The following is a 288,358-nucleotide window of genomic DNA, read 5'->3' on the forward strand; positions in this document are numbered from 1 at the left end:
CAGCTCTGTTCGGGAAGGCACACAAATGGACAGAACAAATGCATGGGGAAATGGCAATGCTTCCAATTTTCATCAATTTAAACCATATACAGACTATTGGATTGTAATCTATAGCATATAAAACAAATCTTAGAAAATTTCCGATTCGATTGGTATGCAAATCGTTCAAATCCGTTCGCAACAAAAATAGTTATTACGGTTAACTTTATTTCATGAAAACGTGACCTGTTTTCTGATTTGGTACCTTTAATGTAAGACGTAGTCCTACGTCATAAAGTTATCCACCCCTAAATGGATACTACGATTTAAGTGTGTTTCACAGAGTTTTAGTGTGTATTCTGCAACTTTCTCGAATGAAAAGATTGTGTTTAACTGTCATTTAGTACTCTTGAAGTTTTCGTGCTCAAAATTTCAGTTTCGTGTTCAAATTTGGAAGTTATTCGTTGCAAAATGCCCAAAAAAGCACAATTTAAGCACAATAATTTAAATTTAATTATTGAACATCACAAAACTGGTTAAAGCTATCGTGATATTTCCGATATTGTCCAACTTCACTAAGATAGGTCGCTAGGATTGATATACAAAAGCGTGATTCTATCTCACCAGCTAAGAGATCGGGGCGTCCATTAAGGACAACTAGCCGAATTGACAGAGCTATCGTGAAGAAGACGGAGCTGGACCGGGGACTATCAGCTCCGGAAATTGTGAAACAGACTGAAGGCAAGTTTTCCATTCAACTGACATCACAATTCATGCGAAAACGTCTTCATAAGAAAGGATACGGAAGGCAGAGTAGCACTTAAAAAGCCATGGTTGTCCGCAAAAACATAAAAAAAATTGAAGTGCACCCAGGACCACATTTCATGGACTGTGATGACTGGAATAAGGTGATTTGGTCAAGCTAGACGAAAGTAATGCTATTTGGGTCTGACGGTATCATACGAAAATGGCGGTGAACCGGTGAAAGTTTGTTAAAGGAATGTTTGTGGCCTACAGTCAAGCACAAAGTTACTCTACCAACATTGATTTTTCAACCAACTGAGCATGACTTTGATTTTTTTGCAGGTTGAGTCATGGTGTGGGAGTTTATGGCTCCATCCGACGTTCGAGAACTTGAGTTCACCAATGGATCATATTAAGGTTATGCTGTGGCCAGCACAGTCTCCCGATCTTAATCCGATCGAGCATCTCTGGCCAATTTTGAAAATTAAGCTCCAGGAGTAAAAACCAACAAGAATCCAGAAATTGTAGCAGGTAATCTCAACTGAATGGGATAAAATCACCCCGGAAACAACTGTTAAGCTTGTTGAGTCGATGCCACGACGATGCCGAGCAGTTATTGAAGCCAAAGTGGTACATACAGTACTAAAACTATGTGAGTCAGAGGGGTGGATGAACTTTTTTTTGCATACTATAACTACCGATGTGGTTTGTTGCGCGGATCTCTCTGTGAATCGATAATATCGCGAAAGAAGAAACCAAGAGAATATATCTTGGTCGACTAGTACTGTCGATTATTGTTCCTCGCCATGACCTTTTTATTTGCGATCTTGTTAAGGTGAAGGTGGAAGCTAGCCACAAATGGCTGCCACAATGGCGCTCATTTCTTTCATCTCCCTCCCTCACCCCTCGCCAGAAAATCAATAATTTTGCGAAACAGTGTGAAGAAAATTATCGTTTTCGCACACTTCTCATGAAGTAATATCAACCAAACTCTAATCGATTACTCACAAGATATTCATCTCTATTCCGGTTCACGATCGGCGATTGGATTTCCCAATCCGTTCGGGATCGACTTTCACATTCTGCAACCCGAACGAGATCGACTTCTAGATTTTACAATCCGTCCGAGATTCAAACCCAATCGACATACGCAAAAGTGGCAACAGTGCATTGACTTGAAACAAACGTCAAAATAATTTATCCATATTCGTGAAGCTGTTTACGTATGTTATTTGTTGAGGTCATTTTAAATGATTTCAGTAAATATATATCCCTTTTATGCGTTTGCGAGCGCAACACATGTAATGGCGGCCGAGGCAAAGATCACTAATGGTTTAAAGAGAGCCGTCCATATCTCCGAGCAGTAAGTATCGATCGTATCGGGCGAAAAGATGAATGTTTTTTATTGTTATTTTTTATATATATTCTTCCAGACGCGGGGATGTTATCCGTTTTCTGGAAATTAAAGGAGCAGGAGTCTATGACGGTCGAATGATTTCCGTTTATGCCAAATTAAATTTTGATGACATCGTCGAGTTTCGACTGAGAGACATTTTCGCGATGGACGTTCACGAAGATGCCAACCCGAAGGAGGTGGAAGCAAGCTATACAACCTCAACTATATCGCCATGAAGGGTAAAATTGGTTGTTTGGTGAACGGAGCCGGCTTGGTAATGGCAATAATGGACTTTATCAAGTTGATCGGAGGCAACCCAGCAAACTTCCTAGATGTGGGCGGTAATTTGAAGGAAGAGCAAGTATTAGTACTTTTAAAGAAATCGCTTCAGTTAAGTCCATTTATTGATAAGATTCTACAAGTTTAATATGTAAAACACGAATTTTCAAATATAACTTCAGTTTTTTTAAGCAACCCGATTGATTTGAAGATAAAGAAAGAAATTTTGAGCCTCTCCATTTTTGCTATTACATACCTATAAAAGAAGGACATCACGCTGTTTCTTCTTCTTCTTTGTTTTTAAGAGGCTTTAAACTTTGCAGTTCATTCGCCTCTATCACGCTGTTTTGATCACATTCAGCTTAAATGGTAATCATCTTGAAAGTAAAAAATGAACATTTGTATTTCTTGAGAACTTCATGTTGGTGTTGAGTGTGTGTATTTTTTCTTAACGATTATTTCTTTTTGCTCAGTACTTTTGTGGTTTGGCTATGCGCTGCTGTGCAATGCATTTCTGTATTTCTTCCATACATTCGTTACTGATTGCACTCCTCTTGGAATGATTCCAGAGTACGCAAGTCCGGCCAATGCTAGGAAAATTATAAGAAATAGTTCAGTTAGGGTGAGAAATACATATTCGAAGTATTTGAACAACACCAAGCAATAATTTTCATTTATATTTCAACAAACTAAAACAGCATTCTGGCATCTTAATATGATAGGGAGTAAATCGCTTCATGAATACGAACGAATTTTTTTGACCTATTTTGACGTTTGTTTCGCGTCAAGCCATTGTTGCTATTTTTGCATATGTCGATTTGGTTTGAATCTTGGATGGATTTTAGAATGCACAAGTCGATTTCGTTCGGGTTACAGAATGCAACATATTAAATTTTTATCTGCTGTCGCACTGTATAGTGAAAAACGTCGGAAAACTCGAGCAAGTGTTAGCAAGGTTAAGGCTCTTCAACGTGAATATGTGAAAACAATATGACCAACGAAGGAAAATATTAAGAAATTATCAGCATCGAGTTACTATGTGGAAGAACTTGTTAATATCAAAAGAGCCCCAATTCGCATGTGTTATAAATTTGCTCATGTTACGCTCGCGTATAATCAGAATTTTACTTCATATGTAAATGTACCTTCTATATATATATATATATATATATATATATATATATATATATATATATATATATATATATATATATATATATATATATATATATATATATATATATATATATATTTATGTTTGCAATTGTTCATCGGAACATATCGTTCATACATTTAATTTCAGTATTGAATTGTTATTTTTTTTTCAAATGTATTCAGACTCGTGTCAATGAAGCGCCACACAGTCTGATAAGTGAATTGATCTATTTACATGTGCTTTGCTCTTCTCTCACAAACACTATTACCCCATTTTTACACGTGGGTTTACCTATACTACTACAATGGCTAGCTTCCACCTTCACCTTAAGGCTTGTTTACAACAAAATATGAACATCCTTAAACACACACATCTTCGGAAATAACCAACAATGAGTGAAATATTTTTCAGAGTGGTGGGCGTATGTCTGTTCTTTCTGATTGTTTTTTATATTGCAAGCACTCAGTATAAAATGACGTCGAAAGAAGAGCAGATGCGAAAAGTAATTGTGTGCGGTCGCAATGAAAATCCGAATCTCTCGATAAAAAAAATATGCCAAAAAGCTTGGGCTACCTCCACAAGAATGCGGAGGTAAAAAAATATTACGGAGGAGATCAGAATGTCGCCAACATTCATGCACACTTCTAAGCACCGACAAGGAATGAAGTCTTTGAAGGTGAAGACTGTACCGAACGCCAATGATAAGCAGAACACGTCGGCCAAAACACGCGCTCGTAAGCTTTATCGCGAATATTTGACGAAGTTTCCGTGTGTTATAATGGACGATGAAATGCATCTCCTAGAAGACTTTAAACAACTTACTGATGTATTTCTATCAGGGCCTGAAATCTTCGAAGGTGAAAAATGAGAACCGACTCTACTCTCAGCAGCTTCGCTTCGACTAGAACTGCTTCGGCAGTCGCCGTCAACAAAAAGTGACTTGACTAGAAAATGAATTGACTAGCGTTGACTAGCGAGGATGACTGGTGAACTACACCCATACCTCGCTATACGTCCGCTCTTTATACGGCATTTCACTATAAACTCTCCAATTAAGGTACGTTTTCAATTTACGGCCTAAAATGATTCGCTATAACGGTGAAAAATCTGTTTTTAAATGCCATTACAGGTAATTTTTATTTTTTCATTAGAGGTGCCCATTCCTATTTTAGGGTGGCCCGAAAAGTCTACTTTTTCCTGTTCTCCAAAAATGACTTTTTTTTTCAAAAATACAGCCATTTTAATTGATTTCTTATACGGCTTTTCATTTTGCGGCAAAGTTTCGTGGAACGAATCGAGGCCGTAAAGCGAATTATTGGTGTGGTCCAGTCAGTGGTTATTTTAACTGACTCGACTAATGAATACGAATTTGCCTCTTCATTCAACTGACTTCAATCCACACTTCCATTTCCCCCTGACACTAATTTTATACCCGCGTACGCAATCTTATTTTACATCCATATAAAGAGGAACGCAAACATGTTTCTGATGCAAAAAAGAAGTTACCCCATCAATGGACGATTTGTTGTCTACCCATCGTGAACTCAAACCAACGAACTTAGACAATTATCGAGTATGCTATAAAGGTCCCCGCGTTAGTATTAGTTAGTATTAGGCGTGCAAAATAGTGCGCACACACTGCACGTTATTCTATACGTGTAAGTAATTTTCGTGTACGATACAAAATAATCTAGCTCACCTGTAGCGTATGTCAAACCACGTTGAACTCAAACATCGATGCATGCACATGTACATGGGAGAGAGAAAGAGAGGAACGAATTCGTTTTGGGGGAAGTCACTTCAAAATGCAATGAGGACAATTCGACTGGGAAGAATGAAATGATATAGTCGAGTCGGTAGAGGGAGATAGCGACTAAACGCCCGACTGACTGATCAGTCGTTTTGACGGAGAAACTGCGTGAAGAAGCCAAAAGTCATTACTAACTGACTATGGATATATTCAGTCAGATAGTCATCTGACTATCCTCAGTTGACTATGACTATGCAGAGCCCTGATTTCTATACTGCCATGAAACAGAATGGCGTTGCACAGGACGCCAGGACGAAGAAGAAGGCCAGTACAGATTCTCATGGCGGTTCAACACTGTCCTGTGTGGTATGGAAAGCGATTGGAGTAGACTGAGTTCGGTACAGTTTTTCGTCCCTCAAAATGTGTTCTGCCATGAGCACTTGGACGAACACCTAGGCATTTACTACTACAGGTCCGAAAAGGCCAAACGAATCGAATAACTGGGAGATTCCAGACATGGCGAGATATTTCTTAGCGGCGATCAGCTGCGACAGGACTGGACCTTTGAACTTGACTGTGTTCGCCTCTGGGAAAAATAGGAGACCCAGTGTTTTCACTGAAGGCGAGTGATCCAGTACGAGATTTGGGGATGTTTCCAACAGTTGACAAGAAACATCATTTGTTGCCCACTTCCAGCTTGCTGGATCATCGTTATCAACTAGCGAATCACCGGAACCGACAACGGAAAACGTTCTCCTTCGTCAGTGGCCGACTAGTCGAGCACACGAGTAAAAAAACGCGAACTAGCGTGACCGCGAGGTCTACGACAGTGGAATACGGAGCTGTACTGTGGGAGCCACGAGAAGTGTTCAATTTCTTCCATGTGGACAATTCATCCATTCTTTTGCATAAAGTATCTAAAAGATTTATGCTGAGTTTCATCGGCGCGAACTTCCGCTCCATGGATTGGGATTGAAGAAGTGTGGCTGGGTAAAAATCTCCGAGCAGGGACAGTATCTCCACCCCCATCGGAAAACGGACTATGTATCTCCCATCATGATCACGGCCAACAGTTTGTTGGAAATGATTTTCGCAGAGCTGCTCATCGGGAGCGTAGACTATCCCAATGTCGAAGTTGTCGATTTCCTAGAAGCGTTCAAACTGGTTTGTCAAGCGAATCGCTCTTATAGTCGTGAATGATATGGATTGCCTGTGGATCTCGATCTGGATCCATGTTCTTTCCGCAAACGAGATATCCCAAAACTGTCTTCTGGAAGAGCAAATACCTGTTAGCGAGTGTATTTTGATGATTTTCTAGAAGTGAGAAAACGACAATTTCTCCGAAGCGAGAGGCGAACGACAATGTGTCTCAGTAGTGGACGTTTGCGATATCCGATCTCACTGATCGGTGCGTTGATCCTGGTACGCTTTAGGTGGAACTTCTGGCAGAGAGATTTTGTAATGAAGCTGGCTCTGGAGAGGTATGTGTTTGTTGTGGAAATCTCTAACTCTGATCGCTGCTGTCAATAGCAATACAGTTTTACGACGACAACTTCTACTCACTTTAGCATTTTGATAGGAGGTTGAAGGAGGTGAATTTTTATTTATTTTTTTGCATTTTTGGGCATTTCTTCATATTTTTATGAGAAACTGTCACTGTCACTACTGCGGTGAAGCGCGACTTCGACTTCGGATCAGATTTGGTGTTGACAAAGTGGGAGAGCTCAATTGTTGTTATTAGTCTTTTGTAGATAAACTCGAGAAACTCGTTCTTCATATGTGGGACGCTTACCATCATCTACTAGCGTTGCTCATCCCTGAGTGAGCTAGGATCCTAATAACTGCTCAGTCGCTCAACGAGAAACGAATTTCAATGGTTTACCATGGTTCAACGAGGTTTTGGTTTTTCGGCATTTAAAATTAAAATTATTTGAGTAATTGATTAGTATCCTTCTAAAAAGCATATTGACGAATTCCGCTATGACTGTACAGTGAACTCAAAACATACATGCAGTCCATACTGAAAGATGCCTACCTTTTCTTCGATGAACCCATAGCGATAGGTTATTACAAAGAAGAACGACATGTGCCAGACGCCGTCCATTATCCAACCCGAATTGTACCAAAGCGAGAAGCTATCGTCCTGAATTCTTATCAACATATTATAACTTATCACCGAGCATGCTAAGAACGCGAGTAATACTTATGACAGACATACAGCTGTACTTGCGTTGTACTTCGAAAATTGTATGTCTGTCACCATGTACAGCGCTAGAACCATGCAAGCAACTCGGTACAATCGCTGTACCTGTACCGACCTGTTTTACCGCTGTACATGGCTACAGTTGTACTGTGCGCAGCGCCATAGACGGTTAGTGGTGGGTAGCATGAACAAGCAGAATCAAATCACTTGATAAACGTTCTTTTCATTGACTTTCTTTTAAGTTAATAACTCAGATTGGAAACTTTTTTGTTGTGTTTGATAGTTTAGACACTAAATAAAAACCTTTTTCATTGAAATATGTGGTGGAAATTGGAAAAATATCTGATTGTTGACATACGGTACAATGTACAACCAAAGTATGTCTGTCATGGTACGATGGTACCTGTACAACGCTGTACACGTACAACGCAAGTACAGCTGTATGTCTGTCCCTGGTATAAGCTGCCGAGAAGTAGATGTTTGCCAAATATTTTCGATATTATTGTTTTCAATTCATCGAATTTGTCCATAACCTCCATCATCGACCTCAGATTTTCCAGCCTGATCACCCGCTGGAGATTTTGATAGCGAGCCGATAGGAGTTCCACGTAGAGTTGACCAAAAAGTAGACGTAGATATAAGTTGTATTCCAGCAATACTCGTCCTAGCACGGGAATCACAATTTCGTAGGTGTATATATTGACGTCCCACGGTCACGCCCAATAAACTGGAAGTCATAATGAGAACGTACATCAAAACTCAGATCGTAAAATGCTCAGATCTATTGTAGTTTGTCTCGATAACGCATGCGACTAGCGCTACACCCACTACGACTGCGAAGTTTTTCATTACACCTTTCGATACTGCCTTCAATCGATTGTGGCGCCGTACAATTAACACGTTCGATACGAAAAATCGATTGAATATGTTTATGAGATTGACCGCATCCATTGTTGGGATCCACCAGGTTATGAGGATATGCGTTTGTAAACTGAGTTAATTTTCACTGGATGCTTACTATGAGACCTATTCATACATGGGCCGCGCCACCAACATCGACCCGGAGGAAACAAAATATAACCAGACGATGTTTTCGTCTGGGAAAACCCAACGTCCTCGGCTGCCATCGAACTCTGGCCGACAGTAGAAGTGTGGATGAAATGCTAGATCATACGGCTTCCGGCGCCATCAATGTAATGTATTTGATAAGCATCAACGTTATTAATTGGTTTATATTTGCGATTCATGTAATCTGGATTAAGTGCATGAGAACATTTAGTGACCTCATGTTGTATAGAAATTTTTACACACTAGATGAAGCATCGATCAAACTGATATTCTTACGGTAGAGAAAATGCTAAATTTTGCCCACTGCTGGAAGAATTATTCTGACTAAAGAGTTTTCATCGAAAACAACAATTGTACAATGTTTCTCAATAGGCTCGTGGCCTTTTACTAGGCCATAGTGGCTCCTATATCACTTGTTTTCAGTCCGGTATGAATTTTGAAGAATTGTTTTTTCTTTCTAACTTACAATCAAGTGAGACGGCTCCCAAGAACGAGTGGTTAGCGTCACACGTATGATGCCGGCTTAAAATTCGATTCCCGTTCTAGCAGCGAGATTTTTCGTCGAACAATTTTTTTTCTACTTGAACTGCGTATACGCGTATTCTCGCAGGGGGCCTCCTTAGCAATACCGGTTGCACGTCCACTCATTGAGCGAATGATCGTGGGTTCAATTCGAGGACCTTCCACTGATCTTCTCACAGGTCTTTTTCAAAGCTAGAGGCGAATAAAATTTGTAGTTTGGAGCCTCTCTAATGGAAAATAATCGATCTGCGTTCTCTCGAGTTTGCCATTCAGAACCCAGTCAAGGCGTGTTATTTTACGTATAAATCACAACTTTCCTAGACCACTTTCGCTCATAGTCCGTGTTGTCAGAGCCATTCTTCGTAAGTATCCCATATATTGGGCTGCAGGATAAGTTCGTAGCGTAGCTTTTAGTTAAACGAAAAACAATAATTATATCTATAAGTTATTTTATTAGGCTGTCAAAAAAGTCCTGTGGTATTTTTTTTTGAATTTTAATTTGTTCATAAAATTAGTTACAATCATCTGTTTTAAGTCAAATATGCGCCGTTTTGTTCGATGACTTGTTCCCAACGAGATGCCAACTTCATAATACCCCTGTTATAGAAGCTCGCTTCCTTATTGGCAAAAAACTCGGATAGCCAATTTTCACAGGCCTCTTTTGTGGCAAACTTCTGACTACCTAGCTCGTTCGCCATGGACAAAAACAGGTGGTAGTCACTTGGTGCAAGGTCCGGACTATACGGCGGATGCAAAAGAACCTCCCATCCGAGCTCCCGGAGCTTCTGGCGCGTCACCAAAGAAGTGTGTGGCCTGGCGTTGTCCTGATGGAAGACAATGCGGCCTCTGTTTATCAAAGATGGCCTCTTCTTCATGAGTGCTACCTTCAAGCGGTCCAGTTGTTGGCAGTACAGGTCCGAATTGAGCGTTTGGCCATAGGGAAGCAGCTCATAATAGATTATTCCTTGACAATCCCACCAAACACACAGCAGAACCTTCCTGGCCGTTAATGAGGGCTTGGCCACCGTCTGAGCCGCTTCAGCGAGCTTCGACCACGACCGTTTGCGCTTCACGTTTTCGTAAGTGACCCACTTTTCATCGCCAGTCACCATCCGCTTTAGAAACGGGTCGATTTTGTTGCGATTCAGCAGCGATTCACATGCGTCGATACGGTCAAAGATGTTTTTTTGCGTCAACGTGTGTGGCATCCATACATCGAGCTTCTTTGTGAATCCAAGCTTCTTCAAATAGTTAATAACGGTTTGATGACTTATCCCCAGCTCTTGGCCGATGCTACGGCTGCTACTATGCCGGTCTTTCTCGGCTAATTCAGCGATTTTGTCGCAATTTTCGACGACAGGCCTTCCGGAGCGTGGCGCATCTTCGACGACCTCTACACCAGAACGAAAACGTTGAAACCATCGTTGTGCGGTGGAAATGGACACTGTATCGGGTCCATAAACTGCACAAATTTTATTGGCAGCTTGAGATGTATTTTTGCCTTTGTCATACTAGTACTGTAAAATATGTCGGATTTTCTCTTTATTTTGCTCCATATTTGCGACACTATAACTCACGAACGACTTAACCAAACAAAACACTGTCAAGGACTATATTATAGCGCGCAAAAATACCTTTCCAACAAGCTATAGTATGACAATGAATACAATGAATACAACTAGAACTACGCGCTTACAACGACACCTCGCGGAAATACAGCAGGACTTTTTTGACAGCCTAATATATTCCTTGTAGATTATTTTTTCACCAATTCACGACTAGCTGCCGTAATCTTTTTTTTTCTATCCCAAAGGTAGACTTCGTTTACTAAAGTTTGACCAACGTACTTCGAGGATTTTGAGCTTTGAGAAGTGCCACGCCAGCCAGTTGTTCTAGTTTACCCAGCTGCACCAGTGTTAAAACATACTTGGTTTGCAAATCCAAGAAGTCACGTTTGGCCAATCTTAAGACCGGTATATCCAGCTGATTCCTCTCTTCAACTGTCTTAGTAAAATCGATGTTTTGCTGTATATTGATCAGTTACTCGAGCCCGGAAAAATTCTCTCACCTCAGATGATAGCTTCCAGCCGTATGACACCCGCCATGTTTTTGGTGTCAACATCTCCAACGTCAAAAGTATTTGTTTTCTTCAAAACAGCGATCCGCGTTGACGGCATTGAGCTTCGTTTACTAGTTTAGGGGAGCGTCAAAGAATAGCTGATTTTCAGTCGGAATGAACGTTTTCAGAATTAAAATTATGAATGAAAATTAGCTTTTCTTTATCAAATTAGTATTCTATTTAAATTAAAAACACTTGAATTGCAGGTGGGGAAAAGGTCTCATACGAAAATTGTTTGTGAAGATAACTTTATATTATAATGAAAAAAAAGTCACAGGAGGGTTGTGTCCTAGACACGACCGCATAGTTCACGTAGGATTCCGTCGGACTATCTGTTGATTTTGGATATGTTTGAATAATTACATCGTTAATTCGGTGGCCCTGAAAAGGGCCGTTTTGTTTGGTTGTTGGGTATTGTTTATTCACTTCACCAGTGTTTACCGTGTGAGGATGACGGAAGGATGGTAAACAGTCGTTGGATAGAGCGTATCAGATAAAAGATACCGAAGTGGAGCGAGATATGATGAAAATCGCCCTCTGTGATCCAAGACGAGATGCCTCCTGTGTTATGTATGGATAAAATAAAGAGAAAAAAAAATTCACCACACACAATTTTACACTTACACTTGTGCTAAATTTTTTACAAAACACGATCGGTCATTGATATGTAATTTCATGAAGCAACCAACATTGAAGTTCCAAATTTAAATTTCATTTGCTATAATTAATCGTATCACTCACCTTACTTGCAATTCAAAATTGCACTCGACTTGCATATATTTGCAATGCCGATTTCCCTCGGGCACCTTGGTTTTGATGTCTCTGTTAGGGAACAAATTTCAGTGAGAACAAAAGCTCCTCTACTTTAATGCATTTGCAATGCCGATTTCCCCTAGGCAGCTTGGCTTTGCTGTATCTGTTAGGGACCCGCTGCATATGTCGTCAATTTCGACCAATCAGAAGTGGTTATTTCCGTTAGAATAGGAGTTGAGATTTTTCAACTATTCGATAGTTAGTTACATGATATATATTATTTTATTCAAGGTGAAAAATTGTTATAGAGTGCCGAAATCGTTCGATGCAAAAATCTCATCAATCCATCATGAAATAACTGAGTAATAAGCGTTTGAAATTGGACATTTTTAACGATGCGATCGATTTTCGTTTTTCAATTTGTACCCCCATATGTTCCCGAATGACGTAATCCTACGTCAAAAATTCAGTTACAATGTTGGAATTGTATAGCCATATGGTTGAATGAAAGTCAGAAATACATGTTTCAAGTAATTAAATAACATGATGTGAAAATTTTCATTCAAATTTTAAAATTTAAAAACCGGCTTCGCGTCTTCTAATCTGATAGAGATCACACTAACGAGTTTGGGACCCAAATTATGGCCCTAATTCGAAGTCGCCACCAGACGTCGACACAATACCACTGTCGTCGCGAATTACCAATTTACCACAAACTGACATATCGTGATGTCGATGATGAACTTTTTCAGCAGAGGGATAGTGAGATAGGCGGTGACGGTAGGTAGAATGAGATAGCGAGAATCGTGCCATACACCTGATAGCTTCGCTGAGTAGAGATAAATCGGGTAATACCAGGGACAGACATACAGCTGTACTTGCGTTGTACGTGTACAGCGTTGTACAGGTACCATCGTACCATGACAGACATACTTTGGTTGTACATTGTACCGTATGTCAAACTGACAATCAGATATTTTTCCAATTTCCACCACATATTTCAATGAAAAAGGTTTTTATTTAGTGTCTAAACTATCAAACACAACAAAAAAGTTTCCAATCTGAGTTATTAACTTAAAAGAAAGTCAATGAAAAGAACGTTTATCAAGTGATTTGATTCTGCTTGTTCATGCTACCCACCACTAACCGTCTATGGCGCAGCGCACAGTACAGCTGTAGCCATGTACAGCGGTAAAACAGGTCGGTACAGGTACAGCGATTGTACCGAGTTGCTTGCATGGTTCTAGCGCTGTACATGGTGACAGACATACAATTTTCGAAGTACAACGCAAGTACAGCTGTATGTCTGTCATAAGTATAAGTCCGTTGTAAGCTACCTCATTGTTGAACCCGACCAACTAAAACAATCCGTAAAAAATCAGGGGTTAGACATCAATTGAATATAGGCTACCCAAAATCAAAATCAATATGGCGTCATTTGTTTATCAACATATCATTTACGAGGATTGAAATCGAAAAATGCGCTGCTTTATTCTAACTGCATGAGCGATTTTCATATTTCGGTTTCACATGGAGGTGTTCACATTTAACATGGAGTTTAAAGTTAGCCACTATTCGACTATGTAACCGGACCGAGTTGTAAACAACAGTAATTGATTGAACCAAAATGTCAGTAAACCGCAGCAATATTGGGTACACTGGCAATATGGGGGATTTGACGTTTTAGTCGTACCCCTGTAAAAAATACGCTTTGATATCGGAAAGAAGTTTGACCGAAACCAACCCACATGTCAATTTTTTTGGGACAATGAATGTAAGGGAGGTGGGGGTAGAACGGACATATGAAGAAGAACTTCAATGATATCTTTGGAAACTATCTATCTAATTGGCCAAATATTTTACAAAAAAGTGTTTTTCAATGTGTTTTACTGAAATTAAAACAGACCGAAAAGAACATAATTTTTTTCGATGCGGGTAATATGGATGTATAGTGGGGGGAATGTGGGGTGCTCCCTTGGCCGAGTGGTTAGTGTCATAACTAACATGCCGGGTGTTCGGGTTCGGTTCCCGTTCTGGTCGAGGGAATTTTTCGTCAAAGAAATTTCCTCCGACTTGCACTGTGATCACGCGTATTCTAGAGCTTGCCACTCAGAATGCATTCAAGGCGTGTTATTTGGCATAGAAATCTCAACTAAGTACTAATAAAAATGACGCAAGTAATACTACGTTGAGACGGCGAAGTTCCTCTAGGAACGTTAGTGCCATTGAAGAAGAAGAAGAAGTGGGGGGAATATGTACAGGTATATAATATGTGATCGCGAGAGGAATAATTTTATTCAACCAAGGCCTGAACTCATCACGAATGTCCATTAGGGGCTGTCCACATACCACGTGGACAATTTTAGGGGGGGTAGGGGGTATGAAAATGTCCACGCTTGTCCACGGAGAGGGGGCAGGGGGTATAGGCTATGTCCACGTGGACACGAAAAATGAATATTTTTTCTAATATAATCACAACTTTCCGCCTAACTTAAGTATTCCGTATTTATGAAGAAACGAATTGAGCTGCCTGAGAGTGCTTCATATATCATTGAACTTCTGTAATATCATTGTAATATCATCCTTCACTGAAATCCTAAGATAACTCGCGTAAACTGTGAGCGACCGAGATATTTTGTATGATCCTATAACTATTATAGTTGCGGGCTATACATAGACGTTCCTAGCTCAAACCTACAAAAAATAAACGATTCCATAATGGTTAAGTTTCCATGATATTACACATATGGTTTTTTTTTATCAAATACAATTTTCTATAGAGCATGTATAGAGCTCTCGAGAACAATTAGTCTTAGGAAAATAATGTCTGTATAGTTTGTCATGCAGAATTTCGTGTAAAATCATTTTTTCTCGAAAAGTTAGAATTTTTCAAAGTACAGCGCGGACTCGATTATATACAGTTTTTGATTTCTTTTCGTATATAATCGAATCCTGTATATAATCGAGTCAAAAAAAATTGTTTTTATTCGTTTTTTTACGCATGTATTTTTCATTTTTTGAATATTTTTATTCAATTTGGTTTTTGATTCATCTCCTTTTAAGGTAAGTGAAAAACTTAAAAGTAATTTTTATAATTTGTAATATTTTATTATTAATTTCATCGTAAAAATTTATATTGAACTAGATTGTTTCTATCGATTAAATTGAAGCTCTTCAACCACCCTACAATTTTTTCTTTGACACCCAGCTTCTATCTTTCTTAATTAGACTGCAATATCGATATAAACTATTCTTGGTGAAAATTCAAGCAAAATCTTCAAAAATCACGATTTTTACCCCACTGTTTACCCCACATGTAATAGCAACTTAAATTGCATTTTAACGTTGAAAGGTTACATTTGTTCTTGAAATAAGTCATATTTGAAATATAAAAAAAAATATTTTTTTCCAAACTGTATATAATCAGGTCTATAATTGTATATAATCGAATCACATATAATCGAGTCCGTATATAATCGAGTCTGTATATAATCGAGTCCTACCTGTATTGGAATCCCGTCAATTTCTAGGAATTAATATTTCATTTGCTTGAAACGATCCATGCACCACTAGTCGTCAAACTTGAATCAATTGACCCAGTATTCTATTTTTTTCAGAAAATTTCGCATAGATTGCAGTTGTAAAACATTTGAATTGATTGATTGAAGTGCCTTTTAGAAGTCGAAAAATACTTAAAATTTTTCGTTTTTTAAGGGTTTTATTATTTTTTGATGATAAACTCGATTGTTTCTATCAACAAAATTAAAGCTCTCCAACCCTTCTACAATTCCTTCCTCGACACCACAATGTTATTCCTATTGTTATCTTTCACTATTTAAAATGTTCTACAACAGAATATTATGGAAAATTTTCTCATCTTTCAAATGAATTCAATTAATTTTTTTTTTATCTGTTTTATAGTGACTTTCAACTCATTTGGCTGGTTCGTCACTTTTACTTCCATTTTTGGAAGAATGTCGGGAGTGAGAATTGATTGTTCTATGTAGCGTACTTTTGAATTGGGATCAATTTCATGCAAAAACTGGTCTCAAGAAATGTTCAACTTTCATAGTTGAGATTTGAGCTCGATTTCATAGTTGGGAATCAATGAATCGTGAGTTTTCTGATGTAATGCTTCCACGCGAGTACTTTGGAAGCCATCTAGACACTCAATGCAGAATGGTCTATAAGGATTTGAAAAATAATAAAATATCTTAATACGCTATTAATACCATCTGAAAATTCTCCGAACTATGGCGGAAAAGATTTTGAATTGCGCTACAGAGTAAAGGTGAATCGGAAATCCAGAGATTAGCAGTGATCGATCATATTCCGGAGTGGGCAAAGATTTTTTTCATCTAAAATTTTGAGTAACACTGTAACTCTGCCATAAAACAATGCAAGACAATGCATCTCTGTAGTACAATGTTCTACTGGAATTACATGTGAATCAAATGGAAGCAAATTAATCAAGTTGATTGGATTATTACTGGCGTCTATGTGATATCAACGTATTTTTTTTTGCAAGTGTTTAGAAAATCGTTTCCATTTATCCATTTATTTTTATTCGATTGGCGATTGGCAATTCAGATGCGAATTGTTCCTCATCTGGTCAACTGTAAATTGCGTGTTTCCGTGTTAGCAAAACCAGATAGCCTTTATATATTCGCTTATAATGGAAAAACAAAAAATATCATATACTCACAAGTATTTCCAAATTAACCTCATATGAAGCATGTGCTTTGTTATTCTACCCATTTCTCTACCATACAAAAACAATGGGCCACAACTGGTACAGGGTACAACTAGTGAAATTTGACAAACAACCTAAGGGGGGACCCCGGTCTGGAAAATCAAAAAAATCGAATTTTTGTTTGTTTTTGCATTTTTGGGAAGCTTATGCCCCTTTTAGATATTCGATTTCGTTGGAAAGTTACAGCTAAATGTATGACCTCACCTGTACGAATTTTGAAACGCGTTTTTCTCGATACCGTGTTTTTTCAACTGGTGGTATCAATATCTTAGCATCTATTCGACCGATTTAGTTGAAATTTTTTGTCAGCCTTTCAAAATGGATTATATAAAGCGTTATACATAGCCGTTTTTTGATTTTTTGATCTCATTTTTTCGATTTTTTATGAGCTTCTAAACAGCGATTTTTTATAAAAAATAACTCATTTTTAACAAAAATGGCCGCCATTTCGGCAATTTTTCGAATTTTTAAAAACCCCTATGTAACGCTTTAGGTATTGTCCTAATGTTTCAAAATATTCATTGAAATTTGTTCTACGACACCCCGTTGCTTCGGATCCGATACCACCAGCAAGGTACCAATTTTCAGACAGCATCTACGCATCCAGCTGTCAACAGCGTAATAATCATTATTCGTGCACTTAAAAAATGAAAAATACATCTACACATATACCTTAAACAATAACTAAAATACCCGAGCTCTTCACTTTATTCGTAACATTCGAAAAAAATCCAAGAAAATTAATTATTTTCCGACCTTCCAGACAGGAAAAAAATGGAATTTAGGTGCAAATCAGTTCTTTCCTTAATTATTTTGATTATAAAAGGAAAAATGTCCACGTGGACAAAGGGGGGTAGGGGTATGAAAATGTCCACGCTTGTCCACGGAGGGGGAGGGGGGAGTCTAAAACCGTGCTTTTTCTGTCCACGTGGTATGTGGACAGACCCTTAAATGATGAAAAAATCGAATCAATCCACCTAGAAGTGATATCGTGCTTTTCAGCAGTACAAACGGACAGACCCTCAACTATTTTGCTTTTGCTTCCAGTCAGCTTCTAAACAGTCCACCTTTGGCGTTTTGATTTCCGTTTACTGATGCAGGGCATTCCTTAGGAATAGAACAAACAGACTTTTCACAGTCCAACTCACTCCCACTGGCAACTGTTCGTTTTACTCCACCAGTACAATTTACTTTTCCGTACATACCTAATATCGCTTCTCTGTCAACTCACAAACCGAAATAAATTGCGTTTCACAACTATAGAACTACTCATTTTTTCTGAGTTTCCAGAGATGTGTAAGAAGTCGGTTGAATTGAAGGTTGAATAGTGTAGGATATAATAGCTATCTTCATTTATAGGACTGTCCATTTGAACTTCATTGTTGAGTTCACACGCGAAACATTCGAAAAACTAAAATTCCAGTGTTTCATAACTATAGAACCAGATGAAAAACTCTCACTCCTCTACAAATTTAACATCAATTTCACATGAATTTCAATAAGTTTCTAATTCGTAGGTCATCTTTAATTCTCAATCAGTTCAAATAACCCATTCGGGGTGGTTTTGATCAAGTTGCGCCATATTGTAGTGTGTATCACATTCTGCGTAGAGGATACTGCTCGTTTAAGCTCGTCAATTCATTCATACTGCTTGTAAGCTGCATCTACTATTCGTACTAGAGATGGACAAACCGTTCACGAACGGTACGAAAGAACTAGTTCGCCGAAAAGAGTGAACGAACTGTTTGCGAGTGAACTGTTTGGGAACGAACTGTTTAAGAACGAAGTGTTTGCGGGCGAACTGTTTGCGAACTAACGAGTGCAGCTGAACTGATTTGCGATGGACGGAATGGATAAATATAACGAGAATGCTTGTAAGGAAAATAAAACAATATTGTTATTTATGAGCAAAATGCATGTAACGCAGGGTTTATTGTGTTAATGTATACTCAATTTTGGGTTAAAAATTAAATTAGATTTTCGTAGTATTAAAAGCAAAACTATATATTTTCAATTTCATGTATTCTTTCAATTCCGCGTAACATTCATATATTTCCTGATCATCAGAAAAAAATCTGGGGGAAGTTGGGGCGATTCATGGATTAGGTAAACATAAAATCTTATAGTGACGGCATGTTTAGAAAAACGTTTTTTCGTTGCTTTCAATTCATTGTTTGGCCTATTGCGTGTGCGTGTTATCGTGATTATTTGTATGATTGATTGTTAGTGAAGATCGCTGCTGATTTTTTCCTCTGAATGAACAATATGAAATATGATCTTACATGGAACCTGTGTGTTGTCCAAAAAGTGAATATGAAAAATTGCACATATTTTGTGCGCATCAAATTATTATATAAACTTTTGTCGACCGAAAAACCTATTTTCACATACAGTTTGCAACTTTCAAAGAATAAGCATCTTATCTTTCCCCACTAAATTTCAAAAATATAAATCCCATACGAACACTATCCAATCCAACGATATCAATTAATAACTGTCTATTGATGTTGGGTTCTAGCTAACATTCTATATTGTTCTTAATACCGCTGAACGAAAGAGCGAAAGAACGGTTCAAAAGAATTGATTCCTTTAGATGAACGGTTAGTGAGTGAACCGTTCATCAAAGTGAACTGTTTTGCCCATCTCTAATTCGTACGATCACTCCTCATAAGTTTTTGATAGGGTTTTGACCTGGTAAACAAGCTGACCAGTCCAGAATCTGAAGCCCCTATTTATCAAACCATGCCATGACTTTCCGGATTTTATGAATTGATGCCAAATTACCCACTTTTTTTTAGATGTAGTAACAGCAGTAAATGATTCTGAAGTATTTCTACGCACTTCTGACTGTTCATTCGTGTTGATGGTAAGCTATCTAAACAAAGCCTTTTCGAGAAAATTCTCCCTAAACCATAAACATATCATTTCCAAAGCTGCGGGTCCAAAAACTAATGTGGGAGCTAATGCCATGGGTTTCACTATTTCAGGAGAACTTCTCTGATAAAAAGAAATCTAACTTGAATAGAATTTCTTCATACTGAAGGACTTACAGAACGTGTCATGGAATTTTTCAGCTCGTAACTTTGCAGGCGGGAGTTTGATGGTTAGAAGAAAATATTTTCAAAACGGCCTGGTTCAGATAGCTTTTCATCAACACCTAAATACAGTCAAAAGTGCAATGAAGTACTTCAGAATCATTTACTTCTGTTTTTGCATCGAATACAAGCAAGTCAAGACATGGCTATTGTATAGGGGCTTCAGATTTTGGACTTCGTTTACCAGATCAAAATTCTATCAAGAACTTATCAGGAGTGATCGTACGAATAGTAGATGCATCTTACAAGCAGTATGAGGGGTTTGAAGAGCTTAAATGAGCAGTATCCTCCAATCCACTTCTACGCAAGGTATTCCGGTATGTCAGAGATGGTTGGCCGCAAACGCAACTCATCGAGCAGGAACTGTAGCCATTCAAGCCAGGCAGGACTCGCTCAGTCTAGTGGACGGTTGTACTCTGTTTGGAGAACGACTCGTGGTCCCCTCGCAATATCGGAAGCAGTGCTTAAAACAACTACACCTTGGGCACCCTAGAATCCAAAGGATGAAAGCGCTCTCAAGAAGCTATGTGTACTGGCCCTCGATCGACGAACAAGTGAAGGACTTCGTCGAGACTTGTTAGCATTGTGCGTCAGTAGCACGATTTCCTCCGCAATCGGATCCTGTTCCATGGCCTAGAGCATCTGGTCAGTAGCAACGTGTGCATATTGATTTCACCGGTCCAGTCGAAGGTGAGTATTATCTCGTCGCCGTCGACAGCTTCTCCAAGTGGCCTGAGGTGGTTCAAACTCGACGAATCACTTCCCACGCTACCATCAGCATTCTACGTGGGCTATTCGCTCGTCTTGGGATGCCCACAACCCTGGTATCTGACAATGGAACCTAGTTCACCAGCGTCTTAGAAGTATATGTTAAGGTGAGTCAACATGTCAGAACCACACTGAAGCCATCTTGAAAGTATAATGTGCATCGTTTGTGAACGGAACACAATACGCTTATGCAAAGTTTGTCAACTCTATTCAATACGATAGCTTACATTGTGAACATTTCCTTTTTTCTATACGCAAAACGTTTAACTTTGAATGAAGTACTAGTGTCAGCTGAATAGCACTTAAACTATTAGGAGAATGCAGGAATTCATCTGCTTGTGTTCATCTGCCTCTCTTTTCCACGCTTTAGGTAAACAATCCCCCTTTCGCTTTCCACATCTAGAAGAATGAGTCCCTCTAGCATATTTCGTTGCACCTAAGTTCATAAACTCTGTTAGTCAAGTTCCCTCATCCTCCGGAGATACTAAAAACGAAATATAAACGAGATGTGATGTCTGGAGAGTCGAAAAAACAATCAAAATGTTCATTGATATATACATAACTATTTTTTTTTCATTCGTCTTACGTTTATGTACATATTAAAGTTTTTTTTATATTTTATCTACATGTCAATGGCAGATTCCGTGACGATAGCTTTACAGATCCCTGCATTCTAATATTTCCCCTTTTTTTCTCTATTATAGTGACTTTCAACACATTTTGGCTGGTTCGTCATTTTTTCTTCCATTTTTGGAAGAATGTCGGGAGTGAGAATTGAACTCGTGATCTCTGCGTGAGAGGTATGGATGTTACCACTACGCCAGATCGCCTCCACTCTAATATTTCCTTGACAAATGTGATAGAGGCATAAATACGGCTAGATATTAAATTATAGCTTTCTTACAGATCAATTCTACCAATTTTAGTACTGACTGTAATTTTCTTTGCATAATCCTGTCTATGAACCAGATGTCCTTTGGCTTTTGGAAATTCGGTCCTCGATTTTTATTCACATTAGTCGTATTCCAAATAGTAAGTCGATTGTGAATCACATGGCTTCTTATCTTGTAGGAGCCTTGAACTACTGCGACCGTTAGTTTGATCTTGAACATGTTGTAATTGTACACGTTTGGCCTTGAACAGAACTCGGCGAAAATTCATCCAAAATATTGGCCTTGGGCTGAACCCGACTCAATATTGCAATTTTACAAAAATCTGGCATTACATCCGACTCAACTTTAGTTCTACTTTAACTAACTAGTAGTTTAGTTAGATAAAGTAGATTAAATTTATTAATAATAAATATTCATATTTCGTTTCTTGGTCTTATTTTCATGAGATTTCAACTCAACCAAAACATATTGGCGATCTAACGTACAAATCCACACCTAGACGGCGCTGCGGTGAAAGTGATGATGCTTTTAAATTTTGCCATGTGAGCTTATGGAAGGTTTGTAGTTATTTCCATAAATTACAATGTTATAATCATAGAAGATTATTTCATTGCGATGAGTTTGTAAGAAATTTAATTCTGCGCAATTTTATATATAACATGTTATTTATTTACCTTTTTCAGTAGTGAAAACTATAAAAATGTTGACAATGGTTGAATTAAAGATGGAAATTCGAGAGCACAATCAAACACAAGTAGAAAAATGCACGATTCCTGCATGTGAGAACTACCTTGGAAAGCCCGGAAGTAAAATATACGTGATTTGTTTTTGAGTTTTAGGTTACATTAGCATCATTTTCTTAGTTCAAAAACAAAATACAGATGTCTCACCGATCGTTTACGTTTTGCGTTAGATCGCCAATAACATATTTTAACTCAACATAAAACATATAGATTCGAAATTAATTTTTTTCTACATTACTAGCAGCACTTCCGAGAATATTGGATGTTCTCTTGTCAACATTATTTGGCTGCTATTCACTTACCGGGGACAAAAAAACTCTAAAATAAATCACTTCCTGAAACACACCACTTTCTTTCTACGCAACTTCATCATGGCAGGATCGCCAATGTGATATTCCGTAAAACATCGAACACATCTTCCATGCAAACTGCATCACACATCCAGAAACTTCTATCTTTTTTGCACGCATACGCCAGAGCTCTCTTTGTTTACATATCTAGATCAACATGTCAAAAGGGTCTATCTTCTATGATCGATTCTCTTCACCGTCTTTCTCTTTCGATAACCACGGCCTTTTAGACAGATTTTGCTCCAGTTTTGCCATGTAGTTTGATAAACGAGGTCCCCTTTCACACTCCTTGTCGTCGAACACATCAGGAAATCCTGTTATTACTGAGTTATTAATGATAGAGAATGTAGATGAAGAGAATCAATCAAAGAAAATGGACCCTTTTGACATGTTGATCTAGATATCACCAGAGCTACACTCTAATTCAGGATACCACAGGCACGTTCAAACACACCGTTAAAAAAATCGAGAGGGGACAAAAGCTATCGAAGAAGTCTTGGACATTTTGCTGCTTACGTACCGGAGCACGCCAAACCGCTTCCTACAGGATAACAAATCGCCAGCCGAGGTCATGTTCAATCGTCAAATCAGAACGTGCCTCGAGTTGCTTCGTCCACCAACAGTTCGTAAGCCGGAATCGACTACAAAACCTGATAAACAGCCGAGGTTTCATAGCAAAGACGATCCAGTTTACGCCAAGGTCTTCACCAGAAACAGTTGGAAATGGGTACCTGGCACCGTATTACAACGACTGGGAGACGTCATCTACAACGTATGGCTAGAAGGCGATCAATTGCAGCGCTCACACATCAATGAGTTACGAGGACGAACCGTGACTGATTCAGTAGCAGATCAGTTGGCAAATCCAGGGAGCAATTGCGATCCAAAGCTATCCTTGGATGTTTTACTTGAACCCTGGAACTTACCAGAACCAGGTTCGACTACTCAAGGTTCACTTCCCACTCCAGCAATACCACCATCTCAGCAAGCATCTTCATCAGGCAGAACATTGCAACCTTCAATTTCGCAACAAGCATCGTCTACTCTGCGGCATGATCAGCTGCACAGTCCTGTGTCTAGTCCTTTGTCGTCTGGCCAGTCCCCATCTACGTCAACATCATCAGCTTCAACCGAATTTGGATCAGCAGTTGAGGCAGATCCGGTGATAACAGTTCCTCGGCGATCTTCTAGGAATAGAAGGCCGCCGAAGTGGTTCAACCCGTACCACATTTATTAAAAAGGGGAGATGTTGGAGACGACTGTATTCTGTTGGAGTGGCTCCACCTATGAGCGGCTCCCTGCGACGCTGGGCTCTTGAGTGACAGTTGCCTGTTACTCCGGCGATGCTGTAAGGTGCATAGATGTGTGTGATGGCAGTTGTCATATTGTCTAGACACTTCCGTTTCAATCGTTAATTGTAAGCTCTGCCAATGTAATACCTCGTGTTCTTTTACAAGAGTAAATTATATTTTAATGTGTTAATGGCGCGTCTGTATTCCCAATGAAAGAACATTGTACAGTAAAACCTGTTTTTGTGCGGTTTTCTGTTCTTGTGCGGTGTATGAAAAGAAGCATATTTGACGAAGTTATCGACCATTTAGTTTTTTCGATGGCTTATATGCATTTCAGTGCGAACAAAGCATATTTGCGTCTCAATTATCCACTTCTGAAATCGTTCCCCTCCTCTCATCAAATGCTCTAAGTTTTTCTAAGTTTATGCATGACAACACGTTTCGACATGCAAATAAAAGCCCAAAACAGCCACGCGCAACCGAAAAGGCAAAGTGTCCCACCGCAAAGCAGGGAAACAAAAGGAAATTGAACGGTGAATGGCGTGGATTTGAGTTATTTTCTTGGGGGAAACTTTTTTTATGCGGTCCCTATCTACCGCACGAAAAAGTTTTTTTTCAAAATGTGTACCGAACACGCTTCTGGTGAAGTTTTGCACGAGTTTTTTTATGCTACTTTTTTTGTGCGGTCCCTATCCCCCGCACAAAAAAAGGTTTGCCTGTATTTACAACTTGACACCTCTCAAATACAAAAATTAACGTTCTGATTTAAGCTGTTGTTATCAGTAAATAAATGAAATGAAATATTGCTATCCAGTAGGGCGAATGTAAAGGATTTCTTCACTTCACAAAATACGATGTTCTCTCTTTTCATTACATGAAATGGGTGCATAGTTTATTGGACTTGGAAGATGATAAAATGGAATTGATTGTGCTTATCACTATGATCCTATCAGACTATTTACAGTGCATGTCCTAAGCTAAACGTCCTAACAAAAAAGTGTAGTCTTTTAGATTCTCGCCGTGAGTTACTCGAAACATTCAGTAACGCAAAACGTTTGTAATATGTTTACATTATAACATATCCTCCTCTCTGTAAATTCAATTAAATACTACAGCTAAACCTAGTGAGTGCTAGTGACCCCCTCTGTCTCTCTCTCTCTCTCTCTCTCTCTCTCTCTCTAAATTAGCTATTTCCGGTACACCAAGGTATGATGGTCAGACAAAACTACGCATCCAACTCTATAACCTCATCCTTGATACTAACATAGGGATGCAGCATCTGCGGCAGAACGTCATGCTCTTCCTCATCTTCGTCCTCCATCCTCTGTCGCTTGATAGAAAATTCGTCAAACGGATAGTTGTTACTGTCGGAGTTTTCTCCACCGAAGAAAGCCGAATTATCTAAGCTCGATCGAGAGGTGTCATTCAGGTGCTGCTGTTGCGATTGCGAGAGCTGTTGTTGCTGTTGCTGTGAGAAGTGCATCTTGATAACATGTTTGGAGAAGTTTGAGATCACAAAACGGTCCCCCTTCTTGGTGGGTAGCTTGGACACTTTGATCTGTACCGCACACATAGGACACTTGATGAAGGCATTGTAACCGTTCAGTTCGTACGTCACGTTGATCATCTCTTCAGTCAGCTGGAGTTTGATCGGTTGTTTGTCACTCCACATTTCGATCAATTTAATGATTATGCTTTGAATTTTCTTAATTCGTGACTCATCGCTGAGTGGCGGGTAAACGGTGGCCTGTTCGAACGCGAACGGAGGATTTTTGGTGGAGATCGTCTTAACATCCGGTATGTGATCGGGAAGCATCTCCGGCGATTGATTCACCAGTTCCTGCTGCTGCTGGTGTTGCTGCAGCTGAAGCTGCTGCATTAAGGCTCGTTGTTCCCTCAGCTCCCTCACCAGACTCATATCGGCTATGCGTTCCGTTCTTTCGATCCTACTGCTGTTCTCTACTACTCTTGCCGGAGGCGAACGCTCGATACGATTAGTTTGCACCGGATCCGTCCTTTGCAGCTCGTTGGCGGCATTGGTGTAGTTCAAGTAGGCACTCATTTGCAACAGCAGCTTGCGATGACCAGGTACAAGCCGGAATTCCCGCGCCGGATCGTTGCAAAAAATGTGGAAATAGAATTGGGTCGGCGGAACGAGATGTATAAGCTCTTCCCGAGCGAAGCGTTCCATATCCACGAAATCATCGTCGTTGAGGTTCCGCAGACTGCTCTCCTGTTCGTAGCCACACATCTTCAGCAGATTCTTGAGGTATATCGGCACCAAGCCGCACACGCGCTCTATCCGGCCCCAGTTCATTTTTGGCGTTTTCTGCATCGGTGGTGGGTTTCCATCCTGAGGAAGGAAAAGAAAAGATTGGTTAACTGCGTGTTTTTGAACTTCAACTCAACGTGGTCTCATAAAAACAGAAATATCATTGTATATGGGACTTGGTTTGACTAAACCACAAAACCGTCCAATCCACAGCGTGTCAATTAAGTCTCGAGACTCATACTAAAGGGTATACCGTTTCAAATCTGCACACACTCAAATTTGTTATCCGTTGGGTAAAATTAATTGAAATTTTGCGTAGACATAGTTCGATATAGGGTAGATATGGGCAATATGACCAGACGGGGCGAAATGGGCCACCCTTAATTTGGGTTTGTTATTCAACCAATAACACTTGTTAGAAATACTCTTATTAAGTATCTCCGTGAAAACCGTATTCAAATTCGATTGTTTTATGAAGCTATTGAAAGAAATCTAACACTGACTGATTATCACAAAACCATATTAGAAAACAAAGTCAACAATATAAACTCTGTACGCCTTATAGTGAAATTGATGACTCTGCTCTTTATATCAATTTGTACTGGTATTATTTCTGAACATTTCCACTAATTTATTGCGCTGCTTTGCAGTTTTATGTAAAAGATCAGTTCATTTTTATTGAGCGTAAATGTAAAGGGCGGAATGGGCATACCTGCTTGGGGCAGTATGACCAGGTATTTTTTCAACATAACCTGTAAATACAGCTGTCAGAATTTGTAAAAATAGTTGGAAATAGCTAGATATGGAATCATGGTGCGGAACTATACCAGAACATGCGATCGTAAAAGGTGGTCACAGACCAGCTTGAACGCGGATATCGAAGCAGTGAAGAGTGGAATGTCAGTGCGACATGCAGCCTTAGTGCATTGTGTTCCGCGGGAAACACGTTATTTAGGTTGTGCAGATCATTCGCAGCTCCAGTTGCTCGGATAATTTAGTAATGTTTTTATGCCGGAGCAAGAGAGGGAGCTTGTAGATTATATTCTCTCTATGGAACAACGGTTCTACGGTGTTACGACGAAAGAAATCCGGAAGCTTATTTCTATATATTTCTCACACTTCCAAAAGCAATTAGCCTGAATAGATTAGTTGGACGATTTTCGTAAAGCGCCATCCACAACTCTCACTTCGGACACTAGAAGCAACCTTCGCCGCCAGGGCACAAGGATTCAATCGCGCTGCAGTCGGGGTGCTTCAAAAGCATATTTGTTTTTTATTAATTCGTTTATTTTTACAGGCTCAGTTACATAAGTTTAAAGGAGCCGAATCCTTGAATATAATTTTAAAACTATATATATATAAACAATTTTCTTACATTTATGGTTAGTAAGGTGGAAACCCGATTACTCGCGGTGTACTCGAGTTTAGAAGGGTGACATATTTTTAGGAGAAGGATGAGATATAAGAAAATTGTAACAATGTTGATGAACACTCAATTCTTAAATGTATTCGTATATCTATAGTGTATTTACATTTCAACTTATTCTACTATTTATAGCAAGGGGACGAATTACCCGCAAAGGAAGGAAAGGAGGGTATAAGGATATAGGGACAGAAAACACACGAAGATCGATAGCTTTAAGGAAAACATACATATGGGACATGTAATAAAGGTCTAACCGAGCCAACGCATCTTTCACCGGCACATTGGGCAAATATCGCCTTCAATTGCACCTACCTTTGCTAATGAGTCAGCCCTCTCATGACCCGGAATTGAGCAATGTGAAGGGACCCAGACAAAGGTAATGACATAACAGCGTCTGGATAAAGCACTCAAAATTTCTCGTATTCTCTCAAGGAAGTACGGCGTGTGCTTTTCCGGCCTCATTGAACGGTTAGCTTCGACAGAGCTAAGACTATCCGTTACAATGTAATAGTGTTCAACAGGTCGTGAGGCGACAATGTCAATGTCAATGAATTGTTGCCAGTTCAGCAATATACACTGAGCAAAGGAACTGAAGACTATGGGAGGTGCTGAAAATTTTGTTGAACACTCCAAATCCTGTGGACTCATTCATAGAGGACCCATCAGTGAAGTACATATTATCACAATTGATACGCCCATACTTTGCATTGAAGATCGTAGGAACGATCCCCGATAGAAGATAATCTGGAATATCATGGATTTTCTCCTTCATGAACAGATCAAAATGCACAGAGGAATTGATGTAGTCAGGAAAACAAACACGGTGGGGAATATAAAAAGAAGGATCAACCTGCATGGAGATGAATTCATGATATGAACTCATAAATCCGGAGCGAAAATTTAGCTCGATCAGCTGCACAAAATTTTCGATCACCAATGGGTTCATGACCTTACACCAGATGAAGAACCGAAGAGATAATAAATTGAAGCGATCTTTTAGTGGGAGTACGCTTGCCAAAACCTCGAGACTCATGGTATGCGTTGAGGGCATACCTCCCAATGCAATACGGAAACAAAGGTACTGAATTCGCTCAAGTTTAATGAGGTGTGTTTTGGCAGCTGATTGAAAACAGAAACTACCATACTCCATCACTGAGAGAATAGTTGTTCGATACAACATTATAAGATCTTCTGGATGGGCTCCCCACCAGATGCCGGTAATTGTACGGAGAAAGTTTATTCTTTGTAGACCTTTTTTACTCAGATACCTAATATGGGCCCCCAAGTACATTTGGAGTCGAACCAGACCCCAAGATACTTGAATGACATAGCATGAATGATTGGTTTACCCAAAAGTTGAAGCTTTGGTTTTGCTGGTCTATGCTTCCTAGAGAAAACCACCATCTCTGTTTTCTCCGTGGAGAATTCGATCCCTAGCCCAATGCCCTAGGTGGAAAAATTGTACAAAGTATCTTGTAAGGGTTCTTGCAGAAAAGCATATTTATACATCGATCAATAAGGTTTCAAATCGTGAGGCTTTAACATGTAGCATAATTTATAAAAGTTCCTACATGATTTAGGACGTTTTATTCTTAGGAGGACCATATTGCCCTATCTACTATATATTGTTCTCACTCTATGAGTTGATTCCATCAGATTACATCGGAAGTTTTCCAAATGGCGACGAAAGAACAGTGCGTGCGCAAAAAAGTTTTGCACTTGTACTTATAGATCTGTTGCATCGTGTCATCGGAAAAATGTTGGGAATCGCGAATTCCACGGTGTCTGGTGTCATAAAACGGTTCGAGGAACGTCTGACTGTTGATCGGAAACGAAGATCCAGACGAAAAAGCCGTGAGCTCAACGAGAACGATCACAAACGCGTGGTTAGGGAACCCGAACGCCTCAGTTCGAGATGTGGCTAAAAAGTTACATGTGAGCAAGACTTTCGTGCAAAAATTGAAAAAAAAACTCGAGCTGGACTATGTACGTTTAAGTACACAGACATTACCCACCCGTTTTTTTTTACAATCCACTCAAGATCGGTATCAAATAGAATGATTTGACTAATAGAATAAAATATATCATGAAAATATTCTGAAGAAATCTGGGTAATAAATAAAAGTTGGATTCCCATTATCCACAGTTGTTTCATCATATATCCCACGATTTTATTTCAATCTCATAATTGCCATAGATTAATGAAGGAACGGATGTGATAACTATTAACTGCTATTTGCCTAATTATTTTCTAGCTTTTAGTACATTAAACCGTTTAACTTAAAAAGTTGTTTTTATTTATTTTATTTTCTTGTTTTTAGTAAATTAGTAGTAGTATATACTTCTCTACAATAAAACCATTCAACTTTTTTTTTAAATTTTTATTTCTCATCTAACTTTCTTCGGAATATTATGATGATGTACTGTATTCTATTAGTCAAATCATTTCATTTGATACCAATATTGAGGGGATTGCAAAAAATACATAGTCGAACATTTAGTGGCAGCGACCTTTTCGAATTTATGTTGTTCAGAATGCGGCCATTTTTTAGCGACGGCCAAATTGATTTTTTCAAGATCATGGAATACGCAGTTTTATAACGACAGTAGAATTAAAGGTATGTTCCAATTTTCAGATCAATCTGTGATCATGAACGGAGTCAAATTCCAATTAATGTGGGACAACCCTACAAACACTCAAACATACACACAGACAGGGCAAGCTGAATGAAACCATTAAAAAGTAATTGTTTATTTGGGAACTGTGGCCATCTTGGATTGATCCGCTATGTTCTACAAGTTGAGCACTTTCATTCGATACCCATATTGATGAGGTTTTGAAAAAAATATATATGATGCCATTTTGTAGCGGCCGCCATTTTGGATTTGCATTTTTCATAAATAACAGTATTCTACTAATCAATCCCTTTCATTTCATATAAATATTGATGGGGTTCTTAGAAAATATGTAATCCGTCATTTTGTAGCGGCCGCCACCTTGATTTTCGAGATCATGGAATACGCAGTTTTATAATGACACCAGAGATAAAGATGTGTTCAAAATTTCAGATCAATCGGTCAACAGGAAGGGGGTTAAATTTCTATCAATGTGGTACAGCGCTGCAGACAAAGTTACAAAGTCACAAATATACAACATAGGGGTCAAGCTAGATAAACCGTTCAATAAATAAGAACGAATCAAAATTATTTTACGTTTACCGAGAGAAAATTCGTTTTTTTATGATTCGATTATGATTCGGAGTGAAATAAAAATTATAATCGACCGGACCGGGAGTAGTTAGTTTCCATCATAAGTACCAAGTTTCAAAAAAATCCGAGAGGGTCGGATCAGCGGCCGGCTGATTTGGCATTAGTATTTTATTTCTTTTTATACTTTACTAGCTGACCCGGCAAACGTTGTTTTGCCATAAAAATCATTGCTAGTGAATATGTTGTTTTTTTTATTCAATCGTTTATTTTGACAGGCTCAGTTACTTAAGTTTAAAGGAGCCTCTGAACTATATTTTACCTAGAATATATTAAAATGTTTCCTTAATTCTATAGTTAATAAAATAGGAAACCGATTACTCGCGGTCGACTCGAGTTTAGAAGGGTGACACATTTTCGTTAGGAAAAGGATGGGATGTAAGGAGATTGTAACAATATTCACACTCATACTCACATTCTCATTCATACTCACACTTCACACTCAATTCTTAAAAACTACCCTTACATCTAATATGTATTACAATTCACCTTATTCTAATGGAAGTGAACCGATAACTCACCAAGGACGAAAAGGAGGGGAAAGGATATAAGGAAAGTCACACACGAAGATCGATAGCTTTTAGGAAGACATATAATTGGGACATGTAATCAAGATCTATCCGAGCCAACACATCTCTCACCGGCACATTGGGCTGCCTTCCTCTGGCCCGAAGAGAGTTTTCTAAATTCGATCTGGCAACAACATACCCCTCGCACGACCAAACAACGTGTTCGATGTCGTGGTAACCTTGGCCACAAACACAGATATTGCTGTCGACAAGATTAATACGAAAGAGTAGCGCATCTAACGAACAGTGATTGGACATGAGCCGAGAGAAGGTGCGAATAAAGTCCCGACTCAAGTCCAGACTTTTGAACCATGGTTTAAGGCTAACCTTAGGGATAATCGAGTGAACCACCGGCCCAATTCATTTTCGTTCCACTTGCGTTGCCAGTTAGCGATGAATATGTTGGTTGTTAAGTAAAAAATAACTAATGTATTGTAAGTGTGTTTAAACGTTTTAACGATCTACATATACGTGAATCGTTCGTTACTCTTGTGTTTGACATACCGAGAAATAGAGCGCCAAGTCGATGGCGATTTAAAAAAAAACAAACCATTCTTTGTATTCCAATCCCGATGTATTTTATTAACGAATCTGAAGTGAAAAAAGGAATATATTGTTGTCATAAAGTAGACAAATTAAATGAAGAATATCAATATAAATTTCGTTATTGCAAATGTATTTATTGCTCTTCATCGAATTACAGAACTCAACATTAATATGAGCATTGAATGTTTTGCTCAGCTGAGGCGAATATGGCACTGCCGAACGATTTTCCATGTCAATGTCTGCGTTGTTAATTTACATGAATGATTGTCTGTCTTTAACAGTTTTTAGTCGTTGATATATTGGACATCCACCTAAGGTTGCGGTCGTGTCGTTGGTGAAATATTGAGGAAAATGCATTATACATTTTCCATCTGCCATGCAAGGCTATAAAAGTTTTAGATTACCGCACGGTTATGAACCATGTTTGTGATAACAATATCGAACAATCACATGACCTGACTTGAAAGCCACCTTAAGTTGTTGAAAATTGAATAAAAAAATTTTATTCGATGTTGTTTCAATACTTAATAGGCATAGTCCTGACCCTAACTTAACTATTTATCTATTGATCTTCTTGCATTTCAGCCAAAATATCCTTCAGAATATAAAATAATTATCAGAGACTATTCTCGTTCAAGATACATGCAGAGAATGTGTTATTCTGCTACACAGAACACACAACATACCCATATTTCTTTTTTGTTTGTTTTAGAAGCGTGTTATTTCACTCGAAAATTCATAACGCTTACGCTTCACAGAAATGGAACATGAACTCATTGACTGGAATTTTTGAGTAAATTACACTATCGATTTCCTCAGGGCGTAGTCCTAATTTTTTGTAAATTTTGCCATCCAGCCGAATAAATTCAGCAAGGTGTGGAACCGAATACATGTAACGTTGTAATGAATTTCATTCTACATTTCAATAATGTTTTTTTGTTTGAACACACGTTTTGTAATATCATGACAATGCATGTGTTTAGACCTGGCAATATCAAAGGCTGCGTCGGCGTTTCTCATGATAGCGTTTGGCAAGTGAGTGTATTTCTCCTCACACCGCTTCTGATTGTTTAGAATCGCAGTCGTTCGCTCCTTACTTCTATATCGTTCGCAATTCATTCTACGTTGAGATGGTGAACGTTAGGAACATTAGAAACATTAATACCATTGAAGAAGAAGATGGAGAGTGTCGTTTGAACGGTGAACTCCAGATTGTTGTTTCTTCTTCGAATCACAATTTCTCGCGTCACTGTGCAGTCGCCTACCATGACTCCAGCAATGTTTTCAGCGACATACGCATTGAATGTATACATGTGTTCTTCAGTCGGTGTTATATTAGAATTGATGAAAATGACGTGATCGTCACCTTGCAAACCGAGCATGTATGATGTGAAGAATTTAAATAATCCATTATGTTTAATCAAAAAGTCTTCCAGCTCGCTGGCAATACGCATGACTTTAACCGAATTTAGGTTATTGGCGCATGTGAGGATGAATGTTTTCAATGAAGGGAACTTAGCGCCATCTATCATTTAACAACGTGAATAAATTCGCTCTTTTTGAAAAACAAACTACGGGTCGATTATTTGAATATTATTTATACCAAAATACTAAAATCGCGATTATAAATAGGAGATCCGGATGAACCTTTGAGGTTACATGTAGTTTTATGCCAAATTTGAGAAAAAATAGAAATCAAAATTATTTAGATTGTTTTGCATAGGGCCCCCTAATCGGTATTAAACATATGGTAATTGGTACCCTAGCGGTATCATATATAGTTTACGTCCTATTCTCATGCCTACCAAGTTTTTTGTGCATTATTTCTTGAGAATCGTTCGAGCCGTTTCGGAGGAGTTCGACCACGAACATCGTGACACGAGATTTTTATATATAAGATTTGAGAGGCCTTCAGCGTCCTGGGCTGGTTCGCCTTAACACCTTCGTCGCCCAGAGCAATTCGGTCGAGTTTCTTGTGGGGCCCAAATTCAACTGTCGGTGCGCTAGAGAAAAAAGCGGACAACGAAAATAATGAATTCGGGTTCGATTCAAGCCTACTTTTCTGTTGAATCCGAATGAAATCAACCGACTGCTGATTAGAAAACTTATAAAAATAAGTTTTCAGTCAATTATACAGTGTTGTCCTAGCTTCGGCTGGACATATACTAAAATTGGAACGATACAGAGAAGATTAGCATGACCCCTGCGCAAGGATGACACGCAAAATCGTGAAGCGTTCCACATTTTTTCAATATCAACTGTCTTCGCTGTCCGTTCTGCTGAATAATGGAAGAACAGATAGAATACCCTTACGCCTAAATGGCTACTACAGTGTAATTTACCATAATGTAATGGAACAGAAAACCTATCGCCTAAATGGCTACTACTACTACTGTGTAATTTACAATTTATAGAAACATAAACATATGTACATGTACACGATAAAAACCCGGCTCTGTTACAGATAAAATGCTAATGAGCCTGATAAATAAATGAATGGGATAAAAAAAAAATTATACAGTGTTGGAAATGATCATAAAAATGAAATTTAACCGAACGTACTTGCTTTATGTACTATATTAGATCGCGATGAATAACTACAATTTTATTGGAGAATATGGAATATTCTGTTCAATCGATTGCGAGATTCTGTGTATATAGCATACTGAGAACATATGTGACATTTGTGGGAAAATAATCGTCATAAACTATATCACATTTGGCAACTCCGATTTTTCACGTAATTCGTTTTCATCGTTCTTTGCGCTTGGTAGTTAAAAATCTAAAAGAAGAAGCAAGTTGCAAGTGTTTTTCTGAGAATGAGAATAATAATTGTGTAACGCAGATAAGCCCCTGTTTATTCCAAAAAACAGTATGTTTATTATGTATATTTTTTAAGACACACATGTTCTTTTTCATCCTTAAAATGTTCACCGGACGGCGTAAAAGTAAATCTGAAAGCGAGAAAATTAGTAACGACGAAATAATGTGAAGCGTTAGAAGAAAAGTTTTGAGTATAATCTCATCGAGTTCCGATTAGGATATTGAGGAACTATACGCAGGTGAAGACCTGGACGATATGTTAGAAGAACTTACTATAGATGACATAGAGATATTGATTTTTCAACAGTACATTTAAAATGTGATTTTTCACAAATAACTATATAACTGTGTTCTACTAGTCAATCCCTTTCATTTGATACCCATATTGATGGGGTTTTGATAAAAAAAACCCCTATCAATATGAGTGTCACCCACATCTGGGTGACGGGGCCTCCCAGGAAATACACCCGTCACCCAGATCTGAGTGACGGGGCGTTCAAAGTGTTAACATGTTGAGCTTTTTGGTAGAAAGCGCTAACTGACTGGGACTGACAGTTACAAAATAATAAAATAAAAATATATACGGTTTGTTTTCGGATATTTTTCAAAATGTGACTATTTTCTAGTTTTCTATTTATGCAATAAGTATCTTTGTGGGCTGGGACCGATACTGATATTGTGCAAAAGCTTTTGATGCGCGTAATTGGAAAGCGGAGCAAGAAAAAATCGGGGCTTAACGTGTTAAATATTACAATAAAAAATATTTCATAACGACAACTGCATTTACCTTTTTAGAACAACATTATCAACGAATGATTTCAGAAGACGCTATCTTAATTTTTCCTGGAAATAATCGTCAGTTTGTATCACACTTCCGTTCAACGCATCTACCATACCTTCGTTATTGACGTTCGAAATCTGAGCAGTTGTTTACTTGCCAATGACCCGTAAAGACTTTTGATTTAATCCAGGTCACCGGAATACGCAAACAAATTTCAATTGTTAATGTTGCATTCTGTGCCCGAACAAAACTCGAACTTCGAGCTCGTGGCAGACCGTAATCGGAATAAAAAACTGATCCAGTCTGAATACCGAACCGATTCTCCATAAACTACAATGATTCGAAAAGCATTGTTTGTGAGAAAATAAAGTGCATGTTCAATGAGAACATTTGGAAATACCGCATGTGAAAGTCATTATTTTCTTACAACACGCAGTATTACGCAGCTCTGGAGCAACATTCGAAAAACTAAAATCCCATATGAACACAATGGGTAGTATTCGTTTTCCGGGGGCGATTCAACATTTCCACAATACACAGCAAAAGCAAACAAAAACTACACCCCACCGAGCGCCGATTCATACATACATTCACCGCTTATTTTGTTTGTCTGTCTTTCCCTCCCCGCAACATTGCATAATGTTGCGAATATCTACTTATTTCCGCGACATTCGTCAGCTGCGCGTGAGGCTGAAACAGCGAGAAAAGCAGACAAGCGCGCGAACCACACGCCGAGATGCATGACTCTACACTTCTTTGAACGCGGGCGGTTGTGATGATGGCGGCGGTGGCGGCGGCGGCGGAGGCAAAATCATATGGAACTGATTTTCTCGCAAAATGCGCCTTGCGAAATTCGCATTTGCAATTTCATTTCATATTTCAACCGGGGAAAATGTATGTGAAATAAATTAATAACAAACACAACAGCAACACGAGTACGAGAGCGAGAGACGCTTTCACAGTACCGCCTCGGAGTGCCACCGAAGACAAGACATGAAACTACGAATTATGTACAAACTGCAAAAGACATCACGGATTGTGGAAATATGCTTCAAATACACGAACGAACGAGCGAGAGAGTGTGTATACAAGACAGCACAAAATAGCACCACACAAACCGCACAAAACCGATAAATTCCAAATGATTGGAATAATGGATGTATAGAAGAAATGAAACAAAAATGGACTTGATGGAAAACGAAGCGTTCAAAAGTGAATATATAGTTACGGAAAGTATCGTAAGCGATAAGCGCTCTAGCGCCCCGTATTCTGTGTGTTTGCACGGTTTTTGAGCAAAAAGCGCTCAGCTATCTTCGTGTCGTAGGGGTGTGCAAAATTTACTGAAAACACGATAATAGAAATGGTTATGCGGAGGAATGTTTACAAGTTCAGCGACATTCAATTCATATTCCAATTATCAAAATCTGTATTGATTTCTGAAGAATATCGCTCATTCCTAATACACGTTTAAAGAACATGTACTCAGACTCCATATCATTCCCTTTTTAAACTGGGAAAAGATCCCCCAAACAGAAAGGGAAGCTTGTATCTAATTTCGTTTATTTACAGGATTTCCTAACACAAAAATTGTTATTATAATCAGATCATTTTCATATACGGGACCGCGGGTAAGACGGACAGTGGAGGTATGATGAACAGGTAATTGATTTTTATACTTGCATTATGAATTTCAAATTTCGGTTGATAGGAACCCCTTCTACATGCTATTCTATAATATTTAAACCATCCTATGACAATGAATACTGATCAAATGTGGAATAGGGAAATAAAAACCGAAAATCAAACATAATTCCGGGTGTGGATGTAGTTTTTCCGGCTTCGATATTAAGCATTTTGAGAAGTTTAATTGCAAAATTTAATTCGCGATTCGACATGCTGAGTAGAATAAAAAAAAGTTGATTCAACCTAAGTTGCCAGTTGTCTAGTGTGTATGCTCCCAACTAATCTGCGATATTCGTTAAATTGCATTTCAACTTAGGTTGCCTAAAAATGTTTAGTCGGACTCAAGGAATTCAAGACTTCAAGGAATTTAGTAATAGAAGCAAGCGAGCAAGATCGAGATTAAAGGTAAAAATAAATTAAAAGGTAAAAATAAATGAAAAATAAATGGGTATAAATAATTTCTGATTTGAGCATGTAAACATGGACAAACATTTAAGCAAAAAACCACAGAAAGAGGTCCGGCGCACAGTGGTCCCTAAGAAAATTTAGGCGACCAAAACCTAAAAAATTAAGTTGCATAAACAAGAAAAAATCATATAGTCCCTTATTCTAGGATGTTCAAGGCATCGAGGATCACGTGTTTCACCCCATTCCGCGCGCGCATCATTGTCCTGGCAACGCGATAAGATACCAGTTTCGCATGCTCGCCGGTGCCACTATTTCGCGTGTGTTTTTCTAACATGTGTTTTGGTGAAGTTTTTGCACGATTTTTTTTGGCTCATTATGTTTCTTGAAGCATTCTAAACGGAGAATTTGCATTTGTTGTCATTTTCAAAATTCAGTTGGTTTTAGTATGTGTTAACTCCACACAAAGTAAGTACTGTTTTGGAAGTTTTATTTTGCTTCGGATTGACTTATAAAAATTTCCCCGCACAACTTTTTAACGAAAGTGTTCTTCAAAGTGTGCCTTTATCACTCAGCACTTGAACTTTTCACCCGAAATCCCCCATTTTGGATTTTTCTCAATATTAACCCGAAATGTTAATCTGAAATAACTGTTATTTGAAGTTGTGCCTTTTTATTAGTAATTTGAATATTTTTTGTAGTTATGGCCCCCAGTTATGTAATATTCTTAACTGTTGGAGAAAGCATGCCTTCATCTAAGAGATATTACTAATCATCAGCAACGGATGGAGGCTAGTTTTTAACTTGATAGTTCGGAATTCGTACCACCTACGATATTGTACAACTTGCTACGATATTGTACAAATGCTAATATGGCCCCCAGTTATGTAATAAGGATTTGTTCGATTATTTAAGAACCACTGGGCAGGATATAACTGCCGCAATTCCCGTGAGGAATTCCCTATACGACTTCGTTATAGGAAAAACAAATTTAACCAACATTTCGTCAACTTTGTAAGCGCTTCTACGAAATAAAATTGGGAGATTTCCTAGTAAATTAGTAGAGAAATGGGGATCTAAAAACAATATGTTGAACCGATTTTCAAATAAAGAAGATGCATGGCTGAAGTTGGAATTTGTAATTGCTTCAGAAACTGGTAATTGTAGTGTTTTCTTATTATAAATGGTACTTTAAAAATATTTTATAGGTAACAATATTTTTTATGTTATTTAGTGACAGCGGGACCGAGTAGTGAAGATGGTTCATCTCTAAGAGGAAGGCCTGAAAAAGATTACGAAGAATGTAAAGGTCGTATTAAACGAAGAAAAACTGCAAAAACAGGTACAGTGTACATGAAAATTTTATCATTCCTCTCATGTTTTATGTTATAATGTCTCATGTTTAACGTTATAACGTAACTCCAAATTTTAATTGTGTTTTCAGCTTTGACTATTACCACTCCATAAGCAATAGATGTAACAAAATATAAGCTGCGAACACTGCGTATCCGAAAACATACACTTTGATACCAAACAAGATAAAAACTGAAAATTTTGAACTTTGCCCCCTTGCTCCCAACTCTCTTTTGTTTTTTTGGTGAAACAGATTTGAAAAAAGAAATCAGCGTAGCCGAAGACCCCAGTCTACCAAAAATTGGATTTTAAGCTCAAAAGTCTGAGTTTTGGCCACCTAAATTTTCTCAGGGACCACTGTGCGGCGGTACGTTGATTGGCAATCGTACCAATGAAAATATGAAACGCTCAACAGCCTCGGAAGGGTCGAAGTATTTGCTAAGACCAAGAAAGCGAAAAATAATTAAAGTCAGTTTCTCAATACACAAAAACATGTTACAAGATTTCAAAGTGCAAATGCTTCCCCAGTTGATGGAAAGTATGTCATATACAGTCAAAGCTCTCTATAACGACAATCTTTATAGCGACAAATCTCTCTATAACGACATGTCCAAAGGTCCCTTAAAAATCGCATACATATTCCTTTCTTTATTTCGACATTTTTCTATAACGGCCTTTCCCTATAACGACACATTATCGCTTCTATTTACTAAAACATAACATTCTCTATTGCGACAATTTTCAATTTCACACCACTCATAGTGTGTGTGTCAATGTCAGAGCCTGCGAACGTAAATAGTATATGTTGTGTATTATAAGGTTTAATCAACTTTGAATATCTGTTCACGCCCAACTGATTTAAATTTTCGGATATTTACAAAAACAGAAATTTAAACCATAAAAGATGGGGTGAGTTCATTGACACAGAATAATCGAAGAATTGTTGTACAAGAATCCCGTCCTAGAATGAAATTGCATCAAATTTGCAATAAATTAAACAATTGCGCAAATTATTTGCGCAATTGTTATATGGATAAAGCTTTTGATATCAAATTCAGGCAATAACATTTGTTTCACTTTTTTTTTATACCCTCTACTAACCCCCACACCAGAAAGCTCGAATAGAGGGCCCCCGGGTAGTGGACTCTTGCTAACAGACAACAAACATAAGAAGAAATAGCGGAGAATATAACAACAAACAAAGAAAACAAAACATGTGAAATCCCAGTGGAACATTAGAGTTCCTTTGAAGGGATCCACCATATTATACAACATATACAACATTAAAACGACGCAGGAAAAAGAAAAGTGATGGAAAATATTTTTAACCAAAGCATACATATACATAAGATAGTCGGCACATTTACAGAATATATTGATTTATGTGGATCGTCATATACTGTTTCAGCTTATTTTTAAAAATATGTTTATTGCTTATTGCTTTCAGATTATTGGGAAGCACGTTGAATTTTAATGGACCGTAACTTTTTTTTTATGCGCGTGAGTCCCAATTTCGTAAAAGCTCTGGTTCTCATTAAGTCATTTGAATTTCTTGTATTCAAAAGGTTTATTCGAGTAGGGAATGTGATATTATGGTGAAAATTACGGTTATGCAAAATATTATGAACAAACATGATACTTTGAATATCACATAGGCCTGAAATAGGAATAATTCTATTTTGTATAGTAGTGTAAAGCGCAACTGTCGGATATAAGTGAGGAAGATTGAAAACTACTTTCACACATCTATTTTGCAGCGTTTGAATTTTTTTCAATTTTGATTTGGCAGCATGACCCCAGACTACAATTAAGTATTGGAGGATGGAGTGGATGCATGCAAAATAAAACTGTAACAATGCTCTTTTTGGTATGAAACAGCGTACTCTTTTCATGAGACCACATAAACTTGCAGCAGAATCTAAATACAATCCTAAGTATTTGAAAGAGAAGACTTTTTCAATAGACAGGATTCCCACACATGGATCACGGTGTTGAGGTATTTTTTTTCGTGGCGAATGGAAGACTATATACTTTGTTTTAGTGAGGTTAATGATTAGATAATTGCCACAGAAATATTCCATGAGTTTCACTATATCTGATTCCATGTCCGCTACAATAGTTTGAATATCAGGACGCGGATAGAATAACGCCGAATCGTCTGCAAAAAGTATTGGTATTCCGTGGAGCGTTAAATTACCAAGATCATTGATAAAAATCAAGAAGAGTAGAGGACCTGTGTTGCTTCCTTGAGGAACTCCTATATCAATCGGACGTAAGCTACTACGAACACCGTTAATTACTACAAATTGTTTTCGATCGGACAGGTAACTTTTTATCAAATCGTTGGTAACTCCTCTTATCCCATATCGATCAAGCTTTTTCAGTAAAATTTCGTGATTAAGAGTGTCGAAAGCTTTCTTAAGATCAATAAATAAGCCTCCTACGAACCTTTTTTGATCAATTTCGTAGATCAATATGTCGACGAGCTCTGTAATAGCGGTCATTGTGACATAACCTTCCCGGAAACCATACTGATATTGGTATATAACATTGTTGGCACTCAAGAAGTCGGTAAGTCTACAGGTTAAAAGTTTTTCCAAGATTTTGTTGAGAACAGATAATGTTGAAATTGGTCGATAGTTCGAAGGATCACTATTGTCTCCAGATTTAAACACAGGTGAAACTTTGGCGATTTTCAGAATATTCGGATAAACTCCAGTTAGGATTATTCTATTGAATATTTCGGAAATGATTTCAGCGAACCGACCTATGTTAGTCTTTATCAAGTCTGCAGGAAAGTTGTCATAACCTTTGCTCTTCTTAACATCAAGCTGACTTATCAGAATACGAACTTCGTTTACGCTAGCAGGTCTCAGAAAGATAGAGTTTCTAACACTTTTTACATGTTTTAGATAGTCGAAATTTTGCACTGTTAATTTACTAGCGAGATTATTACCAATACTAGAGAAATAATTATTGAATACTTCTGCAATTTCATAATTTGAATTAATGTTCCTATCATCAACTCTTAATTCAATTTGCTCACAAGGCTTAGAGCGACCAAAGATTACATTTAATTTTTTCCATACATTGAGATGATTAGAACCACTGAGCATAGTTTCATAGTATTCCTTTTTACATCGTTTTATCATATTTGTTACTTTTTTGGATACATGAACTAACTTACCCCTAGCGCGTACATCATTGGGACTGTTTTTCACTTTTTCGAGATAATTATATTTGATTTGAATCAACTTCCAAAGTCCATAAGTCATCCATGGACATTGATCCCTCTTTATTTTGACAAGTTTAGTCAAGGTTCTGTTACAGCTTATTAACAGGTTCAGTCTTCCGTGTTTCACAAAAAACCTATGTTTGAAAATGTGACATGTTTGTATTCGTTGTATGTTTGGACATACGATGTTTAATCCCAATGTTTCACATGATGTTCGAACATGGTGTACAGTTTCTCTTGCATTTTCACCCCAAGCACCGGCAGTGCGTAGAGTAGAAGAAGCGAATCGGACACCACACCACCACCACTCAACGCGTGGTGTGTTGGTATGTTGACATAGAAAAATGCTTTCCTATCATAACAATGGGTGCTTCGTCTAAAATATTGGGCAAATAAAATAAACCTCTTTATCTGTTCTGAACAAAATAAACGTCGATTAATATCAAAGTTTTTCACAATTGATATCATTATTTAGTACACGCATCAATTTATATATTGAATTCATGTAACATTCGCTATTATTAGGTATTTGAACAAGTACTAAAATTGAATAGAGCGTGGCGGAGATGTTCAGTTAACCACAACAAATTTTGATTACAATATTTCTATAATTTTAATCGAATATAAGGTACCACAATTATTCAGCAGTGACATGTTAGGCGTGACGCTAATCACTCGACCACGGGAGCAACCGTTTTGGCTGGATCTTTGAATACAAATGGCCAATACTGCTTGTTCGCGACGAACGCGACCCGAGCTATAAAACGAGCGAAGAAGAGGAGAAGAAAGGATGATGCAATCGCATGCACACATAGCATATGCAGTGCAGTGTAAGTGTAGCTTTTAGTTTTTTCCTTCATTCAGTTTGTGATAACATCGAGAAAATAATAGTGTGTTTTAGCCGCTGAAATTTCTCTGCTGGTTCTGCTGTGTGCCGCTGAAGGATGCACCTAAGACTAATTTTTGGGTATTTATTTTTTTGGTCAGCATTTGTACGACGTCGCCCGCTGTGCAGTCGGTTCCCCAGACTTTAATTGCCAACATGCACGCAAAAAAATTCTCATAGAAAGCTTCTTTCTATTCAGAGAAAGTTTCTCTGCACGAAACCAAGAATTATTTAATCAGATTTGCAAAATATGTATGAACTCATGGCCTCTCAGCTCATGTAATTTTTGTAATGCGAATTAAATTTCAAGTTCGTTTCTGTCAAAAAGTATTCTACGAAGAAATTTTTTGGGATGAATAATTTATTTCCGTGTATGAAAACGAAACGAAACGAAAGCAATGAATACTGCGACATCGGGTGATATGTTTGTACATGATGTTCTTGAATTATAAACATCGTGTTTGTTTTCACATGTCTATGTTTGTGTATCATTGTTCGTGTTGGGGATAGACACTCAACACTAGCGAGAATCATGTTCGAATTCAAACAAAAACATGGAGTTTTCACATCGCGTGGACATGTGTAAGTGTTTTTCGGAAGACTGAACAGGTTGTTATAGGTTGTAGTAAGAAAAGCTAAAGTAGCGTCGACATCGTCAGTAACTACAAAATCATTCAAAAATATTGAAAAATGATTTTCAAGTTTAACACGATCAACAATGTTGACTCTCAGTTCTTTGTGGCTCTTATCATTAATCATAGGAAGAGAGGAAATGATAGGAAGATGGTCGCTAATATCATTAAAAATAGTGTGATTTTGTAAATTTTCAGCAAGGTTGATCGGACATATAAAATGGTCTAAAATGTTATTATTTGCTGGACGAGTTGGAATTGTATTTGTACATACATAACCATTAGATTGTAATAGGTTTGTGTACCGGCATACTACGTTATTGTTTATCAGATTAATTGGAATATTAAAAAATCTCAAAGAATTAAAAATGGTTTTGATGGAGTAGCAGTTGATAACCAGCCTTCTAAAATATTTTGAAATTCGTTGTAATCAAACGAGGGGGGACGATAAACACTAGCAACTGTATAAAGTTGACATTTAAGTTTTAGTTCTAGGTGGATATAGTGCAAACCGTCAACTGTTTGAGTATCTATCAATTTGTTTTCGAGTGAACTATTTACGAAAACTGCTAAACCACCAGAAGGATTATCACGACACGAGAAGAAAGCGCGATAGCCAGGAATATTGTAAATGTGACTAATCTCCTTCTTCATCCAGGTTTCACCAATAACAATAACGTCGATACCAAGTTTACATTCATTCACAAAATAACTTCGAAAACATTCACTGCCCAAAATGGGTTGAAATACACGAAAATCTTCAACGCTAAAAATAAATTGGACATAATTCAAAGGTTCGGAAAGGGTACTAAACAGACAACATTGTCTAATGAATTCAATGATCAAAGTGCACAGTGCGAATTCATTCACCATCAAAAATATGGACTAGAGCCGTGAAAAGGGTAATAATATTGGTTTCATTGATGTTCAGTTGGTACATTTTGTCTGGCGATAAAATAAATAAAATTAATCTTTTTTAATTTTTTTTCTTAAATCAAATTCAACAATTAAACTATAAACCCATCCAGCAAGCAGATGTTTTCCAGATTATCTATTATTAACAAAAAAAATCAATTAACAATATACTATTTTTTCTATCTAGAGAAAAATTAGTTTCGGACGAATGAGCTGAATTTCATGTTCATTGTTTAATGTTATTTTTTCCAAGCTGGTTATACGTCAATTGCTTTTGTTTCTAATATAATTGGATTGTTTTGCGTGAGCTAGGGTGTTACTCTCCTTATAGCGACATTTATGCTCTCTATAACGACAATCTTTTATAGCGACAATTCTCTGCAACGACGGTCCATTGCGATGTCGCTATAGAGATCTTTCACTGTATCTCTAATAAACGCACATGACCGTCGTTATCAATAGTAAAATTATTCAAAGGGATTCAAATTGAGTTGGCTTCCATCACTCATAAAATTCTAACACACAAAAATGGAAACGAGTCCATTAAGGCAACAAAAAGTAGCCACCATAGACATCCCTACCGTGTGTTCCAGTGTACCTAGCGTCATCGCGTATAGGGGCAAAACAACGTGAATAACATATATTCAAGTCTAATGAACTTGGAATACCATCGTCATTGTACGATTCATGAGAAATACAAGCGAAACGAGGAATTTCGTTTTTCCATTCCCCCTTCTATTTTGCGCTCACCGTCTCCGAGGCCCCGTACCCGCTTATTTTCCCTTCCCATTCGCCCGAGATATTCATCTTTCGGTACTATCTCATATTATATATTCCTCGAAGTTTCGCCGGTTTCTCTCGTTCTCCTCCGTCGTCTACACCATCATCACGTGTGCCCTTTCCCGGACGACTTTGAAACTACCTCCCATTACTTGCAATACTTTGGTTTGACTACGACCGAGTTGGAAACTTGGATAGTCATCGCCGTTGCGAAGAGAGCGTAGACCAGCATGAAGCGGTTAGAGGTGGAGAAGAAGGAGGAAGGAAGAAAAGGAAAGCAAAGAAGTAGAAAAACAAGATGTAAAAAAGATTGAAGATCATAAAAAGTAATACCTTTTCTTCCAGTTGCAGCTCGCCAAATGCTGGCCGTTCCGTTAGATTCTCTTTGTATTCCTCATACTTCTGAACAAACTTAGCCCGTTTGCCCACTTTCGGGATAATCTCCTTAATCATGTCGTACTTCAGGCATTTGAACGCGCCCTCATCGATATCCTCCTCTAAAACAAAAACGACCGAACAGAAAATTACGTTTTAGAAAGGAACGAGCTGAAATGTTTGGTAATAAAATTATCGTAATACAGTAAAGTTTTAATGCTGTCGGTATTAAACTTTTATGTGTATGTTCCAGTGACTATGTAGAGCGAGTTTGCCGGGGACCTCCTCGCCGCCCACCCGGTCACCCGCTCAATACACAGGGAAACAACTGTTCGAAGGTTTCCTTTTATATGAAATGTCCATCAATGTGTATAGGCACTTCTGTATATCTGTATAGCAAGCATAGCTTCTACTGTATAGATTTTGCTCGAACGACGACGATATTACGCAAGACCAGAAATTATCGGGAAGAGTGAAATACGAGGCAGCGATATTTTATAATCAATGATAATAGCGGTAATTTTATGGCAGAGCGTTTGCGCAGTGAGCCAAGCTGCGAGAGTTCGACGAATTTCCTTCCGCGGAAATACACGTGTGGTGCACGATCTCGGCGCGGAAACGTGCGGCGGGACAAGTGTTGCCGTGTTTATCGAATTCTACCCCAGGCTGCCAGGATATTGCGGGCTAGCAACTCAGTCATCGGTAGTGGGGTGGTGGTACGTGTTGTGTTGTTGTTATCTATTCTATCTCTCTGTTTTCGAAATGCAATCTGTTAGGTCAGAACTTGAGGTTTGACCATATTTTCTAACGATCCGTTTTTTAATTATTCATCTTCCGGCACACATCCATTCATTTGGTCACATTCATTTTTTATTTCTCGCTACGAGAAAAGTTCACAGTGTAATACGTTCTAAAAATTGCTCTATGAACAGACACAAGCGTAGTTTTAATCCAGTTGCTATTTTGAAACCTGTTCCTGTTTTGCGACGAACTCGAATAATGAGAAAGCATGAGAGAATTATATCAGAATAAATTTCCCTTCATTAAATTCTCGCTTTGCGATCTTTTCTGCTTTTGTAAGTTTTGTAAATTGATGAACATTTACGATGCACCGATGAAGTAACGAAAGTTCTCTAATTGGAATCTTTCCAGGAAAAATAACATATAATCGATTCCGGTTCCCAGAATTATTTGAATGCGGCAGAAATATATCAACTTCATGTTACTTTTCAGGGTATTATTATTTTTATTGTTTACCTTGGCAAGACCAATTTCATACCATAAATGTTTCAAAATCTAAAACTTATTATGGAATGTTAACAATACGCATGTAATATGAGTTGTGAGGATTTCTAAATTTTAGATTAGATTGTATTAAGCAGGCAGGAAAGTAAGCAACCTGAATTTTTTTTTTGCTATTTTGTTATTTTGCAATTGTGTACACTCATTTTCATGAAAAAAAAACTTAATGTGTCCGCTTCCGAACGCGCGATGAAGACAGTAGACGATTAATGATGTATGAATGAAAAGTTGGCAAGTAATTTATACTGTTTTTTTGACAGTTGAATGTTGTCCGTGATGAAGCTCAGTATGTTAACATATTAAGGACCGCTCACGAGTTTTCTCGTGTTTCGCGTTCCGTCTGTTACGGATAGATCACGAAATAACCCGTGTTTTCTACACTTGATCTCGCATTACGTAATTTGTGCACGACGCCTTACTAACATCGTTTAATCAAAGCTGAGCGACAATTTCGATATGTTGTTGCAACACTCTAGGTTGTCTTGTTCCAACATAAAGAGTAAAAGGATGAAAGGGGAAAAATGATTTTTCTGATCACCGGTTAACTTTGAAAAATCATATCTCAAAAAAAAAAATAGCATCTCTGATATCGAAATATGTTATGTGAGAAATCCTCAGCTTTCAAGAAAAAATATTTAAAAAATATATATAGCGCTCTCTAGTTCAAAGCCATAAAAACAATCAAAAACGACTACAATCAATAATTACGAAAAACATATCCATTCTTTCTGCAAGTTTAATTTGATATGTCGATCATCTAAATTGGTTCAGTGGTTCAAAAGTTATGAATGTTTGAAAAAAGTAATTTTAGGGAAAAAGTGAAAAAAAAATATTTTTCGGACCACCCTAAGATGGAAATGGGCACCCTAATAAAAAAATAAAAAAATACTGGTCTAAGTTTTGCGATAAAGAACAAAATTACCACTTTTGACGAAAATCTGAGAACCGCTATATCGGTTTGCCATGGAATGGCTAAGATAAATGTCAGATTTTTGGAATATACAATCTGTTTCACAGATGTACATGCACAGTAGAGCCCCGATTATCCGCAGTATAGTCGACCAAGGTCACCGCGAATAAATAAAACCGCGGATAACGCAATAAAGGACTGAAAACAAGGTGCAAACACAAAAAAACATATTTCGGCAAAACTATGTTTTATCAATACAGAAATCAATCAACTATCCATGTGTACGACCAGTGGTCAGATAATGTGGAAAACATGACCAAAACAAAAAAGCATGAGCCTACGGATAAATTTTGGGAAGCCCTATAGATTTACTACGGAAATTATAATGATAAGTGGATGCTTTTGGTGTCTTGCCAAGTGAGCCAAAGTCACGTTGCTCTGATTTTGGAATGTCTAACTAAGAGGTGAAATTGAGGATTCATTCGCACTCATAGGTGGCCGAAAATCCGGATTTTTAGCGTTACGTTATTTGTGCACCACGCCCAAGTTTTTTTTTCGTAGCAAACAAATTGTCACTTAGGGGTGTCTCCGTAGTCACATGAAATCAGGGTTTAAAAAAAATTTGACTCCAAATGTCTTCAAATTGCATGAAATGTCAAGATTTACTGTCATCTCGATTTTTTTTGTCATGTGGAGGTTTTAGGGTGTGGTAAATGTTCCTATGTTGGATAGACACCCCTTCCCTCTCCCCTCTCCCCGCTACCATACAAATGAAACACACATTTCTTCATAATTCGAGAATTGATCAAACAAACTAACCCAAATTTAGCATGTGGAGGTTTAAGAGTGCAATAAATGTTTCTATGTTGGACAGACACTCCTCCCCATTTCTAAGGGAGGGGCTGCCATGCAAATGAAATACAAATTTCAGCATAACTAGAGAATTAATAAAGCAAACGAATTCAAATTTGGCATGAGGAGGTTTTAGGGTGCAGTAAATGTTTCTATGATGGATAGTCACTCCTGATGCAAAAAAAAGACCAAATGTGTTAGAATCGCATGAAACGTCGAGATTTACTGTTATCGCTATTTTTTCGTTAAAAATTGACTTTTTAGCACTGTCGTTTTTTCGATCTGAAAAGTCGATTGGGCCGCAGTATAGATGGTTGGCTCATCTGATGTTACTTTATTTTAAACCATTTTATATGTGTAATACTAACGAAACCCTAAGTTATCATTATCTACTTTTGGACGTCTTTCAGTAATGGTACCAAATCAGAAAAAAAAATGAAAAGAATAGGCAAACGCTTCGTTCTATGGCCAAATAGAGAAAATATTGCAATTCAAGCTATGCCCGATATGCCGGTTCTAAAAACTTTTCCTCAGAAACCAATTGCCATTCTTGTAATGTTAGATCCCATCAGTGTAGGTATCCATGAGCGTGTAATTTAGTGCTGGTCTGATAGATTGCGCGAAGCTCGTTCAAGGCATAATCATTAGTGATGAAACCGGACATACAGCAATCTTCGTGGCCGGAAAGCCGGATATCCGGCAGCTGGATGAATTAATGTTATAAATTATTCTTAATTCAGCCAATCCATGCTAAACCGATAAAGTGGTTCTCAGATTTTCGTGAAAATTGGTAGTTTTGTTCCTTATCGCAAAACATTAGACACGTATTTTTGATTTTTTTCATTAGGGTGACCATTTCCATTTTAAGGTTGTCCGAAAAATCAACCTTTTTCCTTTTTTTTTTTTCAAAAAGTACTTATTTCATAAATTCATAACTTTTGAACTACTACACCGATTCAGATGATCGACATATCAAATTAAAGCCAATGAGTCATGTTTCAAAAAATATTACACTCTGAATAAAAAAGAATTTAGTTTTCGTAATTTTTGATTATATATGTTTTTTATAGCTTACATCGTTTCGGGACCAAAGGCGCCATATTGTTTTATATTTTTTTCCTTTATTCCTTATTTCACATAATATATCCGAATACCAGAGTGGTTTTATTTTTCCTTTTTAAGTTATGATTTTTCAAAGTTACATGTTTTCATGTTTTCGGTTTTCGTTCAATATTTTTATGCTACTAAACTACTATGTGACCATAATCCAATTAATTGGCAAGTGTATTATTTAAAAAAAAAACTAGTAGGCTTTAATTTGATACGTCGATCATCTGAATCGGTTCAGTAGTTTGAAAGTAATAAATTTTTGATAAGTCATTTTTGGGAAAAAAAGGAAAAATGATTTTTGGACCATCGGTTAACTTTGAAAAATCATAACTCAAAAACGAAACAAAACGCTTCCCTGGTTTCGAGGTATGTTATTTGAAAAATCCTCAGCTTTCCAAGAAAAATATAAACATATATAGCGCCTTTGGTCCCGAGACCATGAAAACTGGTTTTTATAGTTACAATCAATAATAACGAAAACCTAATTCAAATTTTTTTCAACTGTAGTATTTTACCAAAAAATGCCAGCTAATTGGCTTTAATTTACTATATAAAACATCTGAATTGGTCCAGTGGTTCAAAAGTTATGAATTTTTGAAAAAAAGTCATTTTTGGCAAAAATGCGAAAATAATATGGAAATGGTTTGGCATGGAATGGCTGAATTTAATTTTGAAAACAAAAGAATTATCTTGTGTTAATGCCAAATTATTGTTTTTTTTAATATTCATTATCCGGCCGAATAGCAAACATTGGCCGAATAAGCCTGATACCGGATAGTTAAATTGCAATAAAAAAAATGGACCAAGCAAGAGAAGGCGATTCAATAAGTGGTTATGGCCAGAGAAAATCTTCTTCTGGCCATAACTGAGCTGCAAACACATTTATAGATATGTTTGATAATCATCTACCTCATCTATCGGTTTCTTTAGTAGACTCAAATAGAAGAATGTAATGGCTACACTTGACTACACGACCAACCTGCACGAAACACACCACAACATTACGAAATAGGCAGTAATGACTACCGGAGGCGATCTGGCGCAGTGGTTAACATCCTCTCACGCTAAAGGTCACGAGTTCAATGCTCACTCTCAACATTCTTCCAACGGAATAAATCCGTTGGTCCTAATGATGAACCAGCCAAAGGCTGAAAATCACTTTAATACAGAAAAAAAAACAAAAAAAGTAATCCGGCGTATCCGGCATCCACAAAGTGCCGCACGATGTCCGTATTCGATGCGGCGGGGTACCGTTATATGAACGCGCACACATCTGGACGAAGTAGCTTCACTGTTTTCGTCATCACATTTTTGCATCATATGCTCTGGAACATCCGCATCACTGCAGCGATTTAATTAGAATCACTGTTCATTTTATAGCAGAGGCGGTACTTGTGGTATCCCAAATATTTTTACAACGAATTGCTTGGAAAAACTGTATCTTTCGACGGTGAAAATTTCAGCTTATTCATCCTGTTGGATGCCGAGAGAAGAAATATGAATTCGGACATGCACATTAAAATTCCGACTAATATCGTGAAATAGCTGAAACATGCCAAAATTGACAGTGTATGATGTGCTGAAACGTTTTCGTGAACTTGCAACTGCTGTTTCGATGGATCAGATGACGCATCTTAGTGAAACATATGATCGGAAGGTTATCGTAATTTCGGTGCCTGCTAGCACCCAAACAGGGCGCTGAAGCAAAACCTGGGGTGGCATTGCGCATTTCGAAACGAGTAACTCGTTTCGAGAGAATTCGAACTCAAATCGAAATGGTTTTAGTATTATGTATATTTTTCGAGTTCATATTTTCGGTGTACTAGATTTAGATCAAAATTTGTCTCGTAGAGAAATGTAAAATTTTTGGGTTCGTAAACAAAGCTGGTCAAAGGCATGTCAAAACGATCGAAACGAACAAAAATCACTCGTTTCGCAAAATGCGCAATGTCATCCCTGGTCGTCCAAAGACGCGCTCGAAAATTGTACAAGTTTTTTTTTTCAATTTTGGAAGTGAAATTGTACGTCATATCCAAATTCCCCTGTAGTTTGCTCCCGAATGCATGTATGAAAAACACACGAGTGGGTAACATTTGCAACTTATGAATGATGAATGATTTTTGTGGGAATATAAAAATACGTTATTTGCGATTTGCGAATTACCGAATGGTTGAGAGAATTAGTTTAGATCTAATTTAATTTTGAAAGGTGGAAAGAACGGGAGAAAGCTAGAATTAAAGAAATAGAGAAAGCAATCAAGAAATAGAAAAAAAATATAGGAGGTTGTGTTCAAGACACGACCGCATTGTTGACGTAGAACTACGCTGTGGTTTAATTCAAGTCGTTTGTTTATAACTTCATTATTGTGCTCGCAGAACAATACATGCTCGAGATAAGCGCAGAGCTGTCATCCTGGAGAAAGTTTTGTTACTGGTAAGCGAATCCAAATCACATACAATATTCCAGAACGGCATTTACTTTCTTGATGACTAAAAGACGAAATAAATTTTATCTGCTAATCTCAACAACCTCGAAAAGAGTAGCACTGCTTCATTATGATCTAGATTAGCCCAAATGCAACCCTAGTTGAAAGCAGTTTTGCGTCTGGCACGCGAGCCCAAATAAATTAATAACTTAATATAACTCATTGAATAAATTGGTATTCCCCAAATATTTTTTTTGGTGCACAACCTTAACACCTGCTTCACCATAGCGTCAGTTCAATGCATTGATGACAGCAAACAAACAATATTAACTGGTTGAAAAAAGGCTGAATATTTGCCTCAGCAGAGATTCATTACTAATTCCCTAGCGTAAATATTTCCCCCCCGCTATCTTCCCTCCTTGTTTATATTTATCATTACGACTGCATAAATTGCAACACAATTTATGTCAATCATAGCATGCAAAAATTAGGCGATTGTTGCATCATTACAGGGTCAATGCACACGGGAGCAGATACAATTGGGGTTTCAGTACAGCGAAGATGCACTATTTTTACGTACGGGTTATGAAGCACGCATGTACGCACAAAAATATCCATATATCGATGGCTTAAAGCAACTAAATATACACACACTAATCTCTGTTTTCCGCTCTTCTCAACAGAAACCCTTTCTGTTAATCTTGCGAGTCTAGATTAGCTTAGCTGTCATCATTTGTGGAGAGAGTTTTGCTACCGTCATGCGAAACCAAATCACTAATAATATTCTAGAACATTTATTTTCTAGATGAGTTGACGATACCCTTGCTTGATGATTCCCCACACAATTGTGTAGCTCAGAACCTTTATGCAATGCCATCAATTTGATGCAATGATTGCAATGCCAGAGACATTGGTTGGAGTAATTTGGTCGCGTCCACAGTTCAATCCGAAACGAAGAAACGTAATAACGCAAAACATAAAAGAACTAGCGATATTCATTTTCTTGAATACAGAACGATACTGAAAGTTTCCCTTCCTTCCTTGCTTGAGACTTTGAACTTCTTCAGTTCATTCGTCTCTAACCTTCAAAAAGGCCCTTGGAAAACTTAACTTTATCCATCATATTATTACTCCACCCCCATTGCCTTGAGAAAGGCATTCGATCTCTCGCCGTCGAGCTCGTCCAGCAACGATGTTGTTCAGTCGATTTCCTCACGAAGAATGAAAGTTTGCCTCAGCGAGATCCACTGTTCAAACTCTAGGCAAATATACCCCTTCGTTCTTCTTCTTTTCCATTGTTCACGGAGACTTTACTCTTACGATTTCCCCTTCGTTGCTCGTCGATAAGTCGCTCGTTATTGACAGCTCTGTTCGGGAAAGCACACAAACGGACAGAACAAATATATGAGGTATTGGGAATGCTTCCAATTTTCATCAGTTTAAACCATATACAGACTATGGGATTGTAATGTATAGCATATCTTAGGGAATTTCCGATTCGTTTGGTATGTAAATCGCCAAAATCCGTTCGTGGTCAAAATAGTTATTAACGGTAACTTTATTTCATAAAAACGTGCCCTGTTTTCTGATTTGGCACCCTTAATGAAAGACGTAGTTCTAGATAAAAAAGAAAAATTAAAGGAAAAGAGAAAAATGGAAGGAAGGAAGAAAAGAAGAAAACAAGAAATAAAGAAAGGAAGTGAGAAAGAAAACAAGTAGAAAAGAAGGAAAGAAAGGAAGGAATGTTTCATAGATCACAAATGTTTATGAATTTTCTGAGGCTTGTTGCTGCTTGTACTTCATTTGAAAGTGTGTACAGTTTGTAACATTTGAGAAAAGTTTATGTATGTACCGTTTGGTTGATAACAACCAAATCATTGATTGTACAATATGCGTTCAACTTACATGTCAAAATCCAAACTGAGTATCTGAAGTTCATCAAATCAAGGAAACTTGCGGTTCGAGAAGTACGTATACTTGATGCAATAATTTCAGATGGAAATGTAAAATCCATTGATCGTTGACCTAAAGTGGGATTTGTTCGCCATTGAATTCGGAAATTGTTCCATTCAATATCTGGTTTAAACAATAATTTAATCAATACACTCTACTGATTACTAAACCAATGGTAGTCCTACGTCAACCTTTCGGTTATATCTTATGTATAACCCACCAATAGTTTTGATTCAGGAGAAGCCTATTTTGAAGACGATAACATAAATTTAGATGATAAATGAAGGATTTTTTTTTCAAACACAAATTCAAAATGCATATTTTGTATATCTCTTTCGCATCTACACACCCAATAGTAGTTACACCCAGAATCTAAAATACAGAATGTGACAGTGAATTATATCATTTGAACACCTTGAAGTGGAAAACATAATTTTTTAACTGCTATAAAAGTTATCTAAACTCCAGGTACTACTTTACTCACTCACTGGCGCAATACAGCACCCAAACATGCGCATAACGTGCCGCAATGAGAGGGTTAACAAATATTTTGAAAACAGAACTACGAACATGTGGGGAAAGCATTAACATTATGAACTACGTGAATCGTAGCGAGGTACACGTATTATGGGGGAATTAGATTCTGAACATCAAAATGAAACTTGCTTGTTGAAACTTATAGCAGTCAATTTGTATTTTGGACAAGATTGCTCAACTGAGCAATTATTGAGCTGAAGACGGAAGCTTCTATATATATTATTTTTTCTCAGATATCCAAACCATGATCATTAAACAATCTCTCATAAACAAACTAGGATGTTGTTCCGAAGTTCACTGAAGTGACATGTGTCATTCAAATAAGGGTGATTTCTATAATTCTTCGTGAATCATCTAATGAAACATCCTGGCGACCATCCGGAATCGATCGTATTTGAATGAATTCCCATGGCATCATTTAAATATTCATCGTCGGGAATAATCCGTACAGCAGAAACGATCAAATTCGAATTGAATCACGGCTCCCCGTGTGAATCACCCGCAACGGATAATGAAAACACAGCCCATTATAGTAATTTTCCTTACAAGCATCTGATCGCAATATACCGGCTAGAATATGGCAACCCTGTGGCTCTGGCGTGAGGCTCCATGTGGCTCATGGACAGAAAACGCAATCATTTTCCACCTCACGGCGAAACACGAGAGAAACTTTTGTACTACAACAGCATATTTCCTACAATCGCTCTGAAAACGTTGAAGATATTACGGTACATGCCAACCGGGTCGGCGAATAAGCTTTGGTATGAAAACCATAATATTTATACTGCACAACAGCAGTTCGTGGAGTGGAACTCGCTCACTTGTGCGCGCGGTCCACACACATATACAGTACCCCATGTGCCACTAGTAGCAATCCGCCAGGCTCAGGCAACCTAACCATCTAACCGAACTAATCCAAAGCAACCAGCCAACCGACCATTAAGTCGAGGGAATTTGTAATAACCCGCAATGAAAATTCAACTTCCCACCACCCCCTTCACCACATTCAACGTAACACAATAGATACTTGGTTTTGAACGGGGCGAATATAATACGGAGTTGAATCACATAACCCTCCGATGAAACATCATCGCGGCCGAGAATATATGCATTTGACCGACTTCCCGGAAATCGCTGACCCTGGTAGTACCTAGAAATTCGGAACAGACGTCCTCATACCTTGAAACACTTTGATGAGCTCGGGCATATTCCAACTGTTTAGCAAATTCTTCACATAAGTATCCATTATTGTTGTTGCGATCCGTTCGCTGCTGACTTCCGTCGCCGCGAGGGGAAATTTCCGTAATACCACCTGAATTAGATACAGTATTCTACAGTCCAGCGATCCACACAGACACAGTGCACACATACAGTGTCCCGCTCATTGGCACACACACATCACACTTCCACAATAATACGGTTTTCTGAACAGCAGCAACAGCAGTAGCGAGGGAAGGGAAGAAAACAAAAATAATCACATTTCACGACACTCCATCAATAAGTCCAACCTGCGTTGGGATCTCGATACACACTGAAATCGGTGTTCGAAAGCGGAAAGAAAATCAGAAAGTGTTTTGACGGACTGCAGAGAGACAGCAGAAGAGAGCCACACTTCGAGGCAGAACGTTTGCTCACACGCCGCTAGAAGGCTATGATTTGTTTATATTTGTTTCCCATTCGCACGCTCAGGTGAGCACGAGTGCGAAACAAGGATAGACAAACGCAGCGTGCACAAGCTGGTAATTGCTTTTCTCAGTATTCTCACCCCGTGGGGAGAGAATGAGATCAATTTTCCTCTCGAGGGCTCACGAGAGAGAGAGAGAGTTGGCGGTATGTTTCGTAATACTTGGAGTGTAGAAACGGAGGCAAAAGTTTAATTTTTGAATTGAAAGAGGGGGAATGTGTATAATCTCGGATTACAGTTAGTATTTCATGGGTAATTTTTGTCTGGCTCTTTCGAATCATGTCGAATTGCTACCTGGAGAGAAAGATTGGAAAGATAATTCAATTTCTAAGCAACGTTCGCTGCTTGTGGAGCCTTCAACTGAAAATAGCATCTCATTGGGCTGCTGATAGAGCATGAGGCAATTCTTGTGAGTTTATCACAAGAAATAATATTTTAGTGGTAAATCATGCTGCAATACAGGGGTAATATCAGATTGGAAAGTACAGTCGAAGCATGTGTCTGCTAATGCGAATGGCGATGGAAACAGAATGGTTCGTCAATCAACAGCGAATGAATAACGAGCTAATTTATTTGAAATATAGCTTTCAATTTTATCGCATGAAAATTATGATATTCCGCTTTTCACTTGTATTGGAAGGGGACACAACAATCGGTGTTTGTTTTCTAACAAGCAATTGTTTTTGGGATGTTATACATAAAATTTATTACAGTGTATCTTGTTAGTCTGAAAATATTTTTTTTGGATAGGACTATGTCTTTGATTTCTATATAGGGGGGTAACTCTACGAAAAATGTAACGATTCATAAAGAGTTTTCAAATACATATTACTCAAAATCGTTATTGTGACATAAGTTGTGTTATATACCATTAGACAAGGAACTTATCCAGCATGTTTGCTCAAGATATGAACAGCGAATAAAGTAAAAATAAGTTAACAATTTGACTTTTAAAATGGGTATGTTATTTCGATTCTACTGACCACTCGTTTTCCCCACAACGCAACGAGCAATCTTTTTGCCTACAATTCGGCGTTAGCTCACAATGTGATTAGATACGTATTATGAATTATTTTCAATTTGCCTATAATAGACATTTATCATTTGGCAGAATCAATGGAGAGATGATCTAGAAATGATCTTGAAGATGATACTGTATGGTTTCACTCTATTCTCCCCAAAGATTTGACGAGAGCTTGGCCCAAAAGGTTAAACGTTGACAAAGGTTTTATTAGATTAAAGTTTAGGCTGTTGTGCCATCAATTGGTGCTCGATTAACGGTTTATCGTGTACGTCTTGCTACTAACAATTTATGTAATTGTGGTCCAGGATATCATTATATCGAGCATGTTGTTTGGTTATGTAAAAATGCAATTAGTTAATTCAAAAAAGAAGTTCGAAAGGGTTTTTTTTTCATCAAAAGAGAAAAAATACAGATTTTGAACAACGAAAAAACTCAAATCAAATGCAATTACTACACACAATCATAGTCCTATGTCAAAATCCCGTCCGTGCCCCTAGGCCCAGACCCATCAACTTTTCATAATTTCAAATGTTGCTTCCTAGATATAAAATTAGATCAATTTCTAGTGCTTGATGCCTGCCGAATGTGTTTGAAGTCTAGTTAGAATTATTGTTAAATGTATTATTTTTAATCAGACTCCAGCTGAAATTTCAGTTCAGGAACTTTTTGTCCGAATTTTAATATGAATTATTTGTCAGAATCATTTTAGTAGGTCTCTCATCTACCTAGTGATCCCCGATAATCGTTCAATTAATCGATTAATCGAATACTTCCTACAGAAATCGATTATTAATCGAACGAATACTGCACAACCAATAATCGATGCGAACGAATAATTTACGTCGATTAATCGATCCAAACCTAGAGAAGAAAAAACACACGGCCGCTTTAGTTTTTTCGTGAAAATCAATCATTATCTTTGACGCTCCCGAGCGAATCGAGCTTCGTTTACGAGTCTAGGGGAGCGTGAAAGATAATAAATGATTTTTAGGCGGAATGAACACTTCTTTGTCTCCAGATTGCTTTCTAGCAAATGAGAAATATTTGGCTGTCAAAAAAGTCCTGCGGTATTTTTTTTTGAATTTTCATTTGTTCATAAAATTAGTTACAATCATCTGTTTTAAGTCAAATATGCGCCGTTTTGTTCGATGACTTGTTCCCAACGAGATGTCAACTTCATAATACCCCTGTTATAGAAGCTCGCTTACTTATTGGCAAAAAAAAAAATTCGGATAGCCAATTTTCACAGGCCTCTTTTGTGGCTAACTTCTGACTACCTAGCTCGTTCGCCATGGACAAAAACAGGTGGTAGTCACTTGGTGCAAGGTCCGGACTATACGGCGGATGCAAAAGAACCTCCCATCCGAGCTCCCGGAGCTTCTGGCGCGTCACCAAAGAAGTGTGTGGCCTGGCGTTGTCCTGATGGAAGACAATACGCCCTCTGTTTATCAAAGATGGCCTCTTCTTCATGAGTGCTACCTTCAAGCGTTCCAGTTGTTGGCAGTACAGGTCCGAATTGAGCGTTTGGCCTTGGTTTGGTTTGGGAAGCAGCTCATAATAGATTATTCCTTGACAATCCCACCAAACACACAGCAGAACCTTCCTGGCCGTTTATGAGGGCTTGGCCACTGTCTGAGCCGCTTCAGCGGGCTTCGGCTGCTACTATGTCGGTCTTTCTCGGCTAATTCAGCGATTTTGTCGCAATTTTCGACGACAGGCCTTCCGGAGCGTGGCGCATCTTCGACGACCTCTACACCAGAACGAAAACGTTGAAACCATCGTTGTGCGGTGGAAATGGAAACTGTATCGGGTCCATAAAATGCACAAATTTTATTGGCAGCTTGAGATGCACTTTTGCCTTTGTCATAGTAGTACTGTAAAATATGTCGGATTTTCTCTTTATTTTGCTCCATATTTGCGACACTATAACTCACGAACGACTTAACCAAACAAAACACTGTCAAGGACTATATTATAGCGCGCAAAAATACCTTTCCAACAAGCTATAGTATGACTCGATACAATGAATACAACTAGAACTACGCGCTTACAACGACACCTCGCGGAAATACCGCAGGACTTTTTTGACAGCCTAATATTATACTATAGTTATTTCTCTCAATGTGACGATTAATCGATTAATCGATTATTTGGAGCGATTGATCGTATCGAATAACTGCTGAAAAGTATTCGATTCGCTGATGCAAGATTAATTTCAAAAATCGGGGATCACTACATCTACCACCTGTAGTTTATGAAATGAAATTTGAAGTGAGTGGCACACAAAACACAGCCTTTAGTCATAAATATCAAATAACGTTTGCATTAAAAAAATGGACAAAAATTTCCGATTTTGACATATGACTATGTCTTTCAATTCTATACAGTGGGGTCACTCTACGGAAAATGTATGTAAAATGATTCATTGAGAGTTTTCAAATGCATATATTACTCAAAATCGTTATTATGAAATTAAGGATACAAATGCTACTTGACGATACTCTCCATTCATTTGGTACAAAATATCTAGAATACATTTCTTCTTTTGGTTCATATTAATAACACACACATTTGACTAACGCGCAAGAAAATTTCGCAAAAAGTTTTTTGCTTATTATTTATTAAAAAAAATTGAAAACAATCTCTATTCTAAGCATCGCAAAATTGAGTGTACACCTTAAATTAATCCAAAAAAAATTAACGTTTTAAGTAGGATCTTTGCGAATAATCGTAATTTTTTCTATCAGTGGGTGATGTTAACATCAAACCTCTGCTTGGGCAGTGTTGGTTTTTGTTTTTATGGTGTTTAAAAAAGTTTTAATCAAAATGGCAACTAAGAGAAAATAAATGGTACAATAATAGTAAATAAGATTTATCGAGGAAAGACATTGCGGGAAATAGCAGCTGCTGTAAGAAGAACCCACTCTACAGTAAAGAAAATCATAAACAAGCGGATATACGACGGAACCATGGAAAATTTCCCGGGTGGAGGATGCTAACGAATCCCACCTCCTGATGACGAACGAGTAATTGTGCCTTTGACTACCGAAGTAGTCAAAGCTCCTCTTTGAGCCGAGACGTAGTTCTTCGTTTTCAAAATAGTGTCTATTTTGTAGTCACTATATAACCCTGATTATCCGCGAAATAGTTGGGCAAGCTTACCGCGTATAACGAAATTCACGGATAACACAATAAAAAACTAAAAATGATGTGCAAACACGAAAAAAAGATATTTAAGCATGAAAACAATGTTTTATCAATATCGAAATGATTAAAGTATCCATCTATAGGGTCGTGTACCAGTGGCCAAAAAATGTAAAAGCCATGAATAAAAAAAAAAGCATGAGCCTACCACTCACTGACAAACTCGCTGTCGCGAATATTCCGCACCGCACCACAACCACATCCGTATATATATATATATATATATATATATATATATATATATATATATATATATATATATATATATATATATATATTTGACGTAGGACTACGTCTTTCATTAAGGGTGCCAAATCAGAAAACAGGTCACGTTTTTATGAAATAAAGTTAACGTTAATAACTATTTTTGCTGTGAACGGATTTTAACGATTTGCATACCAATCGAATCATAATCTGTATATGGTTAAAATGGATGAAAATTGGAAGCATTCCCATTTCCCCATACATTTGTTCTGTTTATTTGTGTTCCTTTCCGAACAGAGCTGTCAATAACGGGTAACTTATGCAGCCGCTACAATAGAAACAACGAAGGGGGATAGCGAGAAGAGAATATTTGCGAAATAAACTCCACCCTTGCATAGTAAGTTTGCTGTCGCTAGCGTATAAGTATTGCATCTCCTCTGAGGGTAATTCTCAGAATATTTCTGTGGCTGAAACAACAAAGGTGGTTTATTCTGCTCGTTTTGTGTTTTATGTTTCCCTTCGAGCTGTGAACGCTAGAGAATTCACTTAAAGTGTATCTGGCATTGTAATTAACACAACCGTCCGAGCCATGGCAAAGCAGGCGAATGCTTTAGCCAAATTAACGTATACAGAGAAATCAACGCATTCTTTCAATCAAATTGAAGACATAACACATTAAGTTCGTTATTGTAGAACCTATCCTAACGAAATCAGGTAAATTCTCGGCGATGACGTGATGCACGGACTCGTATATAGCATCGTGCACCATGCTTTCGGGTATCTTCGGCAAACAGCTAAGTATTGAAATTGGAATATAGTTGCTTACGTCATGAATGTTACCGCGTTTGTGAATCGGAGTTATTGCAGCTATTTTCCATAAACTCGGAAAAATGCAGTCGTTAAGTGATCGGTTGTGGATTATGGAAGCAAGAAAAGCGAGGGAGGCTGCACAATTTTTTATCAAAGAGAGAAGGTAGTCTGTCCGGTCCAGTGCATTTTGAAGCATTGATGGATACAAATTTTCGGATGATATCTTGTTGACTGAAGAATATTCGTAATATACTGGCAGTGTAGCAAGATCGCTATAATCGCTGTATCGCCCTCGAAGGCAGTTACGTCGAATAATAAAATTGAATTTTGCAAAAAAAATTGTTTTACTGTGTTACCTTATAAACTTTTCAGCCGAACTGTTATTTCCTTCTGTGATTTTTTAGATCTTTCCATTGTTCAATATTAAACGCAACTCGGAACGTTAAGAACTCATGAAATGTTGTTCCGTCCCACTTACTCTTTCAATATCGTATTATTGGCTCACATCATGAGGTTTTGATCTGTATTGCAATTTGCATTTTTTTTGTAAATTGTATTGCAGCATTATGCATTTTCTAACACATTAACACGAACATAATCTTAATTATTGGGTTGGGGAATAAGTTTATAGTAAAAATGAACTTATTTCTTCTATTTTACAACGAAGTGTTTGCTGTTTGGCAAAGAGTAAGTATTCATTCGATAAAACTCTTTCTGCTCGGCAAAACTATGTTTGAGTATTTTTGAGTTATAATTTTTTTAAATATTTTTGAGGCTTAGAAATGGAATACCCAGGAGGCAAAAATCAACATTTTCGACACCAATATACCGAGGTCATCATCGAGGTCAAAAATCTCCGAAGCAACCCGGAACATTTGCGACGTGTATGGAGAAGGTCTACAGCACGAAAATGGTTTGTAAAGTTCAAGAATGGCGACATTGATGCCGATAATACGGCCCTTCTGAATTCGACAAAGAAAGTCTCAAATCACTTTTGAAGGAGAACGATCGCCAAACCAGTTGGGAATTGGCGGGTAAAAAGATTCCCCAACCCAATATATTAAGATGGCCATATTTCGAGAACAGTTAGTCTTAGGATAAAACATTATATCTAATTTTTCATGTTGAATCGTAGATTCGTAGATTTCATGTAGATTCTATTTTTATGTTACTTTTCTTGAATGATTACGTATTCACAAGCATTGTAATTTCATAAATGTCAAAAAATTCAATCTCCATTTTTGTGAGTTAAATTAGACAGGTTTTCCAATAAAAATATACAAAAAATATTGTTCGAGTAAAACTTTTGATCAAACAAAATGTCATTTTTCTTAAATAGTTCATTGATTTCACAACAACTTTGTAAGACATCATATTTTTATCAGACATCTGGATTTTCAGTTACGATTCTCGAAAGAAAGATCAATGATTTTGAATACGCCTTTTTAAAAAAACATCGTATTTCAAATTGGTCATATACCATAAGTACCAAGTTTCATAAAAATCGGAGTCGAGTCAGCGGGCGGCTGATTTGGCGTTAAAGTGCTCAGTATCTATTTCATTAAAATTGATTTTCAATAGAGATAAAATTCAATCAAAAATTGAACAAAAACCGTAGACCCTTTCAGAATTACTAAATATATTGAACTTGAACATATGCTAGTTGTTACCCAAGATCAGTGGCGTAGTGTGTGGGCGTCAAACCCGGAATTTGCCGGGGGCGCTGGTCCTTTCAGGGCGCCAAAATCCAAGAATTTTCAATTGCAATTTTTCCCCCGTATTATATTTCATCTTTCAATTGAGTAAAAAACATCAATCATGAGTTGATGCTTTTGTCCGTACATGAAATCAATAACCTCTCTTTGGTTTTCGCAAAATTGAAACAACATAACATCACATTATATCAATAACCTTTGAATTTTTGGCTACGTATGCCTGGGCGCCCCTCCATGCTATGCGTTTTTTTACGGTATTGCTTACCCTTTCTGGAAGGTCGAAAATAATGAATTTTCATGATTTTTTTCCGGATGTTAGGAATAATGTGAAATATTCGGGTATTTTGGTTATTGTTTAATGTACGAATAATGATCATTACGCTGTTGACAGCTGGATGCATAGATGTTGTCTGAAAATTGGTATCTTGGCATCGGTTCTGAAGAAACGGGGTGCCGCAGAAAGAATTCAAGAAATATTTTGAAACTTTAGAATAATATCTGAAGCGTCACATAGGGGTTTTTGAAAAATCGAAACAATGCCAAAATTGTGGCTTTTTTTTGTTAGTAATGAGTTATTTTTCATGAAAAATCGGTGTTTGAAAGCTCTTAAAAACTATAAGCAATGAAGATCAGAAAACAGCTATGTAATGCTTCAGATAATCCACTTTTAAATGCTGAAAACAAATTTCAGTTAAATCGGTCGAGTAAATCCTGAGGCATCGATACATCCAGCTGAAAAAAACATTGTTTCCAGAAAAAAATGCGTATAAAAAGTCATACAGCAATACTGTATACTGTTACAACCTTGAGGTGACCACACATTTTTGGCTTTAACTTTCATACGAAATCAAATTTCGAACAATCTTTTCAGTACAACGTTTCTGAGAGCATGAACTTTCAAAATATGCGAAAAAATCGTTTTTTCGACCTTCCAGACCGGGTTCCCCCCTTAAGCTGCAATATAAGAACGCATACTGTACATACAATTGGAACAGCGTGGAGAAGCTTTAGCGCAGAAGTGATTGATTGAAGAAAAAAATTAATATAAAAAGAAACTATCGTTCGTTCCAAATAAATGTTTTGCGGAGTTTGTTTTCTCGAGTTTTCTCAAGATTGAATTCGAAATCGAAAACAGACACAATTGCATCATTTGAAGTAAATAAAACCCTTTCGTCGCCCCGTCTCCCAGATATGGGTGACACATTTCTCGTTCAAATTTAATAGGATTTTCAAAAGGAATTTGACTGCATAGACACCTAAATGTAACTATAGGATATGTAGAAAAATAATAAAATCATAATCATATTAATATAATGTTTATACTATACTTTTTATCAATTTATAGTACAGAAGGTTTGTACTGGAGTTTTTTGCGAACCCCGTATAATATGACTTTGGCATGTGCTATTGTTGTCAATTCGTCTTCAAATAGAAAGAAATTTCACTAGATCATGTAAAAGTTGTCTACAAACTATGTTTGGTCTTCATTTAATAAATCATCCGCAATTTCCCAGCAAACATTAAATCATAATCGCATATAATATCAATCAAAGTATGTATCGTGTATATTTGATATCGCATAAAATGTAAAAACTCGATTTTATATACCATTATCAAATTAAGTCGCAGTTCGGTATAATAAACATCAATTTTATGATGTACATTGTCGTAAAATATATTTAATCCGCATCATATGCGTATATTACGCTGATGCAGTTTGTGTGTCGTATAAGCGTATAATTTAAATCGATTCAGTACTGTAGTAAATCGTGTTGCATGCTGAAGAAATTCATGAAACAGTAAATCATATTAGATCCTAATAAAGAACATATTACATCATATTGAAATATCAATGAAATGCTGATGCACTCGAAAGTTTTAACCACTGTTGTATTAATCTTCAGATAGCCGCGCGAGATAGCTGGTGAATGATAATCCAGAAGACCGGAGTTCGAACCCACATCGGAGTTTTCACCAAACATCAATCTTTGCCATTTTAAACATTCATATTCCACTCCCAACACAAGTCAATCAAACAATTATTATTTCTACTAACATAAATACTCATATATAAAAATGGCGATTCGTGAGGCTATAATAAACATTTCATGAAAATATTTTGCGCCATTTGTTTTTTTTCTATGTCTGTAATAAATCGTATATGAGTATGACAAAAGTCGTATTTGGTGCTTTGACAATTCATGAATATATTCATATTAGATCGCAATTCAATTTCAACATAATCGCTATTATAGCCGATCAAAGTTGCATATTCATCCAAACAAATTCGGTAAGCATTTGCCATGAATGTATAAGGCCTCCACTTTTGCATGCATATGCCAGTTAGGCGCATTATATGCCAACCAAATTTTAGGGCATATGATGTTATATATACGCTTGTTACGCGATTTAATGTTTGTTGGGTTGGACCTCGCGAGAAACTCAAAAACAGCGCATTGGGCGACGAACGTGTTAAAGCATAAGAAGCTTTTTGAAGACGGTAAAAGGAGTTTTATTGCATCAGGAGAATTATTGTTTGATCATTTTAACAAAAAATCTGAAATAATTGCTTTCCCAGCAAACATTAAATCGTATAATTTTGCACGTGCCAAGTCTTACAAGAAATCCGAATAAATCATAATCGCATATAATATCAATCAAAGTATGTATCGTGTATATTTGATATCGCATAAAATGTAAAAACTCGATTTTATATACCATTATCAAATTAAGTCGCAATTCGGTATAATAAACATCAATTTTATGATGTACATTGTCGTAAAATATATTTAATCCGAATCATATGCGTATATTACGCTGATGCAGTTTGTGTGTCGTATAAGCATATAATTTAAATCGATTCAGTACTGTAGTAAATCGTGTTACATGCTGAAGAAAAACATGAAACAGTAAATCATATTAGATCCTAATAAAGAACATATTACATCATATTGAAATGTCAATGAAATGCTGATGCACTCGAAGGTTTAACCGCTGTTGAATTAATCTTCAGATAGGCGCGCGAGATAGCTGGTGGATGATAATCCAGACGACCGGAGTTCGAACCCACATCGGAGTTTTCACCAAACATCAATCTGTGCCATTTTAAACATTCATATTCCACTCCCAACCCAAGTCAATCAAACAATTATTATTTCTACTAACATAAATACTCATATATTAGGCTGTCAAAAAAGTCCTGCGGTATTTCCGCGAGGTGTCGTTGTAAGCGCGTAGTTCTAGTTGTATAAATTGTATCGAGTCATACTATAGCTTGTTGGAAAGGTATTTTTGCGCGCTATAATATAGTCCTTGACAGTGTTTTGTTTGGTTAAGTCGTTCGCGAGTTATAGTGTCGCAAATATGGAGCAAAATAAAGAAAAAATACGACATATTTTACAGTACTACTATGACAAAGGCAAAAATGCATCTCAAGCTGCCAATAAAATTTGTGCAGTTTATGGACCCGATACAGTTTCCATTCCCACCACACAACGATGGTTTCAACGTTTTCGTTCTGGTGTAGAGGTCGGCGAAGATGCGCCACGCTCCGGAAGGCTTGTCGTCGAAAATTGCGACAAAATCGCTGAATTAGCCGAGAAAGACCGGCATAGTAGCAGCCGTAGCATCGGCCAAGAGCTTGGGATAAGTCATCAAACCGTTATTAACCATTTGAAGAAGCTTGGATTCACAAAGAAGCTCGATGTATGGGTGCCACACACGTTGACGCAAAAAACATCTTTGACCGTATCGACGCATGTGAATCGCTGCTGAATCGCAACAAAATCGACCCGTTTCTGAAGCGAATGGTGACTGGCGATGAAAAGTGGGTCACTTACGACAACGTGAAGCGCAAACGGTCGTGGTCGAAGCCCGCTGAAGCGGCTCAGACGGTGGCCAAGCCCTCATTAACAGCCTGGAAGGTTCTGCTGTGTGTTTGGTGGGATTGTCAAGGAATAATCTATTATGAGCTGCTTTCCTATGGCCAAACGCTCAATTCGGACCTGTACTGCCAGCAACTGGACCGCTTGAAGGTAGCACTCATGAAGAAGAGACCATCTTTGATAAACAGAGGCCGCATTGTCTTCCATCAGGACAACGCCAGGCCACACACTTCTTTTGACTTTTTTGACAGCCTAATATAAAAATGGCGATTCGTGAGGCTATAATAAACATTTCATGAAAATATTTTGCGCCATTTGTTTTTTTTTCTATGTCTGTAATAAATCGTATATGAGTATGACAAAAGTCGTATTTGGTGCTTTGACAATTCATGAATATATTCATATTAGATCGCAATTTAATTTCAACATAATCGCTATTATAGCCGATCAAAGTTGCATATTCGTCCAAACAAATTCGGTAAGCATTTGCCATGTATGTATATGGCCTCCACTTTTGCATGCATATGCCAGTTAGGCGCATTATATGCCAACCAAATTTTAGGGCATATGATGTTATATATACGCTTGTTATGCGATTTAATGTTTGCTGGGTTGAACCTCGCGAGAAACTCAAAAACAGCGCATTGGGCGACGAACGTGTTAAAGCATAAGAAGCCTTTTGAAGACGGTAAAAGGAGTTTTATTGCATCAGGAGAATTATTGTTTGATAATTTTAAGAAAAAATCTGAAATAATTGCTTTGATTAAAAAAGTCACTATCAACACAGTTATACGTAGAACAGAAGCTAAAAGTTATAATTTGGATGCGATGCTGATAGAAAGTATTGACGATTTTCGGTTTCATTCTTACAACTGGACGAATCAACTGATACCACATAGTTATGTATATCCAAAAGGATGTGTTTGCAGGATATGTCCAATAAAGAGGTATTTTTAACAAATTTTTATCAATGAAGGAACAAACGACATATACAATTCGTTAAAGTCCTTCATCACTAAAGCATGATTTCCAACACGAAAATTGGTGTCAATTACGACTTATGGATCTCGGTTGAAAGTCATAATGAATTTATGAATCATTGCAAAATTGATGATAATATTCCAAATTTTATCAACTATCATTGTATCCATCAGCAAATAATGTGCGCTAAAATATTGAACACCGATGATGTGAGGAATTTGGCACTCAAAATAGTCAATGCAGTTAGTTAAAATATTTAACTACATATAAAAATTAGTTTTCAGAAACGCAAATTCAGGGCAAAAGGATTATGGACAAAATATCGAAGAATTATTATTACACCCCGAGGTGCCAAGTTATTTTATAAAAAGAATTAATGGCAACTGCCAATAAATGATATCCTCAATAAGAGGGTGCATGATTCTGTTTTTGGCAGCCTGTTTCCAAATAACTTTGAGTGCATTTTAACCAAAATAATGAAAAACATGTCGAAAATATACAACCTAATGTTTCCAGTACTCTATCAGATAAAAAACAAACATTCATGATAAAATGTGTTTAAAATAAAATTGTTCGCAATAAAAATAAAAAATAAAAAAGCCTATTATTGTTATAACTAACTAGTTTTTGAGAAGAAATCATTATTCTCGCTACCTAAAACAACATTTTACAATCAAACTACTACTTATTAACGGTGACTTAGAAAATATTGTATTAGTAGGAAAGGGTGGTGAAATGTTTGGCCAACCCTGCTATAGCGGATGTCACATCAGATTTTTCTTTTATAACGAGAAACTGACTAACATCTTTTAACATGGATCAAATGAATCAGAATCATGGATCAGATGTTAAAATAGAGGAACTTGTATCAGAGTTGGAATGGTTTAAGACGCAGACGAAGGACCTACTCCCTGACCTGAACTCTTCGATGCCTTTAGGCATCTTGAACATTATTCTCAGATATTCTCTCAATGCATTTTATCCTAACATCGAGACGATGCTACGAATTTTACTGACGCTTCCAGTTACTGTGGCATCGTGGAAACGCAGTTTCAGCAAGCCTAAATTGATTCGAAATTATCTGCGTTCTAAAATAAGCCAAGGCCGACACAATAGCAAGGCATTCGAAAGAGAAAGAATCGCTAAAAACTTTGATTTTGATGCAATTTTGGACCATTTTGCTTCAGCTAAAGTACGCAAAGCAAATATTTGGCTATAGAATAAGCGAAACTGGTAATGATATTCTAAATACGAATAAACTGTTCAAAGTGAACATTGGTATAAGTGAGTAGTTTTCTTCGTATTTATACAAAATGTCACAATCTCAAAACTAGTGAAAAAATCGGAAAAAGGGGTACTTTTTGAAGCGCCATTTTAATCGTTTGCCGGAGGCGCTGTCTACCCTCACTACGCCACTGCCCAAGATACAACGTTCGCAACGGATATGGATTTTAATCTCGTTGAAGTTGTTCTGAATGAGTTTCTTGGGGCATGCTTGGGTGGTAAAGAAATTTATAGTTTGATCCACGTTCAGACGGTTCTGCTACCTCCCCATCAAAATATTCTCTCCATAATATTCCGAGTCGAAGACGAGAAGTTTGCTTTCATATCAGGTAATGAATACCTGATATGAATATCGTTCTATCCCAACTGCATATTTTTATTCCGATCCAAAATCTTTGAACGCGCTTGTGTGGGTCGCTTTGTCCGGAGACAGCAACGGATGGTTAAAAATACCGACCATATGTACCATACACATCTACACTCACTCTGACGCCCCGACGATTCAACGGGCACTCGGATAGCGCTTATTATTGCATGTCATAAATATTTATGAATGCATGAATATTCCGAAATAATACATGGAATAAATTGAATGCTGTGTACCATCGGCCGCATTCCGGGCGGTTGAGAGGGTATGCAGTACCTGGTGACGATGGATGTACGCGCTCTGTATTCGCTCGACTGTAGTTTTATGTGCATTTTCAACCTGTACGCTTGCCACCTCCCGTCGGAAAATCAATAGAGTGGAACGTTCAATGTTGAACTAGATTCGAGGGCTTTTCTTTCTTAAGACGTGAGCCACACATATGCAGCGATAATTGTGGCTGAATACAACCGGAATAGTAGCGGATAGTTTCTGGCGTACCCGATATTCGTCGTCGCCGGACTTTGAGTTTGTATTTATTACTTTATAGTTACTCTGAGCGTTAGTCACTACCCCGCTACGGTTGACTTGTTCAGACTAGTTTCTCTATTATGGTATTTATGTTGAACTATGCTCGTTCGTAACGCAGAAACATTGCGAATTATTATCAGTTGAGACTTTTCTCGAGTATTATTGCATGTTATTGAAAGCTGAAATGTTTGAAGATAAGTGAATGTCTTTTTTTCCAGAAAAAATGCCTAACGAGTTGGTATAATCCTATTTAAATGACTTACTAGAAATCATATGGGTGTTTCCCAAATGCACACGTTTATCAAGACGATGAGAAGAAATATGTTATTACTCGAGCTATGGTAATCATGTCGAATCAAATGATTAGAGTTTTGCTAAACACGAAATGGATGAGATTTTTGTATCGATTTCGTCAATACTGCAAGCCTTCAAATTTGGATTAAACCAACAATTTAAACTGGATGTTATATACCTAGTATACATATAAGTGCTATTAGTCGTTTGAAAATTCATAACTCGAGAACAAATTGAGACAAAACACCTTACTTTTTAAATGAAAGCATAAAGGTATCCACAATTACCATTTTGGCCACATTTTTTTCACGCAGTGTCGCACATGCTTGAACCAATCGTGAATCGCTGCAATTGTTGCAAGTGGAAGTTCGCTGATTGCCTACTAGATATGGGGTATTCCACCCAGAAGAAAAAAATCTACATTTTCGACACCAGTTCTTCTTTGATTTTTATCGACGTCAAAAAGCTGCCGAAGCAGCCACATTGCGACGTGTATGGCGAAGGTCTACAACACGGAAATGGTTTGCGATAATGGATATCAAATGGGACTATCCGTGTACCGCTGAAATATTTCATACCATAATGCTGAAATATTCCGTAGCAATTGGCATCAATCTACATCCTCTGTATTGTTTGTTAAGCTTACTAATAAATAGATTCCATACACAACGTAGAACGTAATTGGAAGGTTCAGTGTTTATCGCTCCCAAAAGTCCGTTTTCCCCGTAATTTTTGCTGGTTGCTGCTATTTTGCTTCGTTGGAAGTACTTTCTCCTTAGTGGTTAGTGTGCTAGGTTTGCTAAATAAGGTCACCTGCTGCTGCTTCGCCAGATTCACCAGTTCTCTGGACACTTCACTGCCGATGCATGGTCGTGTCACTGCTGGACCGTGCAGAGCTAGACATCCCCGAATCGTTGCCCGTTGCCCGTCCTGTTGAACCACCCGGTGAGCCCCCGTTACCCAACAGCGACGTTAAAAATGGCGACTTTGACGTCTATGACACACCCCTTTTGTATTCGATGAAGAATTTCTCAAAAAACTTTTAAAGGAGAACGTTGAAAGTGAAAGCCTCGCCGTTTTCTCATCTTTGTCATCATCTCATCATCATGACCATATGGTCGGGGTTCTGCCAAATCGAACCAAGCACCAAAAACATTACTTTGAGATATTTCAATTTGAAGTTTGGACTGCGTCGGATAAAATCTATCATTTCATCACTCACTTGTTACAAACAGTATGTCAAACATGATACTCCCTTTCATGCTGTAAGCACGCATCTTCGTCAATTACTGATTCAGAACCTTCAGAAATATAAAAAAACCAAATTATGTTTAGGCTAGACACGCAAAACTTAGTTTTCTTCGCAGCCAGAGCGAACCAAGTCCATGCTAGTTATTAACATAATATCATTACATAACACATTAGTTTTTTGTAACGGCTCTTGACTAATTTCATGAATGATATATATATTGACTCACTTTTACTGTGCATGACAAAATAATATCTTAATAAATAATAATAAATTTATTTAAGAATGCATTACACTCGGTTCGTTGTGGTTGAACGAAATTTCGAAAAATGCAGAACAGCGCTTCTACACTTCATTGCAACCCGTAGGTTGTCTTACTTACCAGATACCGACGACGTTTGATTTCAGCTGTCCGAAGCACAAAAATCTGTTAAAGATTCGGATCTGCCTTCTTGGAGAAAACGATCACTATCGTCAGATGCCATATTGTGGGTTTATGGTTCGCTTTGGTTGAATACGAATTCGTTTTTTTACAGTCTGCTACACAGATTTTTTTGCTTCGGAGCTGTTGTCAATTGTCCGAATGACATGGTCATTTTACAGTCGATAGATTTTTATTTTCTGCATCCAATGTTATAAGTAACTCAATTTTGAAAAAAATGGCGCTTGATTCGTTTTGACAAAACCCCGGCCATATGCTCAACTAGAACTCGCAGTTTTCATACCACATGTAGTGTTCTACAGAAAAGCATTCTGAGATCATTATAATTCACTCGTGCTTATTCAGGGTGTCGATTCAAAACCCGAAAAAATATCCCTGATATTCCATGATTTTCCAGTGGTTTTTCAGAAAAAATCCAGATGTAGACTAGTAATTAAATTTTCTTCTAGCTCTGTAGTTGTTGTTCTTAAAACATTCAATTAACATTGAAACTTATAAACGTTTGTCGATATCGTCCAATAATTGAATTGTGTGTCATTTTAGATCAAGTTAAACGTTGACTGAGAAGAGCTGTATAAAGGGTGTGTCACATCAAATTGCATCACGGAAAAAACGCTGTAGAAAATCGCCCAGTAGACCGATCCTTTTGAAAATTTTAGACAGTAAAATAAAAACTATTACACAACTTTTGGCATTTTCTTTTTATTCATACCTCGAGCCCATGCCCGTATGCTCGCACCTTCCTCTTTACCCCTTCCATAAGGTTCTGTACAACGTCAGGTTGTAGTTTTTTTTGAACAGAAATCCATTTTCTCTTGAAGTCCGCCTCCGATTTCACAACTTTTGGGTTCTTCCGGAGGGCCTGCTTCATAATCGCCCAATATTTCTCTATTGGGTGAAGCTCCGGCGCGTTGGGCGGGTTCATTTCCTTTGGCACGAAGGTGACCCCGTTGGCTTCGTACCACTCCAACACGTCCTTTGAATAGTGGCACGAAGCGAGATCCGGCCAGAAGATGGTCGGGCCCTCGTGCTGCTTCAATAGTGGTAGTAAGCGCTTCTGTAGGCATTCCTTAAGGTAAACATGCCCATTTACCGTGCCGGTCATCACGAAGGGGGCGCTCCGCTTTCCGCAAGAGCAGATCGCTTGCCACACCATGTTCCTTTTGGCAAACTTGGATAGTTTCTGCTTGCGAATCTCCTCCGGAACGCTGAATTTGTCCTCTGCGGAGAAGAACAACAGGCCCGGCAGCTGACGAAAGTCCAATTTGACGTAGGTTTCGTCGTCCATTACCAGGCAATGCGGCTTCGTCAGCATTTCGGTGTACAGCTTCCGGGCTCGCGTCTTCCCCACCATGTTTTGCCTTTCGTCGCGGTTAGGAGCCTTCTGAACCTTGTATGTACGCAGGCCCTCCCGCTGCTTGGTCCGCTGGACGAATGAACTTGACAAATTCAGCTTATTGGCGACATCCCGGACCGAACTTCTCGGATCACGTCTAAACTGCTTAACTACGCGCTTGTGATCTTTTTCACTGACGGAGCATCCATTTTTGCCGTTCTTCACCTTCCGGTCGTTGGTTAGGTTCTCGAAGTATCGTACTCTGCTGACCGTGGATTGGACGATTCCCAGCATCTTACCGATGTCCCGATGTGACAACTGCGGATTCTCGAAATGAGTGCACAGGATTAATTCACGACGCTCTTTTTCGTTCGACGACATTTTTCCAAATTTACGAAAAATTGACAGTGAAGCATGGCCAACGTGATCTATACACTCTTATCTGATTATAAGCGAAAGCTGAAGATATAATTCCTAAAAATTAAATTTCTACAGCGTTTTTTCCGTGATGCAATTTGATGTGACACACCCTTTATGAAATAGGACTTATTAATACAATTGAAAGTTATCTTGAAGGATCCTCAAACACTAATACAAAACGAATAATTTTTTTTATTCGGATCAATTTTATAAAACTGTTTCGATTTTACGCTTTTTTCTTGCAATCATTCGGCTTTCTTCTGTTTCACCTCGAGAAAGTTCGCTTCAGCTCCATGTAACCGTTTCATTCACTTCGATTCATTTGACGCTAAAGTTCCTTTCTTCCGACTTTCCTTGTCTTCCAGATAAAGATAATAAGAATTTCGAACTCGTTGAATTCAGTTCGACATTTTTATTGATGCTATTCCTCCAAAGTGAAACAGAGCATCATAAAATTGTTACATAGCACAACAACATAGTCCTCACGCATGTTTTCACAAAAAAACATTCTGTGTTAATGGAAAAGCCTGGAAAAGGAAGGTTTCCGCACGAGAGACAGAAGACCATTTCTACTCATCATTATCCGTAAAGTTATCCTTTCCAAGTATGCTCCAGTCGTTCATTTTTCGGATCATAGCGCACAAACTTGTTGGTTTTGTTGCTAGCAATATTGTTCCAATGCTAAGTCTGATGGAGTTCCACTGAAACGTCCAAAATCCGTCAATACAGTCAAAAGCTTATCGAATCGTTTTCAAACAATTTTAACGTAGGATTCTTTCATTTATGTACCGGGGTGTAAGCTCAAAGTTTGCTTTTGTGGTGATCGGAATGTGTTCCCGAACACGGACGCAATATCACGAATTTGTGATTTATTTTACTCGCTTGCAAATGCGCTCGAGCAAAGGAAGATTTGCGCATTCGGTTCCTGTTATGTAATCGTGTCCAAGAGCATCAGTTTCTATTCTGCTCCGCGTGAAGTGGTCCTGAAAACTCTCGTGTATCATTCTCACGAGAACAAAATAGAATTATGTATCAACGCATGCAAAATAACGCAAACCCAACGGTTCTTTTCTGGACTACCAACAAGTTCGAAATAGTTGAATTTCATGTTAATAACAATCTCATACTCATACTTATCCACTCACACACTGATTAGGGATTGGATGGGTTTTCCGTGTACTGGTTTTTCGGAGGGCACAGCAAACATGTATTCCACCAATTGATTGTCGAAGTGAATATTGACACATATTTTACTCTAACACATATTATTCTAGTCACATAAATTACATAAAGTTACAGAAAAAGACTACAATCAAACGTACAAACTATGTGGACAAGCTGATGGATTACGACCGACCAGTTATTTTTCCGACTGTTATTATTGCCTTTCATCGATGAATTCCCTATTGTTTTTTTTATGAATAACCGAGATTCGTAAAGCGTGATGAGATAAACTCACAGCATCTCATATCGACATCCGAGGGGTGATATGCCTAAACATCCCGACCCCCCTGAAATTAGGAATTTCAGTTGAATCTTGTGATACACTTTCGACCGATTCAGTAGTTGGTGTAACTGGGAGTAAGCAAATTTTGGTAACTGGTCTCTTCAAATAGCCACTCGAAGTACGCAGAGTTACAACGCGAACTATACCATCATTTCCGGGGTGCACTTGGTGTATACGGGCCATCTTCCACTTCATCGACGGCTGATTCTCGTCGACAATGATGACAAGTCTCCCTGGTTCTATGTTTACTGGCGGGTGCCAGTTCTTCACTCGAGCTTGAAGTTAGCTTAGCGGTGGATAAGTCCGAAACCAATTCTAAATGAACCGCCTTGGTACTGAAGCAGATAAACACTGCCACATAAGCCTTGATCGGAGCTCTCCGATAGCCTTGTCGTATAAACACTGGGCCAAAATAATCTACCCCAGTTGTGGTGAACGGCCGTGAAGCAGTAACGCGTTTAACAGGTAGCTGCCCCATGAATTGTTGTAGTAGCTGAGGTTTTGCTCGATAACAGCTGAGACAGTGGTGCACAGTAGTCCGGCATAAATTTCGTCCCCCCAATGGCCAGAATCTTTGACGAATTTCGTTTAACATAAGTTGCGGTTCGGCATGGAGTAATCGTTTGTGATAGCTGACAGCTAGGAGTTTTGAAAATTGATGATTTCCTGGAATCACCATTGGATGTTTTACATCGTCATACAGTTCGGCGTTCTCTAGTCTTCCTCCGATGCGAATGATTCCCTCACTGGAAAGTCTTGGATTAAACCATCTTAATTTGGAGTCACGATGTACATATTCGCCTTTCGACAATGCCTTTATTTCTTTACAGAAAGTTTCCTGCTGAACCAATTGGACAAGACGCATTTCTGCTGCCAGTAATTCTTTGGGTGATAGTGGCTCAGAGCGAAGCCGCTTAGCATCTGGGGTTTTCAAATTCTGTAGATAACGTTGGAGTATTGCTGTTATACGAATAAGAGCGGAATATTCGCTAAACCTTCCGAAATACCAACTGTTGAAAGGCGAGATTTGGGAAGCAACGGTCGCAACAACAGTCTTCCGCCTTTCATTTTCATATTGATTGGATTCGAAAGAGATATCCATTGGATTTGGCCATAAATCCTTCGCCTGGTGTAACCAATCGGGTCCATTCCACCAAACAAAATCCTCAATAAGTTGTTGAGCCGTTAAGCCCCTTGACAGCTGATCGGCTGGGATACATACTCCTGGAACATGCCTCCATTGACAATTTTGAGTAGAGTGTTGAATGAATGCAACTCGGTGAGCCACGAAAGTGTTCCACGTATTTGGGGGCTGTTTAAGCCATTGCAGTACGGTTTTGGAGTCTGTCCAGAAAAAGGTTTCGAAGGTATTGTTGAGTGATTCCACACCTTTAATATATATTTCTGCAGCTAATTTTGCTCCACACAGCTCCAACCGAGGTATGGTTTGACGCTTCAAAGGGGAAACGCGCGATTTCGAGGACAGAAGAGTAATCTTTACTAATCCATTTGCATCTTGGGATCGAAGATACATACAAGCTCCATAAGCTTGTTCGGACGCATCGGAAAAACAGTGCAGTTCATTGTGAGTCGAATCAACTTGCTTAGCGAAACGAGGGATGCGAAGTTTATGCAGCTCTGGAATCGTTTTATGGAATTCCATCCAATAATTCAATAATGGTTGCGGAAGTATTTCATCCCAATCTAAGGGTTGTTTGGCATTATTTTTTAGTTCCCAAATCCGCTGCATGAATATTTTGGCCTTTGTTACCACGGGTCCAACCAAACCTAAGGGATCGAAAATTCTTGCGATGCATGAAAGAACTTTTCGCTTGGTCATCTCTGTGGTGGGTATTGACGAACATTCAATGTTGAACCGGAAATTATCGGTTTTCGGCTCCCACATCAAACCGAGTGTTTTGATTGTCTGTTCTGAGTCTAAATTTATTCCATTAATAAGAGGAAGAGCGAGATTCTGATGTTCGACTCCCTCTAATGCATCTTCATCATTCGAGGCCCACTTACGCAAACGAAAACCTGCTGTCAACAACATATCATCCAATTGTTTGCGAAGTGTTTTTGCTTCTGATACATCACTCGCACCCGTGATGATGTCATCCATATAGACATCCCTTGCCATTTTCCTTGACGCATGTGGGAAATTTTCGGCCTCATCTAGCGAATGCTGCTTCAGGGTGCGTGTAGCTAAGAAGGGGGCAGGTTTAGTGCCATAAGTAACTGTACATAGTTCGTATTCCTCTATTGGTTCATCTGTTGAAAATTTCCATATGATCCTTTGCAATGGTAGGTCTGCAGGGTCTATCAACACTTGCCGGAACATCTTTTCCACATCAGCGATTAGTACTATAGGATACAGCCGGCTTCTCATTATGATTGATCGAAGGTCATCTTGTATAACTGGGCCGTTCAGTAGGGCATCGTTTAGTGACATTCCAGTTGATGTCTTACTAGACGCATCAAAAACGACTCTAACTCGTGTGGTGGTGCTCGAATTTTTAATTACCGGATGATGTGGAAGGTAGTAGCTGACCAAATACTGAGTCAACGAGGGTGGGCAGGCCAGTGCCCAATGTAATACGTTGTTTAGTGGGAAAAAACTCAAAAAAGAACTCACCACCAAGCATCAAATCAATAGTATTCCTTTTGAAAAATTGTGGATCGGCTAGCTGGACCCCTGATGGTAGCTTCCAATTAGCCATGTTTATAGTTGATGTTGGTAAATCCTCAGTAACCTTTGGCAAAACATAAAAATCCATGACTTCTGTGTAATTGGTTTGTTTGGATTTCACGACGGCTTGCATCCTTTCCCTAGTTTTGGTTGGCGCTTGTCCTACCCCTGATATCTGAACGTCCACCCTTTCTGTTTTCGTACGTAGCATCTGCGCAAGTTTGGAAGAAATTATGTTGCATTCGGAACCCGAATCGAGGAGTGCACGTGCCATAAATTCACACCCCGATTCATCGACTATCGAAACCACCGCTGTGGCTAGTAGAACTTTGCTAATTAATTCGCTCGTGGTATTGACTACTTGTTCGTCCCCCGCTATTGCGGCTGTAACTACTTTTTCGGTAATGCTTGCGTTTCCCGCTTCCCTCGTTTGATTTTCGGACCCTTTTGGTTGCGAATACTTGAATCCTTCATCTGTTTTATAGCAGACAAGCGTGTGATGACGTTCCTTACAACGTTTACATGAAAATTTAGAAACGCAATTCTTCGCTTGATGGCCCTTGCGGAAGCAATTGCGGCACAGCGAATGCTGTCGAATAATCTTTTCCCGATCATTTACTGACATTTTTCCGAACGCTGGGCAAGTATACAAAGGATGTGAATCAGTGCAGGAAAAACATCTGCTCGCATTCGTTTGGAAAACCCCGTGGCTAGTAATTTTGGCAGGTTGAATCTTTCTGAATGATGTTTGTGTTGGTTCTGCTTGTTTAGTAGGCAAAGACTCCAGAACTTCAATACGGCGATGTAAAAACTTCAAAATGTCACAGAATTTTTCCTCTTCTAAAGTTGATGACTTTTCCTCCCAGCTGCGTCTTGTTTTTTCGTCTAATCTTGTGCTAAGCAAATGAATTAGAACTAGATCCTTATATTGTTCTGGCTCGGTTAACTGATCTAGAATCTTGGTTGCCTTCTTAAAGCCTTCTACCAATCGGTGTAACTCTACAGCCGATTCCTTCTTAACATTTGGAATGTCGAACAAATTCTGCACCTGCCTTTTACGAAGAATTTTGCTATTGGAATATCTTTTCACAAGAAGCTCCCAGGCGATACAGTAGTTAGCTTGCGTCAATGGCAAAGACGATATTACTGCTAAAGCTTCTCCTTCCAACTGGCTCCGAAGATAATGAAATTTTTCAATCTCAGGCAACTCATTAGACAGATGAATCAAGGACAGGAATAAATCTCGAAACGTCAACCAATCTCCTACGTCCCCTGAGAATTTCGGAAGTCTAATCAATGGCAATTTCACATGCGGATGAGAAGTCGTAGTAGAAGAGGACTGCGAAACCTGGGGTGATCTCATGGCTGCGTTTTGATCGGGATTCTCCCGAAGCTTGGATAACAGGAATCCTTTTAATGTAAAGAATTTATTTTGAAAATCTGCACGCTCCTTAACGTACTTTTCTCCAGCTTCATCCGCTTCAGTATCGGTCAATTCCGTCTCAGTCATCGATTCGTTTATCTTCTCCCAAAGTGGCTCCAATTTCTCCAACCGCGACGCCAGCTCTTGGGGTTGTTCATTGGCTTCATACTCCTCCATGAAGGAATATATTACATTAAACGATGTCATCAGATTACGAAGACGAATTTGTTTGACCCGCAACTTTGACATTTTGTAGCACAAGCGTTGATTGTTGATCCGAGAACCGAGAAGTGGAGAAAGAAAAAACAGGAAGCACCTTCTGATGGTAAGTGGTGATTGGAGAGGTACTAACCTGCTCCTAATAAATTCGTGCCTTGAACTTATTAGGGAAAATGTCCGGATGATGGTTAGAATCCTTGTATGGGTATATTCCAGGAACTGCGATGGATGATGTAGTCCGTTTACTTGGGATGCGAACAATGTGTTGCATAAACCTTGGAGGGAATCCGGAAAGAAAATCCAAAGCGGAATACCAGGGAAACTGTTTAGATGATTTGGAAAGCTACTCACATGCTATCCACTTATCCAGGCCTTGTATTGAATATAATGTCGAACAAAGGTTGTGGATAGCCAAGTAGTCGATCTCAAAAATGGATCCTTCTTTTGTCCGCTAAGCCAATATTGTGATTGTTTCTTCCGAAGACAATGGCGTAAACTTCCTTTGGACTGTGCCCTTTGGATTGGATGTTTCCAGGATTTTCCAATTACCGTATTGGAAATCCGGTTCGAAGGACCAGCTGATTAGGGATTGGATGGGTTTTCCGTGTACTGGTTTTTCGGAGGGCACAGCAAACATGTATTCCACCAATTGATTGTCGAAGTGAATATTGACACATATTTTATTCTAACACATATTATTCTAGTCACATAAATTACATAAAGTTACAGAAAAAGACTATAATCAAACGTACAAACTATGTGGACAAGCTGATGGATTACGACCGACCAGTTATTTTTCCGACTGTTATTATTGCCTTTCATCGATGAATTCCCTATTGTTTTTTTTTTTATGAATAACCGAGATTCGTAAAGCGTGATGGGATAAACTCACAGCATCTCATATCGACATCCGAGGGGTGATATGCCTAAACACACACTAACAAGGAAAACTTTCAGCAATCTTTGAAAGTAATTATTCATTCATTCATTGAAAAATGCTTCATATGCAATTTGAAAAAAAATACAGAGCCAGCGGTAGTCCTTCGTCTACCTTGCGGTTATATCATAGATATAACCCACTGCTATTTTTTTCTTCGTGTTTCTGGAACTAAGGCATTCAAGAATATACCATAGAATGGACTTTTCGAAAAACCGCGTTTTCCTATTTCGTTGGACGCTACGCACTTCGCGCTCGGAATAGAAAAACTCGTACCACGCTATGAAAAATGCCGCGAACGATACGGCGATTATGTAGAAAAATAGAAAATAAAACATAGATTACGAAAATCACCTTGTTTTTTGTCCTAACGTTATTTTTCCGCGATTTCTGAGGCACTGAAACTTATTTTTTGAACGACCCTCGTAGTTTGGCTTGTTTGTCAATATTCCATGTCATCGTTTGGCAGATTTTTTTTTAATGTCAATGTTTTGTTTATTTCATAAATATTTTTACAAGTATTGCTTCATTTTGAAATTTATGTTATTCATTCATATTTAACATAAAATTCAACGCGTTCACGTCAACGTTGTTGTTACTATTTACAAACTCTATGTAATTGCATACTGTTTTTAGGAACTTTGTTCTTGTCGTGAGCTCGATGTTGTTCAGTGTTGGCTGCATCAATTCCTCAAAGATCACAAACAATTATAATAAACTCGGACTATGTTCATCCCGGGTCATGGCCAATAATCAATTAACCTGATTTAGATTTCAGAAGCCAAAAAGTACTGCTATTGGCGTCACGTATGATATTTTTTTCCTCCGCCATGTCCATGAAGTCTTCCGAGTGAGGAAGCTGATTGAACTGCGATAAATTGAAATGGCCATTGGGGGATTTCCGGACACTGCTTTCCAACGAAATAGTTGTTTTCTCGACGATGGTGTAATGGGATACTCTAAGAGAAAAGACGAAATGTGTTGTTCACCAAGATCAATTATAATTCTCAGCTTGGGGTTTCTGGGAGATGATTTGCCGCTCAAATCGTTAAAGTAATATCGGAACATTTTACCCATAAGTATTTTTTTTGGACGTTTGATATCGATCATGCTTTGCAAGTATCAATCCTGTTCGCTTGTATCTTCAAACAAGTCTATCTGCAGGTGCAATCCGCTCCTACTTTCTTGGCTGGGACATCATTTCCCTTCCTATGTTTGTATACCGTTCCATTGACTCCATTGATTTCATTGATGTCCGGGTCCCAATCAGAGATGCCAGGTGATTTTTTCAAATGTCTTCTCATTCCCCCTTATTCTACGCGGCGAGTGACGTGAGATAGCAAAGTTCCTTGCTTCATTGTGAAAGCTACATTACTTTTGAACTTCTCTTTGATACCCGAGTCGATAACATATGAGGACACGACTTCAAATCTCACCTAGTGACAAACTATAGTCACGCCATTCGCCTGCGGGAATGCAGTGACTTGAGCCATGAAAAAAATGGAAAAATCACAAATCAATGAAAATGATGGTAGAATTGCATGAATTGGGCTTCGAATTGCTTCCGCATCCACCATATTCTCCAGATGTGGCCCCAGCGACTATTTTCTGTTCGCACACCTGAAGAGAATGCTCGCTGGCAGAAAATTTAAGACCGATGATGAAGTGATTACCGAAATTGAGGCTTACTTTGAGGAAAAACCGAGAGAGTACTTTAAAAATGGTATCGAAAAGTTGCAAGATCGCTATAATCGCTGTATCCCCACTCGAGGGCAATTATGTTGAATAAAATTAAAATTTGCAAAAAAACAAGTTTTACTGTGTTACCTTCTAAACTTTTCAGCCAAACTGTTATGTAACCGAAAAACCTTCAATTTGTGAAGTGATTGTTTGAAAGATAGGTTAATCTATTTTACAGTATAGCGAAATAAACGGCACGCCATTGAACTACGTTTTACGAGTTAGTGAAATGTCGAAGATAATAATGAGTTTTCAGGCAGAATGAGCACTTTTCAAATAAAATTCATTAATGAAAATTAACTTCTTCGTATCAAACTGGTATTTACGTTTCATTCCGTTTCCATCGTGAAGTGTATTCGAGAATCAGGCCCAATATGTATTCAGACCGCTTGAAGTTCTCCAGAATCTGAAGCAAAAATCGCTTTGTTGTTGAATTCATTCTATATACCTGTGAGTGTTTTGCTTGGAATTAAAAGCAAGTGAATGACCCCGAGACAAAAGCCCTGCTTTTTTTACGATATTTACGGAATTTCATGAAAATAATATCTCTCAAAAACCCACGTTCGCTGTCATACTGAAATGTCTTTACATATTTCATAATGTCTACGATATGTCTTCACAAAATCAAATATTTTCACAATAAGTCAAATGTCTTCAAACCTGGCATATCTGGTCCCAATCCGAATCAGAAGATATTCTGATTAAATTTAGTAGCGCATGCTTGTTGTGGCTCGGATGTAAACTATGAATGAATTTTTTTATCTATCGCAGCGTTGTTCGTGGTGATAATTAGAAACATAGACTTATAGGGTTTCTGAAACAAACAAATTTTTGCGATCCGGATTTAAGAGGGTTCGAAGAATGACCTTTTTCGAAAATTTTGATAGTTAATGAAGGTAACCTCAAGGACTTAGGGCAATTATGGACTCAAAAACTGCCAAAAGGTCAATATTGTGGAAAGTGGCGTTTATGGGGCACGTTGGGTCCAAACCCTTTAGACGTATCTCTTAATAAACGTTCGCACTGTTGTCAGGACTTCTTCCACGATGCATCTGATGGTTTTTCTGTGGAAGTTAGAGTTCATTTTAATAAGGTAAAAACAAGAAAAAGGAGTAACACTACCTTCATTCCATCAAAGTGAATAACTATTTGACACAATTTAAAGTTTAGTGACCGATATAAGAATTGCTTTTCCATCAATTTGCTGCATTATATTTGTAGTTGATTTCTTCCACACTATATGGTTTGGCTAATTTTCGAACGTTTCAACCGTTGGTACGATTCGTAAAACTTGCCCCCGTAAAGTCTATTGTTGCTCGTCCTTCTGAAGTAAAGCTCCGCAACCTCTTCGCAGAACATAATTTCCACCGCTCGTGCCCAATTTTGCAAAACATCAAAACTAACACCATCATTCCGCTCGAACAGAAACCTGACAATTTCTTCGCTCAGAACGATACGACTTTCCCGCGTCAGAAATGATTTGTTCAGCAAATGGGATACATTTTGATTTTCTACCAGAAGAGTTCGCAATGATTTTGCTGTTTCATGGTCCTGCTCGGTCAAATTTTCAATTGGTGCTATGGAAAACGGGATCGAGATATTATTCTCGTTGCTATCTGGTCCGCTCATCTCATTTTCGTTCTCTGGGTGGTTGGACGGCAACATATCTGGTATAGATGTGTCGTTGTTGACCATGGATTCGAGCTTCATTTCATCCAGTGGGAACACTTCGATCTAAAAATATGGTTCGATTAACGCAAAGCAATTTTTTTAACTTCTTCTACCTTATAACTCGAACAATCATTTGATTCATCGCTTTTTTCATCCCGTTGTATCGAAGCAGTATCTGGAGGATCATTTGAATATTCGAGTTGCGGAGGTCCTTTTGGACTCTGAGCTTCCATATAATTTCTATAAGCACTCTGGAAAATGGCTCGTTTTCCAAGTTTCAGTTCACGAATAATGCCATCCGAAAGACATTTGAACGCTTTTTCGTTGACTTCTTCCTCTGAAATAAATGATGCAAAACGAATGGTTTTAATTTTCTCAGACAACTCTCAAAAAAAAAAATTACGTGTCTCTTTTTCGCTTTCCCGCTTGAGAATGGAGACTCACCTTCAAATTTAGGTATTAATTCTTCTAACTCCCATTGCTTTAAATGCGATTTCACATAATCATCCATAATGTACTTATCGAAGTTCTTCAAACAAAACTCTCGAATCTTCAAATGATTGAATGTATAAACAAAAACTAGTTCGTTCATTTCATCTTGGTTCATTTGTAGCGGTAATTTGTATTGGTAAACAAATTGGAACTCACAAGGTGGAACCCAAGTGGGAATGACATGCGAACAGGCCTTTAGCTCAGTTGCCAGTGTCGATTAGAGGTGTGCAAATCAGCTCATCATGATGAACAGCTCTGATCATATCAGCTCATCTAAATGAGCTGTTCTTTATGAACAGCTCTTCAGCTCAGTTGTCTGTGCCGACTTTCAATTTGGGTCCCAAACTCGATAGCCACGAAGCCAGTTTGAAAATGTTAAAATTCAAATGAAATTTTTCACACCATATTATTAATTACTTGAAACACGTATTCCAGACTATTATTTACAACAGACTCGGCGAGTACAACATTTCCGACATTTTTACTGAGGCTTTACATTACAATAGAAAGTTTTCTTCAAAAAAAAAAAAAAAATCTTATGAGATTTTTGCACCGCCTGCAAACAAAGTGTTTTTCATTGAAATAGAATACTCATTTGATACACAGAAGTTAATTTTCATTAATAATTTGAATTTTAAAAACGTGTTCATTCTGCCTGAGAGCCAATTATTATTTTTGGCGCCCCCTAAACTGGTAAACAAAGCTCAATGCCGTCAACGCGAATATAACAGTTGAAAAGACGAGGGACAAATGAAACTAAACTGATGTCTTAACACGAAGAGCGAGAGACGGTCAGTTCATTTGAATCTTACAGCTCACACACTCTCTTCAATTCTACAGCTCTTTTCTCTCCTTCATCATCATCAAAGTGAGCTGAAGAGCTGTTTGATTTTTTTTGCGAGCTGTTCCGCGTCAACTCACTTCAAAGAGTCGATTCTTCGGAACAGCTCATGAGCGGATGGCACATCTCTAGTGTCGATGTCTGGTGTCGACTTTCAATTTTGGTCCCATACTCGATAGTGTAATCTTTATCAGATTTTTTTCATTTATAATTTCAATTTTAAAACCGTGTTCATTCTGCCTTAGAGTCAATTATTATTTTTGGCGCCCCTTAAACAGTAAATAAAGCTCAATGCCGTCAACGCGAATATAACAGTTGAAAAAGCAAGGAACAAATGAAACTGAACTGATGTCATAACACGAAGAGCGAGAGGCGGTGAGTTCGTTTGAATCTTACAGCTCACACACTCTCTGCAATTCTACAGCTCTTTTCCCTTCTGTATCATTATCAAAGTGAGCTGAAGTGCTGTTTGTTGACGTGGGACTACGTCTAACCGGAGTATATGGGGGGTAAAATTAAAACCTAAACACAGAACATGCAGGAAAAAATGAAAGATTCCAAATGCTTATAACTCGAACATTTCTTACTGGATCGGAAAGATGTTTGCATCAATTGATACGGAATATTTCTACGCTTCTATCGCAATTAATAAAATGTTATTTTTCATTAGATAAACAATTGAATAACTGTGAAATGTCAAGCGTTATCTAAACGCCCTAACTGCCTAGTTTTGATTGGCCCGATTTACGGTTTCCCGAACACAGACTTCGAAATCAATGTACTTGTGGGAATCCGCTTAGCAAATATACATGCAAGTAGGGGGTATTTTTGTTCCAACCGAGCTGTGTTTCCCTAACACGGACTTCGAAATCAATGTGCCTGGGGAATCCACTTTGCAAATACATGAAAGTCGGGGGTATTTTTGTTCCGACTGAAATGTGTTTTCCTAACACAGACTTCAAATCCATGGAGCCTGCGGAAATTGGCATTGCAAATACATGCAATTCGGGGGCATTTTTATTCCGGCTGAAATGTGTTTACCTATTACAGACTTCTAAACGAAGCTGTCTGGAGAACTCGGAATTGCAAATACATGCAAATCGGGGGCATTCTTGTTCCGACTGAAATGTGCTTGTTTAACACAGACTTCAGTCCAAGATGTCATCATACCAAACGTAAAAGGACTGTCATTAAATTTACTTGTAACGAAGAACATAATATATCCAAAGGCATGAATTGACCTCACATGGCATTATACAATTTTTTTACTCACAAAGCAAATATATTGAACTCAATTGAATTCGGAAATTATTTTATTCAATCAAAAATTAAATCAATACAAACAAATAATTACTAAGCTAAGGTAGTCCCGCGTCAACCTTGCGGTTATATCGTAGATATAACCCACTCACTTTTTTTTTGGGAGCTGTTCCGTGTCAACTCATTTCAAAGAGTCGATTCTTCGGAACAGCTCATGAGCGTATAGCGCATCTCTAGTCTTTACCAAAGCGGTATAATAAGGTGGAACGTTATGTCAGAACTGCTGTTCAGCCATTACTTGAGTTCGAATTGACAGCGACCAAACGAACGGCTAGAGTTTTCCGAGAAAGAGGATAACAAATGGCATGCAATGATGAGTGCATACCGCTATGTGTTTGCTGCGCATAAACGTTGGTTTTGTTTACGCTGTTGGCATCATTGTTGTGTTTCGGTGACTGCTGCAAGTTGTTGTCTGCATTGCTGTTTTAAGGAACGTGAGGGTTGTTGCTGTTGCTGCTGGGATTGGCAATTCAGCGATTGTGGGAGCTTTGCTAGTGGGTATATGAAAGGGTCACTACCGGCGGGCTTATGCCGTACTGCTCTAAGTTCCATTCGCTTTGGTGGAATTAGTCGTTGGCGACCCATTAGGATTGAGTGATAGCGATACGCTGTGGATATCCATGCATATCGTTTCCCGGCGACTGCTGCTTTAGCTGGAGACTCAACTGATCGTGCGGGTTGTGAGACACAACAGCTAGTTCGCTTGAAACCGGCCCAGCGTTTGTATATGTTGGTGTGGACCGCTATGTAGCATAAAAATTAGACCTGCTTTGTTTATAAACAAAAATAGTCGCTGTCATTTTTTATCCCCTCTCGCATCTTCCATGCCTTATCATCATACTGTCGAAAACGAACCACCTGTCAATTCCAGCTCCTTGGTCTTTATCAAGGCGCTTGTATAAATGTATAACAGGTGAAGCAACATCATCACTTCAATGAGAAGGGGATTACGGTTTGTGGAGCGGGGGTTGTTTGTTTTGTTATTGCTAGGATACGGCTTTTTTGTATTTTCACATGCGAGAGTAGTGGATGAACTGGATGAGAATGAAATTCTACAAAATCATCCCGTCTTTCTCACATAAATTCGCGAAAGCCGAACAAAGTAGGCATCGTTCGAATAAGCATCGCAGCAGTTTGTAGAGAGCCGCCGGTAGCGTTCTGATGCTGTTTGTAAACAATACCGACAGCAATTCCAATATGGCTGAAAGTGCATTTCATATGATTGTTTCACCTGCTATATATAGAAGCGCCTTGGTCTTTACCAAGGAAGCCGGATGTTTTGTTTTCAATATAAAATCTCCGAAAAAGATTGCCAGCGTTCAAATAATCCAAATAATAACGTGTTTGATTAGAAACAATGATGCTTTTGGTTGTTTCTCACAATATTTTGGAAAGTCATAATGGGTCAAATTGAAAACATGTGCTCACATCTGGCATCTCTCTGCTCACAAGCGAACTTTACAGTGGAGTCTCGCGATTAGAGCCTCGCTTTTGAGTTACACAACCGCAGCCAGTTCTGCTACACCAGACTAAAATATTGGTAATTGGTGCTACAAAATCTTTAGTAGATGGAACAAGAGATGCCAACCTTCCGGATTTCTCAGGATTTCCCAGACTTCAGCTTGTGTCCTAATATTCTGACAAACACTCAATTTCCTAATTTAATTATTCGTAATAAATATACCGGGGTTCCTGACGGTTATTCCTGACGGAAATAGCGGTTTAAAAAAGCTTTCCGGTCCTCACTTGTTTAATGATTGCTTTTTATTATTGCTATTAATTCCGAAGCGATTCACGTCATTGAAGGTACATTGTCGACAGTTATGAAAGCTTCAGTTGACGTGAAAGAAAGATTCTCTATCGTATAGAGATTGGCACGCTCAAAGGTAAATTGTTTGAAATCGTTATGCCGTTTTGAACCAAATCGTGTCGGGTGATGAAAATGGATCATTTACAACAATTTTGAGCGGCAAAAAACTTCATATACGCGAAATAAACAACGTTTAGCTAACCCCAAAGGCGGTCTTCATCCGAAGTGAGTCATACACTATGTCTGGTGCAATTGGAAAAGAATTTTGTATAAAAAACAGGAAGTGGAAGAAAGGAAGTGGGTTATATCTGTGGTATAACCGCAAGGTTGACGTAGGACTATCGTTGATTTAGTGATCATTTGTTTGAAGTTGAATCTGAATCCATTCTGAATGAATGAATCAATTTATGAATATTTGGTGGACTTTGAAAACGAGAGCGTCACGTTGGAGGCACAAGGTTTTATGCATCCAATATTGGATACGAAAATATTCTACTGATGGGGGAGAATAATCTTTAGAAGCTTTCCTGTTATTCGGACTTGATTGAAAAATAATAAAACGAGATGCATTTGATCGCGGTATTATATGAATAGAAAACATTTAAATAAACTCTTTCGCATGAATGTAATTTTCAATTCCAAGGGGAACTGGCAGATTATTTTTCAGCAACGATAACATCTTTCCAGATTCTTATCGATGCTGGATAACAACCAAACGAAAGAGTTGCGCTCGTGTATCCGTGTGTGGCGGCTGCTCCGATGCGGAACCGTTTTTCAATGCTGATACTCTCTTGATCGCCTTCTCTTCTCCTCCTGGTTGATCAGTTCTTCTGCGCTCCCTCACAGTTCGAAACATACTGAATGCGTTTTAGGTCAGGTCGGGTAATGAATCAGTCGATCCCTCGCCGTCCAGCTCGTCCAGCAACAATGTTGTCCAGTCGATGTCCTCACGAAAAATGAATGCGTTTCACCACCAGAATATCGCTCAAGTATGCTTTTTGACCGTTGTGCAACTTACCATGAGGAGCGTCTATTGAAGAGTCGGCGTATGATATATGGAAGGGAGAATATTCGGTTCATATATATGTGTGTGTGCATTGAAACGTTAGCCCTCTAAAAGTTATTAACTGTTACGCTTGTGGTGGTGGATGATGGTAACAACCTGTCATTTTGGATAACAAATTAAGCCCCAATTTAAGCACTAATGACAAATACATTTCATATGCCACACAACCGTGATCAAACTAGAGGCTAATGAACTCCGAGTTTTAAACTTTCAGCGACTGAGCAATAATCGATTGAAAATTATATGATTTTCGCGATGCGAAACATTTTCCGTTGCGCGCGCATCCAATATTGGATACGAAAATATTTTACTGATGGAGAAGAATAATCTTCAGAAGCTTTCCCGCTAATTCCACTTGATTGAAAAATCACAAAACCAAATATATTTGCTCGCAGTATTATATGGATAGAAAACATTTAAATAAACTCTTTCGCTTGAATGTAATTTTCAATTCTAATGGGAACTGGAAGATTACTTTTCGGCAACGATAACATCTTTCCAGATTGCTGGATAACAACCAAACGAAAAAAGTTGCGCGCGTGTATGTGTATGTGTGTGTGGCGGCTGCTCCGATACCTCAAGCGGAACCGTTGCTGGTACTTTCTTGGTCGCTTTTTCAGTGGTATCATTCTCCTCCTGATGGATTCCCTTCTGACCTAAAGTGCACAAACAGGCTCTTGGTGACACCGTTCATCATCATTAGCTTCACCACCACCAGCGACAACATGCTCCAATCGCTGTTCGATCATAACTGAGTGGATTTCCGAGCGGTGCTCGCTTATATACCGATTGGTTATTTCAATAGCCTGTTTTGAAAGCAATTTTAAGGCTATTGAAACAAGTTTTTGGATCAAAAAGTAACAAGTTTATAACGCGTAGACATTTTATCTTTCGAATGAAGTGTTTATCATACCATTTCGCTCAGATGTTTAGGAGCTATTAACGCTCAAAATCTCGGTCTCCGGCGTAACGCTTTCGTTTTCGAAACTTTGATTTTACACCCCGGTATAGCAATGAAAGACGTAGTCCTACGTCAAAACTTCTACCAGGTAATCAGAAGTACTGCTAATAACTAGACGAATTAAAGGCAGTGATCCAGGATAATCTTCGATAATTAGTATACGTGATAAGCGTCGTCTTTCCATCGGGAAAATGCCAAACTTCATGTCTCGATAAATTACACAATGAATTATTTTGGAGTCTGGTTGGGAGGTCATATCTCACCAGCTGAGCTAACCGGTTATTACACACTCAGATTATCACTAGTTCAAGTATCAGCAAAATTCAGCATAAAAAAAAGGTTAAATATTATTCGACGAGAATGCAAACAACTCTGGTAGGGTATAATTTTCAAGCTACATGAAAGATGGCGGAAAATTGTGGAACAAAACTGTACATTTAACATCGAATAAATGTATGTCTGCCTATAAATATGAACCTTTTATTCTCACAAAATCGGTACGAAGTTTCCGGACAACCAAATATAATCTTCATGACTTTTTTTTTTGATTTTTATTTTAATTCACCCTTATTTTTTAGAAATACAGTTGGCAACACTGGTTGGACATGTGCTCCCTTGGCCGAGTGGTTAGCGTCATAACTAACATGCCGGGTGTTCGGGTTCGATTCCCGTTCTGGTCGGGGGAATTTTTCGTCAAAGAAATTTCCTCCGACTTGCACTGTGATCACGCGTATTCTAGAACTTGCCACTCAGAATGCATTCAAGGCGTGTTATTTGGCATAGAAATCTCAATTAAGTACTAATAAAAATGACGCAAGTAATACTACGTTGAGACGGCGAAGTTCCTCTAGGAACGTATATATATATATATATATATATATATATATATATATATATATATATATATATATATATATATATATATATATATATATATATATATATATATATATATATATATATATATATATATATATATATATATATATTTATATATATATATATATATTTATATGTACCAGGTGAAACAATCATATGAAATGTACTTTCAGCCATTGTGGAGCTTCAGATATTCACTGCAAGGGTTCCTCAATGCCGTTAGTATAATCCTACAGTGAAATCACCCGATACAGAGAGGAAATATTAAATGTGGCCAACCTATTCGACCGTTGTCTGCTGAGGGAGGAAATGATGTGAGATGTGTGCTACTACTACTGCTCTGATATAACACCAACATCACTGTTATACCGTCAGCTGCGAGGGGTAGGGCATTGTGTGCATTTAATCTTTCTTCCACGCACCTCACAGCCATATTGAAATTGCTGTCGGTATTGTTTACAAACAGCTGTCGGCGGCTCTCTACAAACTGCTACGACGCTTATTCGAACGATGCCTATTATGTTCGGCTTTCGCGAATTTATGTGAAAAAGAAGGGATGGTTTTGTAGAATTTCATTCTCATCCAGTTCATCCACTACTCTCGCATGTGAAAATGTAAAAATGGCGTATCCTAGCAATAACAAAACAAACAACCCCCGCTCCACAAACCGTAATCCCCTTCTTATTGAAGTGATGACCTGTTATACATTTACATAAGCGCCTTGGTTTGAATTTTGAATTTTTATTTTTCAAGTGCATTTTGTTTGAAAAAATTGTCTTTCAATTTTCGAGAAAGTGGTCAGTTTGATTAAAAATGCGTTGTTCAGTTAAAGACTGTCTGAAAACGAGTGAAAATACTCGCGTAAATTTCCACAAACACCAAAATGTTGTGCCATATATCAAAGGTAGTTCCCTGATTGATACATTCAGAATATTCTCATTACAGATTGCACGAAATGTGGCGACAGTAAGCTCAGTGTTGGAATTTGAAATTCAATCAGTAGAGCAAGTAGCTCGAAATTCCACAGCGTCTCAGTAAAGTGTTCAATGAAGACCAAATTCCGGTGACACGATAACCGATGTATGTTTATCGAAGAACATTGATCGTGATTTTTTTCACCTTTTGTATGAACTCGAATGGAAGAAATGTTGTAATTTGTGTAATTCATATCTTTGTTTTAATGAAAGGAAAACGTTTTTATAACTTCCGAAAACCAATAAAAAATAATAAATTTTGGCGGGAAGAATAATAATCAATTTAATTATCTCAATAATACTGTAATTTCAGTTTCTGTCAAAATAGCAGCTAAATCATTTTGATTCTAATCGAATTACCTTTTTGCATCAATTAATGCAAGATTGGGGCAAAAAGGTAGTAGCATTTTTTTTATCACATTTGTTTATTTCAGGCTCATTAGCATTTTAGCTGTAACAGAGCCGAATTTTAATCGTGTACATGTCACATGGTTATTATATCTATAATTAGCACATTACAAAGTTGCCATTTTCGACGTAAGAGTTTCCTTCTATACCATTGCATATGGTTACATTTACACAGTAGCCATTTAGGCGTAAGAGTATTCTTTCTGTTCTTCCATTATCCAGTTAAACCACCGGACAGCGGAAACAGTTGATATGATCGTTGTTGAGTTATTAATAGAACAGCAGCCCGATGTGTCTTGCAGAGCAGCTCAGTTGTATGGATGAATCGATCTTATTTCGTGAATGTGTGCGTGTCGCGCACTGAATATTCGTGGCCTTCAATGGGCGTGGCTGGAAACAAGAATCTAATACTTTCGTTGAAGACGGAACACGGCTCTATGAACTGTTTTGACAAAGATTTCTTGCTTTGAACGACTGGTGCTCATGGTCGAAATGGTAGATCGATTGGTCTGAACTTCAGAATGTTTTTTGAGGACCTATACAATCCTGATATATGTGCACCCGCGGCCGAGTGGTTAGCGTCCCACACTATCATGCCGGGTGTTCGGGTTCGATTCCCGTTCTGGTTGGGGGATTTTTCGTCAAAGAAAATTCTTCCGGCTTGCACTGTGGTCACGCGTATTCTAGAGCTTGCCACTTTAGAGTACATTCAAGGCGTGTTATTCGGCATAGACATCTCAACCAAGTATTAATGAACGACGCTAGTTAATGAATACGTTGAGACGGCAAAAGTTCCACAGGGAACGTTAACGCCATTCAAGAAGAAGAACAATCTGATATTTCTATAAATTCAAAGACACTGTAACACGTTGCTGCTTGGGTATGCCGTTAAAAAAGAGGTTGTTAAGCTTTCGAAGCAGTCTAATGAGTTTCCAGCATTTATGGCAGCTTTTCGATAAAACACAAACTAATTGAACGAAATGGGAAGAACCAAATTACAACTCGTCTTGCCTGTCGCGGAATTCCATGAGACAGATGAGACACGACTGAAGAACAGTGTATTTTTACCACACGCACTGCGGACTTAACATATTGAATTCAGGAGTGTAAGCAAAAAAAAGCTAACACTGAGATGAGTGAACGTGAAATAGTACGATCATTTCGAGGTGAACCACATAGCGAACAAGCAACTCAGAAAGTCGTAATGAATTGAATGTTCGTGACGATCACGGTCACGGTTCATATTGAATGTTCGTGAAGTAAATAAACGCCGTTCTTCAATAAAGTAATTCGAATAAATAAACAGTTTTACGACCCGTGCAGAGATCCTATTGAATGTAATTGAATGCATATGGAAATTTTCACTGAAAACTCTAGAGATGCTCAACATATCCTTTCCCAGTTCACGGTGAAATAATTTTCAGAATGCCTTAAGGTGGCCGTACACTGTTTGTCCGGAGGTCAAATATTTGACATTTTTTGACAGATAGAATTTGGTTTGAAATTTTTACAAGCACTATTTTTTGCCACTCTTCAATTGGCAAACAATGTCAAACATCGAACATGGGAAAAATCGACTGAAATATTGAAGGTAAGGTAAGGTGAATTCTTGCTTGTAGTGTTTTGTGTCGAATATATTTGATCAGTTTTATCTGTTAAAATTATCAGTTCAATTTTATCTGCCGAAAAGAGTCAAATTATTTGACTTTGGTCAAATAGTGTATGAGCACTCTTAAGTGCGCTACATATACAGCGTCACCGTCACCGTCACCGTTCCGTTAACTATTCTCTTGGACTCTTGGTTTTTAGTTTTTAGGGTTTTAGGGTTCAACTGGTTGACTGGATCGAGAAAAAAAAACTGGAGGAATCCAGTATACCGTAAAACAAACGTCACGTTGGTCACAATTTTTTCTCTCATTTATTTGATATCAATAATGAAATATTTTACTAACATATATCATTTCTCAGTTATCGTCTTAGATTAGTTGTTTCATATCGTATACATTGTGTTTAGTTTATTCCACCACGTTTACTGGATTCTTACGTCCTCATTGTATTTACTGAATAGCTTATCTCTAAACAAATCGACTGCTGTCCGATTATTTTTTTGTACAAAAACTAGCTGAAATGAGATTTCTATTATCTTTTTTTACAAAACTAAATAAGCATCCGAATAATATATATTTTGAAACAATGATTTAAAATTACACTGTTGTCCCTTCCTGTTTGCAATAATGTTTCGAGCAGGCTGTTTGTGGATTTTTTTTGTTATGTACAGCACGTTGTTTTCTGTGCATTTTTTGAATCATTATTTTTGGCTATTCTATATATACTCTTCGTTTCTTCCACGAATAAATTGTTTTTTTTTCTGTCTGCTTAGTGTTTTCAAGTAGATTTACTGGTGTGTAGTATAACTTACTCATTACCACAATTTGCTTATTATCAAGGGTTTCATTTTTTTCATTTTCCCCATTTCGGAACGAGGAAATACAATCGTATACAATCTGTTTCTGCTTTTTCATCACGTATTTATAATTAAAATATTTTTGTTTTACAGTCCTGAACACAGCTGCTGTCCGTGTAAAAAAAAAATCCTTGGCTAAATTTATTGACGAATCGTATACATTTTATTCGTTTTCGAGCGTGAATGATTCATCTGATGAATCTCACCTCACTGGACTTGCGATGGTTGATCAATCTGTTCTCATGTTCTCGTATACTTGGTTTCGCTCAAGCTCTCCTATCGTTCTACATCACATCCAACTCGTTGAATGTTGTTGAAATTAAACTAAAAATTGAGTTATTGGTAATACTGGTATGGCTATTCTAGCATTCGGTCACATATCTTCGTACGTGTACGTGTGTCTAAAATGTTACAATTGCAATTATCTGTTATCTTACAAACCGCGCATTCTTGAAGTGGGGGTCGTGTGTGTGTGGTTGTGTGCTTTTCAGGTCACACGTGACGGAGCCATTTTGTTTACTTGAATAACTGTAGTCAATACACCGAGTTGTGATGGTCGTAATTATGCGCGTGCAAATACGATGGCATCGTTTGGTTCAGTTCCGAGGCGCGTCTCCGCAGGGCGGCTATACTGTGACCTCGCCAGACGTCATCATCTCCGTCCGGAGCACCAGAACTGATGCCCTGGCAGTTGGGAATATGTTGATTGGCACCTTGGCTGGACTGTTGAGCAGAAATGGACAGAGGGTTGATGAAAAATATCACGGATATTATGGAATGCACGTTATGCTCACCATGTCCCCATTTCCATTGGGTTCGTTCTGACTAGCACCTTGCTGCTGCTGTTGCTGTTGTTGTTGTTGCTGTTGCTGCTGCTGTTGCCCACTGGAGAGTGGGGGCGTTGATGATGAGCAAGCGTTGATGTTTGGAGGGGTTGAAGTGGGCGAACTGCCAGTGCAACTGACGCCACCGACCGAGTGCTGGTACATCATCGTATCGCCTGGAAAGGAAATGTCTACCATTAGAATGAAATATATAATTTTCAAGGGCGAAACCCGTGCTGTGGTTAGTGAGGACAGAGAAAATTACCCAATGCGTTCAGTCCATAGTTGTGATAGCCCCCTGCTCCCATAGCGGATGAGATATTAATCCCCGAGTTAAGTCCGCTATTGAGCGTGGACGAAAGGGAGGAGGATTGATTCAATTGACCGAATCCTAATTGTGGTTAGTGGGTTAGTTGTTTTCAGTCATTAGCAGGCAGCACAGGGAGAAACAAATGTTTTTGAATGAAAAACCGATATAAATTCGTTAATACGGTGGTTAGTATTGTTTGATTAGGAAAGGTGCAATGCAAGCGCATTCGAGACTTACCAGCAGTCATTGGATTAACACCCACACCCCACCGATCGCCACCGAACATGGATGTCCCACTAAAACTCTCGCTCATCGCTATGTTCGTTATGTTTGCTCCGAAGGGTGGAAGACCGTGCGATGGTAACAGGGCACCTATTGAGAAAAATATATTTGTAGTTAATCGTGTTATACGTATATGGTTTATCCCAGAAGAAATATTTATGAGTTTATCAAAAATATGTTTATTGATTGTTTTTGAGATTGAACCAATAGAATGTTTCCAGTTTTGTCCCTAGATAATGAAACAGTTCTAGTAACTTCTTTTGGAAATTTATATACTTAGCGTATTAATTAAGTTCCTGAACTGGTAGTGAAAATGAATTGGTTAGCAAGTTATTTCATAATATATTCCAAGTAGTTTCCTCCAGCATCAATCAGCTTTTCTACATCTATTGATTAGCGATTTGAATGCTTGCTCTAGCTCATTTTTAGAAAGGGTGGTCTCTACGACTGAAGTTGCCCGAATGGTCCTAATGTTGTCGATAAACGGTATTTTATTTTTCCTTATTTTTTGAGAGAAAATTATTTGTGTTTTAAATTTCTTAATTGCGTGCTTTGCCTAGTGCTTAGCGTGGCGTTTACAAAGGTGGGAGCTTCGGTGTTGTCTTCCGATCTGGTCTGAAAATCTAACACCAAAAATCGTTTTTGTGGCTCGCATTGCTTCAGCGGAACTATCTAGAGTGTGGTGGAATGAGCAGTAGGTATTGCCAGTCTCCAAGAAAATCCAAAGAAACTCGGAAACGGTTCCTCTAAGCGAGTTGGCACTACAAACGTATTCACCCCTTTACCCAGTCCTGGTGGTGCTCCGGACTGATAGGCAAAATATAGTGGCCACCACATAATATTTTGAATTTCTTGAATGGAATTTCGTTATTATACACTGTAATCTTGAGGTGGGCAAAACGGTTCATTTCAGTGAGCGGCTCAGAGCCTCTCGTTCAATAAAACGAGCCGGCTCATTTGAGCGGGTCTTTTTTGAGCCGAGACTCTCTTGAACTGCGGCTTTTCTTTTAGCCGAGACTCTTTCAAAAAGCGGCTCTTTTGAGCCGAGACTCTTTTAAAGAGCGTCTCTTTTTTGAGCCGCGGCTCTTTGACGTAGGATTACGTCTTTCGGGAACATATTGGGGTACAAATTGAAAATCGAAAATCGAGCACATCGTGAAAATTGTCCAATTTCAAACGCTTATTACTCAGTCATTTCATGATGGATTGATGAATTTTTTGCGTCAATCGATTTCGGCACTCCATAACAATTTTTTATATTAATGAAAATAATGTATGTCATGAAACTAACTATCGAACAATTGAAAAATCTCAACCCCTTTCCTATCGGAAATACTCTCTTTTGATTGATCGAAATTGACGACACATGCGGCGGTTCCCTAACAGAGACATTAAAACCAAGCAACCTGGGGGAAATCAGCATTGAAAATACATAAAAGAAGGGGGAGCTTCTGCTCCCACCGAAATATGTTCCCTAACAGAGACATCTAAACCAAGGTGCCTGGGGGAAATCGACATTGCAAATACATGAAAGTAGGGGGAGCTTTTATTCCCATCGAAAAGTGTTCCCTAACAGAGATATTAAAACCAAGGTACCCGGGTGAACTCGGCATGGCAAATATATGCAAGTCGGGGACATTTTTATATTGCATGTAAGATGAGTGATACGAAGTGTGTTCCTGCTCGAGAACGGGTCGTTCGTTTTAAGCTGTCTGTTTTGTTGTGTTCATTTTCACCCAAGGGAAGTTTATACTGCGAGAAAAATTAAAGTCTATATTAAAGTAACAAGTTTTTACTGATGAGAAAAATTGATAATTGTGTACGGTATTGGTAATTATCTTATGCAGCGTGGATTCGATTATATACAGATTTAAAGTCTCCGTAAACGAAGGAAAAAAAAAGAAGAACATTGCAAATACATGGAAGTAGGAGGAATTTTTGTTCCTGCCGAAATGTGTTCCTTAACAGAGACGTTAAAACCAAATCACTATCAAAGAGATTAACGACATAATTGTTCAAACATTTCCAAAATCAACAGATAGCCTAACGGAATCCTACGTCAACTATGCGGTCGTGTCTCGGACACAACCCTCCTGTGACTTTTTTTTCCCAGAATCTCTCAATAGATGATCATATTTGATGAAAAAATCCTTCTACGTGTATGTTCGAATTTCAACAATGACTGAGCTATAGAACATTTTGTTTTGTACTAGACGTAAGCCTACGTCAACTATGCGGTCGTGTCTCGGACACAACCCTCCTGTGATTTTTTTTTTGAGCCGAGACCCTTTGAAAGAGCGGCTCTTCTTTGAACCGCGACTTTTTTTAAGCCGAGACTCTTCCGAAAAGCGGCTCTTTTTTGAACCGCGGCTTTTTTTTTGAGCCGATACTCTTTTGAAAAGCGGCTATTTTTTTAACCGCGGCTCATTTCTAAAGAACCGTGGATCGTACGTTCGTTCTGACAAACCGGCTCAAATGAGCAGGTCGTGAGGGCTCGCCCATCTCTACTGTAATTTTTCTTGATTTCTTCTTTCTTATGTTTTTTCAAAGTTTCACTCATGGAATCGTAAGTTTAGCGATCAAGTACTCGGTCCATTTTCCGCCATCTTACCAGCAGGCAGTCCCCGTTCGGAATCGGGCGTTCTCCGATTGTCCCGCGGAGGCTCAGGGACACACATTTTGGCGATCCTACCATGAGCGAGAATTATACGGCATAATTGGAAACCGCCTTGAACCGAAATATTTTCAGGGGCTCTGCGAGGGAATTAACTGTCACTAAAGTTGTACGTTTCCGAAGTGTATTTGGTGTGATTCTCACCGTGTGTGAAATATTCCAAACAGAAATTATAAAAATCTGTTTGTTTTTTTTTTCATTAAAGTTTGTACGTGTGCAAAAGAGCAGAAGAACCTTTTGGGGGAACAACTTGAAATTACATGAGGACATGAGTGGTCAGCCCGGGACTACCCAGTAAGCGGAAGACTGCAAGTAGTAGAACTATCATACCATGGAATGCATGAAAATTTTCAGTTAGTAAACGATACGTTTAAAAAAAGTAGAGGAACTGGTACAAATTCGGTACCCCGTGGGTAATTTGGTACCCACCCGGGTCTCCGGCGGTAATGAGCGCACTCTGGTGGTGAATAAAAAATGTGTTCTGGTAATGTAGTAATAAACGTCAAATGCCAAAAACCTTAAATATCTGTGTTTTTTAAAAAAAAAATTTGAAAAAAAAAAGTTTTGTTGTTTTTGAAATCTCGAAAATTTTTCATGTGCGTCTTTTGAACAAATCATGAAAAATCGAATAGTTAGCCGATTTTAAATATTAAAGCTGATTTGGATCAAGAAATTGATGTTCTTCAACGAATTCGAGTAAGTGTATCGAGATTTTAATCACAAATTTCATAGATTTCATTCCAAAGTGAAAATTCGGTATGCGGGTGATTTGGCACCCCAATGTAAACATAGTGTTGATGATACACCCTCACAAACAGAGAGTTATTATGAATCTGATAGCGGCGACTATGAGGACACAGATAGCGAAGACGAGATGGGAGACAAACCTTCAAAGGAAAAGGACCAGGCTATTTGCATTTTTTGTGAAGAATCCGACATTCCTGGGGACGATTGGGTTCAATGTTGCATATGTAAAAATTGGGCCCATTCCGCCTGCACCGATTGCGTGATTGATTACTACGCTTGCGACTTTTGTAAAGGCTTTTAGTTAGAAATAAATCGAGATGAAATTTGTTCACTTTTTCTTGAAAAAATCGATTTTATGTTTCTCTTTGTTTTGTAAAATTGCAAGCTTTTTCGTCAAAGTTGAGTTAATTTACGTAAGATAGTGTATTTAACTTCTATTTTGTATGAAAATGTCAAAAAATACATTTTTCAGAGATTTCAGGACGATTCTCTTAATTTGAAAAAATAAAAAAAAAGGGTGCCAAATTTATACCCAGGCATCTCGGGTACTCGAATTTGAGTTGTTTCACTTCTATGCTCAAAGCTCCGAGCCGAATCAAGATTTTTGAAATCGGTTTGCGGGGAAATGTGAAGAAATTCTGAGCATTGGCCAAGATAATAGATTAATAGTTTTCCCAAAATGGGGTACCGAATTTGTACCAGTTCCTCTATAAATTAAACAGCATGGTTGGCAGAAATTCTAATGCTCCATGTTAAACTGCAGGTTGACTTGAATGATAGCAGAATTGAAATTTGTTGCTAGAAACAACGATTTATTTTTCAATTGAGACAGCTCAATACTTTGGTTGCAATAGGGTAATAAAACAAAATGTTTTTTATCTTTATAGTGTGTTTCTATGTTTAGTAGGCGATATTAAAAAAAAGTACTAATGCACATCAGTCTTGTTAATCTATTGTATTAATACATATGATTTCGTAGCAACGTATTGAAACAACTCAAGAATACGGATCATATATTGATAATGAACGTTATTCTAAAGATGCACGGGGAAAACGAACAAATTACACCGAACTTTCCACTTTTTTTTAAATAAAGGAAGGTAAAAATAGATAAATCTTTCATAATAAGTACGGATCGAGACGACCGTACGATGAAACTGTAGAATAAAAGTGCGCATCGGCGCATCGGGACGACCGTATGAAAAAAAAAGGTTATGATAAAAGACTGTGCTGCGTAAAAATGGAAGTTAAAATTTCTTGTGGATCGGGACGACTCCGCAGAACAAGTACGCCTCAGGACGACCGTATTAAAAGAAATATTATGATAAAAGTGCGAATCGGGACGACTGTGCTGTATGAAAATGGAAGTAAAAATATTTGCGGACAGGGACGACCGCGCAGAACAAGTATGGGCTCTGGACGACCATATGTAGAACAGAATTTGACTCGATATTTTGTTAAACGTCATGAATTAGCTCATACATTTCAAAGGTGGTTCAAATGTTTTTCGTGAAGAAAAATACACTGACACAAAATTTACATGCATTTGTTCTTTCCGTCTTTTTTTTTTGGAGAAGAGAGAAAATGTGTGGTGTCGTAAGTTCAGCGATCAAGTGGGTTAGACACTCGGTACATTTTCCACCATCTTATCAGCAGGTAGTAGGCGTAGGTAGGCTTCAGGCGGTCCCCGATTATCCCGCGGGCGCTCAAGGACACACAGTGCCCACTTCGGAAATCGATTGTTGATGATTTGACATGTTTTGAAGCAAACGATTCGCTCTGGAGCATTATACACGTGATTGCATTTGATTCAGTTGAAGAAATGGAGAACGCAATGACTTCGAAAGTTATTCTCTTATGTATCCGAAAATCGGTGGTTCGTGAAGTGCAAAACGGTGGATCGCACCTGGTTGTCACTAGGAAGCAAGGCAGCGGTTGAGAAAATTCTTCCTAAACTAAAAACGCTTGGATCAATGAATCATCGACCTGGCAGAGGCAGAAAGCGTACGAGGTTCGAGAACGTGGGGTGGAGTGAGAAGCCTCGACGGGATAATGACGGCAGATTCCTGTATCAACATCCTGCGGGAAAATCTTGAGGTTTTGCTTATTCAGATGGGCCTTGGAGAAAAGTGCGCATTTCAGCAGGGCGCTTTCCACAAAGCCTTGTTCTCAACCCTATCGCGAAATTGTGGACGATTCTCGATGCCAAAGTTGACAAAATTAGTGTTACAATTAAGAATAACTATTTTGAAGTTCTGGAGCGCGCTTGGGATGAACTGGATCCACAGTACCTTAAAAAACGAGGTTAGGGGCAAAACCTTTTACAGAAAAAAAACAACCAACGATACACCTGAGAGTTTCTAGATCAGAATTCAAGGTCGACCATGTTCTGATAGATGGTCGGCACGTTCAGAACATAACTGACGTCAGAACCTATGGCGGACCACTACCTAATGATGATTAAGATCTAGACAACATTCGGTTCCGATGCCTTACAATCTTACGCGCTTGAAGCAAGTAGATGTCGGTAAAAACTAGGCGCATTCGCTCGAAACCGTGCTTTTGGAAGAGGGCGAACTTGGCAAAATTCCACATGAGGACTGCTGGATCATTATCAAAACAGTCATGAATTGGCATTCATAAACAGTATATTACAAAGACGACGCGAGGAGTTGTTCGATGATGTTTGTCCGTAGGGTTTACACGAGAAGATCGCTGGGCCGGAGCTGAAGCTGCATTAAGCTACCCTACCCCCCCCCCCTTCCTACAATCCCCGTCATGAATGCCTCCTAGAAAGTGCTTTCCCGTTGTCTATCGTCACTAAAGAACAGATTCGTGGGAAGTTATCAGACCTGCTTCATCGAAGGTCGGTTAACTACAGACTACAGCTTGCGGCAGAACCTCCAGAAACGCGGTGAGCGTGGCACGATTCTCAGCAGGGCAAGAACATTTGAGATGGTAGCAGATCATTGCATGGCTTAAGTCCAGTGTAATGTTCTGCTACCATCTAATATTAGGGGAGCGGAAACAAATATGGAACTCGATCTTTATTTTGAGAATTACTCAGCTAGTAATTAAGTTAGAAACCTTCCAAACCCTGGATCTGTAGATAAAAGTCCACAGTTTGACCCCCTAAAACCACGACCGCCTATCTTTAATAGTTTTCCCAAAATTTTTATTTTTGTAAAAACCTCACATTCAAAATTTCGAAAAAATGGTCGTCAAATATGGAATGTTTTTTTTTACATTAGAAAATCATTGAAATACTCAGAAAAAAGGTTTATTATGGAATTAACAAGTGATTTTGATCAACAAAATTCACACAGAAAGCCTTGCTTCTGGTCGACGCCCGCACAATCCATATTGCACAATTTTTCGCATTTTCCGGTGCATTGTGCATTGCTATTGTAAAACCACCATTATTCTTCTCACACATTTTTAGTGCATTTTCCATGTCACTTTCAGCATAAGTTTTCCGTTTCTTAGCGTTAGAATTACCAGCCATCTCGTTTTCTGCTGTAAACAAAACAGCTCCATATTGGGCAACTTGGACTTTTATTTTAAATGACTTTAACATCATTTTAAAATGAGTTGACATCAAATCCAAGTATATGTTCTGAGAGTAGTCACTTTGGTCTTTCCAACGGTACCGAACAACATGAAATTTGGAAGCTTTTTTGACCCGAAATTTTTATAATGAAAAATCATAGAAAAATAAAATCATCACAAATCACGTTTTCGTTGATAACAATCACAAAAATTATCGGACCACCACCAGACCTCATCAGGCGTGGTTATTTCACTAGAGGAACAACCTCCAACCATCGCCGGTAGAATGCGCTGCTTAATTTTCGATATATTGACGCGTTCCATATTTGGGTTAATAAAAATAGACAAAAACAGACAGAGCTGCACTGATAAGAACGGTATCGAAAAGTAACTAGCAAACAATTATAATGATTCTATTCAAAAATGGGTAAGCTTGTTTTAGTGTACATGCAAGCAAAGTTTGATTACATGTCAACAAAAGTTTGTGCAATCGATTCATTCCGTTTAAGTTGTTCGTTTTCGCTATGACTATAAATGATTTTGAGACAAGAATGAAAATTCTGCACACTTGGTGCACTGAAAAGTTTGCTACCTTCAACCAAATCGCAAAACGGTTTAAAGTGCACAAGCACACAAGTGTGAAAAATATCATCCACAAGTATGACAAAAGTTCTCCTTGAATGATATGCCTAGATTCGGTAGAAAACCTTGTTCCAGTCAGTCCATGTTCGATCGTACAGTAGTGACTTACGACACAGATCAGTATGAACGCGTGATTTGGCCAAAAAGTTTAGAACCGAAATTGGAATGATTCAAATAATTAAGGTCAGGAACTCCTTGAAGACATACAAAAAGCGGAAGGTGCCTAAGAAAGCCGCAGAACATCAATATCGAGCCAAAACAAGGGCACGAAAGCTGTATAACCGGCTACTTGACAACAGCAACCAGTGCATCCTGATGGACGACGAAACATACGTCAAACAGAATTCAAGAACGCTTCCAGGGTCGCTGTTCTACACGAAATCGGCGGAGAAGGAGGTGGACGATGTTGATTGAACGTTTGCTCTGGGAAAATTTGGAGAGAAGGTTCTAATATGTCAAGCTATTTGTACTTGCGGTCTGCGTTCTCCTATTTTCTTCACAAAAGATGCAATCAATGCTCAAATTAACAAAGATGAATGCTTTTAAAAAAAGATTGTTTCACCTCTATAGAAAGCATCAGTCTTACTCTCTCTTCTGGCGTGATTTTGCATCTGCACATTACGCTAAGCCAGTATTACGTTGGCTCTCAGACAATAATATCCATTTCGTCGATAAACACATTAATCCACCAAATTGTCCAGAGCTCCGACCAATTCAACGTTACTGGGCGATTGTGAAAAGGATCTTCAAGAAGGAGGGAACAGTTCCCCAAACCATGGAGGAATTAAGAAAAAAATTGGACAGCAACATCCAGGAAATGCACAACAGCTACTGTGCAAAATTTTATGAAAGGTCTTTCGTCAAAAGTGCGTTTGTTCTAGAGCATAATATTTTCAATAGTGTTAGCTACACTATTGTTTCACATTGTACTGATCTTCAATAAACCAAAAACAAAAGTTGAAATAATAATCGCGTTTTATTTTTATTCACGAATAGATGGTGCTAGTAACTTTTGGGTACAGTCCTCAATTATTGCGTCAGACCAAATGCATGCTAGATTCCGGATACAAGCACGAGAGAGCTAGTGGATCAAATTGTTCAACTTTGCCCAATGGGAACGATTGACAATGATACCAGCCGCGAGATCTGGAGACGCATTATCAATGGAAGTCGTGTCCACCTATGGTCTTCACAAACACTTGAGGTAAAATATACTGACGACTGTTCGCATCTCTAGTAATCAGTTCCTTAAAGTAAGCTAAAGTAGTAAATTTGGAGGGTTGAAGTCACCTACACATATGATGATATCAAGTGTAGAAGCTCGATTCGCCACACGTAACATGCGTCGAAATGTGCTACAAGATCAGCATATCAAGTAGAATGATCGAGCACAGTTTTCAGAGATTCCTCGATCTGATGGTCAGATAGATTTCAAAATGTCCTCTAAATGATGACTGTCGGATGTTTTTTTTTCGAAAAATTTGAAAATTGCCCCTGTCAGTGTTGAAACTAATATTTTTTTTCCAAAATATATATATTATTAAGGCACATATGGCGTTAGCCTAACGGGGCCGGGAGTTAAATATTTTGACAATTTTTGTCTTACAAACTAATGTTGAATTAAATTTTAAAATCAATACGTGGTTGTGGAAGCTACATCACTTTTCAACTTATTTTTGATACCCGAATCGATAACATATGAGGACACGACTTTAAATCTCACTTATTGACAAACTATAGTCACGGCATTCGCCTACGGGAATGCAGTGACTTGAGCCATCTCACCTCACTCGCCGCGCGGAATAAAGGGGATTGTCAAAACTTCGCACAGAAGTTAGAAAACGCATGGCAGTTTGCTCCAATAAATTCTGTACAAAGATAATTTGTTATATTGACGAAAAAATAAAATAAAATTTTTTGCATCGATTTCAAAAAGGTTTTCAAAACTGCCTTCAGATTTGCGATGCGATCATCAATTATTGATCAATTAATCACCAAATACAAAGGGAAAATTTTTCATTTAAACGAAAATAATTTATTATTGAAAGGTCGTACAGAAACTTTATAGGAATCAGCTGGTTGACAAGGCTAATTGTATTTGCTATTGAATCAGTTAATGAAAAAATAGCTGAAGCGCCCCTAATCATCAAACATTCTGTAAAGGTGCTTGGAAGTTACATTTCTATATTTTCTGAAGCGCGAGCTAATTTCGGCCCGGTTCCAAGACTCGAGTAGTGTTTCCGTTTATGTTAGCAGTTAATGGGACATTAAACTGAACCCGAAGCCGTGTTTGATCCGACAAAAGTGAAGTGAAGTGCGTTGAGTGGTAGTGTAATCTGGACCTCCCGAAGAAATGGGCGACACTAGAAAAAGTGTACGCTACAATTTCCACTTTCTGTTGGTTCACAAAATCTTTGGAAAAACAGAAAGAAATCGATGTTTTATTTCTTCCCGATATTTTGTCCACTACATCTACGTACACCAAGATCACAAACTCAGCTCTAAAATTTTAATGTCTGCAATACTAATAAATGAAGTTCGAATGAGCTAATATTTTGCATAGGGTATATTATCGTGCAATCAACATTTCGCAACAAGTTCCGAATGAAAAATAGAGATAATTATTTTTATTGGCACTGAAAACCATACGTTTCGTCTCGTACTCCTACTCGAGTGTTGTTTTTTGACAAAAAAATTTTCTTGGAGATGACACTGGATCTCGACGTTTCAAACAATTTTAAGACATTTGGCATCAAAAATTATTTTTCGAAAGCCCCGATTTCCTTTACTCCCACCTTGGGTGACTTTTCGATTTTCAAAAAACTCAAACTTCGACCGCTTCGCGACACTCTCCCTTAATTCCGATTGAGTTGATATTTGGTATAGGGTAACGTTTTGAAATTCTAGGGTCTATTTTTCCTATACATTCTAGTTTTTTTTTATCTTCGCTTATTTTTCGTCGGCCTATTTCCGCCACTTTAGTGCCAATCACCGACATCAGGGAGGCGACTCCACCTGTTCCTACCTATCAGACTCAACAACTCATGAGCCGGGCCAACTTCTTTTACTTCCCTTCCGAAGGAAGACGTAACCAGAGTTTTTTCGCCTCAGAAAATCCCAACGACGCCAGCTGGGATTGAACTCAGGCCGATCGGATTGTGAGGCTGTTACGCCAACCACACAACCACTGGCGCAGTCTACATTCTAGTAAATAGTAATCAAATATCACCTCAGAAAAAATCTCATGCCCAGCATTATACAGAACTACTAAAATTGTGAATATTGGATAGAATTATTATTTAAAGCCTTGACAGATGAGTCACTGACATCAAACAAAATTTTTCATTCTAATTTCATTATTTTCGAAATAATCTCTTATTTACACTGAGTGAGGGGGTGGGGCTGCACAAAATTGAATTCCATGCCAGACCGATATAGTGATTGTCAGATTTTTATGAAAATTGGTAGTTTTATTCCTCATCGTTAAATATACATATTGGTAGTTTCATTCCTCATCGTAAAATATAAATATTAGACCAGTATTTTTTTCATCAGGGTGGCCATTTCCATTTTCTGGTGGTCCGAAAAATCAACTTTTCCCCCATTTTTCCATAAAAGACCTTTTTGAATAATTCATAACTTTTACAGGTTTACGCTCTAAACAGAATGTTGAGATGTCTCTCGGTGGGAGACTTCATATATACGGTCGTACAGTAAGTTACATTTAATGCGACATTAAGCTAATTGGACAGACCTGTAATGCGACACGGACATTTTTGTAAACGTCGAGTTCGGGGCCTAAATTGTGGCCCCACATTGAATGTCGTCACCAGACGTGTACACTGTACCACTATTCATAGAAGGATTAGATTCCGTTTGATATGTCGATCCTTAAAATAAGCTCAATGGTCTGAAAGTTAGAATTAAAAAAACACATAAAACTCATGATTTCTTCCAAAAATTCCTAACTTTTCAACCATTGAGCCGATTGAAAAAATCGACATATCAAATTATATCTTATTCTTCTATGAACCAAATTCAATCTGTCATTCAACAAACTCAGAACTTCAATTATGAAGCTGAAAAAAATTGCCACTTCATTTTCCACAATTCGTTATTTCAAAACAAATTTCTATCTTGTCGTATTTTTCTTTCGCAATTTTCAATATCTCAAATGGAACTGACAAAATGATAGATCAAAGAACAAAACCTTGACAAATGATGAAGCAAATGTAATCATGTATTTTTAATAACCAATTCAGAAAATTTTTTGAAAAACACATTCCTTTTTTAATTTTTCTTTCAAATTTTGATAAAATTGCAACGGAATAATTAATATAAGAGCAATAATAATATTTGAATAAACTTATATAATTATGAACATGTTTATATAAAGCTTCCCATCTTATTATTCCTCATTAAAGACCTTGCGTCAAGACAGCTACAAATCGATACACGCTCAAATGAAGTATGCCGTGAGTCCGTGAGTTCAAAGTCAGGGCCCTCAATTGACCATCTTTGTTCGTTATAGAATAACTACGTCCACGCAACCATCATCAGCGATGGAGATCGATCCACGGTGGAACAAAGATCGATTGATCCATTCAACTGCAAGAAACATCGGGCTGCTGTTTTATTAGAAACCCAACAATGATCAATGTCCACTGTCTCCGCTGTCCGGTCTGCTGAACAATGGAAGAAACAGAAAGAATACCCTTACACCTAAATGGCTACTTCTGTGTAATTTACCATAATGTAATGGAACCTAACGCTTAAATGGCTACTACTACTGTGTAATTTACAATTTATAGAAACTATAGCTGACCCGGCAAACGTTGTTTTGCCTTAAAAATTATTTCTAGTGAATATGTTGGTTGTTAAATAAAAAATAACTAATGTATTGTAAGTGTGTTTAAACGTTTTAACGATCTACATATACGTGAAACGTTCGTTACTCTTGTTTTTGACATACCGAGGAATAGAGCGCCAAGTCGATGACGATTGAAAAAAAAAGCACAAACCATTCTTTGTATTCCATTCTCGATGTATTTTATTAACGAATCTGAAGTGAAAAAAGGAATATATTTTTGTCGTAAAGTAGACAAATTAAATGAAGAATATAAAAATAAATTTCGTTGTTGCAAATGTATTTGTTGCTCTTCATCGAACCACAGAACTCAACATTCATATGAGCATTGAACAGCTGAAGCGAATATGGCATTTCCGAACGATTTTCCATGTCAATGTCTGTGTGTTAATTTTCATGAATGTTTGTCTGTCTTTATCAGTTTTTAGTCGTTGATACATTGGACATCTATCTAAGGTTGCGGTCGTGTCGTTGGTGAAATCTTTAAGAAAATGCATTATACATTTTCCATCTGCCATGCAAGGCTATAAAAGTTTTAGATAACCGCACGTCATGAACCAATAACAATATCAATCACCATACCAATATCAATCACCTGAACAATATCGAACAATTACCTGACCTGACCTGAAGGCAATTTTAAGTTGTTGAAATTTGAATGAAAACTTTTATTTTTGTTTTAGAAGCGTGTTTATTTCACTCGAAAAAATAACAATTTACGCTTCACAGAAATGGAACACGAAGCTCAATGAGTGGAATTTTTGAGTAAATTACACAATCGATCCTCAGGGCGTATTTTGTCGATTATCCAAATTAAAAATTTGCATATGAGGTAATCCTAATTTTTTGTCGAATAAATTCAGCAAGGTGTGGAACCAAATACATGTAACGTTGTAATGAATCTCATTCTACATTTTATTATTTTTTTTTGTTTGAACACACGTTTTGTAATATCATGACAATGCATGTGTTTGGACCTGGCAATATCGAAGGCTGCGTCGGCGTTGCTCATGATAGCGTCTGGCATGTGAGTGTATTTTTCCTCACACCGATTCTGGTTGTTTAGAATCGCAGTCGTTCGCTCTCTACCTCTATATCGTTCGCAATTCATTCTACGTTGAGATGGTGAACGTTTGGAACACATTTAGGAAACATTAGTACCATTGAAGAAGTAGATGGAGAGTGTCGTTTGAACGGTGGGTGTCAACGATGAACTCCAGATTGTTGTTTCTTCTTCGAATCACAAATTCTCGCGTCACTGTGCAGTCACCTACCATAACTGCAGCAATGTATCCAACGACATACGCATTGAATGTATACATGTGTTCTCCAGTCGGTGTTATATTAGGATTGATGAAAATAACGGGACCGTCACCTTGCAAACCGAGCATGTATGATATGAAGAATTTCAATAATTCATTATGTTTATTCAAAAAGTCTTCCAGCTCGCTGGCAATACGCATGGCTTTAACCGAATTAAGGTTATTGGCGCATGTGAGGATGAATGTGTTCAATGAAGTGAATTTAGTGCCATCTGTCATTTAACAACGTAAATAAATTCGCTCTCTTTGAAAAACAAACTACGGGTCGAAGTTTTGAATATTATTTTTTTTATTTGAATATTATTTATAACACAATACTAAAATCGCGATTAAAAATAGGAGATGGGGGTGAACCTTTGAGGTTATATGTATTTTTATGCCAAATTTGAGAAAAAATAGAAATCAAAATTATTTACATTTTTTTCCATAGGGCCACCCTAATCGGTATTAAACATATGGTAATTGGTACCCTATCGGTATCATATATAGTTTACGTCCTATTCTCATGCCTACCAAGTTTTTGTGCATAATTTCTTGAAAATGGTTCGAGGCGTTTCGGAGGAGTTCGACCACGAACATCGTGACACGAGATTTTTAAATATAAGATAAACATATGTACATGTACACGATTAAAACCCGGCTCTGTTACAGCTAAAATGCTAATGAGCCTAATAAATAAATAAATGGGATAAAAAAAACAATTCCTTGAACACTCACGAGTGTAGATAGAGTCGAGTAGAGTCGGAAGCTATCAGCACTTTTCGTTTATTTGGTTCAACTCGCATCAGACTTTCTCCTTCCCACTCAGATATCGATCACAAACTATGAACCCTTTGCTCCAAAATTCAGCTCGAGATGTGATCGAACCCCACAACATGCAACAGTAAGGTTACCCTGCTGGAATTTGAAAGCATACTTCCATGAAATATACGTTAATCTAAATAAATGCAGTGTATTTCTATATTCCAAAATTCTAGATATGTTGCTCTTCTTTGCCGTAGTACACCTGGATACAGAGAGCTTCCTCTCCTTGTATCGAGCTGTGTGTTTATGTGTGTGAAATCAGCATTAGGCATGAATGATATCCGCTCGTTGTGTTATGCTAGCTCACTCGCATCTGTGTTTTCATTCTATTCTATTTTTGGTTTCCGCCTCTAGCCATGAGAAGGGCCTTAGTGGAAAGAAACTCGATTCCATACTCCTCCTTCACCCGACAAGAAAGCAATCCTCACCCGCTCGACGTTCTGCGGCTACCATGTTGCTTTGATGACCACCAAACGAGAAGTGGTGTGGCTTCAGGTTAGCTAGGTTTTTGATTATATAGATCTTAAACTTTTTCAGTTCATTCGTCTCTAGCCTTGAAAAAGGCGATTGGAAAACTTTACTCTACTCCTGCATCACACCTCCACCCTCATTGCCTTGAGAAAGGCACTCGATCCCTCGTCGTCCAGCTCGTCCAGCAACGATGTTGTCATGTCGACGTTCACACAAATAATGGTGTGGCGCGGATGGCTTATTGAAACCAAATATGTTGAAAAAGGGCAGAAACGAATGTATCAGTTGCTCGTTATTGACAGCTCTGTGCGGAAATGCACACAAAACGGCAGAACAAATGTATGGGAAAATGAGAATGCTTCCAGTTTTCATTAATTCAAACTGTTTAGGCATTAGTGGATTGTACTGTATAGTATATCAGACGAATCTTAGAAAATTTCCGATTCCATTGGTATGAAAAGTAACAGAATTTGTTGGTTGCGAGAATAGTTATTAACGTTAACTTTATTTCACAAAAACGTGACCTGTTTTCTGATTTGGCACACTTCCTGAAAGACGTAGTTCTACGTCAAAAAAAAAACGCATTGCTGCAATAGAAAATTGAACTTACCAGGCGTCCTAAACACGTTGGTGGTCTTCTTCCGTTTCTTCCATTTTGCTCGCCGATTCTGGAACCAAACCTGGAAAGACAGAGAATGACATTTTAATGAATTCTGAAGATCTTCTTACAAATAAAAAGTTCATTAAAAGTTTGATGATTGCTGAACTACCTGGAGCTAATTTTGAAAGAATCAACCGAAGAAACTTTTTTCCCCGACCGGTAGATCCATCGAAACGGAACGAAACGATTCACTGCCCTAGGAGAATAACCATTCGCGCTTCTGTCTCCATCGCTGCGCGTCTTTCCCGTGCTGTTTATTATGTATCACTGCTCATCATTACGGTTATGATTATTATGTATGAAATTGCAGAAAAGAGACTTTTAAAACAAAAAAAAATGCCGTGTCATATACACACTGTCAGAATTGGTCGGGGAATGGAACCGACGAAAAAACAATCAGGACATACGAGTCTACAACGCTATTGCTCCTGCTGCTGCTGCTGCTAATGTTGCTTGAAACAGGGTGCTTAAATAATGATCTACGATTATGACATTGCTGATTCCAGGGTTTCGTGCGAACCAGCAAGGAGTCTGAAGTTCACTATCAACACTCCCTTCCTTTGGTTCGGCAACGGCACACCTCAACATCACCCCACCCCACTCCACGATATGGGTGGAGGGCTAGGTGGCGGATAACATATAACCGGTCCAACACATTGCATCGCAAACAGGAAGGCAGATCTTCTTTGCCGTTCGCTGGCTGGCTCTAAACTAATTCAACTTTTTTAATCGAGCTAGGGGAAAATGCATTATTAGAAATTCATGAATTTGAATATTAGATCGACGAATTTTTCCCTGTTTGTTCCGGGTGGTGGTGGATTGATGTCAACGAGAGAGAGAGATTGAATTTTTGTTGTGTCATATGGTGATAATGAAGAAACAAGCCTAAAAAAGTATTGGTTCAACAGTGATTGTGGATTGATGTGATCAGGATGTGTTCATGATATGGCGTTCAGTAATCAAGATCATATTATCGTAATAGTAGACAATTTCGGAGATTTTTAAGTGATACCTCAAAGGGTGTCTTTTCGTTGTAACAGTTACGAACAAAACGATAAGACAACAATCTGGACAAAAAATCAGAAAGCGCTCTAAACACCTATTCAAATAATAAACTCAAAAGGGTTGCAAAGATATCAGTCTTGACATTGAGGCAATAGACGCTCCTTTGAAATTTGGGAGCTGCGAAAGATCGTTTAAATGTACAATATAAGAACTACAATTATCCACAATCTTTCATAGTAACTAATTTTTTAACAATTTTTGATATGTTTCTGATGTAAGTCACTTTTCAAGGTGTCGAATGATACACCATATCGTTAACAATTAATACAACCCGTACAATAAAGAAATGGTTTTAGAATCATAAAAATAATGTTAATCCAACAATGTAGATTCGATATAAAAAACCTGTGGACGATTGTGAAACGTTCATGAACCCTATGTGATAAAGGGGTAGAACGAAACCATGTAGTGATATTCGGGAAGCGTGGTATGCTATTCCTTCAAGTAGGGTAACACGGGGTGAGTTGGACATACGGGGCGATTTGGACCACCCCTTTTATCTCAAAAAGTACGGCTCAACTTGGATTTTCTATAATGTGATCTACTTCTATTGTTGAACCGTATGTACCTAACGTAAAAAAACTTTGGTAAAACTCGACAGGTGGAAGGAAACGGTAGCATGAACACAACAAGCACATTGATTGTCAAAAAATGTGAGTTTTCAGGTCGTGGTTTTAAGGTTTTTCCCGCTGATTGAAAAATTTGATTTTCGTGTATTGTGCAGTAAAGTTCTGTTCGTCTACAGAAGAGGAACAATTTGATGCAGCGAAACTGTCAGTTTGATAACAATAAATGGAATTAATTGCATTTTAATTCTTGCATATTGTGGGAGGACATGGACACGTTTCTGTGGGGTGAATTGGTCCTACAGGTTTGAGGCTTTTCTTTGGTCTAATTGATTCCAGATGCCGCTGAATTACAAAAAAAGGATGGGCTGACAACGTTGAAAGAAGGGGGAGCTTGAAAGAGCACCGCAGGCCATCAAGAACGGATTTTCATTGACCAAGCATCGAAAGTGTTTGAAAATGCTCGAAAAACATTGAAAAGATCTATGCAGAATTCGAGATGGTCCATATCCATTTTTTCTGGTCTGGAATCTGGCCAAGACACCTGGTATCGATCCCAGAACACTGTTACTGATTGTAACATTATCCCAAAATACTTTACATAAACATAAGTATGTTTTTTTTCGATTAAACACACACTGGACCAAATCACCCCACAGACGGTCCAAATCACCCCGCATCAAATTTGAATGTCCAAAAATAATCTCTTTTATTTTATGATATATTTGATAATTTGAAGCTTGATATAATGATTAAACATTATTGATTGAGAGAAAACAAGTGTAGCTCAGTATACACTGTGACATTTTTGATTTAGAGCGTATTGGTTTGGAAATATTAGGCGATTTGCTTAGGTGGTCCAAATTCCCCCTTTTCCCCTACTGGAATTCCTCCGCTGCGACGAAGTCATTAGTGGTCAGCTCGGAACTCGTTAGCAGAAGACTCCAAATAGCAGAACTTTCTTACCATGGGAGGCATGAAGATTGTCAGTAAGTAAATAATACATATAGGTATAAATTAAACAGCAGAGTTGGCAGAAATACTAATGTTCCATGTTAAACTGCACACTGAGGGGAATAATTAGTAAATGTAACGATGTTTTTTTTGTAAATGCTACCAAATAATAATCATTTGCTACCGTACGTATAAACATATATGTCAAGCAGAACCATGATGTGTAAGCCCAATATCGGTTACATTTTTCCTGGCGTATTAGAATTATATCCTTGTTATACCACCGTATTGCCTTATGTCAACAGTAAAAATGGCCAACCTCTGGTAGTGATGTGAGATAGTTGGCAATATGTTTGTACATTCTACTAATATATGCTATCAAAGGTATTTGGTATTTTTCCACCGAGGATTTTTCTAAGTGCGGGAACTTGAATAGAAAAGTTGGAACTTGTTGCCAGAAACAACGATTTGTTTTTAAAGTAATGCAGGTCAATACTTTGATGGCTATAGAGTAATAACACAAATTCATTATGTTTCTATGTTTAGTAGGCGTTATCAAAAAATGGGTACTGATGCACATCAGTCTCGTAAATCCATTGCATTGATACCTTTTACTTTGCAGTAACGCGATGAAACTCAAGATTACGGATCATATATTAATAATGAGCGTTACTCTAAAGATGCACAATGAAAACGAACAAATTATTAACACCGATATGTTCCACATTATTTAAAATATAGAATGGGAAAAATAGATAAATGTTTTATAAAAAGTACGGATCAGGATGACCGTATGAAAAAAATGAAAATGATAAGATTGCGGATCGAGACGACCATGCTGTGTGAAACAAGCACTCCGCACGTAGGACTACATCAAGGGGTGTCCATTATTCGAATATCATGGAGCACAGATCCCAGAATAATCAACTTTTCATGTACAAAATTACAGAAAAAAATCAAAGGATAAAATAAAACCTCAGCACTCAGCAAACACTCAAACGTTTAGATTCAAATACGAAAAAATCAAAATTTGTCGCGCAAATGTCGTGCGATACAAATGTTGCAGGGGTTATTGTTCATTCGGCAACGAACACATACTTGATGGCAAGCAAATCGTAATAGGAATCGTGATATAACTGGGCTTTGGACTCCTCATGAATAACTTTGTTCTACTAGTCAAGTTCTTCATTTGATATCCATATTGATGGGGTTTAAAGAAAATATGTAATTCGCCATTTTGCGGTGGCGGCCATTTTGGATTTGCATTTTTCATAAATAACTGTGTTCTACAAGTCAATCCCTTTCATTTGATACCCATATTGATGGGGCTTTGAGAAAATATGTAATCCGCCATTTTGTAGCGGTCGCCATCTTGGATTTTCAAGATCATGAAATATGCAGTTTTATAATGACTGCAGAGATAAAGATAGGCTCTCCTGCTCCACATCCAATTGAAACTCCTGTCCCTCACTCTTGCGGTATCGCATCGCATACATCCCTGGCAAATGCAGCAATCTCTTATGCTGAAAATCAATTTCAAGATAGCTTCTTTCCTGCTTGGCGTCCGATGATAGAATGTGGGCAAGCCCCACCATCGCTCACTTTATATAGCTATATAGTTCACGTTGTAGCGACCGCCTATATTTATTTATAATCTATTTTTTGTCTCCCTCCTTCGCATTGGGTTTGCCCGTACCCGTGGTTGCTTGTAATGAATAGCTGTTTGCTGCGGGAGCGCAGACAAAAGGTATGGGAAAGTAGGGAATTCTTTCTTCCAATTTTTCATCAATTTGAACATTATATGAGCTGAAAACCCGTAACGTGTAGCATATAAACAATTGCTGAGGATATTCCCTATCAATGTGTGTATTTGGAACCAAAATCCATTTATTAATTGAGGAGGCATTAGCGTTCAAAAACTGAACACTTTTTCACACCGAAATATTGAAATGGGTCGCTTAATTGAAAGGTTAGACGTAGTCCTACGTCAAAAATATTTGCGGATCGGGACGACCGTAAGAAAAAAAATGAAAATGTTAAAAGTGCGGATCAGGACGACCGTGCTGCTTAAAAATGAAAGTAAAAATATTCGCGTATCGGGACGACCGTGCTGTGTAAACAAGGAAGTGAAAATATTTGACCGTATGAAAAAATGATAGTGATAAGAGTGACGACCGTGCTATGTAAAAATGGAAGTAAAAATATTTGCGGATTGGGACGACCGTATTAACAAATTAAAGTGATAAGAGTGCGGATCGAGACGACCGTGGTGTGTATGAATGGAAATAAAATTATCTGCGGATCGAGACAACCGCGCATAATAAGTACAGGATCGGGACGACCCTATGGAGAACAGAACTTGAACGTCATCGATTAGCTCATACATTCCAAAGGTGGTTCAAATGTTCTATGTGAAGGAAAATGCACTGAAACGAAATCCACATGTATTTGTTTTTTTTTTCGTCTTGTATTATTCGACTTTTTTTTCGGAGAAGAGAGAAGATGTGTGGCATGCCCAGTCCTGGCAACACAGACATCGTCAGTGTGGCGATCAAGCGGGCGGGTGCACATCTTCCGCCATCTCATCAGCAGTCATCGTTCGGATTCGGGCAGTCTCTAATTATCCCGTGGACGCTCATGTTGCACACACTATGTTGTTTTTAAAACCGCTGAAGGAAATAGCGAAAGAACGGTTCAAAAGAACTGGTTCAGTCACTAACCGTTCATCTAAGTGAACTGTTTTGCCCATCTCTAATTGTAAGTGTGCTTGAATGTTTTAACGATCTATAAAATTATTCGATTGTGATCGATAAAATAGAACGAATGGAATGATTTGATTAAAAGTGTGTTTGACATTTCTGCTGCCGGGAATAATGGTGCGCAATGACATCCAATGAACTAATTCTTGTGTCCTTGTGAGAAGAAAAATGTCGTTGCGTTATGTAAGTGGCACCGAGGTAGCCATATGCCGTATTCAAATAAAATGGCAAGGAATTATCTTTCAAATAAAGCCAAATTCGTGACACAACACCGTTTATCTATGTTTTATTTCCGTTTAAAATTGTACGCATAAAAAAACCCCAAACCCCTACAAAGACTCTATAGAACACTATATAAAAAAAAATAAAAAACAATCTCATTTTTAAAGTTTTAGTGATGAAATCTGCCACTCCAACCTGTCGGAATCTTGTATGACTAGAACCTATTTTAATAAATTGTGAAAGCTGGTTCTCTAAAGCGTATAAATTCGTGCAGACTAGTGATTTAGATGTGAAGAATATTGCCAAGGAAAGTAAAAGTATATATAGATAAACGATTGCTTGTATTGCTAATCGAATTATGATGTTTTGAATATTTTCGTTTTGGCTGAGCACTCACTAATTTTTCTATTTTCTTCGGTCGGCATTAAAAAAAAGAAACTGGCGAATATTTATTTTTTTCGAGCCATTCACGCTTTGACTCCTGCTGTAGAAAAACACTAGGAAATTTTCAGAGTATTCCTATCGGATCACCCCCTTGGGTGTTTGTTATTGTTCGTGGTTTTGATTTTCACGTCTCGTTGTCGCACACCCTCCCTCCTCAAGATGAATTTTCCACACCCGTTTATTATTATTATTATCATTATCATTGTACGCTCGTTTAAATCTACCAGTCAACAGCGGTGAAGCGGTAAGTAGGGGTAAGATAATGAAATTCACATCAAATTATGATGATATGCTCTTTTTATTTTGTGCTTACGGTACTTTTTCATTCACCCCGTGTTGTGATGTTACCCTCGCTTTTTGCCCTCTCCGGCCGCTGGGTATGTTCACTTCAACAATGAGCCCACCGTATGCATATTCGAGTTATCTTGTTTTTTTACTGGTTCAACTTTTCGGAAGATTGATATCGTTAATCATGCATTGGACGGAGGACATCGTTCAAAATATTCTAAACGAAACAATATGAAACAATCAGCTCTCTAGTCCAGAGCGAATCAATCCCATCCAGCAGCTTGGACGACATGAAAATACTTGACGCAATTAGTTGCGAAATATGCCCAGACTGCAGCTCACAGCTTAATTAAAACACATTCTAAAATATTGTGGCTTTCGAAAATATGGAGCTGGAGCGAGATTGCCCTCCTCCTCCTCGCCCTACGCGTTTTCCAGGGGCTGTCGTCGATTGGACGTATAAATCCGCTGGAGATCCAAACGCTCGGAATGGACACGTGGTTAGGAATGCAATATGTACCAACGAAAACTATTTATTGCCACATTGCATGCATGAAAGATCGCCACTGACCGTGGCTAAGCATCGAATGGTCAGGGTTGGGTGTGTGAGTTTGTGGTCAGGTGGCAATTTGCAGATTTGAATTTATTCACAAACGGAACAAATTGGAAATATATTGAATTCGATAGGACCGAGCGGCAAAGCGCATATTGGATGTCATATTTCCTAACCGTACCGAATATAAACACGGATGTGAATCGATGCGATTTACAATGGATGCACAAAGGACGGATGAGTTCGCCATCGATCTGCGAGGAACCAAATTGAAGTTACGATGGCTGTGAGGGAAGATTTTAAATCGAATAATTTTTTCTCGACTGTGACATGGTTTTGATTCAGATATTTTTCGAATTAGAATTAAATTGTGGCTTGTCCATCACAGAAAGAAACGGTCGGTGGCTACCACTTGACAATTTTTTATATCTATTCGTTTTGACAGTTTCAGTTTGTCACTCATTCTGAACTTTGGACGATATTTGAGTTATTCCGTCTATTAAAATTTGTTTTGTCAATTTCACACCAACTCCCAGTAACTTTAAGAAAATAATTCTGCAATTTATCGTAAGGTATGATAAATAAGATGCACTTCCCGAGCATCTTCATTCACCGCAACCTAATGATCATAATGATGTTATCATAGCAACACATTTGTCGAAAGGACCTATAAATAAATAGCCAAAAGTCGGGTAGGGAGCGTCGATTCAGATCCATCATTTATCTTCCTAACTGTGGCCAGCAGCTTCTCTGACGCCGCTCGATTGCCACCACGCAAGTGATTAATTGCCTATCTCATTATGTTTTCTATGGGGCGTTCAATACCTCCAATCCAGCTTGGTGCCATCGAGTGAAAGTAAACCAACATAAACTTTGGCCCGATAGATTTATGGATGCCACCAGAAGGGAAATCGACTTCTTCGGCACGGGAACGGTTCGAACTTTTCCGGGAAATGATAAACACCTTAAAGCTGAGTAACGAAATAAAAGCAAACAAAAAAAAAACAAGAATCACAATAAACACTTTTTCTCTGGACACAGCTAAGGGTAGGAAAAATGCTTTTCCATTTGCACCCCCTTCCACCGGGCTGAAAATTTCGATCTATAGATTGTGTGCGGATGTTTCTGTTGTGGTGAAAAATATTGTACACCATAAAATTCCCACCGGAGAGGGAAGCTACAAGTAAAACTACTTTGGATCCGACTGAAATATAAATGATGGAAATAAAAATCTACGAAAGAGAAGAGTGAATCAAAATGACAGCTTTTTTCATGGTTCATTGGCTGCTGCAGCATTGCGAACACATGCCACCACAATGGGTGGGGTGGGAGAGAAAGCTTTACCACCTCGGAGGACGATTACCCCACCACCACCACTACCGCCGGCAGTGAACGATTTTACGCCGTCTGTCACATCGAAAGAAACTCCTTCCCTCCAGGAGGTGTGATAGTTTTGAGGAATTTAAAAAAGAATCTACCACGTCAAATTGGCGCACATCCTTGGAAGAAGTGATCATGGGACGTTTGACGTTTCGCTGGTGGATTGCGGGCTATGTGGATTTATTCATTTTTCTGCTGTTTTTTCTCCTTTTCTAGGGAATAGGGGAACGCTTTTGTTGGTATTCCCGGGAGAAAACTGACAACAACATTAATTGTGCATTAAGCTTGACACCTGCTGGATGGATGATGGAAAACCTTGCATCCGAAGGTTGCCGTTTTGCGACGAATGCAACCCGAATGCTGGGTTCAATCGGAACGAAAAATAGGAGAGTGTACGACATATTTGGCGAGGCTTCTTGGAGAGTAATAGCGGTTCATTCAACCGCTATGGATTCCGTGCATTTTTTGTTCTTTAAACTGCGGCTTTCATCGATTAGAAATGGCTGCATTCCTGGATACGAGCTGTTCAGAAGTATAATCTCACTCGAGTAGTTTTCGGTTATGTTTGCCCTTAAAGAGTTAGCTTGGCTCGATTCTTGCGTATTCTTGCTCAAACCGTTCCATTGATTCTATATTCGATTGACGTCATTGGACCGATTGAATGCCAAAATTGGGACTCATATTGTAAGGAGCCCTATTCCAGAGAACGAGACGAGCAATTCGTCTCGTCTCGTCTCGGCCTCAGTCACTGTCGAAACGAGCAAAATATCCTATTTCAGTACACGAGTTTCATTGGAATGTTTTATTTGGTACAGTGGAAAAATTTTTGTCACTTTTTATCGATATGATCAGTGATGCCAGATGTGAACACATGTTTTTATTTTGAGAAAAAACATTTTATTGCATGACAATGAACTTCGAAACATCTACGAACGATTATCGAAACGCATTACATAAATAAACTTCAATAGAAAAACATTGTTTTATCAAAATATTCAGAAATTGAGTTAAAATTTTTTTTGTTCAATATGATTGTGAAGTCACTTTTTGTGCCGTGTTAATATATTTGAAACAAACACCTGGCATCCCTGGTTATGAAGTTCAATGTTTACATTTGGTTGTGGTGTTTGTGAAATGCCTATTTGAAAATCTGTAAAAAAAAATCTAATGAATGAACTGAATTAAATTTGATGGTTGTAGTTAAAAACATACATTGCTTATGGAATTCTATTTTAGCAGTAAAACAATTTCTGAAGATGAAGGTGGGACGAAGTTATACCGATGCTTTAAATCAACAAGGTGAAAACACATCAAACCAAACCAGACGACTCGACTGATTTTCCAGCAAGCGCGGCGGAACGATCGGGTCAGACTAGCTACTCGTCTGTTTTTAGTCGAGCTCGGCTTCTGGAATATAAAAACAAACGAGACGAGTTCTCGCCTTCTCGTCTTGTTTTCTGGAATAGGCCCCAATATTTCAAGTTCACTTTTGTTGGCATGTTTAGAAGTTGTTTTTTATCCATTTTATTATCCTTATCCTCTGGTTGGCCTTTACGTGGAATCATAAGTTTGATAAGAGTGCTCTCTTTACACTAGATATTGAAATTAGTGACCTGTTTTGTTTGACTTGAGTGTGAATGTATATTTTTCACTTACATGGGAACGCCAGAAAAATTTTCTATTTTCTAAATTTTCCATGTACACACTTCTTAAATATTATAAATATCCAAAATGTGAAAACTATTACAGGTCGGACTCGATTATATATATGATTCGATTATATACAATTTTGGACTCGATTATATACAGTTACAGTATATTTTTTTACATTTCAAATATGACTCATTTTAAGAAAAAATGTAATCTTTCAACGTTAAGGAGAAATTGAAGTGACTATTACAGGCAGAGTTGCCAACTATAATTTCAAAAAATCAGGAAGAATGAAAATTAAAATCAGGATGAATCAGGATAGCTCGTATTGGGTTGTCCGAAAAGTTAATGTCGATTTTTGGGAAAACAAAAACAACATTTTCAATCAAAGCATTACAATTTAATTTCATATCCATAGTTCTGTTTCACAATTTTTCGCTATCTTTCACACAGTTTAAATATTCTATCCTCCCAGAACATTGCTTCGACAACTCGCAAGCAGATCGGTCGAACCTATATTTGATCCGATACAGGTGTTTTTTTTACATCCGTTTCTAGTGTGTATTTTTTCATCTGGTGCGCTGCGAGCGAAGTAAAGCTCATAAAAAGTGGTGCGCTATCGAGACAATCCGGCAGCAAGACACATCATCACACACGCTACACAGCGGCGGCAAGTAGAAGTTTATTTTCCTCTTTCTTCTTCCATCATTCTGAATAGCTTCTGTGCACGATTTACACCATTGTTTAAACTTTGTGTTTACCAAATCGGCAAGCGTTGGCATTAGGGGTGTCCATTTTGATACATCACCGTTGAACTATTATTGGAACTTTTTTCATTTTCAAATTACACATAATAACAAAAATTGAAATAAATAAAATTTTCAACAATAACTAATATAGAAATATAATTTCTTTTACTAATTTGTATTTTCCAAACTATTATATTCTGTTCATATCGAACAGCTGTCTACTTCTTCGTTTTTATTAATATGGCAGAGGGCGGGGAGGATCCCCCATCCACGCCAAAGAATATATCAGATAATGAACCTCCTCCTGAAGAGCAGGAGGATGAAACAGAAGATGAGGAGGAAAATTCTGTATACGAAATAGAAAGCTCTGAAGATGAGGAAAAAGACGAGAAGCAGGATTTTCGTCTAAAAGAATACCCTAATGGCGCCAAAGGCCCATTTATCGTATACTTTAGACGAAAATCCAAACCTCTTAACGTCATTCGCATCTCAAAAGAGTTGACACAGAAATTTTCCGAAGTTACCGAGATTACTCGGATGGGGCCAGACAAATTACGAGTTGTCGTCTCCAGCAGAACCCAAGCGAATGAAATAACGCGCTGTGATCTCTTTGCGATCGAGTATCGCGTATACGTACCCTGTTGCAACGTTGAAATAGACGGTGTAATAAACGAAAAGGGTTTGACTCGAAAAGAGATACTCGATGGTGTCGGTCGCTTCAAGAACTCTTCACTTAAAAGTGTGAAGATTCTTGCATGCGATCGACTGAAATCTGTGTCACTTAAAAATGACAAACGAGTCCTCAATCGGACAAACTCTTTTCGTGTGACATTTGAGGGTTCCGCCCTTCCAAACTACGTTGCAATAGGTGCACTTCGTTTACCTGTTCGGTTGTTTGTACCCCGGGTAATGAAATACAACAAATGTATGCAACTCGGTCACACGGCCGCCTATTGTTGCAACAAAAAACGTTGCGCAGATTGTGGAGAGAGCCATGATGAGAATCCTTGCCCGAAAGAGCGCAAGTGTCTTCATTGCGGCGGGACTCCACATGATCTTACTCAATGCCCGGTGTACATACAACGAGGGGAAAAAATCAAGCGTTCTTTAAAAGAACGTTCCAAGCGGACTTATGCAGAAATGCTTAAGAGTCCCGTTCCAACGACTCAGAACAATCCCTACTCCATTCTGCAGAACGACGAGCCTGTTGCTGACGCTCCCAATGCAGGAAGTTCCGGTACATCGCAGGGTGCCATCAGGAAAAGAAAAATTACTTCTTTTCCTTCACTCCCCAGAAAGAAAACCGAAACTTCCCAAGTTGGAATGAAAACTCGAATCGAACGTGCTGAGAATAGACCGAAGCAAGTACCTCCTGGTTTAAGCGGTTCTTATACGCACCAGGGAGCAGCACTTCCCGGAGCAGCACCCAACACGTCTGCTCCTTTTTCGCGGTCGAGGCAACAGCCACAATCTGGCTTGCTTGCGCTTTCTGACCTGGTGGACAACATTTTAAATGCTTTAAATATAAACGACCCTCTTAAAAGCATAGTTTTATGTTTGCTTCCGATTGTGAGAACATTTTTGAAAGAAAAATGTGGTTTTTTGGCAGCGTTCATTTCCCTCGATGCCTGATTCAGTGCAAGAGGTCAAGGATTTGACCACTGTAATACAGTGGAATTGCAGAAGCATCATTCCTAAACTAGATCAGTTTAAATTTTTAGTTCACAGCTCTAACTGTGATGTATTTTCTCTCTGTGAAACATGGCTTTCTTCAGCCGATGAGCTGAATTTCCACGATTTCAACATAATTCGCCTCGATCGAAATGACTCGTTTGGTGGCGTACTATTGGGGATTAAAAAATGTCACTCCTTCTATAGAGTCACTCTCCCATCGATGACAGGCATTGAAGTTGTTGCTTGCCAGACACAAATCAATGGCAAAGACCTCTGCATTGCTTCGATATATATCCCTCCCAGAACTACGGTAGGCCGCCATCAGTTCTTTGATACTATCGAGGCAATGCCGGAACCGCGGGTAATCTTAGGTGATTTTAACTCCCATGGAACAGCATGGGGATCACTCTACGATGACAACCGTGCCACTTTGATTTATGATCTGTGCGACAACTTCAAATTGACAGTTTTGAATACTGGGGAAGCAACCAGAATAGCCAACCCTCCTGCACGGGCAAGCATGCTAGACATATCTCTATGCTCTTCTTCGTTATCCCTGGATTGCATGTGGAAGGTAATCCAAGATCCCCACGGTAGTGATCACCTACCAATAATTTTATCGATCGCTAATGAATCAAGCTCTCGTGAGTCAGTCAATATTTCGTATGACCTCACGAAGAATATTGACTGGAGAACATTTGCGGAAATAATATCTGAAGCAATTGTTTCAATGCATGAACTTCCTCCACTCGAAGAGTATAACTTTATATCGAGTTTGATTTACGAAAGCGCACTTCAAGCTCAAAAGAAACGTGTACCGGCTACCACTTTCCGACGTCGTCTTCCATCACTTTGGTGGGACAAGGAGTGTTCAAAGGTCTACCTTGAAAAATCATCCGCTTTCAAAAAATTCAGGAAAACTGGATTAGTGGAATGGTTTCTAAAGTACCAAGCTCTAGAAGCCAAACTAAAAGGTTTGATTAAAGCAAAAAAGCGTGGATATTGGCGGAAGTTCGTCAATGGTTTGTCAAGGGAGACCGCTATGAGCACTCTTTGGAATACGGCTAGGAAAATGCGTGGCTGGAACCATACAAACGAAAGTGAGGAATACTCTGACCGTTGGATTTTTAACTTTGCAAGGAAGGTTTGCCCCGACACCGTTCCTGCACAAAACGTCGTACGCGACATTCCACTTCAAAGCGATTATGAGAATTTTTCGATGGTGGAATTCTCAATTGCCCTTCTCTCATGTAACAATTCAGCTCCGGGGTCGGACAAGATTAAATTCAACTTGTTGAAGAATCTTCCCGACTTGGCAAAACAGCGTTTGCTGAACTTGTTCAACAAGTTTCTGGAGCTGAATATTGTCCCGCATGACTGGAGACAAGTGAGAGTGATAGCCATACGGAAACCCAACAAGCCGGCTAGCGATCACAACTCGTATAGGCGTATTTCAATGTTATCCTGTATTCGTAAATTGTTAGAGAAAATGATTCTACTTCGTTTGGACAAGTGGGTCGAAACGAACAATTTGCTGTCAAATACGCAGTTTGGCTTCCGCCGAGGTAAAGGGACAAATGATTGTCTCGCGCTGCTATCTTCTGAAATCCAAATCGCATTTGCTCGCAAAGAACAAATGGCTTCCGTTTTTCTCGATATCAAAGGGGCATTTGATTCAGTTTCCATGGAAATTCTCTCAGAGAAGCTTCATAATCGTGGACTTTCACCAATTCTCAACAATTTCCTGTACAATTTACTGTCAGAAAAGCACATGATTTTCTCTCATGGCAGCTCGAAATCTTCTCGTTACAGTTTAATGGGCCTACCACAAGGCTCCTGCCTAAGCCCCCTCTTGTACAGTTTTTACGTCAATGATATGGATGATTGTCTAACTAGAGACTGCACGCTGAGACAACTTGCAGACGATGGAGTTATTTCCATCACGGGTACTAATCCCATCGTTCTGCAAAAGTCGTTGCAAGATACCCTGAACAATCTGTTCACGTGGGCCCTCAAGCTGGGTATCGAATTCTCTACGGAGAAAACTGAAATGGTCGTTTTTTCTAGGAAGCACGAACCCGCCCAATTCCAGCTTCACCTATCCGGCAAAACGATCCAACACTCTTTGTTTTTCAAATACCTGGGTGTATATTTTGATTCTAAGTGTACCTGGGGGAGACACATTGCGTATTTGAAACAGAAATGCCAGCAAAGAATCAATTTTCTCCAAACAATTACCGGAACATGGTGGGGTGCCCATCCAGGAGACCTCATTCAGTTGTACAAAACAACGATATTATCAGTGTTAGAATATGGCAGTTTTTGCTTCCGATCAGCTGCCAGGATTCATATTCTCAAGCTGGAGAGAATACAATATCGTTGCTTGCGTATAGCCATGGGGTGTTTGCATTCGACACATACGATGAGTCTCGAAGTTTTGGCAGGAGTACCCCCGCTTACTCTTCGGCTCACAGAATTATCCTACAGATTTCTCATCCGTTGCAAGATCATGAATCCATTGGTGATTGATAACTTCGAAAATCTACTCCAACTGACTCCTCAGTCAAGTTTTATGTCTTTATACCATGAGTACCTTACCCACGACGTGCACCCTTCACCAGGCATCTCCAACCAAGTTTGCTTCCCTTACTTCTGCAATTCCTCTGTCATTTTTGATCTGTCCATGCGACAAAAAATCCATGGAATCCCAGATCACCTACGCTCCGATTCTATTCCGCCGATATTTTCGGCAGAATATGGGAAAGTTGGATCTGATAAAATGTTCTTTACTGACGGTTCATTCATAAACGAGTCCACTGGCTTCGGCATCTTCAATGAAAATTCCAGTGCCTCTTTCAAACTCAAAGATCCTTGTTCCGTGTATGTCGCTGAACTGGGTGCGATATATTACGCATTAGGGATCATTGAAACATTGCCCATCGACCACTATTTTATTTTTTCAGACAGTCTCAGCTCAATAGAGGCAATCCGCTCAATGAAGGTTGATAAACGCTCATCTTATTTCCTATAAGACAACTATTGAGTGTTTTGGTCGAAAAATTATTCAAGATTACCTTAGTATGGGTTCCCTCTCATTGCTCGATTCCGGGGAATGAGAAAGCGGACTCGCTAGCTAAGGTGGGCGCTTTAGAAGGCACACTTTTTGAAAGGCAAATTGCTTATAATGAATTTTTCCACATTCCTCGTCAGTATACGCTCGTAAGTTGGCAGCGCATGTGGAGTGGTGATGAGTTCGGTCGTTGGTTACACACGATTATCCCTAAGGTCTCGACGAGGGCATGGTTCAAGGGATTGAATGTAGGTCGTGATTTCATTCGCGTGATATCTCGGCTTATGTCCAATCACTACAACCTAAACGCGCATCTCTATCGCATTGGGCTCGCAGCAAACAATCTTTGTGATTGTGGCGATGGCTACCACGACATCGAGCATGTTGTCTGGTCGTGTATCCGGTTCCATGCTGCTCGCTCTCAGCTCTCTAGAGCACTGAGAGCACAAGGCAGACAATCGGATATCCCCGTCCGGGATATCTTAGGTAGCCGGGATCCTGATCTTCTGCTTCATCTATACCTGTTCCTCAGAAACGCCGATGTCAACGTTTAATGATGTTTCCTTCGTTGTGTCCCCGTTTCATATCCCTCCTATCCGATCGATAAACTTTTACTTAGTCGCGGCAATACATACACACACTCTTTACAGACACACGGGCCAAAGGTTGTGCAGTCCACTGATCATTCAACAAGAGCCAAAGGTTGTACCGCTCATGACAACTCTACACGAGCTGATGATTGCGCCGCCATTCTATCCTGGATTCCTCGAGTCGAGAAAGACGCACCACGCTAGATATGGGGTACAGACTAGGGGGGCGTTGCTGATTAATGGTCAGCTGCATCCCAATAGGAAGTATCCCGTGTCGGGCACACGTACAGAGCATCGAAGACTGCGACATACCAATTATGAGAACACTTGTAATACTAACCTCGAGTCAACCGCGAGTAATCGGTTACATATTACTAACATAGTCTAAGCAAATATTGTCACAATATTGAACTCCCGGCCCCGTTAGGCTGACGCCATATGAGCCTTAATAAAATATATATTTTGGATAAAAAAAAAAAAACATGTTTGCTTCCTCGTCGAAAACTGATGCGAGCTAAACATGTGAGAAGCAGGTTGCTTGCTCATAAGCTCATAATACAGAATCCATTCGAAATCCCACCAGAAACAGAGTATATCTTCCTTCGGGCGAAGGTCGGAAATGTGATAGAATTAATAAGCGTGGTATAAATTCTCGCATAGGCGGAAATGCTAGTGTTTCCCTGACTTTTTGATCGTTTGTATTTTTTTCGAAAAACCTACAGCATCACTACAGTGCAGAGAAATCAATATTCAAATTTTCATTGAATTCATCATCCATGCTTCGGAATAAATCTTCACTAAACAAATGAGGAAGACTTGTAGAATTTTTCCTAATTTTTATGATATTTAGTACGGTTATAGATACCTTTACCATAGTCTCATAATTAAAGTTCAAGTAGAATTTGAATCAGACGAACAAATTACATATAAAATCTTTTTATATTAACTGTGGATTGAAAAAAATTCTCTTGAGTAATTTTACACTCTGAAACGTATTCCTACATTAATAACTCTGGGAATACATCTACATACACATTATCCTAAATAAAGCAACGTTGTTCCTCAAACTCGTTGTAATTTCATAAATTCGTCAGACAATCTGGCTTCATGAAATTTTTTAATACTGTTTTGAGAAGCCACGAAACAATTGAGGGTAGAGATAAAAAAATATTTACAAAGTTTAACTTAATGTGAGATATATACTAGTGCGAACCGGATAACTATCATGGCAGAAAACTTTGGAAAACCAGTATATTTATTACGAATAATGTAAAGAGTACAAAAATCAGGAAAAATCAGGATCGTTTCGGAAAAATCTGGATAAATTGAGTGCTCGTCAGGGTATCAGGGAGCGTGCTAAAAAGTCTGGGAAATCTTGAAAAATCAGGAAGGTTGGCATCTCTGATTATAGGTATAGTGGGGTAAAAAACGAGATTTTTGAAGATTTTGCTTAAATTTTCACAATAAATTGTTTATATCGATATTGCAGCGAATTTAAGAAAGGTAGAAGTTAGGTGTCAAAAAATAATTTATACAGCGGTTAGAGAGCTTTAATTTAATACATTCAAATTCACATTCAAAATTAATAACTTTTAAGTTTTCTCTCCAAAATGTTATTTAAACCTGGTATGTTAAATGTTCCACTAATATATCCTGTACTATTTTTCTCATCTTTCAAATGGAAGCAACAGAATCTTCTTCCGTATCGTACTTTTTAATGTAGAGCCAGTTTGAGGCAACAGTGTCCGAGACAAAAAAAAAGTTCTATAACTCTGTCATTGTTGAAATTCGAACAAATGCGTAGAAGGATTTTTTTCATCAAATATGATTGTCTATCACCTTCTGAGAGATTCTGGATAAATTTATTATTTTCATATGAGAGGGGTGTTTTCCGACTTTAAGGAGATGAATCAAAAATTAAATTCTTCTTTTATATTAAAAAACGAGAACATAGAATGTTTTCACAAGAACTTTCGCCAGCGAGAGAAGATTCTCAAAAGCCATTTTTTTCATTAATTCTAGTCTATTCCATTTTGCCGACATCGAATTTCTGGTGAATTAATTGGACATTATACACACAACTGCATAATACTCAATAACGAAATGTGGCTTTTTTATGTTTTTAAACGATTAATAAAGAACAAAAATCTAAAAACTTCACGATGTCGAAAAATCCGAGAATTTTTCCAAAATTAACTTTGACCGGGTATGTTCACACGTGCCATGTAACCTACCTGTTATTTTATTTACTTTGGTCCCTGGTAGACCGCCATATTTTGGATGTCACCATCTCGAGCATCTCAATGTCAAATGCGCTGGTGTGAGTTGTTTACAAAATATAACTAGACTCAACAATGAATAATGGCACACGGAACAATGCAGTAATTGTTTGATTAATTCAATTAATCGAGTATCTGCAATTACAATCGAACATTTTCATATCGAATAATGCAAACTCAAAATATAAACACATCGAATATTTAGGGATTACCTGGATTAATAGAACAACATTGACAAGATCCCAAGGTTGATATAACGCATTAGTATGTACATTAGCATCGAACAAGTTACCGGTGCCAAGGTTAATATAACGCTTGCATTAAAATAGTGTACGCATTTGACTAGTGGCAAAAGCCAAATACGCAAAATCGCAGAATTAATTATCATAGGATGAATTATGTTGGTTTGTCCGATTTAGGATGTTTTCACATACTAATGCTGTAAATTACATGTGATTTTCATGAAGAAAAATCGATACAGTGAGGGTCCCTAAAAAATCCACCACCATTTCAAATCAAAATGTTCCAATAATAAAAGTTTTTAAAAACTTTTTATTTCAGTCAATACTACGTAAAAGTAGGTAATTAATAGACCGTTTTTCCATTTCAGTATCGTTGATTTATTTTCTAGAAAAACAATAAAAAACGTTTGCTCCCATTTACTTTTAGCGTATGCCTTTCTATGTATTTTTATGGCACTTTTATAACAGATATGTCTCAGTAAAAATCGACAGGTTTAGATGGACGCATGTAGTTGTCTGCCACCTTTCCTAATTCGGTTACCGTATAAAGTTCCTGTCCAGGAGGCTATTTGAAGTCTGTCTTGACGTAGGTTTCGTCATTCATCCAAACTTCGTGAACATCGTCGTGTGCAGCTTTTAGGATCGGGTTTTGGTTGTCCTGTTTTGTTTATTTTTATTATGTTTTATTTTATTTTATTTGTTTTGTTTATCGGGTTCGCTAACTTCTCATAAGTCGAATTTTCAGCTTATTGTACGTCCAGCTCGTTTGCGACATCTACATAGGATAAAGAAGTTGACGTTCCGCTTGAAGATGCTGGCTACTGTTTTATTTTATTAACTGAAGGGGAAACGTCAAAATAAAAATATGTCACATACCTCTAAAATATGGGGTGTTAGGGTTTGTTAAATGAACGAATAGAACAAATGCATAAAGTGTAAGTCGACCTAATTTCGATGGTAATGCCCTTTATCTAGTTTATCCTCTAGCTAAATGGTTTAGGACATGTTTCAGATAATTTCGCAGTACATATCACTTTTTGTACTGGAAGAATTCATGTTTTAAAAACAGTATTCATTTTTAGTTCGATTACTGTGCAAGTAGAACTAATTCACGTGTATCGGTAATTTTGCCACTCGAAACACAAACAAGGCTATTATTCATTGTTAAGTGTATTCTTTCATGTGCCATAACAATCAAATATGCTCATGACATGTAACTGCTTCGGAAAAGAACCGTTTCGTTGACGGAATACTACATTACTTTGAATTATCACTATTATTCACTTTATTATCACTATTATTCACTTTGAGTTATCATCTTACTGGTGATATTGAAATCAGAAAATTGACTTGGTGTTCACCAAGAACACGCTATAAAAAGATTCTAGTAATATCGTTCAAAATTGTATTCATTATAGATAAGACTAATTTGAGCAAAATGCATATATTTGAAATTCTTCCGCATATATTTGAAACTGTTCACGAAGACAGCATTGTTAGCAAATTTCTAAAGCTGAAAAAAAACACGGGAAATTATTCTCGCCGATTGTTTTAATCACTGCAGGAGTACGGCAGCGCACAATTAACGACAAATCACCAACGTAAAATAAAACACGATCATCAAAACGGCAATCACCTAGCAGTGGATTGCCATCGCGAACGCTACAGGGTAACGCCAAAATCCCGAAATACCAACTAACGATATCCCGGCCAAACGAGAATGGAATACTTTTCCCATTTTGCTTTTATTTTATTTCAGCGTTTTTTTATATGCGTTATAGACATATTTATGCTCATAGCTTTATTATTATGGGAGGGAGCGACCACCATCGCGCATTTCTGCTATTCAGAGTTTTTTTTTCTCCCGTTCTCCTCGAAACTCCCACCACGCAGCATCCCATCTCCATCTAGCTCGAGCAACGCTGCGAAACAAGTTTCCCACTCGTTAGTTGGCACTGGGTTCGTCTGCCATTTCAAAAGGTCGTCATTCACAGAGCCCGGAATCCCTGCAGGCTCCCATGGTTCCGCCAGTACTCCTCCCACCTCGGACCACCACCGCTTGGCGTAGAGTGGATGGGATGAGCAAACGATTTATTTTATTTTTATTTTCATTTCCGTCTCTAGCTTTCTCTGCTGGTGCGGAGCCAACGCTCCTAGATCAGATGTAGATCTAGTTTACAGTTGTGTGACCAGAATCGAGGTTCACAGTGCACTCTAAATCTCCAAGCACCAGGCAAAATTGGTATCTAGGGTATGCCACGACCCCACCCTTCGCAACTGTTTGTGTTATTATGTGTTTGTGTGTGTGTACCAGCGAGGAAGCTGGGGGAGATTTCCATGACAACTCACAACAGCTAGAGAGCATTCCAGTGTGATCCCCTTCCAGCGGCCACCAGCAGCGTCCATATTCCAGTGACGGGGGAGTTTTAGAGCCGTTCGTCGTGTTGGTGCGCACGGGAGCACACCAACACATGGCCCCTCACAGCATGAGGAATTGGGTTTAGCTTGGAGTCACATGGGACGGTGTGTAGGACTTGGTGTGTATCCATTCCACGATACGACGACGAGATGAAGCACAACAGCATCGGAGCGGGATTGGTATTTTTTGGTTTTGCCGTCGGTGGTTTGAGATTGGAATCTCAATTTCCTAGGGGGTAGGACTCGTCTGAAAGTTGGTTATGAATATTTCAAAGGCATGCGCACAAGCGAAAAAAAGAGTGGAGGAATGTTGTTGGAAATGTGTCCCCAAGAGGAAAATGTTTTGTGAAGAAAAATCTCCAAAGAAAAGCGTGCGAAAGAAAGAAATATAACTTTGTTGTTCTGTTTGTTTTATGAGAATGTTTTCTGCGAGACACGCCTGTGTGATGTTAATCAATAAATTGATTTGGAATTGGTGGAATGTATGCTTAAACGTTGGGAGTAATATTCTCAGGAAAGCTAAACATTTGAAGGAAAGTGTATTTGATAACAAACATTGTATTCCGTGGTGAACAATCTGAATTCGTTGCACAGTCAATGTTGCCCTGTTATGATTCAACCAAGAAAAGTAAACAATATCGTGCATGTGATGATATGTTACATCGTATGATTTGACACTCGTTACCATCCGCACATTTTCATTTCACTGCATGTAATTTAGTATTTATTTAATGTTTTTTTTTCATTGAAACTGGAAAAGTTCAAAAGATACATTTATTTCAAAGTATCATAACGCGTTCACTGCACTTTTTTGAGATGTCAAAAAGATACAGAAAACGGGAGATGAGATTATATTTTACTGAAAATGATCAGGAATTGCTCATTCAAAAATTGTATTTGAAGGTATTGTTTCAAAACAGGTTGCCAATTTGGGACATCTGTTCTCTATACCGACGCGGTGTTTTGACGCGATTTGAGTTGATTATGTTTTGAAATAGGACTATGAACTTTAATTTCTATATAGGAGGGTCACTCTACGAAAAATGTAACGATTCATTAAGAGTTTTAAAACGCATAATGCTTAGAATCGTTATTGCGACATATGTTGTGTTATATACCATTAGACAGGAAATTTAACCAGTATTTTTTTTGCTTACAACATGAATAGTGAATGTAGTAAAAAAAAAGTTAACAATTTGACGTTTAATATGGGTGTGTTTTCTTTCTATTGTACTAACCACTCGCTTTCCTCCCCGACGCAACGAGCAATCTTTTTGCCTACAATTCGGCGTTAGCTTACAATGTGAGTTGATGCGTATAATGAATTATTCTCCATTTACCGATAACAGGCTTTTATCAGTTATTATATTGTTCATTGCCCAATTAATTCGTGCTCAATTCACGTTTTCATCGTGTAGGTCTTGCTACTAACAATTTATCTAACTGTGGTCCAGGATGTCATAATATTGAGCGTGTTGTTTGGTTATGTAAAAAATACAATTAATGAATTTAACTGCCTGCTGGTTTAGAAAATCGAAAGGGTATACTCATGCATATCAGATTATGATAGCCTGAGTAGTCGCTATCTTGATATCATGCTCCCCATATATGTCTTCCTAAGAAACCCGCTTCACTTCATCGAATGATCCTTTCCCTTTTCTTTACATAAGCAGAACTGAGCACCCAATAAGATCAATTCAGCTACATGAACTTCCCAAGAGAGCACTCATGGCTATAGAATACTCAATATACATCACTAATATAATGCGTCAACTTGTTAGCAACCACTTCAAAATAAACTTCCGATTTGGCGAAACTAAGCTGAGGAAAACTAATCCAAAGCAGCGCCAAACCACAACTCAAAAAAACTCCAGTGTGCTCGAAGGAGATATGGTGTCAAGAAAAGAGAAACTTCATAACTCCAAACACCCAGGTAATCTGAAGTCTTCAGAGCCCAGTGACTCCATACTTGAGGAGCCACAAAATGCTCGAAAAGTCATCAGCAGGGTTTCTGGTAAATCGAAGTTTCCTCGAGAAGTTTCTCCGAAAAACAAGCAACTTGACAATCTGACCTTTCCTAGCCCAAGCGGTTCAAACTTAAAAGCAATCGCAAAAAGGGTAGGAACTTCAACTACGTCAAGTGAAAAAGGTGAGTTTCTTCAAACCCCCCATCACGCCAGATCCAAAACGAGCATGGACACTGGAACAAGCAAAAAACCTGAATTTCAACAAAACAAATGGGGCTCCGATTCTCCCAAATAAACCCCCGGATCGGTCAACCCAACCTAATGCAGAACACTAAAGTTTTTCAAATAAACCTCCATCACGCTGAAGCAGTTTCGAGCGTGTTATCCAGGAGGTTTACAAAAGACGCTGTGGATCTAGCTCTTATCCAAGAGCCTTGGGTTCACAAAGGAAGATTACTAGGTATTCAAACAGGTTCATGTAAGTTGTTCTACGATGACAAGAATGACTCCAAGAGCAACCTGTCTTAGTAAATGCAAACATTGAATGCTTTCCTATTACAGAGTTCATTCAAAGGGATATCGTCGTAATCAGAGTGGAAGTACCAACCGCCAAAGGAAGATCCGACATCGTAATTGCGTCGGCTAACTTTCTTGGCGACGTTCCTGAGGTTCCCCCACGAGAGGTAGCGGCGTTTGTTAACTACTGTAGGGAAATCAACAAGGACTTCATCATCGGATGTGATGCCAACGCTCATCACACAATGTGGGCAAGTACCGACATTAACTACCGATGTGAGTGTCTTTTAGAATTCTTTCGTCAAACAACATAGATATTGCTAACAAAGGAAATGAACCAACATTCATAAACGCAATTAGACAAGAAGTCTTAGACCTAACGCTGTGTAGCCCGGTTATTCTTGACAAGATTCATAACTGGCACGTTTCCGAAGAGGCGTCTTTGTCTGATCATAGACACATTATTTTTGAATGGGCTGGTGGCTTGACAGTTCAGCGAGAATACCGAGATCCCAAACCAACTGGGATCGGTATTCCCTTGAACTCGAGTCAAAAACTCTAAACGCAAAAATACAGTCGATTCAGCAGCTTGAATCAGCTTCAACCGGATTAAACGAAACGATAGTCTCTGTCTACAACAACAATTGCCCACTAAGAAAAGTTTCTTCGACAAGAAACGTTCCTTGGTGGAATAAAAGACTTGAACAGCTTCGCAAAACAGCGCGGAAACTGTTCAACAGAGCAAAAATACTTCGGACTGGTCTCAATACAAAACGGCTCTAACTGAGTACAGCAGAGAACTGAGACGATCCAAACGAAAATTCTGGATATATAACTGCGAAAGCATTTAAAGTACTCCAACCGTTGCTAGACTCAATAAGACTCTGGTAAGTTAATGCGGTGAGATCATTTCTACCTTACAAATTTGCAGGTGCAGATGGAATTTTTCCAGCGCTGATGCAAAATGGAGAATCAAAACTAATTCCACCTCTAATCGAAATTTTTAAGGCAAGTCTGATACTAGAGCACATTCCTTCGATATGGAGACTTGTTAAAGTAGTTTTCATTCCAAAAGCGGAGAATCGTGACAAATCACTCCTAAAGGCATTCAGACCAATTAGTTTATCATCAATACTGCTGAAAACTATGGAAAAAGTATTGTATGAATACATAAAGTCTGTATTCATGTCCAAATGCCTATTATCTAAATACCAGTTTGCCTACCAATCAGGCAAATCCATAGTAACGGCGCTACACACGCTTGTAACAAAAATTGAAAAATCTCTCTTGTCAAAAGAAACCGCTCTATGCGCGTTTCTTGACATCGAAGGTGCCTTTGATAATGCTTCTTATCTATCAATGGCACAAGCGATGAGAAAAAGACGCTTCGATAACTGCATAGCCAAATGGATCCAGGGCATCCTCACACATAGACGAATCACCTCGGAGCTGGGCGGGTCGTCAACATATATGATTGCAACGAAAGGTTGCCCACAAGGAGGGGTTTTATCACCCCTTTTTTGTCACTTGTAGTTGACGACCTTCTGATAAGTTTAGAGGTAAAAGGATTCGAGGTTGTGGGCTTTGCCGATGATCTAGTCATAATGGTACGAGGCAAGTTTGACGACGTGTTATCGAGCAGAATGCAGATGGCCTTAAACTTTACATAATCTTGGTGTATCACAGAAGGTCTGAGCATAAATCCCTCAAAAACAATTATTCCGTTCATCAAAAAGAAAAAACTGCATCTGCAGTCTCTACATATTGGGGGAGAGGAAATAAAAAGCAGCGCTTCAGTGAAATATCTAGGTGTAATCCTAGATGCTAAATTAAACTGGAACGCGCACTTAGATTAAATAATCAGCAAACCCAACTCAGTACAATGGGTATGCTCTAAAATGATAGGAAGAACATGGGACCTTAAACCGAAAATGGTTATGTGGGTTTACACTGCAATTGTGCGGCCTAGGATAACCTATGCCTCACTTGTATGGTGGCCAAAGACTAAGGAGACTGTAGCTACAAAAAGCTAAACAAACTCCAACGACTAGCATGCGTTGCAATTACTGGAGCAATGCGAAGTACACCCTCGAAGGCATTGGAGACTATCCTTCACCTGGTACCTTTGAACCAATATGTTCAGCTAGAGGCTAAAAAAAGCGCTCTAAAGCTTAAAAGATCGAAAAATAATACAAGACGGGGAAAAAACTGGTCACTTGAGCAACGTTCGTAATGGTTCAATCATGTTCTTCACTGATGGGTCGAAAATGGGAATCAGAACAGGTGCTGGAGTGTATGGTCCCAGAACAAAAATCTCTGTGGCTATGGGAAACTGGCCAACAGATTTTCAGGCAGAAATAGTTGCAATAATAGAATGTCTAAATGTCTGCCTCAAAAGAAAGTATAGACATGCTAACATCTGCATATTCTCTGACAGTCAAGCGGCACTTAAAGCTCTAAATGGCTTCAAGTGCTCTTCAAAAATTGTCTGGGAATGCATTTCCCTTTTACGGCAATTAAGTCAGATATGTTCGGTACAATTGTACTGGATTCCAGGCCATTGCGGTATAGAGGGCAACGAGCGAGCAGATGAACTTGCCAGGAACGGCTCAAACTCACCATTCTGTGGACTCTCCGACTGTGTGTTGAAAAGCGAGCTGAAAAAATGGATAGACCGGGAAGTGACAGCCAATTGGATGGCTAAAAAACTTAAACAGGCGAAAAAATTTATTACGCCGAGTATTAAAATTACTCAACAGCTGCTAAGCCTTAATAAGAAAGACTTAAGCACATTCACTGGTCTTGTAACAGGACACTGCCCGAGTAAATACCATCTTAAGAACATAGGTTTAGCACAAGATGATATATGTCGTTTTTGTAATGCCGAAAGCGAAACCTCGGAACATTTGCTCTGTAACTGCGGAACTCTAACTAGACGCAGACTTCAACACCTTGATAAAGCTATTCTGGAGCCCAAGGAAATTTGGTCTGCGTCGCCGATCAGGATTATAAATTTTATCAAACAGATTATTCCTGATTGGCACCTATCACGCTATAGGTTTCAGTCTATTCCTTCATCAATAAGTAGTAGATAAGTTTGAAGTGTAGTATAAAAAAGGGGTATACCACAATAGTTCAAAATAATGGACGCAGTGGTTCACATCCAACAGGGGGAAAAAATATGCATTTTACCATTCCATTTAGGTATACTTCGCAGTGGCGGAACTTCAATGCTAGTAAGTTCGAATTGTTCCCTCAAAAGGTCCTACTGCCCTTTTGCACTCTATCGCTAAACTGACGATGTACGTGTTGCCAGAACTGGGCATGTCATACACATATCATAAGCAATTCAAAATGCCTTGTTTTGTAATGTTTGAATATCTAAAAGAACATTGAATTTATTTTCCACACAGATAAAACATATTTCTTCTCTGTTTTGGAAGCAATGAAGAAGACCAAGAAGAGACCAAGAAAAAAGTCACCGTATTATCAAATTGTCAGCGTTGTAACACTTTTAATTTGACATTACTGAAAATTCGATAGGAAGCATCGTTTCGAGCTACAAAATGGGGTAGGTTCAGGACCAACGGTCATTTTCGGAACGGTCTATAGGATGGATCTTTGGAAGGGGAGATCTCAGAGGAAAGTGAGAAGTATTCAGATTAATGACTAATATCAAAAATTGTATATAGCCTCATCGTATTGTAGGAAAATCGTACTTAATACACTTTATTGATTCTGTGATGGAACCTAGAGGCGAATGAACTGCAAAGTTTAAAGCCTCTTAAAAACAAAGAAGAAGAAGAAGAAGTGATGTGACAACGTTTTGTAGAGACTGTTTTTACACTCCGTATTTTTGAAACGGGACTGAAAATACAACTTTATTGAAAACGAGAAAAAAACTGTTTTTAGTGAGTCAAAAACGTTGTCACGTCACGCTGGAATTGGTCGTCTTAGTTTGTATCAGGAAAATACCCGTTCAACGGTTGCTGAGAAAATCGGCAGAATCAGAATTGTTGTAAAAAAATTTCTCAAATTGTTATACTGTAACATTTTACCCCAAAAGAAAGACACATCCTTGTTTTCATTTATAGTGGATCCAGTTTTCAGATCTCCCTAAATTCATTAAAAATACCCTGACTATCATTTCGCAAATCGCAAATATTTGGAAGACTGTAGAGAAACCAAATGTGCCTTCTAGAATGAGTGAGTGTCAATAAAAGTGAAGCAAATTTGTGGAAAAACATCATACAGTACTTCTGTGTGCTTATAGCAGATAGATATTCATAGATAGAGAAAGACGATAAACGTTATAAAGGTCTTACAATATCGGTTTGTTCAGCTGGTGGAATAACCGCACTCCAGAATAATTTGTCGTGTTGTCAATGAGACATGAAGTTTGGCGTGTTTTCATCAAGTAACACGAAGCCGATCACATTGATCAATTCTGGAACTTTGTTCTGGATCGCTGACTTCAATTCTTCCAGTGGTGAGTAGTATTTGTTGGAAATTAGCGACTGATTTTTGGTAGAAGCTCATAATACAAAATTTCTGTTCAATCGCATCAGAGACAGAGAATGACTTTCTTCGAGTGAAGGTCAACTTTGAAGTTTGCTAATACGAGGGTCACTATTTATATTTCGGGAATTGGCAACACTGATGTCATGTGAGTCCGTCTGACGGTTCCATCGTAAAGTTTGACATTTTTGACGATATACGTACTCAGAACATTTTCTCATACGGTCGCTATTTGTTTATTTTATATTTAGTTGAAAGTTTGGTCTCGGCAAAAAATGGAACTGAATCGTGAACATTTTCGTGCGATGATTTTTTACGACTTTCGATGTGGATTATCACAACAAGAGTGCGTCAATCAACTTAATTTGACTTTTGGCGATGAAGCTCCATCAAAAACCACTGTGTATCGCTGGTATAGTGAATTCAATCGTGGTCGTAGTTCGCTGTCCGACGAGTTTCGTGAAGGTCGTCCAAAATCGACTGTAGTGCCAGAAAACATCGATGCTGTGCACGAAATGATTAAGCAAGATCGTCATGTAACCTATTGTGAGATTGAGGCATCCCTAAGCATTAGTTCCACCAGCATATATGCGATTTTACATGAACACTTAGTTGTGCGAAAATTATGTTCACGTTGAATCCCACATAATTTGACAATCGCTCAAAAAAAAGGCTCGTGTCGATTGGAGTAAATGCTTTGAAAATTGGTTTAAGCGCAAGCGCAAAAGTGTATCGATCATCGTGGCGAGTACTTTGAAAAACAATAAAAATATATTCGCAGCTTAACTATTTGTTTTTGTTCCTATTCCCGAAATATAAATAGTGACCCTCGTAGTGGTTAATTTCGCTTATCCCATACGCACTTTTAAAATAAAAATTTATAATCAAAATTTTAAGTAATCGTTCTATGTAATAGGAAAACACATTTTTTCGTATTTTTTCGCATTTCACATTTTTGTGTGAAAACAATTAAACAAAAACTGTGTCTGATGCTTTTATATTTGAAAGATTAATTTTTGTGGATATATCAGGAAACGTATACAGGAATAGATGGGGAAGGAGTTAGGACTACGTGTTTTAAAAGTCTGGGAATTCCTGAAAAATCAGGGAGGTTGATATCTCTGATTGGCAATATATTAGGGTGCCAATGAATGTATGGGAAATAATCGATCCTGAAATTTCAAAAAGTTACCCTATACAAAATGTTCACCACCTGGAAAAAAATCCTTTGCCGAATTTCAGCTCAATTGGACTTAACGGTGTTTTTTGAAAATCGAAAAATCACAATTTTAACGTTTTAACTCCAATTTTAACGTTTATGACACCAGTAAATGAAGTCCGAATGAGCTAATATTTTGCATAGGGTATACTATCGTGCAAATCAACATTTCGTAGCAAGTTCCGAATGAAAAATCGAGATAACTATTTTTGTTGGCACCCAAAACCATACTTTTCGATTTCCCAGAATGCCGATTTTTGACAAAAAAAAATTTCGAGATGACACTAGATCTCGACGTTTCATGCAATTTTAAGACATTTGGATTCATTTTTATTTAGAAAATCCCGATCTCCTTTTTTTTTGGGGTGATTTTCCGATTTTCAAAAAACTCAAACTTTGACCGCTTTGCGCCACTCTCCTTTAAGTCCGATTGAGCTGAAATTCGGCATAGGGTGTTTTTTCTAGGTGGTAAGCATTTTTTTATGGGGTAACTTTTTGAAATTCTAGATGACCATTTTCATTGGCACCCTACTAAAGCCTGTCCACGTTAAATTTCGGACACATTTCTTTCAGTGTAGTTTATGAAATATTTCACTAATCAATGAAATATTTCACTTACAAGACAGCTGAAACCCTCCTCTTTATTTCGATGTTCAACATGTTTACATTCTTCTTCAGTTTGGTAAAATGGCGTCGAATCAAGTGGAAGTACGCAAACGCATTTTGCGCGAAAGGCAGCAAAATCCAACACTGTCGGGACGCGATCTCGCCAAAAAGCTAAAACTGTCGAAGAGTACCGTCTTTAGTGTGTGTAAATCGTTTGCCAGCGATTTACTGTGGATCGAAAGGTTGGAAGCGGAACAAATCGAAAAGTATGCTCCCATGGAGCAATTTGATCATGGAGTATGCATTCTTTCTTCCAACTTCGTTCCCACGAATGTTGTATGTAACACAAAATTGCGTGCAATAATTCGTTCTATCTAACAAATTAGCAAGATGTTAATGCAAGATTTCATGCATCACTCAAACTTCATGCAAGATTTCATCAAAGCAACGAGGAAAGTGTCATCCATACAGAGATCGTTCATTAATTATGAGGCAGCGATTATCATGCGAAAAGTTATTGAGAGAGAGTTGATTCGATGTAATGAATCACAAAAATGAAACGAAATAGAATTTTAATATTCTTCATGACTCATATTCATAATTCTCAATGACCCAATTCCTTCTATGATAGATTGAGCAGTAGAACCAATACCACTTGATTGTGATAGTCTGTAAACGAACGAATAATTTCACAGAAAAAGCTACTGCTCCGGATGCCTAATAATAAGAATAAGATAATGGAAAGAAATCTCAATACCATAGCTATCCATTAAAAATAAAGCAACTTTATGATTTCATGTGTATTTTACCTCAAAATATCACAAAATAGTGAGTATTTTCAACTTGTTTTTCCGTTTCTTCCCCATAAATTTCATATTCAATGTGATCAATGACGATATAATTTTTCGTTTACCGGTTCACATATACTTTATCTACCGTTCCACCATGTTATGTGTCAGATTGATATTCATTAATCATTTTCAGTTAGACAGTTGAACTTCGTGCTTTTTTTCTTTCGCTTTTTTCTTTCGCTTTTTTCTTTCGCTTTTTTTCTTTCTATGTTTTGTTCATTACAAACCGTTTGAAGGTTATGAGTACATACAACAAACGGCCCTTTTCAGGGCTACTATTTAGAGTTTCTAAAGAGTTAAACTAACAAATTTCTGAACAATGAAAAGAATTTCATTTAAAATAACCAAGTGTTCTGAACCTTCACAATCCTACGTCAAACTTCCGTCCGTCCCCTAGGCTCAGACCATTCTACTTTTATATATTCTTGTTCATTTGTTTTTAGCTTGCGTGTCTAGTTTTTAATCCTGAATTATATGGTCAGTTTACATATCAACCCCTTAGAAAAATTCCGTTCCGATAAGTATGGAAATATTACATGGTATTACAACATTATACTCCAGTTCTGGTTCTTTGGAGACCTCGAAAATTGACTCCTACAATAAATAATCGCCTTGGAAAAGAAATCTTTAAATGCAGAAACTGTATGAAAACATTGTTGATAAATGAAATGAAAATGTTTTTCATAGTTAATTAGGACAATTTTCGAATGAGGTGTCATATCTAACTCGTTGAATTGAGTTAACGAATCGGTGCTGTGCAAAATTGTTTTGGAGATTATCGATTTTCATTTTCTTAAAGTTTCTAACAAATGATACAATCAATAAACAAAAAATTATATTTTCCAACCAACCAGACAACTATCCAGCAAGTGATACTAATGTTAGAAATAATGGTACGAAGGTTCAGGAAATAGTGCTTGAAACAGGAAGTTGTTCGAAATGAACGATGATGATGAAATAAGATAACCCTTCCAACATGGAACATCCTGCTCCGCCAAACTTCAAACATTTCCGAAATCCATATCCAGCTTTCGAGCCAGCTTCAAGTCGATTTGCGACAAATGTAAATCGCTGAGCTTCTGTTTATCCACCCTGGAAGGCCATTTCCAGCCAAAACTGGCCTTCCGATCACCTTCTGAACAGTTTACCTGAGCTGAATCACAACTCTTTGTGTTTGCGCATCACATCAAAAGAGGAAACACACAGAACAGTGTAACGGTGGTACGCAAAACATCCGACTGCATAATTTCGTCCAGTAACAAAAAAAAAGCCAAGAAGAGTCAAAGAATCACGAGCATCCTCGCATCGGCAGCACCTGCAAACAGGCTGCTGTTTGATCAACTCTTCCGTCAAGAGAGAACTATACCTGATCGACGTGTCGTAAAACACAAACACGCACAACACGAAAAAAGCCCAACAGCAGCGAAAAGAAGTTCAACGCGAGAAAACGTCATTAGTACAAAATTTCACACCAGCCTGCCAAAATATTTATTAGTCTCGGTTTTATTTACTCATCCACATTTCAGCGCGCCACAGACCCCAGAGCTATTTCGTTGTTTGTCTCACCGCCGTTGATGGGCTTTCAGAAGGAGAAAAAATGGTTAAGACTTGGGCAGAGGAAATGTTGGGTTATATTGGGTTTTGTAGAGGAATAAACCTCTAACGACTAACATTCTGATTTTTATGCCATGATTGTGTTGAATTACTTGCTTGTTACTCAATGGTACAGTGGCTTTAAAGGTATGATTGGCAAACAGAAAGGAAATCTGCTATCTATTAGTGAATAAAATATGATGAAATTTGAAACGGCCTCTAAAGCATGTATGAACATAAACTGTGGTGGATACTTATCACACTATGCTCATTCCTCATAAAGACAAAAATAACTACACACCCACATAATTACTCTGTGGCAACAGCACAATATTGAATCATCACCAAACTCACCCACCAGCTCTTTCATTCTGACGAAATTAGGCGTGAAGCTGATGAGTGAAAGTCACCCTCCGGAGGGTGACTACCCACCACGGGGTAGGGAAAATCAAAAAGTCATTTCATCTCCTGCCTCCCCCCAAACGCAACCGAAAGCCGGAAAGATTTTCCCAACATGATAAATAGTGCGGCCAGTAATGTACTATTAATCCCGAATAGATTTGCTGGGAAAAGATTTATTTTCACACTCTTACACAAACAGTTGCCCTTCTCCCCTTGAGCGCGCCTCTGTTCGCTCAGACACAGCCATTTCATCGAATGTCGTCGTCCGACGGTAGACAGATTTTTCATCACCCACACTCTGGGCGGAGAGCTGAAAATTTTCCTCAGCTCTTCGCGTTCATTCCGCCGATTTCATCGTCAGTGCGAATCCCGTAGGGGACGCGCGTGCGGATGTCGTCCGTCACAGCAGGGCTCCACACACTGGCCGAAAAAAGGCTTCCCCGAAAATTTATATTCCACCACCAGCAGGGTCTGTGCGTTGTTCGTTATTTGTCGAGATTCGTGTGTCCTCGAGGCTCGTCAAATGGTAAGGTATTTCGCGACATAAACACAGATGAATATTTGCTCGTGTCATTTCCTGCCAGCGATGGGTCGTTGGAGAACACGCGACCCTGTGGGAAGAAGTCATGCAGTGTCTTATTCGTGGAAGACAATGTGATTGTTGTTTCGATGGAATAATGCGTATCGTACAAGGAGCCAACATTAGGTTATGTTCAAAAACTGATTGAATTTTAATCGAATTTTTGTCTATTTGATATTAGCTTGCAAGCCCAGTTATCGTGAATTCGAGGCATTTTTCATAGCGTGGCACGAGTTTTTCTATTCCGAGTGCGAAGTGCGTAGCGTTCAACTTTTTGAAGTACGATGTAACTGCGTCACGAATTTCTGCGCGGCCCCATTCTGCTCGCGTAACACAAGAGCAATTGAAAAAAAATAAATGGACTATGTTCGAGCATCCTCCTTACCTCCAGACCTCGTCCCTAGCGACTATCACTTATTCCCGGTGAAGGAACAGCCGTTCGGCGGTCAACGATTCTATTCGACTTCGCGCTCGGAATAGTTTTTCGTGCCACGCTATGAAAAATTCCTCGAACGTTACGGCGATTATGTAGAAAAATAGAAAATAAAACGCAGATTACGAAAATCATCTTGTTTCTTGTCCTAACTTAATTTTTCCGCGATTTCTGAGGCACTAAAACTTATTTTTTAAACGACCCTCGTAAAATGAGGGGCTCAAAATAAAAGGGGTGTAAGTATAAGTTTCTCTACATCGACTCTATCTTTTGGTCATAACTTAGCTGCAAACACATTCCCAGCTGTATTTGACAATGTGGAAGATAGGTCAGAACGTCATCTATCGGATTCTACAGCAAATTCAAATTGGAACGTTTTTGCAGTTGGGTTATTAACTAAAGAAAAAGTTGATGAAGAGAAATCGATTAAATCACTTGCACCCCTTTCATTCTGAGTCCTTCAAATAAAACCCATTAATAAGCTTTTGGCATATTTATTTCATTCCACTTCAATACCATAACCGTATGATCGTACCCTACGCTTAACTCCGCTCGTAAGGTTATGTACAACATCTGGCTGGAGCTTCTTCTGTACAAAACCCCACTTTTTCTTCATTTGACCTCCTTAGGATGCTTCCGTAGTGCTTGCTTCATAATAGCCCAGTATTTTTCAATAGACCTTAGTTCCGGTGCGTTGAGAGGTTTACGTCCTTGGGTACGAAAATGCGCCGTTCGCTTCGTACCACTCCAGGACGTCCTTTGAATAGTGGCACGAAGCTGGCCAGAAGACCGTAAGGCCCTCGTTTTACTTCAATAGAGGAAGCAGACGCTTCTGTAGACACTCCTTGAGGTAGATCTGCCCGTCCACAGTCCCGGTAGTCACTAACGGCGCACTCCGTTTGCTACATGAACAGATCGCTTGCAAAATCATGTATTTCTTGACAAATTGTGAAAGTTTCTGCTTCCTTATTTTCTCCGGAACATCAAACTTGTGCTGGGCTGTGAAGAACAGTAGCCCTGGAAGCTGCCGGAAGTCCGCCTTGACGTAAGTCTTATCAGCCATGATGAGACAATGAGGCTTCGTCAGCATATGGGTGTGCAGTTTCCGGGCCCGTGACTTTCCCACCGCATTTTGCCGTTCGTCGCGATTTGGAACCTTCTGCACTTTGTACGTATGCATTCCCTCCCGGTCCTTGGTATTCTGAACGAAAGACTTGGACAGATTCAACTTTTTGGCCACATTCCTGACCGAAGCATTGGGATTCCGCTTAAACGCTTTCACGACACGCTTGTGATCCTGATCAGTAATAGAACATCCATTCTGACCGCATTTCTCCGTCCGTTCAATGCTCAGAGTTGCGTAGTAACGTTTAATCACACGATCCATTGTAGACTGCACGATTCCGAGTTGTTTTCCGATGTCCCGATAAGAGAGTTGAGGATTTTTCCAGTTAAATAGTGTGTAGAAGTGTGCAGAAGTGTGTGTAGAAAATGATCGTTTTCGCACACTTCCCATCAAGTAACATCAACCAAACTCTAATCGATTACTCGCAAGATATTGAATTTTCATCTACCGTCGCAGTGTATACTGAAAAACATCGGAAAACTCGAGCTAGTTAATTTAAATTAACTGCGTCACGAATTTCTTCAGTGTTATTGACCGCTGAACGCCTGTTTCATCACCGTACTATTGTGAAGTTTTGGACCGATTAAGAACAAAAGACCAGATTTATTGACGAAAGGAGTGTTCCTCATCCACGATAATGCGCGACCCCATTCTGCTCGCGTAACTCAAGGGCAATTGAAAAAATTCTAATGGACTGTGTTCGAGCATCCTCTTTACTCCCCAGACCTCGCCCCTAGCGACTAACGCTTTTATCGCGGAGTCAGATAAAAGCGTTTTCTGCTGTGTTCGAAGTTCAAGAGTGTAGAAGGAAACCTCGTTTATCAAACTATGGGGCAAAACTGGCGCCAAATATGTCTGCAAGGCCGCGAGTATCGAAGTAGAAAGTCAATAAGGGGATCGATCAATGTAGACAGGTCGTTCTCAAAAGTTACGCGAGAAATATTTTTTTGCTGTTTCTCTCCTCTGATTTGGAATTTCAAATGGTTCGATTCCGCACATGTCATATTGAATCAAGTACGGGAGATAAGGGTATAAATTAGTTGGTCTATCTCTTCGAGGTTAGTAACACACTCAACCATCTAACACCATGTGTTAGTTAATTTATATAATAAATATTGTTGCTGTGTTGACTGTTCGCGCTGCCTAGTGAAAGCATTCTGTGCATTACAATATGCATTCGTTGATCCAAATCATCAAAATTTTTCTAGTATATAATCTCATGCACAAGTCGCTTTATCATTAAAAAAATTAAAAAATATCCATTTTTTTCTCATACATTTGCAATCGATAACAGGGGACACCTCTAAAATTTCAATGAATGAATGAATGTAACACTTTTCGAATTCAATTGAATTAAATACATTAATTTTTTTTGTGAGTCAAGAGCCCATTCAAATGTTCGGTCCATTCAGTGCAATTGTGTGGACTTTAAAATTGTTGTTTATTACATCCAGTCAGACGTTTATCCTAGACGCTTCCTAACAGGGTTTATTTCACAATGCTGATCTTTTTCGGTTTAAAAATTGCTAACGTGATGAATTTGTGTTCTCTTTTCGCAGGCGGAACAACGAATCTGAATAGTTGTTTGTAATCTCAACATAAGTTCGTAAAATTAGTGTATGCACACTTAACATACTGTTTTCTATCCCTTTCTATTACTCTTTAAAGCTAAGAGATAATTTAGAAATGAACAGGGCTATGAAGTGTTTCGACCGACGCTTGCTAACGTTCGTTTGAACTTAACTGGAAGATCGCCTCCTATGTTTCAAACTAGCCGGGCAATCGGTGGAACATAGGTTTGCATGCGAGATGCCGCCGCTTCCGTCGGTGTCTACGGGCCACCTCGCTTCCCTACTCTCGTTAGATGGGAACTTCGTCCTCATTACGTTGATCAGAATAAATTTCATTACGGAAAAATAAACTTGTAATGAAAATGGCACTGCGGAGGCGTTTATACATAAGTACCAAAACATAATATTTTATAGATTTTTTTCATCTTAAAACGAAACTGTTCTATCGCGTTAATTTTTTTCGTTCTAAATATTTGAATAAAATTTAACAAACGTAAATATCTTGATTCAATGATTACTGAAACAAAAATTATTCCTTCTTTGGCAAATAAGCTTCTCTGTCGGGTGGTGTTCAACTGATTTTAATTTATCATAAGGATTATTACCAATTTTTGTTTCTCATTCGGGATTATTTACCATTCGGGTAAACGTTCTTTCAATATAAATGTTATTCGAATGACTTTGTTTCTCTTAAATGAATCTCGTTTTATTGTGATACTGTTCTTTTGTCCTCTTCTAACGTATTATTTGCCTCTTTTTAACAGATTTCAATATCTTTTTATTTTTATTTTTATGACGACTGCTTGTAATTACCAACATTTTTCTACGTGTGTGGGTTACGTGATCCAAATGACCGGATAGTGTTTATAATCGAATTTGAAAGTCCATCATTCGTTCATTCATTCATTCATTCAAAATCATTAATTTATAATTCATATTAAAGTGAGACTATATATCTTCTTCATAACTTTGGAAAATGTATTACGCAACGCTGCTCTCTCTCGTTTTTGCTCTACCCTCGGAATATTCGAGTTTTTAATGTATGTTAATGTATGAATGTGATCATTTTATAAACGCTTATCAAGATGAACTGAAGAGACTTTGCGAAGATGATTATGATCTTTGCAAATAAATTGATTTTCTCTGCTTTCTACAGAGTCATTCAGATTTAACGCTCCTTATCATTTTTTTTCGCTTCGTCGGTGGTAATACTGCATTCCCCACTTCGGGACGATAATATTCGGCTACTCGTTCAGTCTGATCGGATGGTTTTTAGTGGAACTTGTATTTTTAGTGAAATCGTATTACTCGAGCAACCGAAGCCTTAATGAAACTTTGTCCTCTTATGGTAAATATTTCAACATTTCTCGTCGTCGATTACTTCCTCTGAAGGTACGTGAAGGACCTTTACTATGTTAATAAGCCACAAAATATGGAGGAACTTAAAGCAGAAATAACATGGATTTTCAACAGCATCGAAGTCGTAATGTTAGAGTTGTGCATGAAGAATTTTGTTCAACGTTTAAAACGCGTTATCAAAAAAAGGGTTGGACACATCGAAAATTTCCTAAAATAAGCTTTAGTTTCGTCGTTTAAAAATAAAAATCGGTTCACTTTTGTAGAAGTTATTAAAATTTGTTGCGTGAGTGTTTAATCTGGAAGACCCTTTATACTTGCTCTCACTCCAACTAGCAAGCAGTTGGCAGCAGTCTTCCGAAAAACACTTACACATGTCCACGCGATGTGAAAATTCCATGTTTTTGTTTGAATTCGAACATGATTTTCACTAGTGTTGAATGTCTATCATAAACACGAACAATGATACACAAACATAAACATGTCAAAACAAACACGATGTTTATAATTCAAGAATGGGTGATATGTACAAACATATCACCCAATGTCGCAGTATTCATTGCTGTCGTTTCGTTTCTTTTCATACACGGGAAGAAATTATTCATCCCAAAACATTTCTTCGTAGAAAACTTTTTCACAGAAACGAACTTAAAATTTATCATTACAAAAGTTGCACGAACTAAGAGGCTATGAGTTCATGTACATTTTGCAAGTCTGATTAAATAATCCTTGGTTTCGTGCAAAGAAAACATTCTCTGAATAGAAAGACGCTTTCTATGAGAATTTTTTTTGCGTGCATGTTGGCAATTGAAGTCTGGGGAACCGACGTCGTACAAATGCTGACTGAAAAAATAAATACCCAAAAGTTAGTTTTAGATGCAACACACACAGGAGAACCAGCATAGAAATTTCAGCGGCTAATACACACCATTAATTTCTCGATGTTATCTCAAACTGAATGAAGGAAAAAACTAAAAGCTACACTTACACTACACTACATATGCTATTTGTGCATGCGATTGCATCATCCTTTCCAAGACGGGTCTATGGTACTAGGTGAGGCCGTTTCGACACTAAGTTGGTTAGGGGAGCGGTATATGAAAACAGTACGGAAGAAAGCAGAAGGGGAATTATTTCCTTGAAGCGTGAAAGAGACAGACTGATCACGAGCGAGCTCCGGCACAAGCGTATTGTGTTTTGTTTACAAACAAAACACAGTAGACTTCCAAGATGGCTGAAGAGTGGTTTTAGCAAGTTGGCCCACCTTAGGATATACTTCTACGCGCCTTGATCCTTTCTTCTCCTCTTCTTCGCTCGTTTTATAGATCTGGTCTTGTTCGTCGCGAACTAGCAGTATTGACCATTTGTATTCAAAGATCCAGCCAAAATTGTTGCTCCCGTGGTCGAGTGGTTAGCGTTACGCCTAACATATTCTGGTACTTTATATTCGATTAAAATTATAGAAATATTGTAATAAAAATTTGTTGTGGGTAACTAAACATCTCCGCCACGCTCTATTCAATTTTAGTACTTGTTCAAATAGCTAATAATAGCGAATTTTACATGAATTCAATATATAAATTGATGCGTGCACTAAATAATTATATCAGTTGTGAAAAACTCTGATATCAATCGACGTTTATTTTGTTCAGAACAGATAAAGAGGTTTATTTTATTTGCCCAATATTCTAGACGAAGCACCCATTGTCATGATAGGAAAGCATTTTTTCCATGTCAACATACCAATACATCACGCGTTGAGTGGTGGTGGTGTGACGTCCGATTCACTTCCTCTACTCTACGCACTGCCGGTGCTTGGGGTGAAAATGCAAGAGAAACTGTACACCATGTTCGAACATCATGTGAAACATTAGGATTAAACATCGTATGTCCAAACATACTACGAATACAAACATGTCACATTTTCAAACATAGGTACGAAAACATCATGTTTGTATTCAAACACAAAACTACGAACAGCAGCGTGGATATGTTTATCCCGAACGCAGTGTTTTTTGTGAAACATGGCAGACTGGTTGGCAGTTTCTATGATAGTGCCCCATAGAATGATGCTTCATGTGGCAGTCTCACAGGTTAACCACGTTAAAATTGCTTCAAGCATCGGGGACCGATTCTGAGAGGAGAATATCAAAATCTTCATTCAACATCCCTCTTTGTTTTGCAATCTCTGACCGATCGTTTTTTCATAAAATGGGCGGATGACGAAGCCCCGATGTTCACCCGACTAAACTATTATACAAGGGTCGTTCGAAAAATAAGTTTCAGTCAGTGCCTCAGAAATCGCGGGAAAATAAAGTTAGGACAAAAAACAAGGTAATTTTCGTAATCTACGTTTTATTTTCTATTTTTCTACATAATCGCCGTAACGTTCGAGGAATTTTTCATAGCGTGGCACGAAAAAATAATCCGAACGCGAAGTCGAATCGAATCGTTGACCGCCGAACGCCTGTTCCTTCATCGGGAATAAGTAGATAGGGGCGAGGTCTGGGGTAAGGAGGAGGATGCTCGAATGTGGAGGCGATCTGGCGTAGTGGTAACAACCATACCTCTCACGCAGAGATCACGAGTTCAATTCTCACTCCCGACATTTTTCCAAAAATGGAAGTAAAAGTGACGAACCAGCCGAAATGTGTTGTAAATCACAATAATAGAGAAAAAAAGGATGCTCGAACACAGTCCATTTGAATTTTTTCAATTGCTCTTGAGTTACGCGAGCAGAAGAGGGCGGCGTAATATTCGCGCTCGGATTAGAAAATCTCGTGCCACGCTATGAAAAATGCCTCGAACGTTACGACGATTATGCAGAAAAATAGAAAATAAAACCTAGATTACGAAAATCACCTTGTTTTTTGTCCTAACTTCATTTTTCTGCGATTTCTGAGGCACTGAAACTTATTTTTTGAACGACCCTCGTATAGTCTGAAAGTTTGAAAAAGTTCGATCTACTATGTAATTTTCTACAGTGTTTTTTTCGTGATGTAATTTCATGTGGGACTCCCTTTTAATCAGTTTTTAAGATTAGGATACATATATAGCCAATATGGTGGTTGGTTAAACAATTCGAACTTCAATCCGTTGGTTTAGCATTTATATGTCTCCAGCACGTGTCACACGATGATTCTTGAGCAATTGTATACTATTGAAGACTTTATGAATTTTAACACGCGATTGACGCATCATCTTTGGTTTCCTTACATACAAATTCTCCTACTGGGAGGGCTATGCTGAGCAACAGAGTGCATTTCATCACTGGTAAGTTCAAACTTACTGCCTCACTAAAATCGTTTCGGCTTTGTTAACACATTGCGGACCGCTCACGAGATTTCTCGTGTTTCGCGTTCCGTCTGTTACGGATGGATCACGAAATAACCAGTGTTTTCTACACTTGAAGATTTAATCCTTGGTTTCCCAAGAATCTAACAAAGCCTACCGATGCCTCGCCTTCGTCTCATCCACATCGAAGGAAACGATCTCATTCGTGGAATCCGAACAAACGAAACATTTAAGTTTGCCCCAAAACGTGCGGTCCTTAATGTATTAAGTTTCCTGTATGATACATAGATTTTCCAATTCTACATTATCGCTCCAAGATATTTCATATAATCGCTAGAATTTTCCCGAATCCATCGTTTATTCCTGTTCTCAACCGCCACCGGAATCGATTAAATGACTAAAACTGAGCTGTCGTCACCGTCCACCTTCCCATCGAACCCCAGGGCAAGCGGGAATTTGCTACCTGCTGCGAAACGACACGCGTTATCTCCTACTGTTGACAAGGGTTGTTTTCGGGCAGGGATTTCGATTCCAACCGGGTGTGGAAGGGAAAGATACATAAACAGAACGCACACGCAGCGGTTTGGGAGGGAAATCCTCCCAAAGTGTGGTGTAATGAAATTGTAATAAAAGTATTATCAAAGCGTAGGATTTATCGTTTATTTATTAATAACATGCAAATTGACAACTCTTGTGTGCGAATCGGAAGGGATATCGTCGGGACGGGTTTCCTCGAGGACAATTGACATTTTAGGAATGCCAAAAACAGAAAAGTTCCGCATCGAAATTAGCCGTTCGAAAGCGAATAACGCTTCCCGAAGCTTCTCGCTGGAAGCGAGCGAATGGAAATTTGCATACAATCCACAAAATGCATTTACCGTTTGACTCGAGCCACCTGCTGCACACTGACACATAGCTGTACGAGATGGATTGATTTGTCTGTCGTTCAATTTCACTGCCATCACTCATCATCGATGGATCGTCCTCCGATGAATTGTCAAGGATATCTCGCCTTCGCGGAATCGAACAATGCCAGGTCCACGTTCAAATAAATTGACAATAATTGATTGATAGGATTCAAAAATTCAAATCGTAATTTTTTGTTTTATTTTACCACCAACAAATGAATTAATTTTGATGTAGAACGCGTTTCTAATGCTTCACTGCTCAGAATCACAGCCGGTGAATTGGAAAGCTTTTAACGTTACGTTCTGTGGGGATGAGCGTAGAACTGCTCTACTCCATCATACCTAACACACCGATGGAATCGGTCGCATCGATCATTCGCCTCTTACAGTCGGAAAATTACTCGAATTGAAAATTAACATAGCGAATCGCTGGAAAACCTATTTACACCAGTACGGCTTCCATTCAATTTTCCTGCTCTCGGTAGCATATAATATTGAAACGTCTTGCGATGCGTTCAAATGGTACACGCATCGGTAATCCCAAGGAATTTGCTAGGTATTATTCAAATCTAAAGACTGCTGCCAGCTTGAACAGCTATTCATTAGAGATTCTCAGGCCAGCATCCTTGCGGAAACTTTCACCGTTTTCGAATTTCCTGGCAAAGATGGTTGTCTTCTGTGGCAGCAGAAGGTAAGCATGAAAACGAATATCATTAACCAACAAAAACATACACAAGCAAACCTAGCAACGAAGAAGAGCAAACTTCTTATTGCAACGCAACGCGTTGATGCTAGGATAAGGTGTTCAGGCGAACAGCATCCCTTTCCTACTGCTGGTGCGGTTAGGGAGGTCTTCGTCGTCACGCCAAGACACACCTCAGCTTTTCATCTTCCACCGAAGCTGTCGCTTCTCAGGCATCGTCTTAGATTGAGAACTGTGCGGGAGGATGGTTGCTGGCATGTATCCATTATCAATTTTCCTCAAACTTTCATACATATAATCCAGAGAAGAATTAAAGTAGATTACAAGCTAAGGCCTGGTGTATTGTTGTGTTTGGTTCTGAGCAATTGTTGGTCGGGAGTTTGTGCTGTGATTGGCTTGTGTTTTGGTATATTGGATGCAGGGAATAGTCATTAGCGTAAGATCGTGTGTTTAAAAAACCAAAACGAAGTACAGTAGCACTGTTATTTTGAGAATATACTGAAAGATTGAATTACAATATCAATCAATATCAATATCCCAAATCAGTGAATATGAACCAAGAATACAAGGTGTGTTTAAAAACTATAGCGACTTTTGAATTTCCGCGTGTTACGTACTACCTTGATCAAGAAGTTTCCAGAATCACCACCGTGTGGCGCTCTCAGTCACCCGATTACTTCGAAGGGGGCAATATCGATATTGATGTATAATCTTGTATTCCGGTAACTTTTTGATCAAGGTAGAATATTTGATTTTTGATGGCGTTATGTTGGTACTCATGTTTCTCACTTATGCTGACAAGTTCGGACATTCAGTAGTGCTTGGGAATGGAATGAGCTCAATATGAACCAATACCCCTCAATCTTTTCTCCATTCATGTACGATGCACCATTCAACACTCTGCTGCTGATTCACTTCCATTGAATATTGAAGCGCGGAGGAAGAGCAGTGCTCACTCTCTCTTCTATTCGTTGTTATACTAGTGAACGTCATCCATTTTCAATCGTGAGCTAAATGTAGTCGCTTATGCTCTCTTAGCCGGCTCCGGGCAAGCCGTGATTTAAATCTAGAGGAAGGGTGGTAAAGACAGACATCCTAAGTAAAAGTTGATTTCTTTCGTGAATTTCACAAAAAAATATATAGCTATCTCATCAGAAATTTGTAGTCTAGGTCTCTTTTTATAGTAAAATTTGTCTTTGAGGCAGAAATTTTGCTAAATGAATGTGTCCGGCATCTTTGAAAAAATAAGATTAAGTCCGGAAAGACTGACACTTGGCGGGAGAGATGGACACCTAAGGTGGGAAAGATGGACACTAACTGAAAATTCAAGTTTATGTACTCGATAAGTTTTGGAGGTCATCAAATATGCCTTAAAATGATCTAACAAAAAAGCTAGACTAAAATCACCTAGAAGGGCTTGTAATTCATGTCTAAAATAGTTTCCGGCATTCGGAATGACCAATTCGGATTACGTTTGAAAAACCGCTCTGCTGATTCATCCATGATATGTGGTTGCAAGTGCAACGTAGTTAGTGGACATCTGTCAATAAAAATGGAGGAAATAATCAAATTGTTTTCAAAACAAAATGTTTGTCTTTTGTCGGTGGAGTGTCCGTCTTACCCGACTTGATGAGTATTTTATTTTCGTCGATATTTCTGGAGAAAAAATGAGAAAACTTAACCGCTGATTTGATAAACTGGAAGAGAAGCGATAGTAAAACTTTCAAGTAATGAAAAATACCCCAAAAAAGTAGAAGGGTCTGAGCCTAGGGGCACGGACGGAAGTTTGACGTAGGACTGTGATTGCTATTTTAAATGTAATTCTTTTCATTGTTCAGAAATCTGTTAGTTTAACTTTTTTGAAACTCTAAATAGTAGTCCTGAGAAGGGCCGTTAGTTGTTTGTACTCATAAGCTTCAAACGGTTTATAACGAACAAAGAAAGACAATAAGCTTCTGGCAGGTTGTTCAACTGTCTAATTGAAAATGATTAATGAATATCAGTGGGACACATAACAGTTTGGAATGGTAGATGAAGTATATGTGAATCGGTAAAACATTATATTGTCATTGATTACATTGAATATGAAATTTATGGGGAAGAAACGAAAAAACAAGTTGAAAATACTCACAATTTCATTATATTTTTAGGTAAAATACACATTAAATCATGAAGTTGCTTTATTTGGATAGCTATGGTATTGTGATTCCTTTCCATTGTCTTATTCTTATTATTAGGCATCGAAAGCAGTAGCTTTTTCTGTGAAATAATGTTCGTTTGCAGACTATCACAATCATGTCGTATTGGTTCTACTGCTTAATCTATCATAGAAGGAATTGAATCATTGAGAATTATGAATATGAGTCATGAAGAATATGAATATCACAATAAATCTTCGCATGATAATCGCTGCCTCGTCCTAATTAATGAACGATCACTGTATGGGTGACACTTTCCTCGTAGCTTTGATGAAATCTCGCATGAAGTTTGAGTGATGCATGAAATCTTGCATATGATTACTTTAACATCTCGCTAATTTGTTAGATAGAACGAATCATTGCACGCAATTTTGTGTTACATACAACATTCATGGGAGCGAAGTTGGAATAAAGAATGCATAACACAAAAAATATATAGCTATCTCATCAGAAATTTATAGTCTAGGTCTCTTTTTATAGTAAAATTTGTTACCTTCGCACCCGCTCGCAAAACATACCTCTTTCATTTGTTAAATTGTTTACTTGTTTTATTATTTCCACTGTTGATGTCTCAGGCAAAAAAAATTGTGGTTATATTTGCCGTCTAATAGTATATATTTTAACATATATCGTAAGAACGATTCTGCGTAATATGCATTTGAAAACTCTTAATAAACGTTACATTTTTCGTAGCGCGACCCTCCTATATAGAAAACAAAGACGTAGTCCTACGTCATAATTACTCAATAACAATGAAAACTTTATTTTCTGCAGACGCAAATTTACATCGAGCTGCTTTTTGTAGATTTTTTTTTGTTTTTATTTACAATTAGCTGACTCGACAAACTTCGTTCCGCCCAAAATGGATTTTTTTTGTTATCAATACCTTCAAACATTCACGTTTTCTTCCTAATCGAACGATGATTGGTCCAAACGCAGAATTTTTGATTGATTGATCTTCTTATTGACCCTTTACAATTTCCTTTCAGCATAAATTTCCTAGTACTTCTACAAAAACTCGTCATTGTAATATAAATTATTTTTATACACAATTATCCTTCAAGATTTTTCAATAGCTTGCAAATAGCATATTTCTCTCTTCCATGGAATACATATTTGATACAGAAAATATACTAAAATTATGACATCTCAAATATGACGATTGCTTCTTCGAGTTTTTGGCTCACCCCTTTGCCTAATTAGTTCTCGTGATATGCAAAAAATTGTGTTTCATTTGTATGACAGCCTCCCCTTGAAGAGAGGAAAGCAGCGTTGCACCACAATAAAAACATTTCTTGCTCCTTAAAACCTCCATATGCTAGATTTGGTTCTGTTTGCTTGCTTACTTCTCGAGCCATGTGACGCGAGTGAGGGGAGTATCTTACTACCATAGAATCATTTACTGCACCCTAAAACTTCCACATGCCAAATTTGATTTCATTTGCTTTATTAATTCTCAAGTAATGTAGAAAATTGTGTTTCACTTGTATGGCAGACCCCCCTTAGAGAGGGGGAGGGGTCTCAAACTATCATAAGAACCTTCCCCGACCCCTAAAACCCCTACATACCAATTTTCATGTCGATCGGTTCAGTAGTTTCCGAGTCCATAAAAATCAGACAGACAGACAGACAGACAGAAATCCATTTTTAGATATATATAGAAGATCTTAACAGAAAGCCAGCTAGGTGTACACAGTAAGTGTTAAAGGTATTGATACACTGTAGTGCAAGTTTGTACATCATTAAAATTTAAAATAAAAATGTAATTTATCAATTATATAGGGGTGTTCGTCTTTCCTACCCTATTCGTCTTTCCTGACTTTACCCTACATCTCATAAAAAACCGCGTTAATTCTAAAATCCGCTTAGAAAAATACTACTTTAATTTGAAAAACCTCGTAAAGACCGATTGTGTCACATTTACCCGAACGACATGTACCCGAGAGACATTCACCCGAATTTAATAAATACCCGGATACGACAGATATCCGAATGGACATTCACCCGAATGCAACATTTACCCGAATGCTACACTTGCCTAGATGCAACATTCACCCGATCGGACTGGTCGGAATTAAAGCATTGATACATGCAAGATTATGAAAAACATTTTTTTTGTGAACTATATATATGTATTAACTACTCTAACATAATTTGAACCAGCAGTTACTCAGTTACTTCTGCGTATCCGAAGTTATCAGAAATTTTCAATCCAGATGAGATTTTGTCGCTTGAGACACTTATGCGATTATTCAAGTAACATGAGACATTTATGCAAACAGTAGTTCTGATAATTATGAATATTATTTTCCATCACACCAAAGTGTTACAATGGCTAAGTTATGCTGTTATGATTTTTGTCCCACATTCCTATGCATTCAACACACTGTGCGTTAACTTGTGTGGGTGACTACTTTGTCTGATACTGAGTACCGTTATCTATTACTCATAGGAGCACCGTATTGATTCGTGAACAGGTTCACTAGACATCAAGCTTCGTTTAGGAAAAGCATAAACTGATACATGGTTGAGTAAAATATAAGATAAGCATGGTTTCTTGCTGTGGTGGCTGAGAGCAGACAAACGACCACAAAGAGTTAAGATGAAGGTGGAAGCTAGCCACAAATGGCTGCCACAATGGCGCTCATTTCTTTCATCTCCTTCCCTCACCCCTCGCCCGAAAATCTATAATTTTGCAAAATAGTGTGAAGAAAATTATCGTTTTCGCACACTTCCTATCAAGTATATCTACCAAACTCTAATCGATTACTCGATATTAAATTTTCATCACTGTATAGTGAAAAACGTCGGAAAACTTGAGCTATTGCTCTGGAAGTTAAATTTTCATTTTTCAATCTTCGGCAATGGTTTTGTTTGTATTGGTGAAAGCATCGTTATTTTTACGACACTGATGCCAGACAACATCATCGAAACGGCTATAATAACCACCAAATTGTTATTCCTGGGTCATAGCGTTTCATGTCATGAAAATCAATAGAATAAAATTGTGTTGATATCAATACAATTATTATTTTTACGTTCAATGGGTCTATAATGTAAGTTTTAGGATCATTAACATTGGGTAAGAAAATTGTATTGCAGAGCTCGGAACACTGCCACGGCTATAATCAGAATTTTACTTCATATGCAAATGCACCTTCTATATATATTTATATTTGCAATTGTTCATCGGAACATATCGTTCATACAATTTACTTTAGTATTGAATTGTTATTTTTTTTTTCAAATGTATTCGAAGACTCTTGTCAATGAAGCCCCACACAGTCTGATAAGTGAACTAATCTATTTACGTGTGCTTTGCTTTTCTCTCACAAACACTGTTACCCCATTTTTACACGTGGGTTTACCTATACTATTACAATGGCTAGCTTCCACCTTCACAAGCTTCAGCCATTCCATGCTGAACCGATATAGTGGTTCTCAGATTTTCGTGAAAAGTGGTAGTTTTGTTCTTTATCGCAAAACATTAGACCCGGAATTTTTTTTTTTCAGTAGGGTAACCATTTTCATTTCAGGGTTGTCCGAAAAATATCAACTTTTTCCCCCTTTTTTTTTTTTTTTTTTTTTTTCTAAAAATGACTTTTTTCAAAAATACATAACTTTCGAACTACTAGACCAATTCAGATGATATCAAATTAAAGCCAATCACCTGGTCTTTTTTGAAAAATACTATACTTGCAGAAACTCGGATCATCGAATGCTCTCGTTATTATTGTTTGTATTCGTTTTTTATTGTTTTCATAGTCTCGGGACCAAAGGCGCTATATTTTTTTATATTTTTTCTGGAAGGCTGAGGATTTTTCACATAACATATGTCGAAACCAGAGAGGCGTTTTTTTTTGTTTTTGAGTTATTATTTTTAAAAGTTAACCGATGGTTCGATAAATCAATTTTTTTCCTCTGTTTTCCAACACAAAAATTTATAACTTTTGATCTACTGGACCGATTCAGATGATAGACACATAAAATTAAAGCCAATTAGATAGTCAAAACCACTACCACTTTTCACAAAAATCTGTGAACCATTATATCGGTTTGGCATGGAATGGCTGTCTATATAGATGTAGTACCTATCTGTGAAATGTGTCAACAACTCAACTCAGTCAACCAAAATACACCCCATCTGACCATCTTTTTGAAATTTGTTCCCACCTTGTCAGGGAAAATCTTCACACTTTTCTGCAACAGGTTCTCGCCGGGATAACCCTGATGTAAACTTTATTTACTCGCTTATTAAATTTCGCCACGTGTCTCGCATCCTCCTCTGCATATTTGGGCGGTCCGTAAAGCGGCATCCGGCACGCTTCGGTGATTTGTAGCGTATATCCGCGCATACACACACACACACACACCGGAGATGCTGTGAGGACAAAGCAGGATGAGCCAAATTTCTCCGAATGGGTGTAAGGTTTGTTCCGTGTAGAGGGGGAGGCAGAGAAAAAAAGGAGCTAATAAAGTGAATATGAAGTCAAATTGATTTGTAAACGAAACAATCAACGAAGATAATCTGGAGCTGATGGATGGAATTACATCCCTATGGTGACACAACACTAGGTGGTATTGATGTGTGTTTTGATGATAAAGGGGTGCATATCGGTAGGGAAACAATACACATCCAACACAAATAATACATAAACATTGTAGAAACATCATTGGTGTTTATCCTACATATTACGTAGAGTCGACTAGATATCGGAATTATTCGATCACTCTTACAAACAGATGTTAGGATTGTATCGGATGACACTAACCACAGAAATACGTGTGGCTGTGGAAATCAAAACGAAACCAAATAAAATGTGGATCTCTACTCTGTTCGAACTGAAATAGTTTTCGGTCTGTTTTGAGCACGATCATTGTGGGCTGTCTCGAAACTGGACTCCGCGTTTTCCCTTCTCTCTCTCGTTTGGAGAAGTATCGATTTCCTTAACCCGAGATCCAACCATGCGGATCGATTATGTGGAATAGTTCGATCGGAGCCCGACTGAAATAAAAACTGGTTCGAAGCTGAAGACGCCACCGGAGTAGACCTGCACTAGTTGCTTCTCTCAGGTATAAACTATTAGAATTTTACATAACTGATTTTCTCAACTGCATGAAGAAATTTTTCACGTTGTTGTAAGGCTTGCCTCCGAAAATTTATTCATGTAAAGGGATTCCCCCACCGACCGTGGATTACCGGAGAATTATTCCCGCATATAAATTGGCATTTCGGGGATTTTGGGGTCTTTCGCCCGTTGGTGATGCTGTCTCCATTGCATGCAGTGTGGTTTTTACTCCCTGTTTGCTAAGCAGATTTATGCGCCACCCTTACTATAACCCGCATGGCGCGGAGAGAGCAAAAAAACTTTGAATTTTTCTTTGACCTATAAATTTTGCTGCAGCGGTAGCGGAGAAAGCTGCTACAAGTAATTTGTTATTATGTCGAGTCTATTATTGGACGTTTATTCTGTTCTTGGTTTTAACAGGATTTTAGCAGCGAATAGGTCACGTTCATTCGGAACCGGGATTTTCTATTGTACTAGAAGGCATAATTGAATCTTTAAATGCGAAATATGTTTTGAGTCGTGAAGAAAATTTATTTCAACAATTACAATTCGATTAAAATTTTTAGGTGAATCTATAATTGGCACAACAGTTGAATGAGCGATGCTTAATCTTTCTATCACATTTTTCTGGGTCTCTGCAGGGTTAGAAATTGCTTCTTGTTTTACCGATCGTAATGAAATTCTAACTGAAGCAAACATTTATAATTACTGATGTAAGTGAACTCTACTAGACTTCAGAATAGCATATGGAGGAGCTTGGCGGCCAAACGTGTTTTGAAAAAGGATTGACGAAATTGACCTTGGTGTTGATGTGTAAGGATGCATTACCTTAAAAATCAGACATTCTAACCCTGTTGACTTATTTCTAGGTGATGATTTTGCTTCTAAAACAAGAACGAAAGTCTATCAACTCCTGGAAATCAGCCAACTGGGTAACCAGAAGGATTGGTGTTATCGGTTTTGTTGCTCATTTTGAGTGAGTTCCATATTTGAAATTATCCCCAATGATATCAAGATATTACAAATAGCTACTATAAAATATGTATTCTATGAGCTTGAGCTTGAGCTTGAGCTTGGGTAGACTGTACAATTCGTAGTTGCTCTCCGTGATTGACCTGAACCAACCAAATTGCACAAAGAACATACAGAATGACGCTTGGGACTAGCAAATCATTCTCGTTGTGCAATTTTCGGTGATTCGAGCTTTCAATGATCAATAACGACGCCGGCCACGTCCTTACAGTCACCAGGGGAAGGGTAGGAATGTTAGTATGATATTCGCCGCCCGAAGGCCAGAAGGGTCGCCTCAATAGCGTGGTTCCCTAACGTTTATCATGGAAGGGATAGTTTGTTAGTGGGAAGGGGTAATAATCAGGATTCACTGTGGTAAGTGATGTGATTATGCTAACGCAAACTAGAGATCACTTGACGAAACGAAAACTTGAAAACCAATTGCATTTCGTAGCCGTGAAGATATTAAAGGGTGACCTGAAAAGGTCTCTGCAAAAGGATCATAACTCTGGTAAGTGAATTAATTTTGTAAGCGTGGACCCAATTACTCGTTGAAACGAAAACTCGAACATCAAATGCATTTCGTAGCAGCTGAACGGTACTATAAAATATGTATTCTATGTTAGATAAAGGATTAACACGCCATAGGAGCAGTCAACTTTTCGAACTCTGTCTGCGAATGACGGATCTCTGTAGTAGCATGTCCGAAAAAGAATCTGAAACTATTGAGAACCGGAGCAGAAGCAGAAGTCCGAAGCTTGGTTGTAATAACTGTTATCTATTAAGCAAAGATAGGAATGGATAAAACCCAAAACCAGTGTGGCCTTGTCATTTCTGCGGCATATCCTCCAAATATGCGGCGAACATCAAGTCCTTACGCACCACATCTACGTTTTAGAAGAAGGGAAACCCAGCCAGCCAGGTGATGGGACCTAGTGGATCAGGACTCGGCAAGAATCTTCGTGGCCCCGAATTGGAGAACTGCAGGTATGGACCGGTTTCATTGACGAAACAATGTTGTGAATAAGGTCCAATCTCTTAATGGTGCTAAATTCATTGTAAACAAATAAAATAACTTAATATGAAAAACTATTGACAATCGGTCCATTAGCGACTTGACAGTTTTGTGTCTTCGTGTGAACGAACCCCTTAAACATTTGAATGGTCTGTCAATGTCAGAACGTTAGTTAAAATCAACATTTTCATCATTGTAAAAACACAAACGAGCAACGCTTAATAATTATTAAAAATTACCACCGAAATTCGGAGTCGGTGGTTGAAATATCAAGAGTGCTTACTCCAATTTTCGGCCGTAACAATCGTCCCAGCCTGTGCATAGTTTAGTAACCAAATTTCAGTCTACATTTTTGCTGTTGGATGTTCCTGTGCCAACGAGAAGCTGTTCCGCACGAACCAACAAAAATATCGCAGTGAATTTAACTCGAAAATAAAATATTCGTAACCTGCGGAAATTCAAAAGAAGCAGAGCAACAACTGCATTGTATCCCGAGATGCCAGAATTTTTTTTCTGTAAATTTGAACACTTTTCCGAATCTACTGATTAGCATGAACATCGTGCAAGTTGCATAATATCGTAGGTGGTAAGAATTCATATTTCGCCCAAATCCGAACAAAATCCATTGTTTAGAATGGTTTCCACAAATTTAGAGAGTGGTGCTCCAATTCCGAGCATGACATTGACCGGAACCTTTTTGTTGTACAGTAAGATCATAAGTTTAGGTTAAGTTCAAGTTATGTAGGTAGTTTATTTTGATAATTAACAAAAAAAAAAATCAATATATTTAACATTCAAAATCATAAAAATCACAAGCATTTTTTTGTAATGCTATTTATATTTAGATTTAAGATGCATAGCAATAACTGGTCACTTAAAATGTTGAAAACTATGTATCAAACAAAAATAGTATAAAATAATTTTTTTTTATTTATGCATAAAAAATAATGGTTTCAATTGAGGTTACTTGTTTTTAATAGTAGAAAATGGTAATAAGGACTTTTTGCTTGAAATTGTTTGAAACTATGAAGCGAAAAGTCAAAATGGCTTCCATTCAACATTAATTCTAGTGACACTTTTATATGTAGAGTTCAGAGACAGTAGTAGTGTATATTCTACTATTGCGTCCAAACACGGTTTGTATTTGGTTTGATCGGTATAACCGGAAGTGGGCTCTGTTGCGATTGCTGTTGCTGGTTGATGATGATCCCTTGGTGATTTCAACTTACGTGACGTTAGATGGGAGTAGAATACCCGTGGTTTTCATTTCCCCACATCTGACTCATCGATTGTATGCTATTGATCAATTTATACCTGAGCGAACTAACCGTAAACCTATATAAATCTGCTGATTTTGGAGATTATGCGTCTGAAGAAACGGAAAATGGCAGCTCTTCGGAAACAATCAATAACAATGTAACAATGTTGGAATTGTATAGCCATATGGTTGAATAAAAGTCAGAAATACGTGTTTCAAGTAATTAAATAACATGATGTAAAAATTTTCATTCAAATTTTAAAATTTAAAAACCGGCTTCGTGTCTTTTAATCTGATAGAGATTACACTAACGAGTTTGGAACCCAAATGATGGCCCTAATTTGAAGTCACCACCAGACGTCGACACCTTGTGCTATTTTGCACGCTTAATACTAACTAATACTAACGCGAGGACCTTTATAGCATACTTGATAAATGTCTAAGTTCGTTGGTTTGAGTTCATGATGGGTAGACCAAGGCGCCTAGAAGTATATCCTAAGGTGGGCCAACTTGCTAAAACCACTCTTCAGCCATCTTGGAAGTCTACTGTGTTTTGTTTGTAAACAGCTAGTGCCGAAGCTCGCTCGTGATCAGTCTGTCTCATTCACGCTACAAACAAATAATTCCCCTTCTGCTTTCTTCCGTACTGTTTTCATATACCGCTCCCCTAACCAACTTAGTGACGACACGGCCTCACCTAGTACCATAGACCCGTCTTGGGGTAGACAATAAACCGTCCATTGATGGGGTAACTTCTTTTTTGCATCAGAAATCATAATTTCGTTCCTCTTTATATGGACGTAAGAATAATATTGTGTACGCGGGTATGAATTAAGGCCCATTTAGACGTTGCTAGTAGCTGACTTGACAATGAGCAGCTACTGACCCGGTGGACTCACTTGACAATTGGTTGACTCGCCTTGTCCGTTCACACAATGTGAGCTGCTGGCGAGAAACTAGATAGTACGGCACGGGTTTAACAGAGATGCCAGGTGAACCAGGCAAGGAATTGGATGCAAAGAAAAGGAGCAACAAATACTATATTTAATGAACTCTACGATGATGATCCCCGAGAGTACAGAACAATGGTGAGAATAACACCTGAAAACGTGAAAAAACTGTTGGATTCAATTGCTCCACAAATGCAACGCCACTCATGAGGGATGCTATACCTGCAAGAGTGATCCTAGAAATGACATTGATGTGCCTTTCTTCAGAAATATCGTTCGGAATATTGTCAATATTTTTCAGAATCTAGAAAGCATCCATAGCTAGAATAATTCCGAAAGTATGTGATGTTATAAATGGCAGTCTAAAAGATTTTTCAAAATTTGATTTATTTCGCCTTGGCAGCAGCTTCGTGTACCAATTTGTGAAATGAAAATGATAGAATATTTGCAGGAGGAATAAACCCGCGTCAAAAACTAAAATAATGAATGAAAATCTACTTTTTTAAATCGAATATGTATTCTGTACCTTAGAACAATACTTATTTTGCAAGTTGTCAGGGAATTTTAAAAGAAAATTGTGGCCGATAATGTTTTTATATTTAGATTCTCAAGAAAACTATTTCAAGAAGAAAACGTGGCCCCAGAGCGTGCAAAACAAAAAAACAACGATATCGTTTAGAAACTGGAACCAGGGTTTTATTTGTTTTTCCAATAATTTTCGAGTCTATAAATATCTTCGCATTTATTCAAATATCTTAAAAATAGAGACATTTCTTTACATTTGGTATCTCTGATTCGAGCGCTAAATTCTGTTTTTGACGTTTTGAGGGATGCGAGTGCGTGTAGATTCAAAAAACTTTGAAGTAGCTCGCACGTCGGATCACACATGACACTAACTGGCATGATGTGTTCACACGGTGTGAGTAGCTGCACTGCGGTAACTGACTAGACCGACTCGTATGCTTACCCGTACCGTCTGAACCCGGCTTTATTGTCAGGGGGAATTGGAAGTGTGGATTGAAGTCAGTTAAATGAAGAGGCAGATTTGCATTCATTAGTGTCAGTTAAAATAACAACTGACTGAACTAAGTCACCAGTCATCCTCGCTAGTCAACTAGCTAGTCAATTCATTTTCTAGTCAAGTCACATTTTGTTGGCGGCGACTGCCGAAGCAGTTCTAGTCGAAGCGAAGCTGCTGAGAGTGGAGTCGGTCCTCATTTTTCACCTTCGAAGATTTCGGGCCCTGGTAGTGGAAGCTGCCACCATCACGGATAATGCAAAATTATTTCGCAAACTGCTTCTTGCATCGTTCCTTTCGCGGCCTTCACAAGTGGATCGTTTTCTATTACCAGAGAAATGGTTATCTCAGCCGGGATCTCAGCCTGCTCTAGCAACACCTCTAGCCAACGCCTTCAATCTTCCCATGAGGTCGGGGTATTTCTCATCCTGCTGGAAGCAATCCTACGTTTTTTTAATTCATAAGAAGGGTTGCAAAAGGACTGTATCTAGCTATCGTGGAATAGCCGTTTCGAGTGTTAAGTCGAAACTTCTAGAGCTAATTATTTTCGAAAGATTGGTTCAAAACTTTGTCCACTGCATTTCGGTAGACCTGCATGGTTTCATCCAAAGCTCTCAACGACTACCAATTTGGTTCACTTCTTTCATCATCCGTGAACTTGAACAAGGCCATCAAGTATATATAGCATATACAGACCGCTCTGCAGCATTCGATAAAATAAATCACGACATTGCTTTGGCGAAATATGACAGGTTGGGCGTTCACAACGACCTGCTCGCTTGGCTATCTTCCTATTTGACTGGTCGAAGCATGTCTGCCAAAATTGGGGACTATGTTTTTCTCCTCCCTTCCCCGCGACATCTGGCGTTCCTCAAGGCAGACATCTAGGGCCATTCCTGTTTCTGCTATATATGAACGACGTCAACCACTATCTGAAATGCCTTAAGTTGTCGTACGCCGACGACCTCAAGCTGTATCTCGTGATACGGAGACCAAGCGATGCCTTTTTCTACAGCAACAGTTGGAAGCTTTCGTCGAGTGGGGCCAATTAAACCGTATGTCACTCAATGCATCGAAATGCTCCATAATTTCATTCGGCAGACAACGTGCATTAATTCCACATAGCTGTGTCCTGCAGGACTTGAAACGGGAAACGACGGTCAAGGATCTTGGATTACTACTTGACTCCAAGCTTACATTCAAGGACCACGTGGACCGTGGACCTACGTGGTGTCAAAAGCTTCATCTCAACTCGGGTTCATGTTCCGCTTCCCCAAAGAATTCAAGGACGTATATTGTCTAAAGGCTTTGTACTGCTCCTTGGTTCGACACTTACTGGAATATTCAGCTGTAGTGTGGTGCCCGTACTACCAAAACGAGTTGAGCCGCATCGAAGCAATTCAACGAAAGTTTATCCGTTTTGCTCTGAGACGTCTTCCTTTGTATGACACTAACAATCTACCCAGCTATGAAAGGCGCTGTATGCTAATAGATCTGGAACGACTTGAGGCGAGACGTAACATCGCGGTGGCATGGCACTGTGGACCTGCTTCAAGGAAACGTCGACTGCACTTTGTTGTTTAGCTGTCGAGATTCTTCATGACAGCAAAATCTCGGATCATGAAACAATTGGTATGATCTATAACTTCTCTGATGTTGAGTTTATCGAAATAAAGGACAAGTTATATAAGTGCTGGAACAATTATTCGAAACGCAAATTGGAATCTGTTTTACAGAACAAAATAATGCCGATTGGAGAACACTCCTCTCTTCATGATGTTGCAAAAAATCTGGAGGAAGCACTTTGCTCTTCAATGAAAAAGATATTGACCCCTAGAGGATCGGGCATTCCAGCACAAAGACAGAGCGGAGACAAAGCCTGGTATACCACTACGCTAACTTCCATCAGAAGAAAACGGAATCATTACCTAATAATAGCTAAACGTACAAACAGTATTAAATATTGGAACATGTACAAAGTATGGAGAAATATTTATGTACGTGAACTAAAGAATTCCAAAAATAAATTAATTCAAAGTGAAATAATGGCAGTTCAACATGATCCAAAGAAGCTGTGGAAAAAAATAAAAGATTTGTGTAATCCATGCGGAAGTAAAGATATCGACATTGAATTTGACGGTAATACAGAATGTAATTTCATAACAGCTGAAAAATTGAACAAATTTTTCACGTCAAGTGTGGAGTGTGGACTAAATCTTGCTTTTCCTAGTTTGTCTTCACAATGGAGATGCTTTAGAACCATCAGTATGGAAACACTGAGAAAGGTTGTGATGGATTTAAGAAACTGTGCGGGTGTTGACGATATCAATAAAACGGTATTAGTAGATGCATTTGATTTAATCAAAGAGAATCTACTATATATAGTAAATGAGTCGATGATTCGAGGTGAATGCCCACATAGTTGGACAAAATCCGTTGTCATACCGATTCCAAAAAATCCGAAATCGACCAAACCAGAAGACCGTAGACCAGTTAATATATTACCAATGTACGAAAAAATCCTAGAAATCGTTGTCAAAGATCAACTTCTGGAACATATAACGGAAAATGAAATACTGGTAGATGAACAGTCTGGATTTAGGAAAAACCACTCTTGTGAAACGGCTCTTAATTTGTTGCTTCTAAAATGGAAACAGGCTATAGAGGAGAAGATAGTTATTTTGACGGTATTTATTGATTTGAAAAGGGCCTTCGAGACAGTAGACCGGTGTAAATTGATAAAGCTACTTTCCAGTTATGATGTAACTGGACCTGTATTGACGTGGTTTGAAAGCTACTTAAGCGGGCGAACACAAATCACTATTTATAGGGACAGTAAATCATCGGCGGGATCAGTGAATCTGGGTGTGCCTCAAGGAAGTGTTCTGGGGCCGTTACTTTTCTTGCTTTATATCAATGACATCAAACAGGTGTTAAATGACAGCGACGTGAATTTGTTCGCTGACGACACAGCGATATTTGTTGTGGCAGATACATTGCAAGACTGTTACAGAAAAATGAATTTTGAACTACAAAACTTAGATAACTGGTTAAAATGGAAAAAATTGAAATTAAATATAAGTAAAACGAAATACATGGTAGTATCGACACGCAGTCTTGATAGTGGCGATCTAAGTATAAGTATAGATGGACAACCCGTAGAAGACTATCATCAATCAAATATCTTGGCGTTATTCTAGACGAAACGCTGCTTTTTGAAGAGAACATTAATTATACTATAAAGAAGGCAGCTCAAAAATATGGAGTGCTTTGTAGAATAAACCGTTTCTTGACTTTTGAAAGCAAAATAACGATCTACAAAGCGCTGATCGCTCCACATTTTGATTATTGTGCATCTGTACTATTTCTTGCAAATAAGAGACAGATGCAAAGAATGCAAATGTTGCAAAACAAGGCTATGCGCCTGATATTGAGATGTGATCGACGAACTCCGCGGAGATTCATGCTAGAATGCCTACAATGGATGTCAGTCAGTCAGCGTATTAAATATTGCACGCTCACGTTTATATACAAAATGACTAATAATATGACGCCGAATTACCTACGAAACACTATAATGTATGGAAGAGACATGCATCGATATAATACAAGACAAGCAAGCGACCTCAGAACCATGAACTTCCGAATGTCGTGTACCCAAAATTCAATTTTTTATAAGGGATATCGACTGTATAATACCTTACCCAATGAGGCAAAGACAGCAACAAGCCTTCGAATGTTTCGTAGTATTTGTAAAGAGTATTTGAAGCATGATTTAAATTTTTGACCTGGGGTGTAATCAATGTTAGTATGTAAGATGACGAAGCTATAACGGATTAATTTTTTTTGTGCTTTTGTCTTTTTTATCATTAGACTATGATGATGGTGGTATTTTATTTGTTTGTACTCGTTTTTAATTAATTTTTTTTTTATACATTTCGAGTAGTCTACAACAGTTTGAGCATCGTGCACGTGAAACGGCATAGAGAAGCTTAAAATTGAGCATTGGCTAAAAAAAATGGTTCTGTTTTTAAGAAAATCATATTCTAAGAGATTGAAAGTGGAAATTGCGAACAAGCTAGGGATAGCTCAACCGGAATTCTTGTAAATTCATCTTTTTTACAGATAATTGACGAGATCTTTCTGTGTTGTGGCAGATCTCATTGCAGATTCAGATTGAAGCGATTATACCCCAGTTTGAATGAAGGGCCTGAAGTATCGGCTGGAATTAGGCTTAGGTTTGCTCAGCTGTCTGGTCTCGAAAACGATTAACATCGTTTACTGGATACCCGACATCGTTGTCGGGTATCCAGTAAAGCGGGATTTCCTTTGTAAATTCAAAGCTGGTATGGATATAGGTATTAGGTTCGATTCCTGATCGGTCAAGGGTCTTCCCGGATTGGAAATTCTCTTGACATGCCTTGGAATATCTAGCGTTCATATAATGCCTTTACTTGCTCTTTCGAGTGACAATCTATGTCTATGCTCTTAACTAATATACTGGTTTTGTTTGTATTATAAAAGAAATCCATATATATAGTTATCAAAGAAAATTCGTCCAGCTCAAATCGTTGTAGGAAAATAAAATGGGACCGTCATCATTATTATGTAATGAATAGAGTACTGTTTTAGGTGTAGGTGCATGTGTGTGTGTTTTTTTTATCTTCAGACTATGATGATGATGGTATGTTGTTTTTTTTATTTTTTGCTTCAATTTTTAATAATTTTAGTTATTAGATTAGTTTAAAAATAATTGTGAAGTTTACAAGAGTTTGAGCATCGCGCGTGTGAACCGGCATAGTAAAATTTGAAATTGAACATTGGCAAAAGTGATTTTTTCTTTGTTTTTGTTTTGTTTAATAAGATCGATCCATTCCAAGGGATTGAAAGTGGAAACTGAAAAGAAGCTAGGGATAGCTCAACCGGAATACTTGTAAATTTATCCTTTTGACAGATGATTGACGAGATCTTTCTGTGTTGTGGCAGATCTCATTGCAGATTCAGATTGACGCGATTATACCCCAGATTGAATGAAGGGCCTGAAGTATCGGCTGGAATTAGGCTTAGGTTTGCTCAGCTGTCTGGTCTCGAAAACGAATAACAGATCGTTGTCGGGTATCCAGTAAAGCGGGATTTCCTTTGTAAATTCAAGGCTGGTACTGACATAGGTATTAGGTTCAATTCCTGATCGGTCAAGGGTCTTCCCGGGTTGGAAATTCTCTTGACATGCCTTGGGAGAGTTACTGGGCCTGAAGTGTCGGCTAGAATTAGGCTCGGGGTTGCTCAGCTGTCTGGACTCGAAAGCGATCGCGTTAGTAGATCGTTCTCGGGAATCTAGTAAAGCGGGAAATCCCTTGTAAATTCATGGCTAATGCTGATATAGGCATTGAGTTCGATTCCCGATCGGTCAAGTGTCTTCCCGGATTGGAAATTCTCTTGACATGCCATGGAATATTTAGCGTTTAGATAATGCCCTTACTTGTTCTTTTGATAAACAATCTATGCCAGTGGTACAACCGGACCGTTTTTTGTTTTTAACTTGCTTACTAGTTGATTTGATATTACAAAGAAACTCCTCCATATAATTATCCACAAGATAATACGGATTCAACAAGCCCATGCGAAAGATGTGCCGTGTCTTCAGATGCTAATACAGAATTAATATGTGTAGTGTAAGTTGAAATTTTTACGTCATTGAGGTAGTTAATTTATCTGTTAATAAATAAATAAAATAAAAGAAAATCTCCTCCTGGGGGGACTTAGACTTCTCGTTACCCATCCCCAAGAAAACAAAGTTACTCTCGTAGTGGTCAAAGCACAACTAACTTTACTCTATCGAACGGTGATACAAAAGGCCTCATTGCCTGAGTGCAGTTTGACGGTTCACTTTAGCGGGAGGTTTTTTGAAACTGAGACATAATTTTATGCTGACTTGAATGTAGATAGGCCTGAGCGTGTGAATCGAATCGCTGGTTTCAAACAGCGAGTTAAAGTAAAGAAAAATAGGATATAAAAATAGCCTTTTTTTGTAAGATGTTCTAGATTTTCGAATGCTTTCGGAATTCAGGTCAAATGAGTTTTGGCACAACATTGATTGACGCAATGTCCTCAGGAATAGGTCATGCTCCAACAGCTTATTACAGCTTTTGAGACATACTTTTAAAGATAAAGTAAAATGAAAATAAAAATAAAACAGCTTTTTTGGTTGTGACAAGGTACGTTAGTATAAGTAGAGGTGAATTTTACTATGTTCTGTTCAGTTCTGAAACACCACGACATATCAAATATAAAAATCCCTATAAAACCGTAATTTTTTTTTTCTGCATTTTTTTTCACAGATCTAATTTTCTATGAAAACCAATCGAATTCGTATATTTATTTATTATAATTTTCATTTACTCATTAATTTATACTTGTAGAGTAAGGATTCACCCTTTTAAATATTCTAAACTCGGATACATTGTTGCTCATACCACATTCTATTGAAAACGATCCAGCTTTAAATAATAAAAAAATCACCTAAACTCTATCAAGCATGTTGCCCATTTTCAACACTCCAAAATTAATTTGAATCTTTGCTAATTCCTTTCATTCAGCCAGCCGATACACTTACACTTACACCTATGACGGATTCTTGGCAAAGAATGAATAGATTTATGTCAGTCGGAAACAGATTCCACCAAATAATTGCACGTACAAAAAAGATATGACTGTAGTAAGATGTATCTACGAATTTTTTTCGTAGATCTGGTATTTCTGATTGTGCCATACTTCCTTCCTTATATGTATTAGAGAGGCTTTAAACTTTCCAGTTCATTCGTCTCTAGCACTGAAAAAACCCTTTCAAATTGTACCTTGTTGCTCCGTTAGATGCTCGTTATTGACCCCGCTATTAGGGGAGCACATAAAAGCATAGAATAAATATATGGGAAAATGCGATAATTTTTTTTTATTGGATTGGTATGTAAACCATCAAAATTCTTTCACAGCAGAAACAAAATCAAGTTAAACTATTTCATGAAAAAGTGACATGTTGCCTGATTTTGCACCCTCAGAATAGGCAAAGCCCTACGTTAAAAAGCAACAACTCAAAAATTGTATAACTGTCAATGCGACTCTTGTGTTCGAGTGTAACAGGCAACTAAATTCTCTAAATTCTGTGTGAAGTCCAAGAAATCCAGATTTTTAGTTTCAAAAAGTCTGATAAATCCGTAGAAATATAATTGATTCCGGTTTCACCAGACTCTTTCGGATGAAAATTACCACCAAATTGAGAACATTATCTATGCACATTATCTATTCGGCCTTGGCATCAGATTCAAAAGCATCCATTTTTATGCTATTTGGTGAGTTTTCAACGAAATAGATCCAATTTCGGCTTTTTCTTAATCTAGTAATGTACACTAGGCAAAAAAATCAGAGGAACAGAGTTCAAAGTCGCAATTTTCAAGTGATTTTTGACCTGTAACTTCGTGAAATATCAACGCATTAGATGGGATATCTTCTTCTTAAATGGTTATTTTTATTAGTACTTCGTTGAGATTTCTATGCCGAATAAAATGCCTTGAATGCAAGCTTTAGAATACGCGTGACCACAGTGTAAGTCGGAGAAAATACAACTTCCATTTATTAGAACTTTCTACGTTTCATTTATTAGAAACATCTTACTTTTATCTTAGTATGTGTAGATGTAATGGACAGCAATATCGGATTTTGTGGACTGACACATATTTTTGCCAATCAACATAACAGCGAATCAAATTAACCTTATCAATCAGATTTTATTTGATTCATAGAACGTTCCAGTGGGACCTTTCTATCCAGAGATATTTCTGTTTGCAGTCCGTCTTTGATGATGAATAATTCAATAAACAACGATCGCACCGCAAGACGAAAGGCAGTTTCAAACCCTCAAATAAATTGAAGTTCATTTTGTTGGTTTTACGAAAAAAAAATTTTTTTTGTTCATAGATTTCAAAAAATTTTCTGTAATTTTGAAAACATTGCAGTAAGTTCAAATGTTAGCAGAAACATTTTTAGACTAGTGTAACCCTTGCGAACGTTTCATATTGATACGTTAAGCCGTTTTATTAACCCGATCGATCATGAATTGGAGTAAATTTTAGGATCTAATTGTACCAGAAGGTCAAAATGCTATGCGTATTCAGCGAATGAACGATTCACTTTTGTTGACATAAGTTTGTAGATGAGGAGTGATCGGATTTGCTATTGAGTGGATTAGCAAAAATTGTGTTAGTCCGCACAACCTTTGAAAAAAATAGAAAGAAATAGATTTTTTATTTCTTCCCGATATTGTTATTCACTATACTATACCTATACTATACCTACAACATGTCAAAAATCCCTTACAAATTTCGATCCTACATTCTGTATCTCTATTTTTTTGTGGTTGAGTGTAAAATGAATAGGAGAAGGCAGAGAGAAAAGGTAGGGAGATGATATATCTCAATCACATATTTGTGAGTGAGTTAAGAGAAAATAATTTGCTTGAGCTCTTTCTAAATATTGCACTTTAAAGTGTATTAGTCTCCGCAGTAATGTGAGAATAAAACAGTTGTTTTGATTAGACCGCATGATTTCCTAAAAACAATCGATTCGCAAAGTGTCTGAGGACGTTATTGGTTTCGAGTTTTTTGCATCCAAAATACCACTTACTTTCGCTCGAAATTGGAGCCATTTTATGTACATAAATCAATCTCTGAAAAACTTTTTCATCCTCTGATTTACATCCGGGTCACGTCTTCACACCTAAACTGCCGACTGCAGACAGTTTTACCGAGGTGCCCTTCTTTTATACCCAATTTATCCTCCCAATCTCTTGCTTCTTGATTTTATCCATCCGCAAAATGCACGTACTGCCGAAAAATCCTGCTCGGGTTCCAAGGTTATTTAGCTAAAGCTTTAACTGGATCATGTGCAGATATGCTTGCAGCCTCCTAGCTCCCGGGGAGGCTTCCTGCAAGGATGAACTTTTCCAATCAACCTAATTATCGGTTGAGGTTCTCCTTTTGTTGCGTCCACGCGGTGGGAAAGATTGCCTTAACTCTTCCTACAGATCTCTTTCTCCACCGGCTGCGTAATGAACCGTACAATTAGTTGTAGTTTGCCTTTTATGAGACTTACCGTAATATGTGGTGCACCAGCTAATTCCCCGGCTGCTGGTGGGAAAATCCTGCTGTGCACACAATTGGTCCTTTATGAGCAAACTTTATCCGCATATGAAAATGGTGCACCTTCTCAGCCGCTTCGGGAAGCACCCATTCCGAATCTTATGTTTTCACTTTCCACGTAGATGGGATAAAATCTCCGTTATGTTCCGAGAAAGTGTCGTCGTTTGAATCGATCGTTTCGGAAAATCCGACCCCCGAGGGGGGACACCTATTGGAATTGGCTTTATGACGCAATGCGAAGGTTACGGAGGAGGGGCCTCGTGCCTCGCGAGGGGTGAGAAGGGATTTTTGTGATTCGATTTTTATGATGTCATTATGATTTTACGAGCTTGCTTTCTTTCGACGCGTTGATTGCTCGCGTATAGCTGGTATAGTCGGAGATGAGATGCTTTTTTCGGTAGGGAGCCGCAATTAGGAAACGATGAGGGCGTAGCGAGTGGTCGACGCTGTGAACATTCTGTTTGATGATTTGATTGCTTTCCGTGCGGTTGGTGGTCATTTCCCGGGTCAGTAGTCGTTTTGGTAGACAGTTAATAGCATGCGTGGGAGTATGTAGCGGGCTTAATTGAGAACATAATTTTTGCAGAGGATGTGTAAATAGTTTGGGATTAATTTCACATTTCATCTAGGATTGTCCATTGAAGGGGGATTACATTGCACAGACCTGTTTTTGGAATCAATCTATTCCCTCTGAATCGGAGGCATGACAATAAAACATCACCCTCTAATCACCGATAGAATAAATTAACATGGAACGGTTGCCTCAAATTCCCCACCACAAATTTACGCCTTCTATTTGCATAAACATGATGTATGACTGTTTTCTTGTAATCCTTTTCCATCCCAGGAAAAGCCCAGTTTCTCAAACTCATGTCATCTTCCACAAACAATGGGCTAATAACTGTCTTGTGAAATACGGATACTTCTCAAATCTTACCCATAAATCCGCAATGACACGTGTCGCCGCACCGCCAACACCAGTCCTACAAATGGCCGGTCAATTCCGGACACAAGAAATCTTACACTGGAGACCACAAATTGATTTGCTCTGGAAGAAGTGAGCAATTCCTACGTTTAGTAGATGACCGAGATGACCACTACCTTGAAGGGATGGCTGCCCCCGCCACTGATGTACATGACAGTACATTTCGAGTCACCGGTTGATATTATGCTTTTAGCATCTTTCATTAGATCTGGAGATAGATCACGTGGTGTCTGTGTGTGCCTGTGTACGTGTGCAGGTGTTTGTTTTTGGTTTCGACTTATGGCAGACTGGTGGTTACAGAATGGTCACTGTTTGTCCAAACGAAAAGACCAGAAGGGCAGTCGCAAGAGCTGGCTGGAATAGCTGTATGTAAGTGATGAATAAATTATGCTAGCACACCGAACCATTGCCCATGATTAGCACGGCACAAATCGATACTGTGTCTAGCTTTCAAAGCGATGAAATATTTTACTCAAACACATGATTTTTGGTTCCATAGGTTCATTTCGGCGTTGGCGGCCCGACGCAAACACGTTCTTGAATATTTTATGTGTAAATCAAATAATGTATAAAAATCGAAGGCATTGTTAAATTGGGAATTTTTACATTTTTTACAAAAAACATTAATTAGCTGGGTCCGTTTATGGCGATTTCTGATTGTTAAACATTAAAGTGGTTTAGCCTGACCCGTTTCGAAACGTGCAAGTAAACAATGGTTTATGATGTTTTTTAACAATATCCGAATCTTTCTGTGTCTTCTGTTTTTCAAAACACACTTGGATATCGACATGTATTTTGTGATGTTACTATGCACTTTGCGCTGAAAACTGGATTCAGAAAACTGTCACGTCATGAAATCTATAGTGTATAAAATATGAGTTTGTAGCGCCATGGCGTTTTTATGGATACATACAACTTTAAACTGAAAGAAACCACCGATAAATGGTGTTAATTGCAAATTTGGCTTTATTCGAAAATAATTATTTGCCATTTTAATTTTAATATGACTACCGGTATATGTCTATCTCGACTGGCTCGAACGGAGTTCAATCGGTAACTTTAACATTCGATCACTTTTTGCGACAATAGAGGTTGTATATCAGAGCGAATGTTGTCCCCCAAGACATTGGGGTTCATTGTCTGCGACTAATCGGAGCGGAACAGAGACTTTCCAAAACTAGTAAAACGACCAATTCATGGGTTCATTAAAGAAAATTATTCGTTTGCCTTACGTTTCTTTGAATAAATCAATTGCGATATATAATATTATTATAAAAAATGGATATATTTACCCAATACCTTAAATTAATATTTATTTGCTTTTTATTGACTGTAACCCATCTTTCGGGTGGAATAAGTGTATAAATTTTAAACGCAACGCAATTACTGCAACGTCAACTATGCGGTCATGTCTAGAGCACAACCCCTCAACTTTTTTTTTATTGAATTCAATGTTTTTTTTTGCGCCAACAATCGAACATGCATTTGGACTTCGAAGTATAAACAACGAGGGTTTGAAATGAAACGGTGCACCCAACATTATGTTTATGAAGAATGAGATATTTTTGTACACATAGAGCGAGAGTACACAAATTGATATCTGTAAAATAAATATGATTGGACTAGTCCAATCTAATTTCGGGAAAAGTAAAATTCATCAGTTAACAGCTATTTATGGGACACACGATTTAATGCTTCAGGAAAATCTATAATTACTCCCAATACATGTCGGACTCGATTATATCTAATCGCAATTTCACTTTCAACGTTAATTTTCGTATTCATTACATAATCGAATCACAGAAAAGCTATTTTTCTATTAATGTTTGACATTCATACATTAATGAAAAAATTGTTTTCTTGAGATTCGATTATGTATAGGATTTGAAAATAATTGTTGAAAAAAAATGATCGACTATATATAATCGAGTCCGATCTGTAGTCCTATTAGCGTAATCATGTACTTTGAGAAAAAAGTTGTAATCTGTTTGAAATCCTGATAGAAATTTACTTGGTAACGCATCCCATTTCTTTTCTGCCACAGGACAGAACGGTGGCTTATAAGCCGGTAGCTGTTTTGCCGCTTTGCCGCTATGCCGCTTTGAAACCCATTTAGTTGTAATTGCAAAGTGATAAGGAAATGATGTCGCTCTCTCGCTTGCCTAAACACAATGCTCTTCTCTCACAATACCATTTCTTCACTGCCACCGGGCTGAACGAAATGGACACTATGCAATTCCCTCGTAATCCCCTTTCTTTTCTGCCACCGGACAGAACGAAATGGACACTATGCTCTTCTCTCCCAATCCCATTTCTTTTCTGCCACAGGACTGAACAGTGGATTATAAGCCGGTACTCGCTTTGAAACACATTTAGTTGTAATTGCAAAGTGATAAGGAAATGGTCTCGCTCTCTCGCTCACCTGCCTAAACACGATGCTCTTCCCTCCTAAACACAATTTCTTTTCTCCCACCGGACAGAACGAAATGGACACTATACTCTTCTCTCCCAATCCCATTTCTTTTCTGCCACCGGACAGAACGAAATGGACACTATGCTCTTCTCTCTCAAACCCATCTCTTTTCTGCCACAGGACTGAACAATGGCTTATAAGCCGGTGCTCGCTTTGAAAACCATTTAGTTGTAATTGCAGAGTGATAAGGAAATGATCTCGCTCTCTCGCTCGCTCGCTTGCTTACCTGAATACGATGCTCTTCTCGCCTAATCCCATTTCTTTTCTGCCTGAACGAAATGGACACTATGCTCTTCTTTCTCAATCCCATTCCTTTTCTGCCACTGGACAGAACGAAATGGACACTATGCTCTTCACTCACAATCCCATTTCTTTTCTGCCACAGGACTGAACGGTGACTAATAAGCCGGTGCTCGCTTTGAAACCCAGGTAGTTGTAATTGCAAAGTGATAAGTAAATGATCTCGTTCTCTCGCACGCTCGCTTGCTTGCCTGAATACGATGCTCTTCTCGCCTAATTCCATTTCTTTTCTGCCTGAACGAAATGGACACTATGCTCTACTCTCGTAATCCCATTTCTTTTCTGACACCGGACACTATGCTCTTCGCTCCCAATCCCATTTCTTTTCTGCCACAGGACTGAACGGTGGCTTACAAGCCGGTACTCGCTTTGAAATCTATTTAGTTGTAATTGCAAAGTTATAAAGAAATGATCTCGCTCTCTCGCTCGCTCGTTTGCTCTTCTCTCACAATCCCATTTCTTTTCTGCCACCGGACAGAACGAAATGGACACTATGCTCTACCCTCGTAATCCCATTTTTTTTCTGCCACCGGACAGAAACGAAATGGACACTATTCTCCTCACTCCCGAATCCATTTCTTTTCTGCCACAAAACTGGACGGTGGCTTATAAGCCGGTACTCGTTTTGAAACCCATTTAGTTGTAATTGCAAATGATCTCGATCTCTCGCTCGCTCGCTTTGAAATCTATTTAGTTGTAATTGCAAAGTGATAAGGAAATGATCTCGCTCTCTCGCTCGCTCGCTCGCTTACCTGAATACGATGCTCTTCTCGCCTAATTCCATTTCTTTTCTGCCTGAACGAAATGGACACTATGCTCTACTCTCGTAATCCCATTTCTTTTCTGACACCGGACACTATGCTCTTCGCTCCCAATTCCATTTCTTTTCTGCCACAGGACTGAACGGTGGCTTACAAGCCGGTACTCGCTTTGAAATTTATTTAGTTGTAATTGCAAAGTGATAAGGCAATGATGCCACCGCACACGATGCTCTTCTCTCCCAATCCCATTTCTGTTCTGTCACCGGACTGAACGAAAAGGACACTATGCTCTTCTCTCACAATCCCATTTTTTTCTGCAACCGGACAGAACGAAATGGACATTATGCTCTTCTCTCCCAATCCCATTTCTTTTCTGCCTCAGGACTGAACGATGGCTTATAAGCCGGTACTCGCTTCCAAACTCTCACTCGCTTGCCTAAACACGATGCTCTTCTCTCACAATCCCATTTCTTTTCAGTCACCGGACTGAACAAAATGGACACTAGGCTCTACCCTCGTAATCCCATTTCTTTTCTGCCACCGGGCAGAACACTATGCTCTTCTCTCCCAATCCCATTTCTTTTCTGCCACCGGACAGAACGAAATGGACACTATTTTCTTCTCTCCCAATCCCATTTCTTTTCAGCCACAGGACTGAACGATGGCTTACAAGCCGGTACTCGCTTTGAAATCTATTTAGTTGTAATTTCAAAGTGATAAGGAAATGCTCTCGCTCTCTCGCTAGCTCGTTTGTCTGAATACGATGCTCTTCTCCTCTAATTCCATTTCTTTCCTGCCAGCGGTCTGAACGAAATGAACACTATGCTCTTCTCCCACAATCCCATTTCTTTTCTGCCACCGGACAGAACGAAATGGGCACTATGATCTTCTCTCACAATCCCATTTCTATTCTGCTACCGGACTGAACGAAATGGGCACTATGATCTTCCCTCGTAGTCCCATTTCTTTTCTGCCACCGGACACTATGCTCTTCTCTCACAATCCCATTTCTTTTCTGCTACCGGACTGAACGAAATGGGCACTATGATCTTCCCTCGTAGTCCCATTTCTTTTCTGCCACTGGACTGAACGAAATAGAATTCTTTTCTGCCAATGGACATCATGCTCTTCTCTCACAATCCCATTTCTTTTCTGCCACCGGACTGAACAAAATGGACACTATTCTCTTCCCTCGTAATCTCATTTCTTTTCTGCCACCGGACTGAACGAAATGAACACTATGCTCTTCTCTCACAATCCCATTTCTATTCTGCCACCGGACAGAACGAACCCTGAACCCTGTACTCTCCCAATCAATTCCATTTCTTTTCTGCCACGGGACTGAACGAAATGGACACTATGCTCTTCTCTCACAATCCCTTTTCTTTTCTGCCACCGGACTGAAGGAAATGGACACTATGCTCTTCTCTCACAATCCCATTTCTTTTCTGCCGCCGGACAGAACGAAGGCTTATCAGCCGGTACTCGCTTTGAAACCCATTTAGTTGTAATTGCAGAGTGATAATAATGATCTCGCTCTCTCGCTTGCTTGCTCTCTTGCCTAAACACGATGCTCTTCTCTCCCAATCCCATTTCTTTTCTGTCACCGGATTGAACAGTAACTTATAAGCCGGAGGTTAACCCTTTGCGGTTTATCTGCTATTAGCCATCACAGCAAGGAAGTATACTAATCTTGTACTTTGTGCAACAATATATCAGTTCACACTTTTTATAAAAGAATTTTAATGTCTAGAGAATCTGTTCACGAATCCAAACGGTGCCACTATAAATAACACATGACTGTACTCATTATAAACAAAAATTGTCACTCAAGCTTGAAGAAAGGCTTAGTGGAATACTCTATGTATTGCAGCAAAGAGTATTGTTCTGTATGTTCAAACAGAAAAATAAAAGGCGGAAGACGCCAAACTAATTGTTTTTGTGATACATGCGAACACCTGAACTGCATTTTGGGGATAGTTTCGAAATATATCATACGAATATATATATATATATTTTTTATATGAAAACAACACGTTAAAACACGTTGTTTAGTAAATACTTATTTGGATTTTACGTAAAATATATAAATCTTTTTCATATTTCGTAGTCTCACAAGATATAAATATTCTGCATGTAATCTCAGTCATACATCACTGATTTTTCAAGTAGAAATAATTCCGACCGCAATGGGTTAATACAAAAATATTTTTGATTGAGCTAAAAATTCCCTCATCCCTGATAGTAGAAAAAAAAGTTCACATAGATAATCAATAGACAGTTCTGGGAACATCGAAATACAGCGCGGACTCGATTATATACAATTTCGGATTTATTTTCACTGTATATAATCAGGTCAAAAATAAAAGAAAAGATCGTTTTTCGGGCATATATATTTTATTTTTTGAATATGAAAGAAGAATTTCATTTTTGATTCACCCTCTTAAAGTCATAAAATACCTTTCTCACATAAAACATCCGAATTCATTCAGGAGGTGATAGAGAATAATATTTGATGAAAAAAATCCTTCTAAGCATATGTTCGAATTTCAACAATGACAGACTTCTAGATTTTTTTTTTCGGACTCTGTTGCCTCAAACTGGCTCTACATTAAAAAGTACGCTACAGAATTTGCCTCATTTGAAAGATGGGAAAATTTAGCACAGGATATGAAACACACAGGTAGTGAAACATCTAAATTAGTGGATATAAATAACATTTTAGAAGTGAAAAACTTCAAAGTTTGTAATTTTTAATGTGTTATTATTAACTAAGAATTCATATTGAACTTGATTGTTTCTATCAATTAAATTAAAGCTTCTTAATCGCGCTACAATTTGTTCTTCGACACCCAACTTCTATCTATTTTAGTTTGGCTGCAATATCGATATAAACAATTCCTGGTGGAAATTCAAGCAAAATCTTCAAAAATCTCGATTTTTACTCCACTGTACATATGAAAGCCACTTAAATTACACCTAAACGTTGAAAGGTAACATTTTTTCGTGAATTAAGCCTTTTTTGAAAAATAAAAAACTGGAAGTGGGTTATATCTTTGATAAAACCGCAAGGTGGACGTAGAACTAACGTCGACTTAGCAATCAATAAGTAACAAGCATATGAATGTTAGACGTTTCATCTTTCGAATAAAGTGATTATCACACTTCGTTTAGCCGGAAAAGAATTATTAACGTTCAAAGAGGGAATCGATTCCTCCTCGGAAATACCCACTCCCCAAACCCCGACAATTGGAATCATCGTTGAACCTGATCAGGATTATTAACGCTTGAGAAGGAATGGATTCCTACTCGGAATTACACCGCGAAAATAAGACCCCCTTCTCAACAATCCCAACTTCCCAATAACGACGATCGATTGCAGGATTCGTAGGCAAATAATTTTATAACGCTGCTTTTATAAATGTGATTTCTCCGATATGCAATATAAAATATCCACTTCGATCATATCCACTACATCGTATCATACCATATCAAATCCATAATCAATCCGAGTAGAATAGTACCCGCTGCTTGCATCTGATTTGCTATGCCGATTTCCATAGGCTCTATGGTTTTGAAGTCTGTGTTAGGGAAGCATTCCGATTTCCAGAAACGCAAGCAAGTACAAAAGTACCCGCAGCTCGCATCTATTTTGCAATGCCGATTTCCCCAGGCTTCATGATTTTGAAGTTTGTGTTAGTGAAAAATACCTATTTGCAGAAACTCAAACGAATACAAAAGTACCCGCTGCTTGCATCTAATTTGCTATGCCAATTTCCCCTGGCTCCATGGTTTTGAAGTCTGTGTTAGGGAAACATCCATCCATTCCAGCGATCGTACCTCAATCGTTGCGCAATTATAACTGAGTTGATTTCCAAGCGGCACTCGCTTATATACCGATTGGTGTGATTTCAATAGCCTGTTTTAAAAGCAATTTTAGGGCTATTGAAACAAATTTTTGGATCAAAAAGTAACAATCATATAACGCGTAGACATTTTATCTTTCGAATGAAGTGTTTATCATACTATTTCATTCAGTTGTTTAGGAGCTATTAACGCTCAAAATCTCGTTCTCCGGCGTAACGCTTTCATTTGCGAAAGTTTGAACTTACACCCCAGTATAGAAATGAAAGACGTAGTTCTACGTCAAAAAAATCTAACTGTATATAATCGAGACCAAAATTGTATATAATCGAATCACATATAATCGAGTCCGACCTGTATTGTGTTTAAAAAAACTTTTTTGAATTTTTCTCATCAATTTCAATACGGTATCATTTTTCGTTGAAGCATTTTTATTTGTTTTAAATGATTGAAGGAAAATGGAAACTTCTCAATTTATTCATTTCATAATTTTTTGTTTTAAATAAAACATATATATTAGAGTCTAGGAAAACAAACTAAATCGAATTGTTTTCTTTCTAGCTTTGAGAAACTTTTAGTTTTAAATTTTTGTATGTTTTATTTGAATTGTTAATTTATAACAAAGCCGCAGCGTTTCAAACATCACTGGAAATATTTTAAAAAATTGCTACTGTGACTTTTTGCAGAGTGTATTTAAAAAAGTTTTTGATATGTTTCTTAGAATTATGAACTTACATGTACCAGAATGTATAGTTGGTATTAATTGAGATAGTGCTGTATAAATTTCTCTAAAATTTGGTTCGGTGATTCATAATATTATGGAACGGGTCCATATCAAGCAATAGTAACTAACTAGTTGCTTTTTCTTCAATTTCACTACCGAAAACTTCACGTATGGTCTTTTCTAAAATAAACATTCGGTCACCGTCTTCCAGCGCAGACTGGATATACACATCCATCGTGTTGAAAATCATTACCCGAGATCCCTGCGGGACTTTCTTATTTAACACTTGCCGAGACAGTACCGAAACCCACAAAGGGCCGCAGATAATATCGCAGGGGACGACCGAAATCAACGTCATTCCTCCCCTATCCGGCAGACAGAGCCCATCACAGATCAAAAAGTCAACCAGAAGAAAGAGAGACCATCACAGGGCAATATAAAAGCATTAGTTACATTATTATCCTTTTTAGATTAGATACACCATCTGTAAACATTACAAAAACGCATCCCGTCGTATCCTGCGCGCGTGAGTAAAGTGATTTATCGCTCGACGAGGGGTGAATTTTATGTAAAATCATTGCGCTCCATTAGGGCTTACCAGCGTGATTCCGTTTTTGGCAGAGGGGTGGTGGGTGATGGCGCGAGGGGCATAAATTAGGCGTGGTGTGAAAACAGCTGATTTTTATTTTACTTTTCGCCCAATCGATAGGAAATTTTCCGGCTCATTTCGGTTCGGAAATGATTGACGTTCCCGTTCCACGCGTTCGTGGTTGAACATTAAAAAGCAAGAGGAAGGACGCTTACCTGGACACGCGACTCGGTCAGTCCGATCCGCATAGCGATTTCCTCCCGCATAAATATGTCCGGATAGTGTGTCTTGGAGAAGCACCTTTCCAGTTCGTTGAGCTGAGCCGGGGTAAAGCGAGTGCGATGCCTTTTCTGTTTGCCATTTTTATCAGTATTCTAGGGGAGAGTAAGAGAAATTGTTCACTTTTATGGAGACGGCCGGGCACAGGGCACGAACAGGACGCTTAGCTACATTTACCTGATCCTGGTGTATATTGTGTGGCTCGCAGAGACCTCCACCGCCGCCTCCGGTTGGGCCACCACTGTTCACATGAAGCCTATTTCCGTTATTGTCCGAGCTGACCGAATTTGGAACTGGACCAAAACCGTTGCCACCGTGCAGCGACGTGATGCCCGCTTTCGGCAGCTCGCATTCCTTGGGTCCTGCAAAAACAGAGAGCACAAAAACACTCAATGCTAGGAACTAATTGGTTTCATTGATTTTTATGTTCGACTGTGCAACGATAATGAATAGACAGAACAGAGCTAATTAGTTATACCCATACCGTCTGCCACTTGTACTTAACCCGAACATGTAATGCATTCAGCATTCGATTCTCATTACTTCAATGTCAACGTGTTTCCGACACCGAAAAATGTACGGCGTTTTCCAATGGAAACACACACACATAACTTTCGAGCAGAAAAGCGAAAATGCATTCCACCCCTTCCCTCTCATTTGCATCCCAATCGTCGAACAGAGAATTTTCCGGATGTTGCTAGCATGTGACATCAACAAACACTTGCTCCTACTCCTCTCGACCTCTTCCCAATCAAACACTGACTGCGACAAAATTCTACTTTACGATAAATGCAGTAAAGTTCTCTCCTGCTTCCCCACCCCGTATTGTCGGCGTTATTTTTTTGTGTTTGTTTGTATCCACCTGAGCGTACCTGAATCCCGGACTCAAGGTATTAAGTTCGTTCGGTGCAGAACCGATTTTCAAGCCATAGTCACGTACGGCATTCATCTACATAAAACGTACCGGCATAAAATAGGTTTTAATAAAATTAAATTAAACATTATCACCGCTTTCAGCGACTTTGCTCCGGACTGCTGGTGCTGGGGATGGTGGTGGTAGTAGAAGTGCTGTTTTGGAAAGTTTTCACACCTGTACCCAGAAGGACGATGGTGAACACGGTTGCGACCGACGGTGTTTCGGATGCCGAGAAGTCCGAAAAGCGTGGATTTGTGCGGTATGGAATCGTTAAGACAATTCGATTTTCGCCGGATGGCAATAAACTTTTAGGGGTCGTGGAAAATAAATGATCGGTTTGTAAACACTCCGAGATTGTGTAAAAGTCCAGATATTTTTATTTTTACATTTCGGGAAGCCTATAACATCAATAATGTTAACGACCCCAAGAACATAAAGTAGCTTATTTGTTAATGATTTGCTTCATTCAATACAACGCATCGCAGCATAGGTGCGTTCAAAATGCGTTTATCTCGAAGCCTTGGTTATTTATTGTTTTTTTTATATCGCGTTATCACAGATGTTTTTTTTTATATCGCGTCGCCATTTTGGTGGTTTTTTGTTAAATTTTGAAAACCCGATAAGCTACGCGCTAGAGAATATATTTTTACATATTGTAGCCAAATTTCGGTTGAGACAGTATTCTAGTCTAGAAATTAAAAAAAATCAATTTATTATTCGTCATATTTCTGAAGCTCAGGCATTCAAGAATGTACCCTAGAAAGGACTTCTCGAAAATCCTATTATTCACTATTTTGAAGAAAATCGGGAAACGTTTTAAAACAACGTTTTAATCCGCATTTTTCTCTTCAAACGGCCGCCATTTTGTCGAAAAACATGTTTTTGACATGTCCGAGGTTCATGCGATATCGGCATCTGATTCAGAATCTGTTAATTTTTTTGACGTAGGACTACGTCTTTCATTTCTATACTGGGGTGTAAGTTCAAACTTTCGAAAACGAAAGCGTTACGCCGGAGAACGAGATTTTGAGCGTTAATAGCTCCTAAACAACTGAACGAAATAGTATGATAAACAATTCATCCAAAAGACAAAATGTCTACGCGATATATGCTTGTTACTTTTACTTTTGATCCAAAAATTTGTTTCAATGGCCCTAAAATTACTTTCAAAACAGGCTATGGAAATCACACCAATCGGTATATAAGCGAGTGCCGCTCGAAAATCCACTCAGTTTTAATTGCGCAACGATTGAGGTACGATCGCTGAAATGGATGGATGTTTCCCTAACATAGACTTCTAAACCATGGAGCCAGGGGAAATTGGCATAGCAAATTAGATGCAAGCAGTGGGTACTTTTGTACTCGTTTGCGTTTCTGTCAATTGGAATGTTTCCCTAACACAGACTTCAAAATCATGAAGCATGCGAAAATTGGCATTGTAAAATAGATGTGAGCGGCGGGTACTTTTGTACTCGCTGCGTTTCTGCAAATCGGAATGTTTCCCTAACGCAACTTTCAAAACCATGGTGCCAGGGGAAATTGGCATAAAAAATTAGATGCAAGCAGCGAGTACTATTGTACTCGGATTGACTATGGATTTGATATAGTATGATACGGTGTAGTGGATATGATCAAAGTGGATATTATATTACATATCGAAGAAATCACATTTATAAAAGCAGCGTTATAAAATTATTTGTTTAGGAATGCTGCAATCGATCGTCGTTATTGGGAAGTTGGAATTGTTGGGAAGGGGGTCTTATTTTCGCTGTGTAATTCCGATGTAATTGTGTAAAATTTTTTGTCCCTTTTATATTAGGCTCATTGGCATTTTAGTTGTAACAGAGCCGAATTTTAATCGTGAACATGTTACATATTTATCATATCTATAATTAATACATTACACAGTTGCCATTTTTCGGCGTTAGAGTATTCCCTTCTATACCATTCCATATGGTACACATTTACACAGTAGCAGCCATTTAGGCGTAAGAGTTTTCTATTTGTTCTTCCATTATCCAGTTAGACCGGACAGCGGAGACAGTTGATTGATGTTTGTTGAGTTATTTATAGAACAACAGCCCGATGTGTCTTGCAGAGCAGAGCAGTTGTATGGATGAATCGATCATATTTCGACCGTGGATCGATCTCCATCACTGATGATTGTTGCGTGGACGTAGTTATTCTGTAACAACACAAAGATGGTCAATGAGGGCCCTGAGTTTCGAACTCACGATCGATCGCTTACTAAGCGAACGCACAACCAATGTGGCTACGGAGGCCCCCTATCCATTCCTTCTCAAGCATTAATAATCCTGCTCCGGATCAACGATGATTCCAATTGTCGGGGCTCGGGCAGTGAGTACTATTTGCGCTGGGTATTTCCGAAGAGGAATCGATTCCCCCTTTGAACGTTAATGATTTTTTTTCGGCTAAACGAAGTGGTATGATAATCACTTTATTCGAAAGATGAAACGTCTAAGATTTATATGCCTGTTACTTATTGATTGCTAAGTTAACGTTAGTCCTACGTCCACCTTGCGGTTATATCAAAGATATAACCCACTTCTAGTTTTTTGTTTCAGATAACCAGAAGGGCTGGAATCGTGTATGCCATGGCCCACTCACTTCATCAGCTTGTAACTATTCTAACTATGAATATTGTTTTCCAGTTCAATTTTTGTTTTATTGCTAAAAGATAGATAAACAATTAATGGTATAATGGATACTAAAAATATTCTTTGTTTTATTTTTGGGGAGCTCGAAAAAACGTCCGAAATTCATGTCGCTACACTAGAATACCCCCTTAAAGCGGCCTATACACGTTCAATACTATTGATCAATATTTTGGTTGATGGGCGATTAATTATACTGCACAAACCAAAATATTGCGCCATAATATTGAACGTCTATGGGATGCTTAATACACCAATTAACTATTGGTTGAGCATATTAATACTGTTGAATAGTTAGATTGTCCTTTTGTCTTTGTTATCACCCGATAATTCACCGAAAAAATTGAGTTGCACAGATAGAAATATTTGAAACAAATCTGGCATCACTGAAAATGTCATATTTTTGTTCCTGTTAGCATCGACGCTAAGACGCAAGGGATTCTTTCTTCTCACCCATTTAATGAAAAATGAATTGCAGATCCGGATGTTTATTCCAAATCAGTAAGTTTCAATTGTTTTGTATCGAAATGTGACTGATTTGAAGTGATTAAAATAAATAAACTTGGAGAAAAAGAGAATTTATAACGCGCAGAATTAGGCTCTTCATATTGTTATTATGCTCCTTATGCCACTCAGCCTGTGCAAGGTGAAACAGGGGTGACTTCGGAACAGAAAAATATCCGCTATTCTCGTCAGCAGTTTGTCCTGGCCATGGAGATGAGCAAAAAAGGTATTTCAAAACGCTGAGCACCAAAATATCAAGGAATTCCGGAAAGTACTTTCCATGCACAATTAAAATTGAAAGCGTAAAACTCCATGGAAAACACTCAGTTTGCGAAAGGAAGAGGAAGAAAACATCGTCCAGTGTGTAACCGCGGTATCCATAACCGGGTTTCCGATTGATACGAAACGCGCACCATTGAAATGAAGAACCTATTGAGGGGGGATGTTCCTGGATACAAGTAGCTGAACTCTGGTTGGTTTGGAATAATTCCTTGAAGCAGATCAACCAAATCTTTCTGATTGCGACTTGGCCCGGTCATGAAAAACGAAAATTACATTACACTTGATTATATTTGAGGGGCCTAGAATGCAAGGGGTGTAAGTGACTTGATCGATTTCTCTTCATCAACTTTTTCTTTAGTCAATAACTCTACTACAAAAACGTTCCAATTTAAGTTTGCTATATAATCCGATAGTTGAGGTTCTGATCTATCTTCCACATTGTCAAATACAGCTGGGAATGTATTTGCAGCTAAGTTATGACCAAAAGAGAGAGTCGATGTAGAGAAATCGATCAAATCACTTACACCCCTTTCATTCTAAGCCCCTAATTTTATAGTCAACTGCGAAATACTTACCAAGTAATCACAGTAAACTGTTAACGATGATGAGAATCGATGAAACACGGGAGAAATTTAAATATTGATTAACGGGTAAATTCTACGTGCTTACGCTAAGCAAATGTCAAACACAAACGATAATGAGTAGTGTTTTCAGATTTTTGCCGATTATGTTATAATTCAAATGTAGTTCTCATACGAAATGATAGTGAACCCAAGGGATTATTCTAAAGAAGCAATTGTGATATTTATAGTTATATCATAAGTGCATTAAACATTTCAAGATATTAGAACAAAGTGTACGAAATATGAAGCTGTCCGAAAAATGATTCAGAACGGTATAAAATGTGAATAACATCAAATCAGAACCAATCCGAAACGTTTCATGGATTTACCGAATCAAATATAAATGGTAGGTATTTTATACCAGTTGGAAGTATGGAAATAGCGTTTATAATTATTCTATTGCCGTTTCAGATCAACGTAATCGTGTTGACTCGACTTTTAGTAATGCACTGTGTGCAGAGAAATTTTATGGGTGCGCAGAATCTGGAACACACATGCGCAGAGTTAGAAAGAACATATTTAAGTGCGCTGAATTAGGCATACATGATATGTTTCCGAAAAAAATAATTTTTTAAATAATTTTCTAGTGCATTGTTTGCGAATTTTTTTTCAATGTTACTATTAATGATATAGTTTCAAGACCACATTAGCTGTTTTCTGATATGGTGCATATATTTTGTCCCAGAATGGTTGAAACTTTGAAAAGTCTTAACAAAGTCTGGCACACAGATTTGTATATCCAAATAAAAATATGCTCCCTCAAATAGTATTTCTGTGGCAACGGTGAAATAGAATTGGTCTGCACTTATTTTTTTGTTCTGTGGGTTAAATAAAAACCATGAAAAACATGCAGGAAAAAACGAATGATTTCGAATGCTTTTAACTCGAAAATTTCTTAATAAATCGGGAAGATGTTTGCATCAATTGATAGGAAATATTTATGGTTTCCCGAACACAGACTACAAAATCAATGTGCCTGGGGGAATCTTAACGCGGACTTCAAAATCAATGTGCCTGGGTGAATGCGCTTCGCAAATATATGCAAGTCGGGGACGTTTTTGTGTCGAAATATGCGATTGATTCAACAATATACGTTGGACGTGCATGTTGAAATCGAAACTGAGTGCCTGCAGTTCATCAAAACAAGCAAATTCGCGGTTCGAGAACTACGTACACACGAGAGATGCAATCATTCAGAAATATAATCGGAAAAATATCGTAAATATAAAATACAATTCTCGTTTGACAATTCTTCCTTTCGCATGTTTTGGTAGTTCTAGGCATCAAACGTAAACGGACGAAAAGCCCGTTAAATTCGCAAAAGTTATTGAAATCGTGTTGTATGTATCGTTAGGGTAATGTCCATATGGAGTATGTGGAAAGAAAAAAAAAACTACAGACACTCCGTGGACATTCTCTATACCGCTACCTCTGTTGTTATCCTGGACATTTCTCTATGTTTGGAGAAAAAAAACTCGAGAAAATTATTGACAAGCGGTAAAATTACATTTTAATTTTGTTTCTATTTTCTATGCTGTATTATTCGAATGTATGAAAACGAAAGTTACGAATCGTTCATTCCGCGAGTCACGGATTTTTCACTTCTGATACTATTTGCGATTAAATGCTACTCTAATTTACCCCAAACTTTGAAAAATCGGCTAGAAAGAATGGCTCAAAACCTTCACAGATGTTTAGGTAATACACTAGGCTTAAAAATTTGCCTGCAAACATTAGAACATACTGCGATTTTTGCAGAATTACATTGTATTTTGTAAAGCACCATAAAAATCCTGTTTTTGGCACTTTTTGGAAATCGATGCAAAAAAAAAAATTAAATATTTTTTTCCGTCAAAGTAACAGGTTATCCCTGTGTAGAATTTATTTGAGTTTTCAAAACTGCCTTTCGATTTACAAAGCAGTTGTTGTTTATTGAATTATTCATCATCAAAAGCAAAGGGGTAATTTTTCATTCAAACTGAAATATCTCTGTGTGGGAAGGTTCTACAGGAACGTTCTTGAAACCAATGTGGGATGGTCCTACAGGAACGTTAATTGGATTAGCTATTAAGTTGGTTAGCAAAAAATTGTGTTAGTCTAGGATATTCTTTAATGAACAAAGAAAAATAGCTTTTTCATTTCTTCCCAATATTGTTGCCCACTACATCTACACACATCAAGATAAAAATGGGTACGTAAAATATTCTAATTCCTGAAAGTTGTTGCTTCAAAATAATGTGCATCTCATCGATATGCGTTGATTTTTCACGAAGTTACAGCACGTCAAAAATCACTCAAAATTTCCAACTTCGCACTCTGTTCCTCTAATTATTTTTGTCGAGTGTAGTTCCACTTTTACATTAATTTAATTACTAATTTTGTATGAATAATGGACATTCAAACACACAACACACATAACACAACGAGATTGTAGAACGTTTACGAGTTCACTCGAATACCATTTATCCAGATAAAACGTTTGCCCGAGTGGTAAATAATCTCGAATGAGAAAGAAAGAAATATAAAAAAAAATTGTTAATGATCCTGATAATAAATTAAAATCAGTTGAACGCCACCCGCTAAAGAAGCTCATTTTACAAAGAAGAAATGATTTTCTGTAAGTATTGAATTATGATATTTACGTTTGCAAAATCTGGTTCAGATATTTACAAGGAAAAAAAAACGTTGAAAAACAGTTCAGCTTTAACACTAAACCTACCGATGTTTCATGTATACCTATTCCTACCACAACGGGTCAAGTGACCGTTTATGAATAGTTAGTGAACAATGACTTGATTTATAAAGTTTTGTTGAGAACATGGCATACCATCTTTCTCACGTATATTTCGACATTTTGGGACAACAATTATTAGCAAAATAATGCAATTACAATTTCTGACACGCAAAATAGCGCTGTAGTTTGGAATGGTTACTGTTAGCTCGCTTGGATAGTTAGCAATACAATTAGTTCTAATCATTCACTATTCATTCACAAATACAACAAAATATATAAAGTAATAGCAAAAAAATGTGTAATTCAATACTTTTGTATCACAACCACACATACAAATCTTTCTAATATCATATAAATGTTTGCAAGGGTCAAATGACCCGTTGCGGTAGTTAGGGCAGATTACATATTTTTCTCAATAAAAAAAATTACTCCTCTCTGTAAACACTGAAACATACATTCGATGTATGTTTTAGGAAAAGTAGTGTAGGCAAATGATATTGTGACAATGCAATTCGCAAGAAAATTTTGACTAAAAGTTTAGTTTAGTGTTAAGTGTTTAGTTTAGTGTTAAGATGGAAAAATAAAAAAAATAATTTTTGGTACTTACGTATTAACGCCACCGCAACACAATTTTTATTATGAGTTTATTTTGGAATGGAATTTATTTTGAGATCAATGTAATGGGAATGAAGTCCCCATCTCGTGACGAAGATGAGGAAGCAAGGCGGGAAGTGACGCAATCCGAGTCGGAAGCGACGGTCTCTCACTACGCACCTGTATCCCACCGATTGCTCGGTTGGTTTGAAACATAGGAGACAATCCTATAGTTAGGTCCGACCGAGCGTTAGCAAGCTTCGGATGGCATTCGTTTGCCCGGTAATTTTTTGCATTGAAATATGAATCGTATATCTAAAAGCAAAAAATTGGCCGGAAAAACGTAATGCACCAGGCAAAGACTTTTTTACCAGTGTGGAAAAGACGGCAGATAGTTTTTTGAAACCGTAAAACCGTAAAATCACCCAAAAAAACGAGATTTAAAATTTTGTTTTGTTGATGCCAAATGTCTTAAGATTGCAAGAAACGTCCATATTTACTGTAATCTCGAAAAATTTCTTTTGTCGAAAATTGACTTTTTGGCACCGGTCGTTTTTTCGTTTGAAAAGTCGATTTATTATTTTTCGCGGGTATCAACATTTAGCAAAAAGTCCCGTTCGAAGATTCGAGATGCTCATTTTCATTGGCTCTCTAATTTAGGTGCTCGTGATTGTCGGCTCCGTTTGGATAGCAAAGAAAAGCACAGAACAAAATAATGTATGTAAGCTAAAATGCCGTGGCATTGCCACCTACTAAAAAACTTTTTTTTTTCGCTGCACGAGGATTAATAATTCAATATTTTATTTAATTAAACACTTCTAAAGGTATTCGTCAATAAGCAAAATATGCGTTATGGGTCAGGCAGTAATCCACACGTACTCCATGAGTTAACATTGCATCCCGACAAAAATACGGTTTGGTGCGGTTTATGGTCCGGTTCCTCCATGATGATCAAGACCGGCACGTTACTGTGAATGGGAATCGCTACCGCTCAATGATAACCGGATATTTTTGGCCCAAATTGGATGATATGGATTTGGGTAATATGTGGTTTCAACAGGACGGCGCCACAAGCCACACAGCGATTTTAACAATCGATTTATTGAAAACCAAGTTTGGTGAGCGTGTTATCGCACGAAATGGCCCAGTCAATTGGCCGCCTCGGTCGTGCGATTTGACGCCGTTAGACTATTTCCTATGGGGCTACGTCAAGTTTTTTTTTTTTTTTTTTCTGTATTATAGTGACTTTCAACGCTTCTGGCTGGTTCGTCACTTTTACCTTCCATTTTGGAAGAATGTCGGGAGTGAGAATTGAACTCGTGATCTTGAGCGTGAGAAGTATGGATGTTACCTCCACGCCAGATCGGCTCCGGCTACGTCAAGTCTGTGGTCTATGCCAACAAGCCAGCGACGATTGAATTGATCAAATGTACTTTCACATGAATAAAGAATTTCATGATTATCCAAAATCATTTTTGTTTCATTAAAAAAAACTTTTTTAGCGCTCTTATTGTAAAACCCTTCATATTGCAACCAATTTTTACGTAGGACTATGTCTTTCATTTCTGTACCAGGGTGTAAGTTCAAAGTTTCGAAAAACGAGAGCGTGACACTAGGAGTGCCAGATTTTGAACGTTAATACCTCTTTGTCTGCTGAACGGAATGGTTTGATAATCACTTCATTCGAAAGATCAAATGAGTTATATAGTCGTTAATTATTGACCCGGAAACATGTTCCAATAGCTTAAAAATTGCTTAAAAACTCACGGAGGGAGGGTTGTGTCCGAGACACGACCGCATAGTTGACGTAGGATTCCGTTAGGCTTTCGGTTGATTTTGGATATGTTTGAAAGATTACATTGTTAAACTCTTTGATAATGATTTGGTGGCCCTGAAAAGGGCCGTTTTGTTTGATTGTTGGGTATTGTTTGTTCATTCCACCAGTGTTTACCGAGCGATGATAACAGAAGGTGGATGGTGCGATGAAACAGTCGTTGGATGGTGCGTATCAGATAAAAGATGCCGAAGTGGAACGGGATATGATAAAAATCACCCTCTGTGATCCTAGACGAGATGCCTGCTGTGTTATGTATGGATGAAATAAAGGAAGAAAAACTCACCAATATAATATAAGATAACTACCAATACCGAACACAATTATCAATTTTTCTCATCAGTGTTAACATATTACTTTAACATAGAGAAAACTTTTGTACTCGCATGTATTTGTGTAGACCGGAATGTGTGCGAGCTTCAACAGCAAATTGTTTGGAAACCGTGTATCTTTCGACGATGAAAATTTCACGTTGATCCGTTTTGTCAGCTACTCAAATCACGAAATCGCTGAAGGTGGCTAAATCGACAGTATATGAAGCACTGAAACGCTTTCGTGAAAGTGCAAGTGTTATTCTCACGGATCAGAGGACGGATCTTAGTGGAACATATGTTGAGGTTTAAGATATTGAGATAATTAACGCAAACTCTCGGACTACGAACCCGCCACAAACACAACTTTATTCGAAGTTCATATCCGGAGAGTAAATATGCGAGATGTTTATCGTTATTTCAGTGTCTGCAGGTAAACAAGCAGGACGCTGAAGCAAAACGTGGATGCTAAAAGATCACTTGTACCATGAAAGATGAACAACAAGGTTTTAACGAGGAAATATCAATGATTGGAATTCCAAATAATCCAAATCCAATCCAAATTATTCATTACACCTTGTAACAGAATAACACACAACCTACTCAGCTTGAATAAGGCAGATTTAAGTACATTAACCGGTTTATTGACCGGACACTGTTCGAGCAGGTATCACCTTAAAAAATCGGAAAAAGTGGCAGATGATAACTGTCGTTTCTGCAGTTTCGAAGCTGAAACTTCGGAACATTTACTGTGTCAATACAGTACACTAATTCAGCGACGACTGCGGATTCTTGTAAAGGGCATTCTCATGTCTAACGAGATTGGGTCTGCTTAACCATAAAGGAAGTTATACCTTCGTGGGGGGGGGGGGGGGGATATGCCTGGTGCGACTATCACTTATTCCCTGAGTGATGGAACAAACTGACACTGCATACATAGCAAACCGGAGTGCATTACAATAGATCAAACAAATGGTCGCTGTGGTACAATGCTCCTACAGAAGAAGAAGGTTTTGACGAAGTACGAAGGATACATGCTGATTAGGGTGCCAATGAAAATGGACATCTCTAATTTCAAAAAGTTACCTCATAAAAATGTTCACCACCTCGAAAAAACATCCTATGCCAAATATTAGCTCAATCGGACTTAAGGAAATCGGGGTTTTCAAATGTTTTTTTTGATGCCAAATGTCTTAAATTGCATGAAACGTCAAGGTCTAGTGTAATCTCGAAAAAAAATTTTTTTTTTCGAGAATACACTAGATCTCGACGTTTCATGCAATTTTAAGATATTTGGAATCAAAAAAAAAAATTTTCGAAGACCCCGATTTCCTTGATTTTGATTTTTTGATTTAAAAAAAACTCTAACATTGACCGCTTTGCGCCGCTCTCCCTTAAGTCCGATTGACCTGATATTTGGCATAGGGTATTTTTTCGAGGTGGTAAACATTATGTATAGGGTAACTTTTTGAAATTTTAGGGTCGATTTTTTCCCATACATTCATTGGCACCCTAATGCTGTTGGATGACGAAATGTACGTGAAGGTGGATTTTGGACAGCCCGCAGGCCTGAAATTTAAGAAGGATGCTGCTAGACAAAACGTTCCCAGCTAATTTAAGTTCGTTTTCGCTGATAAATTTTCCAGAAAGTTCTTGATTCTTGATTTGCAGCTGTGGACAGAAAACCAAGGTTTTTGTCACAAACAAGACAATGGACTCAAAAATGTATAGGGGAGGGTGCCTGCAGAAACTTCCAGTGAAGGTTTGGCTAGATTTGGTAAGCTGCCACTACAGTCGATGGGTGCTTCAGAGGTTCCCCGTGACAATGAGATCGATTACATTGAAAAAGAGCTCAATCCTCCCAATTGCCCTCAATTCCGCCCAATCGAAAAATATTGGGCAATTGTGAAGCGAAATTGCGGAATTTGTGCCAAAGTTGTGACAAAGTTCTACATCAAATGGGAAAAATAATAGGGAGGAAAAAAATAGAAAAAATTTCATTGCCAGAGTTCCTGTCTTCATCAACCATAAACATCTATTTATAAACCATGGAAATCACATCACTTCCATGGACAGGTAAGAATGAAGCAAACATTTACCTTTTCAAATATTGCCCCACACGTTACAATCCGTACGCCAGGAACGAAAAACTGCCCACAAAAAGTGAACGCTAATGAACATCACACAACACTCAGATCGTATTGTTTTCCCTGGCTTATCTCGCATCACTTCGGCTCTCGTTCGTCAGAAGACAGGTTTGAACCAAAACATCGTACCTGGTGTGTGGTTTACACGCATGACTGACGAGATTTTCGATCTTCCACCGAAGTTTCAATATCTCGCCTGTTCTGGATATCTCTTTTCGGCGGTCGATCCCGCGCTGATCAAGCGTCTTGAATGACTCAATCCCAGCTGAGAAGGGATGGATACCAAAACGCTGCCAGTCATGCGAAGCATGAATGGTAATCATAAAACCAAGAAAACAAACTGTCGAATACCTCATTATCATGATCATTTTATTTCACAGCGTTCGGGATGCACGGGACACTGGTCTGTGCTGTCTGTGGACCGTTGTAGGACTTCACGATAAGTGAAGTCGCGCAAAACATTTGGTACCGTGGTGGAGTGACCACACGGAATGGTTCGCCGGGGCCTGTCACGGACCTGTCTTCGCGTCTTCATGATTTTTTGAACTACACGTTCTGCTTTTTTCTTTACGGAACATTGCCCGTTTGGTGGCTTGGAGAAGTGCACCACAAACGGTAGCCAAAATCGTATACATGTGTTAAAATTAACACCTGTGCTGCACACACAAAAAAACAACACGATGTGTGTACAAAATCAGATGAAGACGGGACAGCAGTCTGAGTGCGCTCAGTCGGGTTGAAAATAATGAACAGATTTCATATATTTTCATGAATCAACCGCACTGCAGACAGACGAATGCAGGTCGTGTGTAAGGTACGTTGGGTATTGTCTGCCGGATGGGACGGGGCACAAACGGTGGGGGAAATGAAATCGTCCGGCTGTGGTTGATGGATTCTGACAAGTGCAGCGACGCGTTTGGGCTACCGGTTGTAACCTAGATTCGTGAACAAAGGGAATGAAGCAAACATCATATCGTTCAAAAATACTCTCTCGTGGTGCATCGAGATGTTGTCCGAACTGTCGAACAATCGATCGGGTCGAGACCGGCGCATTCGAATCGTGGCTGGACCGTGATTTTTCAAACTTGCTATATTCATATACATCTATTTATTTTATGTACACGAAAAAGTGCATTTTAAAATCGATGTCTGCACTGATTTTTAAGATAACTAAACGTCCTTGCCGCTTTTAGCATTCGTTAGCCAATTTTCCACAACATTAGGCTTCTGCAGCAAATCGTAATTCCCTTTAACCAAGCGTACGATGGTCTGGCATTTGGTGTCCCTCACATCCCGTCGTTGTGGCTGCTGTCTAGTTTCTCGCCCGTCTCGGTCCCAGGGGCCTCTTTCAATTTGAATTATGAAAACTTGCACAGACGTTAGTGGTGTTAGCAGTCTCATCGGGTTGTACGCCCCGGCAGATCCACGAGTAGTCGCCGTTTTTAGCACAGACACTCTCGTCGTCAAACATGAAAGGACACCGAGGCTGAGATTTCACACCCGCTCAGTGTTTTGTTCACCAGATCTGGTATGTGTATCGCAACCTTCCACGGAATGATACGTGGGGCACGAAATACACCAGGGAAACCAGCTTGTTGTGAATACCCGTCGAAGGTTATACTCGTAGCTCCCGAAAATGGATCGATACCGCACGCTTTTCCATTTTCAGAAACAAACACATGATATTTTTGTCATATTCCTTTAGATATCGATTTTATAATGCAAAATTATTTGCGAATAAATATACAAACATAATATTTCGACGACCATTACTTTTTTTGCTTCACTTCTCATCGATCCGTGTCTTTCGTTTTGTCAGAGATCTGCTCAATGGTTGTGTGTTGTGATTTCGCGCATTTCGTGGGGTACTGTTGAATATTTCAGTGCTACGCTAAAGCTGTCAGCAGTTTTTGTTTTTGCTGTCTCTTGCCCGACATGACGCGTCACTTTTCTCACTTTTGACTCGGCAGCTTGACGTGAGCGGGAAACCTTTAACCGCTTGGTGTGGTCATGAAATGGCGGCTTTTCCCTGAAGAAGTTTACGGCGGTTAAAGGATCCGAAATTCTCTAGTAGAAAACGCATACGCGATCCAATCGATAGTGATATTTTATGCATCATACTCATTGCGGAACTTTTCACCGGAAGGGGAAGTGGGATGCTCTGAACGAGACATAGATTATAAACGAGATTGTCTATTACGAAAAATCTGCTAATTTTTCGATTTTATAAATTTTATGTGTAATTCGTACGATTTTGTGGGTTTCACAGCTGGAATAAATAAATGCCAAGCCCGCCGGGGTATGACTGTTGTATCATTTTGGGGCAGTTTAAAAATACATTCCAAATTTTTTGGCTGAATTTTGAAATAAATTCGGGACCTGGAAATAGATTCGGCAGGCCATACAAATGAAACTCAAATTTCTGCATTACTCGAGAATTAATCAAGCAAATGTAACCAAATTTTGCATGTAGGGGTTTAAGGGTGCAATAAATGTTTCTGTGATGGTTAGATACTCCTCCCCCCTCTCTTAGGTGGGGCTGCCAGAAAAATGAAACACGAATTTCTGCATAATGATAAATGTTTCTATGATGGTATGACACCCCTCTCTCCTTTGGAATGGAGAGGGGGTTTCATAAAAAATTTTACACATATTTCAACCAAAAACATTCAAACCAAACATGACAATTGAAAATTTTCGGAAAACTCTGAAGGAAAAAAGGGAAAATTCGGAAAATTAAATTTCCATATGTTCTACGCACGATAAAACGCGCTTCTATATCTTCTTCTATCTAAACCAATAAAAAAGTATCGCCGAATGTGTTGATAGGAGCAGAACTCTTTATTATATCATATTTTCTGTATAAAACATTTATTCCATGTAACGGAGAAACATGTTATTTGCAAGTGGTTGAAAAATCTTGAACGGGAATTGTGTCTGAAAATAATCTGATATTATAATGATGAGTTTTGTTAGAAATACTAGGAATTTTATAGTAACAGGTAAATTCAATGGGGTCGATCAAAAGATCAATCAATGAACAGCTCTGTGATTGGACCCATGAACTTGCTCATAGTAAGAAAACGTGAATGTTTGAAGGTATTGATAACAAAAAACAAATTTTGGGTGGGTCAGCTAGTAATTTATAATTATTGGAATTTTACAATCTTAGGCCAAATGTACATTGTAGTTTCAAGCAAAACAACCGGGTGTTTCATTTTTTAAAACTTTGTATTTGTTGCTATCAAGAATTAAAATTTTCATTGTCCAAACTCCAATGATAACTTTTAATAGGATTTTTTTTATAAGAGCGTGTTTATAATATCTAAACTTTCTTTGGAAACATCACAGCTCGGATGTCAGTTGTCTGATGAAACATGATGTTAATGGACTTTCTAAAACACATAAAAATTTAGTATTCGAAATCTTACTTGAAAATAAGAACATAAAGGGTGTGTCACATCAAATTGCATCACGGAAAAAACGCTGTAGAAATTTAATTTTTAGGAATTATATCTTCAGCTTTCGCTTATAATCAGATAAGAGTGTATAGATCACGTTGGCCATGCTTCACTGTCAATTTTTCGTAAATTTGGAAAAATGTCGTCGAACGAAAAAGAGCGTCGTGAAATAATCCTGTGCACTCATTTCGAGAATCCGGAGTTGTCACATCGGGACATCGGTAAGATGCTGGGAATCGTCCAATCCACGGTCAGCAGAGTACTAAAACGATACTTCAAGAACCTAACCATCGACCGGAAGGTGAAGAACGGCAAAAATGGATGCTCCGTCAGTGAAAAAGATCACAAGCGCGTAGTTAAGCAGTTTAGACGTGATCCGAGAAGTTCGGTCCGGGATGTCGCCAATAAGCTGAATTTGTCAAGTTCATTCGTCCAGCGGACCAAGCAGCGGGAGGGCCTGCGTACATACAAGGAAGAAGGCTCCTAACCGCGACGAAAGGCAAAACATGGTGAGGAAGACGAGTGAAGACGAGCCCGGAAGCTGTACACCGAAACGCTGACGAAGCCGCATTGCCTGGTAATGGACGACGAAACCTACGTCAAAGCGGACTTTCGTCAGCTGCCGGGCCTGTTGTTCTTCACCGCAGAGGACAAATTCAGCGTTCCGGAGGAGATTCGCAAGCAGAAACTATCCAAGTTTGCCAAAAAGTACATGGTGTGGCAAGCGATCTGCTCTTGCGGAAAGCGGAGCGCCCCCTTCGTGATGACCGGCACGGTAAACGGGCAGGTTTACCTTAAGGAGTGCCTACAGAAGCGCTTACTACCACTATTGAAGCAGCACGAGGGCCCGACCATCTTCTGGCCGGATCTCACTTCGTGCCACTATTCAAAGGACGTGTTGGAGTGGTACGAAGCCAACGGGGTCACCTTCGTGCCAAAGGAAATGAACCCGCCCAACGCGCCGGAGCTTCGCCCAATAGAGAAATATTGGGCGATTATGAAGCAGGCCCTCCGGAAGAACCCAAAAGTTGTGAAATCGGAGGCGGACTTCAAGAGAAAATGGATTTCTGTTCAAAAAAAACTACAACCTGACGTTGTACAGAACCTTATGGACGGGGTAAAGAGGAAGGTGCGAGCATACGGGCTTGGGCTCGAAGTATTAATAAAAAGTCTAAAATTTTCAAAAGGATCGGTCCACTGGGCGAATTTCTACAGCGTTTTTTCCGTGATGCAATTTGATGTGACACACCCTTTATACTTTTTTGAATCGTTATATTTAAAAAAAACCCTCAAAAAACCGTTTTTCACGCAAATAAATTTGTGAAAGTAGTCATTATTTCATGCAGGGCGTATGATAGCTTATTAAACATCTCGTAGGCGTGAAAGATGCTCATTTTTAATGAAAAATCCTTCTACAAAGTTTAGTAGTTTGATAAATGTTACGTGGAAATGAATAAATAGAAAAAAGAGCGAATAGTAAAGAGGATTTGAAACATTGTTTTGGTCGATTAAACCAGAAAAAGAGCTTAAAAATCCAAAGAAACTATTGAAATAAGGTGTTTTCTCCTTACTCAATTTCACATACAGCATAATACGAGTATTTCGTTAAAATTCAAAAATCAAAAATAAATGTGTATTTCACAAACCCATACCCGGAATAAAAAGCACAATCAAAAAATGATTCTAAATCCGGACGGTTAAAAGTTGACGATTAAATTGCTCATTGACGGAGTTGCATAAGGGTAAGTTAGAAGCCTTAGTATGGAGTATAGGGTGTGGAGCAAAGATTTTCGATCCGGGAAACCGCAAAACTCTTCGGTATACAAGACGGGGTCGATTATATAACCCGTTTGTATGTACGTGGGTAACTTTGTAACTTTGTCTGTTGCGCTGTCCCACATTAATAGATATTTAACCCCCTTCCTGTTGGCCGATTGATCTGAAATTTGGAACACATATTTGTCTCTGCAGTCATTATAAACCTGCGTATTTCATGATCTTGAAAATCCAAAATGGCGGAATTCATATTTTCTCTAAACCCCATCAATATGGGTATCAATTGAAAGGGCTTGACTAGTAGAACACAGTTATTTATGAAAAATTCAAATCCAAAATGGTCGCCAGCACAAAATGAGCCATATTTATTTATTTCCAAACCTTATCAAATGAAAGGATTTGACAAGTAGAACACAGCTGTTTATGAAAAATGCAAATCCAAGATGGCAGTCGCTACAAAATTATGGAATACATATTTTCTCAGAACTCCTTCAATATGGGTATCAAACGAAAGGGATTGACTAGTAAAACACAGTTATTTATGAAAAATGCAAATCCAAAATGTGCCACCTCAGATTTCCATCATCTACAGTTAGTTGTTTCATTACATGCCCCACGATTTTATTTTAGACTCATCAATGCCCTAGATCAATGAAGGAAGAGGTGTGATAACTACTAACTGCTACTTGACTAATTATTTTTTAGTTTTTAGTACATCATCTGTATTATTATTATGTTTAATCATAATGAAACCGTTGAACTTAAAAGGTCTTTTTTACTTACTTTTTTTTAGTTTTTAGTATATTGTCTGTATCAATAGTATATTTCGCTACAATAAAACCATTCAACAATTCCTTTAAAATTTTGGATTTGCATTTTTCATAAATAACTGTGTTCTACTAGTCATTCTCGTTCGTTTGATACCCATATTGATGGGGTTTTACAAAAATATGTAATCCACCATTTTATGTGGCCGTCATCTCGTATTTGTATTTTTCTTCAATAACTGTATTCTACTAGTCAAGCCCTTTCGTTTGATATCCATATTGATGGGGTTCTGAGAGAATATGCAATCCGCCATTTTGTAGTGGCCGCCATCTTGGATTTACATTTTTCATAAATTACTGTATTCTACTAATCAAGCCCTTTGATTTGATACCCATATTGATAGAATTTTGAAATATACATATATATAAATGGCGCCATCTTGTAGTGGTCATCTTGTGAAAATACAATAAATAATTGAATTATTAAAAAACTTTTGTACCAAACGTGCTTCCGTTTAGTCCCGCTACTTATGACGCACCCGTTATTAAGTTCTACAATAATTAAGACCGGATATGTAGTTATATTCGTAAGCGCTTAAGCGAACGGATTTCGATGCATTACTATATATAGACGACGCTCGTAGCGTCAATGGAGAAGTTAAAGGGTTAATGGAGAAGTTACTTTAAAAGTTTCATCAGGATTGTGCTAAGTTGCGAGTTTTTGAAATTAGAGAATAATGAATAATGTTGTGTTAGAGAAAAAAGTAACTCGGTAATAGTTGAGATTGCGAAAGAAGTTTTCCATTCAAAATGATCAGCTTGATCCCCTAAGAAATATTCAACAAGCTACCTGTTATATGTAATTGTTTATATCTCAAGAACGGTTAGTCCTAAGATAAAACGTTATACAGTGGAACCCCGATTATTCGCGAAAGCGATTTCCATAGCAATTCTACAGAGCTTCCCAAAATTTGTCAGCTGGACGATGGCGCTTGCTTTTTTGTTTATTTCTGCATTGATAAAATATAGTTTACATGCTGAAATATCTTTATTTTGCGTTTATATCTCATTTTTAGTCGCATATCGCGTTATCCGCTATTTTCGTTATTCGCGGTGTCCTAGTAAGACTATTTCGTGGATAATCGGGGTTCTACTGTATGTAGTTTTTTTATGTAGAATCGCATGTAAATTCTATTTTTATGTCACTTCTCTTATATGATTTCTTTCTCAAAGTATTGAAATTCATTATTTTTTAAAAAATTCATATAGCCATTTTGATAATTTCGACACGTCACCACTATACGCTAGACTTTGTTAAATTGAAAAGGTTTTCTAGTAAAAATACTTTTAAACACATCGAAGGGGACATCTCTTGAGGTATAAACATTTTTAATAATAAATTCAATTGTTGATTAAGATTTTAAAACAGTGTATTTAAAAGGATATTTTTCCTAACTAGTTCATTAATTTATCGACAACTTTTGTCTGCTTCATATTTTAATCAGACGAACCAGGTCAAAATCAGGATTTGGAGATATAATATAAAATGTTATTTTTACTGAATAGTTCATTGACTCACCAAGAACATTGCTTTGTATCATACTCTAATCAGACATCCGGATATCGAGTTATGATTTATCACCAAAAAGTTCAATGTTTCTGGATACGCCCCTCCAAAAAATCAGTCAGTCAGAAATCAGTGAAGTGAAAATTCTGATTTTAGGTAGCCGTCACCATATGTGAAAAGTCTAAAAGATTCGGGTAGCGTGGGAAAGCGGCCGCTGATTTAATGTGGAATTGTTTTATTTTTTTTCTTGAAGGCTGAGTTTTTTTACATAGCATATCCAAAAAAAATTCACAGAAGAATTGTGGCCGAGACACGACCGCATAGTTGACGTAGGATTCCGTTAGGCTATGTGTTGATTTTGGATATGTTTGAAGAATTACATCGTTAAACTCTTTGATAATGATTTGGAGGCCTCCTGAAAAGGGCTGTTTTGTTTGGTTGTTGGGTATTGGTTGTTCACTCCAGCAGTGTTTACCGAGTGATGATGACAGAAGGATGTCGTTGGATGGCGCGTATCAGATAAAAGATACCGAAGTGGAACGAGATATGATGAAAACCGCCCTCTGTGATTCTAGACGAGATGCCTCTTGTGTTATGTATCGATGAAATGAAGAAAAAAAAACTCACCAATGTAATATAAGATAATGGAAAAGATAATTTTCACTTTTTGAGTGTTTATTCAACCCAATTCGAATTTTATTTGGACTAACAACACCTAATAATACATGTAGAGCAATCACTTTTTCTAATATCTCTTCACTTTTCCAATTTTTCTCACCGTATAAACTTTCCTTGGGTGAAAATGAACACAACAAAACAGTCAGCTTAAACCAAACGACCCGTTCTCGAGCGGAAACACACCTTGATTTTTATTTATGAAAATTGAAATAAATCATATCATTCAATAAAATCAAGTCTTTTTTAACATAACTGCTACCATATACAATTTTACATTTACACTTGTGCTAAAATTTTCACAATAAACAATCAGTCATTGATATGAATTTTCACGAAGCAACCAACATTAAAGTTCCCCCGGACACCTTGGTTTTGATGTCTCTTTTAGGGAACACTTTTCGGTGGGAACAAAAGCTCCCCCTACTTTCATGTTTTTGCAATGTCGATCTCCCCCAGGCAGCTTGGTTTTGACGTCTCTGTTAGGGACCCGCCGCATGTGGCGTCAATTTAGACCAATCAGAAGTGGGTATTTCCGTTAGGATGGGGTTGAGATTTTTCAATTGTTCGATAGTTAGTTTCATGACATATATTTTTTTTCTTTAATATAAAAAATTGTTATGGAGTGCCGAAGTTGATTATAGCAAAAATTTCATCAATCCATCATGAAATGACTGAGCAATAAGCGTTTGAAATTGGACAATTTTCACGATGTGCTCGATTCTCGATTTTCAATTTGTACCCCAATTTGTTCCCGAAAGACGTAATCCTACGTCAAAACAGAGAGGCGTTTTTTTTTATTTTTGGGTTATGATTCTTCAAAGCTAACAAAGATGGTTCCAAAAATATATTTTTTTACTTTTTTCCCAAAAATGATTTTTGTTTCAAAAATTCATAACTTCTGAACTGCTGGTCATATTTTCGTATGATAATTCGACGCATTCAGAATAACGTCATTCTACGTTGTCGTGAGCTGTGCCAACAGTTTATGGTCGACATATTCGCAACAGTAGGCAGCGAACGACTACAATTTCTACGACACATCAACAGGGGCGGCGTAAGGAAAAATACATTCACTTGTGAGACGCTATCATGAGCAACACAGCCTTCACTATTGCCAGGCCAAAACGTATGCATTGTCATAGCATTACAGCACTTGTGTTCAAACAAAAAAACCAAGTCTTTAATGAGGTTCATTACAACATAACACATAATGGCGGAACATCTTCCACAAATATTACCAACAATCAGCAGACACTGATATTGACAGACATTGGGCAGTGCCATATTCGCCTCAGACGAGCAAAACTCAGATTAATGTTCTGCAGTTCGGTGGAAAACAATGAACATGTTTCAAATTCAGAATATCGATGTGAATTCTCCTCGATTGAATGATAACGACGAAATAATGGGCTACCAAATTGGCCAATACATCAGCTCCAATGAAGTTGTCTGGCGGATCCTCGCTTTCTTAATTCATGAACAATTGGTATTTGCGTTGACCGCATTGAGCTTCGTGGTCCATTATTTTCACGCCGGAATGGATTTTCAGGTGGATTAGCACATTTTCAAAAAATAATTGTGAATGAAAATCAACTCTTCCATATGGAATATGTACTCTGTGTAATATACTACAAAAATTTCTGAAAGTGCGAAGGATGACTTAAAAGAAAATTGTGCCTGATGACGAAATTCGAATTTGATGATCTTTACCGAGAACACTAGATAATTAATAGAAAAGTAGTTGAGTAAGGGTCAGGGCTTACCACAATAGTTCAAAATAATGGACGCAGTGGTTCATACCCAACAGGGGAAATGGTCAGGGCTATTTCATGGGTCAGGGTATCTTAGGTATTCAAATAGCATCAAGTAATATTTTCCATTCAAATAATAATAATAACAAACTTATACAGATAGAGAGTAAATTGATTCACAGAAGCGGATGTTGCCACCAGATGTCTATACTGAACTTTTGCGGATTGTTCTGAACCAAAGCGAGACATATCAAAGTGGAGTGGTAGGTAAAGTATACAGCCATTCCATGCCAATCCGATATAGTGATTGTCAGATTTTCATTTAAAGTGGTAATTTAGTTTTTTATCGTAAAACATTAGACCCGTATTTTGATGGAAAAAAATTTCCCCAAAAATTTCATTTCTCAAAAATTCAAAACTTTTGAACAACTGAACCGATTTAGACGATCTATTTATCAAATTGAAGCCAGCCTTTAAAATATTACATTAGAGTTATTATTGATTATATCAGTTTTTTTTATAGTTTACATGGTCTCGGGACCAAGAGCGCTATAGTTTTTTTTTTAATATTTTTCTTGAATGCTGAGGTTTTTTTGCATAACATATCCAAAAATCAGAGAGACGGGTTTTAACCTATTAACGACCAAGACATAATTTTTTTAACAGAAGCCGCTGGCGTAATTTCGATTATTGACCCTAAACCCCAATGTTCACGATTTTTTTCCCATCTTCCATTTTCCGGGAAATTACTGTTCGAAAAATCCAACTTTGGCCGAAACCCGAACTTTTTTGGCAAGTACAAACATACGGAGAACTAAAAGTCAGTTTTCATTCCGGGTCGAATAAGCACAGGAAGTGAAATTAATCCATCTATGGTGAGGTGTGACCTTTCTTATTCCATGTGATTTTAGCTTATTATCGACAGACTTTTTCTTTCAAACGATATTTATTTTTTGTTATTTTTATTGTTGGCCGTTGAGAAATGTCAATGCTCAACAATTATTTCTTCCCGATTATTCATTTCGATGAAACGGATATTAGTTTGGCCGGATATTTTATAGTTTCTATGTTAGACTTACTTTATCTCTAAATGGAAATTCTTCTGGATTTTGTTGTTTGTTCGAAGCTATGCTAAAAGTTAAAAAAATGCCATAATAATACCAAGTGGAAAGACCGTTCAAGAATATCAGGTTGAAGGCATGCGTATTTTATAAGGGAAATTGTCGTGGACTGTGATACAAAACAATCCATACATTGCTTTTCCACAAGTTCCTTTTTATTAAAAAAATAATGAAATAAATTCAGGTAAAAGTAACACGCATCGATTAACATATTTTCTGAAATGTTTCAATCATCTAAATGTACCGATCGGCGTCATTGTTTACGTTTGTGAAATGTCCATTAAGTACAAATTCAACTATGTATAGATATGCGTCGGTAGTTTCCAGAACTAAGTTAATGCAACTTTATTGAATAACTCCGTTAACCAAGTCCAAAATGAAACCTGGTCGTGTAGCATTTATTTTAATAAGTTTAAATGTTTAAAAAACTAGAAGTGTGTTATATCTTTGATATAACCGCAAAGTGGACGTAGCACTAACGTTGACTTGGCAATAAATAAGTTACAAGCATATAAATCTTAGACATTTCATCTTTCGAATAAAGTGATTATCATACCACTACGTTTAGCCGGAAAAGAATGATTAACGCTCAAAGGGGGAATCGATTCCTCCTCGGAAATACCCAGCGCAAATAGTACCCACTCCCCAAGCCCCGACAATTGGAATCACCGTTGATCCGGGCAGGATTATTATCACTTGAGAAGGAATGGATTCCTCCTCGGAATTACACAGTAAAAATAAGACCCCCTTCCCAACAGTTCCAACTTCCCAATAATGACGATCGATTGCAGCATTCGTAAACAAATATTGATATGTACTATAACATCCACTTCGATAATATCCACTACACCATATCATATCGTGTTCACTATCAAATTTATAGTCAATGGCACCCATCGGTATCGAATTATCGATACCTCGGTTTTCACCAAATGCTCCGTTAGGTCCGACTGCAGAGGAGAAATGGTATTGAAAAACGACAAACGGGAGAAAGAGATGTTGTAGGTTGAAAAGAGATTGGTGATTATCATATCACTACGTTTTGCCAGAAAAAGATTATTAATGCTCAAAGGAGGAATCGAGTGCTCCGAGGAAATATCCATCGCAAATTAGAATCGACTATCGATTGCGGCATTCGTACACAAGTAATTTGATAATGCAGCTTTCATAAAAGTGATTTCTTCGATCATATATTTCGTTTTCATCATTATCAAATCCATAATCAATGGCACCCATCAGTATCGAACTATCATCGACACCACGATTTTCGCTAAATGCTTCTCTCAGTTCGGCCTGCAAAATCTTTTCAGAGCTCTAATCCATCAAATTTGGTGTCCCTGAAAAGGGCCGTTGAATATATGCTAAGGTAATAGCACGCTCTCCTCGGATACGACGGACCAGCTGGATGTCCTTGAGCATGATGTGACGCGTTTTGTGTGGATAGCACACAAATTTGGATCTTCGAATAGACCTCCAACAGTGCCATAATCGCGGAACTTCGGAAGCGTAAGTCGGTTTTGAAGTCCTGGGCCATTCCACATTCCACATTCCACCAAACACTGCAAAGGTAGCTTGCGGATCAGCAATTCGGTCGACTTCTGATAGCGACGAATTTCACGCAAAGCGACGGTTCCCGGTCGGTAGAGATGTGGCTTCTTCACACCTCCTGCGGCTGGTGCGCTTTTCCGAACTGCTTTCGTGATGCCTTACCACCGGTAGATTTACGAGCTGTCTGCTTGGTCCCAATGAAACGAAACCTCGCGGTACGAGAGTAGAGGTAGAAATGAACGAAAGCAAAGGAAGCGTCAATTGGAAAAGAAGAGCATAATGCGTTTGAGTGCGACCGTCCTCATCCCACATCGCCGGATGAACTGAATGGATTTCCGGAGCGTATGCTCCGTTCAGCTGGACAAGAGGTATTAACGTTCAAAACCTTGCAGTCCAGCGTCACTCTCGCGTATTCGGAACTTTGAACTTACACCCCGGTTCAGAAATAAGAGTCGTAGTCCTACGTCAAAAATGTGGGTTTCATTTCTTTCCGTGTCAACTAGGGCAGTAAATGATTTGAAAATATGAAACATAATATTATACTACACCATTTTACGGTACTAATAAAACTTACTAGAAACATTTATTCGAAATAATTTATACTCCAAAAACTATTTCTGTATTGTTTATTTTTAATTATAAGACAACTTAAAAAGTTACGTTATATCGAGGTTGCCTTATATCGAGGTATGACTGTACTAACAAACAATAACAATTGAAAATGTAGAAATAAATGAAAAATCCTTCCGTTTTCCAAAGTAAACAAACTAGAATGCACTGCGGAGATCTGATGTATTAAAATTGATTCAGCTGAAAAAAAATGTTCATTATGGCCAACGTTCGATTTTTCGAACACTCAATTTCACCCGAATTTACAGCCCAGTGAAGTTATACAAAATTGAATGAAATTGATGGTAAGTGGAAGCTAATAAATTGAATTGGGTTAATTTCTGAGTTATGGTTTTTCAAAATTAACCGATGGTTCGAAAAATCAGTTATCCCCACTCTTCGGAAAATGACTTGTCCAAGAACTCATAACTTTTGAACAGATGATCGATATATCATATTGAAGCCAATGAATTAGTCTTATTTGAAGAGAATATTACGCATGCAAAAACATTTTATTTAAGACGCATAGATCTTGTTTAGTCGCATAGGTATATTGAACGAATACTAAAAACATGTAAACTTCCAAAAATTAAAACTCAAAAACGACAAAAAAACACCAGTTAACAACAGATCACCACTTTTGAATGGCTGAAACTATTTTTCACATGTTTTCGCTGCTGGAGCATGATCACCATGAGCATCAATAAGCAGAAATGAAAATGAAAAAACAAAAGTAGCGAATGCCGCAAATGTTACAAAATTTTTCTTCAAAGGAAGGAAGGAAGGTTTTGTATTATAGAGACTTTAAACTTTTTCAGTTTATTCGTCTCTAGCCTTGAGAAAGGCCTTTGGAAGACTTTACTCTACTCCAGCACTACACCTCCACCCTCATTGCCTTAAGAAAGGCACTCGATCCCTCGCCGTCCAGCTCGTCCAGCAACGATGTTGTCCAGTCGGTGTCCACGCGACGAATGATCATTTGGAATGAAATTTGACATTTTATATACACTGAACAGTCAAGTTACTTGTTTTTTTCTGTCGAACATACATATTCATATGTTTGCAGAACATAATCTATTTTTAAAGTAAAATGTCCAATGAAAAAAAAAGCTATACATAAATGTCAAATCGAAGGAATGCATACAACCCTGCTAGCAGAGAAGAGAAGTGGAACATGAGAGAAAAAAGTGGCAACGATTTGTGGCAAGAAAATGTAAACAGTGAAAAAATTGACAGATGGTTTACGCTCTAAAAATTGAACATAATGTTAAGATGTCTCTAAAACGGTGGGAGTCGTCATATATAAGGTGGGAAGTTCGTATATAATGTTATTAATGTTAGCATCGTCATGATAAACACGGCGAATGGGATAGAAATTACGAACTGAAAATTGAATAAAATATATATATATAGACGCCGAAAGTGCTGTGGACAAATATTATAATGCATTTTTATCGGTTTATGTATAATGTCGTTAATATTTGCATTATCAAAATAAACCCATATGTATTGTAATCATAACTTGCTGTGCTATTCATAACAACATTTATGGTCTTATTCCACCAATGATGACAAATGTGTAATTTACGAATGAAGCTTCGCCATAGAAACTGGACATTGAATAATAAAAATTAAAATGTGGTAAGATCATCAGTTGAAATATTTTAGAGCATTCTGATCGAAATAAATTGAATGATACAATTATACGACTAGGTAATGTATGTACGCTTAAAAAACAACATAAAAATAGATTTCTGAATAAATTACATTTTTTCAAACCCCGTAAAAAGCCATTTTAATTTTTTTAAATACCCTCTGTTGGTATTGTATCTAGAATTCACAAGATAATGAAACGTTAACATTAATTAGTTTCTAATAATCAGCTTTTTAGCCGGGGAAATTAACACCAAACTATATTTTTTTAGGGTTTTATATATATATTCCATTCTCAGATTTTCGTGTAAATTGGTAGTTTTGTTCCCTATCGCAATATATTATATTATTCCGTGGTTCGAAAAATCTAGTTTTTCCCCTTTTTCCAAAAATAACTTTTTTCAAAGTCTCATATCTTTGAACTACTAAACCGATTCAGATAATCGACATATCAAATTGGCTATGAAAAATGGATACAATTAATAATTACGAAAACCAAATTCAAATTTCTTGCAAGTTTGATATTTTCCCAAACAAGACTAGCTAATTAACTTCAATTTGATGTGTCGATCATCTGAATCGACTTAGTGGTTCAAAAGATGAGTTTTTGATAAAAGTCATTTTTGGGAAAAGTGCAAGAAAAACGAATCACCCGAAAAAAAATACAGGTTCAATGTTTTACCATATCGAAAACACGCTACCAATTTTCACGAAAATCTGAAAACCACTGTATCAGTTTGGCATGGAATGGCTGAAATAATACTGCAATAGTTCACAAATTTCAAAGTAAGCGTTTTTCTTGTTGTTTTTCATGTCTTTTAGTGCGGCCATAATAATAATTAGGATTACTGCATTTGGATTGATGCTAGAAAATATAAGTAGCATCAACTTCCTTTAATAGTGGATGTAATGTAATTCACTTTATATTTGTATATATATATTTCTATATATTTTTAAACGAACACATTTGCCAAACAATCTGCAAAACTAAAAACTTTTATACTGTGCCTTCATTTTTTGAGTTTAACATTCAAAGACTACCAAAGACCAACTAGCGAACCACCAATTAAAAAAACACTCCAACTAAAAAAGCGCCAATAAGCGAATGTGTACTGTAAAACTGTTAAAAAAATATAAAAAATACACAATCGAAGACTCTTTTTGTCGTTTATGAGTTTGGTTTTTTAAGTTACTACTAGACATGTTTGCTGATTAATAGAAAGATACGATATGTTGATCCTTGAAATAAGTTAGAAAGTTGAGAATTGGAAAAAAATATAAAATTCATGTGAATGGAGACGACTTTTGTGTACAGCACATGCCACTGGGGCCTATTGCTGATTAAGTAAGTAAGATTTATTCCAAAACGTCATAACTTTTTTACCATTGAGTCGATTTCAAAAATCGACATATAAAATGAAATCCTATTCTTCTATGAATCAACTTCAGTCGGTCTTCCAAACAAACTCAGAAATCAAATACTACAGAGAAACTTTAATTATAAAGCTTAGAAAATTTGCCACTTAATTTTCCACAATTCGTTCTTTCACACGTCACGTGAATTGTCAAAATGATAGGTCAAAGCATGAAAAGCAGGAAAAATTAACAAATAATGGGGGGTAAATAATAATGCAAAGATAATCATGGATTTTAAATAACCATCTCAGAAAAATATTGAAAAAAAACATTTCTTTTTTAATTTCTCTTTCAAATTTCGATAAAATTTCACTGAATAGTTAAAGAACGGCAATATTAATATTTGAATAAAATTATTTAATTATACACATGTTTATATAAACCTTCCCATCTTAGCATTCTTCATTAAAGACCTTGCGTCAAGACAGTTAGTAATCCATACACTCTCGAATCAAGTGTGCCTGAAAAAATTATATTCTTCACGTAAACAAGCGATGAAAATGTGGACACTTTTTAGTTAGTGAATTGTATGGAGTTCCACTGCTGTGCTGCTAGCAACAATTACAACACGCACTCGTGGTATAACGCATCGCTTTCTATTAAAGGGTATTTCAATAGCGACGCTACAAAAGTAGACCGATAGGGACAGCAGCCATATTTTTTCCCTCTCTCTTGACATTTATCTTCAGTAAAGTTTGCCTCCTTGTTTGGCTGCCACTTATCAGGATCAAAATATTTCTTGACAAAAAGTTGCTTTCAATTGACAACATTTGCAGATATTTTGAAAGAAAATGGATTGATTTAGAAATTTAGAGAGGTAATTTATTCTTAATAAGTTTGTACTTGAATTTACTCGTAAAATTTCAAATCACAAATAAAAAGATTCAGGATCCAAAAAAATTCTGATGAAAATAATCCATCGAACCGAATCGTTTTTGCCACCACCGAATGGAGAACACAATTTTTTTTTCAAATTCATTTCGTTGACATTTCTGAATTGCCAACAAAATTGATCAGCAGATCCAGTTTTATGTTACTATGCGCCAAGTCCAATGTTACGTTGTGGTGTTACATCGAAATTCGTGACTCAGAGTGGTTTCAATGATTTTCTTATTATGTTTCTGACTTTTTGAGTTAACACGTTGAGTGCCACGGTTTTATAGCGATTCTATGGACATTTTTAAACGTATAAGGGTCAACTTTTCTTATCGTAATGGAAGGTATTTTTGTTCGAAAGGGAATGTTTATAAGCTTATATTCTTATATTAGTTACCTTTATTATCATATGTTATACTGTCAGTGACCAGTGACTGACGAAGCCTGAGCGAAAACTCGGTGTTAGTCACCGGTGACTGACGTGGCAGTCAACGTGTTAATAGAATTTTAAAGTATCAAGAACTCAAAATAGGATCCAGAGAATTGAATTGAATTCCATTTCATTACTTTTACAAGAATATTGTTAGGTTCACAATCTTCGCTTCTGAGTACTCGAGTATATTGCATGTTGGCTTGACTAATACAAAAAGTACAAATATGCAAAAAAAATTAATACTAGACACAAAATTATTAAAGTCGGTGTGAGCGTTTTGTATCATTGAGACGACAATCACATCTTTATACAGTTTTTCGGACTCGAAATCATAACCATCTTCGGTGCGACGTTTAGGCGCCGGGAAGATAACGATTATAGTACTGCTTGGTTCGACGCTGATCATTTTCAATTATACCACTCAAATTAAATTACCATAATTCCAATTGTTATCGCTCAATTATAATATCATTAATTATCATTTTATAAATGCAAATTTACACTGTCGGCGCCGCTCGCAGTGACGGTGAAAGCTCCCGCTCACCTCGTGTGAACTTTTTTTATTCGCTCACCCTTTACCGCTCCACCGTCACAACTGCAGACTCCTTCGATAGCACTATTTAGCGATACATTATGCATGTGTTGTTAATTTATACCAAATTACTATATTACATTTTCTATTTAAGCCTGCCAGCACCGCAACTAACCTCCGCTCAGCGCCACTTGGAAGAAATAAATTCAAAAGGGGCAATGACACGTTAAGCGCTGCCGTTTTGTGGCGCCAAAGCTTTTACAATTTATGATAATTTGTAAATAGTTCTGCAGTTTGGATTCGGGCAAAACGCGGTATTGCAGCCGCTGCCCAAAACTCGCGGCTTAACACTTGTTTGATTTATGGGAGAACGCAAACAGCGCGAACAACGCTATAAAAGCACCGGACCTCTTCACCAGAAGCCAATGTTGTTTTCTAATCGATGCCGCCGCGAATTCGATTATGGTACGTAATTTGGAGTCTCACCATTGCCGCCACCGATCGCCAATTGCCACGTTTGAAAGGACAAAGTTTGTCTTCGTTGACATTTGCCCGGCAATTGGCGGCAATCGTTTTGAATGGCGAGAGTACGGCTTTAATTTTTTTTACTCAGGGGTTCAATGTAAGCCTCCAAAATTGGTATTGTTTACTCTGGGCAAATTGTGATTTAGGATTGAAATCCCGAAAAATTTACCATCGATTTTCTCATACATACATATCTATTCTTGCTCCATGAGGTACTTATCAACATTGTGTCAAAATTTATGTTGAAGGTCGGAAGACCTTCACATGATTTATTGAACTGGGGCTTCGGATTCTGGACTACCCTGCTTATTTAATGCTTCAAAACCCAATCGAGAATTATGGGGAGTGATGTGCGAAGTGCGAAAAATAGATGCAGCTAAAAAGCAGTATGAACATTTTAAGGAGCCTCAAAGAGCAGATACCTCAGCCTGGGGCGAGATATGAATTTCTACATGCCGTAGTTTGGTCTAAAGCACGCCGAATAATTTATTTGAATTGATTAAGAACTAAGGATGACCTGAGAATTATTTACTTGTTGTAGTTCATGCGAAATTGCTCTTACTTTTGTAAAAGAGTGATAGTTTTTCTGTGACCGAAAAAAATCACGAAGGAAACAGGAGCAACAGAAAAAAAAAACAGAAGAATTTATTTGATCGTTATGAAATTTATTGTGAGGTTAATGGGGGCGATGTCCCCATTTATCAAGGATGAAGAATCGAGGCGGCTTCAAGCCGCCAAAATGCCAAAATAATCTGAGTCGACCGCCGTCCCGCCGTCGGAAGTGACGGTCTCTCATAAACATACTTATGTTCCACTGATTGCCCGGTTAGTTTGACACATAGGATACGATCCTTTTTACTACAGAAAAGGAAAGCTCGCAGCATAAACGTGCATTAAATTTGTGAGTTTTTGTTAGAATTATTTGATAAATACCAACTACGCAAAAAAAAAACACGTAAATCATAAATTAATCTAGAGGAATTTCAACAACCGGCTTTTCATTGGTGAAGTATTAGATAGATAAAAATAGGTAAATACAGTAATACCATGCGCAAAAGAACATAGAGTAGAGGCTGCATTAACGCCAAATAAATTTATGATGTGGTGTGGTGGGATTAGTAAAGACTTCATTATGAAGTGTTACCACATGGCCTTACAATTGATCCTGTCCACAACTGGATGGGTTACAAGAAGTGATTTGGAAAAAATGTTACCAGACTTGATTAAGAGAAAATAAGTTTTTTTTCCATCATAACGATGCGGTACCACACAAATCTATGATGAAGCGTCATTAGTTGAGGGAGTTTAGTTGGGATGTCTTGTAACCTCCACCGTGTATGCCTGAGATTTGTAACAACTAACAATCATTCACTTCATTCTCTGCACAAATCTCTAGATGGAAAAACATTGGTATTAAAAAATATTTTTACGATTTCGTTGAAACACAGACGTTACAAACGGATGGAGCTATAAAATTATGCAAAAAATGGGGGTCATGGGTTTTCAGAGCTTTTTTCTCGACGGAGCAATTTTTAAAGCAAATACAATAGAAATGATCGCACCGTGTTATTTTTCTCAAAATTTCGTCGGTATATGAAAAGTATTAACCCTTTGCTGTCGTTTGTCTACTCTCAGCCATCACAGCAAGGAAGTATACTAATCTCGTACTTTATGCAACAATATATCAGTTCACATCTTTTTTAAAGAATTTTAATGTCTAGTGAATCTGTTCACGAATCCAAAAGGTGCTCGTATAAACATAACATAACGGTACTCAGTAAAAACAAAAGTTGTCATCTATGCTTGAGGAAAGGCTTCATGAAAAACTCCATGTATTGCGGCAAGCAGAATTGTTCTGTATGTTCAAACAGAAGGATAAAAGGCGGAAGACGCCAAACTTATCATTTTTGTGATACATGCGAACACCTGAACTGTATTTTGGGGACTGTTACGAAAAACATTATACGAATATGTAGGGAATATATATGATTTATATGAAAACAACACATTAAAACACATTTTTTAGTAAATACTTATCTGAAGTTTACATGAAAACAAAAAATAATCTTGTTTATCTTTCATAATCTCACATATTCTGCATACAATCTCACACAGTTATACATCACTGCTTTTTCAAGTAAAAATATTTCCAACCGCAAAGAGTTAAAGTTATTATTAAAATATTAAGTTTATTATCAAAGTATTAAAGTAGTTTTTTTTTTTCAAGAGTGAGTCTATGATTTCAAGTAAGCGGAGCATTGCGAAAGCTTCGTAGAGCACGATCTGAAAATCCCTGTTCTAGTTAATAATGCCTAATAAGGAACAAAAATCATCAATAAAATAATCAAAAACCATGGGTATTTTTCAAATGACCCAACATGTTCATATTTCCACATATATGAGAGAAATGGGGTGAATACGAACATGTTGAAAAGAACTTCGATTGTGTTGTTGGAAACCCATGTTTCTCAAAACTTAAATGCAATTTCTAGCAATTCAATATACTACTTTTCGAATTTTTTGGTCAAATGTTTCACAAAAAAAGTGTTTTACAATGTTTTTTACGGTAGTAAAAACAGACAGAAAAGTAGAATATGTTCTGTGATGCGGGTAACACGGATATATAGTGGGGTGAAACGGACAGTTACATAATATACGAAGTGTAGAAGTTTATCGCTCGTGAGAGGAATAATTTTATTGAACTGGCCACTAATATCCGTTAAATGTTGAAAAACCCAAATTAAGTCACCTAGAAGTGATATCGTGCTTTTCGGCAGTATATCCTCAACTGTTTTGATGTTGGTTCCAGGCAGCTGTTATGCAGTCCAGCATTTGGCGATATGATTTCCGTTAATAGACGCGGGACATTTCTTAGGAATAGAATAAACATACTTCTCACAGTCCGTCTCGCTTCCATTGGCAACTCTTCATTTCACCCCACCAGTACAATCACCTATACAAGCCAACCGCATGTCCATATTAACCCACTATCCGTCTTACCCGCACCTCTTCTACTGATAACTAATTATTGAGAATTTAATCAATGCTCTGCCAATTTTTTTTGACGTAGAACTACGTCTTTCATTAAAGGTGCCAAATCAGGTCATGTTTATGAAATAAAGTTAACGTTAATAACTATTTTTGCCGCGAACGGATTTTAGCGATTTACATACTAAACGAATCGGAAATTCCCTAAGATTTGTTTAATACGCTATACATTAGAATCCCCTGGTTTGTAAATGGTTAAAATTCATGAAAACCTTAAGCGTTTCCATTCTCCCATACATTTGTTCTGTCCATTTGTGTGCTTTCCCGAACAGAGCTGTCAATAACGAGCAACGAAGGGGAAATCGTGGGATTTAAATTCTCTGTGAACAAAGGAAAAGAAGAATAATGAAGGGGAATACTTGCCTAGAGTATAAACAGTGGATCTCGCTGAAGCAAACTTCCAGTCTCGTTCTGTATTCAAACCAATGAACATCGTTTGTTCTTCTTTGTTTTGCGTCATCACATGTCTTCGTTTCGGATTGAGCTGTGGACGCCACCAAATTATTCGCTCGCTGATGACTCTGGCATTGCAATCATTGCATCAAACTGACGCCATTGCATCAAGGTTCTGAGCTACACAATTGTGTGGGGAATCATCAAGCTAGGCTATCGTCGGATCACCAAGAAAATAAATGTTCTGAAATTTTGCCTGTGATTTGGTTTCGCATGACGGGAACAAAACTAGGCTAGGGTATTAGTAACGAATCTCTGCTGAGCCAAATATTCAGTATTTTTCCTAGCAGTTAACATTGTTTGTTTTCCGTCTTCATAAGGGCTTCGTTGGTGCCTTACATTGCATCAATGCATTAAGCTGATGTTATGGCGAAGCAGGTGTTAAGGTTAAGCGCCAAAAAAAATATTTGGGGAACACCAAGCATCTTGAACGTCGTACTGGAATGTTATAAGTTTTTGGGTTCGCGTGCCAGTCGCAAAACTGTTTTCAATTAGGATTGAATTTGCACTAATCCTGATCATACTGAATCAATGCTACTGTTTTCGTGGTTGTTGATAAAGTAAGTATCGTTCTGGAATTTTGTATGTGATTAGGTTTCGCTTGCCAGCGACAAACCTCCCTCCACTAAGTGTGACAGCTACGCTTATCTCGAGCATGAGAAAGTTATGCAACTTTATCTGAGGCCAGTAATACCAATAAAAGCGTTTCTTTTGTGGATATCGCAAAATGATTAGAAGTGTTTATATTCCTAGTAGTTTCAAGTCACCAATGTATGGCTCCGTATGTGTGCTATGGCGAACGCTTGTTTGGCGCTTGGTTTACGTCTTACGAACGATGCCTAGAGGTGCGATTCCACTGATATTGATGTAGTTATGAGATGTGGAATAATGGTGCTGGTGCAACATGTATATAATCGACTGTAGCTGAGTCTATGTCAGCTGCGAAAAAGGCCACCGGATTAGCCTTCGACATGCATTGACATGAAATAGATTGCGACATACGATCAGCTAGTGTATTATTCTGCGAGGGCAAGAATGAATCATCAATCAATTATCTTCAACTGATTCTACAATGAAAAAACCATTTCAGAGATTATTCATATAAGCAGTTGTTTCTAAAATTTCACAGCATTATAGAATAATATCCGAAGTTATAAACAAGCGACTTATATAAAATAACAGCGTAGTTCTACGTCAACAATGCGGTCGTATCTTGGACACAACCTCCTATAATTTTTTCATGATTTACAGTAGTTTTATTGTATATTTTTACGCAATCACATGTTTTAAAGGATTATAAAATACACCTTCTATTTGTGTCAATGGCCCCTCATTCGAGCTAACTTTTAATCGATCACCAGATGATTATTTGGCACGTATGACATGACATTACAAATATTGTAAACATCATGCTTGCACACCATTTGTATCAGATTTATATAGCTAAACCATTAAATTAACGCATTTTGATGAACTAAGTTCTGATCATGAGTTGTCCAATTCAATAATGTTATTTTGTCCACATGATTTCTATGGCAACCGCTTGGCGCGCTGCAGTTTGTTTATTGTGTCATTCGCTCATAGCAGAAATAAAGTTTCTCTGTATTGAGTGTGTTGAGGGTAACAATTTTAAAATGTCTAAGAAAAGGCAATATTCTGAAGAAAGCCTAAATTATGAATGGATCAATACGATGACAGTAAACTAAAGCAATGATAAATCCAACATCTACTTGGGAATTCGAATGTTTTCATTCAAAAATGGTGATTTCTAAAACCGGACAAAACATGATCATTTTTTGGACAAACCATGATCATAATTCCTCTTTAAGAAAAATCGTTAAAAACCATTGGGGCTTTTCAACAAACCCAAACTCGCGTGTGATTATGTGTGATTTTCATGAAAAAAATCGATTTGCATTTACTAGTTGCGTGAAAAAACCTTAAATCGGACAAATCAAGATCATCTACCCTACCTGTTTTTCAAATACTTGTTCCTTATAAACTACAAAATGAAACTTAGATCTCTTCAAGCTGAAATTCAATAATCCATTCAATGGTAGGGGAGGTGGGGGTAAAACGGACATGTTAAGAAGAACTTAAATTATATCTTTGGAAATTCATGTTTCCCAAAACTTTGATGCAGTTTCTTGCAATTCAATATTTCTCTCTACCTTATTGGCCAAATATTTTACAAAAAAGCGTTTTTCAATGTTTTTTTTTACTGAAATTAAAACAGACCGAAAAGCACAACATTTTTTTCGATGCGAGTAATATGGACAGGTTTGTAATATATGGAGCGTAGAGGTTTATCGATGGCGAGAGGAATAATTTTATTCAACCAAGGTCTGAACTTATCACGAATGTCCGTTGAATGATGAACAAATCGAATTAATCCATTTAGAAGTGATATCGTGCTTTTCAGCAGTATAAACGAGCAGACTCTCAACTATTATGCTTTTGGTTCCAGTTAGCTTCTAAACAGTCCATATTTGGCGATCTCATTTCCATTTATAGACGCAGGGAATTCCTTAGGAACAGATAAAACAGACTTTTCGCAGTCCATCTCCCTCCCAGTGGTAACTGTCCGTTTTACCCCACCAGTACAATTATTTCAATAATTTAAATTTTTCACTCAAAAATAAATTTAATTTTACGTACATACGTAATATCGCTTCTTTGTCATCTCACAAATCGAAATATAACCATCAGCGAATTGAATTTTGTTATTAAACCACTCAAAATGCTTAATATCGAAGCAACTAAAATTATATCCACATGCGGAATCATGTATGATTTTCGGTTTTTGTTTCCCTTTTCCACTTTTGATCAGTATTCATTGCCATAGGGTGGCTTAAATATTATAGAATAACATGTAGAAGGTGTTTTCATCAACAGAAATCTGAAATTCAAAATGTACCTAAAGGGTGTGTCACATCAAATTGCATCACGGAAAAAACGCTGTAGAAATTTAATTTTTAGGAATTATATCTTCAGCTCTCGCTTATAATCAGATAAGAGTGTATAGATCACGTTGGCCATGCTTCACTGTCAATTTTTCGTAAATTTGGAAAAATGTCGTCGAACGAAAAAGAGCGTCGTGAATTAATCCTGTGCACTCATTTCGAGAATCCGGAGTTGTCAGATCGGGACATCGGTAAGATGCTGGGAATCGTCCAATCCACGGTCAGCAGAGTACTTAAACGATACTTCGAGAACCTAACCATCGACCGGTTATGAAAATGGAAATGGATGCTCCGTCAGTGAAAAAGATCACAAGCGCGTAGTTAAGCAGTTTAGATGTGATACGAGAAGTCCGGGATGACGCCAATAAGCTGAATTTGTCAAGTTCATTCGTCCAGCGGACCAAGCAGCGGGAGGGCCTGCGTACATACAAGGTTCAGAAGGCTCCTAACCGCGACGAAAGGCAAAACATGGTGGGGAAGACGCGAGCCCGGAAGCTGTACACCGAAATGCTGACGAAGCCGCATTGCCTGGTAATGGACGACGAAACCTACGTCAAAGCGGACTTTCGTCAGCTGCCGAGTATGTTGTTCTTCTCCGATGAGGACAAATTCAGCGTTCCGGAGGAGATTCGCAAGCAGAAACTATCCAAGTTTGCCAAAAAGTACATGGTGTGGCAAGCGATCTGTTCTTGCGGAAAGCGGAGCGCCCCCTTCGTGATAACCGGCACGGTAAACGGGCAGGTTTACCTTAAGGAGTGCCTAGAGAAACGCTTACTACCACTATTGAAGCAGCACGAGGGTCCGACCATCTTCTGGCTGGATCTCGCTTCGTGCCAACGGGGTCACCTTCGTGCCAAAGGAAATGAAACCGCCCAACGCGCCGGAGCTTCGCCCAATAGAGAAATATTGGGCGATTATGAAGCAGGCCCTCCGGAAGAACCCAAAAGTTGTCAAATCGGAGGCGGACTTCAAGAGAAAATGGATTTCTGTTCAAAAAAAAACTACAACCTGACGTTGTACAGAACCTTATGGACGGGGTAAAGAGGAAGGTGCGAGCATACGGGCTTGGGCTCGAAGTATGAATAAAAAGAAAATGCCAAAAGTTGTTTAATAGTTTTTATTTTACTGTCTAAAATTTTCAAAAGGATCGGTCTACTGGGCGAATTTCTACAGCTTTTTTTCCGTGATGCAATTTGATGTGACACACCGTTTATACAAATCAACTACCTGTCCATATTACCCCCACTGTCCGCGGTTCCCCTATATACACTTTGAAGTTTGGTTAAGTAAGTGTAGATATATCTCAAGAGACATAAAAATGGTGACAATCTAAAATTTTAGGTTGGAGAAAAAGTTATCTATTATTTTCTCGAAAGCTGGCTTTAGTGATCAATATCTCGCGTAATATCGATCCTACAATTTCAAGTTTAGGCTCGTTGCAAAGGTGACATTTCACACTTAAAAAAATCTTTTACTGTTTTTTTGTTTATTCCATTCAGTTGTGAGTTACAGGGTGTTAGCAATGGAGGTCAGCAAATAGAAAAATTCGGTACATTTACACTTTTTCTTTTATAAATGCGAAAATGCAAGTCAGGCCGCTGAGATTGTAAATGGTTTTTATGGTGCCGATGCTGTAATAGTAAAAAACGCTCAATTTAATTTATTTTTCAAAAAAAATGTTTTTTTTTAATTTTTTTTCAGTACAATACACTATATTAAGATCTCCACTGTTTTAAAAAGATATACGTTTCATTGAACTATTTTTATCAAACGATTGTTCCACTAGCAAATATTACCATTTGATGCAACATAAAATAGTTAGATTCAAACTTACCTCCCAAGCCAGCAGCACTTAAATTATTCAGCATGTCTGCTGAGAAGTTTCTAACGGACAGAGAAGACAGCTTGAAATGTCAATCACAACAAATGAGATATTTCCAATTTCGCTCGTCACACAGATGCATTCATTACTGGATCAATTTACGATTTCTTTTCAATATTTTCACCACAATCAACAATTAGCTTACTATTGTTTTATCTCGTCGAGAACAGTCTGACAATCGTCAGCAGTGCAAACGAAAAAAGCAAACAGAGTCATATACACTTTCAATTACGCATATCCATTTTCGCTAAGCTCTGTTTAATTATGTATCACTTAGAAGCGGTCTCAAGATCACAGATTCAGGACGACTCGCTCCCATCTTCGCTCGACACCGTACCGCGTAATTCACTTTCCGTGCACACACGTGAGACGATACGGGTCACTACTCGTACTTCCGTTTCCGCGTAGCGGATGAACGCATCAACGGCTTCAGTATGAGCGGAGGTCATAGGAAGCAGGAGAAAAAGATTCACGTTCACCTTCACCGAGCAATCTTGGCTGGGCAAAAGAAGTCCAAGGCGAAAAATAGGAGAACGAAAAAAAAACAAACGATTCGCAGCACACTTCTCACGCTTATTAATTAGTCTATATTAAATTAATGAGTAACTAACAAATTCAATTCATTACAGTGCCGATGCCGATGGGGGAAAATTATTTATCAAAACTCCGACGGCGGCGTCCCGACGGTTCGGGCGACCAGAGCGTAGTGGCTCGACAAGTTCTGCTGCCTGACTCTGGTCTCTGGTCTGATGGGATTTAGTTGCTGTCTGTTCGGCCCATCACATAAGCCCAGCAGTGCCCCTCGAGGGGTGGTGACCCGGAAGCGAGGCTCACTGATCACTGAGAAGGACGCGAGAGGACGCGGAGAGGTTGCCCTTTCGCTGGTGCTGCAAGATGATTAGAGGAACGTATCCAGGGGTACACAATACCAGCCGCGGAAGCACAACACAAAGCACTGCGGGGCACGAGATCCGCACAGAGACTGAGACAGCATCCAATACAACATCGACAACGCGCAACAGTCGGTAGCTTTTTTCCCTTTGGTTCACAGCAGCGGCAAAAACCTGTCACGGGTGCTGGACGTATCAGAACACTTCACGCGGCACAGATACAACGGATCAAGCGGATAAAAGCGCTGATATTGCCTTCTTTGAACATACTGAAGAGTAACATACACACACTCACATAAGCGACCGGGAGGCACAGTCTATCTCGCTCGTGCTGCTAAGATTCATTATTTATTCATGGCCATTCCAGTGACGAATGGTTTCTCTTTCCCACAGTGATAGTGGGCGTGGCTTGAAGTGGAAACACAAACTCTCGAATACCAAACGTGAATATTTTTAACTAAAAGCACGTGATTTCAATAAACCTTCTCCAACTAGAAAACATTGCATAACGTTTATGAGCCGATTGCAGCTTTGAACCACTTTTTGTATTCAAAATTTGAACAAACTAAGGTGAAATAAATCGCTCGCGTTTTTTTCCCTCGTATTCTGAAGTACGGCAATGGCTGCGCTCAACAGCACTAGCAGCAGCAACGTATCGCTAGCAACAACTGGTGCAAAAAACACAGAGATTGAGAAGTGTTACACGGGGAGCAAGGCGTGGCCTGATCCGCTTCACGCTGTTCAGTGTTGCATTCTATTCCAGGGCCTGCGCGTTGTGTACACGAGTATCCATCGAGAAGGAACACAAAGGGATGATGCACTTTTCCGAGCTCCGAGCTGTTGCTATATCCGCTGGAAGGGTAATTTTTCACGAATGGGGTGCTTTTTCCACCGGATCCAGCTATGCTGCGATGCTGTGGATACTTGAGTAAAAAAGCACTCGGAGAGGAAGAAAAATTGGACACTTTTTTAATACTGATGCCCATCGTATCCTACGGAATGTTGGGTAATTTTTTGTGTTTGTTTGTTTGGTTCAGCACTGAATGCCAACTTCGCCTCGGAGACGGTTGCGTATGGTTCGAGTGGAAATAGTATTGGGTTTCGTACTTATGTAGACATGCAATTTGTTGCACGAAAATCCGGTTTTTCTTGATGCACACATTGTGTATCAAAACTGTTTTGTATTTGGGTAAACATCTCTGGATCGAAAATTTCCAAAATCATCACCCCATGGAGCTCTTAGCCACTTGTTTTGAGTTTCAATTTTTGCATTTACTGGCATTGTGACATCAGAGCAATTGATTTATATTTGTAAAAAATTAACAGTCTGTTGTGGCCATTAAGTGTATGAGGGAGGAGGAGCTCGATAGCATTTTTTCTTGTTTTATGGTAACTTGGCATCTTTTGACGTAGGATTTCGTCTTCCGGGAACACATTGAAAAAACACCCTATGCAAAATTTCAGCTTCATCGGACTTAACACTTTGGGGAACGGTGGTATTAAAAATGTCCTACCTTTTTGATGCGTCATAACGCATGGTGGACATTTTTGACCCACCTAGAAATATTAAAATAGCTGCGTGCTCATAATTTTTTTCGGAACCTTCTTATTTAAAGTAATACCATTGCACAATGCACTTTGGTCCAGGAAATGCATTTAAGTGGAAATTAGCATTTAGAGCTCGACAGTTATTCTCTAGACAAAAACTGTCTTCGACAAAGTTGTTACATATAATAGAGCGCTCATTTTCATGTTGCAAAAAATAGGGTGACCAACGTTTTCGATGTTATAAAAATTTAACTTTTTTATCTCTATAAATAGAGGTAAACATAGTTCGACAATGTTGTAGTCCCAGTTATTTGAGACATCTTTGTAGAACAATGTTTTTTGTATCTCTTGAAATAACTGATATAGCGCATTTTTTCTAAGTTGCGTTAGAGTCACCCTGAAAAAAAAGGTTTTTATGCTCTAACTTTTATATCTCAAATCCTGCATACAAACTGTCTTGGAAAGACTTTTAGAACATACTAATACAAATATTGAACTTGTCAATATCTCAACTTCACTCAAAGTTATTAATATTTCTTCCCAAAAATACGCTCCCTTCAATTACTAGCCATCCTTTCTGGGGCAAACAGAAAAAATGTTTGTTGATGGAATTTGAAAGAACAAATTTCACTCTATATAATGTGTGATTTTCAAAGATATGTTATTTTTTGTATTTGAGTAAATTAAAATTGAAACCATGAGTTTTTGGGTGAAAACCCATCAATAACTTTGAGCAGGATTAAGATATTGACAAATTCTGCATCGCAAAATGTTGGTATTGATAAGCTCTAAAAGTCGTACGAAGACTATTTTGATGTAGAACTTGAAATATAAAAGTAAGAGTAAAATAACCGGTTTTTTCATGGTTACCATAATGCAACTGAGTTAAAAAACAACTTTGTGGGAAATGTTTATTCTTTAGGCAAAAACTGTCTTCAACAAAGTTTTTTTGGTTTTTTTGGCATCGTAAATTTTGGTCACCCTTTTTTCAACAACATGAAAATGAGCATTCTATCAAATGTAACAACTTTGTCGGAGACAGTTTTTGTCTAGAGAATAACTGTCGAGCTCTAAATGCTAATTTCCACTTAAATGCATCTCCTGGACCATTGTGCATTGACAAATGTCAGAAATATATTCGATTTTGTTGGCAAGGTTTATCATCATATGACAACACACCATTTTTTTCCAATTTTGAATGATATAAAATTTCTGTGCAAAGTTTTTATTTTCTAAAATTCTGTGTCTCAAAGGGTTAATGTTCATCTATCATATAACAATAAAACAAAAATTGAACGGGGTGAAATATTCACAACTAGAACAGTTACAAGCTGATGAAGTGAAGGATCTCAAAAAAAAAATTGTGCTGTGGCGTACACGATTCCAGCCCTTTTTGTTATCTGAAACCCAAAAATCGAATAGATTCTAAATCAGTAAAGATGCCGCTATCGCATGAACCTTGGACAGGTCAAAAGCATCTTTTTTGACAAAATGGCGTTTGAAAACCAAAATGCGGTTTAAAACGATTTTTCTTCCGTTTTCCAATTTTTTTTAAAATAGTAAAATTTAAAAAATATTTTATTTTTTTAGAGGTTCATGCGATAGAGAGATGCATACAGATTCTATTCATATAAGTTCGACATGAATCGGTTCAGTAGAACTTGAGATATCGTGTACGCCAGTTTGAAAAAAACTAGTTTCGAGAGAAACGCGTTTGAAGTTCATTGTTATGGCCGTAGCAGGATTTTCGATAAGTCCTTTCTAGGGTATATTCTTGAATGCCTAAACTACAGAAATATGAAGAAATTATTCTGATTTTTTTTTAATTTCTATACTAGAATTAGCCACTCTCGCAAAGCAGTCAAAGCCGGAGTTTTTTGAAAATCGAAAAATCAGCCAAGAGAGGAGTAAAGGTAAATGGTGTTTTAAAAGAGTTACCCCATTTAAAACACCATTTTTCTTTACTCCTCTCTTGGTTCATTTTTCGATTTTCAAAAAACTCCGACTTTTAGTGGTAGTTTTGTTCCTTTGCTAGCCTCCTTAAGAGGCTTTCAACTATTCAGTTCATTCGCCTTTAATTATCGTAAAATATTACACTCGTATTTTGTTTTGTTTATTAGGGTGCCCACTTCCATTTTAGGGTGGTCCAAGAAATCAACTTTTGTCACTTTTTTAAATTTTTTTTTATAAATTCATTACATATGAATTCCTGGACCAATTTAGATAATCAACATATCAAACCAAAGCCAATGAGCAATTCTTTAAAAAAAAATTACACTTGTGAACACTTGTCTCCCGGCCCCGTTAGGCTGACGCCATATGAGCCTTAATAAAATATATATTTTGGATAATAAAAAAAAAACACTTGTTTTCGTAATTATTGTTTGTATTTGTTTTTTTATAGTTAAAGATTACTCTGTAAAAGATAGATGGCGCTATAATTTTTAATAGTTTTTGTTGAAAGCTTTGGTTTTTCAAAGTTAACATGTTTTCAGTCTTCGATCAATATTCCTTTGCGACTAGGATCCAATCTAGAATGACCAAGTAATACCACGTTTAGACGGCGAAGTTTCTCCAGGAACGTTAGGGCTATTGAAAAAGAAGACAACTTTTTGGTGGCAAAGTTTTTTCGCAACTCTCGTAGTCAACTTGGAAACATCACATGGGCTGCTCTTTGCTTGATGGCTAGAACGAGTTGAATTAGAAATGCTTTGAATTGAAAAACAAATCGCCTTAATAACAATGTTACACTTTAGTCTGCAATGTGTAAAATACATCTCACGCAACCGAAAAATAGCAAAAACAAGCAGCGAATACATGTTTTCTTCTTTTGTTTTTTTTATAAAATAGCGAGTTCATTCGCTATAATAATTCAAGGATATTACGACGACTGGAGACGATCTGGTCTAGTGGTAACTTCCGTGCCTCTCACGCTAAAGGTTACCAAACTTTGGACTCTCGGTTGGCCAACCTCAGCGGCCATTTTATTCCACGACCTCTTCATGTCTGCAGCATATCGAGTGAACCAACCAAATTGCACAAAGAACACACAGAATGACGCTTGGGACTAGCAAATCATTCTCGTTGTGCAATTCTCGGCGATTCGAGCTTTAAATGGTCAATAACGATGCCGGCCACGTCCTTACAGTCACCAGGGAAAGGAAAGGAATGTTAGTTTGATATTCGCCGCCCGAAGGCCAGAAGGGTCGCCTCTATAGCGTGGTTCCCTAGCGTTTATCATGGAAGGGATAGTTGTTAGTGGGGAGAGGTATGGATCAGGATTCACTGTGGTAAGTGATGTGACAATATAAACGTGAACTATCAACCCCTCGATGGAACGGAGTTCCGAAAATCTTAAATGCGGCAGAGTTATCTTTAGGTAATCTGAGGAAGAAACTTATTGAATTAACAGAAACCTCTTATCCTATTTACTCCATGCGAAAAATACGCGAACTTTTTTAACTAAAACCCGGTAATGATAATCACTTTTTAGATAGTTAAATTCACAAAATTGATGTACGATATTAAAAATGTAGCACACCTGTATTGAATCCTAAATTACTTTGGTTGCTGCCAGCAGTTGTAATATTTCCTAACAATTTCTGACTCGAACTCACTCAATTGGCACCCGAAACTTCCGCGTATATATACATTGAGTACACCGAGATTTTTTTCGGCAATCTAAAAGGACACCAAATAACTTCTGTATGAAAAACCAGATCGGCTACATATTTCGCGATTCTTTGTGCGTTTATTTGCTATTAATGAACTGTTTTATTACGAACCGAACCGACTACATACTACATACCGAGAAATTTAAAAGAAAACAACAAAACAGAATAAACTGAAATAAAAAAAATATATATCTTCTCTTGACCAGAGCCCATCATCTTGAAATTCAAGTGAAAATTATATAAAAACAAACATTTTTTCGCACGGTATTCACTTGCAATGATTACCACCAGAATCATATGCAGTAGTAATATTCCACGCCCTCAAAACCTGTCATAGTCGAGTCAATCACATAAAATCTTTTAGTTATTCTGTGACTGTTCGCACTGATGCGAGTAAACTTGAGCTTTTTTCTATTTTATGATTAAAAGAAAATCGCTCAATAAGGATGCCTAGTTGTTTCCTACGCATTATTCTGCTCTCGAGAATCTTTTGTATCAGTGATATTCCCACTGCATATATTCATAATTCAATGAAGAATTCGTTTGTTTCCATAGTTCTCACTTCAAATAGCTTCACAAACAGGCACATAAGAACTTGACAAGACATAAATATCGACTTCACTTGCGAATTGGTAACACATACTTGTAGAGCGGTTTTCCTTCTCACACACACTTTTCTCACACAAGTTCAAGTTCACCATTTACTATTCTTCGTATACACCAAGCAAAATTTTCAAAGAACGATCGATATGGAGCACTAACTAAGAAATCAAAACTCGATTATGAATAAGTTCACAAACTGTATTTAAAACTTGTACGATGTCAACACGCATTACGCAGAACTAATTACATACGCCATAACACCAAAGTGAGTGGTGAACGCGAGCACAAATTAAATCTGAAACATCACTCACACATACGAAATCAAAAAACCTTCGTCCGATGAACAACTTTTGACCTTACACTTTCATTTCTGAGATTCATCCATAAAACAACTGAAAAGAATTAATAGAAGCAGAAACACAGAATTTATCACCTGAAACACAAACTTTTGGGTGCAAACTACTCACAAAAACACTGAGCTCGAACGCTTACACCATTTTCTCTCTCCCGAACAACGCACGGAACGACAACAAAAAGCGTCCGCACTCGATGCCTGCTCGATCGAGACTCAAGCGTTCTTTCAAATGTTTTTAGATAAAATAAACTCTTATTCCGGAATCCGATCGGATTTGAAATTAGCACAATATTGCGTTCATTCATCTGATCGAGTCAAGTCGCATCGGGTTGTGCAAATGTTGCAAACTTTCAACCCACTAGAAGCGTATTACAAAAATTACCAGATATCAATAAAGAAAAACATCATTGCAAGAAACAGATCTCCACAGATACGGCCCGTGCACTCATGGAAGAATTTGTTGTTCGTTTCAATTTTCGGAAAACCTTGGGAGCTCTCGGAAAATAAATACGAAGCCGTTTTGTCATTAAGAGCAGAAGCTGAATCGAAATCTGCACATGAGTCTTGATTTTTCATACTACAAGATTCCAACATTCTTTATGTCTTTATCCTGACGAAATACATGGTCCTCTATTACCGTTTGGAATAATTTGATCGATGCCAGTTCAAGCGCGTTTCTTTCAGAATATACATCTCCGAAAAGGAGTCCAGCCATATAAAAAAATATGGATGTCTGACCGGGCAGCACTCTCAGGCAACTTAGTCTTTTTATTGTTGAATACAGAGTATTCAGGGTGGGCGTAAAGTTAAAAATATCTTGTGAACAAAGAGCAGATCTCATTGAATTTTGACTATAAATATAAATGTTTGACTTAAAAATATGCTTTACGTGTCCACGTGGACATTATCTAAACCCCCTCTTCCCTCACCGTGGACAAGCGTGGACATTTTCGTAACCCCTATCCCCTAAAGTTGTTCACGTGGTATGTGGACAGCCCCTTTTTGTAAAATATTTGGCCAATTAGGTAGAGAAACAGTATATTGAATTGCCAGAAACTGCATTAAAGTTTTGGGAAACATTAGTTTTCAAAGATATAATTGAAGTTCTTCTTAACATGTCCGTTTTACCCAACCTTCCCTACGATATATCGAGGTAAAATGGTTGAAAATATTGCTGCTGTTGCTGCCAGTGTGGAGGATGACCCGAATGTTTCGATTCCACGGCGTGCTCAGCAATTGGGCTTGTCAAACACATCATTGTGGCGAATTTTGCATTTGGACTTGCACCTACATCCATATAAAGTCCAACTGGTACAAAAATTAGAAAATTAGAGCTTGGTGATCATGGAATGCGTCGGGCATACGTCGATTGGGTGAACGAACAACAGCAGCAAAATGCTGAATTTTCGCATCAAATTTTCTTCAGCGATGAGGCACATTTCGAGCTCGGTGGCTATGTGAACACCCAAAATTTCCGTATATGGGGCTCAGAAAATCCACACGTGATTGTTGAGAGGCCATTGCATCCGCCAAAAGTCACTGTTTGGTGCGCATTATGGTCTGGTGGAGTCATCGGGCCGTATTTCTTTGAAAATGAGGACGGCCAGACGGTAACTGTGAATGGTGAGCGCTATGGCCGCATGTTAACCAATTTTTTTTGCCACAAATAGAAGATATGGATACGGATGACATGTGGTTTCAGCAGGACGGCGCCACGTACCACACAACACGACCGAACATGGCCATATTGCGAACGAAATTAAAGGGACGCATAATTTCGCGTTTTGGTGATGCCAATTGACCGTCCAGATCATGCGATTTGAACCCGCTAGACTTTTTTTTGTGGGGTTATGCGAAAGACCGTGTCTATGCCAACTCTCCGCAAACTCTTGAACATTTGAAAGACAACATTCGTGAAGTTATGACCGAGATACCGCCCCATATGTGCCGAAAAGTCATCGAAAATTACCTGTTCCGGATCAAGGAGTGCGAGGAAGCTTTAGGTGGACATTTGAATGATGTTGTAAAGGGGGTGTCACATCAAATTGCATCACGGAAAAAACGCTGTAGAAATTTAATTTTTAGGAATTATATCTTCAGCTTTCGCTTATAATCAGATAAGAGTGTATAGATCACGTTGGCCATGCTTCACTGTCAATTTTTCGTAAATTTGGAAAAATGTCGTCGAACGAAAAAGAGCGTCGTGAATTAATCCTGTGCACTCATTTCGAGAATCCGGAGTTGTCACATCGGGACATCGGTAAGATGCTGGGAATCGTCCAATCCACGGTCAGCAGAGTACTAAAACGATACTTCGAGAACCTAACCATCGACCGGAAGGTGAAGAACGTCAAAAATGGATGCTCCGTCAGTGAAAAAGATCACAAGCGCGTAGTTAAGCAGTTTAGACGTGATCCGAGAAGTTCGGTCCGGGATGTCGCCAATAAGCTAAATTTGTCCAGTTCATTCGTCCAGCGGACCAAGCAGCGGCAGCGTTGTACAGAACCTTATGGACGGGGTAAAGAGGAAGGTGCGAGCATACGGGCTTGGGCTCGAAGTATGAATAAAAAGAAAATGCCAAAAGTTGTTTAATAGTTTTTATTTTACTGTCTAAAATTTTCAAAAGGATCGGTCTACTGGGCGAATTTCTACAGCGTTTTTTCCGTGATGCAATTTGATGTGACACACCCTTTATTTCACACATAATGGCATAAACCAAACTTTAATTTGAAATATAAGTTTCATCGAAATTCGAATTCTAAGTGTGTTTTATTTCAATTTACTTTCGGAATTTAAAGTTGGAAAACCCTGTATATCCAAAAAAACAGAAATGTGTTTTTTTCGTTTTTGAATGACGATTTTTCAAAGTTGGAATATAAGCTACTGCGTTTTTTTTTCATTAAGATATCTGCGCAACCTCAATATGTTAATTTTGATAAATCATAACTCCAGAACGATTAAAAGACATCTCTTTGGATATGTTAGTATGGACTAATATTTGGATATATTAATATGGACAAAAAAAGTCATCCCTTTAGTATGATATGTTCGAGTGACCACTTTGCCCCCATTAGGTGACCACTTTACCTCCAAGCCAAAACAATCTTCGATTTTTCAACTTTTAAATAAATTACAAAAAGTTCGATTTACTATGCATCTATCGAAAAGATTTGATCACTTCTAGATGACTTTATCTAGTAGTCGCACTTTCAGAACCGATCCTTTCTCCGGTTCACCCAATAGTGCACAGAAGGCATTCCATCCGACTGCGCTGACGTTCGACGTGAGTGATGATGCAAAATATCTTCTGTGTTGTCGTTTTCTCATTTGCTTTACGAGTTTTTCCTCGTTTTATTGTGCAGCAATTTTTCAGCGCTCTGTGTTGTGTGTTTTATTGTCTCCAACCATCCTTGCTGTGAGCGATACGAGAAAGTACGCAAGCAGACGGTGGGGGGGGGGTGGTTGGTTGGTTGACTGACGATGTGGAAAACTCTCTGCCTACCTAGCTGGTTGCTTGGTGGCTCCATTCCAAACATTTCTCAAAAATGTGCGGTTGTGTGTGCGGTGCATGTGAGTATGTGTGCATGCGTAAGTGCAGGTTGAGGAACTGCACTAATTAGATGTGTTAAAGTTTGGCCCCGTTTTGTTTCGTAGCTAGTGATTGTTTACTTCAGTTATAAAGGGTATTACTTCAACCACTAACAAACAATGTTGGACAACAAGATAATTTCTTAAGAAATGAAGATCACGAAAATTATAAGGAGAAGGAGGTCCTAAACCGACCTCTTCTGATGCTACATAACGAATTTTGAGTAATGTCAAATGTGTGTTGTCACAACGTTAATAACTGAGGCATGGAAAACACTAACATGACGAGAGCAGGAAAAAGATTTATAACGAAATTTGATGTATTGTGACACCTTTCCTTTAACACGTTCGTTTCCTATGGACCCAAAATGCAATGACGGTAATTAGAAAATAACCAGAATAATAAGCGAGAAACAACGATAAGGAATGAAGTGATGATAAGGCAATAGAGGATTCGGTTTTTGACTGATTCTCGCATACAGTGATTGACAAAATTAATGGTTCTGTCAAATTTTTTTGATCTATTTCATTTCCATAGTAAAAATAAAAAGTGAACACATCGAAATGATTCCTAAAATCTCATTTTTTATGTTATTTTTGAATTTAATGCATGTTGCAGTCAGAAAAATAAACATTTTTGTTCATAAAAAAAACAGTTTGTATTTAAAAAAAACGATGACAAAATAGAGTGCCCACTGTGAAAATCGATATATTTACGATAACATAAGAAGATCATCCGGGAAGTGAGGAAAAATCCTAAAGTTACCATCCGGCATGAAGGCGTGCCTTGAAGAGCGCTTCGTTTCTCAGCAGGATAACTATCCGAAGCACACGGCCATGGTAACAATGCCATTCTTCCGGTCGTGTCGCATCAAACTTCTTGAATGGCCCCCACAAAGCCCGGATCTTAACCCTGTTGAAAGCCTGTGGCTTATCCTTGACGCTAGGGTCAACAAAATCGGTATCACCAATAAAACAATTAAAGGGTGTGTCACATCAAATTGCATCACGGAAAAAACGCTGTAGAAATTTAATTTTTAGGAATTATATCTTCAGCTTTCGCTTATAATCAGATAAGAGTGTATAGATCACGTTGGCCATGCTTCACTGTCAATTTTTCGTAAATTTGGAAAAATGTCGTCGAACGAAAAAGAGCGTCGTGAATTAATCCTGTGCACTCATTTCGAGAATCCGGAGTTGTCACATCGGGACTTCGGTAAGATGCTGGGAATCGTCCAATCCACGGTCAGCAGAGTACTTAAACGATACTTCGAGAACCTAACCATCGACCGGTTATGAAAATGGAAATGGATGCTCCGTCAGTGAAAAAGATCACAAGCGCGTAGTTAAGCAGTTTAGATGTGATCCGAGAAGTCCGGGATGACGCCAATAAGCTGAATTTGTCAAGTTCATTCGTCCAGCGGACCAAGCAGCGGGAGGGCCTGCGTACATACAAGGTTCAGAAGGCTCCTAACCGCGACGAAAGGCAAAACATGGTGGGGAGGACGCGAGCCCGGAAGCTGTACACCGAAATGCTGACGAAGCCGCATTGCCTGGTAATGGACGACGAAACCTACGTCAAAACGTACTTTCGTCAGCTGCCGGGCCTGTTGTTCTTCTCCGCAGAGGACAAATTCAGCGTTCCGGAGGAGATTCGCAAGCAGAAACTATCCAAGTTTGCCAAAAAGTACATGGTGTGGCAAGCGATCTGCTCTTGCGGAAAGCGGAGCGCCCCCTTCGTGATGACCGGCACGGTAAACGGGCAGGTTTACCTTAAGGAGTGCCTACAGAAGCGCTTACTACCACTATTGAAGCAGCACGAGGGCCCGACCATCTTCTGGCCGGATCTCGCTACGTGTCACTATTCAAAGGACGTGTTGGAGTGGTACGAAGCCAACGGGGTCACCTTCGTGCCAAAGGAAATTAACCCGCCCAACGTGCCGGAGCTTCGCCCATTAGAGAAATATTGGGGGATTATGAAGCAGGCCCTCCGGAAGAACCCAAAAGTTGTCAAATCGGAGGCGGACTTCAAGAGAAAATGGATTTCTGTTCAAAAAAAACTACAACCTGAAGTTGTACATAACCTTATGGACGGGGTAAAGAGGAAGGTGCGAGAATACGGGCTTGGGCTCGAAGTATGAATAAAAAGAAAATGCCAAAAGTTGTTTAATAGTTTTTATTTTACTGTCTAAAATTTTCAAAAGGATCGAAAAAAAACTGGGCGAATTTCTACAGCGTTTTTTCAGTGATGCAATTTGATGTGACACACCCTTTATTTTGAAGCCTTGGAGCGCGCGTGGGGAGTACTCGACTCACACCACCTGAAAAACGTTTGGGAGAGCATGCCGAAGCGCTTCCTGGAGGTCTGAAGACGCAAAAGTTCCTTTAAATTATTGAAATGTTCTTGTTTGCCGTAGTTAAGCTTATTTGAAGTTTTTCTGATCTGGGCACTATTAGGTCACTGTTTTTTTCTGGAATACAATTTTTTTTCTATAAGAAAAACATTTATTTTTCTCAGTGCAAAATAAATTAAATTCAAAAAGAACATAATAAATTAGATTTGAAGAATGATTACAATATGTTTACTTTATATTTTAACAAAAAAAACCAAGAAATAAAAAAAATGAAAATTCTGCCAATTACTGTAGGTACGACATAAAATTATTCAACCTGTACTCCACTGAAGTGTAGATTTGTACTCCACGAAAGTAAATGACACCCGCATCAACTTGCGGGTAAATTATTATATGAAGGTCGAACTCTGTCTGTAGATAACTATTTCATGATCTAGTTTCTATTTTTTATTATTTGAATTATGAATGTGATAACAAAACCACATGTCAGATAACTAATTAATAATAAATTAATAAAAAGTTTATCATAAAAATATGTATTTTGATTTTTTTTTTGTTTTATGATTGAGCAATTCCACACCAAATCTGCCAAAAACAGCAAACAGTCTTTTCATTGTCATATAACCAATTTAAATCACGACTGATTTTTCTAAAGGGCGTATTCAAAATCATTGATCATTCTTTCAAAAAATCGTAACTCAAAATACAGATGTCTGATCAAAATATGAAGTTTGACCAAGTTTTTGAAAATAATGAACTGTTAAGGAGAAATGACATTTTAAATGTACTGTTAAAAATTGATTCTCAACAATTGAATTTAATATGAAAAACTTCTGAATCTCAAAACTACAACCACACCCCCCAACGATATCTTTTGTATATTTTTTATTGGAAAACCCCTCAAATTTGCCAAATTTTGATGTACAATGGTGCCGTGGTAAACTCACTAAAATGCAGATAATATTTTTGATATATCAATACATTGCGACAAATGGAATCTGCATGGTATTCAACATGAAAAACTCATGAATGGTTAGTCCTAGAATAAAACGTTATGTATAGATTTAATTTTTCATGTTACTTTTCTTAATTTTGACGTAGGACTAAGTCTTTGATTTCTATATAGGGGGGTCACTCTACAAAAAATGTAACGTTTATTAAGAGTTTTCAAATGCATATTACGCAGAATCGTCCTTATGATATATGTTATAATGTATACCATTAGACGGCAAATTTATCCAGCATTTTTTTCGCCTGAGACATCAACAGTGAAAATAATGAAACAAGTGAGCAATTTAACAAATAAGAGAGGTATGTTTTGCGAGCGGATACGGAGCTAAATGATGTATTATGCATTCTTTCTCCCAACTTCGTTTCCATGAATGTTGTGTGTAACACAAAATTGCGTGAATTATTTCGTTCTATCTAATAAATTAGCAATATGTTACAGTAATCAGATGCAAGATTGCATGCATCACTCAAACTTCATTCAAGATTTCATCAAAGCAACGAGGAAAGTGTCACCCATACAGTGATCTTTCGTTAATTAGGAGGAGGCAGCGATTATCATGCGAAAACTTATAGAGAACGGCATTTCATCGCATCACAAAAATGATACGAAATGAAATATTAATATTCTTCAATTCATAATTCTCAATGACTCAATTCCTTCTGTGATAGATTGAGCAGTAACCAATAAGGTTTGATTGTGACTGCAAACGAACATTATTTCATCGAAAAAGCTACTGCTCCCGATGTCTAATAATAAGAATAAGACAATGGAAAGAGATCACAATACCATAGCAATCCATTAAAAATAAAGCAACTTCATGATTTCATATGTATTTTACCTCACGAAATAGTGAGTATTTGCAACTTGTTTTTTCGATTCTTCCCCATAAATATCATATTCAATGTAATCAATGAAGATTTTTGTTTTGTTTACCGATTCACATATACCTCATCTACCATTCCCCTGATATTCATTAATTGTTTTCAGTTAGACAGTTGAATTTCTTGCTAGAAGTTTATAGTCTTTCTTTGTTCGTTACAAACCGTTCGAAGGTTATGGGTACATATAACAAACGGCCCTTCTCAGAGCTACTATTAGGAGTTTCAAAAGAGTTAAACTAACAGATTTATGAACAATGAAAAGAATTACATTTAGAATAACCAAGTGTTCTGAATAATCACAGTCCTACGTCAAACTTCCGTCCGTGCCCCTAAGCTCAGTCCCCTCTACTTTTTTTTTAAAATTTCTTTAATTAGATTTTCAAAAACATGTTTTTAATGTTAAATTCGACTTTTGAGTTAATTTTTTTAACAGTACATTCCAAATGTTATTATTCCTAAATTGTTCATTTATTTTCCAACGACTTTGCCAAACATTATATTTTAATCAGTCATATGGACTTTAAGTTAAGTTTTTTTTAAAGAATGATCAATGATTTTGAATACGCCTTTATAAAAATCAGTCAATCGAAATTGGTTATATGACAATGAAAATTGTGATTTTAGGTAGTTTCCATCATAAGTACGTAGTTTAAATGAAATAGGAGAGTATCGGATCAGCGGCCGGATGATTTGGAGTGGAATTACTCAATTGGCCTATATAGAGACATCATCACGAAACCATTGTAATTTATTTTTCTTAATTAGCTGAAATTTTTCCAACATGCTCGGCACTAGGTACGATGCCATTTTACGTTATTAGGTTTTTAAATACGATCACGACAAATTTTTGAGGACTTATGCAAAAATTGTATTATTTCAGAAAATAAAATATAACTACAATATGGGTTATTTAGTCGAAATTGTGTCTGAGGCAAAGTTATATAATATAACTCGGGTTCTAGAAAAGTACACACTAAAAAAACTTTTTTTTTGCCGAAAAAAAATTAAATTTTGGTTCTAAAAACGAAACTTTCAAATCTTTAATTTTTGGCACAATAAAGCCCATACTGTTAAGTACACCAAACAATAGAAATTTAATCCTGGGAAAATGAAAAATGAACTTTTTCGGCCATTTTAAAATTTGCACGTTTTTTACAAAAAAAAATCTAACTCAAACACTATAATACCTTAAAAATTCTCGTCAAAGGGTGAAATGTGGTTAATTTTTATTTTTTTTTAAGTTGTCAGGAATTATTTTTCCCTGTAACTATGCCCTTCTTCCAATGTATGGATGTCTTGTAAATAATTGTATGGCAATTCATATAAATTTTGTTCATAGTTTAAAAAAACACATTTTTGATAAAAAAATGAAACAAAATATTTTAATTTTCAAAATAATTGAACTGAAAAGTTTAAAGCCTCTTTAATCCAACATCATCATCATCATCAAAATAATGTTCTTCCGATAATTTTTTTTTTATTTTTTAATGCTTTTGATTGAAAACCTTAATATTTTGCTACATTTCATTCATCATCCAATATTTTGTAAGCCTTATAGTTTTTCGAAAAAAAAAATTAAGAAAACTCAAAATTTCAAAAAAAATCTCACTAAAAAACAATAAGACCTTTAAAATGTTGGTTTAAGAATAGTGAAAATCGTAAGGACTATTCATATAATTTTTATGAGAATTTAAAAACAATACGTTTTCGAAAAAAATGAATTTTGATTAATTTTTTTTTCTCAACGCAATTTTTTTTTTGTTTTTTTTATGGAAACTCCAACATTTTTCTACATTTTAACCTTTGACGAAAATTTCTTAGGTATTATAATTTTTGAGTTAGAAATGATTGTAAAAAACGTATGAACTTAAAAACGTCATAAAAATTATTTTTCGTTTGCAAATCAAGATCAAATATATGGTTGGAGACATTATGGGCTTTATTATGTCAAAAATTTAGATTTTTTTTAAATGTAGTTTTTGCTATTTACCATTTTTTACACTTTATTTTAATTTACTACTGAAGTCAGTGTACAGGATTTCAACTCGATTACCATTATTCATTGCATTCAAAGTGAATGTGACAAATTTCACAAAATTTGTTGTTGTTGAGTGCCCTTTGAAAAAAAAACCGTGTTGCTTATTCGTAAATCATGTTTTCAGTTGTTGAAAAAGTCTTAGGTTTATTATGTACTTAAAGAGTCTTGGAATGTAAGAAATAATTGCTATTCAACGATAATTTCTTACATCGGATATATTACCGGATTTGAAGATTATTACAAGAAAGGAGTTTTTTTCCCATATTTTTGGGAACCTTCCCGATTTCAATTACTTATTGAAAAGTCATAAAAGTGGATGAGTTAATTCAGTTGCCAAATTTTCTATAAATACCGGTGTAATCCCGTCAGGACCTGGCCCTTTAGAGACGTCAAGCTTATCTAAAGCGTCAACAATTTCACTGGCAGTAAGTTGTTTGACGCCAACATCATATGAAAATACTGGAAGAAATGTGAAGACTAAGACAAAGATTTACATAAATATAAATAAGTAAATATATATATTTTTTTTAATTTCTGTTTTTTTTATTTTGAATTTTTTTATGTTTTGATTTAACCAAACCGGATATTTTGTGTTTATGTTTTCCCTTTTTCTTGTTGTTATAATTTAATTGATTATCGAGTTAAAAGTCGTTACTAATACTTCAGTATTTTCCAAACTTCTAAATAAACCCTGTCATTTGATATAGTTATGCTTACACCTAATTGATTGGTAGTTTGCTTTAGTGTTATCAGAGACATCCTTGAATTCGCAATCAAATGGTTTCTGGATGTAATAAAGGGTGTGTCACATCAAATTGCATCACTGAAAAAACGCTGTAGAAATTCGCCCAGTTTTTTTTCGATCCTTTTGAAAATTTTAGACAGTAAAATAAAAACTATTAAACAACTTTTGGCATTTTCTTTTTATTCATACTTCGAGCCCAAGCCCGTATTCTCGCACCTTCCTCTTTACCCCGTCCATAAGGTTCTGTACAACTTCAGGTTGTAGTTTTTCTTGAACAGAAATCCATTTTCTCTTGAAGTCCGCCTCCGATTTGACAACTTTTGGGTTCTTCCGGAGGGCCTGCTTCATAATCCCCCAATATTTCTCTAATGGGCGAAGCTCCGGCACGTTGGGCGGGTTAATTTCCTTTGGCACGAAGGTGACCCCGTTGGCTTCGTACCACTCCAACACGTCCTTTGAATAGTGACACGTAGCGAGATCCGGCCAGAAGATGGTCGGGCCCTCGTGCTGCTTCAATAGTGGTAGTAAGCGCTTCTGTAGGCACTCCTTAAGGTAAACCTGCCCGTTTACCGTGCCGGTCATCACGAAGGGGGCGCTCCGCTTTCCGCAAGAGCAGATCGCTTGCCACACCATGTACTTTTTGGCAAACTTGGATAGTTTCTGCTTGCGAATCTCCTCCGGAACGCTGAATTTGTCCTCTGCGGAGAAGAACAACAGGCCCGGCAGCTGACGAAAGTACGTTTTGACGTAGGTTTCGTCGTCCATTACCAGGCAATGCGGCTTCGTCAGCATTTCGGTGTACAGCTTCCGGGCTCGCGTCTTCCCCACCATGTTTTGCCTTTCGTCGCGGTTAGGAGCCTTCTGAACCTTGTATGTACGCAGGCCCTCCCGCTGCTTGGTCCGCTGGACGAATGAACTTGACAAATTCAGCTTATTGGCGACATCCCGGACCGAACTTCTCGGATCACGTCTAAACTGGTTAACTACGCGCTTGTGATCTTTTTCACTGACGGAGCATCCATTTTTGCCGTTCTTCACCTTCCGGTCGATGGTTAGGTTTTCGAAGTATCGTTTAAGTACTCTGCTGACCGTGGATTGGACGATTCCCAGCATCTTACCGATGTCCCGATGTGACAACTCCGGATTCTCGAAATGAGTGCGCAGGATTAATTCACGACGCTCTTTTTCGTTCGACGACATTTTTCCAAATTTACGAAAAATTGACAATGAAGCATGGCCAACGTGATCTATACACTCTTATCTGATTATAAGCGAAAGCTGAAGATATAATTCCTAAAAATTAAATTTCTACAGCGTTTTTTCCGTGATGCAATTTGATGTGACACACCCTTTATATAAATATAGAGTGTTCGATATCTGTGTGGAAAGCTTCATTTTTTAATAGTGGAATTAATGATCCAGCCACACATAATACTTCGGTCATATTTGTCAACAAGAAATCCAAGAAGCGTTTCCGTCAATTATAAACATTGTTCCCTTGATTCAATCCAAGACCGGTTATTTTATCGAACATAAATTGCAGAGTCTTATTATCACCAACAACTGGAAGTAAGATAAATTCATTATCAATATCAGTGATGAAGTCCGCTTTACGTTGATTGAAATCTTCGTTTATGTGGATTTTTGATTCTGGTGCAAAAGAAGATAATATAATTTTCGCAACATCGAAGAACTTCACATAACAACTAATTTGAGCATGATCAGGGGAGAAATAAACAGATGCAAATATATGTATCTATCCGGATATAAGTGCTTTGACCCACGCTTGCTCAAACTCACCGAATTCTGTTGATGGAATTTGTTCTGAATGTATTAATAGCAATGAGAACGCCGCCTCCCGATTTTTTTATGAGATTTGTGAAGATGACGATCATCTCTGAAGACAATAAAACAATTTCCGAATACACCCTCGTTTCTGACACTTTCATCCCAACTTGTTTCTGTTGCCGGAATTATCCAGAAAGACGAGTTTAGAATATTAATCTGGATTGGCGCCAAGTTCAACGTATTTAAAAAAAAATCCTATTCAATTTAAACGAGTAAAGGAATATTATCTAAGTCAGATCATCATTCGTAGGGAAATTTGTGTGGCAACGTGTGGTGAAAATATGTATTCAATATTTTATATTCTGTGCTGGTCCTCGAGTTCCCAAGGGTGATAATAACAGCGGCATTGTCAAGGTAAACCGTCGCTTAAATCGGCGGTCAATGAGTACAAACATCCTTCAACCGTCAGCTTGTCAATAAACGCCGTAATTAACCTTTTCGGTAACAATTAGCTGCAACCACCGTCGGACCAATCAACAGCGACCTGTTGCGACCATTCGCTGTGAATATATGTACACGTGTAGGATGAATGGCAAGATGGCACAGCCGATGTCGCCCATCATGTGTCCCATGGCCGCCCTGAATCCGCCCCGTTTCCGTGCGAGTTACACGATTTAATTTGTTGTTATTTTTGAATTATTGCTGACTGACTTTTCCTATTTGTCCAACCAATCACTTTCAACGTGTGAAAAATAGCATATTGCTGCTTTATTTTATTCTTTTTGACTATGCGGACAGACCGATGCCGATGGATAGAAGAGAACACACAGAAAATCATCCGACCGAAATCGGATCCACTGGGGCGATTTCCAAGTGTTCATGTCATGGGAATACTCTTTTCTTCAATTTTTGTCCATATACTCCTTATTACACATGCGTTTCGATTCTATCTCGGTACTGTTCTCAATTCTTGCAGACCAAGTGGTAACAATGCAATCAACCTTCAGAAAAATAATCTATCCTTCAAACTTGTAAGCCACCCATCAGCTCGCGAAATTTCTGTTATCATCAATTATCACTATTGAAATAATATTGGAAATATTCCATTCGATGAATTTCTGCGTCGGAGTGAACAAAAATCGGTGCTTCAACCAACCTACTTCAACCTTTGCGGGGATGCTGAACGCACTTTTGTGCGAACGCCCCATCTCTGAGTTGGGATGAATCAATGGTGACAAAATTGTGACTGTTCACGCTTGATAGCGTGGATAATTACGCTTTCGAGGAGGCCTGGCGTTCATCGCTGTGTTCCGCATTCGAGCTGGAGCCATTTGCCCCGTCGAAAGCCGCTGGTCAAAATGGGAAGCTCCGAAAGTTATGAGTGTTTTGTAAAGTGCTAAAAACTGATTTAATTACTACCAAAGTGTGTGGCGCGATCGAGCGGAAATGTGCGATCTCGACAGTCCATCGGCTACGCCAAAATGGCAATTATCGGTTTCGACGGTGAGATGGTAAAATGTGGATAAAAATGGACAAAAACATTTCTTGTCACGGGGATGAAGGCGATGAATTAAAACAAAATTTAGTCACCGTTGTGGGATGAGCAATTCCATCAGATGGCGATGGCATAAACTGGACTGAACTAGTGCGGAATGTGTGAAATTGTAACTCGCTACATTGTGAGATGTTATTGTTAACATTGATAACTTGTTGAAAACTTGTTGGAAATATTAAGCTGTTCATATCTATTTTTCAGATTTTTAAAAGCATATGTTTTCGAGAAAAATTATTTTTTTCCAATGAAATGTTTTTCCAAAAAAATCTTTGATAATTTTTAACGAAAACCTAAGTAAATCTCTACATTTCATTCTCTGACCAACTTTTTGTAGATCTTATAGTTTTTAGATTAAGATTTTTCGAAAAAATGCTGAGTAAACTTAAAATTTAAAAAAAAACTAAAAAATCATCAGACCTACAAAATTTTAGTCAAAAAATGGAATGTAGGAAATTATTTTAGATTTCATAAAAATTATCAATGAATTTTTTGGAATAAAATTTCATTGGAAAAAAAAATATTTTGAAAATTAAAATTAATTTTTCTCGAAATCATATGCTTTTAAATTCTGATAAATAGATATGAACAGCCCTTAATATTTCCAACAAGTTTTCCATACATCGGACGATGGGCACATTTACATGGAAAAAGTTTTTCGAACAACAACTTTTTCATGTTTTTCTTTGAAAATATGCTATTAATGTACAATTCGCTACATTTTTATGTATAAATTATCGCAATTTACATGCTCTGCTACCTTTTCTCTATTTAAAAACATGTCAAGAACATGTCAAACGTGATTATTTACACACAAAAATGTTACGAGCAAAACATTATTTTTTTCAGGAGTCTTCATACAAAAATGACTTATATTCCAACAACTATAAAAGATAGAAAGTTGATGTCTTCGACAAAAGTTTATATTTTAACAAGATATAAAACTTTGTCGAATACACTATATCGCTATATTGACTTTAAACAAAATTAGGACAAGTATTTTTTTTTTTCAAAGAAAACCTGAAAAAGTTGTTGTTCGAAAAACTTTTTCCCTGTAAAAGTGCCCATCTTCCGATGTATGGACAACTTGTTGGAAATTGTAAGGGCTATTCATATACATATTTTTGGGAATTTTTAAAAAAATACGTTTTTGAGAAAAATTAATTTAAATTTTTAAAATAACTTTTTTGTCAGCCAAATTTTTTTCCAAAAGATTTTTAGCATTTTTTGTGAACATTTAAACAATTTCCTACATTGCATCGTTTGACAAGAATTTTGTAGATATCATAGATATCATAATTATAAGTTATAATTTTTTATAAAAAAATAAGAAAAAAAATTCAAGGGGTTGTATCCGAGACACGACCGCTTAGGACGTAGGACTACGCGATCTGTTTTTTTAACGTGTTGGTTTATCTTTTCGGATATTATTTGCGAATACGTCGAAATTTCATAAATAACTCTTTAGTAAAATGTTCCGGGATCCCTGAAAAGTTGTGATGGCTTGCGTGGTTTTGTAGAATCATTTCGAGAAGCAACGATTCTTTCTTACCTTTGCGAGAACAATACACTAATTGGTCATATGTCACAATTTGTTTCTTTATATTAATGCACCCATTGCACTGAGTATTTAACGAGAGACATCTTCCGTACATCGCCATTCAACAAGCATCAAACAAGCATCAAACAAGCATCAAACACGCGTTTAACAGATACACACAGTTGCAGCGATAAAAATGAAATATCGAAACACACTTCATGTGAAATATTCGCTAGTGTTCACAGCTCGAGGGAAAACATAAAACACAAAACGATCAGAATAAGCGACCTTTGTTGTTTCGAGCACGGATTTTCCTCAGAGGAGATGCAATACTCATACGCTAGCGACAGCTTACTTACTATGCAAGGGGTGAGTTTACTTCGCAAATATTCTCTATTCAATATCCCCCTTCGTTATTTTTATTCAGCGGTTGCATAAGTTGCCCGTTATGACAGCTCTGTTCGAGTAAACACACAAATGGACAGAACAAATATTTGGGGAAATGGGAATGCTTCCAATTTTCATCAATTTAAACCATATACAAACTATGGTATTGTAATGTATAGCATATTAAACAGATCTTAGAAAATTTACGATTCGATTGGTATGCAAATCGTTAAAATCCGTTAGCAGAAAAAATAGTTATAAACGTTAACTTTATTTCATAAAAACGTGACCTGTTTTCTGATTTGGCACCCTTAATGTAAGACGTAGTCCAAAATTGGCTTTTTCCTAAAAGTAGTCTAATTCTTTTTCGAATATTTCAAGTATGCAAAGTTGCTTAAATGAACCATGTCTTTACACCCACACCGTTTTACTACTATCTAAGATGGTGCTGCCAACTCCTAAGACGAGTTGGCATGAAATCCGTCGTTGGCAGAAAACGTTTCATCTTTGGCATAAATAATGCCATTTCGTGTGCTGGAGAGTCAAATGCGCAAATAATGAGCTGTTTTAAAAGCTTAAAAATGATTTGTATGTATGCGAGCAGACATCTCTTTCTGTTTTCTTTTCTCATTTCATTTGGGATTCTACCAAAAAAAAGTTCATACGACGTCAATGGGGATCGAACCAAGGCTGGCTGGAATGCAAAGCTATTTCACGCAACCACGCTATCCATATAGCTGCCAGCACTGTTATATTGAAGCGTGATAATATTACACCTCATCATAAAATAAAGTTGAAAAGTGTTTTCTAAGAGAAGAACATGGACGAGAATATATCTATCTCTCTCTGGGCCATGTATTTGGCAAACTATACGAAAAGCTTTCATATGCTTTCATTTAAATGTGTCTCCTGTTTCGCTCGCTCATATTGGCTCTAGCATATATTGGGTTGAGGAAAAAGAAATATCGTATATTGTCAATATATGGCAACGCTTAAACATATCTTGTGTTGTACTTATCGCATCGGGTCATACTATACGGCTATTTAAAGACGACAATTTGTGCTACAAGTGTCGTTTTAACAGTGTTGTGATTGTCCTTTTCAGTCCTAAGTTATAGCACGTCAAATATGGAGTCCACCAAGCAAGAAATTCGCCATATTTTACGTTTTTACTACCTGCGAGGTAAAACTGCAACAAAGGCGGCCGAAAAAAATCGTATAGTTTATGGACCCGATACTGTCACGATTCCCACAGCACAGCGTTGGTTTGATCGATTTCGTTCTGGTGTAGTGGCTGTCGAAGATACACCCCGTACTGGTAGGCCAATCGTCGTGGAAACCGATTAAATCGTTGAAATCATCCAAGTAGACCGGCATGTGAGCACTCGCTCGATTGGCCAGGAACTGGGTATAGACCATAAAACCGTTTGGAACCATTTGCAGAAGATTGGATTCCAAAAAAAGCTGGATGTATGGGTGCCACACGAGTTGACGCTAAAAAATCTTTTAGACCGAATCAACGCTTGCGATGCACTGCGGATCGAACTCGACCCATTTTTGATGAAGATGGTGACTGGTGATAAAAAGTGGATCACGTACGACAACCTAAACCGAAAAAAGTCGTGGTCGAAGCGCGGTGAGCCGGCCCAAACCATCGCCAAGCCCGGTTTGACGGCTAGGAAGGTTTTGCTGTGTGTTTGGTGGGATTGGAAGGGAATCATCCACTATGAGCTGCTCAACTATGGCCAGACCCTCAACTCGGTTCTCTACTTGAGCAGCTTGACCGTTTGAAGCAGGCGATTGACCAGAAGCGGCCAGAAATGATCAATAGGAATGGTGTTGTTTTCCACCAGGACAACGCTCGGCCACACACATCCTTGATGACCCGCCAGAAGCTACGGGAGCTCGGATGGGATGTCCTATTGCACCCACCGTATAGTCCGGACCTGGCTCCAAATGATTATCATCTCTTCCGGTCCATGCAAAACGCTCTTGGTGATACTAAGTTGGCCTCAAAAGAGGCTTGCGAAAACTGGCTGTCTGGGTTTTTTGCAAATAAGAAGGGGGGGGGGGATGGTTTATAAGGGAGGGATAATGAGGTTGCCTTCTAAATAGCAACAAGTTTGCGAACAAAACGGCGCATATTTGACTTAAATTGGATAATTTTAAGTATGTTAAATAAAGCGTCAAATTTCGATCAGAAATACGACATTTCTTTTCCCCCAACCCTATATATTATACAAATGTTATGCATGTATTAGGGAGTAAAACATTTTTTGTTATTTTTCAGCTCATTTAATGTAATAAATCGGGATGCCATAACTTGTGCTAAAAATTAACTTTGGGTGTAGGTTCGTTCAGATGCAATTAAATTTTCAAACAAACAGTTTTCATGTAAACAACACAGTTTAGTCTTCACGTAGCCTTTCGTCACAAGGTGCACAAATTTTCACTGATTTTAAATATTAAATTACATTCCTTTTTTCATCTCTAAATGTCACAACTTTGCCCCATTCAAAATACCTTATCAATTACCTGAACAGATAGATGATCTTACACAGATATCGGTTTGAGGCGTTATTTTTCTTACAGTGATATAGCAATGTTGGAAAATGGAAATTCAGAAGTTAATAGAATTTCAAAAAAGGGTATGAAATTCGCTTATGAAGCCTATACAATATTATCAATGTCGTGATACATAGTTGTCCCATGCTACTTTATGGCAATTTTCATTTTTCTACAGAATATGATGTTATTAGACTAACTAAACCATTTCCCTAAATCTCATTGTTATTAGACTAACGAGGTTACGCGTGTTCTGTAGAACTTTTCTTTTATATGTTTGAGAATTAGTTCGTTCTTCCAAGCCAGAAATGAGTGCTTTTGCCTGCTGAAAGCGTGTCATGAAATTGTTGTACTTGAACCGATTCATTTATTGTGAATCTACAAACAATACATGGTGTTACAGACTATGCATTAAATCTTCCGGAAAAACACGCTCAATTGTCCCATGTTGATGTTTTAGGCATAACTGTCCCACCATGTATTGTTTGTAGATCCATAATAAATGAATCGGTTCAAGTACAAGAATTTCATGACTCGCTTCCAGCAGGCTATTGCACTGATTTCTGGTTTGGAAGAACGAACCAATTCTCAAACATATAAAAGAAAAGTTCAACAGAACACGCGTACACCTTGTTAGTCTAATAACAATGAGATTTATATTCTGCAAATGTGTTGCAGATTACTCACTTCTTCATAAAACGATGTTTTTATGCATAATCTTTCGAAAAAACACATCAATTATTATTATTTGTTCCCAGTATTTCAGAAAACAACATCAAGTCCAATCGTCCCATGTTGATATTTTAAGCATTACTGTCCCACCATGGATTTTCAAACCCGTAATCAAGCTTCATTGATTCAAGTAAGGGGATCTTTTCAAATTCCACTAGACAATAGTTTACTATTGATATGTCGATCGTCTAAACCAGTCCAGTAGTTCAAAAGTTATGAATTTTCAAAAAAAGTCATTTTGGAAAAACGGCGGAAAGTTTTCTCGCTTTGGCATGGAATGTCTGTTTATACAGCCATTCTATGCCAAACCGATATAGTGGTTCTCAAATTCTTGTGAAAATTGGTAGTTTTGTTCTTTATCGCGAAACAATAGACCCGTATTTTTTCATTTTTTCAGTAGGGTGACCATTTCCATTTTAGGGTTGTCCGAAAATTAACTTTTTCCTCATTTTTCCAAAAATGACTTTTTTCAAAACTTTTGAACTACTAAACCTATTGAGATAATCGACATATCAAATTAAGGCAAATTCACCTGGCATTTTTTTTAAAAAATACTGCACCAGCATAAATTTCAGATTCTGTTCTCGTTACTATTGATTGTTCTCGTTTTTTATTGTTTTCATAGTCTCGGGACCAAAGGCGCTACATTTTTTTTAAATTTTTCTGGAAAGCTGAGGATTTTTCACATAATATATATTGAAAACAGAGAGGCGTTTTTTTTCGTTTTTGAGTTTTGATTTTTCAAAGTTTACCGATGGTTCGGAAAATCAATTTTTCCTTTTTTTCAACACAAAAATTCATAACTTTTGATCTAATCGACCGATTCAGATGATCGACACATAAAATTAAAGCCAATTAGATAGTCTTTCTTGGAAAATATTAGACTTGTAAAAAAATGGATTTTTATTTCGTAATTATTTATTGTATTAGTTTTTTATAGTTTACATGGTTTCGGGACCAAGGATGCTATTTATTTTTATATTTTTTTCTTGAAAGCTGAGGTTTTTCACAAAACATATCTGAAAATCAGAGATGTGTTATTTTTCGTTTTTAAGTTATGATTTTCCAAAGTTAACGTGTTTTCAGTGTTCGTTCAATATTTCTATGCGACTAGACTGGATGAATGCGACTAGAATTCAATTAATTGGCAAATGTGTCATTTTTTGAGAAAAGGTTAGTTAATTGGCTTTATTTTGATCATCTGAATCGGTCCAGTAGTTCAAAAGTAATAAATTTTTGAACAAGGTAATTTTTGGAAAAAAAAACGTGAAAAATTATTTTTTGGACCATCGGTTAACTTTGAAAAATCATATCTCAAAAACGAAAAAACGCCTCTCTGGTTTCGACGTATGTTATGTAAAAAATCCTCAGCTTTTCAGGAAAAATATAAAAAAATATAGCGTTCTTGGTCCCGAGACTATGAAAACAATAAAAAACGAATACAATCAATAATAACGAGAACAGAATTCAAGTTTCCTGCCGGTGTAGTGTTTTTTCAAAAAAGATCCTGGTGATTTGCCTTAATTTGATATGTCTGGTAGTTCAAAAGTTATGAATTTTTTAAAAACGTCAGTTTTGGAAAAAGAGGAAAAAGTTGATTTTTCGGACAACCCTAAAATGGAAATGGACACCCTACTGAAAAATTAAAAAATACGGGTCCAATGTTTTGTCTCGTATTCCGGAAAAAGAGTGTCGATTTTTAACCAAATAAAATAATTTCGAGATGACACTAGATCTCGACGAAATATCGATAGTACGTTCGCCCTAAGCCTCACCAACATTTTATGTGTTTTCGTTTAGTTTATGTCAAATGATTTCCGCAAATCGTAGTTCGTAAGCACAGAATCCACACTTTAAAACACAAAAAATGCATGAAACTTCCAATATCTAATTCAAAGTTATTGTTGACAGATGTCAAAAACATAAAAAATAACAGTTAACATGACTTTGGCTAGAATATAGGTGAAATCAGGGTAAAACCGACACCCTAAGGATTTCCACATATTTCCAAGATCTACCATATGTTTTGGACTTCAAATCATTACAGAACCTTTCTTCAACTGTTCATGAACCACTGTAAAATGGTCTGTTGATCATCTTTCGATTAGTATTCGAATTTTGATAGAATACAAAAATTGATGTTTTCAGGTGAAATAAATGGGAGTGCGGGTGAGATCGACAACCCGACACCTTTGGAAAAACGAATGAAAACTTTTTACAATAACTTCAAAGTATTAAGAGATTATCTATACACTATGTGAACACTTGAAGATCCCAGCTTAGGTGAGCATTCACGTGAAATGTGCCGATGGGCGTTTAACGAAGGAATACCATGAGCTCTGCCAGGCTTTTTTGTTGACATGCCCGATTCAACGTTATTTTTGGTTGTTTTGTTATTTCAGCTCTGCCGTATTTTCTTTCGAATATAAACACGAGGCATCTTCAAAAAGCAAGAACCCATTTTTCCTGTCTATGAAACACAAATCAGGTGTCGGTTTTATCCTGACTCAAAGTGTAGAAGTTACCCCGAATGGACTCGAAATTTCAAAACAATGTTTTCGAGAATTGATAAGAAATAACACCGGTGTTCGGTTTTCCACCTTACTAACCATAGTGTTAGGAAAATTATTTATGTATAGTTTTAAAACATATATTTAAGAATTCGGCTCCTTTAAACTAATGTAACTGAGCCTGTAAAAATAAACGATTTATAAAAAAAAAAAAGAAATAACATCACCTACCGTCTCACAAACTTCATTGTACAATGATCTACGAGGTATGGCTATTGAATAATGAGACTGCGCGCCTGGTGGGCACTCTAGAGGGGTAGGGGGTGAAACGAATAGTGCGTTCGGTAACTTGAAGTGTCTGCTATAAACGTACGAAGACATGTTTTTGTCACTACACCAAGGTTTTTTTACGCGGTTTTTTTACGAGGTTTTTTTACGCGGATTTTCCAATTAGCGCGTTTTTTTTTCTTACGAGGATTTTCCACTTAGTGCGGTTTTGTTTCGCGGATTTTACAATTAGCGCGGTTTTTTTACGCGGATTTTTCAAATAACGCGGTTTCTTTCTACGCGGGTACCGCGTAAAAAAAGACCAGAGCAATATTACATCGCTCACTCCGCTAACATTTCGTCTTCATACTCCGTCAGAGCATATGACGGTAATCAGTGCTTACGACGGAACTTAGCGCTTATGACGGAAATTAGTGCCGCACTCTATCACGATACTTACGTAGATTTTAAGTGAACTGGTTTTTTTTACGCGGATTTTCCAATTAACGCGGTTTTTTACGAGGTACGTATCCCCCGCGTAAAAAAAACCTGAGTATGTAGTAGTTTGCGAGCAGCAGTGGTTTGAATGGAACGTGGTTTGTAGTTTCAGCACTGCTTCGAAACGGAAAAAACGTATGGAAAAGTGTGTGAGAAGCCAAGGGGGTATATTGAAGGGGAGCATATCGTTGTACCGTAATTTTTTAAATATAACCCTATTTCGTAACAAGTCTCGTTATTTAATAGCCATTCCTCGTACGATGAATTAAGCTCATAAAAGTATCGAATTTTTCACAATTTTCCGACTTAAACACTTGAAGTACACGGATGAAATTTTACATGGACTGCCACCTATTTGCTAACCGGTTCTGTTTTATTGTTTGTTTTGACAGCAAAGCGACTTCCGCAGATGTGAGGTACCCCGAAACGTAAGAAATGACAAGTGTGTACAGGGGATATCGGGAATTTTTCAAAAACTTGCTTCTAACCGAAAAAATCAGGGGTGTCGGGCTTACCCACAGTGTCGATTTTTCCCTGATTTCCCCTGAATGAGGTAATTGGTTTGTTACGATATAATAGTGATCCATGTCAGAATAAACAAAATTAGTTTTAACGAACACAAATGTTAAATTCATATATTTTTTTATATGCAAATCGATATGTTGACTCCGAACGATGGCATGTATATGGTTGAAGCAGTAACATTCTTCCAATGCAGTCAACCAAACGCGAACAGTGCCCTCGAGTCAGTATGCTAGTTTCAACCACACATTCAGCGACTCCACGGTAACGGCTTTGCATAACGTCGCCAGTTCAAATCCACAAAAATCCCCGCGAGAAACTACGCTTTGCATCACCCAGAGCATTAATGCTGCGGATGTAGCAGTAAAAGTAAGTCCAAAGCGATTTACGTGTACTTCTGCATACTCCCACGCTATACATTTTTTTTTTGTATTTTCTTAACTGCTTTGGATGCTTCCACTAGCGATGGATCAGTCTTCAACTTTGGGATTTGAGCGAACGAATGGTTCGGCATATCGGGCACCAACGCACCAACGCCAACAGCCGGAAGGAAGCTCTGGCTTATAAGAGAGAATGAATAGCAACGTTTTCGTTCGGATTTTCCTCAGCGCACTCACTGCTCGTTTATTCCAAATTACACCGTCCGAAGTTCGAAGGATTTGGATAAGGCGAAACATTTTTGCAGTCCAGACGACGACATTAAGCTCGAATATGCGTCATCAATTTCAATCGATGCTTGCAAATATATCGAGTATGGTTCCTGTTTTTTCGGAGTGATTTGACAGAACCCTAGTGGTGATGATTGAGTCTTCAATTCATCGATCAGGTACGGAGCGCCAGCGGAAGCGGGTTTGTTAGAATGGAAAGCTGCATATAAAACAGAACCATAATGGATTAAAAATGACGAATGGATAATCAAACGAAATTTTCACTGTTGTTCAATAATATAAAATGATTGAATATTTGGCGCGCAGAAAGCTTCTGTTGCGAGAAATTCGGGTTTGAATGATGGGTCAAATTGACAGATGTGCCCCTAAATAGATAAATAGATGAGATTAGATATTACAATGAGCACGATTCAATGTTAGCTTTCCTTGGATAGTAGATATGTGTATTTTAAAATCTGTTAGTATATGAAAAGGTGGAATAATTCATTTGTTGTAACTGGAGTAATCAATCATTAACCTTCGATTTGTTGTTGAATGTAGCTGAATAATGCGGTCCCTGGAATAAATCGCCCCCAATAAACAACTCTAACAGAAACAACCGCTCAGAGAAAGTGTAGTAGGCTAGAAATATTGTGGTGCGAAAAAAAATCATGGGTATGAAAGGGTCTGTGATACCGTGCGCGAGCATACTGTCCATGTTTGTATAGGAGACGTATGCGACAAAATGAACAAAACCGACTTTTTCGCCGTTCTGCATTCTACGCAATGTAATACTTTTGCTCAATATGCAAACAAACATTTTTTGTACGAAAACATTTGAGCAATTTTGAAAAAAAAAAAGGTTCCGAAAAATCACTGTTTGTCCGCATAACAGAAGTAGTTCCATACAGCTTTCATACATCGTTCGAAATCAACAATTTTAGGTATTTATGCGCTATAAGCTAAATCTACATTTGAATTACATTCTTTGTAGAGTCCGAAAATGCCTGTCACGATAGTGTCTTATTACTTCTTCTTCTTCTTCTTCAATGGCACTAACGTTCCTAGAGGAACTTCGCCGTCTCAACGTAGTATTACTTACGTCATTTTTAATAGTACTTAGTTGAGATTTCTATGCCAAATAACACGCCTTGAATGCATTCTGAGTGGCAAGCTCTAGAATACGCGTGATTACAGTGCAAGTCGGAGGAAATTTCTTTGACGAAAAATTCCCCCGACCAGAACGGGAATCGAACCCGAACACCCGGCATGTTAGTTATGACGCTAACCACTCGGCCACGGGAGCACTAATTATTACTAATTACTTAATGTTTCCTAATTAATGAATATATGAAACCATTGAAACACTCCTTATATAATTACTATTTTCTGTACACTGCACTGCGATGAACAAAGAGGAGCAATTGTGTTTTTAATGCTAAATTTCTGCATTTGAATCTTCAAATATATAATGCAATAATCAGATCAGTAGTAAAATTAGAATAATATTCGTTCCTAGCGTTATAACTCCTCAGATTTGACATCGAATTTTTCCACATACTGCATTTATTCATACCGTTGGTGTAAGTCACTCCACCATATTTATGCGATTGATCGTGATATCGATAAATCACGTTGCTAAAATTACCAACATTGTAGATTGCCTTTACAAATTCATTTCATTGAAAACACGAACCTGCTGTTCTTATCATATCCCAGAGTATTCAGGAAAGAAGTACTATCATAGACTCGCAACAAATCCAGAGCACCTTTTGCAGATATCTCACTAAATTTCCTCCAAACCATTTTGATTTTATCCGATAACAACTTAAACTACCGACGGACACGTTTTGACTATTATTGAAAATGTAAATACTAACGCTACAGACAGAGCAACCTGGTGATTACGTCTAGCTATGCGAACAAATGTTCACTGAAACGATTGATTGTCCGCATAAATAGACGCAAGCGTTTTCCAAATGGAAAAAGTATGTTTTAATCCGCGAAATCTCCTAGGCTATCTTTTTGTCGATAATATCCTTCAACTGGACTTATTATTTCATTGGAAATTTGCATGGTTACGCTTGTAGGCAAAAAAAAAACAACAAAATTGCGTTTTCCCAACACTAATGGTGTTGGTGATTACGTCTCCTATGTAAACATGGGCAGAATACGTGTTATGATTTTGCTCGCTCAATGTCGCTCGCTAAAGCTCGGTCGGACCTTGCTAAATGTTCGTAGTCTATGTTTCAAACTAATCGGGCAATCAGAGGAACACAGGTTTGCGTGCGTGAGACCGCCGCTTCCGACGGCGATCGGCGGTCGACTCGGATCGCGTCTTCATAACTCAAGAACGAAAAAAGAGAAAAAGTATAAGGTCTGACCCTAGAGGCACGGACGGAATCTTGACGTAGGACTTCGAGGACAACCAACTTACAGTGCATTGGCAGTTTCACAGCTTTTCATGACCTGGCATTGATATTGTTAGATTAGAAAAGACATTTTTTAATTTGTGTGGAATTTACTTTCTGGTCATTATTTGGAAAAAAAATTGCTTCTTCCTTAAATGTCGCAAATTGTAATAATATAATATAATTTTCCATAGAACGATTATTTGTTTATCCACTTTAGGAATTGTTTCATCTTCCTCCAGATTTTTTTCTGATAAACAGATGAAATAAAAATAAAATGAAATAAATATTGCACACGAGTTAAAAAAGCCGATCAATTAAAAATTTACAGCTTTGCTGAGAATCAAATTTAATTACAACGATGAAACCAATTCTAATTTTAAACTCAAAATTGAGCAGACATTAACAAGGTAAAAACATTTTGCTAGTGAATGACAATATCGTTATCTTTTTAGCTTTCTCCAGGCGTTTTCGTTCCATCCAACGCAATCCGCTTTCCGCATGTACTCAGTGTAGCTACATATCATTCGTTCCCAAACAGTTTGTTCGGAATCAGTTCGTACCCATCTCTGGCATGGAGTTTAACGGCCGAATTGTGTGCAAACATGTTGTTTGTTTTTATTCCCCCACAGAAGCGAGTAAAATTTAAACAACAAATCTACTTTATTCGCTAAATTGTTCATGAAAAAATGAATAAATTTCCTATCTAATGATACATAATATATCATATATCACACCAACGATTTTGCGTAATTTGCATTTGAGCAGACATTAACAAGGTAAAAACATTTTGCTAGTGAATGACAATATCGTTATCTTTTTAGCTTTCTCCAGGCGTTTTCGTTCCATCCAACGCAATCCGCTTTCCGCATGTACTCAGTGTAGCTACATATCATTCGTTCCCAAACAGTTTGTTCGGAATCAGTTCGTACCCATCTCTGGCATGGAGTTTAACGGCCGAATTGTGTGCAAACATGTTGTTTGTTTTTATTCCCCCACAGAAGCGAGTAAAATTTAAACAACAAACCTACTTTATTCGCTAAATTGTTCATGAAAAAATGAATAAATTTCCTATCTAATGATACATAATATATCATATATCACACCAACGATTTTGCGTAATTTGCATTTGAAATCTCATAATTGTTCGTTACATTTTTCATAGATTGATCCTCCTGTATAGAAATCGAAGACGTAATACTATGTCACAAAAGGGCTCTCTAATTTTTGGATATGTTCTACATTAATCGAGAATTAATCAAGCAAATGAAACGAAATTTGACATGTGGAGGTTTTAGGGTGCAATAAATGATTTTATGGTGGTTAGATACTTCTCCCCCCTCTCTAAGGGTGGGCTGCCATACAAATGAAACAAGAATTTCTGCATTACTCGGAAATTAAACAGGTAAATGAATCCAAATTATGCATATGGATATTTTAGGGTACAATAAATGTTTCTATGGTGGTTAGAAACTACAAACAACACCACCCCCCCCCCGGCCCTCAAGGAGGGGGCTGCCATGCAAATGAAACACAAATTTCTGCATTACTCGAGAATTAATCAAGCAACAGAATCGAAATTGGCCATGTGGAGGTTTGAGGGTGCAATAAGTGATTCTATGGTGGTTAGACACTCCACCCCCCTCTCTAAGGGGAAGGGGGTGTGTTGCCAGATACTCCTCCCCTCTCTCTTAGGGTGGGGTGTCATACAAATGAAACACAAATTTCTGCGTAACTCAAAAAATAATCAAGCAAATGCAACCAAATATGGCATGTAAAGGTTTTTGAGGAGGGGGGGGTGCAATAGACGTTTCTATGGTAATTTGACACTCCTCCCCCTCTCTATGGCTACCATACCACAGAAGCATAAATGTCTGCATAACTCAAGAACTTATCAAGCAAACAGAACCAAATTTGGCATGTGGAGGTTTTAGAAGACAAGAAACGTTTCTTAAGTGGTTTGACACTCCTCTCCTCTCTATCTAAGGGGAGGCTGCCACACAAATGAAACACAAATTTCTGCATAACTCGAGAACTAATAAAGCAAATGGAGCCAAGTTTGGGATGTGAGGGTTTTTGGGTACGAGAAATGTTTCCTTCCTTCTCTGGAATGGAGAAGGGGTTCGAAAAAAAATATTACACATATTTCAACCAACCATGATAATAAAATTTTTCGGAAAACTCTGAAGGAAAATGGGAAAATTCGAAAAATTCAATTCGCATGTGTTCTATAATTACATATTAACAAGCGTTGTTAGTCCATTTGATTTTTGCGGTAACGAAATTGATCTTCGTTCGAAAGTGGAAATGGATTTTAATTTTATAAAACGCACTCCTATATCGTCTTCTATCTATATAAATAAAAATGGATCACCGAATGTGTTGATAAGAGCAAAACTCGAGAAAGGAATTGTCCGATTTAGAGCTTTCTTCATTCTATCATATTTTCTGAATCAAAAATTTATTCCATGTAACGGAGAAACATGTTATTTGCAAGTGGATGAAAAATCTTGCACGAGAATTGTGTCTGATAATAATCTGATATTATAATGTCGAGTTTTGGTAGAAGAACTGAAATGTTATAGTAAAAGGTAATTTTATAGGATAGATTAGAAGATCAATCAATGCACAGTTCTGCGATTGGACCCACGAACGTGCGCTTAGTAAGAAAACGTGGATGTGATAACGAAACATAAATTTTGGGCGGGACGAAGTTTACCAGGTCAGCTAGTTATATAAATAAAGATGAATCGTCAAACGTGTTAGTAATCGCAAAACTCGAGGAAGGAATAGTCCGATTTGAGCTATCTTCATTTTATTATACTTTCTGTATCAAACATGTATTCCATGTAACGGAGAAACATGTTATTTGCAAGTACACTGGAATCGCTTTTCACGCGGGGGATACGTGCCGCGTGAAAGAAAACCGCGTAAATTTCAAAATCCGCGTAAAAAACCGCGTAAATTCCAAAATCCGCGTAAATTCCAAAATCCGCGTAAAAAAACGCGTAAATTCCGAAATCCACGTAAAAAAACCCTATAAATTCCAAAATCAGAATAAAAATCTAACAAACAGTGAATTATTAATTAAAAATGTAACCCATGTTCTAACAATTGATTAACTTTTTTTTTTTTTTTGTATGCTGTTGTCATGATATCTGTATCTTCTTTTATTTCTCAGCTACTAATCAGTGATACAATACCAAGTTATTTCGTGAGAAGTCACACCAATAAGCACATTGAATTTGTTGGCGGTTGATACGTGCTGCGTAAAAAACCCGCGTAAATTCCGAAATCCACGCAAAAAAAACCGCGTAAAAATAAACTGCGTAAATTCCAAAAACCGCGTATAAAAAAACCGCGTATATAGCGACTTCAGTGTAATTGAAGAATTTTGAACGAGAATTGTGTTTGAAAATAATTTTATATTATAACGAGTTTTGGTAGAAGTACTAGGGAATTTAGAGCAAAATGAAACTGTAAAGGGTCAATTAGATGATCAATCAATGTGATTAGTTCTGCGATTGGATCCATGACGTGAATGATAACAAAAATTCCATTTTGATCGAGCCAAGTTTATGAAACACAAATTTCTGCATGATTCGAGAACTAATCAAGCAAATGGAACCAAATTTTAGGGTGCAAGAAATGGTGGTTAGACACTCCTCCCTCTCTCTAATGGGAGGCTGTGAAACAAAAATTTCTTCATAACATTTCGGCTGAAAAGTTCATAAGGCTTACATCTAGATGGCGCCTCTTGTAAAAATCTACTTGACTATCACAAAGCACCACCTTTCAATACGTTTCAAAATTTGACAGCAATCGGTCGATTGGTTCGTGAGTTACAGCATTGAGAGTGAAGCAATTTTTGTTATTGTGAAATTGCGTGAATTGGGCTTCGAGTTGCTTTCGCATCTACCGTATTCTCCAGATCTGGCCCCCAGCGACTGTTTTCTGTTCGAGAATGCTCGCTGGCAAAGAATTTGAAACCGATGATAAAGTGATTACCGAAACTGAGTCATATTTTTGAAAAACTGCAAGAGTACTACAAAAATGGTATCGAGAAGTTGCAAAATCGCTAGAATCGCTGTACCGCTCTCCAAGGCAATTATGTGGAATAATAAAATTGAATTTTGCAAAAAAAAAATAGTTTTACTGTGTTACCTTATAAACTTTTCAGCCGAACTGTTAACTCGAGCGCTTATCAAGCAAATGGGGTCAAATTTGACATGTGAGATGTTTCTATGATGGTTTGACACCCCTCTATCCTCTGGAAAGAGGAGTGGGCTCCCATAAAAATATTACGCATATTCCAACCAACCATATTCCAACTAAACATGACAATTGAACTTTTTCGTAAAACTCTGAAGCAAGGTCGAAAAATTCGGAAATTTTATTTTTGTTCTACAGTTACATCGTAATAAGAGTTGTAAGTTTTTTTTTATGTTTGCACTAATGAAATTAATCTTTGTTTGAAAGAGGAAATGGATTTTCAGGTGAAAAAACGCACTCCAGTATCTTATAACTATATAAATAAAAATGGATCACCAAATGTGTAGCTAAGCGCAAAATCGGAAAGGAATCGATTTGAGATGTCTTCATTTTATTATATTTTCTGTATCACAAAAAAAAATAGTAACTATCCAATCGAATTTATGTTTGCATCATTTGACACCTAGACTAGATTTATTGAACTACTTCGGTTCAGTTCTTGTCTTAACGGGTTCCTGATTCCAATTTCAAGTCTACTGAACCGGATAAAGCAGTTGGATCGTTTGACTAGTCAGCGCAGTTGGTTAATCGTTTTTTGGTTTCACATGACAACATTTTTGGTCGGTCGGAATTCAATGAAACATATTCCGTTAATAAACGATGATTATTTCATATGCGCCCACCACAGTTTTTGCAAATTGATTTCCACTGTTCGCTAACCATTTATAAATACCATTTCTGTATGTTGCGAATTCCAAAAACCTAGCGCTGAATACCATGCGCTATCACATCAAACATTTTTCAGACCGCAGAACGCGCGGCGCAAAAACGAATCATTTTCCGCACAAAAACCCCTATTTTACCTGGACCAACGTCGCCCGGGCGTCAAAGGTTACAAACATAATAATTTAGACAAAATATTCCAATGAAAATAGTCCACTAATCAAAAGCACGTGCCGAAGGAATTCAATCAAAAGCGGATCTACCCGGTTTAATTGTATCTTCCATTGGGCCCTCTCGACGGTCCAAACCGAGCGCGCATACCGTCCCCGAAACTAGGCGAACGACTAGCGAAAGCTAATAATGTTATCCGTGTGGAATGGGGGAAATCACATGCAGGTATGTCGAAGGATAATGAAAAATATGGATTGCAGGTAACATCAAAGCCAATCACAACATTTCTTCCCGTTTTGGCATCGGCTTCGGGAAAGCGGTGCCGGCACTCGTTACGGATCGGGCATATGATGGATGGGAAAGAAAAGTTCTTCGGTTGGAATAAACCTATCCACGTGCTCAGGGCTTTGGAATGTGCATTTCTTTTTGGATTATAGAATAACCAAAATTCAGAGGCCTCGAAAAAGTTCAGTTTAGTAAAGTTACATTGACGCGCGGTCTCGATAAATGAAATTTTAAAAATAAATGGTCCAGCACGCAGCATCAATCATGTCGAACAGAGCACCCCTAAGCTTCGAAACGGACCTCACAGATGATTCCTGTCGGAAGCAAGTGAGAAAAAAGGGTGGTCTTGAGGCGCAAGGATCAAAGGGTGCAGCGTTTTCACTGCTCATTGTAAACATAAAAGCCTAGGACGAGTCGCAGTCGTGTGTCGGCAAAACATGCACAGGTGAACTGCGGTGCGGTCTAGTGATGGGTGTGCTCGATACGATACGATAGAAGGGTAAAATCAACCCTACCTGAATGGAAGCAATAAAAACATTGCCGAAGTGATTTTATGTTTTATTGCTTACGCTTGGAAATCGTTCTGAGAGGATTTGATGAAATTGGTTCGCATTCTACGTGAGAGTACTTCCAGTGGATTGAGCCGTGTTTTGAACGTGATCTGAGATTTGTCTAGATAGTTCCTGTTATATGTTTTTTTTATCAGTATTCCGATTACTGTTATCTATACTCTACGTCGCGAGTGCTTCAAAAAAGCCAAATAAATGCTCATCATTTATTCATTTTCTGATATCGCTCAGAAAAAAAACTGAACAAGATTTTCAGCCCATATAAAACGTACACGTTTTTGTTTTTTCATTAAACTAGATTACACTTTTATAAAAAGGAATGAAGCGGAAGGGCGCGTAGTCCTTGTGGAAGACGACAAGTGGAAATTGCGAGAATTTGTGATACCAGCGGATGATCTTCTGCAACGCCACGTGCCCACCGAGAAGAATCCTTTTCATTGGGTCTGATTTCCGCTTGGTTACCTTTTCCCGCGTTCGTTTCGGTACCTGAGCCTTCGGTGGGTGAAATATTGTTGGGAAAGTTGGCAATACAACTATATTATTCATTTTCCTCAATTGCTTCAAAAAAAAATTGACTCAAAATGTAACATTTGAAACCAGTTACGAAAAGTTTGATCAATTCTTCGACTGCATCAACAAAAACAACGCGCCGATCCACGATGGAAATAATTTTCGGTGAATCCGAGCTGATACGAAGGGATGTAGAAACCCCATATCAACCGTTGCCTGGGACCATCTGAAGATTGCTCGCTCGTATCCACCTAGATTGAGAGAACCGTAGCTGCAAACTAATCAGAGGGGAAATGTCTTGTTGTTGAAATCTCTCTTATTGCCAATCAAGCGGTAAAAATATTACTGAGGATACTTGAAGGCTTCATTTATTGTATATACTGAAAGCATTTGAAATTGATAATATTTTCAATTTCGTACAGTATAACATATACAAACTGCTTTTAAAATACACTACGAAATCAACATTGGCGGGGTTATATAAACATTACGGGCTGATCATATATCATGTCCCAAAACTCACTTTTTGACGTAGGATTACGTCTTTCGGGAACATATTGGGACACAAATTAAAAATCGAAAATCGAGCACATCATGAATATTGTCCAATCTCTAACGTTTATTGCTCAGTCATTTCATGGTGGATTGATGAGATTTTTGCGTCAATCGATTTCGGCACTCCATAACAATTTTTTATATTGAAGAAAATAATATTTGTCATGAAACTAACTATCGAACAATTGTAAAATTTCAACCACTATCCTAACGGAAATACCCACTTCTGATTCGTTGAAATTGACGACACATGCGGCGGGTCTATATTGCAAGTAAGGTGAGTGATAGGATAAATTCTAGCAAATATAATTTTTATTTGGAACTTGAATGTTGATTGCTTTGTGAAATTTCATATTTAAATTTCAATCGTTCATTGTGATTTTTTTTAAATTTGAAATATATAAAATTTAGCACAAGTGTGAATATAAAATGCATATGGTAGCAGTTGTGTTGAAATTGACTTGATATATGAAACGATTTATTTCAATTTCATAAATAAAAACCAAGGTTTGTTCCCGCTTGAGAATGGGTCGTTAGGTTTGAGCTTGTTGTGTTCATTTTCACCCAAGGAATGTTAATACAGCAGAAAAATTGGAAAAGTGAAGAAATACTAGAAAAAGTGATTTTCCATATGCGCTCTACAAAAAGTATTAGGTGTTGTTGTACAATTAAAATTCGCATTGGGTTGAATAAACACTCAGAAAGTAAAAAATATAAAAGAAAATTACCTTTTTCATTTTTTCCCAAAATTGATAACTGTGTTCGGTATTGGTTATTATCTTATATTACATTGGTGAGTTTTTTTTTATTTATTTCATCCATTCATAACACAGGAGCCATCTCGTCTAGGATCACAGATGGCAGTTTTCATCATATCTCGTTCCACTTCGGTATCTTTTATCTGATACGCACCATCAAACGACTGTTTACCATCCTTCTGTCATCATCACTCGGTAAACACTGGTGGAGTTAACAAACAAAACCCAACAATCAAACAAAACGACCCTTTTCAGGACCACCAAATCATTATCAAAGAGTTTTACGATCGATCAGATAGCCTAACGGAATCCTACGTCAACTATGCGGTCGTGTCTCGGACACGACCCTCCTGTGACTTTTATAAAAAGAATAGCGCCTTTAGAGCACATTACCCAAAGAAGCAAAGACTGCAGAAAGCCTTCGAATATTCCGTAGTATTTGCAAAAACTTTTTGAAGCATGATTTAGATTTTTAACCCAGAATAAAATCAATGCTAGTGTGTAAGATAACGAAGTTTTAACGGATATTTTAAAAATATTTTTTCCTTTAGCTGTAGACTTCACTTTAAACAATACTTGTGGAATTTTCATGAAATCGACAAATTGAGATACAGTGATTGGCATGAATGAAAGCCCACCATGCATTATTTTCAATTCTTCTCATGAATCATATATTTTTCATCCATTTTCTCACTCCAGAAACCACAGGATTGCTCCTACAACATTGTTTTTCTTGTGTTGGGTGTATTTTATTCGATATTAAGCGGTTTACATTGTGTTTCGTTGGATTTAATAATGACGGATTTCACGCCAACTCAACTGGTCATTGGCAGCACCATTTCAGATTGCAGTGAAATGTTTTGGGTGTAAAGATATTGGTCATTCTCAAATGACAACTTGAAATATTCCAAAAATAATTAGACTACTTTTTAAAAAGAGCCAGTTTTTTTTAAATTTTTTTTTCAAAAATTTATATCTTAAAAACTATAAGACTTACAATATTTTGGTCAAAGAAGAAATTATAGGAAATTGTTCAAATTTTCATAAGAAAATATTCAAAAACTTTTTGTTTTTAATTTACACTAAAATTTTTTTTTCCAAAAACTAACTCACGATATCGATGTAGTATGTTCGACAAAGTTTTAGATAATATTAAAATATGAACTTTTGTCGAAGACTTTAACTTTCTATCATTAATATTTTCTTGAATATTTGGCATTTTTCCCTGAGGACTCCTGAAAAATTATTATTTTTTTCAAATTTTTTGATAGCACCGCATAGTTTTTATAATTGGGGGTGACTGTAACACCGTGCATGCACACTTCATCCAAGTAGCTGCTGACGACGATAATATTTCATGTGCTAGTATTGTGCACTATTCAACCTAGTGAAGATAGCTGGATACTGGTTCCTCACAGCTCTGTCGAAATGAATAAGTTTAATACGCTCTATTGTCGTGCTGGTATTTCGAATTCAAAGTCTAATAGAAACAAGCTACGTTTCTTGACGCCGGAATTGATTGAAAAAAAATATATTCTATGGGATATAATCACCATCTGGATGAAAATATTCGGATTTGTGAATCATGTCGTGCCGTTGTGGTCACAGCAGTTGGAAATGAACAAAAGAATATTCTCATTCGTCGACCCTACGCAGTGATGCAAGCACATTTCATTTTTCTTTATGAATTGGGGATGTTCGCATAGGTAGCAAATTCAAAAATTCAAACGTCAATGATAAGATATATGTACGGTTATTATTTGTAAATTATTTTTTGTCTTATTTTCTTTTTTGTCTTATTTTTCTTTCAATAAATTTGAATAATTTACAGTACCGTCAACTGCATTATTGGCATCAGTTTCTTCCGTGGATGACTTGCAGGTGACGTATAAAGTGGAAGCATTTAACAGTATCGTTCAAATGTTGAAAATTTCACAAATTTTAATGAGAAATATGAGGAGCTTAGACTACCGTATTAAAAAATCGGAAGAAATTGCGCAAGCAGTGCGGCAACATCTGTTCGCACTGGATCCTGTGGACAAAAACAAATCAGATGATTTTGACGGTTATGCAATTGAAAGAAAAGTTCAAATCATCTGCTAACGACAGAAGCGAGCAGATAAAAATATTATCAGTATTACCCAAATCTTGGCCTATAACCAAGATCGTAGGAGAGTTTGATGCACCGGAATACATGGTTAAACAAATGAAAAAATTAGTTTATGAGCAGGGAATCCTTTGTACCACCAAGACCAGAAGTGGCCATGGAATCAGCGAACCCGAAAAAGCCTTTGTAACAAATTTCTACGACAGTGATGATATAAGCAGACCTATGCCAGGAATGAATGACTACGTTTCTGAACTCAAAAATGGCCAAAAAGAAAGAGTTCAAAAACGTCTTTTGATGATGTCTCTTAAAGAGGCATTTATGATTTTCGAAAAACGGAATCAAAATTTGAACATTGGTTTCACCTCGTTTACCATGCTAAGACCGAAACATTGTAGGCTACTCGATAGTACAGGAATTCATAATGTGTGTGTATGCACAATCCATGAAAATGTGAAATTAATGGCTAAAAGTTTAAGAATCGTATCCCAAGAAGGAATCACTAGTAAATTGCTTTGTAATGTTTTTTTCGTGCTCGTAAGGAATGTGCATTAAAGGAAGAAGTAAAAGAGGAACTTGAAATGCTATTAGAGGAAAACGAGATAGAACACATTGTTTTTCAACAATGGTTGACAACTGATCGTTGTAATTTAGAAAACATTATAAAGCCGGAAGATGAGTTTGTTTCATATTTTGTTGATAAAATTGATATGTTGATCACTCATGATTTTATTTGTAATGAACAGTCATCCTTTCTAAGAAACAAAAAAGAATCTTTAAAGCATGGTGAATTACTTGCAATTTGCGACTTTTCAGAAAACTATTCATTTATAATCCAAAACGCTGCTCAGGGTTATCACTGGAATAATTCGCAAGCAACAATTCACCCGTTTGAAGTATACTACAGAAGTAGTACAAAATTAGAAAATATTAGTTTCATTATTATATCAGAGGTACTAGCCCACGATTCAATAGCAGTTCAGTTGTTCATTTCAAGATTAATAGGATTTATGAAACAGTTTACTGATTTCACAAAAATTACATTTATGTCAGATGGAGCAGCTGGTCATTATAAAAACGAAAAAAAATTGCCAGTCTGTGTAGGTTTAAATCAGAGTATATATTAGAAGCTGACTGGCATTTTTTCACGACATCGCATGGGAAAGGGCCTTGTGATGCTATTGGTGGAACACTTAAACGAATGGCAAAGAGAGCAAGTCTTGCTCAAGAATACAGAAATACTATCAAAACTCCACGAGAGCTCTACGAATGGGCAGAACAACAAGAAGATAAAGGAATAACTAAACTAAATTTCAGTTACATAACGACTGAAGAATATAAAAAAATGTCGGAGAAATTCGAAAAAATATTTAACAACGCAAAGACAATTTCAGGAACCCATTCTTTGTGTGGACACCGACTGGACAACATCGTTGCTGGACGAGCTGGACGGCGAGGGATCGAGTGCCTTTCTCAAGGCAAGAGGGTAGAGGTGGTAGCGCTGGAGTAGAGTAGAGTTTTCAAAGGGCCTTTCTCAAGGCTAGAGACGAATGAACTGCAAAAGTTTAAAGTCTCTATAATACAATACATTACCTTACCTTCAGGAACTCAGAAATTTCATTGTTTTGTACCTATTAATGATGAACAAATAGCTGCTAAAAGATATTCGAAATCGAAGGAAACTCCACAAATTTTTACATTGTTAGGAAAAGCCAGAAAATAATATGTATAGTTATTCTATAGCATTATATGTGTAGTTTTTATATGATGTTGAATAAATTTTCTAGTTATGATATTCACCGAAACTGTGTTTTAATAAATGTGGAAATGGTTGGAAACACCATCTCAGATTGCAATGAAATTTTGTGGGTGTAAAAACATTGGCCATTAAAGCATCTTTCCATACTTGAAATCTTCTTGTTAAATATAGGTGACTTTTTGAAAAGGGCCAAATTTTCTTCCTTAAACTGTTACAAAAAATAAATCAAAAAACTTGAAAATTGTGTCCGAAGACCAAATATAGTGGCCAAAGAAATATAGGAAATTGCTGAAATTTTCATTAAAAATAACTTTTTTTTAAATTACACTGGAGAAAAGTATAAAAAAATAAAATTCATTTTTCTCGAAAAAGTTTTTTTAATTATAAAAAAAATCATCTGAACAGCTCATATTATAACCAACAATTCATCTAAACATCGAAAGAAGGGCACTTCTATAGGTAAAGAGTTTTTCTAACTTTTTATTCCTTTGAAAAGCTACTACTAAGGTTTCACTTTACATTTCCATTAGCTAGAAATATTAGTTTTTCAATAGTCATCAGGCAACAATGCCGTATATTCAAGAAATTATAAAAGATAGAAAGTTGAAGTCTTCGACAAAAGTTCATATTTTAAAATTATCTAAAACTTTGTCGAACACACTATATCGATATCTTGACTTCAAACAAAATTAGGATTCGTTGCGTGTTTTTTTTATAAACATGAAAAAGTTGTTGTTAGAAAAACTTTTATCCTGTAAAAGTGCCCATCTTTGGATGTATGGATGACTTGTTGATAATTGTACGGGCTATTCACACAATTTTTTTGAGAATTTAAAAAAAATACGTTTTTGAGAAAATTTAATCTGAGTTTTTGAAAAAAAAAATTTGGTGTAAATTAAAAACAATTTTTAAATTTTTAAATATTTTTTATGAAAATTTGAACAACTTCCTACAATTTCTACTTTGATCAAAATTTTGTAAGTCTTATAGTTTTTGAGATAGAAATTTTTGAAAAAAAATTAAAAAAAACTTTGGCCCTTTTCAAAAAGTGGTCCAATTATTTTTGGAATATTTCAAGTATGCAAAGTTGCTTAAATGACCAATATCTTCACACCCAAAACGTTTCACTGCAATCTGATATGGTGCTGCCAACTCCTAAGACGAGTTGGCGTGAAATCCGTCAATATTATACCGAAAAAGGTATGACAAAAGTATAAAGGTCTGAGCTTAAGGGTATGAACGAAAATTTGACGTAGGACTGTGATTGTTCGGAACAATTGTTTTTTTAAATGTAATTGTAAAATATAATGTAATTTAACTCTTTTGAGCCTCCAAATGGTGGTCATGAAAAGTGGCGTTTGTTATATGTACTCATAATCGTCAAACGGGGCTTTCTTTTAATTTGTTCATTTTTCCAGGCTCAGTAATATAAGTTTAAAGGAGCCGAATTCTTGAATATAATTCTAAAACTATATATATATACTATATATATATATATATATATATATATATATATATATATATATATATATATATATATATATATATATATATATATATATATATATATATATATATATTGACTGCCCGAGTCTGTAGTTGTTGGAGATACTCAGGGTACCAACGGGACCAAATTCGCTGTTGGTGCTTCTGGGTCTGCTGCCAGTGGTCAAGGCGATTTTCTGGAATATTTTGGAGAGACGCTTCTGGAATAGCTTGAAGGTTGGAGACTATCAGGAAATGTCCGGGCGTTTATGCTTCTAGGTCCGACGGATCTGGTGATAAAACTGTCAGTGGCCTCGAGTTTGGGCACATTTCAATCTGTGCAAGCAGAGTTAGCATGTTATCATAAGTGATGCTAACTTTTCCGATTTCCTTCAGCATTTGTGTTTTGACTGATTTGACGGCGGCTTCCCAAAGGCCGCCAAAATGCGGTGCGCGAGGAGGTATAAACTTCCAGCCTATTTCATTATTAGCGCACAAATTAAACAATTCGTTTCGGTCAGCTTGATTAAGTTTCAGCATTTTGTATACACGATTAAGAGTATCATGCACCTTTGAAGCCTGTAGCATTATCAGAATTGATCTCTGTCACCTTTCCTCGGCGTGCCACAAAGCGACGTAGGACAGCCAAGAACGCAGATGTTGAGAGATCACTTACTAGTTCAATATGAACTGCACGTGTTGAAAAACACACAAAAATCGCCACGTACAGCTGTCGTTAGGGACAAAAATGAGCAGCTGCAGGTTCTCCCGGTCAAGGACCATAAGGATCGATCTAACAAAGGAACCGTTAGTAGAACGTCGTCCAGGAGAATGAAAAAGGTTGTCGATATCCCACTTCGGTCGCAATGCGGAAGTGAAGCGTCTAATGCACGCTCGGTGGTGCTTAAGGATCAACTCAAGCTACTAAAGGAACAGGAGCTTCTGCAAGAAGAGGAACTAAAGCAAAAGCGAGAATCGGGACGTCTTAAGTTTGAGGGAAATTAGCGCCAAATCGACGAGTGACGACGACGTCATGAGAAGGAATCGAAATTGCGTGAAGAGCAGTTAGCTAAGCAGAAGGCTTTGCAGGAGGAAAGGTTACGGCTGTAGAGAGCATCGATTGAGATTGGTCAGGAGTTGATCAGACAGCAAGCCCAGATGAGTGAAGGTGGATCAATGGTTTCGGGTTCTAAAAAGTGCCCAATATCCATCGGGAACAAGGTGCAAAGCTGGTTGAAGGATAACAATAAATCCAAAGACGGCGTGATGAAGGATCCCGCGATAGAGGGGATTCAAGCGCCACTACAACCACAGTTAATAGCTGCAGCTCCGGAAAATCCGTCCAACCAGCTTGCCCGTCAATTACGAGAAGTTTCATTGGACGAAGTAAACCATCGTTCACAGTCGAGCAATCCACCAGTGAATCCTGCATACCTTCAAATTGCAGCTCGTCAGGTCACGGGCAAAGATCTCCCAATTTTCAGCGAAAACCCGGAAGACTGGCCGATGTTTATTCGGATTTTCGAATAGACTACGGCTGCATGTCAATTTTCCAATGTAGAGAATCAAGTTCGGCTTCAGAAGTGCCTACGGAGCAGTGCTTTGGAAACTGTTCGCAGCAGGCTCCTGTTTCCGGAAAGCCAATGAGCTACAGGATTACAGGTCGGACACGGGATTCGATTATCCGGAATTTTAGACTCGATTATCCGGAGTATTTTATTTATGATTTTCGGAAATTTTGAATAATATGTATAAGAATTCCATATTGAATAGCCAATATGGGTATCAAATGAAAGGGCTTGACTAGTAGAACACAGTTATTTACGAAAAATGCAAATCCAAAATGGCCGCCACCACAAGATGGCGCAATATATATTTTTTACGACCCCAACAATATGGGTATCAAATGAAAGGGCTTGGACTAGTAGAAAAAAGTTATTTATGAAAAACGCAATTCCAAAATGGCGGTCACTACAAAATGGCGGAATACATATTTTTTCAGAACCCCATCAATATGGATATTAATTGAAAGGGCTTGCCAAGCTGAACACAGTTATTTATGAGAACTGCGGCCATCTTGGATTTGGATTTTTCATGATCTGCTATGTTCTACTAGTCGAGCACCTTTTTTTGATACCCATAATGATGAGGTTTTGGGAAAACCCATATTGATGGGATTTTGAGAAAATGTGTACATAATTTGCCATTTTGTACCGGCCGCCATCGTGGATTTTCAAGATCATGTAATACGCAGTTATATAATGACGCCAGAGATAAAGATGTGTTCCAAATTTCAGATCAAACGGCCAACAGGAAGGGGGTTGAATTTCTATTAACTCTTTGTGGTCGTCTGTCTGCTCTCAGCCACCATACCTTTTTTACCGTTCTGGTCGTTTGTCTGCTCTCAGCCACCACAGCAAGAAACCATGCTTATCTTATATTTTACTCAACCAAGTATCAGTTTATGCTTTTCCTAAACGAAGTATGATGTCTGGTGAACCTGTTCACGAATCAATACGATGCTTTCATGAGTAATAGATAACGGTACTCAGTATCAAACAAAGTAGTCACCCACACAAAACAACACACAGTGCGTTGAATGCATAGGAATGTGGGACAAAAATCATAACAGCAGAACTTAGCCATTGTAAAACTTTGGTATGACGGAAAAGATTGTGCATAAGTATCAGAACTACTGTTTACATAAATGTCTCATGTTATTTGAATAATCGCATAAGTGTCTCAAGCGACAAAATCTTTGTTCATCTGAAGTGAAAAGTTCTGATCATTTCGGATACGCAGAAATCATTATTTGAGTAACTACTGGTTCAAATTATGTTGAAGTTGTTGAAGTTGAAGTAGTAAGCGGACTCGGTTATATACAGGCTCAGTCTCTTTTCACTGTATAGATATGATCGAAATCTGTATATAATCGAGTCAAAAAAAAACTTTTTTTTTCTCATTCGTTTTTTTATGCATGTATTTTTCGTTTTTTAATATAAAAGAGGAGGATTAGAGGAGGACAGGAGATGATAGACTATCATATTTGATGGGAAAAATCCTTTTACGCATATGTTCGACATTCAACATTGCAGAGTTATACAACTTTTGTTTTGTTTCGGACTCTGTTGCTTTTAAACTGGCTCTACATTAAAAAGTACGCTACGGAAGACTATTCTGTAAATTTAATACAGTATTTAGTAGCGGAACATCTAAATTAATGGATTTTAATAATATTTTGGAAGTTAAAAACGTACAAGTTAATAATTTTGAATGTGCTATTATTAATTTTATCCTAGATAATTATATTAAATTTGATTGTTCCGATCAATTAAATGTAAGCTCTCTAATCGTTCTACAATTTGTTCTTTAACACCAAACTTCTATTCTTCTTAATTTGGCTGCAATATCGCTATAAACCATTCTTGGTGAAAATTCAAACAAAATCTTCAAAAATCATTATTTTTACCCCACTGTACATATAATAGTCACTTAAATTTCACCTTAACGTTGAAAAGTTACATTCTTTTGACGTAGGACTACGTCTTTCATTTCTATACCGGGGTGTAAAATCAAAGTTTCGAAAACGAAAGCGTTACGCCGGAGACCGAGATTTTGAGCGTTAATAGCTCCTAAACAGCTGAACGAAATGGTATGATTAACACATCATTCGAAAGATAAAATGTCTACGCGTTATATACTTGTTACTTTTTGATCCAAAAACTTGTTTCAATAGTCTTAAAATTGCTTTCAAAACAGGCTATTAAAATCACCAATCGGTATATAAGCGAGCGCCACTCGGAAATTCACTCAGTTATAATTGAACAGCGATTGGAGCATGTTGTCGATGTTGTGGTGAAGCTCTTCGTTTATCATGAAAGCGCGGATGAACGGTGTCACCAAGAGCCTGTTTGTGCACCTTAGGCCGAAAGGGAATCCATCAGGAGGTGAGTGATGCCACAAACGGTTCCGCTTGAAACATGGGAGCAGCCAACACACACACACATACACGCGCGGAACTATTTTCGTTTGGATGCCATTCAGCATCGAGAAATTTCCGGAAAGATTCAATCGTTGTTGACAAATAATCTGCCAGTTCCCCTGAAAACTGAAAAATATATTCATGCGAAAGAGTTCATTTTAATGTTTTCTATCCATGTAACACTGTGACCAAATATTTTTCAATTAAGTGCTATTAACAGGTGGTTATCGAGTTAGCATTAACCACTGGTGGGCTTCGAGTATCGAGGAAAATCGGGAAAGAACTAATCGTTGCTGAAAAATACTCTGTCAGTTCCCCTGGGAATTGAAAAATACATTGATGAGAAAGAGTTTATTTTAATGTTTTCTATCCATATAACAATGCAACCAAATACATTTGGTTTTGTGATTTTTCAATCGATCGCAATTAACAGGAAAGCTTCTGAAAATTATTCTTTTTCGGTGAGGAATCAAGGGATCGAGGGATTCATTACCTAGCCTGACCTGACCTGAAAGACATGCAGTTTGTTTGGAACTGTGAGGGTGGGCAGAAAAGCCAGGAGGCAGGAGGCAGGAGGAGAAGAGAAGGTGACCAAGAGAGTATCAGCATCGAAAAACGGTTCCCCGGGAAGACATCGAAGCAGCCGCCACACACACATACACGCACGGATTTTTTTTCGTTTGGATGCCATTCAGCATCGAGAGAATTCCGGAAAGATTCAATCGTTGCTGAAAAATAATCTGCCAGTTTCCCTGGGAATTGAAAAATACATTCACGTGAAAAAGTTTATTTTAATGTTTCCTATCTATGTAAAACTGCGATCAAATACAGTTGGTTTTGTGTTTTTTCAATCAAGTGCAATTAACAGGTCGTTATCAAGTTAGCATTAACCACTGGTGGTGGACTTCGAGAAGAATCCGGAATGATGTCATCGTTACTGCTAAATAATCTGCCAGTTCCCTTGGAATTGAAAATTATGTTCAAGCGGAAGAGTTTTTTTTTTTAATGTTTTCTATCCACATAGTACTTCTGCGATCGAATACATTTGGTTTTGTGATTTTTCAATCAAGTGCATCTAATTAGCAGGAAAGCTTCTGAAGATTATTCTCCCCCATCAGTAGAATATTTTCGTATCGAATACAGTTCGCGCGCGCAATGGAAAATGTTTCGCATCGCGAAAATCATATAATTTTCAATTATTGCTCAGTCGCCGAAAGTTTCAAACTCAAAGAGTTCATTTGCCTCTAGTTTGCCTTCCGAATTTCCATCGTAAACCACACCTTCTTTCGATTCAGTCACGGACAAAAAGCATACTTAAACGATATTGTGGTGGTGAAACGCATTCAAGGTGCTACTGACATTCAACCGATTCGGTCGTGTTTTTGGCGCCCCTTGGAAAAGAGTATAGAAAAATAGGAGTTTTCTGCTTACAGCCTTTCTTAAGGCTTATTATATGTGCTAACAACATTTTGTAACAGCTTTGCAGAGCAGCAGAAGGACAAAATCATCATAAGGATTACATTTTGCCGCAACGGCGGTTAATTTCTCGTTCTCCCACATCTCTTCCATCATCCGTTGCATCTATTTAACGGCGAAAAAGGGGCGCGCTTTTTAGCGTTCCCCACGCTACTTTTTGCAGGTTCCAGAACGTTCTCGCGGCAGTGATTAGGGGTTTTTCACGTTGCTAGCATTTGTGTTTTTGGACATGAAAAGTGAGTGCGATAAGAAGTTAGGAAGAGAAGTGAAATAGGAAAATAAAAAGAAAATTAATGTGAACTATTTCTAGGAAAATAGTCTGATAGGCTGAAGATCATAAGTAGAAAAGTGAAAGTAAGGACACTTACTGTTTGTGCTCTTGTGCTTATTTCGTGTGTTTTCTCCCAGTGAGGGCTTTTTCCTGGTCACATCCAGAAGTATTAGCCTTTCTCACAAGAGTTCTAGTGAACAGTTTGACCATTTTGCCGGCTATACCCAGGGTATAGCCAGGTGACAAAATGCCTTCCAGTAGCTCCGGGCCTCCAGGAGGCCGAGCTACCAATCTGTATCAGGGGAAGTCTACCAGGCCGCCCCTCCCAAGGTAGATTGATCCGGAGTGTGTTCCTCTGGAAATTTTACTTCTTCGAGCTAAAGGGGACAATGTCCTCCCCACCAACCCGTTTACTGTCAGCAAAACGATCAACAGTGTGATCAAATCATCTTTAAATGAGGCCAGACCTCAAAGAGACGACAAGAACAGGATCCAATACATCCTTCCAGTACGAAACCAGGAACATTTAGGTAAGCTTCTTGAAATTACTAAATTGATTGACAACACTCCAATTGAGATAATTAGCCATCCGGTACTCAACCAACGCAAATGCGTTGTCACTTGCCGTGATGTTTTAGATTTAACCGAGTCTGAACTGGCAAAGGAGCTTGCAGATCAGAAAGTGATCAACGTCAAGCGAATTACCAGAAAAGAGAATGATGCAATTATACTAACTCCGACGCTTATTTTGACAATTCGCGGAACAGTAATCCCCGAATTTATCTACTTCGGTTTCATTCGTGCTGGGGCAAGGAATTTTTATCCAAATCCCATGCAATGCTTTCAATGCTTCCGCTTTGGACACACCACTAAACGGTGTAAGCGTGATAATCCACTATGCATTAATTGCGGCCAAGAGCACCAAATAAAAAAGTCAGGAAATAAAATTTGCAAATCTTCTGCATATTGTGTCAACTGCAAGGGTAATCATTCCTCTTCTAGTAGGATGTGCCCAGTATGGATAATTGAAAATAAAATTACCAAAATACGTATTGACCAGGGAATTTCCTACAAGGAAGCCCGAGAAATCTTCAATTTCCAGAATAATGAAACTACCTACCAGTGTCCTTAAAGACAAACTGGACATTGCTAAATATGCTGTTGGCGGCTGCACACAGTGCAAATGCCAATGCACTTCTAATAATTCCCCTCAGGATGAGAGCCCATCCGTCCATTCCGAAGATGAATCGGTTAACTCAAATGAAGAATCGGAAGAAGATTCGGAAGTATCAGAAGATGAAGAAGAGGAACAGAAAAATATGGAAACCGAAGAAGAACAGAATAGGGAAACTAATGAGGATTCGGACAATTCAATGGAATATATAGAAATAAAGAAAAAGAATAAAAGGAAAATTTCGAACAAGGGAACATCTTCAGAAAAACATAAGTCTTCTGATGAGGAAAATAAACAAACTAAAGAAAGTCAAAGGAAACGTACACGAAACGAACATACAACTGAAAGAACCAACACTCACAACAACCAAAACACACACGCTAGCAATAGACACTCACACACTAATAATCAACAATCACAGGCTGACAGTTCAAGCCAATCTACTCCAACCAAAAATAACATCAACACTAACAACACTCACAACAGGAAAAATTCTAGCCCCCCAAAGGGTAATAATAGAACAAATAAATAATTTTTTCATTAAACCTACGCTGTAATCATTACATTATTATAACCTTTACTTTTCAGCATTCTTACAACAATTCTACGATTATCTTAGTTAAATTGAGAGGCCAGGAGTTATCATCCGCTTTATTATTGAAGAGGGTAGAGCGGATGATGCTCCAAATCTCTCATGCTAGATATATGTTATCTATTTCTCACCATACTTTCCATCAAATCGAAAGACCTGGAGCCACCGCCTTATTGAGGGAGAGGTAGGACGGAGGGCGGTCTCTAGGCTTTCACTCATCTATATTATATTTAATCGCATTATTTCTTTAAATAACTTTCACATCAGAATCGTAAGACCGGAAACTGACTTTCACCTTATTTTTGGAGATGGTAGGGTGAGTGGCGGTTCCTAGTCTAATATTATATTTTACTCTAAAGGCCGGGAGTTGTCCTCCATTTCACTCAGTGGGATGGATGGCGATTCCTGACACTCAATACTTTTTAAATACATATAAATATGTATATGTGTATACATGTACATATAAAATAAAATAAAATTAAATAAAATATATATACATATAAAAAAATGAATAAAATACTGACAAATGCCAACTAACTAATTTACAATTTCAGAAGCCATACCTTCCCACTCCTTCCCCTTTTCCTACCCATGTCACTCCTCCCTCATCCATTCATTTTAATCCCACCCAGATCCTTTCCACTCCTTTCCTTCCTATCCTCCTGAAAAGGGCCTTTTTGTGTTTTTTTGTTTTCGGAACACGCCTTTCACTTGAAATCTAGGGCAATTGTGCTTCGTTACCGCTTTGGTCCTCGGATCAGTAAATATTTACTTCCCTTTACAGCTTATATTAAATATCTTATGAAGCATAGGATTCCTTCCTACCTTCTTCTTGAATCGAGAGTCGAGCGGACAGATCTGATGGGTGATTTTTTGTTTTTGGTTTCCCTTTCGCCAGCCCCCTCTGGGCTGGTTTTATTGTGGCTCTTCACTGGGCTAGAGGCGAATGAACTGCAAAGTTTAAAGCCTCTTAAAAACAAAGAAGAAGAAGAAGAAACGCATTCATTTTTCGTGAGGACATCGACAAGACAACATTGTTACTGAACGAGTTGAACGAGCTGGACGAGCTGGACGGCGAGGGATCAAGGGATTCATTATCATTAAGAGAAGAGAAAACGACCGAGAGAATACCAGCATCGAAAATTGGTTCCGCTTGAGACATCGGAGCAACCGTCACACACACACACACACACACACACACGCGCGCAACTCTTTACGTTTGCTGATTATCGAGAAGAATCCGGAAAGAAGTGACCGTTGATGAAAAATAATCTATCAGTTCCCCTTGGAATTGCAAATTACATTCGAAAGAGTTGATTTTAACGTTTTCTATCCATATAATACTGCGACCAAATACAATTGATTTTGTGGTTTTTCAATCAAGTGCAATTAACAGGTGGTTATCGAGTTAGCATTAACCACTGGTGGTGGACTTCGAGAAGAATCCGGAAAGATATCGCTGCTGCAAAATAATCTGCCAGTTCCTCTTGGCATTGAAAATAACATGCAAGCGAAAGAGCTCTCGTTTTCGAAGTGCCTCAAATATTCATCTTCAACTCCAAACAAATGATCACTGAATCAACGATAGTCCTACGTCACCATTGCGGTTATACCATAAATATAACCCACTTCCTGTTTTTTGAAATAAGACATATTTGAATTATAAAAAAGTATGTTTTATCAAACTGTAACCAAAATTGTATATAATCGAATCACATATAATCGAGTCTGTATATAATCGAGTCCGACCTGTATATTCACCTGTATGTTCACAAAAAAAAATATTTTTTTTCATAATCTTGCATGTATCAATGCTTTTCCAAGGAAAAATAATTCCGACAAGTACGATACCCATGCCCAAATTTAATACGACCGCAAAGGGTTAATGTGGTACAGCGCTACAGACAAAGTAACAAAGTTACTTTGTCTTTTCAATGCCCTAGACTAATGAAGGAGAGGTGTGATAACTGCTAACTGCAACTTGCCTAATTATTTTCTAGCTTTTAGTACATTATTATGTTTAATCACAATTAAACCGTGTGGAGGCGATCTGGCGTAGTGGTAACATCCATGCCTCTCACGCTAAAGGTCACGAGTTCAATTCTCACTCCCGACATTCTTCCAAAAATGGAAGTAAAAGTGACGAACCAGCCTAATGAGTTGAAAATCACTATAATACAGATAAAAAAAAAAACAATTAAACCGTTTAACTTAAAAAGTTTTTTTCACTTATTTTGTTTCCTAGTACATTATCTGTTTCATTAGAATATTTATCTACAACAAAACCATTGTACTGTATTCTATCAGTCAAATAATTTCATTTGATACCGATATTGAGTGGATTGCAGAAAATACATAGTGTGTTCTCCAAGTCAAGTTCGTTAGTTTGATACACATATCTCAATCAACCTTTTTTTTTTTGAGATTATATGGAATCAACTATTTTGTAGCGGCGGCCAAATTGGATTTTTCAAAATTAGCAGTTTTAAAATGACAGCAGAGATAGAGGTATTTTATAAATTCGGTCAGTTCCTATTGGTCAAATTCCTATTAATGTGGGACAACTCTACAGACATACAAACATACATACGAACAGTTCAAGCTAAATAAAACCGTTTAATTAAAATAATTTGCTATTTTGTGATTGCGGTCATCTTGGATTTGGATTTTTCATGATCTGCTGTGATCTACTATTCAAGCCCTTTCATTTGATACCCATATTAATGGGGTTTTGACATAATATGTAGTCCACCATTCGGTAGGATTTCTATGGATTTTTCATAAATAACTGTGTTCTACTAGTCAAGCCCTTTCATTTGATACCCATAATAATATGTAGGCCGTCATTTGGTAGTGGCAGCCATCTTGGATTCGAATTTTTCTTAAATAACTGTGTTCCACTAGTCAAGCCCTTTCATTTGATACCCATAATAATGAGGTTTTGTGAAAATATGTAGTCCGTCATCTTGTAGTGGCAGCCATCTTGGATTTCCATTTTTCATAAATAACCGTGTTCTACTAGTTAAACCCTTCATTTGATACCCATATTAATGAGGTTTTGAGAAAATATATAGTCCGCCATTTTGTAGTGGCAGCCATCTTGGATTTGCATTTTTCATAAATAACTGTGTTCTACTAGTCAAGCCCTTTCATTTGATACCCATATTGACGGGGTTTTGGAAAAACCCATATTGATAAGGTTTTGAGAAAATATGTAATCCGCCATTTTGTAGCGGCCGCCATCTTGGATTTTCAAGATCATGCAATACGCTGTTTTATAATGACTACATAGATAAAGGTGTGTTCCAAATTTCAGATCAATCGGTCAACAGGAAGGGTTTCAAATTTCTATGATTGGGGTAAAGCGTTACAGACAAACATGTTACAAACATACAAACAGATTACAGAGCAAGCTAAATAAAACAAGAAGTGGGTTATATCTCTGATATAATCGCATAGTAGACGTAGGACTACCGTTGGCTCGGTAATCATTCATTTGAAATTGCATCTGAATCAATATTTTGAAAGATTGCTGAAAGTTTTTCTTTTTAGTGTGTGGGTGGATGAGTATAAGTATGGTATCGTTATTAACATAAAATTCAACTCTTTCGAAATTGTTGGTGGTTCCGAAACGAACCGATGAATTTTGAGTGGCCGTGTAAAAGCAACTGAAGATGTTTGATACGTGATTCATTTTCGTGAGAATAACACGAGATTTTTCATGATCACTCCATGCGCAGAATAGAAAATTAGGGTGCCATTTCATGCTGAAAACGAAATAAAGCCTATATAACCTTGCATAAAATTTATTTTGATTTTATCTTGATGTGGCAATTTTTCATGACTGTTCCATGCGAAAGCAGAACAGAAACTAATGCTATTGGATTGCATCACGGGAACAAGTCGAGTGCGTAAATGGTTGCGAATATTCCTTCGCCCGGACGCATTCATACGCAAACAATTTTTCATGTCTATTCCATGCGAAAGCAGAACAGAAACTGATGCGAATAAAAGTACAAACACCTTGCATGTGTCCGCTATGGTTCCCCAAAACCAATGCAAGCGAGCAATGTATTCGCTATGACGGTTTCTCCAGGTGCATAGATTTTGCGTCCGTGTTCGGGAACACATTGCGATCACCAATCGTCATCAATGAGCTAGATTGTTATAACTTCAATAGCCTGCTTTCAAAGCAATTTTTAAGCTAGTGAAACGATTTTTTGGACCAATAAGTGACAATCATATAACTCGTTGACATTTTATCTTCAAGATGAGGTGATTATTATACTACTCCATTCAGCCGGTAAAGAGATATTAACGTTCGAAACCTTGCAGTCCAGCGTCACTCTCTCGCTTTCGAAACTCTGAACTTACACCCCGGTACAGAAATGAAAGCCGTAGTCCTACGTCAAAACCGTTTAAAAACGGGTCTAATATTTTGCGATAAGCAACAATACTACCGCTTTTCACGGAAATCTGAGAAAATTATATCGATTTGGCATGGAACGGCTGTTTAACTGTTTTTCACTACTAATTTTATGTTTTACGCCTCTATAAAGCATCCTGCATAAAACCAGGCAGCCCATCGGCCCCTCTAACTGAAATATTTTCGTGACATGTGGAAGATCCTTTTGTTACAGTAGGTGATTTGCTCTCCACTTCAAACGGTTCATCACACCAAAGCGAAGGAAATATTTCCACAAAAACAACGATGAAATCAAATGAAACGGTCTCCATTATAGACAGCGCTTTAAGTTTGACTGTTAAGCTTATAGTTCTGCTTCTCAGCAATTCATCACAGAAAGTTGCCAAGAGCAAGACGGGTCTATGGTACTAGGTGAGGCCGTTTCGTCACTAAGTTGGTTAGGGGAGCGGTATATGAAAACAGTACGGAAGAAAGCAGAAGGGGAATTATTTCCTTGAAGCGTGAAAGAGACAGACTGATCACGAGTGAGCTTGGGCACAAGCGTATTGTGTTTTGTTTACAAACAAAACACAGTAGATTTCCAAGATGGCTGAAGAGTGGTTTTAGCAAGTTGGCCCACCTTAGGTTATACTTCTACGCGCCTTGGCCAAGAGTATACATGAGAGCTTTATTACAGCTCTCAATTTTGGTGAATATAACTGTGTTTTATCAAAGAGCTCCCCATTATAAGAGATGGCACGATATATTGTACGCAATAATTGCTTGCAAGCAACAATATGTTACATATATGAGCGCTAGATGGAAGCGTTGAAGCTCCCTGTCCCTCTGGATGCCGGAATATAAACATTATGTCCATGAAAATATATTGACGAATTTACGTTAGATGGCGTTTCGTTAGTAAATAGAAAATAAGAAAATTATATTTTTGTCTATTTACAATGGTCTCACCACCCGATTGGACCTAAGTCATAGATAATCCTCGAAATGTTTATGTATGATAGTGAATATAGGTTATGAGTAGTAACTTCGGGACATTTTCCAGAAGCTGAAACTGTGAATAATTACGATGCAATCGATATCATATCAAGGTGGTTGATATCATTGATTATGCAGGGGTTTCCTTTCGGCCGATACGAGAAGGAACTGCAATGTTTGAAGCGCAACAAATGCCCCCCATCATTTACCTAGTGAAAAAATGTAAATTATAACACTTGTACTGAATCATTCGTCATATGTTATGAATGAAACAATGTAAAATGATGATTTTCTAACCTCTTCAGCGCAGAAAGAATACAGTAGAACCCCGATTATCCGCGGAATAGTCAGGCTAGCTCCACGCGGATAACGAAAATCGCGGATAACGCAATAAAAGGCTAAAAGTAAGGTGCAAACACAAAAAAAGATATTTAGGCATGAAAACTATGTTTCATCAGTACAGAAATCATTAAACTATCCATCCGTAAGGTCGTTTACACTAGTAATCAGATAATGTGAAAGACATGACCAAAACAAAAGAACAAGACCCTAACGTTCACTGGCAAATTCCGGGAAGTTTTACAGAATTACAAATGAACTCGCTTTCGTGGATCATCCGCACCGCGGATCATCCGCTCGCGGATAATCGAGGTTCTACTGTACTTAAATCCGGGAAATTTGCAGAAAGTTTCTGATTTTTCAAACCAATTCCATACTAAAAAAAACAAAGCATTACTCGCTGCGCCATCTGGTTGAAAATCTAACGTAGATTCGTCAATTGACGTAAAATGATGATGTTTCGTTTTCTTGGTTTGAAAATCGTTAAATTTTGAAGAAAAATCTGAATTTTTTTTTCATATTTCTCGGTTTCAAGTATTCTTTCTACACTCAAAAGATTAGAAAATCATCATTTTGCATTGTATCATTCATAACATATAAAAAATGGCTTGGTATAAGTGTTGTAATTTACATTTTTTAAATTAGGCAAACGATGGGTGGCATATGTTGCGTTCCAAATACTGCAGATACTTCTCGTATCAACCGAACGGAATCTCCTGCATAACCAGTGATATCAATCAACTCAATGTGATATCGATTTCATCGCCATTATCCACAGCATGAGCTTGTCCGGAATGTCCGGAAGTTAGTATTCATAACCTATACAGTGGTAGACATTCGTTTAGTCGCACCCAATTTTTCCTCAATATTTTTAAAAATAAGTTAATTATTTGTACAGTTTTGCTTATAAAAGACGATTATTGTTTATTTTCATCGAATTCATTCTAAAAAAAGTATAAATTCACTTTTTGTTTTCTAAGTAATTCATATATGTGGAATCAGGGTGGACATTCGTTTAGCCTCTTCCTAAAATTTCAATAAAAGAAAATTTGTGCGGCAAATTCGAGTCCAATCGGTAGCTAATATTTAGTATGTCCATCTCCATTTCGGATCACTTTGAAAACTCGATTTGGCATCGAATCAGACAGCTTTTAAAGTGTCGCCAAATTGATTATAGACCAACATTCCTGAAATACCGCCGTGCGACTGGAAATGTTGTCAAATTGTCATCCGTTTGCATAGACCATCTCGTCCAAGATTCTCCATAGGTTCTCTGTGGGATTGCAATTGACTGCCAGCAGGTTATTCAAGAAGCGGAATGTCCTTCTCGGCAAACCACGCCTTCAATTGCTTGGAAACGTGGATCTATGCATAATCCTGCTGAAAAAACGACGTCCTCCAGTAATTGAAGGTACTTTTCGGAGTTCATTCGGGTGAAAATGAAACAAATGGGAAGCATGCTGTGATAGGAAACGGCTCCCCAAACTGTCAAACTTCCGCCCTCAAAGTTTCGCTTCGATCTCACGGCATGCCGTTGACCTAAATTGTACCAATAGCAACTGTAACAGTCCGAACCATCCAAATTGAACTTTTTTCGCCGGAAAATACAACATCTCCCCATTCTAGTTTCCATTCCATGTGTTGCCGGGCGAAAATGAGATGATTCTGCTTATGGGTGGCGGTCAGTTTCGGCTTCCCTTGAGGTTTCTTCCACATTATGTTTGGTGACTCATTCAAGATGCGCGCAATATGCCTCTTCGCTACTGGAACAACCGATTCTGCCTTGATGTATGAGCAGCACATCATTTCCTGGTTGCTTCGTGTCTTATTCGACCTTTGAAACGCAAAGTAATTTTGGTGTTCCCATTTGTTGGTCGTTATATCCCATAATTCTGGCACTATTTAAAGAAATTCCGTACCACTTTCTCAGATAGACCAATTTTTGTTACGATCGAGCGACTAGAAAACTTTTGTTCACTGAATATCTTTATTATTTTCCGCCCCTCTTCCGTCAATAGAATACCTTTCGCCATTCCTTTAAATTCTATGAAATCACTAATCTGACCAACTTCTTACGTTGCACATCTAATAT

General features: G+C 37.9%; 4 protein-coding genes and 1 non-coding gene across 10 annotated transcripts; 2 read left to right on the forward strand and 3 right to left on the reverse strand.

The window, feature by feature from the left end:
• Positions 1–2,351: 2,351 nt before the first annotated feature.
• LOC129766720 (uncharacterized protein K02A2.6-like) lies at positions 2,352–23,808 on the forward strand. The gene is made up of 2 exons (XM_055767319.1): positions 2,352–2,480; positions 23,119–23,808. Exons 1-2 carry the CDS (start codon positions 2,352–2,354, stop codon positions 23,806–23,808), a joined length of 819 nt encoding a protein of 272 aa, XP_055623294.1.
• Positions 23,809–24,749: 941 nt separating this feature from the next.
• On the reverse strand, positions 24,750–56,437 carry LOC129767320 (uncharacterized). 3 transcript variants are annotated; one of them, XM_055768051.1, is made up of 4 exons: positions 56,272–56,437; positions 56,080–56,212; positions 45,770–45,933; positions 24,750–26,216 (listed from the first exon to the last, which is right to left on the reverse strand). In XM_055768051.1, the coding sequence occupies exons 2-4, from the start codon at positions 56,144–56,146 to the stop codon at positions 25,089–25,091; spliced, it is 1,359 nt and encodes a 452-aa protein (XP_055624026.1). In that variant the 5' UTR covers positions 56,147–56,212; positions 56,272–56,437; the 3' UTR covers positions 24,750–25,088. The 3 variants fall into 3 exon arrangements, with proteins under 3 accessions (XP_055624026.1, XP_055624025.1, XP_055624027.1); XM_055768050.1 differs by having other exon boundaries at positions 56,080–56,437; XM_055768052.1 differs by lacking the exon at positions 45,770–45,933 and having other exon boundaries at positions 56,080–56,437.
• Positions 34,085–34,191, forward strand: LOC129772421 (U6 spliceosomal RNA). The gene has a single exon (XR_008742618.1). It is a non-coding gene; the product is annotated as a U6 spliceosomal RNA (small nuclear RNA).
• Positions 56,438–80,813: 24,376 nt separating the features above from the next.
• LOC129769607 (uncharacterized) lies at positions 80,814–85,137 on the reverse strand. The gene is made up of 4 exons (XM_055771984.1): positions 84,957–85,137; positions 84,626–84,849; positions 83,964–84,575; positions 80,814–83,905 (listed from the first exon to the last, which is right to left on the reverse strand). The coding sequence occupies exons 1-3, from the start codon at positions 85,117–85,119 to the stop codon at positions 84,078–84,080; spliced, it is 885 nt and encodes a 294-aa protein (XP_055627959.1). The 5' UTR covers positions 85,120–85,137; the 3' UTR covers positions 80,814–83,905; positions 83,964–84,077.
• A 10,031-nt stretch (positions 85,138–95,168) lies between these two features.
• On the reverse strand, positions 95,169–228,274 carry LOC129768526 (homeobox protein orthopedia). Of its 4 annotated transcripts, none has more exons than XM_055770242.1 (8): positions 226,743–228,274; positions 187,289–187,473; positions 187,048–187,206; positions 112,830–112,899; positions 97,099–97,233; positions 96,817–96,942; positions 96,522–96,742; positions 95,169–96,450 (listed from the first exon to the last, which is right to left on the reverse strand). In XM_055770242.1, exons 1-8 carry the CDS (start codon positions 226,774–226,776, stop codon positions 96,262–96,264), a joined length of 1,119 nt encoding a protein of 372 aa, XP_055626217.1. In that variant the 5' UTR covers positions 226,777–228,274; the 3' UTR covers positions 95,169–96,261. The 4 variants fall into 4 exon arrangements, with proteins under 4 accessions (XP_055626217.1, XP_055626218.1, XP_055626219.1 ...); XM_055770243.1 differs by having other exon boundaries at positions 96,522–96,727; positions 226,743–228,271; XM_055770244.1 differs by having other exon boundaries at positions 187,048–187,182; positions 226,743–228,269.
• Between the last annotated feature and the right edge of the window lie 60,084 nt (positions 228,275–288,358).

Source organism: Toxorhynchites rutilus, chromosome 2 (genome assembly GCF_029784135.1).
Source record: "Toxorhynchites rutilus septentrionalis strain SRP chromosome 2, ASM2978413v1, whole genome shotgun sequence".
Lineage (NCBI taxonomy): Eukaryota > Metazoa > Arthropoda > Insecta > Diptera > Culicidae > Toxorhynchites > Toxorhynchites rutilus.

Bases quoted from the DNA above. Each gene is read 5' to 3' on its own strand.
- LOC129766720 (XM_055767319.1), top strand. From the start codon at position 2,352: ATGAAGGGTAAAATTGGTTGTTTGGTGAACGGAGCCGGCTTGGTAATG. The intron at 2,481-23,118 runs GTATTAGTACTT...CGCTTCCTACAG, and splicing joins GTAATTTGAAGGAAGAGCAA to GATAACAAATCGCCAGCCGA.
- LOC129767320 (XM_055768050.1), bottom strand. From the start codon at position 56,269: ATGTGTGCACTGTGTCTGTGTGGATCGCTGGACTGTAGAATACTGTAT. The intron at 45,934-56,079 runs GTATGAGGACGT...TTTTTGTTTTAG, and splicing joins GCTCATCAAAGTGTTTCAAG to AGGAGGATATCGATGAGGGC. The intron at 26,217-45,769 runs GTATTACTTTTT...TTCCTTCCTCAG, and splicing joins AGCTGCAACTGGAAGAAAAG to GATGGAAACCCACCACCGAT.
- LOC129769607 (XM_055771984.1), bottom strand. From the start codon at position 85,119: ATGAACCAAGATGAAATGAACGAACTAGTTTTTGTTTATACATTCAAT. The intron at 84,850-84,956 runs GTGAGTCTCCAT...CATTTATTTCAG, and splicing joins ATTAATACCTAAATTTGAAG to AGGAAGAAGTCAACGAAAAA. The intron at 84,576-84,625 runs GTAGAAGAAGTT...CCATATTTTTAG, and splicing joins ATGATTGTTCGAGTTATAAG to ATCGAAGTGTTCCCACTGGA.
- LOC129768526 (XM_055770242.1), bottom strand. From the start codon at position 226,776: ATGCTGAATAATTTAAGTGCTGCTGGCTTGGGAG. The intron at 187,474-226,742 runs GTAAGTTTGAAT...CTGTTTTTGCAG, and splicing joins AAGTGCTGCTGGCTTGGGAG to GACCCAAGGAATGCGAGCTG. The intron at 97,234-112,829 runs GTAAGTTCAATT...TTTTCTCAATAG, and splicing joins CAACGTGTTTAGGACGCCTG to GTGCCCTGTTACCATCGCAC.